At 44.0% G+C, this 286050-nt stretch overlaps 16 protein-coding genes and 2 non-coding genes across 40 annotated transcripts; 12 read left to right on the forward strand and 6 right to left on the reverse strand.

Moving 5' to 3' along the window:
* Positions 1 to 251: 251 nt before the first annotated feature.
* LOC130200164 (rho-related GTP-binding protein Rho6-like) lies at positions 252 to 7289 on the reverse strand. The gene is made up of 5 exons (XM_056424197.1): positions 7045 to 7289; positions 6004 to 6091; positions 1018 to 1127; positions 768 to 902; positions 252 to 656 (listed from the first exon to the last, which is right to left on the reverse strand). The coding sequence occupies exons 1-5, from the start codon at positions 7162 to 7164 to the stop codon at positions 411 to 413; spliced, it is 699 nt and encodes a 232-aa protein (XP_056280172.1). The 5' UTR covers positions 7165 to 7289; the 3' UTR covers positions 252 to 410.
* Positions 7290 to 13013: 5724 nt separating this feature from the next.
* On the forward strand, positions 13014 to 16881 carry prim1 (DNA primase subunit 1). The gene is made up of 13 exons (XM_056424192.1): positions 13014 to 13212; positions 13444 to 13601; positions 13695 to 13801; positions 13887 to 13960; positions 14069 to 14205; positions 14856 to 14914; positions 15061 to 15170; positions 15285 to 15376; positions 15490 to 15622; positions 15721 to 15790; positions 15882 to 15994; positions 16457 to 16555; positions 16642 to 16881. Exons 1-13 carry the CDS (start codon positions 13104 to 13106, stop codon positions 16659 to 16661), a joined length of 1281 nt encoding a protein of 426 aa, XP_056280167.1. The 5' UTR covers positions 13014 to 13103; the 3' UTR covers positions 16662 to 16881.
* Positions 16882 to 20018: 3137 nt separating this feature from the next.
* On the forward strand, positions 20019 to 27797 carry naca (nascent polypeptide associated complex subunit alpha). 6 transcript variants are annotated; one of them, XM_056424186.1, is made up of 9 exons: positions 20019 to 20079; positions 20594 to 20668; positions 23675 to 23845; positions 26280 to 26365; positions 26611 to 26688; positions 26778 to 26924; positions 27074 to 27202; positions 27301 to 27423; positions 27676 to 27797. In XM_056424186.1, exons 2-9 carry the CDS (start codon positions 20599 to 20601, stop codon positions 27688 to 27690), a joined length of 819 nt encoding a protein of 272 aa, XP_056280161.1. In that variant the 5' UTR covers positions 20019 to 20079; positions 20594 to 20598; the 3' UTR covers positions 27691 to 27797. The 6 variants fall into 6 exon arrangements, with proteins under 6 accessions (XP_056280161.1, XP_056280162.1, XP_056280160.1 ...); XM_056424187.1 differs by lacking the exon at positions 23675 to 23845 and having other exon boundaries at positions 20037 to 20079; XM_056424182.1 differs by lacking the exons at positions 20019 to 20079; positions 20594 to 20668; positions 23675 to 23845 and adding exons at positions 23853 to 24732; positions 24763 to 25732.
* LOC130200207 (small nucleolar RNA SNORD59) lies at positions 26448 to 26521 on the forward strand. The gene has a single exon (XR_008832949.1). It is a non-coding gene; the product is annotated as a small nucleolar RNA SNORD59 (small nucleolar RNA).
* Positions 27529 to 27602, forward strand: LOC130200215 (small nucleolar RNA SNORD59). Its single transcript, XR_008832956.1, has one exon. It is a non-coding gene; the product is annotated as a small nucleolar RNA SNORD59 (small nucleolar RNA).
* Positions 27798 to 29802: 2005 nt separating the features above from the next.
* Positions 29803 to 34511, forward strand: LOC130199888 (prostaglandin E synthase 3-like). Its single transcript, XM_056423725.1, has 8 exons — positions 29803 to 29970; positions 31293 to 31406; positions 31531 to 31600; positions 31695 to 31793; positions 31909 to 31998; positions 33164 to 33223; positions 33369 to 33396; positions 33500 to 34511. Coding segments are annotated over exons 1-8 (483 nt in total). The 5' UTR covers positions 29803 to 29968; the 3' UTR covers positions 33520 to 34511.
* Positions 34512 to 36245: 1734 nt separating this feature from the next.
* Positions 36246 to 52542, forward strand: baz2a (bromodomain adjacent to zinc finger domain, 2A). Of its 4 annotated transcripts, none has more exons than XM_056422897.1 (30): positions 36246 to 36424; positions 37637 to 37760; positions 37886 to 38764; positions 39600 to 41588; positions 41847 to 42116; positions 42219 to 42599; positions 42734 to 42797; positions 43152 to 43260; positions 43439 to 43540; positions 43703 to 43925; positions 44044 to 44105; positions 44201 to 44266; positions 44366 to 44758; positions 44853 to 45107; positions 45206 to 45420; positions 45515 to 45589; positions 45675 to 45849; positions 45962 to 46024; positions 46117 to 46261; positions 46378 to 46964; positions 47077 to 47401; positions 47542 to 47697; positions 47815 to 47975; positions 48082 to 48147; positions 48288 to 48571; positions 48672 to 48807; positions 48957 to 49103; positions 49376 to 49614; positions 49735 to 49878; positions 50679 to 52542. In XM_056422897.1, the coding sequence occupies exons 2-30, from the start codon at positions 37637 to 37639 to the stop codon at positions 50836 to 50838; spliced, it is 7995 nt and encodes a 2664-aa protein (XP_056278872.1). In that variant the 5' UTR covers positions 36246 to 36424; the 3' UTR covers positions 50839 to 52542. The 4 variants fall into 4 exon arrangements, with proteins under 4 accessions (XP_056278872.1, XP_056278875.1, XP_056278874.1 ...); XM_056422900.1 differs by having other exon boundaries at positions 36269 to 36318; XM_056422899.1 differs by lacking the exon at positions 36246 to 36424 and adding an exon at positions 36474 to 36620.
* Positions 52543 to 55638: 3096 nt separating this feature from the next.
* LOC130200021 (aquaporin-4) lies at positions 55639 to 59814 on the forward strand. Its single transcript, XM_056423964.1, has 6 exons — positions 55639 to 55653; positions 56000 to 56191; positions 57121 to 57282; positions 57404 to 57568; positions 58240 to 58320; positions 59602 to 59814. The coding sequence occupies exons 1-6, from the start codon at positions 55639 to 55641 to the stop codon at positions 59812 to 59814; spliced, it is 828 nt and encodes a 275-aa protein (XP_056279939.1).
* An 8111-nt stretch (positions 59815 to 67925) lies between these two features.
* On the forward strand, positions 67926 to 70046 carry mipb (major intrinsic protein of lens fiber b). The gene is made up of 4 exons (XM_056424024.1): positions 67926 to 68626; positions 68761 to 68925; positions 69014 to 69094; positions 69527 to 70046. The coding sequence occupies exons 1-4, from the start codon at positions 68267 to 68269 to the stop codon at positions 69710 to 69712; spliced, it is 792 nt and encodes a 263-aa protein (XP_056279999.1). The 5' UTR covers positions 67926 to 68266; the 3' UTR covers positions 69713 to 70046.
* Positions 70047 to 75269: 5223 nt separating this feature from the next.
* On the reverse strand, positions 75270 to 91860 carry rbm38 (RNA binding motif protein 38). Its single transcript, XM_056423493.1, has 4 exons — positions 91636 to 91860; positions 88044 to 88167; positions 86435 to 86489; positions 75270 to 75585 (listed from the first exon to the last, which is right to left on the reverse strand). The coding sequence occupies exons 1-4, from the start codon at positions 91858 to 91860 to the stop codon at positions 75270 to 75272; spliced, it is 720 nt and encodes a 239-aa protein (XP_056279468.1).
* Positions 91861 to 97034: 5174 nt separating this feature from the next.
* LOC130199471 (nuclear receptor coactivator 3-like) lies at positions 97035 to 149176 on the reverse strand. 3 transcript variants are annotated; one of them, XM_056422987.1, is made up of 23 exons: positions 148999 to 149176; positions 123246 to 123346; positions 116843 to 116950; positions 115593 to 115753; positions 113623 to 113723; positions 113355 to 113529; positions 111370 to 111552; positions 110722 to 110808; positions 110421 to 110561; positions 109510 to 109657; positions 108592 to 109214; positions 107050 to 108167; positions 106756 to 106882; positions 105842 to 106000; positions 104898 to 105125; positions 104697 to 104793; positions 104428 to 104599; positions 103779 to 104105; positions 103003 to 103101; positions 101884 to 102130; positions 101403 to 101580; positions 101086 to 101278; positions 97035 to 100597 (listed from the first exon to the last, which is right to left on the reverse strand). In XM_056422987.1, exons 3-23 carry the CDS (start codon positions 116929 to 116931, stop codon positions 100586 to 100588), a joined length of 4665 nt encoding a protein of 1554 aa, XP_056278962.1. In that variant the 5' UTR covers positions 116932 to 116950; positions 123246 to 123346; positions 148999 to 149176; the 3' UTR covers positions 97035 to 100585. The 3 variants fall into 3 exon arrangements, with proteins under 3 accessions (XP_056278962.1, XP_056278963.1, XP_056278964.1); XM_056422988.1 differs by lacking the exon at positions 123246 to 123346; XM_056422989.1 differs by lacking the exon at positions 105842 to 106000.
* A 13968-nt stretch (positions 149177 to 163144) lies between these two features.
* Positions 163145 to 172533, reverse strand: zgc:113278 (Translocating chain-associated membrane protein 1-like 1-like). The gene is made up of 11 exons (XM_056423768.1): positions 172351 to 172533; positions 171677 to 171737; positions 171439 to 171557; positions 170874 to 170990; positions 170727 to 170785; positions 169271 to 169355; positions 168422 to 168492; positions 167787 to 167891; positions 166005 to 166148; positions 165689 to 165849; positions 163145 to 165554 (listed from the first exon to the last, which is right to left on the reverse strand). The coding sequence occupies exons 1-11, from the start codon at positions 172468 to 172470 to the stop codon at positions 165481 to 165483; spliced, it is 1116 nt and encodes a 371-aa protein (XP_056279743.1). The 5' UTR covers positions 172471 to 172533; the 3' UTR covers positions 163145 to 165480.
* A 1375-nt stretch (positions 172534 to 173908) lies between these two features.
* LOC130199285 (MYND-type zinc finger-containing chromatin reader ZMYND8-like) lies at positions 173909 to 197896 on the forward strand. 9 transcript variants are annotated; one of them, XM_056422640.1, is made up of 24 exons: positions 173910 to 174074; positions 175322 to 175384; positions 175622 to 175864; positions 175958 to 176193; positions 176457 to 176830; positions 181401 to 181471; positions 182344 to 182507; positions 185509 to 185730; positions 187420 to 187533; positions 188747 to 188839; positions 189201 to 189288; positions 189368 to 189423; positions 189512 to 189589; positions 189697 to 189812; positions 189934 to 190409; positions 191182 to 191310; positions 191396 to 191557; positions 192764 to 193273; positions 194058 to 194492; positions 194597 to 194733; positions 194819 to 194899; positions 194989 to 195067; positions 195185 to 195424; positions 196855 to 197896. In XM_056422640.1, exons 6-24 carry the CDS (start codon positions 181447 to 181449, stop codon positions 197034 to 197036), a joined length of 3387 nt encoding a protein of 1128 aa, XP_056278615.1. In that variant the 5' UTR covers positions 173910 to 174074; positions 175322 to 175384; positions 175622 to 175864; positions 175958 to 176193; positions 176457 to 176830; positions 181401 to 181446; the 3' UTR covers positions 197037 to 197896. The 9 variants fall into 9 exon arrangements, with proteins under 9 accessions (XP_056278618.1, XP_056278615.1, XP_056278611.1 ...); XM_056422643.1 differs by lacking the exon at positions 176457 to 176830 and having other exon boundaries at positions 173909 to 174074; positions 194172 to 194492; XM_056422636.1 differs by lacking the exon at positions 176457 to 176830.
* Positions 197897 to 198154: 258 nt separating this feature from the next.
* si:ch73-181d5.4 (uncharacterized) lies at positions 198155 to 229324 on the forward strand. The gene is made up of 16 exons (XM_056424130.1): positions 198155 to 198237; positions 199809 to 199874; positions 199972 to 201109; positions 201227 to 201479; positions 201707 to 202192; positions 202374 to 202548; positions 216763 to 217291; positions 217678 to 217837; positions 217962 to 218078; positions 218192 to 218293; positions 218434 to 218602; positions 218710 to 219331; positions 219437 to 219590; positions 219680 to 219769; positions 219868 to 220063; positions 220794 to 229324. Exons 2-16 carry the CDS (start codon positions 199832 to 199834, stop codon positions 228560 to 228562), a joined length of 12003 nt encoding a protein of 4000 aa, XP_056280105.1. The 5' UTR covers positions 198155 to 198237; positions 199809 to 199831; the 3' UTR covers positions 228563 to 229324.
* Positions 229325 to 231394: 2070 nt separating this feature from the next.
* Positions 231395 to 235238, forward strand: LOC130199292 (transcription factor-like 5 protein). The gene is made up of 6 exons (XM_056422653.1): positions 231395 to 231948; positions 232040 to 232166; positions 232266 to 232428; positions 232706 to 232895; positions 233660 to 233801; positions 234188 to 235238. The coding sequence occupies exons 1-6, from the start codon at positions 231395 to 231397 to the stop codon at positions 234311 to 234313; spliced, it is 1302 nt and encodes a 433-aa protein (XP_056278628.1). The 3' UTR covers positions 234314 to 235238.
* col9a3 (collagen, type IX, alpha 3) lies at positions 235086 to 252112 on the reverse strand. Of its 3 annotated transcripts, none has more exons than XM_056422648.1 (33): positions 252003 to 252112; positions 250749 to 250996; positions 249878 to 249946; positions 248741 to 248776; positions 248491 to 248562; positions 248337 to 248390; positions 246544 to 246579; positions 246416 to 246439; positions 246226 to 246279; positions 244793 to 244846; positions 244636 to 244677; positions 244482 to 244538; positions 243993 to 244046; positions 243656 to 243709; positions 243201 to 243254; positions 243038 to 243091; positions 242844 to 242897; positions 242481 to 242534; positions 242345 to 242398; positions 241582 to 241635; positions 241448 to 241492; positions 241313 to 241366; positions 241170 to 241223; positions 240293 to 240346; positions 240092 to 240163; positions 239389 to 239424; positions 239159 to 239203; positions 238358 to 238390; positions 237609 to 237755; positions 236940 to 236994; positions 236659 to 236841; positions 236318 to 236395; positions 235086 to 236053 (listed from the first exon to the last, which is right to left on the reverse strand). In XM_056422648.1, the coding sequence occupies exons 2-33, from the start codon at positions 250812 to 250814 to the stop codon at positions 235869 to 235871; spliced, it is 2037 nt and encodes a 678-aa protein (XP_056278623.1). In that variant the 5' UTR covers positions 250815 to 250996; positions 252003 to 252112; the 3' UTR covers positions 235086 to 235868. The 3 variants fall into 3 exon arrangements, with proteins under 3 accessions (XP_056278623.1, XP_056278622.1, XP_056278624.1); XM_056422647.1 differs by having other exon boundaries at positions 250749 to 251001; XM_056422649.1 differs by lacking the exons at positions 248741 to 248776; positions 249878 to 249946; positions 250749 to 250996; positions 252003 to 252112 and having other exon boundaries at positions 246416 to 246434.
* Positions 252113 to 252382: 270 nt separating this feature from the next.
* On the reverse strand, positions 252383 to 258323 carry ogfr (opioid growth factor receptor). Of its 3 annotated transcripts, none has more exons than XM_056422652.1 (8): positions 258024 to 258323; positions 257380 to 257445; positions 257202 to 257283; positions 257035 to 257113; positions 255778 to 255844; positions 254728 to 254876; positions 253638 to 254658; positions 252383 to 252796 (listed from the first exon to the last, which is right to left on the reverse strand). In XM_056422652.1, the coding sequence occupies exons 1-7, from the start codon at positions 258150 to 258152 to the stop codon at positions 253638 to 253640; spliced, it is 1593 nt and encodes a 530-aa protein (XP_056278627.1). In that variant the 5' UTR covers positions 258153 to 258323; the 3' UTR covers positions 252383 to 252796. The 3 variants fall into 3 exon arrangements, with proteins under 3 accessions (XP_056278627.1, XP_056278626.1, XP_056278625.1); XM_056422651.1 differs by having other exon boundaries at positions 253594 to 254658; XM_056422650.1 differs by having other exon boundaries at positions 252383 to 254658.
* A 5881-nt stretch (positions 258324 to 264204) lies between these two features.
* On the forward strand, positions 264205 to 265722 carry kcnk15 (potassium channel, subfamily K, member 15). The gene is made up of 2 exons (XM_056422654.1): positions 264205 to 264496; positions 264698 to 265722. Exons 1-2 carry the CDS (start codon positions 264214 to 264216, stop codon positions 265720 to 265722), a joined length of 1308 nt encoding a protein of 435 aa, XP_056278629.1. The 5' UTR covers positions 264205 to 264213.
* The last annotated feature ends 20328 nt before the right edge of the window (positions 265723 to 286050 follow it).

Raw genomic sequence — 286050 nt, forward strand, 5'->3', positions numbered from 1 at the left:
CAGTGTTTACAAGCACTTTGAGAAGAAAGAAAAAAGGAGGCGCTCATCTTATTCAAGCTCTCGCAGCAACCTTCATGTGAGGAGTCCGAGAGCGCCTGCTATGATCTCTTTGCACAGGTGTATTTTAGAAATCGGAAATACTTTCAACAAACATTTTTTTTTCCACTCGTCTCCGCACTGTGTGCTGGTGATATGTCATGATCAAAAGTTCAGCGTCAGAGTTGAATATAGAGAGTGTAGCAAACTTTTTTTTTCTTTTTTTTTGAAGTGGTGTTCGGGGACTTTGGGGAGGATGCTGCAAAGGAGAGAGATGCTCTCTAGAAATGGTTGCTTTCTTTCCCTTGCATATCCTTGGACCCCTTGCTGCCCGCCCTTGTCCCCCTCCCCCAGCAGCACGATCTCAGCGGTATTCACATGACGGAGCAGCTCTTGGACTTGTCCTTGCTGAAGGTGGAGGAGAGCAGCGCCGTCTTGCTGGGCAGGTGCAGGAGTCTCTTTGAGAGGCGGCGGACGGGGCTGGGTTTATTGGCCGGCTGGAGTTTGTTCATGCAGGCCATCGCCGCAGTACGGAAAACGCTGTGGATGCTCTTCTCTGACGTGAAGGCCGAGCACTCCAGGTAGGCCTGTGCTCCGAGCTGCTTGGCCAAGGACAAACCCTACAGCGGTGGAAGGAAACACAAGTTGAGCTGCGGTAGATTGAAGCGACCACGCCCGGGTCGAGACAGGAGATGGAGACGTCGAGAGGAAGAACGAGTCCCGGGACGAACCTGCTCGTGGGAGACGGGAGCCTGCTTCTGATTGGACAGCTCCATGCGAGTGCATACGTCCGTGCGCAGGTCCGTCTTGCAGCCTATGAGTAGGATCCGTGTGCCGGGACAGAAGTCCTGGATCTCTACTTTCCACTGCAAGGAGAAGAGAGAGTCAAGAAAGGTTGTTTTGTACGTGACAGCAAGAGATCAAGACTGAACACAAGTAAGAGGAAGTTGGAAGATTGTGGCGTTAACATAGCGTGAACACCTTCTTCAGCACGCTGTCCACGGTGTCCGGTCGGCTGATGTCGAAGCACAAGAGCACCGCATCCGAGTCGCTGTAGCAGAGGGGGCGGACGTTGTCGTAGTACGGAGAACCTGCAGAGACAAGGTCAGGACACGCACTTAGGAGCGTCTCCCGCAACGACGCACAACTTGTTGGACACAATTGGCTCAAAACAACGTTGTTGTGAAATGAAGTCAAGTATTCCCTTTGTCAGCAAGCACACGTACACTTAATATCTCTTTCTGTGGTCTGAATCCAGTAGACACTATGATAATGTTCCATCACATTCCACACTTTCACACAGCACAAACACAAACAGTCACACACGCCGCTGCCAAACTGATAAGAGAGCAAATCATCGCCTTCCCACTGACAGGAATCTTTCCAACAAAGTAAACTAACTCACTGAGTCATCGTCATTTCAACTACGACGTCTTTCCACTGTTGGTCAATTGCTAACTTTATTTGCAAAACTTTTGTTTGAGGTAAGTAAAGAAAACAACCTACCAGATGCCCTGTGGAAATAAATCATCAGCCCACTGTCGGATAAACGTTTCAATATTGTTTTGCTTGGCTTCAGTATCAGATAAAGTGCCAACATACAGACACCGTGTCTGAGGCCATTTTAATCTATGAATTTTTAATACAAGAAAATCTACACTACTGTTCAAAAGTTTGGGGTCATCCAGACAATTTCGTGTCTTCCATGAAAACTCACTTTTATTTATCAAATGAATTGAACATTTCATAGAAAATATAGTCAAGACATTGACAAGGTTAGAAATAATGATTAATATTTGAAGTATTAATTTTGTTCTTCAAACTTCAAGCTCAAAGGAAGGCCAGTTGTATAGTTTATATCACCAGCATAACTGTTTTCAGCTGTGCTAACATAATTGCACAAGTGTTTTCTAATCAGATATTAGTCTTCTAAGCCGATTAGCAAACACAATGTACCATTAGAACACTGGAGTGATAGTTGATGGAAATGGGCCTCTATACACCTATGGAGATATTTCATTAGAAACCAGACACTTCCACCTTGAATATTAATTTACCACATTAACAATGTATAGAGTGTATTTTTGATTAATTTAATGTTATCTTTATTGAAAAAACAGTGCTTTTCTTTGAAAAATAATGACATTTCTAAGTGACCCCAAACTTTTGAACGGTAGTGTATATATAAAGAATAGTTAGGTAATTGAAAAGTATTCTTCATCATTTGACATCTTGCAAACACGCTTATTTGCTTTCAAATGGAGAGTTTGAATATAAATGTATTAGCTTAGCACAAAGACTGGAAACAGGGGGAACAGCTAGCCCGACTCGTGGGTTGGATGGTCAACGAAAAATGACGTCTGTACTGTATTGCCACCATAATGCCATCAAATACGAGGTATTTTGTTTTTGGGTGTACAACCCGGCACATAAATAAATGACACCAATGTGTACGCGCGACTTCAGATTGCCGCATTCACACCAATAAGACACATGAGCTACGCGAAAAAGCAATTAATGTTGCCACAGGCTCCGTTTAGACATCCGTTGCAACATAGACTTATCATCTCAAACTTTATTTTATTATAATGATTCTTGACTGACAATAATTGTGTTCTCTTTTCTGCATCCATATTCTCTATCGTAATGATTTAAAACACAGGAGATGAAAATGCACTGGATTTAGGCTGCATTTCTCAGATATCATGCGCAGACACATGATTGGCCCATTCCTTTATTAATCAGACATGACTTTAATGACACTAATAAAGTTATATCATACACTATTCGTCGCCTCACACAGTCAGTCTACACTGATTATTGTCTCCTATGACACCTTAGTTGTGAGAATGTGAATTCTGGTGTGCAGGAAACATATTTTCCTTGCATTTCCATAAATGGCTGAGCTATATGCAGACATACCTTTTCCTTTAATTCTCAGGAAGGCTCCCGGGCTAAAAACAGACTGACAGGATGTCCGCTCTCTATTGTCTTCCCTCCACCTAATCATTCCCCACACACCAACACCAAGATTTAATTTCCTACTCCGGTCCTCGGGGGCCAAATGTGGGAATAGATACTTCTCATAGGCTTCCTCCGAAACCAACCAACAATCGGGTTGTCATGAGGAATTCTCTCCTGGAGGCATAACAATATTTTAACAGCCAAAAGCACCTCCGGTTCACATATTTGACTTAAATCTCTGATCTGGGACATCTTATACAACGACAATCTATCAATAACATCTTCCTTTTTTTTTTTTTAAGGAATCAAAGCAGCCGGGGTGATGTAAGACTTGAGAAAGAGGAGGCAGAGAGATCTAATGAGGACACAACATGGAACACCCACCACCTCCCACACATCAGAAGCCCCCTGCCTGGACACACACACACAACCACACACACACTTCCAGTTTAAGCAAACATTAGCTGATGCAAAAGAAACGGCCTCTTTGCTCTCAAAGGAGGAAAGCGAAGGGATTTTTACAACAGAACGACTGCGTGTGAGACGAGGCTGAAGATGAACTTCTCACATCTGTTTCGGATGTGAAAGGCCATATTTTAAATGAAGACATCACCTGGAGCAAAGTGATGAGAGCTGACAGGATTAGGAAACTAATTGACATTGTTTTGCCAAATATTCTCTTTTTTCAGCTTCTAAATTAGGATTTGCTTTCCTTTCTGGTTTTAAAAGATGGTAAACTAAATATATTTTGGTTTTAGATCATCAACTTTGGCATAAGGAAACTGTTTAAAAAAGAAAAGAAAATTCAATTGAATCTCTGATAAAAAAATATCGTGTAGCCCCAAATGTTATAAATAAAGATAATGAGAATGGAGGATGGAAAGAAACATACATAAAGAGTCTTATGCAATGTTTTCTCCAGAAACGGGCGACTGTCCAGAGAGGTTTTGCTCCGTGGGAGACGAACACACAAACCTACATTAGTTCAGTGAAACCAGCACTGAACTAATGTAGGTTTGTGTTTCACTTACATAAGACCTTTTTTTTTTAGGTAGCACACACAATAAGGCAGTGAGGAGGTCATGCATAGCTCTCTCACACACACACACACACTTGTGCCTTCTGTTCACAGTGGCCGTACGCCACACACACAGATAGTAAAGCAGGACACACACACTTCCATCCCCTGCATGGACGAGGCATTCCCTGCTCCCCTCTGAAACAACCCCTCTGCAGGCCAACTGGCACTGCTCGACTTCCCCTGAGCACAATACCGCCGCTAATATTGTTATGAAATAAATCTATTCTGGAGAAGATTTATTATTGATACCATTTACATAATGTTTCGATATGTTTGAGCTCTGATTATGGTTGAACTATATAAACTGTATGCATTAGGGCTGTAGCCCAGATAGCAGATTGTTTCCCTGATTCATCTTTTTGTCTGCAAAATATCAGAAAATTGTGAAAAGGGGAGATTATTATTTTAAATTCCTTTCATATCCAACAACTGTCGGACACTCAAAGATATTCCATTGACACAGAAAAGCAGCAAATTATAGTCACGGCAAAACCAAGAAAATTTGCATTTTTACTTGAAAATTGACTTGATATGAATAGTAGTTGCTGTTAAATGTCAGTGGATAATGTTCACGTAATGCCTCTGACCTTTGAAAAAAGTCTAGTTATCAAATAGCACATATATTATAAAAAGTTGATTTGATGAAACTTTACACACGTATTTTATAAATAAAGTAGGCGTGGGACATCTTTTTCAGTCACCTTTATCATAAATACAAACTGGATCTGCAATGCATGGCTGATAAATCTATTAGTTAATAGACAGAAAATGTACTGGCCACAAAACCACAACCAAATTATCTTTTAAATTAACATTTTCAAGCAGAAATGCAGAGAATTAGATGATTCCAGCGTCTTAAATATGAGAATTTAAAGCTGTATTCCTTGTTTGATTTTTCATTGTAAACTGATATATTTGGGATTTAAACTGTTGGTCAAACAAAACAAGACATCTGTAGATGTCCCCTTGTTTCAGACGTATTACAGATTATTATCATGATATAGAAAACAATCTGCAGATTAAACGACAATGAAAACGATCGTGACCTGTGGCCCTGAAACACAGTTCGGAGATCAGTGTCACTCCTCTTGGCTTCGACTCAGAAATGTTTGTGTGTGACCGTTTCTAAGTTGCTGTTGTGAGAAGGATTTGCGGGTGGTGTCAGTAGGTTAACATAATGGCATAATGACCTTTAACATACAGAGAAATGATGTAAATACCATCAAGAAAATATCCACCCACGGTAAAGATTCATTCATGATAATAAACTGCTGAAAGCTACAATAAAGCTGTACAGTTTAAATGAGACGGAAGTGAAAAGTTTAGGATTAAACCAGACAGTCAAACTTGGTAGCCTTTAATAGCCGTGGTTGTATTTCTCAAACGGTTTATCTTTGATTGTGTTTTTTTGGGTGTTTGTTTTGACGCTGAACTGTGTGGATTCTGGGTCCCAGACCGTCTCGTTGCTCAGGCAGTGTTGTTTATTGCCGGCACCGATCCACCCGAAGGAGATCTCTCAAACAGATTTCCCGCGAGTGAAAAGCTGCTTAACCGCATCAAAACACGGGACTGGCAGATAGTGACGTCTGGGTTGACACCGTGTGTGAGACAATGAGTGAGACGGAGCCTTGTTGACAGTCGTTACCCGACTCCAGGCCGACTGCGTTGTTGTTGCTGCTGGGAGGGTAAACAAGTTCCAGAAACCAGTCCCTGAAACCCGACTTCTTTATTCGATAGTAATAATTAGTAATAATGATATGCTCAACAAGCAGCTCGGGGGGGATGTTAATCTGGCAAGTGAGTCAAAGAAAGCAAAGGGGGCAGGTGATCAGAGCCTGGCTCTCTGACAGTTGTTTTAAACTCTGGTAATAATATTTATTGTAATATATATATATATATATATGTCGGAGAATAATCCTCACCTGATGTGTCCCAGAGGCTGAGCTCCACACGCTGGTCTTCAAGCTCCATGCAGGCGGTGTAGTTCTCAAACACTGTGGGGACGTAAGTCTAGAAATGGACAATAGAAGAAAGAGGTTTTTCTCAATCACAAATTCACATTGTAATATCTTAAACTGTGGATCAACAGTTAGAGTTTAAAATGGCAGATCTGCCACCAGCAAAATGCATTGGATATGTTAAAACTAACATATGTTAATGTTTGTGCAGGGTTGTTGTTTTTCTAAAATGACTAAAGCAATCCACTACAACAATGTGCTGCTCCTTTTTAATCAATTCATACATTCAGCAGTGCACAAGCATATTAACCTACAATATTTCAAAGATCTTAAAACAGAAGCCCATCAATCCTAATCCGAGAGGATTTTATGTAACCCAGTCTGAGTTACCAAACCTATATGGAAAAAATAGCCCATTGTTAAATATCATATACTACATGTCAATCTATAATGATATATTGGCACCACCATGGGAGTTTGAGAAATTAGATAGATATAAATCAGAAGATAGAGGTTAGAATAAGACTTTATTGATCCACAGAGAGGGGAATGTGGCTGTTGCAGCAGCAGTGACAGACATAAATACAAAATAAATAGAGAATGCAATTAAAAAAAACAGTAAGAGGTATACAAAACAAGAATAGAAAAGTTGAAAAAATAGATTTTAAAAAACAAGGCAAAAACAAAACTACGTGGTAAAGTGACAGTGATTTAATTAATTATAATAATAAGATTAAGATTAAGAGGCCTTCAAGGAATAAGATCATTACATATGCAAACTAAGTGGCGTGCTCGCTAACACAATTATGAACACAAAGAGAAAGAAAATTCCTGTCTGGTCTCCTGGACCCTTGTAAAATGATAAAGTAACACTCATTCTTCCTCGTGGGGGATGAATCGCACAATCTTTAATTTACGTCATGCACATATTGTTCAGTTGCAATAAGAAAAGAAAGAACAAACATATTCAACACATCCCCCCCGTTATTAAATGATGTGTCGTACCTCTGGGTAGCAGTCCTTGGCCAAAACCTGTAACATCGCTGTTTTACCGCATTGGACGTCCCCGACCAGCACGATCTTACAGCGCGCGACACACGGCTGCGCGAGTCTTCTCTCCTTCATGACGCGGAGAGATTCAACCGGCCGAGATATCGGTAACACAAGCGGGAGAGAGTGCGAATAATGTCGGGGTGAAGTTGAGTAAATCCTCAGGGTTGCTCCTCTTCTTCCTCAGGCGGCAAGTGAGGCAGAGCGGCAGTCGATGAGGGAGAATCACTGCGGAACTTTATATTGTCGCGCCGACCAATGAGCGCCGAGGCGGAGGAGGCGGAGGGCAGCGCACGAGGTCATCTGGTGGTAATGGTGGACAGGTCCCCTCAACGCAACACCCAGCAACCTAATGCTGGTAGTGGAGTTGTAGATGTAGCCTCAAGTTGCAATAACAAACGGGAGGAATACTCAAGTGAAAGCCCGGCTCTCAAGATGTAATTCAGTAAAAGTACATCAGTTTGAGCATCCAAATGATGCCTTAAAATAGCCAAAGTAACCTTTCCATTAGGTGAAATGGACCATTTCAGAACCAGATATCATTATTGTCAGTTTTAATAATCATTGAATTAACCAATTTTCAATTCAGTTTAATTATATAGCCCATTTTCACAAATTACAAATGTGTCTTTGAGTGCTTTACAATCTGTACACAAAGACATCCCTATCCCAGAACCTCACATCGGATCAGGAAAAACTCCCAAATAACCCTTCATGCGGAAAAAAGGGAAGAAACCTTCAGGAGAGCAACAGAGGAGGATCCCTCTCCAGGATGGACAAGTGCAATAGATGTAGTGTGTAGAGAAGGACACATTTATGATAATAATATATATTGTTCTATTTGAATATTCAGAATCGGTTACTAAATGTATTATAGTAGATTGAAGAGTTCAATTCTCTCTGATGGAGTGGAGTAGAAGTATACAGTAACCTCCACTTGAATTACTCAAGTAAAGTATAAGTATGTGTAGAAGTCCTTGAGTAAAGACAACTTCCCACCAATACTCAGATCCTTTTAAGTACAGAGCTGCTTTGTTAAAAAAAATATTCATTACAAGTAAAAGACCTGAATGTTAGTTAAGTAATTGGTTAAGGAGTAATTTTATCAAAATGTAGGCCAACTTAAATTATCAAATATATGTTAAAATAGTGTTTAAGTACTGTATATGTGTTTAGTTGGTTATAGTCTGTATGAAAACTACAACATGGTGAATATGTGGTGTAATGTAACCAAAGCACTCTATTCAACAACAATTTTGAGGTGTTTGAGTAATATCATTTTATGTTATTTCCTACTTTGACTCCACTATATTTCCGAGGGATTTATTGTTCTTTTTTCTTTTTACTTAAAGTTAACAGTAAGAACGGGATGACGGCCTCTCATGTCCTCTCCGTGGAAAACCTCATGAGTCTCTGGTTATAGTTCCAACATCTAGTTTTGTTCACAGCTGAACAAACAGAAAAACATCAATCAGATTAATCAAAAAGTTAATATGCTTGTTGTTTTCCTCTTTTGTGAGTATTCTTTGGCGGATGTGAAGTCACATGGCCAGAAGCCATCAGAACGTACCTCACTTGTTATCTGATTTCTATCTGATTAACACATATTCTTTGGGGTTTTCTGACCTCTACATCTTCAGTATCTCAGTTCAGCGGTCAGAGTGCACGTGACATGTCATTTTTGGGGGTTTAAAATGAAAGGGCTACGAAATGGTTTGAGGGAGGATATGATGCAGAAATCCAGCTGTCTAAATGTCCCGCTGAGGACCGTTTTAATGCTTTTTGTGTACATCTCCTTCAGGCCAACCGTGAGTTATAGAGCCATGTGAGGACGCATGCAATTATTTTCACATGAAACATGCGAGTGGCTGCATGCATCCGATGACAGATGGCTCCATCAATCTGAAGTATCAGAGTGTCGGCCATTTGGAGAGGAAGTGGAGCGTGGTGTGCAGAAGATAAAATGGAAAACGATAGTCGCAGAGGGCTCTTTGATGCCCTTAATGTACAGCGTGAAACTCTGGATGAGGACAGGAATCGCACCTGGCGCCTGGCGCAGAGAGGAACAACATAAATTATGTGTCGTGCTTCATTCAGATTTCCATCTTCACATGCATGTACGGCACAATTTAATAACATGCAAACGCCGATTGGCACTGAATGCTTCACTTCCTCGTGCTCCATTGGGTTTAATATCTACGTGTGCGAGTTTCCAAACACTGAGTTACAAACTTGCATGTAAACGATCTTAAATGTGTTTCACAACCGTCGCTGCTTATCTTTTATCAGGTGGCCTTTTCGTGAATGGAGTATTTATTGTTTGAAACTTACATATTGAACTGTTTGCAGAAGAACCCCCCCCCCACACACACATTATTTACATAGTGAGTGAGTTTAAAGTTCCAAAATATCTCAATAGCAGTTGGATGGGTGGATGTGTCATGGTCCCGAGTGGATGTATCACCTGGACTTTGATGATACCCTGACTTTTTAGTGAAATGTCTCAACAACTGTTGGATTGATTGCCATGATATTGGGTAAAAAAGTAATGTCCCCCAGGGAAAATATTTATCGGTTTATGACTAAATACAAGCAAAACTAATAACCTTCTCATGAGCCTCAGCTGCATTTTGTGTTGAGGGCAAATTAGAAAATGTTAGCGTGGTAACGCGCTAAACTAAGATGGCTGTGGACTTCCTACACCATATCTGGATTTAACAAGCGAATTAGTGAGTTTAAGACGTGCTGCTCGGCATGTTTCAGATCGTTGGAGTGAGACATGCTAGCTGGTTCCTCCCTTTCCTGTCTTGTTGTAACATTAAGCTAATCGCCACCCGGCTAAAGCTCCATAGTTAATGCAAAAACACAAGAGTGGTATCAATGTTTTCATCTCGTTGTTGGAAAGAAAGTGATTTAACATATTTTCCAGAAAAGCCAAACTATTCCTTTTAGCATCATTTAACAGCGTGAGGACATTCCTGATGCAGGCTATAAACATCTGCACCACCAAACAGGGTTGAGCAACGTGAGCCTTGCAGACTCAGTTGAGAGGATTTCCATTGACCGATGGATCCCCAACGAATTTGTGATGAAAGACGACAAAACTCTGAGATGGTGGCACACTTCGGTAATCTGAAAATGCAGTGACTTTTATATCATCCTCAAACTCCTCCTGTACAGCGAACACGATGACCTGGCGCTGCTGTACATGCTCCATGGACATGTTTCACCTTACCTAACTGACATTTACTGTGTGTGTGTGTGTGTGTGTCTGCTTGTGTGTGTGTGTGTTACTCATGTTGTGAGGACATCCATATGGGGACTCGCCTTTCTTTTGCGGACAAAATGGAAGTCCCATAATGTCAATTATTACATTTTAGGGATGAATAATTGGTGGAAGGTAAGGTTTTATGGTTAGGTTGAGGTAAGTAGCGGTCAAGGTTAGCGTTAAGGTTAGTCTCCGGCTTGTTAGACCATACAATGTGCTCCTAAGTGGCAGAAACCCAACTCTATGCATGTGTGTTGTCTGTCTGTGTGTGTGTGTGTGTCAGTGGACGTTTGTGAGCCGTATCTGTTATACCAAGCTCAAGTACAACTGTACCAGGAGCTACTGCACTACTGCACGCCATGTGCATTAATTTGCCGCAAAAATTGCAAACATCGGTATTGTGGCTTTAGAGTGTTAATCCGAAATCCATTTCAGATAATTGCAAAGAAAGGACTAACCACATCCCCTTTGGCATGCAGCGAAATAATTTGCATAATCAAAGAAAGACGTGGTTGAGAGCTTTTTCATTATTTAGAGCAGGGTATGATTTAAGAGTATTACCATAAACACAAGTGCAATCATCAAGTGGAAATGTATTGGGATGCTTGTCTATTAATTGCTCTTGAACATGGCACAGTGCAGTGATTGATGCTGCAGAGGGGAAAGTAGTTTGTTACCCATTGAGAACACAGGTATTTCACATATGGAGTATATTATGCTCACAGCTGGGTAATTGGAGCAATATATATTCACTGTCAGTGTATACCTGTCTGACTATCGTGAACAACTAAAAGGATTAACTACAGTGCATAAGAATGGAGGTTTTCAGGTTCGTCTGTTGTGCACTAAAAATATTAGTTTTGTTTCTTAAAAGCTACATACTTACATTTCACATGCTGCAAGTTAAGATGTAAATATGGAAGATAGAAAAAGGTTTACTTGCACAATGTCTTGCCATTTTTTTCGAATTTAAATTTGTGTGAAATAAAGAAGAGGCGTGGAAGGAAACTATACAGAGAGGCTTTAATGACAATAATGGACAAGTTAGAAGAAGAGAGAGAATGAATATGTTTGTAGAACAACTCACATTTCATGTGCAGACGCGACGTGACTGGTATTTTATATCAGAAGTACAATAACTGACGAGAGCTCTTATCGCTGCTCAGCCTTCAACCTGCAGTGTGAACAGCACCACTTCAGTCAGATGGAGTTTGATGCTCCGGTTGGAAATACAACGGTAAAGAAAAACGCACATCATTATTAAGCAATGAGTTTTGCCACTAGACTGCTAGTAGGACAAAAAGGGGCACCACCACTTCCCTTTTTGTCTTGAAGTGCCCTTTTCAAATGTCAGAGCAAAGGGTGTCATTGTGCATTGCATACAAGTCTATCTGAATGAAAAGGGAATGGCACACATTATCATAAAGGTAGCAAAAATAAACAAACAACAGAAGACGGTTGTGTGAAAAAAATAAGCACATCTCGACCTGCATCCAACGCCATTTCTTAAACCAGGGAGGTGTCCTTTTTGTTTTTCCCCTCTTTCCTGTAGTATCTGTGTATCTTCATTCATCTTTTGTTTTGACTGTATTTTGTTCTCGAAAATAATCGTGTAATTAAGTACCATTTATCTCCCATGCTGAAAATTACCATCACATTCTCTGTAACAAGTCTCAGTGTGGCAACTCTATATTCTTATGAAACCGTACTGCCCTCTAAAGGTGATATAATTAAATTACAGTCTCAACAAAGCCATTACGTCAGAACACATTTAATAGGATCCAGTGTTTCTGTTGTTGTTGCTTAAAATAATACTTCTCTGAAACGACAGCTTACGAAAAAGAGAGTCTTACAAGTTCCCCCAAAATTCCCAGCAGACCAATCAGTTTAATTATGTATATATTGACATTTTTTTCAAACTAAAAAAATGTACCCACTGCATTTTATCTTCGTGATTAACGTTATGTTTTCAGAATTCCTATTTTGTATTATTTTTATTTTTATTTAATGAATTGATGTATCATTGTATTAATTCCCCTGTCACATTTACAGTGGGGATGGATCATATAATTTGCAGCCCAATAATTGTCAAGATTTGTTCATTTTGTCAGAGATCCATTGAAACTCAAAAACTATCGTGTTTTACACATCCAGTTCTAGATGAAGTTCGACATTCATATATAACCTACAGTATATTGAGACATTTAGTCCATTGTCCTCTTTTTTTAGTTATTAATTGAGAACATATTTTAAATATAAAATGTATCTTTCCCTCCCCATTTTTCGATTTGTCTCTAATGCTATTTTTTCTTCCATTTATTTGTATTACTTCTATTAATAAAATTGGGTCAAATGACGACATGTCCCATGATTCTCTCACCAGCCGACGACACTTCCGTCTCCATTTCCGGTCTCGGCGAATTTCAACGAACATTTTATATAGTAGAGCTCAACAATCAAATTCTACTACCTCGTCACTAATTGTCTTTACTTTTCCTCACCGGGTGATCCAACTGAGACGTTAATTGGGAAAAAATATCGATTACTTACATAAAAAAAGCACTTCCGCGTTTGTATGACGTCACTAGCTCATCTTCGTTTTCATTGGTTCATCGCCTCCGCTTGAGAGAGTTTCCCGCGCGACGCTCGGCGTCAAACAACACACGGAACCGTCAGCCCGCAGCGGGAGAAAGCTCGCTTATTGTTGGCACTTCAACGTAGAATAACGGTCCTATTTTGTCAGAAAATGTCATCCGCAAATTATGACTCGGCCTGTTTGCCGGACTTATTACCGCTGTACTACCGACGGCTGTTCCCCTTCTCCCAGTTCTACCGCTGGCTGAACTACGGAGGAGGTGAGTGTGCTGTTGCGACAGGGCGCGTGCAAGCTAAAGTAAGATTAGCAGGTTAAAACACTGCAGCCTTAACCAGTGTTTTGTATCTGAGATTTAGCTGTTGCTTATGTTGGAAACATGGAACTATACTGTCTCGCTTGTTCCTCTATTATTACTACTATACTATTACTCACATACGGGGACTAATATATATATGGTATATATATATACTGTTTTTTTCTATAACCTCAGTGCAGAAGAACTACTTTCAGAATCGAGAGTTCTCCTTCACACTCAAAGATGACATCTACGTCCGCTACCAGTCGTTCAGCACGCAGACCGAGCTGGAGAAGGAAATGCAGAAGATAAGCCCTTACAAGATTGACATAGGAGCCATTTACAGTCACAGGGTGAGACTGCATGCATCTGCTTTCACATAGTGTGAGTGTGTGTCATCACAGATATATATCATGGATAAAGCTACACCTGTTTGCCGCCCACAGCCCAATCAACACAACACCGTGAAGTCGGGGACCTTCCAAGCCCTGGAGAAGGAGCTGGTGTTTGACATCGACATGACGGACTACGATGATGTCAGAAGCTGCTGCAGGTGAATTAATCGAGTGGTTTATTGAGTTGAATTTTAGGATCTCTTGACGGTCACATCACTGAGCTAACGTAAACTCTCATTTTAGTGCTGCAGACATCTGCTGCAAGTGTTGGACCCTGATGACCATCGCCATCCGCGTCCTAGACAGAGCTCTTCGAGGTTTGTTTGTTTGTTTGCCATACACTTTGTGTTATCTTCTGATTTTCTGCCGTATTCACAACGAACACTTTTTTTTCCTCATTTATTTTAATTTGTGTATTTTTCTAGATGACTTTGGTTTCCAGCAGCTGCTGTGGGTTTATTCTGGCAGGAGAGGAGTGCATTGCTGGGTGTGTGATGAAGCTGCCAGGAAGCTCTCGGTAACGGCACGCTCTGCAGTTGCAGAATACCTCAGCCTGGTTAAGGTAACAGTATTTTACCTTTTTTATAGACAAGATTAGAACAGATGTATGTATTAGCAGCAGAGTTCTGTATTCAGCATTGTGTGTTTCAGTGCATTTCTCTCAGCTCAAATAGAGCCCAAGCAATAAATTGACCAACTTATTTCAGATAAATTGGCATGAATGGTGACTGATAAGTTACAGAAAATGGTAGTTAAAAACAAAGAAACTGCAATATATATATAATATTTTTTTTGGAATTCAATAAATAATTATATGAAATAACTACACGGTTTTGTATACTTGTGTGATACTTGACAAATGAAAAGTACTGAACATTTTAAACTTTAATAAAGAACTTTAGTGCAAAATTAACACATTTTCAGAGAAATCTGACTCAGTATGTGCTTGTTATCATTCATTTAAACAATGTATTTGTCTATGATGATAACTATAAGATTTCCATACAATACGATTCTATCATATTTTAATAATCTGATCAGATTAATCGATAATAAAAATAAGGGTTAGTGAATCCCTATAAGCATGACCACAATATAAAAAAAAAAGCTATTATCCAAGTTATGTCAGATTTTTCGTTTATTAATTTTTTTCCTTCTCTTTTCAATAACCATGAGTGCATTCTTTTTCTTCTATTCACTGCTGTTTCACAGGGAGGTGATGAGACGGTGAAGAAAGTTGTGCTCACAGATCCAATTCATCCTTCTATCAGGTGAGAATCCGATCCTCTTTCGGTGGAGGTCAGTTTTGAAGCTGTAGACGTTTCTCTAAATGTAACGACTGTCTCTGGGTTTGTTGCCTCGGACAAATCTTACGTATTCAAGGGCTTTGAGAGTCTTGTACCTGTGATCTCAACAGAGAGTCTTTGGTGTTTGTGGAGCAATACTTTCCCCGGTACGCGCTACAGGATCAGGACATACTGGGCCGCAAGGAATCTGTAGACAAAGTGTTGGCGCTGATGCCTGAAGATATCCTTTTTTAGCTCATGGGCAGAGAGAGGGAGAAAAATAATTCTGATGTATGAGAACTGAAATACGTGATCTCTTCATCTAACTGGTCTTGACCTTAACTCCAGCGTTTACATGTGAGAAAAGAATTACAGCAGGACTTCCAGAACGAGAAGAAACCAGAGAACCGGTGGAAACTGGTGATGGATCAAGCCATAAGGAAACGGGTTCGTGGTTCTGTTTGCATCACATGGCGACAGTTATTTAACCCTGAATTGATTTTAAAGAAAATAATATTACAGCGAGAAGCTTCATGATGACACGATCTCCCTTCCCCCAGAGCACTTCCAAAAAGAGCCTCCACTTTGAGAAAGAGATCATGCTGCAGTATTGTTACCCGCGGCTCGACGTCAACGTCAGTAAAGGGGTGAACCATTTGCTGAAGAGTCCCTTCAGTGTCCATCCCAAAACCGGTGAGCATCAATGTAACGGGACTTAATCAACACGGCGTGTTGAATGCACCGCAGACGGTCTCACCGTGACTGCTCTCTCTCTCTTGATCTCGGGCCAGGGCGCATTTCTGTTCCCATGGACCTTAAAGAATTAGAAACGTTTGATCCTTTTGCTGTGCCCACAATCAGGTGAGCGGTAATTTGACGTTCTCTCATGAATCTATTTTGATATATTCGTCAGAGCTGATGTTATTACCCGTTTGTTTTTTCTCGTTTCCAGTCAGATCTGTGAGGAGCTGGATCGACCCAAGACGGGCGAAGAGGAAGAGAAGTCAGAGGACGCCAAGGAGAAGGAAAACGAAAAGGACGCGGCCGAGAAACGAAAGATCAGAGGTGAGATTCAGACATCTAAAGGCTCAGTGCGTCACAGAGGAGTTTATAAATAAGTCAACACAAGGTCTCAAAACGAAGCCAATGTGATAGATCAACTGACATGATGAACCTCAATTACATGTTCTTTGATATTAAAAACAGGATGATGTGAACCCAGGGATTTTTTTGTTTATTTTAAATCATCTGAGCTACTAAAACTCCATGTCTGACTGCTGCTATAGTACAGACATAGCGTTTTTTATAGTTCTTAATTTATATGTTGTCAAATTGTTGTTGTTGTTGTTAGCTGGTATGCAGTTTATTACTTTAATTACTGCAATAAATGTTAAGTTGGACAAGAGAGAAACGTACTTTCAGATCTTCTGTATGTTTGCACAAATGGAAGAAGTTACCAAGCTGACTTTAAACTTTGACTTTGAATTGAAGAATGTTTCGGCTCGCTGATTGTCCTTTTCTGGCCAGATTACAAAAGAACGAGCCTGGCGAAGTATGTGAAATACTTTGATCAGTTTCTGGATGGGATGGCTCGCTCGTGGAAAGGAGAACTTCTCAAAAAAAGTGGTATGTATTATTCGAAGTGGGTGAAATGAGGTCAGAGCGACTTTTTTCAAGTTCTTTCATGTAATGTTTTTTTGTTTTGGTTTTAGATCTTCAGAAAGACTTCTGAACTGGATCAACAACAAAGAAGCTATGCAGAAGACCACTTGTTAATAGCTCCCCATGACTTAATCTGATATGTGGGAATTATACATATAAGACTGATGCATTTATATAAAAATGTCTCCTTACTCAAGGATTGTCCTTCCACGATACCAGTGTAATGTTGTTTGTCTGTTATTTTTCTATTGTACAGTCATTTGTGAAAATAAACTTGATATTTCAACTTTTTCAAAGTCTTGTATTGAATTTACTTTTAATATGACCAGAAGATATTTAGCAGATTTAGTTTTAGAAGGCATAGCAAGCAGCTAGGTTAGTTTGACCGATTGATAAAACATTTTTTTTAACCCTCCTGTTACCTTAGGGTCAATTTGACCCCATTCAATGTTTAATGTCGGTGTTCTTTCGGGTCAATTTGACCCCAGGCTGTTTTTCACTGTCAAACGAGAAATATCAACTTTTTTATATATTTAAAGGGCTATTTAGGTAGTCAACAAACAAACATAAAGTACCTCACACTTAAACTTGGGAAACAATATTAATTCTAATAATTTTCTGGAGGTTTTAATTGCTGGGGTCAAATTGACCCCAAGGGTAAAATATGTCAGTAAATATAAAGGTAACAGGAGGGTTAAATGTGTACATTTTTCACTGATAAAAATGTGGGTGGGAAATCAGGGTTAAAGCTCCCCAGATTTTGTGGGATTAATTTGCTCCTTCACAACTGCAGTCATCCAGGTTTTGTCGATTGTAAATTTAAACTATTCTGTAAATACTAACCACATTAGAGGTTTTGTTACATTTTTGCCTCATGTGACACACGGGACAGTGTGAAGCGTTATGTCTCGTATTCCCACCCTGAATGTGTTTTTGTTTTTATTATTGGCATCTGATTAAACTTCAACTCATGAGTGTTCTGTATTATCACAGGCACAAGGGCAGATACAGGAGAACATTCCTCTGGCCAGATCCTCAAATTGAACACCATCAATAAATGTTGCACCACTTTCACTTAATATACACTTTGATACACTTATTTCCTTTATTTAAATTATTAAATGTAATATGTCCTGCCATGCTTTATTATTTTATTTAATGTATATATTGTAAACATGCATGCTGCTGCTGCTTCAAACAAATTACCCCCTGTGGATGAATAAAGTATCTATATATCTATCTATCTCTTGATCTCTTGTGCTGCAATATTACTAAGCACATTTATTTGTGTACACTTTCTATAATAAGGAAATAGTTATTTCAAGATACAGGCTTTACATATGTAAGGCAATGAATACAGTGCATCCGGAAAGTATTCACAGCGCTTCATTTTTTCCACATTTTGTTATGTTACAGCCTTATTCCAAAATGGATTAAATTCATTATTTTCCTCAACATTCTACACACAACAACCCATAATGACAAAGTGAAAACTGTTTTTTGCACATTTATTAAAAATAAAGAACAAAAACATAACATGTACATAAGTATTCACAGCCTTTGCTCAATACTTTGTTGAAGCACCTTTGGCAGCAATTACAGCCTCAAGTCTTCTTGGGTATGATTCCACAAGCGTGGCACACCTATTTCTGGGCAGTTTCTCCCATTCTTCTTTGCAGAACCTCTCAAGTTCCAACAGGTTGGATGGGGAGTGTCGGTGCACAGCCATTTTCAGATCTCTCCAGAGATGTTCAATCGGGTTCAAGTCAGGGCACTGGCTGGGCCACTCAAGGACATTCACAGAGTTGTCCCGAAGCCACTCCTGTGTTATCTTGGCTGTGTGCTTCGGGTCGTTGTCCTGTTGGAAGATGAACCGTCACCCCAGTCTGAGGTCCAGAGCGCTTTGGAGCATGATTTCATCGAGGATGTCTCCGTACATTGCTGCATTCATCTTTCCCTCAATCCTGACTAGTCTCCCAGTTCCTCCCGCTGAAAAACATCCCCACAGCATGATGCTGCCACCACCGTGCTTCACTGTAGGGATGGTATTGGCCAGGTGATGAGCAGTGCCTGGTTTCCTCCAGACATGACGCTTGGCATTCAGGCCAAAGAGTTCAATCTTTGTTTCATCAGACCAGAGAATTTTGTTTCTCATGGTCTGAGAGTCCTTCAGGTGCTTTTTTGCAAACTCTAGGCGGGCTGTCATGTGCTTTTTACTGAGGAGTGGCTTCCGTCTGGCCACTCTACCAAACAGGCCTGATTTGTGGAGTGCTGCAGAGATGGTTGTCCTTCTGGAAGGTTCTCCTCTCTTCATAGAACGCTGGAGCTCTGTCAGAGTGACCATCGGGTTCCTGGTCACCTCCCTGACTAAAGCCCTTCTCCCCCGATCGCTCAGTCTGACTGGGCGGCCAACTCTAGGAAGAGTCCTGGTGGTTCCAAACTTCTTCCATTTCCGGATGACGGAGGCCACTGTGCTCATTGGGACTTTTAATGCTGCAGAAATCTTTCTGTACCCTTCGCCAGATCTGTGCCTCGATACAATTCTGTCTCGGAGGTCTATAGATAATTCCTTGAACTTCATGGCTTGGTTTATGCTCTGATATGCACTGTCAACTGTGATACCTTATATAGACAGGTGTGTGCCTTTCTCAATCAACTGAATTTAGCACAGGTGGACTCCAATCAAACATCTCAAGGATGATCAGTGGAAACAGGATGCACCTGAGCTAAATGTTGAGTGTCATGGCAAAGGCTGTGAATACTTATGTACATGTTATGTTTTCGTTCTTTATTTTTAACAGATTTGCAAAAATTTGCAAAAAACAGTTTTCACTTTGTCATTATGGGTTGTTGTGTGTAGAATGTTGAGGAAAATAATGAATTTAATCCATTTTGGAATAAGGCTGTAACATAACAAAATGTGGAAAAAGTGATGCGCTGTGAATACTTTCCGGATGCACTGTAGACTTGTCTCCCCAACGCTATGTACAGTATATAAATGAGTTGAAATGACCTCTAGATAGATATAGATAGATAGATACTTTATCAACCGATTCCATTGCGATGAAAGGTACATTTTGCATTCTGTACTTCAGAATATTTTTACTTTACTTGCAGTGGTGTGGTTACATTGTTGTATTAATGCGTTTACTCGAACCAACCATCACCTGTTTTCTAGTAACAGATGGCAGTTGGTTTGACAGACATTCGTAGTAGAAGTATAAAGTACCATAAAATAAGCAAATACAAAGTACAAATACTAATGTAATGTAGTACTGTAGTTTAGTCAAAACATTTTTATCAAGAAGCTAACGTCTTGAGCACTACCGTATGTCGATGTAATAATAATTTATATGTAAAAAAGAAGACTGCTTGGTGTCTTTTAAATAACCCGGAAGTAGAAACATCCACTCTAAACCGGATATTACTGTGAAACGGAGGTCAGGAGTTCTCTCTCACAGCCATCTTGGATATAGCGTCCTGAGTCGGTAAGTGCCTCCGCGAATAATCCGACATCATCCACCCGTTTTTCATACATCCCCGTCCGTATTATTCGTTTCACGCGTTAAAGTAAAGTAGTTTCATCGGGCCGGCGCAGATATGTGTTCTCTTTCGTCCCTTGGGCCACCGATATACGTCCCGTTGTCCCTCTTGATTACCTGCTCAAAATGGGGGAACATGACTTCCACTTTACCAGCAGGCACTCAGGGCCCCAGTGGGCTGTGTGGACGTTGGTGTGAGGGTTTAAGTGTGTGATAATAAAACATGACGGTAGTCTGCGTTACTTGTCGTTAGCGTCCCCCGGGCGTCAAAAAATGGTTGAAAGCATTTGCCTAACGTGAGCTAGACGGACCTAGCAAAAGCATGGGCTCAGTCACCTGCTCTAACTGCGAGTCTATTATGAATGAGCTAACGTCGGTAATCCGCCACGTTTGTTTTTACACCACTAACTATTACTTTAAAAATATTTGTATTTTGCTAATAAACTGTTTTCATCCCCAGGAACCATGCCCGGTGAAGCCACAGAAACGGTCCCTGTTACTGAGCAGGAGATGCAGCAGCCTCAAGTAGAGACCGGTTCGTATATTTACACTTCTCATAAACATGCATGTAATATGCAAATAAATAGAACAGGTGGTCCTGGATCTCAAACGAGTGAAATGTTCAACGAATGGCCATCTGCGGAAGGTTATTTGTTGAGTAGAGGAGCAATAGTGCATGATGGGACAGTTATTTGCTTCATGGCGTTGACTGCCTGGCTGGACACTGAGCTGATAGAACAGGTGACGGTTATTTTCACTGTCACACAGCCATGTGTTGAGATATTTGTAACGGTTTACCCACTGAGGGAACTGCAGTGGTGGTATTGTTTGGCTCTGTGTTGAAAAGAGTAATCCAGGACCCCTCTTTTTATTTACACAAACTCACAATGGTGTGTGGTGACTTGCACTGACAACTGGATTTAGCACACAATGCATGGTGTTGTGTGTCTGTGTTTATTGTCTTCCCTGTGCACAAAAATGCTGTCAACACACTTTGCATAGATTAAAAGTTGCCTATTTCCTTTGAGCTATTCAAATAAACTCGATGTGTATTTTTAGGGAATGAAGTTATTTCTTGTTGTATTAAGATAGCATCAAAACGTACATTTCTAATGTTGGACATCATTTGAAAGTCGTCTGAATATTGTGAATCTTTTATGACCAAAATAAAATATCTGGTGAAAAAAGTGATCAATGGACTTGTTAGTGTTAGTTTAGATCTGTTATCCTGGATGTGTTTTGAGTATCATGTTAGAAACTGTAACAATTTACCCATAATTCTCAAATTTCATTTACTTTTATATATTTTTCTTTGTCTAGTGTTGGAAACGTGGACTTAACATCACATCATTGTTTGGAAACACAAACTCCATTGCAACACAATACTCCAGTGCCATTCAGATGACGTTTGAGAGAACGGCGTAATAATCGTGTCCTAAATGGCAATGGATAGGTAAAATACTGATTCGGCTTCAATTTAGGCCTGCGCAGTTAATCTAATCGATTTTGTCTTCCCACAATTAAATGAGCACGATCGCCTGCGATGTTGACTGTTTCACCTCTGTGAGCTTTACAGTACCTCTCGTCTGGACCTTGCTGGACCCTGCTGCGCCCTCTCTCCCTGTGGGAAGAAATAGTGCTCCCTGCGTCAAGTCAAAATAATTATAATCATAATTTTGGCCATCATTTAATAGCCCTTTAACCCTGGTTGGTCACGACTGGACATTTCTCAGAATAAAATAATGCGATGGTCATTAATTCATAGAGATTGTTTTTTTCTCGCCCTCTTTTCACAAAATGCAAACTATAATGCTCTTATCTTTGAATAAAAGGCCTTTGAAATAAATTGAAAAGTAATTTGGGATGTTCAGTACTGGCTCCATGGACTTTGCTTTGGATCATTACAATGATGAACACGTGCTGTGCTGCCTAATCAATTCAAGGCTCTAGTAAATGCATAGCTTATTTTCATGCAAAGTTATGCATAGATCTTCTGGTGTTTGTCACATGGACACTGCATGGGCTTGGGATGCGGGATTATTTTCTTCACTGCACCTAACGCCTCCCTTTTTATACTTTGGCCAACCAATAGCCAATAACACGCCTTACTTTATTCACAAACTCCTCGTTTCTGTCCACATGTGGAGCACAATTTCTTTCTCACTTCGTGGTGCATTCCTGATGACTTTGAATTGGTCTCAAAACAATTGTCATTGCCCTTCCCCCTGTTACTCCTGTTGGTTTTCCTTAATCGGCTATAGGAGAATTGAATTCTTCTGCTCCTCCTGAGATGGCCATCCATGTGAGCAATGCTCACAGCAACGGAGAACTGCAGAATCCTCCCGAAACCTCCCCAGAAGAATCTAGTGGTCCGACTCCTGCTGATCAAGTAAACGGTGTAGCTGCTGCGACTCAAGAAATGGCCGCTTGCGCCGAGACCGGGTTGGCGGCAACACCTGTCCCAAATCCGGAGACGACTGCTGATCCAGCAGGGGCTTCAGCTGACCTTCCAGTTCATGAAGAGTTTGTGCCTTTGGCTGATACTCCCATTCTTTCTTCAGAAGAGCCACATGCCACAGCTCCAACTGTAGAGGTAGAAAGTCAGGAGTCTGTTGTTGCTGCTGAAATATCGGCCTGCCAAGACGTGGAGCAGATTTCTGTTGATGCAAAAGTCCCCGAAGGCGAGGCTAGTGCCGTGGCAGAAGAAATACCTTGTGATCCAAAAACATCCGCCCCTGAAGAGGTCATTGCAAATGGTGAAGATGTGAAGGCAGCTGATGCCCCAGTGTCGAGGAATCTTTTGCTGGACGCAGCTAAAGCATTGCCTTGTGAAGTGAATGTCACCGTGGCCACTCAAAATGAAGATCTTGATAAAGAAGCTGTAACGCTTCTCTCCAAGGCCATTCAGTCTAAGGAGTCCTCCAAACGTGAAGGCCCACCTCATTCCACTTGCCGCCTGTCAGGTTGGTTTGTCCTGATAAGCAAGCACTCCCCTCCTTACTTTTTGACTCAATCCTATGAGTGCACCTTTAGGCATATTTTTGCCCCGTTGGTAAAATAAGTGGGGAAAAGAGACCGATTCCTTATGATTTTTGTCGTTTGGCCTATTTAGATCTTTTTTCCTCTGCAACTTAAGTGATGTGTGTATATATGCTGGCCTTTTTTATTTGTATCCGTTTTGATGGAAATCTTTTTTACATGAAATATTGAATTGTCGGTCAGTTCTACTTTGAAGCATCTGTTCGTTCAGTGGTAGACTAGCAGGTGGGTTTATGCATCATCGTGATGTGATTTTGAGTTGCACATATAATTTTCCCATTATTCCTAATTGCATCCTGACTAAATACAGAATTTGGTTTCAATTTGGGAACTAAGAAGTGTGGGCTGCATTGTGAGTTGCATTTTGCTAAAGTACAGGTATGTCGTTTTCCTAACCCGAAGGAAAGAGATTGCGTGATTTGTGATCATCTAACCCGCATGAGGAAGACTTCCCGTTGAAAAAAAAAACTTGAAAGATTGCTTTTTTTTTCTTCCTATTCAGCTACACCTGCCCTAGATTCCTCCCAGAAACCTAAGGCGGCTTCAGGCCCGGCAAAGCCCAAAGGCAAAGATGCCAAGGGTGCACAGGGTTCTTCTGCCCCAAAGGCTGTCCCTGGCAGAAGAAAACGTTCCTCTATGTCTGCCTCTTCCTCCTCTCCTACCTCACCAAAATGTACTACTTCTGCTACCCCCCTGTCACCAGTGCCATCTCCCCTAGCTACCTCACCTGGCAGCTCATCTGCTAATCAGGCTACTCGCTTTACCCCCAAAATTGTCAAGGCTGGCAAACAAGGAAAAGCTAAGAAAGCAGAGGCATTTGTGCCGGTTCCTTCCCCTGTGGAGTGCAAAGTGACACCAGCAACTAAACCAGTAGAGGCTAACTCCAAGAAAACTGTAGGTGATGCTAAACCTGCTCCAGTTGAGCCAAACAAACCCTCAGCAGCTGCTGTAAAGCAGGTTGCAGCCCCAGCTGCTTTTAAAGTGACATCAACACCTGCTGTAGCAGCTCCAGTTTCATTTTTAGATACTCTTGCATCTAGTCCCCCCACATCAGTTGAGTTCAAGACTGTTTCATCTAAATCTGCTGCTGTTATTGCAGCTGCTGATGATGATCTCCCTCCACTTATCCCACCTGAGAAGCCAATTCAAATGCCAGAACCTGTGCCCTCTGTAGAGGTTACTAAGGTAGCAACCAAACCCAAGACTAATATTAAATTGGTTGCTGAAGCCTCAACTGCAGCTGTTGAGGCTGTTAAACCAGCTCTCATCGAAGCGCCTAAGGCAGCCCCAGCCAAAATTGAGGCTGTTCAGCAGCAGACCTCAAGCAAAATCGATCCCATTGAGGCTGATGAGGCTAAACCCGCTCACGTTAAGGCTGCCAAGGCCGTTCCTGTTGAGTCCGCCACGCCTGTTCCCGTTGAGGCCGCTAAACCCAAGCCAGCTCCCGCTGAGGTCGCCAAGCCCAAGCCAGCTCCCGTTGAGGTCGCCAAGCCCAAGTCCGCTCCCGTTGAGGTCGCCAAGCCCGCTCCCGTTGAGGTCGCCAAGCCAGCTCCCGTTGAGGTCGCCAAGCCCAAGCCAGCTCCCGTTGAGGTCGCCAAGCCAGCTTCCGTTGAGGTCGCCAAGTCCGCTCCCGTTGAGGTCGCCAAGCCCAAGCCCGCTCCCGTTGAGGTCGCCAAGCCAGCTCCCGTTGAGGTCGCCAAGCCCAAGCCAGCTCCCGTTGAGGTCGCCAAGCCAGCTTCCGTTGAGGTCGCCAAGCCCAAGTCCGCTCCCGTTGAGGTCGCCAAGCCCGCTCCCGTTGAGGTCGCCAAGCCAGCTCCCGTTGAGGTCGCCAAGCCCAAGTCCGCGCCCGTTGAGGTCGCCAAGCCCAAGCCAGCTCCTGTTGAGGTCGCCAAGCCAGCTCCCGTTGAGGTCGCCAAGCCAGCTCCCGTTGAGGTCGCCAAGTCCGCTCCCGTTGAGGTCGCCAAGCCCAAGTCCGCTCCCGTTGAGCTGGCCAAGTCCGCTCCCGTTGAGGTCGCCAAGCCCGCTCCCGTTGAGGTCGCCAAGCCCGCTCCCGTTGAGGTCGCCAAGCCCAAGTCCGCTCCCGTTGAGGTCGCCAAGCCAGCTCCCGTTGAGGTCGCCAAGCCCAAGCCAGCTCCCGTTGAGGCCGCCATGCCCGCTCCCGTTGAGGTCGCCAAGCCCAAGTCAGCTCCCGTTGAGGCTGCTAAGCCAGCCGCTGGGGCAAAACCAACTGCCACTAAGGCCCCTGTGATTTGTACTAAGCCAGTAACTAAGGCTGCATTGGCTGAGGTTAAGGTGGCACCTGCTGAGGTTGCAAAGCCTTCCCAAACCATAGCAGACTCTTTATCTGCTCCCTTAAAACCCACTACAGTCGAGCCTGCTGTTTCTGCCCCAGTTCCCCATAAACTCACATTTGCTGAGGCAGTTGCTAAACCTACCCATGTTAATACTGAGGATGCGGTAATTGGTAAGACTCCTTCTGAACCCATCTCATCACCCAAACCTGCCCCTTCACCTGCTAAAACCCCGGTCAAGGTGGAGCCTGTGATCAAGAACGACAAGGGTATTTTCTTCTTTCTCTCTTTGTGCCATCTGTTTTTCCAACTGCCTCTGCATTCTGGCTACTGCTCAGATATGCGGTTCTTTGTTTTTTACTTTTACATATTCTTTTCTCAAAGATGCTACTTAGTTGTTGACATGGAGGATTCTGTTCTTGGAGATATTTGCGTCGCATACTGTCTGCGATTTTGTGCCGTTTCATGTGTGAGATCATAGGATGTCTAAAAGCCTTTATTTTCTCTATGAAGATGTCTAGTATCGGTGTGTTGAATGTGATATTTGATCGGAGGGACAGTTACTATTTGTTAGTTAAATGGTGGAAATCACAGTGGCCCTTTTGCAACAAAGTTGAAAGTTATTGGAGATTTACATTTTGAATTTTCAATATGTTAGGTGGGTGTATGGTCATCCTAGGTAAAAATGTATCTTGTTTTGAAACACTATTAAACTGCTTGCTTTCATTCCCCAGGATTAAGGCAGTATATTTTATGACTAGAGTATACATTTGTGTAATAGTTGGCATGTTGTGACAATTTTTCTTTTTTTTTAAGGCTCCGGTACTGAATCTGACAGCGATGACTCCGTCCCCGATCTGGAGGAACAGGATTCGGCACAGACACAGACGCAGCAAGCTCAGGTGAGAGTACAGCCTCGTCTTGAATATCGTGTCTGCTTTTGACATGATCCTAAACCGAAAACAACGGGGTTTGTCCTTTTACTCTTCGATGATGATTAACACAGTGACTTTCGTTCTTCTGAGTATCCTGAAGCCAACCTTTCTGTCCTGAGAAGAGGATGTTTTTACAATGACTCGCATAACATCAAGCTCAAGTGATTTACTTTGTTGACATAACATATGGATGAATCTTCTGTCTCATGCAGCTTGCCGCTGCTGCTGAAATCGACGAGGAGCCGGTCAGCAAAGCCAAACAGAGCCGTAGTGAAAAGAAAGCACGAAAGGTAATGAGGGATCTTGGTGTGTTTCAGTAGTCATTTGTAAAAACTTGTCAAAATGTCCACATTTGTAAAATGACTTGTGTTTCTTGCAGGCAATGTCAAAGCTTGGTCTCAGGCAGGTAACGGGGGTCACCAGGGTCACCATTCGCAAGTCAAAGAACATCTTGTTTGTAATCACCAAACCAGACGTCTACAAGAGTCCTGCATCAGACACATACATCGTCTTCGGTGAAGCTAAGGTGTGGAGCCAACATCGATACTAGCCACCTTTTAGTCTTCATCCCTTGTAGCGATTATTGCTCTCGTCCTATCCTTTAAAGCTCTTTGCTGCAAATGTTTTTCCATATAATGTAGTCTTAATATCTCTTTTTACTCGTGTGTTCTCTAGATCGAAGATCTTTCCCAGCAAGCCCAGCTGGCTGCCGCAGAAAAATTCAAGGTACAGGGAGAAGCTGTATCAAACATCCAGGAAAACACACAGACGCCAACAGTACAGGAGGAAAGCGAAGAAGAAGAGGTAAGATGCCGTTTTATTCAAGGGAAGATGAATTCATACACATATACACACTTTTTGGTTTAACATGTAACAAATTATTGCCCGTGTCATTTTTATAGGTGGATGAGACCGGAGTTGAGGTCAAGGACATCGAACTCGTTATGTCACAAGCCAACGTGTCGCGAGCGAAGGCTGTACGCGCCCTGAAAAACAACAACAACGACATTGTCAATGCTATTATGGTAAGACTTCAAAAAACGTTTTGAATGGTGGTAAAATGACTGAGTCGTTATTCAAAAAGCCATTTAAATGGCTTTCGATGATCTCTGTAAACGTGCATAGAGAACTCTTCAGTGATGATTAACACAGTGACTTTCGTTCTTCTGAGTATCCTGAAGCCAACATTTCTGTCCTGAGAAGAGTATCTCTTTATATTGTGGGACAGAACTAGTTGACGTGTATGATAATAAATACATTTTTGTTCCTTTTTGCAGGAGTTGACAATGTAACGGAGCCCCGGAAACAAAGGGTTAAAGAAAGGTTGCTGATTTAAGCTCATTTATACAATTTATACCCAAGATGGAAATAAAGTTGTGGATGATAAATTGAAAAAATTGTTATGTTTCGCACGTTATTGTCTTCTGGTTGCATGAGTGATTGTGATTTTTGTTTTCTATATAAATTCATAAGTTTTCTTTTCTCACAAATGACTATTCATGGTTCACGGAGTTGGACCAATCCCAACATTGCATTGGACAGACGCAAGTTCATAATGCGTCCCACAAATTTCTAGTTGACATTTATAACAATTTGGCCCATCTGGATTTAGTTAAAGTATTTATATGGAAGATGTGATTAAAGGTTTTTGTTTGAATGAGGTCACAAGCCAATAAAGCTAAGGCAATATGAACCACAAGTTATTTCTCAATGTTTTGTATTTCATGTTATTCTGATCTGAAAAGTAATTGGTAACTACAGCTTCCAGCTAAATGTAAAGGTATATTGGCATTTTTAAAAATACTTAATTTGAGTACAAATTTGACATGTTTATCTAATGCCTCAGAGAGCTTTTTGTTGGTGCCTGTCGTATTTATCTCACACATGAAGACAACACGCATGGTGCCAATGGTGGTGTACCACTCCACTGCTCAACATACGCAGCAATGTACCAATGAAGACGTAAGAAAGCTGAAAGACAAGGATATAATCAACGCTGGATTAAAACTACTTTTTCGTGAGAAAGGTACATGCTTTAATGTTTGCTTGACCACACGATGCATTTAGGTGAGAAATACTAAATGTAAACAACCTTGTTGGTATATGAGCAGAATTAGTTTATTACACCACCCCTGAGAACCACTTAGTTTATGTTAATTATGATGAAACAAGGCAGCAACACTAAATCCCTTGTGTCAAATACTAAGGCTCAATTCCCTCAGGTGATGATCGACGGACAATATAATTGTCATACATTTGGAAATGTAGGGACACATTTTGAAGTCTCCTTCACTCTAATGTGTTTTTCTTGTTCTATACCCACTTGTATATTGGACACTTGCACTGAACCGTTCACATCCATCTGTTGAAGGTGAATGTATCTGTCCTCCAATCTTAGTCCAGAATGAAACCCTTATAATGCACCCTTGTAGGAAATGACTAAAATGACTACTTCAAGCACAGTATTCTATGTCTTAAAGCAGGGGTGCTCACACTTTTTCAGCATGCGAGCTACTTATAAAGTGACTGGTCGATCGCGATCGACGTATTGAGCACCCCTGTCTTAAAGGGTGTTTAGTAGGTCTATTTACCATTTGAGGGCAACAGAAATAGAGGGAGGCTGTAGGAATTCCATTCATGAACCAGAACATTTCTAACTTCACTCATTGAATCTCACTTTATAAAATGATCTTTATAGTCATCTTCATGATCATTCAATCACTTATTAGTCGATTGAAATGGTTAGTTTATATTAGCAATGGTTGATTATTCTTTTGTTGTTTGTTTTAAACGGTTAATGGTTTTAAAATGACTGGATAGAAATGATTTGATTGATAAATTAGTTAATTGGCACCGAACATATATAAATGTGTGTTGATATCAGCATCTATGAAAGTTAATTTAAATGACCAAATGATTATTTTTGGAAATATTCTGGAGCTAAATGTGGCTTTTATGTATATATATATATATGTGTGTGTGTGTGTGTCTCTCTCTGTATATATATATATATGTATGTACATATATTTTATTATATATGTATATATATATATATATTTATACATATATATACACACAAACATATATATACAATATCCACACATATATATATATATTGTCATATATATACACTGTGTATATATGTTTTTTTAAAAGGTTATTCTTAACGGAGATCGCGTACTTGCCTCCCTATATTTCCCTTTAAGTGTATTTTCTTCTCTACGTTATTAATTATTAATGTTTCAGGTTATTTGAGGCGATCAAACTGAAGCAAACCCCCCATTAGATTCGTCCCCACATCCGACGCTACGCTCCTCTCGCGTCACCCGCACACAGCTGTGGCTGAACGCTCTAGAAACGTCCACTTACGCTCCACCTGCGTCAGTGCCGACATTCTCAGCCCCGAGATACGCAAGAAGATCCGGAGTGGAGTCCACAGGCTTATAGGCGTTTGCGTTGGTTGTTCGTGGGCAGTGATCCTCGAATTTTTTTGTGCAAACGTTGAAAGGTTCTCTCCTCGAGACTTGTTTTTCACCTGCGCAAGGAAAGAAGCTCACTTCGCATCGAGACATGTAAGTTGTGGGGAGTGAATCGGAGTGGACGCGAGCGCAGCGATGGAGGGAAAGCGCGATAGCACCGCCTGCTCTCCGCGAGCTAGCGAACGTTAGCCGTGTGACAACATGCGTTTTTTCGCAAAGGCGGGAGGTTGGCCTTTCCTCGGTGGGTTATAAGATAACCATACCTCGCCAGAACCTCCTAGACGGAGAACAAAAACGCACAATGCGCCTTTTCGCGAGTATTATAGGAGACTATCGTCAAGAACATTCGCTGAAAAAACTGCTGCGTTGTGCCGATAGCTCGGGTCACCGCATGGCTCAACTAACGCGTTGTTAGCTCGGCTAGCTGCGTTCGTTCAACGACTTCGCACTTTCATGCTATCGTTAGATTAGCACTCGTGTGTGTGTGTGAGGAGTCCGTGATTATATGTAGTTTTTTAATAGGCGTTACAAAATGTGCATCGTGTGTTTTTTATTCAACTATAAAACATTAAATAATTATAACGTTTAAAGCTAGCTTTCACGCGCTCGTCTGCTTCTCGCGAGTGTGTGTGTGTAAGAGGATTTGGGCTCATGATTTTGTCAGGTTGTAACGCCAAGAGCAATATTGTGTCTGGAAACAAAAGAATAAAACATCCCTCTGCTTTTAAATAATGGTTCACATAAATTAAATATTAACTGAAGTTGGTGAGTCCTTATCGATTGATGCAACCACTGACATGTGACTGAATGTGCTAGAAGGACTGTCGTTCATCGAAGATGGTATGCAGGCCAACATGTCACGCATCCATTTGGCACGGTTTGTGTTCAAGGGGGTAAAACATGATAAATTCATTCAAGATTCTTCTCTTCTTACTTCTCCTCTAAAGTTGGATTGATCTGCGCTTTATTTTAATGAAGCCTCGCGAATAAAGGAATAATTAACCTGGGACATTAGTCCCACCCAGTGTGCATCTAGTATGATTGTAACTTTTTGCAGCTTTTAAGATGGAGAAAAACATTACGACGGCGTGTAGGACACGACTATTAATATAACTTTTCATGTTTTTAAGCATGCACAGATGTTTTACCTGTGAGGGTTATGCTCCAGGAGTGCATTGTGTAACTGGATGCTGTGTGGCAACCCGAGACGCAGACTTTTTGCTGCCTTACGGCTTACCCACCTGTCGCCATTACCTACGACCTGTTTTATGAATGTTTTATGTTGTCGGTCTGATGAGCGGTTCTGTTGTACAATAAATAATAAAGGTTGGGCCTTTTCATCTTCACCTGGTGTTTTAAAACTCTTAAGCGATTGTGAGTTTTGTGATTTATAATCGGCCTCTGTTTCTTCACAGGCAACCAGCAACGGCCAAGTGGTACGATAGACGGGACTCTGTTTTCATTGAGTTCTGTGTAGCAGACAGCAAAGATGTTAAAGCCATTTTTGAGAAAACAAAGTTTGTTTTCAGGTATGTTTTTTTTTTTCACATTGGTTTGTAGTAAATTGCTGAAGTTGTATTTTAACCATGAATCTCTTGTCGCTAGTACCTGAGTTTTTGATTGAGTTGGGTGTCGATTATTTAAATCCCACAGTTGTCTTGGAGGAACTGACAGTGTCAAACATGAGAACGAAATGGATCTTTTTGAAGCCATTGACGCAAATGTAAGTTTGTTTCGACGCTAATGTAAGATGGCGTTGTGCAAAGTGGGGACTGAAACTGACGGCAAACTTGTATTTTCTTTCCACCTCAACAAAGGAGTCCAAACATAAACGCACAGATCGCTCAGTGTTGGTCTATATAAGAAAAGCACAGCCAGGGAAGCCGTGGCCGAGGCTAACGAAAGAGAAGGCTAAGGTGAGTTATTGAATGCAAAGGACGGCGTGTTTCAAACATTTGTAATGCTAACCGTTAACGGTACAATTAATTATGCACAACATAAATGAGAGGACACCATTTTGTGTTTTCACAGCTGAGTTGGCTCAGTGTTGACTTCAACAACTGGAGAGACTGGGAGGATGACTCCGATGAGGAGATTGGGAACTTCGATCAATTCTCAAATGTAAGCACGATGCGTCGATCCGTATGAGTGACGTCATTGCTAATCCGTTAAAGGGGTCAATATTTGACTCATTTAAGATGGCTGCGTATCTTTAGGATTTGATCAAGACTACTCGTCAATACTCTTTATCGTTTTGGTTCTTCGTCAATATTATCATCAATTATTTTTCATTATTAATTAATTACCTTTAAAAAATATTTTTTCCAAATAATAAATTCCAAGCAGGACTATAAATTTTTTTAATTTCAAATTAACTACTTTTTTTTTTTTTTTTTTAGCAATAAAATTGTTTTCAACAGGAACTATAAACTCAAATATTTGACTGAAAAATAAATGTCATTGAATTATAAAATCATATATCGCGACGTCACACTACTGAGTCATGTTTAAAAGCATTGAAGTAGTGTCTGTAATTCTTCCTGTCCTCCTCACTCTGGTAATGAGATTAACTGCGTGCAGGAACCGCTGGTAGAGGGAGCAAAGAATGTTTCGTCTCAACCGCCACATAAAATTTCACAAGAATTCAAAGCCACGAGGCCAAAGAAGTTTAAGTGCATACAGACGGCTTTTGTTTTAGCTTTGATTGTAGCAAGTGGCTTTTAGCCAAATAGCTCTCTGTAGTAGCTGGTAAATTATACCGGTGATGGATGAATGAGCCGGACAGATTAGATTGAAATATGGTTTTACTACTTTATTAATATGACTTGGCCTTTCTCCACCGTGGCCTCTGATCCGCTGACATAATAATAAACAACAACAAAATGTTAAAGTACAGAGAAAAGACCATAACATCAGAACTTATTAATACTCGGCATCGCTTACCACCCAAAAACTACACGTACCAAAGAGTACGCTTAAAAGAATTGATAAACGATGTTAATGGAATTTTAATATATAGGATTTGATATTAAATCCCCCCCACCCCCAAATAATAATTACAAAAAACAAAGACTGTTAAGTTGTTCGTTAATGGCCAATAATATAGATACGGTGATTGGTACAGGGAGAAAGAACTAACTTTTTGTAACTGAATCATTCTGTGTGCCAGTTTGTCTTTAAAGTAGGAAAACAGTTTTATTTCTCAGTTTGACTGCTCAGCTTGATGTCTTTCAGAGTTGTTGCGTTTGCCTAGTAAGTACTTATAATTAATTGTTTAATATTGCAGATCATGAACAACATGGGAGGTGAGGATGACCTGGCTGAACTAGACGGCGGTCCAGAAGAAGTAAGAAACTTTCTTCTTTTTTTAAAACTTTATTTCTAAGCGTTAAGCTTCTAATTAGAAATAAAAACGTATCACAAATCTTCTGTCTTTATTATTACATGATTGAATATTGTTCTCCCTAATCTCTTTTTCATCCTTTTTTTAGGATGACTCTGCCGATAGCGATGACGAGAGTAAGCATTATAAGACAATGTAACAACACATCTGTAAATGAGGGTTTTAAAAGGGTATTGGGATGTGAGGTTTAATGTTATTTCTGCTCCACTTTACTTTCAGAAATGCCAGATTTGGAATAGAAGACTGGAAAGAAACAAATGGAAGAACAGAGGGCAAGAGGAATCATAACAAATGTATATCTTGAAACTGAAGGCAGTGACAAACAACTGTACATACGAGTCGGTAGCCATATTTAAATCCATAGCCTCAGCTCCAAACTTTGACCGATCAGTACACTGAAGGTTGATATGCATGGTATTGTACAGAGCAGCTATCTCCACTTCCATTTGCTGTACTGCACCTTTTGGGCATCTTGTTTTACTGTTCAATATTACAAGTAAGCACACATTTTTTTGTTGGAAAAGCTGTGTAGTCATCCTCAACTGAGCAATATGTGATAACAGATTTACAATTTTTTTCCGAATTAATTGTAGTTTGAAATGATTAGGCCCACCCATTCCCAATGTTGTGGTTTTACGTCGACCAGTGTAGTTTCTCTTGATTTAAAGACTAGCGTTGTTCATCATACGAATTAGGTCTATTTTTTTGATTGGGTTCCTCTAAAGCCTTCCATTTGCCGTAAATTAGATAGCCAGGAAGCCAGTTTTTTGTTCCCGTGGCTTAACTGTCCAGCTTACATGTTTCCCTTTACTTGTTTAATGTTTGAAAAATTTGAATATTCTGAAATCATCTTCCCAGTTTGTCACCTACTTTGGTTATCTGAATACATTTAGTATCTTAACAGTTCCACTTTCCATACCAACCTAACATCGCACACATCTTTCCACTGCAGAAGCATGGTGAAATGTTTTTGCAGCTGATAACGAGGCTTGGATCTTAATTGGGCCTCAGAGTCAAGTGTTGTGTTGCTTTTCTCCAGGATATTTCCGTTTGTTCATTTAGAATGATCCTCCCTTCTCAACGAGGGCGTGTCGGACCGATACGGCGACGTGTAATGACCAAATTATATTTGCACTGTCAATAAAGTGTATGAGGAGAAACATTTTGTTCAATTACAGTGGAAATTCTTTTTTTTATTGTCTACATCTTTCTAATAAACTTTAAGAATCATTCTAAATCTCTTTTCTTTTTTCCCTTAAATGATATATATATTTTATTACATTTAGCTGGATTTTGAAATTGGTAAATTGTCAGTTTGATGGCTAAACACTTTTTTTTAGACATTACATAATAAAAACTAGTGCGACTTGTAATATAGTATATTACAATTTTGTGTAGCTATCTATATCGGTGCTAGGACCCAGAAACCTCCAAGCTCATCGGCCCATGACATTAGCATACTTCCTCTGCGGGCCTGATTTCCTCAGTCATTTCCGAGAAGGTGAATATAATTTGCAATACTAGTTTCCTGTTTTCACCCTGCAGCACATTAAAATAAAAGCCTAGATTTGACAAATTCAAACTCGTATTAGCATTGACTATTAACCATTTGTAGTAATGGACAATGATACGGTGGAAAGTGATTAAATATGTACACCTTATCAAATACCGGTACTGAGGTATTGTAGGCTACCTACAGGTATTCAAATAAATTTCATGTTGCTGAACATTTCTTCCCAACAATTCAGATTTGACTCTTTACTCCACCTCAATTATTGATATTAATTCTATATTGCAGTTTACTTTTGTTTTGTTCGTGGAATGTTTTACTATAATTACCTTACGCTTGCTCTATTATTCTATTTCATACTGGTGTCAGTATTACCTCTTGTACACTTAATACATATTACTCTATTCATATATGTTCATATTTCTTGTTCTTGTATTTTTTCCTTATCCTCTTGTTCCTGTTGTAATATTTGATTAAACTGGCACAATATTTTTCATACAAATCTGTATTATCTTATACACATACGCACCGCGTTAAAGGAGTGCTTACATTAATGAACCAATAATAGTAATGGAATAACATAAAATTATAAAAATGGACAGGGGATACTCCTGTTTATTTTACTTTAATATAGACACATTAAACAGTGGATACTCTAGTAATAGCAAAACGTAATGTAGGGTCAATATTATAAATAGCACATACTAGTATATGTGACTGGTCATTGTTTTTATTATAAATAATAATACATATATGGGATTCTGGTCATTATAAATAACAATACAAATACTATTACTATTCGTGATTCTGGCCATTATTATTATTATAAATAACAATACATATACTATTACTATACGTGATTCTGGCTATTGTTATTATTATAAATAACAATACATATACTATTACTATCCATGATTCTGGTCATTGTTATTATTATAAATAACAATACATATACTATTACTATCCATGATTCTGGTCATTGTTATTATTATAAATAACAATACATATACTATTACTATACGTGATTCTGGTCTTTGTTATTATTACAAATAACAATACATATACTATTACTATACGTGATTCTGGCCTTTGTTATTATTACAAATAACAATACATATACTATTACTATACATGATTCTGGCGATTGTTATTATTATAAGTAACAATACATATACTATTACTACACGTGATTCTGGCCATTGTTATTATTATAAGTAACAATACATATACTATTACTACACGTGATTCTGGCCATTGTTATTATTATAAGTAACAATACATATACTATTACTACACGTGATTCTGGCCATTATTATTATTATAAGTAACAATACATATACTATTACTATACGTGATTCTGGCCATTGTTGTTATAATCCGGGATTTTCTTGTGAAGTCTGGTGAAGACATGTGACCGGATGTGTACGCGGTTGTTGTTGGGACGTTTACGCCGCTCCTGCTCGCTCTGTTCTGTGATCATGGCTGCAATGGACCACACCAGCCATGTTTGCTAATTTAAAACCCAAAGGTTTGGGAATTAGTTGATTATTATTTACCTCTGTGCCATCTTCAGCCACACATGAGACGACGGTTTTTAAAGGCACCTGAGCCTTCGAAATCCAAGGACTTGAAAGGTTGGATAGCTTTAACCCGAAATATCAGCGAAACTTTTGATGGTGGCGGTGTGGGAGGATGATGCTCTGCAAAAAAAAAATTTTTTGTCTGTGTGCGTGCAGCGTAAACAATGTAACTTCATCTGGCTGCTAGCTCCACGTTAGCCCGTGAACAAAAGGGGGAGCACGCCTCCCATCTGTTAACGAGCGAGTGTGGGTGAGTTAGCGTCGGTCGTTACCGACACACCGGTTGGTATTTTACGTTTTTTGGGGGGCATCGCGGACCGTCACCAGCGCGGCTGCGGCACCTTCCACCTGGTTATTAGCTCGCATCGGAGCGCGAGGACCCCGGACGAACGTTGATGATGCTAGTTATCCGTCTAAGCTAGCTCTCCATTCGCTCGGCTCTATTGTGATGATTTAGCTTAATAACCTTGGAGCTGGAGCGGCTGTTTCTGTCCGACGGTTCGCAGTAAACTAAACGGTACGTCCGACCCCCCCGTGGAGCTGAACTCCCCCCCCCCCCCCGAGTGTGAACGTCTCTCCGATAGCGCCGTTGACGAGCAGGCGCTTTTAAAAAAATTACAAAAAAGAAGTGAATCTTCCTGTTCGCGAAACGAGGCTCGCGCAGCTGCGCTAAACGGCCTTAGCTTAATTTAGGAAATTGACTCTCCGCACGTTGGTGTTACGAGTGTGTGGCTGTTAAGCAGCGAGTGATACGGCCGCCGCTTCAGGCCTCCGGAGTGTGACTGTGAGACGTGATCGCTGTATCCGCTCGATACTCGGGGCCGAGGCCGCCGGTTCTCCGGTTCTCCGGGCACAGTTTTGGGCCGCGCGCGCTCGCTCGTCACGATTAAATTTGAGTTAAGCTGATATCAGCGGCGCCTCTGTCGTGATATCCCGGTTGTCCATTACGGCTCGCCGGGGCCTGGCATCAGGCTGTTGCTGGTTGCTGCGACATTTTGACGGTTGTTGTTGGAACGAGATGGTGCTGTCACCAAGCGGCAGCTGCCCAAAGCATCCGGGATTGGACATTTTCGTGCACAATTGCGTATCGTGTTGAAATCTGCGTTGGGGATTTAATGAAATGATACTTTTATGTTGTGACTCAGAGTGATGAGACATCGTGCACGTGTATTTTAAGCCCCGTGAAACATTTGTTCTCTACTTCTTATACATTTTACTTGAATGGATTTAGTGTAACGCTGGTTTAAAAAAAATGTGTTTTCCCAGATGGAGTCAAATAATCATTTCAACTATGACACCCACTCCTCGGAAAACTCAGGACTGAAACTCTCCTCAGGGGATTCTCTTTATACTAATGGGTCCTCCATGAGTTTTCCTCAGCAGGGGAAGAGTGAGTATTTTTTGGTCTTCAGATACATAAAAAATAAAATAAAATAAACTTTATTGTGAAAAGCCAGCTGTTACTTTCTCTTTTAAAAAAAACCACTTTGTTATTAATGTTCTTCTGTCGAACAGATATGAATGGCGAAATGAATGTGAATGGCGTCACTACTGAACTCGGGTCCGGGGTGCCTGGTTCCAACCCACCAACGGCTCCGTACCCACACATGAGCAACCACCACCAGAGCAGCATGGGCTACGACTACCTGTGGGGAGGTCACCCGCAGTACAGTCCAGCCATGGGCAACTCTCCTGGGCACGGGATGCACCAGAAGCAGCCTACACCTGGGATGGTGCAGCCTCAGTCACAGCACCACTTCCAGGGTCATGGACAGTACCAGCTGAATGGGGGTGTTGAAAGCTCCCACCAGCCCCCTGTGGCTGGCCCACCAAACATGCCTCTGACTGGGAGTCAGTACTGGAACAGTAGTAACCCTGGCCCACAGCAGATAAGTTATAACTCCCACAGCATGTATGGGACGTACCCGAGTCAGGCACATCCTGGAATAGCACCGTCACAACATCACCAGCAGCAGTCCTTACAACCCGCCTCGCATCAGCCGTCACAGCAACACCTCCACCCCCACCGCCTCCCACACCACCACCAGCAGCACCAGCAACCGCAGCATTACGGCCTGATGCCGAATGGGATGCCCTACTACCAGCATCAACCCCAGCAGCCGTCCCTTCCATCTCCTCAGCAACAGCCATCGCAGCAGTCTCAGCCCCAAGGCCAGGCTCAGATGATGTCACCAGCTGCCCAGAATTTTTCTCCTTCCCACGGCAGCCCGCAGCACCACAGCCTGGGCGGAGGGGGCACTGGCAGCCCGCTCCACGTGGGAATATCCTCGACACCAATGATGTCTCCGTCGCAGGATAGTGGATCGCCCAAGGGTCACAGCAGGGAACGGAGCCCCCATGAGAGCAACGTGGCAATATCTACCGTCATGCAAGGTGACCATTTATACCTTTTTACATTACAGGTGTGTTTCGAGGGACTTTTTGTCTAATTTGAGCACGTCTGTCCTTTTTTGTGTTTCTCTAGTTTCCACAAAAAGCTAATGATATTACATGTGTGCCTGGAATTGGTTAGTTCGACATGTTGACACTACTGGTATCTATTGAACTTCTATTTCCTCCATTAATGAAATCGTCTCCTCTGCTCCTTAGATGTCACCGGTTGAGTGATATTCATACAGTCATGGTCCTCTTCCTCTTTGTACACACTTGGCCTCGTCATCCCCGCTGCTGATCATGTTAATTAAAACATGGCACTTTTGCTTTCTATTGCATCTGTATATGAGCTAATTGTATGTGAATGGTTTCACCCTTTTTTTTAAATCCTTTTTTAAATGTTTATTAACTTTGTTATTCTAAGTATATCTATTTAGTCTTTTATGATACTAAAATGAACATCATCTGGTTTTCCACTTTTGATCAGATTAACACAAGTGAATGTCACTTTTAACCCTGGGATATTGTGATGGGCACTTCATTTTATAATTTTTAGACAACATGAGAAAATACTATTGATAGTGAAAATAATGCAATCTAGCCCCGCGAGATATTTCTTGCACATGAATGTTTAATATCAGGCCAGGATTCACGTCTGTGCTCAGTGGTGCGATAATGCTAAAGTTCAACCAGCAGGTGCCACTGTTTGATAATGTAAAACGGTGACCATCAATCTCTCCAGCAAATATACACTCTGTGAATTCATCATATACAAAAAAACACTTAACCGCCTTTATTTTTTTTGTATTGACATTTTTGTTTATTCCTTTCTCAGGGCACACGAGAGAAGACGTCGAGGACGAGGATACCAGCTATAATGGCATGGAAAGGGCACCTGCTTCCCACAGGCTCCCCAAAAGTGCAGCTCACGTGGGACCCGATTACCATCAGCATTCTGAACAGCCGGTGGCTCTGCGACCAGAAATGGCTTCCCCTGTCAGAGAGACGGCCGTTCATACGCCTAACCTTTCAGTGTCATCGCTGCTCTCTGCATCCACCGAGGCCTCGACGCCTCCTCGGGTCTCCGAGTTTCCCACGTCTGCCCCCGGGACTCCTCTGCTATCACCCACTGATGTAGAATCTACTCCACCTCAAATCTCAACGTCCCCCAATGTGTCCGCTACGCCGTCTCCAGCTGCTCCTCCCAGACTTTCCTCGTCCCCTCTAATGAAGCAAGGCCTCGGGCCTCCCACATCCCCCGCTGGATCCCAGCATCTGTCAGTGGGGTCCTCTTCCTCCTCCCTGCCTGCGTCGCCTCAAACGTTGTCTACACCTCATGCTTCAGCTGATAGTATGTCTCCACCTGCAGTTTGGTCAGTCTCTCCTCAGTCATTGGACTCTTTGACTCATCAAATCAAGTCTTCATCGCCTCCTTCGGCTTCGAGACCTCCATCAAATGTCACAACTGCACCCATCTCATCTCTTCAGCAGATGGTTCTCGGTTCCACGCCGCCTCTGATGGCCTCTTGCTTTCCTGATATGCCTGGAGCTCAGCATCAAAGGCCTGGACCCCCAAAGTTATTGTCTGCGGCCTCAGCAATGGGTGCAAAATCCTCATCTGCTGGTGTGGCTCCACCTCTAATGTCAGCATCAGGATCTTCAACCTCAACACCACCCAGCTCTTGTACCTCTTTATCCGTCTCAAAAAGGCCTTCAGTTGGCAGTAAACCAGGTGACCAAGCGCCCACACCCAAGCAGCAGACATGCACTCCTCCAGCGGCTGACTCTGGTCTTTCCACAGCAGCATCATCACCATCATCATCACCACCAGCAGCAGCGGTGAATTTACCCTCCCTAGCAGCCCATGAAAGTCTTACAGTCCGACCTCCGTCTACCCTACCTCTTCTAACCGCTCAAGCCTCCAGGACTGCACCCGTGTCCGCCCCTCCTGCTTTGGTGTCTCTGACTTCTGCAATGGGTACGTCTTCTGGAGCGGTCCAACGTTCTGACTCTGAGCAGCGTCCTCCTCACGCCGCTCCTCATGCGCCGAAGCCGTCGTCTTCCAAGTCGGAGCTTCGCGGTCAGAGCGAGGAGGGCAACGCGTCGGCCGACGAACACAATGGAAAAGCGGAAGACCGCCACCCTCGTCCTTACCGTCCTCAAACCAAACCATCGCCGAAGGCGGAAGCTACTGAGACGGACGAATCTGAAACGCGATCACCCAAGTTCCTCGCTGATCTTCCTGGGAAACCCACGCAGACCACGGTCGCTCCCAGTAACACACCAACAACCTCTGAAAAGCACCACCTGCAAAGCGGTATCTGTGAGGCGGAGGACTCCATGGCGGAGCAGAGCCCGCTCGGACAGTCTTCACCTCTCCACAGCACGAGACGAGAACATCTGACCGATGACGAAGGAGAAGAAGAAAGTTTTAACTCTTCGCACACAGCTTCTCACTTTGACGGCAACTCGACATTTGACTGCCCCTCTAGAATTGACGCGAGCTCCGCCTTTGAGAAGACCTCTCTCCTAGACAGCGATGGCTCGTGCGACGACGACTCCTCTCCCTTCGACAGCAGCTTCCTCCTGAGAAAGGACGACTCTCAGTTTGACGGCACGTCCCACGCAGAAGAGGAACCGTCTACTGGGTTTGACACCACTGGCGTTAGCGGCTACTCTGCGGAAGACTCCCTGGGTGACACGCTGGACTCCACCCGGGCCGGGGAGACGTCTGAGGCAGAAGAGACCGAGGACGGCCGTCAAGTCGCAGGAGATTCCACGCTGGAGTCTCTCTCTCGGACAGAAGAGCCTTCTGACAACTCGAGTAAGTCCAACTCTCAGTTGTGCCGGGTCTTCGAGGTACATTCCTAAAGTTCACGATCATGGAAACTGGTCTCGCATCAGTAGCTGCAGTTATTAGAATGCTGCCTTCTACATAACTTAGTTTTCTGGCACATTGATTTCATCCACACGCATTAAATTATGGATATGTTTCCAAGCAGATTCTGTTTTGTATGTCGATATCCTGCATTTTTCTGAATTCTGCCAACAGTTTTTAATGTCCTTTGTTGTTTCTGCTCAGGACCGGAAGCAGAGTGGAGTCCCAGAGGATGTGATGCATCAGACTCGGCTGGAGGCATTGGCATCAAGACCACTGCGAGTGAGACGACGACTCCCCCGAGTTTTACGATGAGAGATGAGAACTTCATCGCCTTCAGTACCCCAGCGGAGAACCCTGCTGTGCACCCACTCCAACCAGTAACCGATCCTATTGTGTCGGCTGTCGGAGGACGTCAGAAAACGCCAAGGAAACCACGCAAACCTCGAACTCCAAAAGCAATATGGACCCCCGGTATTTAACATTCTGATTTCAGAAGAAGGAAGACAAAAATGTTGAATGCTAAAATGTTAGATTTTATTGACATTTTTTTCTTCTTCCCTCTGTGATGTTAAGCTCCTGTGGAAGCCAAGCGGAAGCCTCGCGCCCGAACCCCTAAAGTGGAGAAGATGAAGGCGCCTGATGACGAGGGAGGCACGAAAGTGGAGGTAGCCAAGGGCAGAAGGAGGAAGAAGCCTGTCAAGGTGGATGTTAAAGAAACATCAGGTGGATGCGGAGAGGCCGGGCCTCCCGCAGCCCAGGTCGATACCGTCACAGACACAATTGAAGCCGTTCTGGCCGACGCTTTAGCTTTTGCCGCGGCAGTCGAGAAACCCAAGAAGTCCAAAAGGGCCAAGAAACGAGACCAGCAGGGAAATGTGGCAAAAACACCCAAACAAGATGCCGAAACGGTCGCCGATGAGGTTGAAGAAAATGATGACGACAGCTCCACTGCAGGTAATGAAGGCTGTCATTGGTTATTGTTGTGAGGCGGAGGGGGCTCCACTGTAAATGTCATATTACTGAGACATGATGTCACAGTTTGACAGTCAAACATGCTCAACTTGGGTTGTGTGTGATTTCTTGAACAGGTGAATCTAACAGACAGAGGAGGGTTGCAACCGAGGAGCAGGTTCAGTTCCCGATGAAACATGGGTAATGTTCCTTTGTTGATTTTATTCCAGTTTCTATAATATTCATTTCATCCGATGCCATTAACCAAAACATGCCAGACAAGTTAACTGCTAAATGACTAAACCCCAGTTTAAAAAAAACATTTTCAGATCATTAAGAAATCCTTCACCGTTACTAAATACATTTGCATAATGTTTCTGTCTCAGCTATCAGTTCATTCAAGTCAAAATATCATGAATACATTTAAAAAAAAATGTTAACAATAATGAACTTGTCGGGCTTCCTGTTTTATTTAGTTTTGAAAAGTTTTCAAAAGTGCGTGCGGTGTTCATGTTCTGTAATAACAATCCTGTAATGATGAACTCTCTACTGTAGCTGGAGGAGGGAGATTCGTGTCAAGAAAATGGAGAATCGCATGAAGGGAGAAACCTGGTACTACACGCCCTGTGGAAGGAGGATGAAGCAGTTCCCGGAAATAATCAAGGTACGTTTTCCTGTCTGTTAAACAAAACCATAAATGTCTTTTTAAATGATTTTAAAATCGTAGGCTGTGGAGGCAAATTGAAAACACGATGATGTATTGATAATGTCCGAACAATGACTTTAAAAAAAAATCGTTTCTCTTCCTCTCTCCTGCCCATTGTCCTAATTGCCTCCTCCAGTACTTGAAGAAGCACATGGACAGTGTGGTCAGCAGAGAACACTTCAGCTTCAGCCCTCGCATGCCTGTTGGAGACTTTTATGAAGAAAGAGAAACTCCTGAGGTCTGTATATACCCCCACCACCTCCACCACCCCCTCATGTGCCGCTCAGTTTATTTCTCCATCGCAAGAAGAAAGTGTAATCATTCGCAGATCCAGATTAATTTGATCAAAATTACTGCACAGTGTTTAATCCCATTGTAACAAACGTGTGCTATGTTCCAGGGTAAGCAGTGGATCCAACTGGCCAATGAGGAGGTTCCCTCGATGATCATGGCGATCACTGGCCGCCGAGGCCGACCTCCAAACCCCGATAAAGAGAAACCTCGCAGGGTCCGTGGCCTGAAGGGAGTGCAGGCCCGCCGGCCCGGTAGACCTCCCAAACCCAAGATGATTGACCTCCTCAGCAAAGTGGACGCCAAGCTTCTGAAGCGACTCGAGGCCAAGGGTGAGTTGGTTTTAGACGCGAGGAGGCAAGAGCGTGCAGGGATGTGTTTATAGCTACGAGGTAAGACTTGGCAAACGGAAGACTTCAAGCTCATGTTTTTTTTCTCTCCATTCTATAGAAGCTCTCACGGAGGAGGAAAAGGAGAAACTTGCGAAGATCAAAAAGAAAATGAAGAAAAAGGTATCTCCCTTGAGTTTGTGTGGTTTTGTATTTTTTTGAGCCGTTTTGCTGGTGGCGTCTCGTCCTCATTGTGGTTTCTGCTGTTTATTATTCAGGCAAGAATGAAGAGACGGGAGGATACAAAGATTAAGAAGATGAAAGCGGAGAAAAAGAAATCCAAGGTAAAGACGTAATCCATCCCAAAAATGATTCATTAGCATTTTCCTCAGCACGAGCCCTTCCTCACCTCCACCCGGTCCTTCTCCCCTCTCTGCATTCAGCTTGAGCAAGACACCAAGGACCTGGACCCGAAGGCGGAACTCGCCGACACCACAGCCCCCGAGGCACCGCAGCCGGCACCAGGGCCCGCCGCGGTGCCCAAGAAGCCTGGCCGCAGGAGGTCGGTCAAGGTCGAGGCTCCTCCCCCGGTACAGCAGACCGACGAGGAGAGGATAGCTCAGGGCAAGAGGGTGCTGGGTGCTCGGAGCAAAGCCAAGGCTCTGGCGAAAGCCCAGGCGGAGGCAGAGGCGGCGGCTCAGGTGGCTCTGACGGCTAAGAGGGCGGCCGAGAGGAGAGCGCAGACCCAGAGACGCCTGGAGGAGCGCAAGAGGCATCAGTTGATCGCAGAGGAACTGAAGAAGCCCATCGAGGACATGTGTCTCACCGACCACAAAGTGAGTTGTGTCATTGAAACTGTAATCGGAGCTAACGTAGACTTAAAGAAACGGGGCGGTTTTAATCCTGACTTTGAAACATTTGTCTCATCAGCTCCTGCCAGAGCTCTCCCGTATCCCTGGCGTGGTCCTTTCTGGCAAAGCTTTTGCACACTGCCTGGCTGTGGTCGAGTTCCTACACGGCTACGGAAAGATCATCGGTCTCAATATACCCAAGGACGTCCCCAGCCTCGCCAACCTGCAGGAGGGGCTCTTAGGCCTGGGCGACTGCCAAGTAGAGGTCCAGGACCTTCTGATAAAGCTGGTGGAGGCTGCACTCCATGATCCAGGCCTGCCATCATTTTATCAGGTGTGTGTGAAACGGTTTGAACAAAAATGTTCCCACATTAATTATACTCCGAATAAAAGAGCAACAATTCCATTTTCTGTTTTCCTCCCAAACTTCAGTCGGTGAAGATCCTCGGGGACAAGTTGGTTGAGTCGGAGCTGACTCGCAGCACGGTCTCGGAGGTGCTTCGCGTCTTTTTGGACTCTCACGGTTATGAGACGGAAGTGTGCGACACGCTGAGGACCAAATCCTTCCACGCTCTGCCTCCGGACACCAAGGCGGCCATCCTGGGCTTCCTGGTGGACGAGCTCAACAGCAGCAACGTTGTGACGAGGTCCGGACGAGAAATCGATTCTCCATCTTTTTTTTTTTAGGTTTACTCTTGCGCCTAAAAGTTTGTTAATTAATGTATCCGTTTTCTATTTCAGTGACATTGACAACACATTAGAAAACATGGCGACATACAGGAAGAACAAGTGGATCATTGAGGGGAAGTTGCGCAAGTAAGATAATGGTTTCTTTCCCTTGTTATTAAAAAGGACCGGGCCGTAGGACGCGTTGATCCTGATTTTGTTTCCTCCCTTGCAGACTGAAGGCGGCACTAGCGCGCCGCACGGGATGCTCGGAGGAAGAGCTGTGTGTTGAAGAGAGGAGGCGCAGTGCCAGAGTGGCAGAGGAGGAGAGCCTCAGTCTGGAGGACGGTGGCCTGGTCTCTGAGAAAGGCACCCGCCGCATACGCAAAGAAGAGCCCAAACTCAGTGATGTAAATATCTGTTGTTGGGAATTTTCGACATCTTTTTTTTCTTTTTCTTCTCTTCTCACAATTGGAAACTGATTGTTTCCTACATTTTTACTTTGTATCTTTTCTGTAACAGAGCGAGAGCCCGGCCAATGCCAGCATTCCAGAGCTCGAAAGGCAGATCGATAAGCTCGCCAAGGTAAGTCAAGGTTTCACTGGCGACGCAGCTATTTATGCGTTCATGCTGCTTTTATATATTAATTCATTCCTCTCCTTTTTCGATCTTCGCAGCGCCAAGCGTTCTTCCGCAAAAAGCTGCTCCAGTCATCTCATTCCTTGCGGGCCGTGCTGCTGGGCCAGGACCGCTACCAGCGCCGATACTTTGCCCTTCCTCACCTCGGAGGAGTTCTGGTCGAGGGGCCCGAGGAGCTTTTGAGTGAGTCTGAGAATGAGTTTGACCGATGAATGGAATTGCTCTCATTTTTAGACTTCACGACTCGTCGCTTCTCCACCTCCCATCTAAACCTTCCTTTTTATATTTCCATCACGCAGCTTCCGGAGAAGTCCTTTTAGCCGAGGTTCCCGTCGTCTTCCTCAAAAAGGAGCCCAAAGTGGAGGAGATCCTCACGCCCACCACTCCTTCCCTACCATCCTCTCCTTCCTCCGCACAGCCCCAGGCCTTTTCCCCAGACGAGGACAACCTCCCCGGCACCGCGTCCCTCATGAGCAGGCCGAGAGGGCGAGGCCGCCCGCGGAAAATCAAACCGGAAGTGGAGCTCCACCTCCGCACGGCGAAGATCCGCCGGCGGCGGCGGAGCGGCGCCAGGTCGGCGGGCGAAGAGGGGCCCGGATCACCGAACGCCGGCACGCACAACCTCACGCAGGTGGCTTTCCAGAGCTGGCTGAGCCAACCGCAGGACGCCGTGACCGACGGCACGTGCGCGGCCGCGGCGGACGCTCCAGAGGGTCATCGGCCCGAGGAGAGCGTGAAGGAGATGGCGGAGAAACGGGGAAAGTGGTTCAACCTGATCCCAAAGCAACCGTGCGACGCTAACTCCCTGACCGAGTGTCCGGCTCCCAGCTCGCCCCCTAAACTCCTCCCCAGTGTTCTGCCCGCGCTCGCCGCTCCACTCCTACAGGTGTGCCAACGCCATCAGAACGACCAATACGTTTACTTCTGCTTCAACAATGCACTTTTGAGTCTTCTGTGTCGCATCTTCACACATCATCTCTCCCCTCTTACCCCCTCAGCCGGACCCGCTCTTGCCGAGCCTGACCCCTGCTGACCTCTTAACCCCAGCCACGCCACAGGACATGCTCTCCACGCTACCTGCTTCCGCCGCTCCTGCTCGTGACCCGGCGCCACCTCCCCCCGAGCCTCTCCCAGCGCCCGCTCCTCCGACCATCCCCGCCAGGCCGGTGCGCCGGCGGAGGAGAGGGAGCCGAGGCAGCAGTCCCGCTCGCAGAGGGCCGAGAGGAGCCGCTGCCAAGCGCCAGGGCCGCCCCCCCAACTCCGTGTTCCAGGAGCTCGAGCAGCAGTACTTCACACAGCTGGTGGTCAAGCCGATACCAACGTGTACGTTGTGTTGGGTTTAAGCGTCTGAGAGATGTCATTGTGTCCTTTTTAACAACCTCCTAAACTATGAGATACTTCAGAGCTGGTCGTCAATTATTGTGTCTGTTCTTATTTGTATTGCCTACTTTTTTTATTTCCAGCAATGGTGCGCGGCTGGTGGTGGATCCAGGATCCAGAGGAGCTGCAGAGCACCTTACAGGCCCTCCATCCAAGGGGCATCAGGGAGAAGGTGCTCCATAAGCATTTGTCCAAACACATGGAGAGTTTAGCTGAGATATGCACCAAGCCTATCAACGGTGAGTGTTTTTCTTCCTCAATGGTTACCGGAGTTTGTCGTTTATCATTTTTAATTCTGATAATTCCTCCTGTGTCTTTGCCCTGTGCTGCACTTCCACCTGTTCTTGCCGGTCTAGACCCTATATTTGAGTCTAAGATGGAACAGAAGGATGTGCTGCGGGAGGTTCTGCAGCGGCCCTGGCAAGTGCAGGAGAAGGCGATGGAGACCGACATCAACGCCCTGCTGTGGGTGGAGGACCTGGAGCAGCGGGTCATTGCAGCCGACCTCCATCTGAAGGCGAGGAACCACTTTGCGTGTGCCCGTCCGTTCACAATCGCAATGGAAACATCGTCTGAAAACCACATTTTTCTCAACGCATATCTGCCTCTTCTGTTTCTTCAAGGCGGCACCTCAGGGTGCAGTGACTGAGGCTGACCCCGTCACGGAGACGCCAATGGCAGAATTCCAGGTAACTATTGAACCACTTTGTGAAACGATTCCTCGAGTTCTTTAGTTCCGAAACGTATCATCCGTTTTAGTTTTCGCCCTCACTGATACTTACGCTGTCCCTGCCGCCCTTTTTTTTCTTCTTTTTTCTTTTCTTCAAAGCCCTACACGATCCCAGATCCAGACTCCACACGCGACGACCTCCAATACTACGAACACGAGGCCGACCCGCGCGACGACTGGCTCGTGCGGACCAAGAAGGAGTGGTCCAACCTGCCCCGCATGGCCACGCACCCGGTGGACCTGGCGGTGCTGCGGTTGAGCAACCTCGAGCGCAACATCGAGAGACGCTACCTGAAGGAGCCGCTCTGGAACCCCGCCGAGGTGATGCGCCTCGCCCCTCTCACGCCGACCCCGGGAGAAGAGCATCCCATGGACGTCTTCAGGTCAGATGGACTTTCCGTCGTTGGACTGCAGGGGAGAGATTTGTGCCGTTTCTTTCACATTTCTAACGTATTTTCCATTATTATTTATTTTTCTCTCTAGTCTGGAAAGCGAGATCACATCTCGACTACGAACGTGGCGCCAGGCTCTGGATCGCTGCCGCAGCGCTCCCCAGGTCTGTCTGTGTATACTTCAGCTGGAGAAGGCCATCGCTTGGGAGAGATCTGTGACTAAAGTGGTAAGTAACGTCACAAGATCGTTGTTGGACCTTTTTTTTTGTGTGTGGTTTTTTTTGCGTTGCTTTACGAGCACACGGCACAAACTAACACGAAATTCACATAAATCGTCGTCTTAACAATGAGGACTTCTGCTCTGCTTTTCCTCCAGAATTGCCAGGTTTGCAGGAAGGGAGACAACGATGATTGCCTCCTGCTGTGTGACGGCTGTGATCGTGGCTGCCACATGTACTGCCTGAAGCCCAAAATCACCCAGGTGCCAGAGGGAGACTGGTTTTGTCCTGCCTGCATTGCCAAGGTCAGAACCCGTCCTGTGATTCCCGACGAAGACGAATGTGAACAAAGCTTACAGGATAACTTATGCCCGTTTTGTGGCGATTGTTCCCTCCAAATAAATTTAAACCACAAACGGGGTCTGTTTTCCAAGGAATTTGCCTTGGAGAAAAAACTGTTTTACAAAAGTCAAGAATCATAGATATAAATCCAATATGTAAAACATGTGAAATAAATCTATCTTGCCGTTCCCCGTCGGCTCAACCGGCCTCCTCATCCCCTCTCTCCGTCTCTCAGGACGACTGTGATCTGCCGCACTCGTCCAAAAAGAGGACCAGGGTGAAGAAGAGAAGATACGAAGACGACAGCTCCGAAGAAGAGCCGTCGACGCGGAGAAGCAGCGGCGCCTGCGGCATGGCGACGCGCTACAAGGAGACCCCGACGCCGCCCTTCGCCTCCCGTCACTCCGGAGAAGGAAGCGCCGCTAAACGGCGCCGCATGACGACCCGCAACCAGCCCGACCTCACCTTCTGCGAGTGAGTCCTGCCTTTTTTTTTGTATCCACGTCGAGCTACTTGCATCTCGCGGGAGGGAAATAGTTCTGACGGTTATGTCGTGATAAGTTTGTGTTTTTAATCATTTTGATTTCCTCCCAGGATCATCCTAATGGAGATGGAGTCTCACGCAGACGCCTGGCCGTTCCTCGAGCCCGTCAACCCCCGACTGGTGTCCGGCTACCGCCGCATCGTCAAAACCCCCATGGACTTCCTCACCATGAGGGAGAGGCTGCTGCAGGGAGGGTGAGAGCGGATTTGTGCTTCTCGTGTCATCACAATCGTTAAAGGTTCACTTATTGACTACAGGAGGTTAATATTGACTCCACAACTGTCGAATATATATATATATATACATGGGGAACGCCATACATCCCCTCAAGTTTCTGTAATGACCAAAGTCCAGAAGTCAATGGAGCCATTTCAAAAAATTATGTCCATTGTTTTGTCGTCTGCATTGTTTATTGTCCTCTAGGTGTTATGTCTATGTTTTGTCTTATAATAAAATGTAGGAAAAAAATTATTTAAAAAAGCAAAAACAATTTCTAAACGATGTTATCCAACAATATATTCTGAGCCTTTTCAAAAACTTTCACTGCGGCCAAAATAAAGCTTTATTTGTACTTTCCCACACCCACTTTTTTATTAACAGGACGACTAACAGCAATTTAACAGCAGCGTAAAATGCATTAATCTAACCTCAATAACACGTCAGACATGTGCTGGTATTCTGAGACGCTTCATCAAGGAGGTGAAGCGTCAGTGGAACAAGAGCAATGAGACCTGAGTTTGTAGATTATATATATTTATTTATTTATTATTATATATATATCTAATAAAAATAAAAAATAAATATATATCTATATAATAATAATACGAAATTGTTTTAAAAAACCCCGCCCCCACCCACATATGAGAATATGATTCTGTCCTGTGACATCCTGACCTATATGTTCTTTCATATGCAGCAACTTTTCCTAACTCATCCAGTAAGCTCTCCTGTGATACTTTTTTTTCCTTCTTTCTTCTTCTTTTCCTCGTCTCAGGTACTGCAGCTGTGAGGAGTTTGCGGCGGACGCTCATCTCGTCTTCAACAACTGCGAGCTGTTCAACGAGGACTCGTCGGAGGTGGGGACGGCTGGCCACGCCATGAGGCGTTTCTTTGAAAGCCACTGGGCGGAGTTCTACTCGAATAGGGACAAATAGAAGCGTACCCCCCCCCCCCCCCCCAGAGGGTGGGGCTGTGCACCGTCCCAGGCACACTCTCTATCATGTGTATGCTCTCATGTATAGGTATATATGTGTATAGATTTTGGCTATTTGTCTGTTATTGTTTCTTCTACCGGCCGAATCCTTTTTCCAGGCCCACAGATGAACTGGCTTGAACTTGTAACCATTCCTCATCACAGAGAGTGAGAATGCGTCTCTCTCTCTCTCTACTTTTCATTCCTCCTTTTCGTGTCTCCTCATCTTCACCTCAACACCTCCATCTCTCGTTTGCATTCTCCCGTCACGTCTCTCCCCCCCGTGGCCTAGCGCGCGGCCTTCGGTCAAACTCTGCTTGTCGAGGCGACGACACGGTCTCAGGCCCCGCCCACCCCCCCGCCCCCACCCCGAGTATCTCGGTTCTCGGACTCGTACTGAAGGTCAGAGACCGATCGCACTATCGCGGCCTAGCTGCCGCACACTGGACCTGCTCGGCTCCGCTCGGCGGCAAAACGGATCAAAACTCTTCACTGAGCTCGGGGCCATTTCTTACCTGTTCAATGGAAATGTAATGTAACGTGGTCTTATGCCTAGAAGTAATTTTTTTGCTCCAATATATTTTTATTATATATTCTATATATAAATATATATACAGATTACAATAGCTGGGATTATTTAATAGCAATAGCTTGTAGTGAATGTGTACAGATCACCGTATAGAGATGTCTAGACGATTTCTTAAAGGCCAGTTAAACTAAAAAGAATCTGTTCTTGGACTGTCACGAGTAGATGTTGTATAACCTCCACTTAAGCTCTTGCACGCCACACACACACACACTTCCCACACATAGACATGCACACAATTTGACACACATGGACACATACCCACCTTCTGCTGCTGTGTGAAAGACACTGGTTTCTGGGACTGGAGGATTTATTTGGTGTTGGGTCAGTGGGTCTAGGCGTAGGCTTTTATAGTTCACTGTTCCTCTTGTTAAAAGTAAATTATCGGCTAGTTTCACAGACTGTATACGACTGAAATGGATCCTTCAGGCGGAGAAAAAAAAAAGCGGCTCGCACTGAAATGTTGCTCCACGATACTTTATCATCGGTGTGGAAGATGTCCTCCTGTGGCCCGACCCAGCAGGCGTAAACACGGAGCGGGTAGTTTACGTGCACGGCTCACAACCTCCCATGTTAAAGACTAGCATTGCAAAGGAGCTCTGGTCATGAGGTACTGGGCACATTCCTGCCCGGTTTTTCTGTCTTACGTTTCCTTTTTTATTGATTTTTGTTGTTGTTGTTGTTGCTTTTTCGAGGGCCAATTTCCGAGGTCGCGTGGCACGGTTGGTTTGCTGCGGAGGCGACGTGACTCCACAGTCTGGGTTTTTATTTAAATGTGTTTTCTTACACTGATCTCAAATCCGTTGATAGGAAAATAGACTTTGATGTTCCTTGTTACACTTTAAAGGGACAGACGTTTTTTCAAAAAAAAAAAAAAAGGATACGAAAACCAAACGTGGTGTTAAGTGAATTTTTAATAATGTACAGTTTTGGTGACTTTAAATTTGTTCCTTTATATTTTTAGGACCAAATCATCATTTTTAAGAGGAGGTATCGCAAGACTCTGTTGTATTAAGGTGATGTAACACGTGTGCATCTGTAGAATGTACTGTGAGTTGAATAAAAACCACATCTAGTAGACATGCCGTCTCATTTGCCTTTTTTTTTTTACATGTGGATCTTTTCTGTGTTCCCGTTTCCTCCCACAGTCCAAACATATGAAAGTTGGGTCATTTGGCAACTGTAAATTACCCATATTTCATATCGGTGTGTTTACAGTAGACTGGTGACCTGTACGGGCCCAGTGCATGCTGGGATAGGCTTTAGCCCCTCCTGACTGAACTGGATTAGCGGCACGTGGCTAATAACCCATCGGGAGCAGCGCTGGTGTCAATGGGCCTCATTCAACCCGTGAATAAACACCAATCTGAGCCTAAACCAAGCATATATCGAATTCATAATGTTCTTACCTAAATGTGTTCATCCAAATGTAGAAATGCCTCACGCACACTCAAAGGGTGAAGGCCCGGCCGGCTGGCTCGGTGTAAACGCTAACTTTTTAACTTTTTATGCATAACATATGTGTTTATAATCTAAATTGTATGCATAATTTATGACTTCATCACATTAAAAAAAGGAGGGGAAAAAACCGTTTTGACAAATGCACCTTTGCACTTTGATTATATATGTTATGGATGGAGCTGAACTGATGAGTGGATTCATTGATGCCTCTTGTTTTTAATGCATTAAAGTGTCTTTTTTTTTGGGGGGGGGGCAGTTTTTCCTTCAGGATGTTATGTGTTGTGCAGATTGTGAGGCTCTCTCAAATTGTAGATTTGTGGTATTGGGATATACAAATATAATGCAAATGAATTGTTTTTGGGCCATTTCAAGATATCAGTATGGACACTGACACACATTGTGTTTAGCATTTATATTTCAAATTGAGTTTTTACATTTTACAGACTGAAGACAATTGAGAAAAAATGTCGAGGCAATATTAACTTTTAAAAAGCAGCCGTAGATTAATTAGATCAAGGTGAAAAACTATAATTTACTGATATGAAAAACTGGTATTTATAAATACTAGCGAGCGACATGACCAATCCAGAAAAGAAGGTGACCCGCCGCTTGCTCACCTGTCCTGAAGCTCACTGTACATCACACCGTTTTTAAGAATGAAAAAGAGGCCTCAAATAGTGCTGAAGTGTTTGGGCTGCAGCTCCATGGAGAGTTCTGTCCCAGGCATCTGCTGCTGGGAACGTCTTGCCATCACTCCCAGCTGCCCTACAGTGGAAGAGACTCAAGTACAACACACTCACACACACACACACACACTTATATTCTAACACATATATCCAGTAAAAAAATACAGGTGTGTAGCGCAAATATATAAAATGTGTTCTTTGTGTGTCTTTCGGGGGCATCTCTCCCTCTTTCTTTACCCAGTATCGCTCCCTCAAATCCCTGAGCTTGCGCTTTACACGAGTGTGTGTGTGTGTGTGTGTGTGTGAAGTTGTGTCAGTGTCAGCACTCTGGCCGGTGAGGGCTGAAAACTCCCCACGCCAGCGGGTTCCAGTCCGCCCCAACTCCACACAGTTGGGTTTAGCCCCACAAAAGGGTGGATGACCGTTTAACAGTTGCCCTGGAGAGGAGAGGATAATCCACGGCATATATTATATTCAATTCAATTCAATTCGACCGACCAACCAGTTCATTCTGGACTCTGGGTCCTGATGCCTGGGGGGTCGGGGGACTCAATTTAGACTCTAAACCTATATATACAACACAAACAAATACATATATATATATATATATATATATATGTATTTGTTTGTTCTTCACAAGGTGTTTGTTTCGATATCAAAGAGTGAACAATAAAAAGCCTGCACAGATGCTGCATCACAGCCGGCTCTATGGCAACAGCATCATGAAAGACTCTCCCCCCTCCCCCACCCCCTCCTCCTCTCTCACTAATGGCCCCTCTCTCCTATAATTGATATGAAAATCCAGCTGCCAGGTGCTCCAACGCACGAGACGACAGGCCGAGCCACGCCGACGCCTTCGGCTCTACGTGGACGCGGCGGCCCGCTCGCCTACATCGTGTGTCTTAAAGAATACGTCTGTTTATGTCCTTCTTACTGTCGAGGCATCCTATGAAAATATTTGAAGGAAGGAAGTCTGCAGCCATGCATGCGTTCGGCTCTGCGGGGCGCTGCACGGAGCTGGTTGATAACATGCTGATGTTCAGCGAGTTCATCGCGTTTACCGTCTTAGTGATGATATTTGCTTGCTAATTAGCAGTTAAGACAAAGTGCAGCCGAAGCTGTTTTGCATGTTATTATTTTTGCAGGTAGTTCGTAATAAATAAGTAAATCTTTTTTTTAAATATATTTTTTTAGCAAACGTGATTTAAAAAGCACTAAATAGTTCATATGTAATATCAAAACATTTTCAGTTGTGGATTTGGAAGAAAAACAGAATATTACTGGACTTTAAGGCCCTTCATACTTTGTGGCATGTAGAGGCAGCACTGAGGGGAAATATACTTAACACCGTAATATAATGTAAACATTTGGTTGGATATGTTACATTATTTTAAAATGTAAATACATTTTTGGAAGCTCGCTTGCATTTGCATTAGCTTTGCTAATTTCCTCGGCGTTGTGCGCGCTGCACACAAACGGACGGACGACATACGAATCTGGAATGCAACATTAAATTACCCGCTTTCGCCGAAAACGCCCATAATTGTGATTCTGGTCCTTTTTTTCGATGACGGTCACGTCATTTCACGTCCTCACCCGCATCCTATGAAGAGGCCGCAATCACTTCAGCTGGAAGAATGAGTGAAAGGCTCCTCGAAAGCTTCCTGAAGATGCATTCAATTGCTCAAGGTCGGCAGAACGTGGTGCAGGAGAACTGGGGTCGGGTTAAGGGGGGGGGGGGGGCTACACGTGTAACCTTGGAGAGACATTGTTTTAAGTGTTTGTGCACAGGAAGAAGAATCAGGGCCTGGGATGTGGGAGGAGAGGGTGAGGAGAGAGAGGCTGGGGGGAGGTGGGAGGTGGTGGTGGTGGTGGTGGGGGGGGGGGGGGCTCCCATCAAAGGATCTCTCAGACTCTACAAGGTAAGGAGGGCTGTCGCAGAGACCCTGAAGCCCCTCAGACCCTGAGAGCCGAACACGGACGGAGACGCAGACGGATACACGGAGCGAGATAACACACTGAGGTCAACATGACGTGGCGGGAGGTAAGCGTCTTATATTCACCGCTTTGTGTTTAAGTCCCTTATAACTTGGAGGATAAAAAAATAAAAAAGTAGCTAATTTAAAGCAGAACTTTTGAGACATTTTAGGACATTTAACTCATATGGTTGTGAAGAGGAGGTGTAACAGTGTTGAACTACCGGTCACTGACACACTGACTGGTTTGTGTATATCGTGTAGTTTGTTTTTTTATGTCTATTTTAATGTTTTTTAATACCCCGCGTGTCATAACTTCTCACAGCTTTTGGTAGACGGAGCGGTCTGAAGAAGTAGATGTTTGGTGATCTAAATACAGGCCGCCTTTTGTTTATGGCCCCTTTCTCCCTGGAGCTACGTAGTCGGCAGTTCTGGCGCGCCATTCTTGCAGAGCTGCTCGGCACCCTGATCTTAGTGAGCGCCATACTGGGTGCCTCTGTGCCGGGGCCCGGAGAGGCCCCCTCGGGACCCCTGTACCCGGCAGTGGCAGTCGGCGTGTCGATAGTGGCGCTGGCGCACTGTTTCGGAGAAATAAGCGGCGCACAGGTGAACAGATTACATTACATTGTATATTTATTTCCCTGATTGATTTTTCTTTAATGCCGGTGACATTAACTTGAGTATAAGTACCAATACTACTTTATGTGAGGCCTTCAAAATAAAAGTAATCATTATTGCCGTATATGACATTATCAGATTGTTAATATTGTATTATTTGACTGTTATGCCAGTCAGCTAGTTTAGTCCAATGTATCCCAACATGGGGGTCCTGGACCCTCAGAAAGATCAAATTTCTGCATTATTTTGTCTCATCTTCTAACCTTTGAAAATAAACATATAATCGATACTTTTACCTTTTTAAGTCTCAAACAGTTATATGATGAAACCATCTGGGAAGCTTACAGGGGAAGTCACTCCAGATACTAGTTTTGTGGTGACAAAAAGGTTTCATATAGTTTGATCTGTGACAACAGAATACACCGTATTTTATATTCTTATCTTCTTCTTAAATGTAAAATCCTAAATGTAACTATAGCTGTCAGATAAATTAAATGAAGTAAAAAGTACAATATTTCCCCTTTGTCGTAAAATCATACAATAAAATAGTAAACAAGCTTAGTTACTTTCCAGTTTTATTGTTATTATTTGTCATTCCATGTTTGTAACATTATCTCTCTCTCTCTCTCTATATATATATATGTATATATATATAATGTTAAAAATACATTTTATATATATATACATTTGTATATATATAAATATATATATTTCTATAAAACAAAAATATATTTTTATATGTAAAAATATATATAAAATATATTTTAAATAAATAAATAAATATATATATATTTACATATATATATATATATTTATATATAATTGTATAAATATCTATATATATATGTATTTAATATATATATAAAATATATACAAATGTATTATATATATATGTTTGTGTGTGTGTGTCTGATCAGGTGAACCCGGCTTTGACTCTGGCTCTGTTGGCCACGCGTAAGCTGGAGGTTCTCCAGGCCGTTGTCTACATCGCTGCTCAGTGTTTGGGGGCCTTCTTAGCATCCGGGGCCCTTTACCTGGCCCTGCCCGTCAAATCCACCGCAGAACACTTCGTCAACAGGGTCGGTCCGCCAGAGTTTTAGACGCTTTACCTTTTAAAGCTCAAAAGACTTTCCACCTCGAGACTTTTCTTTTCCTTTGGCCGACCTCTCCTCCCTCCTTACGTCCTACCTCCTCACTCAGGTTCCTATCGAGGTGAACGCAGCCCAGGCTGTGGGCATCGAGGTGTTGTGCACCTTCCAGATGGTCTTCACCGTGTTCTCCGTGGAGGACCACCGACGGAGGGAAAGCTCAGAACCAGGATACCTGGCCGTTGGGTTAGCTCACACGGCTGGAGTGCTCATCGGGGTGAGCGGAGCTTCCAGGCTGGACTACCAGTTGTAGACAAATAAACATTTGAAGTCATCTGGGCTATTTTCATTCAACAAAAAGACAAACAAAACAGATTTCTTTGCGTTATTTTGTCTTCGAAAAATACGTTTATTTTTGTAAAACCTCAGTTTCGCATAATTTTCTGTGTCATTCAGATTTACTTTAACTTTCCAAGGATTTTATCTCACAAGATTAATTCAGATTAATTGGACCCTTGAGTGTATGTAAGTATGGCAGCATCTAATCAGGGTGTTTTTCACTGGTGTAGGAAAAGGTGACAAAATAAACACATACAGATAATGGGAATTCGATCTGAATATCACCTATTTAACTGAAGCATGTATGACACAGTGTACCACTAACTCCATGGATGGAGAGATGACAGCAGGGACCGGCCCGGTTCTTCACAAGCCGACCGTAACCATGTCCAACTCATTGTCAGGGACAATGCGAATGCAACAATAAGAGACATTATGGTATATCTACCATAACATCTGTGCTGGGATGTAGCCAGGTAACACAGAGGAAGCCAAACCACGTCGAGAAAGATCCTCTGCAAAAATATTAGATTAAAGCGGGAAAAAACAAAACAAAGACAATCGATGTTTTTTAATTTCTGTGTGTGTGTGTGTGTTGTTTTCTGTCAGGCGCGATTCTCCGGTGGGAGCATGAACCCTGCTCGCTCTCTGGGTCCAGCCATCGTCACTGGATTCTGGGAAAACCACTGGGTGAGAGATCAGGCTCCATAAAGACTTGAAATACGACTGTGACTTGTTTATTTTTACAATTTCTATGGCATAGTTTACTCTGACTTTTCTATTTATGTCATACTACAATATGCCATTGTTTAATTCTGGGGTTATGACAGTTTGATGACACAATACAACCCAATTTTCATTGCACATTAGCCTGTGCCATTATTACTTTAATAAAGAAATACCAAATTTAAATGGCGTACTATGCTATGACTTTTTTATGCCATGAAATTCAACAACATGAAATCTTTATGACTCTTTTTTGGCGTACTATTCTTCAATCTTGTTTTTTTGCATTTAGTTTCACTATATACAATATTATTTGTTATATTATGTTTTATGTGATACTATTTTTAATAATAATTTTTAATAACTTTTTTATGGCAATATTAAATTAATATTTATATTTTGTGGCATACTAAACTATCACTTGTTACAACATTTTTATGGCATACTAAACTGTAATTTCTTAATAAAATGCATTATGACATTTTTTATAACTTAAAAAAGAGTTTGTGAGAAACTCGTTACTCTTACTTTTTCATAATTTGTTGGCATAGAAGACTTTTTACATGTTATTTTTCTGAAAAAAACAGTGTCATGTTTTTTAAATGTTATTTTATGACAATTTCTCTGCAATACTATACTTTTAATTTGGTATAACATGTTTTTACTATGGATTTTATGGCATTTTGTGACTTACCTAATACTAGGACTTTGTGTATGACATCATGACAGTTTTGTGACATCTTTACCATACTATGATGTTTTTTGGATTTTTACAATATTTTCATTGCATAGTCTGATTTTTTATAATATTATGTGACATAATATATCCTGGCTATGCCATTATCTTTTATATTTCCATGACATTTTAATGTCAGGGTTAACCCTACTTCATGGTGTACTATACCATGATATTTGATAACCATGACATTCTATGATTACCTTGTATACTATATCATTATTTATTACATGTATGTGGCATACTATAATTACTTTTGTATTACTTTCAATGACATAATATACAATTACTTTTAAATTATCTTTTTTCATATTCATCCTATGCCACGCTTAGTGACCAACTATACAATTTATTTTGTCGCAACATTTGTATACCATACTAAATTATTATTTTTGTATTATTATTATTAGCATTAATATTGCCTCAGGTGTAAAGCTCAGTGAATATTCGAGCGCTTCCAAGAGGTTCACTCGTCCTGAACCCTCCGTTGGGCCCCTCCCCCCCTGCAGGTGTACTGGATCGGCCCCGTGTTCGGGGCCATGCTGGGCGGCGTGTCCCACGAGTTCCTGTTCGCCCGCAGCGCCTCTCGCCAGAAGCTGGTGGCGTGTCTCACCTGCAAGGACATCGAGATCGTGGAGGCGGCCAGCGCCACGGGGTCGTCTCTGTCCACGGTCACGCAGAACGCCAGAGCCAAGCAGACCAACAAACAAGACAACAACTGAGAGGGAAACAAACAAGACAACAACTGAGAGGAAAACAAACAAGACAACAACAAACAAGATAACAACTGAGAGGAAAACAAACAAGACAATTACAAACAAGACAACAACAACAAACAAGACAACAACTGAGAGGGAAACAAACAAGACAACAACTGAGAGGAAAACAAACAAGACAACAACAAACAAGACAACAACTGAGAGGGAAACAAACAAAACAACTGAGAGGAAAACAAACAAGACAACAACTGAGAGGGAAACAAACAAGACAACAACAAACAAGATAACAACTGAGAGGAAAACAAACAAGACAATTACAAACAAGACAACAACAACAAACAAGACAACAACTGAGAGAAACAAACAAGACAACAACTGAGAGGAAAACAAACAAGACAACAACAAACAAGACAACAACTGAGAGAAACAAACAAAACAACTGAGAGAAACAAACAAGACAACAACTGAGAGGAAAACAAACAAGACAACAACAAACAAGACAACAACTGAGAGGAAACAAACAAAACAACTGAGAGGAAAACAAACAAGACAACAACTGAGAGAAACAAACAAGACAACAACTGAGAGCAAAACAAACAAGACAACAACAAACAAGACAACAAGTGAGAGGAAACAAACAAAACAACTGAGAGAAACAAACAAGACAACAACTGAGAGGAAAACAAACAAGACAACAACAAACAAGATAACAACTGAGAGGAAAACAAACAAGACAATTACAAACAAGACAACAACAACAAACAAGACAACAACTGAGAGGAAACAAACAAGACAACAACTGAGAGGAAAACAAACAAGACAACAACAAACAAGACAACAACTGAGAGGAAACAAACAAAACAACTGAGAGGGAAACAAACAAGACAACAACTGAGAGGAAAACAAACAAGACAACAACAAACAAGACAACAACTGAGGGAAACAAACAAAACAACTGAGAGGAAAACAAACAAGACAACAACTGAGAGGGAAACAAACAAGACAACAACTGAGAGGAAAACAAACAAGACAACAACAAACAAGACAACAACTGAGAGGGAAACAAACAAAACAACTGAGAGGGAAACAAACAAGACAACAACTGAGAGGAAAACAAACAAGACAACAACAAACAAGATAACAACTGAGAGGAAAACAAACAAGACAATTACAAACAAGACAACAACAACAAACAAGACAACAACTGAGAGGGAAACAAACAAGACAACAACTGAGAGGAAAACAAACAAGACAACAACAAACAAGACAACAACTGAGAGGGAAACAAACAAAACAACTGAGAGGGAAACAAACAAGACAACAACTGAGAGGAAAACAAACAAGACAACAACAAACAAGACAACAACTGAGGGAAACAAACAAAACAACTGAGAGGAAAACAAACAAGACAACAACTGAGAGGGAAACAAACAAGACAACAACTGAGAGGAAAACAAACAAGACAACAACAAACAAGACAACAACTGAGGGAAACAAACAAAACAACTGAGAGAAACAAACAAGACAACAACTGAGAGGAAAACAAACAAGACAACAACAAACAAGACAACAACTGAGAGGAAAACAAACAAGACAATTACAAACAAGACAACAACAACAAACAAGACAACAACTGAGGGCCACAGACAGGAAAACAACTGAGAGGAAAACAAACAACACAACAACTGAGAGGAAAACAAACAAGACAACAACTAATAAGACAACAACTGAGGGCCACAAACAGGAAAACAACTCAGAGGAAAACCAACAAGACAACAACTGAGAGGAAAACAAACAAGACAACAACTGAGAGGGAAACAAACAAGACAACAACTGAGAGGAAAACAAACAAGACAACAACAAACAAGACAACAACTGAGAGGGAAACAAACAAAACAACTGAGAGGGAAACAAACAAGACAACAACTGAGAGGAAAACAAACAAGACAACAACTGAGAGGAAAACAAACAAGACAACAACTGAGAGGAAAACAAACAAGACAACAACAAACAAGACAACAACTGAGAGGGAAACAAACAAAACAACTGAGAGGGAAACAAACAAGACAACAACTGAGAGGAAAACAAACAAGACAACAACAAACAAGATAACAACTGAGAGGAAAACAAACAAGACAATTACAAACAAGACAACAACAACAAACAAGACAACAACTGAGAGGGAAACAAACAAGACAACAACTGAGAGGAAAACAAACAAGACAACAACAAACAAGACAACAACTGAGAGGGAAACAAACAAAACAACTGAGAGGGAAACAAACAAGACAACAACTGAGAGGAAAACAAACAAGACAACAACAAACAAGACAACAACTGAGGGAAACAAACAAAACAACTGAGAGGAAAACAAACAAGACAACAACTGAGAGGGAAACAAACAAGACAACAACTGAGAGGAAAACAAACAAGACAACAACAAACAAGACAACAACTGAGAGGGAAACAAACAAAACAACTGAGAGGGAAACAAACAAGACAACAACTGAGAGGAAAACAAACAAGACAACAACAAACAAGACAACAACTGAGAGGAAAACAAACAAGACAATTACAAACAAGACAACAACAACAAACAAGACAACAACTGAGGGCCACAGACAGGAAAACAACTGAGAGGAAAACAAACAACACAACAACTGAGAGGAAAACAAACAAGACAACAACTAATAAGACAACAACTGAGGGCCACAAACAGGAAAACAACTCAGAGGAAAACCAACAAGACAACAACTGAGAGGAAAACAAACAAGACAACAACTGAGAGGGAAACAAACAATACAACAACTGAGAGGAAAACAAACAAGACAACAACAAACAAGACAACAACTGAGAGGGAAACAAACAAAACAACTGAGAGGGAAACAAACAAGACAACAACTGAGAGGAAAACAAACAAGACAACAACAAACAAGATAACAACTGAGAGGAAAACAAACAAGACAATTACAAACAAGACAACAACAACAAACAAGACAACAACTGAGAGGGAAACAAACAAGACAACAACTGAGAGGAAAACAAACAAGACAACAACAAACAAGACAACAACTGAGAGGGAAACAAACAAAACAACTGAGAGGGAAACAAACAAGACAACAACTGAGAGGAAAACAAACAAGACAACAACAAACAAGACAACAACTGAGAGGGAAACAAACAAAACAACTGAGAGGAAAACAAACAAGACAACAACTGAGAGGGAAACAAACAAGACAACAACTGAGAGGAAAACAAACAAGACAACAACAAACAAGACAACAACTGAGAGGGAAACAAACAAAACAACTGAGAGGGAAACAAACAAGACAACAACTGAGAGGAAAACAAACAAGACAACAACAAACAAGACAACAACTGAGAGGAAAACAAACAAGACAATTACAAACAAGACAACAACAACAAACAAGACAACAACTGAGGGCCACAGACAGGAAAACAACTGAGAGGAAAACAAACAACACAACAACTGAGAGGAAAACAAACAAGACAACAACTAATAAGACAACAACTGAGGGCCACAAACAGGAAAACAACTCAGAGGAAAACCAACAAGACAACAACTGAGAGGAAAACAAACAAGACAACAACTGAGAGGAAAACAACTGAGGGCCACAGACAGGAAAACAACTGAGGAAAACAAAAAGACAACAACTAATAAGACAACAACTGAGGGCCACAAACAGGAAAACAACTCAGAGGGAAACAAACAAGACAACAACTAATAAGACAACAACTGAGGGCCACAAACAGGAAAACAACTCAGAGGGAAACAAACAAGACAACAACTAACAAGACAACAACTGAGAGCCACAGACAAGAAACAACTGAGGGCTACAGACAGGAAAACAACTGAGAGGAAATCAAACAAGACAACAACGAATAAGACAACAACTGAGGGCCACAGACAAGAAACAACTGAGGAAAACAAACAAGACAACAACGAATAAGACAACAACTGAGGTTCCACAAACAAGAAAAAACAAACAAGAAAACAACTGAGGGCCACAAACAAGAAAACAGCTCATGGAAACACACCTGCATTCTGCAATATTAGTTTTTTGGGGGTAATTGTCCCACATTAAGTTTCATTAGCCACCAGGACACTTCATCAACTAAGACCCGTTCACTAAGTTCACTAATATTAAGTGTTATACTTATGAATTTGACTTGTTGTGAGTCGTATCTTCTCTAAAAGTCTCACTTTTCTAAATTTGTAATCATTTCGGGTGACTTTGCGTTGTTTACATATGTCTGATGTTCTTGAAGCATCATGTGTGTGTCGTTCACACGGGGCTCCGGAGCCTATAAATATAAACAAAAGGAAGCGTTTTGCTCTAAATGTGCCAACCTTCACATTCCAGTGAGTTATTCTTGGAGGAGACACATTTTGGCTGAAATTAATATTTGTCCTTGTTAAAGCACGATAAAGGAGATGCACGTCACATGTGAGGTCCCGGTCGGCTCCGTTAGTCAGTAAGTGAAGGTTGAGGCAATATGGTTGAGATTAAATTGTTACTTTCAAATTTGCACATCATTAAAATGTATAATGGAGATCCATTGAAACGCCTTCTCCAAAGCCCCCTTGTGTTTGTCATTGTTTCATCCTGCGTCTGTGAATGCTTTGAAATGCTAAAGAGGTCCTCGCACTGCATTGTGGGTCCAATGACCCTCCCATTCACACTCAAATAGACCTTTTTTCCCGTAATGGTTCGAAAGAAAGAACATGTTCAGTGGAAATGAGCTTTGTAATATGAAATGAATACGCTGTGTGTGTGTGTGTGTCTTTGTGTGTGTGTGTTTGTGTGCATGTTTGGGTGTGTGCAATACTTTTTTGTTCTCACAAAACCGTTATTATGACTATCGTGTGTCATTGCTGTATTTGTCTTGTCTTCAAATATGTTTGACGTGATTAAAAAGTTGTCAGTTCAACCAAATTTACCGGAAAAAAATAAATATATTTAACCCTGCAAAGAGATTTTGGTTTTCATTTTGGTTTTGAGATATTCATCTCTTTTAATGACTTGGAATAAGTGAGGGAATGTTTTTGTTGTGTATTTGTATGTATTGTATCTTATATAAAAAGTTTATTTCTTAAATTTGAGTATTCATAATTTAGGTAAAACATACGGCACAATGCACGTTCTGGATTTGACTGCTGGTCTAAAATAAACCACGTTAGCATTCGTTATAGCAGTGTACACTTTGAACACACACACACACACACACACACAGACAGACACACACATATATAAACCATTTACACAGACACACACACAACCTGCACAATAGCTGTAACTGCCAAAGTGCCGCATTGTGTGTGTTCTTTCTAACATGTATAAAAGGGAGTCAAAAAACGGCCCACGCAGCATTCTGCATTCATTACCCCCCCCCCCCCCCACACACACACACACACCACTGCCAACCTGCCTTCACTTTACCCCAGCGCCACGCACACACGTGCGCGCACACACACAGAAATTTCACGGCTTTGGTCGAAACGTCGTCCTACTAAACACACACACACACACACACACACACACACACACACACACACACACACACACACACACACACACACACACACACACACACACACACACACACACACACACACACACACACACACACACACACACACACACACACACACACACACACCTCTGCCGAGCGCCTCCTAGAAGCCTTTGTCACAACAGAAGACAGAATCTGGCGTATTGTGTGAATCACTCTCGGTCCACGGCGCGCGGCTCGGTGTTTTTCCACCCGGTCGGGGCTTCGCTTTGTCCTCTCACGTCTCCGTCAAGTTCAGCTTCCTGTCCGCGGCCACCGGCCTTCTGCACCGACCGGCGGCCATTTGAACTCCTCTCAAAGGCGACGCCTTGGTGGCGGGATGTTCCTCCAGAACGATAAAACCGAAGCGATAAATGTCGAAACCGTGATGTGAGAAAGCGCTTCGTCGGCCGTGACTTCTTCTGCGCGTTAGCTTTAATAATATGTATTTCTCCTCGCCTCTCGTCCGCACGCGGCCCGCGGACAATGGTTCCACAGGGTCAGCTCAGCGCTGTTAGCTTTGGGCACTTCCGTCCGGGGGGCCCCCCAACTGTATTATCTGCACGTGTGTATATGTCTGCGTGTGTGATTATGACAGTTATGAAATGTCAACAAGACCACGTACGCACCCGAAGGAAACTTTCTTCGCTCGGCTCCAGCTGCTCTTCACCCCCCCCCCCCTGAATATAATTTCAGCACTTCCTGTCCTCTCTTCTATGGAGGACTCAAAATGACTTAAGTATAAATAAATAAATAAATAAACGCATGAATAAATGTAGGAATGAATAAATAAATGCTTAAATAAATAAATAAATGCTTAAATAAATGTATAAATAAATACAGGAATGAATAAATATAAGTTATAAATCAACAGGACATCATTAAATAAATATATTTCTACATTTCTGTATTTCTTCATTTATTTATATCTCTATTTATGTGTCCACACGTATTTCTTCATTTATTTATGTGTGACATTTACGTGTCCGTATATTCAAATGAGCTGGGCGGTCCGAACCTCATTGTTGAACAGGATTGGTCAAGTCAGGGAGCAAGACGGAAGTAATCGATCCCTAGCACTTGGACCTGTAAACGAACAGCGTTTATTATGCATTCGTGTCTGTACATTCTAAATACTACTGTTGTTGAGTCACGGAATGTAATTTAAGGATGTTTTCAGTCGAGAAGTTAGTAGTTTAAGCATCAAATCTGTGGTCGGTTTATCGAGATTTAGCCTAATAAGGATATGCGACGTTGATTTGAGGTCCTGCTCGCGGGACCTCTGAGAGCAGCCCGATCTCGGCAGGACTTTTTTAAATGCTCCGCTGGCTCTGACGTCTCCGTAGCGGCTAAACATGAGATATAATTAGGTTTTGGAGGATCTAAAGAGCACAACGAGTTTATTATTTATTAAAAGATAACGTTACATCAATTTGACTGAGATTAATAACTTCACATTGTAGCGACCCTGGGTCAGGATGGAAAGCTACGAGACGTTTTATAGTTATTACCGTTTATTCGGGAACAAGTACCAGGCTACTGTAGGCGACAGTGAACACCGCAACACATTCTACTCCACTGTAAAGTATTTTACAGTGAATAATTAGAGTAAATTCATGAACAAGAACAGTTGATGTGGTGACGTCACAAGACCAGAAAGACCGTCCTGCGTCCTCGAGAGTCTGGACTCCCAAGACCAGACTCACAAGACCAGACTCCAAGAAAACACGAGTCTGTACTCAGTGTACTTGGAATTGATAAACGGCTGAACTCAAAAAGCTGTCTAGGCTAACTTCTGCTAACGGTTAGCTGAGCGAGCCAACTTCAGCTTCATGTGCCAGGCAGAAGTAGTAGAGCACAACACACCAGATGCATCACACTCCTGTGACCAATCATGCTTTAGACAGAGGTTCGGACCGCCCAGCTCATTTGAATATACGGACACGTAAATGTCACACATAAATAAATGAAGAAATACGTGTGGACACATAAATAGAGAAATAAATAAATGAAGAAATACAGAAATGTAGAAATATATTTATTTAATGATGTCCTGTTGATTTATAACTATATATATATTCATTCCTGTATTTATTTATACATTTATTTAAGCATTTATTTATTTATACATTTATTTAAGCATTTATTTATTTATTCCCATATTTATTCATGCATTTATTTATTTATTTATTTATACTAAAGTCATTTTGAGTCCTCCATACTCTTCAGCTAAAAAACTCTACCGCTAAATGTCTCTCATAGATTTCCACTCCATTCCCGCTTTATCTGTTCCTCTTCTGGGACACCCTGCCTCTCTTTTGGCCTCGTTCTGGGGGGCGACAGAGGGGTTACGTTTGTTTGATTTAGGATGACCAGCAATGCCGCCGCCCCCCCCCCCCGCCCGCCCTTGGCCCTACAGGGGGATTATGGCGTCACCTGAGGCCCCTGGGGGGGGGGGGGTATTATAAAGCCCCTGCCTGGCCCTCTCCGCTTCGTCAGAGAGGCTAAAAGGTCCAGCGGGCGCTCCGTCTATCCCCGTCTCTACTTCACATCTCCCTTTAGCATCGATGCCCACCTCCTCCTGACGACTGAGCTCCACAGCCACGCTCCCTCGGCATCTCACCCCCGTGTCTTTGCGACAGGTGGCCGGAGGTGGCAAGTTGACCGAACCAACCCCGGTCCGTTGGGCGGATCCGTCTGTCGGCGTTCTGAAATCACGAGCGTTTTTTTCTTCCTTCTTTCAGTTGGCCGAGTCCGCTGACCGACAAAAAGGACGATTTGTTTTGCTCTTTTTCGGGGCTGAAAAGGTAAAGAGAGACAGATATTTTTTTCTTTAACGAGTCTTCTTCGTCCGGTGGGGATCCCAAAGTGATCGGTCACCATGTGGGAGTTCCGGTCCATGAATTTTTGGCGGGCGGTCTTCGCGGAGTTCTTCGGGACCATGTTCTTCGTATTCTTCGGCATGGGCGCCGCCCTGCGCTGGACCACCGGGCCTCACCACGTCCTTCACGTGGCCCTGTGCTTCGGGCTGGCGGCCGCCACTCTCATCCAGTCCGTCGGCCACATCAGCGGCGGCCACATTAACCCCGCCGTCACCTTCGCCTACCTCATCGGCTCGCAGCTGTCTCTTTTCCGCGCCGTTTTCTACATGGTCGCCCAGTGCCTGGGGGCCGTGGCCGGGGCCGCCGTCCTTTACGGGGTCACGCCCGGCAACATGAGGGGCAACATGGCGATGAACACGGTAAGAGGAGGAATGTGTCACGAATTCAGGTTCAGCTCAAGCTATTAAAACCCAACTGGTGACGTGTGTGTAAGAAATGTATTCGTATATGTCTTATGAGATTCATACTCTTTCATCCACCTGTGCGTCTCCAGCTGCAGCCGGGCATCAGTGTGGGGATGGCCACCACCGTGGAGGTGTTCCTCACCATGCAGCTGGTGGTGTGCGTCTTCGCCGTGACCGACGAGAGGAGAAACGGTCGCATGGGATCCGCCGCCCTGTCCATCGGCTTCTCCGTCACCATTGGACATCTCATGGGGGTGAGGCACGAGATCATTGACATAAAAAAGCAATGACTTAAAAATTTTTTTTTTTTAAAGAACAGGTAACAAGCGTCTTGTGTTTTAGATGTACTACACCGGTGCTGGGATGAACCCTGCCAGGTCCTTTGCCCCCGCTCTGCTCCTCAGGAACTTCCTCAACCACTGGGTGAGAGCTGCCGTCGAACTGAAGATAACAATCTGGAACAAATACATATAAAACTAGAATGGGCGCACTCGGTAGAGCGCATACCTTCGCATATCACAAGATTGGGCATTGAATTATGAACATTTTGGCATTAGTTGCATGCAAATTGACCGTGCTATGGTAAAAAGAAGATTTTTACCTTTTCATGACCTTGGCCTTGACCTTTGACCCGATTGATCCCAAAATCTAATCAAATGGTCCCCGGATAATAACCAATCATCCCACCAAATTTCATGCGATTCGGTTTCATACTTTTTGTGTTATGCGAATAACACGTATACAAATAAAAAAATAAAAAAATTAATACACGGCGATCAAAACATAACCTTCCGCATTTTCAATGCGAAGGTAATGACTGAACCCCGTGTTGACCGATGTCTTTCCCGCCTGCAGGTGTACTGGGTCGGGCCGATGATGGGAGGCGCGTTGGGCGCCATCCTGTACGATTTCTTGCTCTTCCCACGCATGAGAGGTCTGTCCGAGCGCCTGGCCACGCTGAAGGGCAGCCGGCCCCCCGAGAGCGAGGCCCAGCAGGACGCCCGCGTGGAGCCCATCGAGCTCAAGACGCAAGCCCTATAAACCTGCCCCCCCCTTCTCCTTGGGACGAGGGCCGAGGCCCTGAGCTACTACGCCAACCCCACCTCCCCCACCCCCCATGCCTTCACACAACATCGCATGAATACTAACCCGTGATACGATTTGTTTTCCAATGCCGCTGTAATAAAAATAAAAACGACACAAACCTTCAACCTCAACACAAAATGACACTCCTTGACCCCCCCGGAGTCCTCGCTCTGTATTCTAAACTGGACATTGTGTTTTTGGTATATATGGCGACCAGAACCGGAACCAGCAGCTACCTCGTCCCCGTCCGGGGGGCGAGGGCAGGATGAGGGTGAGGCGGGGATGTGGGTCTGATATGAGAATGGCGAGAGGGCATAGTGAGGGCGAGGGTGGATGAAGGGGTGGGGGTGGGGGTAGAGAGGGCAATACTCTGGGTTTGTGGTCGTTTCAAGTTGGGTTAGACCAGTGAAGATGGGCATGCTTTTCAATATTCATCTGAATTTATCTCCATTTTATTTATTTTTTAAGTTCCTTTTGTTTTCTGCACTTCAGACACAAGACGTGGATGTATGATACAATTACATTTTACCAAGGTTTCACTATTTTCCATCACTACATTTTACCCGTGGGTTTGTGTGTGCATGTGTGTGTGCCTGCTTGTGACCAGAGTGTGTTTACAAGTTAGTGTGCATACGTGTTTATGTGTGTGTGTGTGTGTGTGAGAGATCAAGATTGCAGATACACTACTTTTTATTTTGTTTCTTTTCCATTACCCCTCTCCTGTTTCGTACCAACAGCTGTGCTCATTTTGTCATCAGTTTTTAAGACCTGGTATGTCTCCTGGTTATTTGCTATGATATTCATTTTTACATAAACCATCTGCTTCTTTTTGTTTTGTTCTGAACCAGCGCAATCCAAAGGAAATGTTGTTTCCCAGACTTTGTTCACTGCAGATCAGCTGTTCAAGCTTTACATCGAGTCTTCTTTTATTATTTTATCCTCACTGGGAGCACAAGGCGTGTCAATAAACATTTCAATGATAATAAACATAAAAAGACTTGATATATTCTTCGTTTCATTTTTGTTCCTTTTAAATTTCGCCCATAGTGAGGTTGTATGGAGGACTTAAAATGACTTAAGTATAAATAAATAAATGCATGAATAAATACAAGAATAAACTAGAATGGGCACTCGCGCATACCTTCGCATATCACAAGATTGGGCATTGAATTATGAACATTTTGGCATTAGTTGCATGCCAATTGGACAAAAATGTATCGTGCTATGGTAAAAAAAAGATTTTGACCTTTCCATGACCTTGACCTTGACCTTTGACCCGATTGATCCCAAAATCTAATCAAACGGTCCCCGGATAATAACCAATCATCCCACCAAATTTCATGCGATTCAAGAAGATTTTGACATGTTCATGACCTTTGACCTTGACCTTTGACCCGATCGATCCCAAAATCTAATCAACTGGTCCCCGGATAATAACCAATCATCCCACCAAATTTCATGCGATTCGGTTCAATACTTTTTGAGTTCTGCGAATAGTTGATGTGGTGACGTCACAAGACCAGAAAGACCGTCCTGCGTCCTCGAGAGTCTGGACTCCCAAGACCAGACTCCAAGAAAACACGAGTCTGTACTCAGTGTACTTGGAAATGATAAACGGCTGAAGTCAAAAAGCTGTCTAGGCTAACTTCTGCTAACGGTTAGCTGAGCGAGCCAACTTCAGCTTCATGTGCCAGGCAGAAATAGTAGAGCATAACACACCAGGTGCATCACACTCCTGTGACCAATCATGCTTTAGACAGAGGTTCGGACCGCCCCAGCTCATTTGAATATACGGACACGTAAATGTCACACATAAAAAAATGAAGAAATACGTGTGGAAACGTAAATAGAGAAATAAATAAATGAACAGATACAGAAATGTAGAGATATATTTATTTAATGATGTCCTGTTGATTTATAACTTATATTTATTAATTCCTATATTTATTTATTTATTTATACATTTATTTATTTATACATTTATTTAAGAATTTATTTATTTATACATTTATTTATGCATTTATTTATTTATTCCTATATTTATTCATGCATTAATTTATTTATACATAAGTCATTTTGAGTCCTCCATAATAGTGAGGTTGCATGGGCATGGAGGAAAATGTGTGCTGCAGTACATATGTATGGCCAGTAGAGGACGAAAAGAGCCGATATCAGACTCACATTACATATTTGAATTGGACAAAATTCAATTGGACCAAAAATGAAAAATAAATGCTCAATAGTTCAGTGTGCTTTGAGAAAATCAAAGTTGTAACACGTTAGATAACCTTTAGGATATATACGTATATATAGGGATAAAGGAAGGGTTGTATATGTTCTACATTGTCTGTGTAGCCAACGCCTCGTTCCTCCGTGCCACACAGTTCCATTGTTGCATAAACACTATAAGAAAAAGATTTCAATGAGCCATACTGTTTCTAAATATTGACATCTTCAATAAGCTGAGAGCCAGATAGATTCGGTAATAACATGACTATATAATGTGACGGGCCTTATTATAGAAGTTTAATAGCAGGTGGAGAGAGACAGATGTATCCTAGTGTGGTAAAAATGCCTTAAAAATGTCATAGTATAGTATGTCATTAAAATTGTTAGTTTTTTATTAATTAAATTAAATTAATTAAATTAAAGTAATAGTGTAGCATTTAAACAAAAGTCACAATATACTATGTCATGAACTATAAATGGCCAGAATATTGCTTGCCAAAAAAAAGAAAAGCAATCAGAAAAAGGGATAGTATGTCATGAAAATGTCATGAAAGTGATAGTATAGTAAATCCATGAAGTAAATTATATACTGTATGTATAGTGTGGTAGGTCAACAAAGGTCATAGCCTCAGCTTGATAGCTCAATGACTCAGGCAAAGGTTTGCTATGACTCACGGACTCCCTGGGCTTCATAACCCAAGTTAGGACAAGTCCTAAAAAGTTATCAAAAGTCCTAAAAAAGTCCTAGTATAGCACGCCAAAACATTTAAACAGAAGTCATAATATAGTATGTCATGAACTATAAATTGCTACATTATTCCTTGCCAAAAAAAAGAAAAAAAATCAACAAAAAGTCATATAGCATGTCATGGAAGTGATAGTATAGTACAGGGGTGGCCAACCAGTCAGAGACTAAGAGCCACATTTTTTACTGTGTCACCGCAAAGAGCCACATCATACACATATGTGTGCGCGCGCACACGCACACACACACCTCTGATCAGCCAGATTTATTGTAAATGTCACACACCAACATGATAATGACAGAAATGGACTCCTACAGTACTAAGACAACAGGTCTGTCATGTTCAACAATGAACATTGTGTGCACTGTCTCACACACACTCACACACACACACACACACACAAACACACATTATCTCAGTTCAACCAAGTCCACAAACAAAAATAGAATAATTTACAATAGCGTTTTTCTTTTACTATGCATGTTGCTTAGTGGGACTTATGGGATTCCTTGCCTTGAACAATCCTCTTCAAATCTGGCTTAATTCCGTTGTTGCCACTCGAAGCAATTCCTTCACATGGTGTCAATCAGAACAGGTGTCCGAAAATCGAACGGTGCACTTGCGCCATGAACGCCGCATTATGGGGGGCTGGAGTAATCAAACGCCCACCAATAAACCACTTTAGCCGAAGAGAGTGTTCGACATTCGGATGCGGTTCTCCCGCAACGCTGCTCTTACGTGTCCGCTGAATTGAGGGCGGCTGGAGAAAGCGTCACCGTAAACTACTTTAGCCAAAGTGCGGGACATCCAGCTGCCCATAATGCGGCGTTCATGGCGTAAGTGCAGTGTTTGATTTTCGGACACTTTCATCCGCGTAACCCACCGTAGAACGGCCCGCTCGACATTCGGATGTGGTCTTTCCGCGTTTGGCCCACGAGTTTGCGACCCCTGCCCTACTGGGAAACTTTGCGTTTTTTTCATCTCACGCATGCGCGTTTGACGAAAAATACCGTATTGAACTCAAGCGAAGCGAACACGCACATACAAAAAAACACAAACTTAGATATGAACGTAAGAGCCGCATGACACCAGGCAAAGAGCCGCATGAGGCTCGCGAGCCGCGGGTTGGCCACCCCTGATATAGTATGTCCATGTCGTACATTATATTCTGTATGTATAGTGTGGTAGGTCAACAAAGGTCATAGCCTCAGCTTGATAGCTCAATGACTCAGGCAAAGGTTTGCTATGACTCACGGACTCCCCGGGTTTCGTAATTTTCACAACGCTCCCCGAAAATAACCCCATCTTATTTTTAGAAATATTCCTTTTATTTTGCATATTTGTTTTAAATGTGACGTATGGCTTGGTTTACAACTTTACAAAACAAAAAAGGTGGCGGCGCGAGACTCTTGGCTGAAGCATCCGTCTGTATTCTGCAGAAGAAGAAGAAGAAGAAAAAGAAGAAAAAGGAGGAGAAGAAGGCCAAACAAAAGAAGGCCAAGAAGAAGAAGAAGAAGAAGACGGCATCGCTCTATTTCTCTCACACAAACAAACAGGCACCATATATATACACTCACACATATTCAGGAACACACCACCTACATCCAAACACATGTACTTGATATGTATTGACGACTTTGTACTTGAAGTATTCAACCATCCACACACTCTTGCTCCAAAAGGTTACAGGTTGTTTTTTTGTAATTAGCCTAATAAGCCGCTGCATTTAATGTGATGACTATTGTGTTTTAAGTGTTAACTAAGTCTTGGTCTCAGTAATGCTCAAGCAGCAGCGATACAAAATACAAAACACCAGTGTGCGTTGCGTCTACCTTCATGCTTGCCCTTCATCATCGTCATTGCATATTCTGTTAAACTGTGATTATCACCGTGTGATGACTCGCCCGCGGCAGATTAAAGTAACAAACCAAAAAAAGGGGGCGCACGATGAACATTTTTTGTTCATTCGAGATGAGAGACTAATAAAAATGACAAACACAAACTAAGAGAGGGAGAGAGAGAGAGAGAGATCTCTAAGGCCATAGACAGAAAGGTAACCTTGTAGAGGAGGTAATTGGGCTTTTGTTTCCGAAAGAGGAACTGGCTCTCGGCCTGGCTAACATCCGGCGTTCAGTTCAGTGCCTTTTGGAGAAACTGCAGCGGCGGCGGCGGCGTCTCCAACGCGACCCGCTTCCCGCCGCCTTTACCTGCACTCGCCCTCCAGCAGTCGGCCTCTGCCTCCGACCTCCGGACCCGTGGTCACGCAGAAACATCCAGCAGATTACCAGTCGTCTGCCACGTGTGTGGAAAAAAAAACATTCAGATCGAGTGCTGATGACTGTAGCGGGAGAACATTTCCATCACATATTACAACAACAATATTATATATATATATATATTTATATATATATATATTTAAAAAAACAGGAATGAGAGTGCTTTCTAAAAGCCCTTTTGATTGCATCACTCTCTCCCTGGGTTAACCAGTCCTGATGATGTCACAGGTCAACAGTCAGTTCGGGGGGGGGGGGGGGGGGTCACTGCATGCGGTCGGGCTGGTGCAGGGGGTAGTGGAGGAAGGCCTGCGGGGCGGCGGACATGGCGGCGAGCGCAGCCAGGGGAGGGTGGAGGGCGGCCGGAGGGGTCGGGGACGCCGGCGCGCCGGGGGAGAAGCTGTAGCCGAGGTAGCCGGCGGAGGGCGACGGGGCGTAGGGGTACTGCTCCAGGCCCGCGGGGGCGTAGTGGCTGTAGGCGGAGCTGTAGTCCAGGTAAGGGGAGGCGGGGCTGAGCTGGGGCTGCAGCATCAGGCTGGGCTGCAGGAAGGCCTGAGGGTAGACGTACTGCTGGGAGAGCCTGCAGGAGGAGAGGTGAGAGAGGGAGGGATCAGACGGAGGATCGATCACCGATCAGCGGAGGAACAGGAAGTTAATCAGCGGCCCGTCGTTTCATCATCTCGCTCGAATGTGAATATTTGCTGGTTTACTTTGATCATGAACTGAACAGCTTCTATCTTTTGGACAGTTGGTCACATTTTAGCGACGCACTGAGAACGTGTGAGACGTTATAAAAGCATAAGTGATCGTTACCCAGAGTCATCGTCTGGTGTGTGCACAGATACACAACCGCACACACAAGAGGACCGAAGCTGGGAGGCAGCATTCTTTGTGTGTTTATATATAAATACACACTCCGGCCACTTTCTCTCTCGTCATCTTTTAGTGCTTTCTTTAAACTTTCACTCTCATAAAACCCCAAAATAAAACTGGTGATGACAATCTTCATCTTGTTTTGTGCAAAACCAGAACTTAACCCTCCTGTTACCTTTAGGGTCAATTTGACCCCATTCAATGTTTAATGTCGGTGTTCCTTCGGGTCAATTTGACCCCAGGCTGTTTTTCACTGTGTCAAACATATAAGAAATATCAACTTTTTTATATATTTAAAGGGCTATTTAGGTAGTCAACAAACAAACATAAAGTACCTCACACTTAAACTTGGAAAACAATATTAATTCTAATAATTTTCTGGAGGTTTTAATTGCTGGGGTCAAATTGACCCCAAGGGTAAAATATGTCAGTAAATATAAAGGTAAGAGGAGGGTTAAACATTGAATGGGGTCAAATTGACCCTAAGGTAACAGGAGGGTTAAGATGTCACGGTGACAACAAATATGAACGACTTAAAAGACACGTGTTACTTTTAAATGGTTACATTTGTATTTTCATATCTTGGGTGACACCTGATTGGAGATGCAGTTTATTTGGGTTTTCTATTCATGCTGTTTGTACAGTTACAGTATATGTGCCACAAAAAAAAAAACATGCCGAAAATAAATCGAGTAGGATAGAGAAGAATAAAATAAAATGACACACATCCATATCATTGTCTGAATATCCAATGACAACGTTTGCAAAATCGGATTAATAATTTAATATGTGACTGTGTGTGAGATCTGATCCATTAAGTGTCATTTAAACAACAACAGTAACCGGAGACCGGAGACTCAAAGTTGTGAGTCCAAGTTCTATTTCCTTTTCTTTATATCCAAACATTACAAAAAATCCGATTAAGGGATCGGCCTCCTCCTCCTCCTCCTCCTCAAGTGCAATTATCAGCTCTGTTGCCTTAAAATAGACCTCCTCCCTCGTGTTTTAAGTAATTAGAACACTGCCTGAGAAATGTGCACCAAAAAAAAAAACCTTGTTCCTAATAAAATATCACCGCTTCAAAAAGGAAACCGCTAAATATCGTACAACACGATAACGGATAGTTGCTTTTCTGAATAAAAAAATGTGGTCTCTGAATTGACACACACACACACACACACACACACACACACACACACACTGTTGATACTCCGAGCCCCGGCAGTAATGAGAGTAAGAAGCGCTCCACTGTCCTCCCGCCTTCGCTCGCGTCCTTGCCTGAGGCCGCCCGCTTAACCTGAACTGCCTCGGTTACATCTGGGATCATATCAGAAGAAGTGGGTCAAGCTGCTTGAGAAGGAAAAAAGCGATAGCACATGACGGTATGTAACACTTGCGCTCCCGTGATCGGCTCCCACAGTGCAACCCATTAACCTGGAAGTGACCTTGTCACCAGGTGATCAGGGCAGAGATGATGATGATGATGATGCTGCTGCTGCTTACCCCCAAACAGAGCCGGAGCAGGGACCAGGTGGACACAACAAATACTGAGTACTGGGTCTTCTCAGACCCACTGTGCTGTATACATACAACACACACACACACACACACACACACACACACACACACACACACGCCAGTTTGGCTATACGACCTATTTCCGTTATAAAATTATTTCACCTTACTTTTAACTCTTCTCTGGACTCTGGAGAAGGGATTTCCTCTTTTACGAATACGATTTTGGTTGATTTTTACCCTCTTTTAAAAAAAAAATTCTCTTTGGCTAAACAGGAGTAACTACTTGCAGAAGATTTTGTACAACTGATGTAATGTCTCGTCTTCCTTTGACGCTTTTAGAATTTGGATTGCTGAAAAGGATTTATTTCCTGTATAATCGAGGCATTAAAGTAATTGGTAGTGTAATATGTTTTGGGATTTTTCTTCACTTTCAATGTGTGCATTAGCTCTTGGTGTGCTTATTTAATTGAATAATGGTGAAATGAAATGTTTGTGATTTGAAGTGTTTTTTTCTCTGGACTCATCGAAGCCCGACTGCGTCCGACCGAGGAAGCTTCAAGGCGCCAAAATATCTCCTCAACCAACTCGAATGACGGCCGGAAAACACTCCGGCATCTGCATCTTGCTTCTTTTCATTGAAGCCAAATTAAGTTTTACTTAAATTGAGTGTAATATCAATGATTTTAGGACACTGTGTTTTCATGGCACATGAAATGAAATGAAAGCACACGTCGAAACCTTTTTAGAATCTGGGCTAGAATTTAAAATAAAAGATCTTTAGGATTTTTTTGGTAAAATGGAGCAACAGCTAACAGGAAGCAATTAACATTTTATATCTTTGGACAGATTCCCCCATTTCCAGTCTTCATGCTAAGCTAACCAGCTGCTAGTTGTATATTATATCAAGAGTTGTATCATTGCTCTCGGCAAGAAAGAGAATAAGCTTGTTTCCCAAAAATGTCGATCTATTTTTATAAATGTAGGGTAGAGTGTGTGTTGCGCATCACGATAAACACATTTATCTGCAACTCTTCCCGTCACATTTGGTTTTTTTTTTGGCAACTTTGAGATCTGGATTAAAATGTAATATAAAGTTCTCAGGATTCAAACAACATTTGATATCAAAGGAAAACAACACGGCAAAATAAACATCCACCAAACCGGCACAACTAAAGCTCACTAATTAACAATTTCTATCTTGTTGGTTTAATTTGTAAAAAAAATGAATTAAAAAAAGATTTGCTTTTTTACTGTGGGTGCCAGACTATTTGGTTCGGAGCAGTTGCCAGGCAACCAGAGGAGACTCCAAAATTACAGGTTGCCTGTGAAAAAAATAGTCCCAACACATAATCGTCCCGTAAAAAAAAAACCTGTGAATTGTCAATTTTCCATTTTACAAAAAAACAAAGTCTCAAAACAACAGAGAGACGAGGTGTGAATTTGAAAAGCTTCAACAATCCTGAGCGTTAAACAGGAAGCTCTCGATACGCGTCTCAACACCCTGCTGGGGACAAGAGGGTTTCTTTTAGTTTCTAAAGGTCATGCATCTCAATAAGGATCTTTTTATTGCTAGGACAGTAAGAGCGTCCGATCGTTGTCAACGAGACCGATTGTGGTATTTTACCACGTTAGTGCACTGCGCTTGAGCCCAGTATGAAATGTGAATTCTGGATTTTTAGAAAGGCCCATGGACTGAAAACACTGGCTGCACGTGGCCTTGTCAGCGTGAGCACACATCCATGGTGCACTGAGATATGTGAACATCACCTTTTACAACTCGACTACACACACACACACACACACACACAAAACAACAACAACAGAAAATCAGAGATCTCTTGTGTGAAGAAATCAAAACTGCTTTAACTTGATGGCAATGAGTGTCTACATGTGAGACCACATGAGCCACAGTACGTCATGGGGACAATAGGTTTCCAGGGTCTCTAAGGGAGAGAAAAAAGCAACACCATGACTAACATGTGTAGTCTAATGACGTGCAACAACACCACCACAATAAGTCAAAACCACAGCTGAAGCTAAAACCAGCACCAGTGTATCTCGTCTCTCCCGGAGCACAAGTGCAGTGTCATTCCCTCGGCTGGGTGCCGCTGCCTGGCTGATTCAATGTGACAGCGGCATGAGAGGGAGCTCGCCTCAAGCCTGGCATCATTGCTGGCTGTCAAACACACATACATATATATATATATATATATATTTTTAAAAATTATATATATAATTATTTATATAATTATATATGTATATATATATATATTAAATATATGTATTTATATATTTTTTTTACATATGTATATATCTATAAATATATATATATATATATGCATACACACAGGGGGTGTAGACACTATGCAATTGATGTGTTTGCATGCCAAAGCACACATGCAGAAATAAGTAAACATGCAAATCTGAAAGAAACATATACACTCTTAAAAGGCTGTGTGTAGTCAGTTGAGTGTGTGTGTGTGCGTGTGTGGTGTGTGTGTAGACATAGCAGGGCTAATTGGCGCAGCTGCATGGGTCTATGCTCACTAACAGACCCACGAGAGCAGAATAACCTCCACCAACTATACCCTCCCACCCCCTCTCCCCCCCCTTCCTCTGCCCTCCTCCTCCTCCTCCTCACTGTCCTTCGTAAATAAAAAAAACAGACAGCGGAGATAAAAGAGATCGGATGCACCGCAAAAAAAAGACATAAAATAAAATAAGACGGTCGAGGTCGGGGACGCCCTGGGCGAGGAGTGAGAGGAGTGAGCGGAGAAGGGAGAGCTGCTTAGGGGTGAAGATCAGCCATCATATCCTTCATGCCTCAGGACAGCCACGCTTTTAATAGTTCAGATCAGGGATGTGAGGGTGAGTCAGTCACAGAGAAAAACACACATGACCCTCCGTCCTCTCTAGACACACACACACACACACACACTGAATATTATCATAGCAGTGTGTAAGTCGTGATAATTTCTGTCTGCATGAGATGTCCGATTGTACATGCTTAATAAAACCTATAGAGAGATTTATATTTGCAGTGTATAACAATCTAAATATTCTCACTTGTTGCACATCCAACATTTAAAATAAAGTTCCAATCCATCAAACAAATGTTCTTTATTTCAACGTCTTTTATTGAGAATATACATTCAATATATATACATAATTAAATGGGTTAGAACTCTATCGTGCCAATTATTACTCCTAATAAAGCTTCTGTAACTTCAGTATGAATAATGAACCATTGTATAACATTTGTAATTGTATAATTACATAATGTACGGTTGTTGTATTCATCTTGTGTGAAACATAACATATTTATTCTTTATAAATATATGTTGATAACCCATATTTCCTTATTCAAACCTGCATGCAAATCATTTGTACGTGTGTTCATGTTTTTTCCTCCGGTGAGGATTTGTCGGCGTGTCAATCAATAGATTTGATTGCCGCAATATTATAACGCGTTATCAATCACAAACTGTTTATACGCCGATTATCGCTGTTGACAAATAAACATGGAGGCGGGAGATGAAACGCAAGTTAAAATGCACAAAACAAACATAATTCAAATGCTTCACATCAGAATGTGTGTCATCTATTAAGAGACGACGGAACGAAATGGGAGCTTTCTATGAAAATAACATTAGCTTAATTAGGTCCCAGGATAAGAGACGTACACACTTGAGGATTCACCTCCTACCTGAAGCCCCCCCCCACACACACCCTCCCTTGACACACAGAGAGATCATTTAGAGGGGGAGGAAGGCAGCCAAAGAGGAACCAGGGGAAGGGTGGAACACACACAAAAAAGGATGTAGAGAGGAAAAGCGGAGGAGGAAGTGAGCGTATGAAAAGGAGTCGGTGCCGCTCGATGATTCACGGGAGGCTTCAGCCAGGAACCTTTAGACCATAAATCCACGCGCAGCAACGTCGACCTGCACCGGCCATAATGCTCCACCCAGCCACAGGTGTGCTGTGTGGAAGTGTCACCCCACCTTCTTGCCTTCCTCCCCCTCGACAGGAAGCACCGCCGCCCCCTCCACATTTAACAGCCATCTACGTTCCTTCTCTCAAAGAAATAAACACCAGAAGAAAAACAATGTTCTTTATTTTTTGAGAAAAAATACAAAGGCAGACAGCAGGCACATGCCCCCCACACACACAATGCACCTCAAAGCCACAGTTGGCACAATGTCCTCTGAAAACTTTTAGCAAATACAGAGCGGTGCTTTGTTTGAGTTTGTGTTTTGTTATTTGCCGTTTCCTGTGTGGGTGTCAGACTCCGAAGGCCCCCCCCCCCACACACACACAGCAGAAGGCAATAAAAAATTGAGGCTGATTGTGTATTAAAAAAAAAAAAAAAGGGAATGGGTAAACATTTTGGTCAAAGTTATTATTTGATTTTATTGCGACAAGTCGGATGAGAAGGTCGACACCATCGTCACGTCTGTGTGTGTGTGTGTGTGTGTGTGTGAGAATAAGGCCTGGCTAAAAGGTCCAATCCACCTATACCGGCTCCTCTAAAGATCACTAATAAACACATTATACATAATTTACCTTCACAGGTGGTTCGGAGGAAATTGTTCCCATTTGACGGAGTGGGATCGAACCAGTGATTCCACTGCAGTAGATTGAGTGCTAAAAAGGCACAGGAATAATTGATCACGTGTGTTTTTAACCACACACACACACACACACACACACACACACACACACACACACACACACACACACACACACACACACACACACACACACACACACACACACACACACACGACTCATTGCTATAATTGTTGGGGAAATTGGTGCACCTAATTATTTGTATTTTCATCAAATGATTTAGTCTAAGTAATATGAAAACACACGGCAATAAAAAAACACATCAGTCTGAAGCGACAGCAGCGAATATTCAATTTAAAAATAAAGTGAAAACAAATCAAATCCTCCTCAATAAACCTCAAAACATATTCATAACTCACACAGGGAACAAATAAAGAGTCATTTAATTATTAGCTTTTCCTTCTTTAGGGGAAATCTGCTGTAAACCAGAGTCGGTTTGTTTCATAATGAAACTTCGCTGCAGTTGAAAAAGCGAAACCAGTTTCTAACGAGCGTGACCTCAAAGAGGTCTCGGCACCGCACAGCTGCCACATGTGTTGGTTTTGATTGAGTCACTTATTCTCAATTCTCTCTGTTAGATGACCGTCGCTGCTGTTATTCGTCTCTCTCTCCGTCCACATGCCAATAAAACATATAGCCTGTTTATTAATCACGCTTTCCACCTACACTCTCTTCTTCTGTCCCTTGGAGATCTGAGTGAGCTCATGTGTGCGAACCAATTGGCTTAAAGAGAATATACAAAGAAGATGTTTTAGATGAGGGAGGAATGAAGCCTGTCAAACCTCGATAAGTTTCAGTTTATATAAATGTATGTTTCAGTTTATATAAATGTATTGTTCAGCTGATCTAAATGTATATTTCAGTTTATATAAATGTATGTTTCAGTTTATATAAATGTATGTTTCAGTTTATATAAATGTATTTTTCAGTTTATATAAATGCATGTTTCAGTTTATATAAATGTATATTTCAGTTTATATAAATGTATGTTTCAGTTTATATAAATGTATATTTCAGTTTATATAAATGTATGTTTCAGGTTATATAAATGCATGTTTCAGTTTATATAAATGTATGTTTCAATTTATATAAATGTATATTTCAGTTTATATAAATGTATGTTTCAGGTTATATAAATGCATGTTTCAGTTTATATAAATGTATGTTTCAGTTTATATAAATGTATGTTTCAGGTTATATAAATGCATGTTTCAGTTTATATAAATGTATTTTTCAGCTGATATAAATGTATATTTCAGTTTATATAAATGCATGTTTCAGCTTATATAAATGCATGTTTTAGTTTATATAAATGTATTTTTCTGTGCTCTATGTGGATTTGTCACATCTGACTGACAGTCTCTTAACCCTTGTGTTGCCTTAGGGTCATTTTGACCCGAATCAATGTTTCACCCTCCTGTTACCTTTATATTTACTAACATATTTTACCCTTTGGGTTCAATTTGACGCCAGCAATTAAAACCTCCAGAAAATTATTAGAATTAATATTGTTTTCCGGGGCTGCACGGTGGTGTAGTGGCTAGCACTGTCGCCTCACAGCAAGAGGGCCGTGGGTTCAATTCCCGGTCGGGGCGGTCCTTCTGTGTGGAGTTTGCATGTTCTCCCCGTGGCAGCGTGGGTTCCCTCCGGGTTCTCCGGCTTCCTCCCACAGTCCAAAGACATGCCGTCAGGTTAATTGATCTCTAAATTGCCCAAAGGTGTGAATGTGAGAGTGAGTGGTTGTATGTCTCTATATGTGCCCTCGATGGACTGGCGGCCTGTCCAGGGTGTCCCCTGCCTTCGCCCTGTGTCAGCTGGGATCGGCTCCAGCGCCCCCGCGACCCTAATGAGGATAAGCGGTATTGATAATGGATGGATGGATGGATATTGTTTTCCAAGTTTAAGTGTGAGGCACTTTATGTTTGTTTGTTGACTACCGAAAGAACACCGACATTAAACATTGAATGGGGTCAAATTAATCCTAAGGCGGGGGGAGGGTGTAATATTGATTCGGGTCAAAATGACCCTAAGGCAACACAAGGGTTAAATGTGTGGTGGTTCAAACTCCTTAAAAAAATGGCCCGCTATAAAATAAAAGCTTTATCTTCTGGTCTGGAGTCTCAAAATGTGTAATTAATACTTCATATAACAATTGCTGGTTTGTGAAGTATGACATACATTTCTAAATTCTCTTATATGAATCGTGTTACCGAATTATCTTCTTTTTGGCTCAATCTGACGGTTATTTTCTCAATTCATTGATCCATACGGGGGTTAAAAGGAAAAATAATCCTGGATCGTCCAACGAACAGTCCCTCGAGACATTCAGTTTACAATGACACATCATCTAAAGAAAGGCAGATGAAGACACATCTGTTCCAAACATCTGAATGCTTGAATAGTCAATGTGCCACCTTGTGTGTGTGTGTGTGTGTGTGTGTGTGTGTGTGTGTGCGTTTGCCTCGCAGGTGTGTGAGTTGAAGTCAGTGTGTGTGACCGGGTGACATTTCTCTCTCTTTCAGGCTAAATCCGTGGGACTCTTCCTGGAAGAACGGATTAAAAGTCCCTCTTTCGCTCTGGATGTCTGGTTCCGTTGCAGGAGCCCATCAATCAACCCGCCATCACTCATTCATAGACTCATCTGGGTCAGCCTCAATTCCCTCATCACTCATTCAGAAATTGAGGACTGCAATATTAATAGCACTCAGAACAGTTGAGGTTTTTAATGGACTCCTCTGTAGCCGCGGGAGCCGGAGAAAGTCTGTGTGAAGAAGAGAGCTCCTTTCCCCCCAAAACATGACATCAGGCATATTCCTTAAAAATGCACCGTTCAAATATCAAGGATCCCGTCTGTAAAAATGACAATATCCACGCCTACAATCAACAACAACAACAACAACAACAACCCTCATGCAATGAGTCATCCTCCATGTTTCACTCAGGACCTGAGTCACTACGGTTTCCTCTGGAGCTTCAGGGAAACTGGACGAGGAGGCAGAACGGCCTTCACATGTGGTTTACAACGAGTTTACGGAGTCCCCCCCCCCCCCCACACACACACACTCCTCAGCAGCAGTTCCCATGATGCCTCTCTTCGGCTCTCCAGGTCCATGAGGATTAGGCGACACGGAAATAATCCCTAATTGCAATGGATGGGATCGTATATATTAATATAGATTGTGATGCGGTAAATGTTCTGGAAAATCAGTTCACTGAATTAAAGGAATTATTAAATACCTGACAAGTCAAGGTGCCTCGTTGCATTTACTAATTCAACTATTTTCATTATTAATTCATCTGCGAATAATTTCCCTTCGACAATTCCTTTTGTCTTTTAAGCCAAAGATGTTTAATTGATTGTCATATATGTCAAAGAAAGCATTTAAGCCGTTATCATATTTGAAAAGTGTTTCACCAGCAAAATGTTTGTGATTAATCCGTCTTCAGCGTTGTTCTCCGATTGATTGATTGATTGATTGATTGTTGCATCTCTAGTTACATTGCTGCAAAACACATCTCGATCTATTGATCTATTCGACATCGCCCACAGAGGAGCACGGTGGTTCCCACGTGTCTCGAACACGAGGTGATACGTACTGTATGTCCTCGTGTTCGCGAGAAATAAAAGTTACTCCTCATTTTTCGTGCAATTTCCTTCAAAAGTCCAGCAAACACGTGTCGGTTTCGGCCTCGTGTGTCTTTTGATTAAAATAAACTTCAGTCGTCACAGGAAATAAATTAGTTCCGGTTTTGACAACAAAACTACTAGCGGCGTTATTTCACGTGACAAATAAATCGATGTCGACTTCTCGGTCTTCTTATGGTTTTCTTCACGTTCTGCATTCTCCGTGGGCCAACGGGAGGAGTCAAAAGGGACCAATCACGCTCTTCGTGGTCTCCATCGGCGTCCACTGCAGCCCTGACGTGCGGTTACATTTACTAGGCCTGCGTCTTTAACCCCTAGGACTGTGAATTCAACCCAAGATCCTGAACCGTGGCCTAATAATACACCCAGAGATATTAAGTAGATATGATGTCATGCCTCTGGATGCACGAACATGAGAGGATGGGTGGGTTCACTAAATGGCTTGTATCCTCAGTAAAGCCCAAGTCGTGCGTGAAAGAAATTCAGAATTGAGCTTCTCATGTGTTTAATTGCCCAGAAAGAGAGAGAGAGAGAGACACACACACAGATAGAGCTAAAATACGTCTTTGAGGAAGAGCTTTAACAAGCATCATTTGCTACAGCTTTTTTTCCCCCGCCCCTTTTCCTTCACAGTGGAGGAGCGAGTGCTCACAAATGTCAAGGACAGAGGAGTGAGATGTATTGTGTTGAGGAGGAGGAGGAGGAGGAGGAAGGTGAGAGAGAGAGAGGTGGAAATCGAGGTATTGATTCTTCTCCGTCTTACCCGTATTGCCTCTGAGCCCACGTAGGATGGACTTGCTGAACTCCAACAGAGAGACCTGCAGACAAAGAGAGGCAGCCGTGAAGAGCGATGGTTCAGCTGCACAGACGACGAGAGAAAGAGAGAGAGAGAGAGAAAGAGAGAGAGAGAGAGAAAGAGAGAGAGAGCGGGCGAGGACGACTCTCCACCTCTCGGCCTCGGCTCAGGTGTTAGCGTGTGCGAGGCGGTATCTGTTCCTCCCTCAGCACACACACACACATCACATAAAGTCACACAAATAATAATACAAACAGACGTGACCTCTCTGCCTCCAGAGTTCACCAGGAATCAGCTGAGGCTGAGTAAGAAAGGAGAAATCCCTCCTCCTCCTCCTCCTCCTCCTCCATCTCCATGCCAACATTCCTCAGGCTATTCATTCCTCCGTTACTCCTCTTTTCTCACTGTACAGCCATCAGCGCTCCTCTTTTGTTCAACCCTATATCTAAATGCACGGTTTCTTTCTCCTCCGGCACAACGAGGCGGACAGACGGCCCGTTATGTTACTCTTCCGGAGCAGTCCGTCCCCTGCTGCTCTCCTCATTCTCTCCCTCTCCCATTCTCTCTGGCACACAATGACGAGAATACCAAGCGCTGCCATCTCCCATCCGCTGGGTGCTTCGCCCCGGCCCCAGACTGAGGACACACACAGTCAGTTGTTGTTGTTGTTGTTGTTGTCGTCGGCGGCAGTGTTTGTCAATCACACCTCCAGTCGGCAGCATCGCAGCCAGCGAGCTTTTAAAGTAAGCGGCGAGGGGAGAGCTGCTGCCGAAGGTCTGTCGGTCGACACAGAGAAAAGCCCGGCGGCGCAAAAGCTGTGCGATGTCTCCGTAGAGTCGTCGGTCTCTCTTGGAGATGCTTCATCTTCATCAAAGCTAGACTCATCCTCAGGACCACTTTCACGGCCCGCCGTGTGATATTTGAGTGTTTGAGGAGCGCCTGGCGCCCGAACGTCAAGCGTTCACGCACGAATCCAACAAAGCATCCAAAGACGTGACAAGTTTGGGCAACATTCAGTATCTTTTGACCCAGAAATACAGAAAACACCACGTTTATTGCGACGGACTGCGGATCTCGAGGAAGCTCCCTGGAAGCCATCGACTAGAACATCGACGCGTCGTTAATTGAGTGAAGCAACAGGTCTGAGATCTGTTCTGGAAGATTATTACAGAAGTCGGCAACTATCCAGAGAAGGAATGACCCTTTTTTTGTTGTATATTTAGAAAACCACCAGCAGCTTTATCCTGCACATGATTTATAAAAAAATCACTCAAAACTCTGCACTTTAATCACTTGTATTCACTTGTTTAAAATTCTATTACGTATTTATATATATATATAGTATTTATAACAACTGTACGTGAATCTTTATGTTTACTTAGTATTAGGAAATGTCTTGTCTTATCTGTTGTGCCTGTGCACTTTTATATGTTTCACCGTGGGAGAGTGGGAAACGTCCTATCGATTCCTTTGTATGTCTAACATGTGAAGAATTTGACAATAAAGCTACTACTACTACTACTATAGGTATTTGACGACCGATATGATCCCGTACATCCAGTGGTCTCACACTTACTAGATTGCGAGCTGCGAGGCTTCGCTCCGAGGTACGCCAGGTTCACGTTGGCCTTCCTGCCGTCGATGATGGGGTTGGCGTCTTTGCACGCCCGCTCCGCTGCTCCCCGGTCCACCATGGTCACCTGCGGACAGCGCCACGGATTCATAATCACTCTTGAGGCGCGACATCGTCGCATGCGAACGCTCCGATTCCAACACGATGGAGCATCGTCAGAGACCCTCCCCCCCCCCTAAGGAAGCCGCTGTCCTCGTCTCTATACTCGATTGATTACAATCGTGTCGCTCAATGCGTGAGGAGACATCGGCTCGTGGAGACGGACATTATTTTTGAGCCAATGTTTCCAGTGTGAGGAGGAAGATTTGTGTTTTTTCCCACCCCCCACACCGTGTTTTCAAGGATGAGATACTGGAATCTACCTTGGGGGAGTTTGTTGAGGAGTGGGCAGATAGCAGTGGGAAGGGGTTGTTGAAGGTTACACACACACACACACACACACACACATACACATATATAGTTAATATGCGAGGTAGACTAGAGCTCCATAACCAACAAATGGGTCACTGAAAGTAAAATTGCTTTTTCGTTTGGCAGACTCAGACCGAGGCGGCGGATGGTTTGAGATCGTCGGAGTTTAAGAGGTCAGACCGTCACGGATGAAATGAGGTCGCCGTCCCCCAAAAAACAGCTCTCGCTAACACTGGTCACTCAATGGCTACACGCATAGAGGCAGAGATCATTTACTATACACGTCAGTCCAATCACACATCAAACAATCTCTTCTTATCTTTTTTCATTTCCCACACACACAAACACACACACACAAACTCACAGACTCTTTATACAAACAACCAAACACATCCTGCTAGAGGGGGAGGAGGGGGGGGGTGCATGGAAGTCAAAATGAAACTGCTGCAGCCTTATCTTTAGGGTTGGGTACCGGAAAAATGTGGTACCGGTTCCAATACAACCGGTATTACCCGGACCGAAACGCAACGCACATTTCGGTGCTTATTTCCGGTGCCTGAGCCGATTGAAATTGAAAAAAACTATTGTTGTGAACTTCTCTGGTGACTCCGCCCTGTCAGCCGGTTACGAGCCTCTCATATTTAACTCTGACAGCGGAGGCGTGGCCGTGTGTGACTAGTGAACCCGCGTCGAGCACACCAGCGCCAGGCTGGGCGCGACGGGGAGACCGTCACCGGTCCCCCTGAACACGTGGAGACCGATGATGACGAGCAGCCTTAACTCAGATTAGTACCGTATCGTTGATTGCAAGTCTTGCATTCATAAAAGTAGCCCAATAAATAATAAATTAGCCATTATAACCATGTTTAAGCTAGCTCGTAGCTAGCTCGTAGCTAGCGCTAGCTACGAGCGTGACAGTCTGCTAGCAGATCAGAATCAGAATCAGAATCAGAAACATGTTTATTGCCAAAGAATGTTCATATTAAAAACACAAACAAACGAGGAACTTTTTTTGGCGGAAGGTGCAAGAATCGCGCACCAATACCCGGGCGCCGTCAGCGCCATCTAGGTGGATGAAAGATGACAGCATAACATGAGGGAAGAGAGGCGAGAAAGAAAAAGCCACCCCGACTATGCCCCTAGAGAGCAGGAGAAACAAAACACCATTGCACATAAGCACATACATCTTAGACATGACTTGCAACGTAGGAAGGGGAGGAGGTAATCCAAAGACTGGGCGATAGCCCGTCATTGGGGCAGAAGGTAACCAGCACCGACAAGCAGCCAGCCCGGTCCATCGCCGTCACGGCGCGGAGACCCGTCCTGTCACCCTGGGGCAAAGCAGGCGGGCGTGGGATGGGGGTAGTGAGTGCATTTCAGTTTGTTAAGTTCTGTGAATGGCCCCCAGTCCACAACAGACAAAGTTCTCAGTCCACAAGATGGTCGTTGCCATGGAGATGGCCTTGAAGGGCCTGGGAGAAAACAACCACAGGTGTCTGTGGATAGGGGAAGGAATGGGAATGGAGTCTCGCTTCAGTGATCTTCGGGAGTTGTTATTCCAGTCACAGCAGATAAGATTGGGATTGTTTGGTCTTCCAGTAGCTGCAATTCAGTTTTCGCACCCACTATTCCTCCAATTTCCTCCCGTTTGCCAATAGGATTTCAAATCGCATGTCGGGCAGCCTTAGGGGGCTTTTATCGGCTGTCACCGTTTCCTTAATTTTCCGATAAGCCAGGGCAGCGCCAAATCCAAACAGCAGAAATCCTGTAATCAAAGTTCCGAATATGTAGATGTCTTCTCGTCCTCCACGGAGAGTGGTGCTAGGCACAAGACCCGCGTATCCAGCAACATTCGTCCCAGCAGGACAGGCAGGTTGAAGATGGTGTCAGTGCGTTTAAGGACCAGTTGATTCGTACGCCCATGGTTTTAGTTAGTCTCACAAGTATAGAGACAGACAAGACATGAGAGAGCCAAAGATGTGTTGATGTCCAGCGATCCCGGCTGTTTACCCGGTGTTACCGGGAATATAATGACGGAGGAATAAAGACCGTGGGGCGTCACTTTGTTTCAGTGTAACTCTGGCTGTCAGAAGCAAAACTTTATTTGTCACGTGTCATCTTCAGGGCCTCTGATTGGTTGTTCTCTTTGCCCATCAAAACAGTGACAAGATTAACCCGATAAGGTCTGCACATGACAATACATATCACATCATATAATGGAGAACATATATTGTGTCTGTTAACAGTCTGATATCCGTTGTTTGTCAGTGCTCCATGATAACGGCTTCTACAGGGAATATGGCCAAAGAGGTTTTTAATGTCCTCATTGTGCGTTTAAAAAAAAAAGTATCGGTTCAGGTACCGTTTGGGCACCGGTATCGTTTTAAAAGTACCGGTTTAGCACCGGTATCAGAAAAAACCCAAACGATACCCATCCCTACTTATCTTGCAGAACCAACTGACATGTCACACCTCTGTGACCACTCCCCCCCCCTGTCTCCCTCTTACACAAACACACAGTGGGAAACAGAGACATCTGTCCACAGCTGTTTCACTACCAACTCACTTGTATACCTCTCTGTGTCTGTGCTTATGTATCATAAGTATGCACTTATAACGTATATATATATATATATATGTGTGTGTGTGTGTGTGTGTGTGTGTGTATGCGTCACAATAATAATAATTGATGAAATAATCTTCTCAAGCTTCAAGCATGTGACTGCCACCACCACCAGACACACTGCACGTACTGATGCATGAACAAAGTGGCAGTGTGTGCGTGTGTGTGTGTGTGCAGCCTCCGAGGTAATACTAGAAGAACAATACAATTAACCATAACGGGAAAGTCGCTTCTAACTCATCACTGGCAGCTATGACGTGGTGATCTCACGCGTCTTCACCATCCGACTGAACTCTGACAACACCGGGATTAAAAGCCCACATGTCACTGGACGTGGTATCCAACGGCTCGTCTATTGCATGCACACACACACACACACACACACACACACACACACACACACACACACACACACACACACACACACACACACACACACACACACACACACACACACACACACACACACACACACACACACAGCAACTGAAGTGCACTCACAAAGCCGTATCCTCTGGACTTGCCCGTCTGTTTGTCCGTGATGACCACCGCCTCGTCGATGTCACCGAAAGTCTCGAAATATTTCCGAAGTGACGCGTCGTTGGTGTGATACGGCAACCCGCCGACGAAGATCTTGGTGTAGGTGGTGTCCTTCTCCATGGTGGTGGGGTGCATGATCTCCAACGGAACCCCGACCAGCTGCCCGAGAAACAGCGGAGAACTCATGCGGCTTGAGAGAAATCCAAATACAATAATGAAGAAATAAATTTTTTTTTAAACGGTAAAACCCAGAAAGCAGCAGAATAACTTTACGGGAGGCTATAACAACGACAACCGCGCGTGCATGGTTAAAAACACGCAGCCTCTAGTTGCAGCGCGCGCGGCTTCTGGGTGTGTGTGGCGCTGCTGACAGGTGTCTCGGAACCTCATGTCTCCGGTCTCCGAGGGAAAAAAAGGGGAAAAAAGAAAAGCCAAGTCTTTCAGCCTCTGCAGGCGCGTCTTGGACACGCCCGCTCCGCGTCTGGTCCAATAGATGAGCGGTGCGTCTTTTCCATCGGCGCACAACCCGGCCTCCCGCTCCACCCTGCATGCGCACGCACACACGCACACACGCACAAAAGACAAGCACACGCAGGAACCTCCCCCCCCCCCCCAAAATACAGAGCAGCTGAAACACTTTTGCCAATAAAATGGAGGAACAGTTGAATATCTAGTGTGCTGATGAGAAGGCACCACGTGCCATTTAAAGGTTGCCCAACATATGATCAGTATTTGTTTTGTAGAGAATCTGTCTCGACCGTATAGAGGAGCTGGGTCTGCTGATAGAAAGTCACTACAAATTATAGGATGTGCCAAGATCATTGATCATTATTACACATCGGATGTCTTATTCCTAATTTGTGACCAATAAAAAAAAAAGGGTTTGCTTTAATTGTTCTCCAATCTGTACCTTTATAAGTTGACAAATGTCATTATTGTCAGTCGGGGAGACATTGTAACAATTGTTTTGACGTCATCACCATAGATCATATATAACCATTATCACATATATATATATATATATATATATCGTGAAGTCGCCCTTGTTGTTTGTTGACTTGCGTTTGAAGCCCTTTTTTTTTTGATTTTTTTCTTGGTTTTTGAAACCACTGAACTCTGTACGAGACATTTTAAGAGACCAGAATCTATTTTACTCTAGGACCATCATTTAATGACCATCATGAACATCATGCCGTATTGAAGTAGATGTGGAACTAGCGTACAGTAATGTTTTCAATGTAGTTACTCAGGGAATAAATCAAGAGACAACAATAGGGTCATTTTCTCATTGACTTCTATACAGACTTATTGTCTGTTGCACCCCGATGACCAGGGCTGGACTGGGACAACAATTAGGCCCTGGCATTTTTGGCCCAGACAGGCCCACCCCAATCGGTCGGACCACACCCACCAGCACAAAAATACTCGCCTTATATACTCGTCTTATATAACGTGCTGTACAGTCATATACAGGACTGTCTCAGAAAATTAGAATATTGTGATAAAGTTCTTTATTTTCTGTAATGCAATTAAAAAAACAAAAATGTCATGCATTCTGGATTCATTACAAATCAACTGAAATATTGCAAGCCTTTTATTCTTTTAATATTGCTGATTATGGCTTACAGCTTAAGAAAACTCTAAAATCCTATCTCATAAAATTTTAATATTTCCTCAGACCAAGTAAAAAAAAAGATTTATAACAGCTGAGTGTTTGTCAAGGCTCAGGAAACCCTTGCAGGTGTTTCGAGTTAATTAGACAATTCAAGTGATTTGTTTAATACCCTACTAGTATACTTTTTCATGATATTCTAATATTTAGAGATAGGATATTTGAGTTTTCTTAAGCTGTAAGCCATAATCAGCAATAAATCAGAATAAAAGGCTTGCAATATTTCAGTTGATTTGTAATGAATCCAGAATGCATGACATTTTTGTTTTTTTAATTGCATTACAGAAAATAAAGAACTTCATCACAATATTCTAATTTTCTGAGACAGTCCTGTATATACAGTATTCCCCCAAACCACTACAAAGATGACTACATGCAGTAAGCAATGGTACCAGTGCAAATAGACCAGTGTACTCACTCACTCTTGACTGGCGGTGGTGGCCATGGGGTACACAATCTCCATACTTGACTCAAGTACAGTAGAAGTAAAATGTTATCAAATAAAAAGCACCAGAAGTCAAAGAATAATTTCAAATGTTTTATTATATTAAATAATAAATTCAAATAATTTAGTACTAGTAATAAATACAGCATACTGTAAACTCACTGCTAAACAAAAAAGAAAGTGTGAAGTCCACTCCAGTGAAATTTCTTCTCTTCAAACAAATGACGGCAGCCTTTGAGAGAGACATACAAAACAAAACAAACTGTGACGTCCCTCACTGTATGTCAGCCACTTCCTGCAACTTCCATCTCTGGTGAACACCTTCCTCACAACAGGGCTTTTAGCCTCTTGTTTGGGATGGTAGTTTAAAAAAGCCTGCCTCAATGAAGGGTCAGGACGGGCAAAGTAATCTACACCCTGTTCTTCCTCATTGTTTTTATCCTCCACTGCTCCGCCTCTAGCCTCCACTCCAACTGCAGCTTGACTTGCCTGGACATACAGAGTCAAGGAGAGATGATTACAAGTAGGCCTAACTTTAACTTAACAAGGTCCAAAACAATAAGAAAGCTATTAAAACTATAAGTATCTGCTCCTACTTTGTACTACTGTATTTGACATAGTGGCTGTCTGTATACATTGGCTCTTTGTAGGCTATACATGTTCTATTCTCTTTGTATGTTTGTTAGTTTTGCAATAATAATAATAATAATAATGCAGCTTTTTTGTTCTTGTTGCCATACTGTAGGTCACTGAATGACATCACTGGAGTCATCATGCATCACACATCGACATCTTTATAAGCCCTCTAAGATGATTATTTGTTGAATTGGATCCCCATTAACTTATTTGCCATCTTGGTGACAGCTATTCTTCCTGAGTTCCGCACATTAAAACAAACAACATTCAACATATATGAAAATGTGACACCCAACAACAGTGTGTGCACACTATGGGTATTTTTTTAAACTGCCAGCATCCGTTTTACTATAATCCTATGGAGTAGACCGTGCTGAGCCTTTTTTTCTCCACCATCGGTAGCGTTTTTTTCTGCAGCTCAGAGCGTCTTTTCCAGTTGAAAAAAGTTAAACTTCTCAGAGAAAAACGCCCTACGCTACGTCAAGCACTTTTTTGACAGCTGACCAATCACAAGCAAGACCTGTCCGGCTGAAAAGCTAAAAGGTAGCTAGCGTAGCAAGTAGGTTGGCTAGCTTGTGTGGTTGGCTAGCTAGCTAATTATATTGTCATCAAGTGCATTACGACAAACACATCAACTGATTATTGATATGTGCATGAATTCAAACATGTTGACAGTGTTGTTGTCTTGGGTAGTTAGCTTATTCACCTGTTTAACGTTTTGTACTATCGCGAAAATGTTGTAGTAACATTGTTATGACAACAAAAGACGCTCTCGGCTGCTTTTTGTAACAAATGTTGCCAGCGTCTTTTTCTACCTGAAAAAGCGCTCCGGCCGGAGTTTTTCATTTTAAAAAAACGCCAAGTGTGCACACGCCTAAGCTAGCTGTGTAGTAACGTCAGCCAGCTGTAGCTATAGTCTGTAGCTATATTTTCCTTACCGGATCAACTAAAGTTAGAGGCTGACTCGGCCCTGCTTCCTCTGTATCTGTACCCTGCTGCTCCTGCTCCTCTCTGCCAGCCTCCTCTTCAACCTGTTGCTGCTGTGGCAACGTTAACATTAAACTTGTGGGAGCAGCAAACATGTCCCTAATGTTGACACATTTGGCAGCATCTGCCTCGAGTCTCTTTTCTTTTCTCTATAATTTTTTCCCAGCCTCCCTTCCGTTTTTGTGTGCTTTTTTCCCCCTCCATCTCTCAAGTATCCAGGCTCAGCACCGTGCGTAAACCCCCCCAACCTCTCTCTCTGTTGATTGGGACAGCCCTGTGTCTGTATAGAAAATGGACCAATGGGCCGCTGTCCCCGATTTATGGGCCATTCGATGGTAGCTTTCGGCCGGGCCGCGATATTTTCGGGCCGGCCGGCTCGGCCCAAAACTACCGCGGCCCAGCGGGCATTTGCCCGGTATGCCAGATGGCCTATCCAGCCCTGCCGATGACCAATCGAGAGAATGAGCTCACGTCGGTTACACTTTCCTGAACCGGAGATAGCGGCCCGGTCATTTTACCAAAACTTACCTTTTCTTCAATCTGTAAAGCTCATTTGTTTCTGTGTTCTCATTAGCCGTCACGTTTTTTACAAGCAATGTTAGAGTCACAATAATGACTGAAACACCCGTGTGCAGGTGCAATGTCAACTCATGTAATACCTTACAAACCAAAGACCACCGTATACACTCCCAATAATATACATGTTAAAACAATTAAATATCCTATTTGGCAACATTGGTGTAACTGTAGGAGGTTAACTCTTCAACGACTACTAGAGTCTATACTCCAGTAGCCGCAGCAGGGCGTGGAGCGTTAACATTGGCTAATTAGTGCAAAGTACACCTGAGGCTGATGGGAATGTCGTTATCTTTTCCAGGTGCTTGGTGATAAACAAAAAAGTGCATGAGAAGTACAGAGATAATCACTTTCAGGTCATCCTGAGGGGAAGACGAACGTCTCTACCAAATGTCACAAATATATTTGTGACATATAGATACATGTGAATCTGCTGGTGGCAAAAGTGGAAAAGTCAGGATTACTGAAGTCAGGATTCCTGAAGTCAGGATTACTAAAGTCAGGATTACTAAAATCAGGATTACTGAAATCAGGATTACTAAAATCAGGATTACTAAAGTCAGGATTCCTGAAGTCAGGATTACTGAAGTCTGGATTACTAAAATCAGGATTCCTGAAGTCAGGATTACTGAAGTTTGGATTACTAAAATCAGGATTACTGAAGTCTGGATTACTGAAATCAGGATTCCTGAAGTCAGGATTACTGAAGTCAGGAGGATTTATCGTGTGGGGAACAAGCTGCTCATTGTAGGCGAGGCTAAAATGAATAAAGATCGAACAGATGCAACGCGACAACATTTTACACCTAAAATGCATACAATTATCACCGCATTAAATCAGGTGACAGGAAAATTGCCTCCCGTCTTTGCCGCTGAATGTCAAACCATTTCACCAGCGACCGAAGGGTTGAGTGAGTCAGCCGTGTGTGTGTGTGTGTGTGTGGAATGGGATGATTGATGACAAGAAACAAACGACAGATACAAGTGAGGTTGCAGATAGACGTCAGTGTCACACACGCACATAAAGACAACAGAGACATTGTGTAATGTTTAAATATAAATTTGTATTTACATCGATATTAACATCAAGAAAACAAGGTAAGAAAAAAATGCAATAGTATTTTACATCCTGTAATAATGACTGTATGTTTCCCAGATGCGCTTTCTCTTTTCTTTAGCTCCAGAAAAGATGCACCGAGAGGAGTTTCATTCTTTTAAAGCAAAAAACACAGACACATATATATAGAGAGATTTTTTTGACATTTGTAGATTTCATATTCTTCATTGACACTGGGGTAAAACAAAAAAACAAAACAACAAAAACAACGACGACTCCAGGCTATCCTTCCGAGCCGTAACGATGAAACCTCTTCTGTCGCTTCTCCACATTCTGCGGTGACTTCACCGTTTGCAGCACCACAATTCGACCGGCTCTAAGTTCTACAGAGAAGAAACGATCACCAACGAAAACTCAAACCACCTCAGCAGAACCAGACTCGTCTCTACTCTATGTCAGACGGATAGGGATATAATATATGCGATCAAACATATTTAGTTCAATGTATATTATAGGTTATGTGCGACAGTAAAAAGCACACGCGAGTACTCGCACGATCTACGTCAGGAACATGTTTCTAAGCACTGCAGAATGTGACAAACAAAAATCTTTGGATTGAGCGTGTGTTAAAAAAAAAAAAAAAGTTGATTTCTCAACAAAAGCTTCACAGGAAATACAATGAAAATAAAGGCAAACTTGAATGTCGAAAAAATAAAAGAAGAGAAGTCACCTGTCGATAAGTTGACAGGTAATCAGGGATTCAAACTACTTCATGTGTTGTTTCCGTCAGGATTAAACCGTCTGTGAACGAAGCAAAAAAAAAGAAGGATTTATGGATTTTTTAAAAGGCACCCGAGGCCCAAAAAAAAAAAGCGATGGCATCTGCAAAAATGTTTTTTTTTTAAAGCGCAGAAATCTCAGTGAAACGTACAAGTCGCACATGGAAGCATGAGGTCCGCTTCAGAAAACATCAACCCCCACATATACTGGCAAGACATCTGGGCCCCTAGGAGCCCATAACACAATCATGTGTCCACTCTTTCTTTTTTTTTGTCGAGGGCGTATCACGCAAGGTTTTTCTCTTTTCTTTTTTTTGTCAAAAGAAGAAATAATTTATTTAGAAAGGGAAGAAGAAGAAAAAAGGAGAATTACGCACTAGCACCTCTTAAGCTAAGACTATGTCCTCGAAAAAAATAAAATAAAGGTTGCTTTCTAAGGGAAGAAAGCTACAGTTTGAAAGAAAATCTACTGAGTACAAAAAGGAGGCCCCTTCCTTTCCAACCGATGGTTAAAGTATTGAAAATAAAAGCTGACCTATGACGGATTAAGAAAAATGACACGTTTAAATATCAAGCCTTACAATCTGTGCAAAAACAGTATGTGACCTACAAAAGCATATATATATTTATATATAGTACATTTGAAGCGTATTTACAATTCATATTCACAAACAAAAGAAGAAAGAGGAGGCATAACGTTTAATACTGCAGTGCCCTCGATTCCACTGAATCATACTTCAGCTTTTTGTCCTCGCCGGAAAAACCAGGAGGAACGATTATTGCTAGAAATCTAACATCCACTTTCTCTTACAGTGGGAGCTCAAGGAAACCGACACAACTTCACAATTGGCAATCCATTCTATTCCTGCACTTGTCGTAACACTGCGGATCGGTTTGCGAGGTAACCCCAAAAATATCGGAAAAAAAAAATGAATGAACCTCTGGAATGATAAAAATGATCGCGTTAAGGAATCTGTATAAATATAAGCGGCGCCTCTCGACATTAAATAGAAGAGAACGTTTCTTAAAACCACTTTAAAAACGTTTTTTTCCCTCTTTGTTGTTATAAATCAGTACCGCTGGAGACGAGAGCGTCGGATAAAATCTGTGCTTACTGCCTTTCTACTGGTTCCCACTTTAGAACAAAGATCATCCCCCATTTCCAATTAACAGCCCCTCCCCCCTGTTACCCGGCGTGGAAAAGTTGGAGAACACGAACACACACACACACACACATAAAATAAAACAAACAGCTGCTATGGATTAATTATTGGGTAACGGCCTCTATATTGCCACAATCCTTTTGATGTTGGCCTTTCCTTAAAGTGCAATCAGCCAACAAGTAAGTCCATCGTCCTTCAGCCCGCCGGCGTCCCGGAGGAGGAGACGATGTGCTGCCGCTTCATGACATTCACCCGAGTGTCACATTGGGATGGCTCGGCGTCGACAGAGCCGCGTTTACTTTACAATCCTCCAGGATCCAAATCATATATCAATAATGATTAAAAAAAAAAAACTCCCACGGAGTTCAGAAACAAAAGAAGAGGAATCTCTCACATTTTAAATCTGAAGACGAGCTTCATGGTACATTCGACAGACGAGAGGGCGTCTTCACACGTTCGTCCGCGTTCAAGTCTGTGATCCACTGGAGGGGTCTGTCCGCCTTCACTGTTTGGCTGCGTGTGACACACACACACACACACACACACACACACACACACACACACACACACACACACACACACACACACACACACACACACACACACACACACACACACACACACACACACACACACACACACACAGCTGTGTCTATCTCACCGTTTTAGGATGTTGAATGTGTCAGTGTTTCTGATTTTATCTGCGTGTTTACATGTGTTCGACAGTCTGTTCAGGTCGCCAGACTGTCATCACTGGCAGTGAGTTCAAAGGAGGTTGACTCCCCCATCTGTTGGGAGTGCAGCACTACACGTGGGCCCAGTCCCAATCCCAGTGACCCCCCTAAACCCTCAACCCTTGAACCCTCAGGGACTCACTGAGGTCACCTGGGTGAGTGTGAGAGACGGTGAGAGTGTGAACGTGACGGCATTTTGCTGCTACACACGTGACCATAACTGCATAAAAAGGTATTATGTACAGTTGTGGCTATTTATTTTATAAATTGATTTAAAGGTCCTCGAGGCTCTTTCCTCACAAGATGAGACGTCATTTCAAATAATCTATTTACTAATTTCTTTGTCAAAACAGCTTCAATAATAAAATAAAATATTTGATGAATAAATCTGCGTAAAAAGATAATTATATATTTATATATAAATAAATATATATATAAATAAATATATATAAATATATATATAAATATATATATCAATATATATATATATATATATAATTTCTGGTTGCATTTCTCTTATTTCATATGTTTTTATGTTCCATCATGAATCCTTAATGTTTAAATTTATCAGGCTGAACACCCACGTGCCGTCCTCTTTGTTTACTGTTTTTTTAACGTCTTCAGGCTTCCGTCAGTAACTGCGTATTTAACGTCACATTGCAAATAATTTCCATTAGGCAAAGTCGGCATCTAATGGCGACTTACGGAAAGGGTTCATAAAGGGCTCAAAACGTCTGCAAACACTCGACGATGTGACGGTGGGACAGACACACACACACGCACACACACACTCAGTCAGTGCTACAGCCGGGTCCTCTCTATGAATGGAGATCACAGTGAGACGAATGCTTCCGTCACGATGTTTAGCAGTATTTCTAGATCGAGGGGAGGAAAAGAGAGAAGAAGGAGAACAAAAGGAGAGGAAGAGGTTAATGCTTAATCCACTGTCGTTATGCAAATATCAGTAATTGCTCCAAACTAACAGCTGCAGCTGCGAAGGCTCCGGTCAGATGGCATTATACCACTGCAGGAGAACAGGGCGCAACAGGATGACGTCATCACCGCCAGCCAGCCCAAACCTCAAGTGGTGTCACACCAAGTGGAGAACATGATGGAAATATGGCATTTATTGGTTTGTTTTCATGTATTAATTTGAGAGCGACGATGGGCTCCTCATCTCGCGACACAGATCTGATGTCTTCCTCTCTTCGGTAAACATTGAGCTCATTTTGTCCCCAAGAGACATTTCTTTGATATTTTTCTCGCTCTGGACCGTAGCCGTACGGCCAGCAGCCGTCCTTTCCGTGTACGTGTGAGCATGTCTGTTTTGTTTTAAGATAAACATGTGAACTTGTCCACCTACTTGATCAGGCCCCATCTGCATGCGCCCCATCACCATTGGGTTCATGCCCATCTGCCCTCCCATTTGGCCCATGTGACCTCCTCCTCCGCTGGCTGGCATGCCCCCGTTCATCATCATGCCCCCGTACTGGCCTGGATTCCCCTGCTGCTGCCCCGGAGGTCCCTGCTGCCCGAACTGCTGCTGAGGGTACGAACTGGTGAAGGAGAGCGACGGGAAGGAAGACGGTGGGGGTTTTAACCGTAACGCATTCAGGAATAGAAAAACTAGAAACTTCATCCGACAGCACGGCGGCGTCGTAAATGTGTCTGATTTCCCACCTGTTGCGTCCCATGCCTGCCTGCGACCAGCCCTTCATTTCTGCCCCCTGGTACATGGGACCGCCTTGCGGATGCTGTTGCATCATGGGGTTCTGAGGCCCCAGTCGGCCGGGCATCATGGTGCTGGGAGGACTGCCGCCGGACGGGCCGAACGAGGGGTCTCCCTGCTGCGCCATCCCTGCGGAGATAAATCACCCGGCATGAGCTCGCTCCACAGGAAAGAGATCATTGATTCATAGTGATAAATGAAAAGTTTTGATACTATCATGAGTAACAATATTTGGTCTGTCTACAAAATAAAGGGAGCTGTACATGTAAAGCTTTAAAATATTATAAATTACAAAAAATTTCAGCCAATCTTCTTTTCTTTTTTTACATGCCAGACGTGAGCCCAGAAGCCTGCAGTGCACATACTCACCACCAGGGAGCAGCAGTGCATGTTAAGCGCCCGCCTCAGAAAAAAAACGGAAACAAAACTCACCATAGTTCCCGCCATAGCCGAACTGCTGGGGGCTCGGCTGGCCCATGTTCGGGCCCCCCGTGGGGTTCTCCATGCCACCAGGAGCCGTGACGTTGGGCGGGGGACTGAATCCCCCGGCGGCTGCAGCGGCCGCCGCCGCCTGCTGCTGCTGCTGCTGCATCAGCATCATCATGCGCTGCCTCCTCATCTGCATGGTGACCATCTCCCTGCTGCGCTGAGCCATGATCTGAGCGTTGAGGAAGCCCGGCTGCATGAAGGAGAGAAAACACACAGTCAGAGCGTTTAAGGGAAGGTTGACCATGGGGCTGAACTATAAATATGTCATACAATATAAAGTATGTCACATTGAAAATGGGTTGGTGATGAGGTCTCTTGCGCAATGTGGGAAGTAATGGCTTTTGTTTTAAATCTTACTAAAATTTCTCAAAGTTGCATCTCTTGTTGGATTAAAGATAATTCTTTAAGATGGGGGAAGAAGAAAAAAAACAAAACAAGTTTACACGAACAACAATATATTTACACCAAGACTGTGACTCCTCACTAACACATTAAAAGTCAACAGACCTGATATGGAGAGGAGTATTCATACGGACAAGAGGTCATCCTCCCTCTCTATATCCCGTCTGCCTCTTGACTTTTATAATAATGAATTCACTGAGGGCAATGAACATGTCCGCAAAAGTTAAATATTACTTTAAATGGGGACTGCAGGAGCCATGGACATCTTCAGATCTCAGAGACCTATAATCGCCCTAGATTTTAAAGTATGATCATAAAAAAAAAGTCCCAGCTGGTGATTAACTTCCTGCACCAGCTGAGGAAGTTCAATCGACCGCAGCAGTCAGTTCTACATCAGTCCGGCTACTAAAACAAGACAAATTGGCTCCCAAAAATGGACAATCAAGGATCAGTAACACATTCTGACAGGTCCCCCTTTATACAGGGTTCATAACCTGTAACTATTAATAAAGTTGCATGCAAATACATTGAGAGCCACTGACAATGTGGGTCGAATGATTTTTTGATGTGGGGACACACTTGGCAAACTTGATTCTGATGATGCCATTAAAACATTATTACGCTGATTAATTTGTAAGCTATGAGTTTTTTGTCATCTACCTGTCCTCCCATGCCGGGCTGCATGCCGGGCCTCATGCCAGGGTTGCCTCCCGGGTTCTCCATCTTCATGCCCATGCCCTGCCGCGTCTGATTCATGAACTGAGGACAAGAAAATGAAGGAGCACATGCTACTCTGACCTTGTCCCACTTGTCCCATTTACAGATAAATTACACTCGTAAAGCACAGATGGTAGAGTTAGAAAATAAGAAATCTATTGAATGATTGTAGCATGTTTGTAATAATAGAAAATGATGCACGAGGCACGACTTAAACAAACAAAAACTAGAACGGGCACTCGGTAGAGCGCATACCTTCGCATATCACAAGATTGGGCATTGAATTATGAACATTTTGGCATTTGTCGCATGCCAATTGGATAGAAATTGACCGTGCTATGGTAAAAAGAACATTTTTACCTTTTCATGACCATGACCTTGACCTTTGACCCGATCGATCTCAAAATATAATCAAATGGTCCCCGGATAATACCCAATCATCCCACCAAATTTCATGCGATTCGGTTTAATACTTTTTGAGTTATGCGAGGAACACACAGACAAATAAATAAATAAATACACGGCGATCAAAACATAACCTTCCGCATTTTCAATGCGAAGGTAAAAAGCCAGAGCAGGTAAATCTGCAGATTGTATTGCCATTAATTTAGTGAGAACACGTGATACTGACTCTTGGTTTACGATTAATACTTCTTTGGGGAGACAAGCTAATTGCTTGCGTGCGAGATGATGACTCGGCGAGCTTCCTGTGGACGTACCTGCTGTCCCTGCAGCCTCTGTTGCAGCTGGAGCCTCATGGGTTTGTTGGCGGCCAGTATCCTGGGCCTCATCATGTTGCCGCGAGGGTGACCCATGGCGCCCATGCCACCCATACTGGGGAAGCTGCCGCCGTGGCCCATCTGAGACAGCATGGGCCCAAACCCCCCTTGCTGGGCCTGCCCCTGCATGGGGTTCCCTCCGTAGCCGGACTGCAATGGCATGGAGGGGGATCCGGGGTAGCCCTGTCCGTAGAGCGGCTTCTGGTCCAGCACCATGGACGGGTCCTGTCCTGGAAACGGCTCCATCTGCTGCTCACCTCCCTGGTTCTGGTGGCGGAGAGGTCAAGAGAAAGAGAACTTTGTCAAACCTCTCCATCCAATCGATTCATTTCCATGCGGTCGGCTCTGTGATTGTCTTTTTCTAAGCGGCACAGACGGATCCCTCTGGGCTCATCCGTCTCCCTTCAGTGAGAGAACAGAACACGGCTGAAATATCTAATCCAAGGACGAGCGCGAGGCTCGCTCAGGGAGGAGTCGTGAGACCGATCGGTTCACTTACTGCACTTCTAAAGCATCGAGAGGAGCACGGAGACCGAGAGTGGCGTTAATGTATCCTCCGTAGGTCTTTTTTTCCCTTCGGATGACCTACCTGGCTGACGAGGTCCGGGATGCCCAGGGCTCGGTCGATCTCCTCCAGAGCGATGCCGTCCGTGTTGTTCAGCAGAGAGTCCAGCTGGTCCAGAAGCGCCCGCTCGTCGCTCTGACCCTCGCTGGTGGTGGGGGGCACCAAAAGATCATCCAGGGTGTTGCCAAACTGGCGCCTGCGAGGCACCGACACAGAGGGACGCTCGTTACGCTTTAAACTCCCTCCTCCTCGTGGCAGCGTGAACACGGACGGCGAGGGGACGCTGCACTGACCTGTTACCCTCCATGCCCATTATCGTGTCCGGCCAGGAGGGGGGGGCCTGGCTGGGATGGCCCTGCTGGCTGCAGGGGCTCATGTCAGCAGAGCCTCCTAAAACCACAAAATGTAATGAATGTTTAATGTACACATGACGTCAGAAGCTCCAGTTTATAGACGGTCACGGACTGGGGACGCAGAGCATTCGGCAGACGTACCTATGTCCATGAGCTGCTGCTGCAGCATGGACCTGGTGCCCGGCACGCTGTTGGAGCGGCCGACCGCGGGCCCCGACATCGCGCCCTTGCTGGACTCCGTGCCCGGGCGCATCATGGAGGGGTGTCCCGCCGAGCCCACTGGGCTGGTGCTGGAGCGGGTCATGCCCCAGTCCCCGGAACCGCCCGTGGGAGACCTCTGGGGAACCATGCCCCCCCTGTTCATCGGTCCTGGAGAAGAACATGAACACCAGAAGAGGTTTGCGCGAGTCGGCATCGCAGACGTGTCCAATGTTGACTTTAAATCTGTGTCTTTAAATGTTTAAAAGGGTTACACTACCGTTCAAAAGTTTGGGGTCATCCAGACAATTTTGTGTCTTCCATGAAAACTCACTTTTATTTATCAAATGAATTGAAAATTGAATAGAAAATATAGTCAAGACATTGACAAGGTTAGAAATAATGATTAATATTTGAAGTATTAATTTTGTTCTTCAAACTTCAAGCTCAAAGGAAGGCCAGTTGTATAGCTTATATCACCAGCATAACTGTTTTCAGCTGTGCTAACATAATTGCACAAGGGTTTTCTAATCAGACATTAGTCTTCTAAGGCGATTAGCAAACACAATGTACCATTAGAACACTGGAGTGATAGTTGATGGAAATGGGCCTCGATACACCTATGGAGATATTTCATTAGAAACCAGACGTTTCCACCTAGAATAGTCATTTACCACATTAACAATGTATAGTGTTATTTTTGATTAATGTTATCTTTATTGAAAAAACAGTGCTTTTCTTTGAAAAATAAAGACATTTCTAAGTGACCCCAAACTTTTGAATGGTAGTGTATATCGACAAAAAATTAAAGCATTGTCCAGGATTGGGGAGCACATGCTTGTGTAGAACATGTGGTGTGATTACTGTTGGGTCACCTGAACACTCACCCGTGTTTCCCGGGTATCCGTCCGGGCTGCCCATCATGTTCTCCTGCTTGATGAGCATGGGGCGGCGGCCCGCTCCTACAGGCCCGACAGGAGGCTTCCCGTCCATGGACACGGCCCTCTGGAAGGGCCCCCGAGGCCCCGGACCCATTCCTGGACTCGCTGGTGCACGGAAAAAATATACACTACCGTTCAAAAGTTTGGGGTCACTGAGAAATGTCTTTATTTTTCAAAGAAAAGCACTGTTTTTTCAATAAAGATAACATTAAATTAATCATAAATACACTCTATACATTGTTAATGTGGTAAATTAATATTCTAGGTGGAAGTGTCTGGTTTCTAATGAAATATCTCCATAGGTGTATAGAGGCCCATTTACAGCAACGATCACTCCAGTGTTCTAATGGTACATTGTGTTTGCTAATCGCCTTAGAAGACTAATGTCTGATTAGAAAACCCTTGTGCAATTATGTTAGCACAGCTGAAAACAGTTATGCTGGTGATATAAACTATACAACTGGCCTTCCTTTGAGCTTGAAGTTTGTAGAACAAAATTAATACTTCAAATATTAATCATTATTTCTAACCTTGTCAATGTCTTGACTATATTTTCTATTCAATTTTCAATTCATTTGATAAATAAAAGTGTGAGTTTTCATGAAAGACACGAAATTGTCTGGGTGACCCCAAACTTTTGAACGGCAGTGTATAATCTCACTGCTCACATGTGCATTCCTCAGAAATGGGGAGAATAATGTCTGTGTTTGATGAGTTAATAAACATCAGTTCCCAGTTAAAACTCAGAAAGCCGGAGCGTAAGATGTCTCCGGATGCCGTTTCTAGTGGCGTTTTCCACAGATCTGATCACATGTGACATCACGACACCCGCCGTCACTTTCCATAGGCTCGGCACTCACCCTGCAGGCTGTCGTCAAGGCAACCCTGGGGTTTGCTCCCGGCGTCGTTAGCCCCTCCAGCCTGATCCGGGTAAAAGTCAGAGCTCGAACCCCTCAAGTCTCCGAGGATAGATTCGAGGTTGTGGAGCTGAAAAAAATCCAAATGAGTGAGTTGTGACGTCAACAAGGAGGATTCACATTCACTCGGATAAAAAAAAAGGGCAGAGTGAGACGCTCTCTGTGTGGAGAGCTGCATGTCAAACATATTATAGCAGCGGTTACTTAATCGTGTCTTAACAAAAGAAGTGCGCTTACGTCGTCCGGTGGCTCCGACTTGATCTTGCTCTCAGGATGTTCGGCTGCAGGGCCGGGCCGAGCCGGACCGCCTGCGGCCCCGGCGGCTCCCTTCCCGTCGAGCTCTTCCAGTTTCGGCTTGACGTCCACCAGCTCTTTGGAATCGTCCTTGTTGAGGAGGTAGTGGAGGAGGGCGTGGGTCTTCTCCTTTTTGGGACTGTGCTGCTCCTGCTTGGGCTCCGTGACCGACCCGGGCCCGCTCCCCGCTCCCCCGGCCCCGGCTTCGCCGCCCTCCTGGCCCCCGAGCGTCACCTTTCCCGTCGCCTCCGCCGTGATCTTAGCTACATCGTCTGGGGTGTTCCCATTTTGAAGGAGCTTGTGGAGGATCTTGTGCTTCTCCTGCAGCGAGCCCGTGTAGTGGGCTGACGAGAGCAGCGTCGACGCGCCCCCCGGACCACCGGCCTGGCCTGGATTGGCACCGGCTGAGGAAGAGGAGGACACGCCGGTGGACGAGGGGCTCGTCATGCCTCCGGCGGGGTCCTTCGTGTCTGAGCCTGCCGGAGTGCCGCTGCTGGTTGCCGGGGGTGGCGCGGGGGGCCCCGATGGCCCGCTGCCACCTGTTCCCAGCTCCTCCGTCGGGGAGGTCAGCAACTGCAGCAACTTCTTATGCCCCTTACTGTCCGGCACCCGCCGAGGGGCTTCAGAGCTCGCCACCCCGGCCTCATTGCTTCCCTCGCCGGACTCTTTTGTTGCCGTAGCAGCCTGGCTGTCCGGTCGGTCTCCTGAGCTCTCAGCCTGGGGATGCTGATGATGGTGGTGATGGTGCACGGGGTGGTGATGGTCACCGGGCCCCGGCCCCAAGCCTCCCGCCGGGCTTTTGGAGCCATCTTGGCCCGGTTTGGCCGTCTGACTGGGCTGAGAGGAGGAGGAGGAGGAGAAGGAGGAGGAGGAGGAGGTGTGGACGCTGGGAGAGCTGTCTGTCTTGTGGGCCGGCGAGGGCGACGTCAGCGTCAAGGGGAGGGAGCTGCCGACTCCTTCGCTGATCGCTTGCAGGGCGTTTAGGGAGCTGCTGGAGAAGGTGGTGGTGCTCCCCCCACTTCCTCCACCGCTCACAATGCCACTCATGGGAGAGTGAATGCCTGGAAAGAAAAGAAAAAAAACACAAACAACTCAAACAAATAAGTCAAACCATTTATAAACTAGAACGGGCACTCGGTAGAGCGCATACCTTCGCATATCACAAGATTGGGCATTGGATTATGAACATGTTGGCATTAGTTGCATGCCAATTGGATACAAATTGGCCGCGCTATGGTAAAAAGAAGAGTTTGACTTTTTCATGACCTTGACCTTTGACCCGATCGATCCCAAAATCTAATCAAATGGTCCCCGGATAATAACCAATCATCCCACCAAATTTCATGCGATTCAGTTTAATACTTTTTGAGTTATGCGAGTAACACGCATACAAATAAATAAATAAATACACGGCGATCAAAACATAACCTTCCGCAAATGCGAAGGTAATGACTGACGGCAAATCATCAGACGGCTTCGACTCACCTCCAGGCGAGAACTGGTTGGCGCCCATCTTCGGGCTCCCTCGGTTCCGGGGTGACATCAGGAGTCCCTGCTGGGGGCCCCCCATTCTGGGGCTTCCTGAAGGGCTGTTCATGCCACTCAGCCCAAACCCTCCGCTGCTCTGAAACGGGGGCTGCTGTGGGTGCTGCTGTGGGTGCTGCTGCTGTGGGTGCTGCTGTGGGTGCTGCTGCGGGTGCTGCGGGTGCTGCTGCTGTGGGTGCTGCTGCTGCGGGTGCTGCTGTGGGTGCTGCTGCGGGTGCTGCGGCATGCCTTGGCCCGGGTGATTCATGGGGCCTATCGGATTCATGTGGCCCACCTGATTCATCGGTCCCATCTGATTCATCTGCATCATGCGGTTGCCTCCGCCTCCGCCTCCGCCTCCTCCGCCGCTCCCACTGTACATAGAGCCGCCTCCCATCGGGGCCATGTGACCCAAGTGGCCCTGCTCGTTCATGCCGTAGCCCCTGCTCATGGCGCCCATGCCCATCCCCCCACCGGTGTTCATGTTCATTTGGGCATTCGGGTTGGGGCCTCCCATGCCTTGTTGTCTCGTGGCGTTCGGCACCATGCTCCCACCCTGAGCCGAGCGGTAGCCGTTCGGTTCCCTGCGTGAGACCGAAAAACAAACGAGGTTAAAAGAAAGAAATGCAAAAAAGAAAAGAAATGCAAAAACCTTGAACACCCCCCCCCCCCAAAAAAAAGTGCAACTAAAATGTGAGTTCCCGTGTGGTGTCTGACTGCGATCCCGATGCATAAAAAGCTACTTCAGCTGCTACTTCAGCTATTTGTGTGGCATGAATGCCTCGCATTGATAGGCTGGAAGTGCTTCTTTTTTCAGTTATTGAAAGTCATCCTTTGCCGGAGTCGGAGTGCCGTGTTGGCATTTCTTAAGTTCCTGACCTCTGGAGCAGATGAGTGGAGATGAAGCCCTGCGGCTCGTTGCTCATGGGGTGGCGGTACAGCTTGCTCTTGGTCTGCGCCGTGACCGGAGTGCCGTCGGACAGGGAGAAGCGGTACAAGGGCGTCTCGGCGTGACCCTGCAGGAAGGCTGCGCGGGGACAGAGGAATTTGACAAATGAACACCCTGAAACACTTCTCTGATAACAGAGGTCATCAATCACTGCCTTTTATGTTAAAATAAGCTGTGATTACAGCGGAGGATCAATGCTCCAGCGCACAGACATTTGTATTCATGAGATCAATATTGATACACCGATGCATGGAGGTGCGCGTCTCAAGGGTTTCTTCCTTCACGGAGGCTCGGCCGTGATAGGTAAGCGGGGACGGATGAAAAACAAAATCATTTCATACAACGACAACATGGGAAGAGTGAACACACAACTGAGAAAACATCCCCATCCCGATGATTCTGTCGTTGTGGATTTTAAAAGCGTGACTACCAACTATTCATACACTCCGTCATATTCATTGAATGTGTTGTAACTCTGTAATAACTCCTTCTGGTCACATGACATCTATTGCACCTGTCCATCCTGGAGAGGGATCCTCCTCTGTTGCTCTCCTGAAGGTTTCGTCCCTTTATTTTCCCCGTGAGTGAAAGGGTTGTTTCTATTTCTTGGGAGTTTTTCCTGATCCGATGTGAGGTCAAAGGTCAGGGATGTCGTACGTGTAAAGATTGTAAAGCCCTCTGAGGCAAATTTGTAATTTGTGAGAATGGGCCGTACACAATAAACTGAATAGAATAGAATTTACGAGTTAGAGTCTAGAAGCTTGTGGTACTTCAGCAATTACTTCTAGATGTGTGCGTTTGTCTTTGTGTGTGTGTGTGTGTGTGTGTGTGTGTGACCCACCCTCATGGTAGTGGCGTTTGTGTGACCAGGGCTGCCCGTCGCTGTGCTGAATGAACATCTGAATGCAACGCCTCAACAAATCCTCCCAGCCCGGACGCATCGACGCCCGCAGGGAGTTCTGGTCGATCTGGATCAGTTTACCTGCCGGGGAGGACAGGAGGAGGACGAGCAGGAGGGGCGAGAGAACAAGGGGAACGCATGAGGAGGGGAGTCAAACCCGGACGGCGGGGTAAAGACGTCAGAGCCGGTCGGAGCCGCCTGCGTTGGTTCAGCGGGCGCATCGGGGCACCCGCCTCCTCACCTGAGAGCTCGTGCCGGGTGTTGAAACTCTCCGTCCTCTCCACGGCGGTGACCCGGCGGGCCACACAGATCATGCATGACTGCAGGTCTGCGGGTGAAAGGGGAGGAGGGTCAGGCATCTTTTCGTGATCATTGCATTCCAGATGTACCCTCAGCTGTGCTGAGAATTCCCAAATTGTAGGAAAAACTATGCTGGCTACGCTCCTAAATGTCTTTGTTGTCAGAAAAACAACAAAAACATTGCTTCTGGTAATAGAAATGAGGAGGAAGTTAAAATTAGCTTCTTTACAAATAAGAACTACAAAGTTACTGCGTCGCAAATTGTATCAACTAACATTTTATATTTGTAATCCGATTTTTTTTTTACTCTGCTTGGAATAACAAGTTGTGTAAATATTCTTTTTTGTCAAAAGTCCAATCTTCAAGTTTCCTCATCATCCAGATTGGTTTTCACAGCAGGACAAAATATTAAAATGTATGTGAAATAAATGTGAAATAACAATAAGCAAAACACGTGTCGTTCCCAATGGAAACGGGAATCCCAGATAAACACAGGTCAGTGTGCATTTCAACACAGCATAAATCCTAAATTAATAATCTTTACCACGAGCTATATAACATGTATAAATCTGCGATTGAGCCGGCGTACCTTCCCCCTCCTCGATCATGGCTTTGGGCTGGGTAAGAGCAAAACACTGCATGGTCTCGTAGTGTGGCCCTCCTGGCCCCTCCTCCATGGGACCGTGGGCGTGGCCAAACTTGACCAGCATCCGGCAAGTGAAGGTGTGACTCTTCTGTCGGGCCGCCTCGCTCCCCCACGACGCTCCATTTACTGAAAAAAAAGGAAAATGCAAGAAACGTAGACTGGTGAGAACACACACACACTTGTACACAGACAAACAAAATAAACGCACAAAGACACACTGCAACATGAATTCTGCCTCTTCAATTGAGAAGCCTCTCCTGCTGTTCGGATGCCTGGCTAAATGGACCGTGAGATTAATGAAGCCAAGGTGTCGATTTTCAATATCTCTCCCTCTCAGTCTGGGCAGGGGCCAGGGACACTCAGCCATCTATCCTCATTTAGGCCCTGACTTCTCATCACGGCACACACACACACACACACACACACACACTCAGTTAGACGGGGTCACCTTCACAGGGGAGAGGGAGAACGAGAGAGCGAGAAAGGGGGGGGGGGAGGAAAACTTCAGAGAGACGTCCAACTGTCCTCCAAGGTCTGCGTAAAGCCTTATCAGAGGGGCCTTGAGTTCTGCCCGAGGTTTCTGTCTGGCAGGTGCAGGGAGGTTACGAGAGAAGACCCAGGACAGCGAGACGGTTGAGGGGGAGTGTGTGTGTGTGTGTGTGTGTGGGGGGGGGGGGGGGGAGGGGCGTTAACTGATAGTGAGAGGTGATTTAACAAGGCCATAGGACGGAGGAAATGCAGCGCAGTCGCTGGGGCCGACGTCTCCCATCAGACGCAATTAGGCAACAGGGAGGCGAAGACAGAGGGGGTCGAAACACACACACACACACACACACAACAAAGGCTCCCTCCTCGCTGGGCACGGTTGGGAGTTTGTTTTGGTTAGTGCGTGTGTGTGTGTGTGTTTGACTGGTCAGCGGTCATCCCGTAGGAATTTGCAGCGAGAGCGTATTTCATTCATGCCCCCCCCCCCCCCCCACACACACACACACCCCGAAAAGAGATAATGAAGGGGCAGAGCGGCAGAGCGAGACACAATGAGGGGCGGGAGAGCGGAGCGGGAAGCAGGTCGAGAGACGGGACGAGCGGAAATATTTGCCTTAGTCGGCGTGAAAGAATGAACGAGGCCGAGAAAGAGTAGATAAAGACGAGTGTGTACGGAAATTAAAAGAGAGCGGATGAAGAAAAAAGGAGCGGGAGGAAGAAGAGAGAGAACGTGTCAATGACGCGCCGGAGACCACGTCGCCTTTTGGAAACATTACCGCGGGAGTTTTAAAAAAATCCAGTCGCGAGTTCAGTCGAGCACACAGATCCATGATCATTCAGCTTCAGAAATAGTGCGCGCACACACACACACACACACACACATACACATATTTAGGCAGCACCTTTTTAAAACATGCAATCCTATTGCTGACATGAGCATGTAAATACACACACACACACACACACACACGGGCAAACTGGAGTTGCATTAAGGAGAGGCGGGAGTGGAGGTGCATTATTCAGCAGCGAGTCGTTTCCAGATGGCGGCTGTGGGATCCGGGCCTGTTTTACACTGTCTGGACCACTGAGTGTGACTGACAGCTGCGCTGCGCTCGGCCCGCTCAGCGCAGAGTGGGTGGGTGCTCCCGTGCACACGTGGGTTTTGTCAGGTGTGTGTGTGTGTCTTTCTTTAAAAAAAAAAAAAGAAGCTCTCATGCACATGAACACAGGCCTCCCAGGAGGCTCCTCCAGAATAACGAGAAGGAGGAGTTCCAGACGGAGGAGCGTGAATAAATAACCGAGTGAGTTTACGCCGACGTAGAGTTTGTTGCAACCTCTCAAAGTTAGTTCGATACCTTCGCCGCTGTGGGAGACGTCAAGCAGGGTTTAGGTCAACGGCTTCCCTGTGAGTGTGTGTGTGTGTGTGTGTGTGTGTCTCTCACTGTTGGTCTTGGGCAGGTTCTTGTGGAACTCCTCCCTGTCGTCCTCATGGAGAATATTGTACACGCTGGTGTTGATGAGCTCCTCCTGTTTGTACTGCAGGTACTGCGTCACGTTGTCCGACACAAAGACGATGCTGCCCTCCCGGTTCACCACGAACAGGAAGCCGTCCAGAGCCTGAGAGCACGGCGACAGGAAGTCACCGCCCCGCCCGCACCGATCGCTACCCCCGGTGGCTATTCGTCGAGGCGCGCGTACCGCCGCACTCACCTGCAGGAGGAGGGGCCCCAGGTGGTCCTTGTCGATGACCCCCTGACCCGTCGAGGACACGTCTGACTTCTGGACGTCGTCGTCGTTGGATGAAGCTTTCCCTGTGGGAGAAGTAAAAGGGAGGGGGGGGGGGGGGATGAGAACAAGTGCATCACCAAAAAAAAAGAAGAAGAAAAAAGACACACCAGCCATTTCAAGCCCGGCTGCCGACAAAGAAGCACACACACACACACAAAAGAGCAAAAGGAGAATACACGAGGAGAGCGCAACGATACCTGCAACTGGAGGAATCAAGACAGTGAGTCACTACTCTAGCTGCACCAGCAGGGGGCAGCGTTTCTCAAGCTTCCCTTAAATATATATATATTTATATATATATATATTTATTTCTTTAATTTAAAACGACAGGTGAGGAGGGAGGCGGACTGGAGGAAGGCTTCTCTGAGGAGCCCGTCAGGAGGAGTAGAGGGCTGGGTGCTTGTGGAGCAGGTAGCAGCCGTCCTCTTGCTTTATATTCAGTGTCAGACTCTGAGGGACTGTCTGGTAGGCTGGGGCTGAGAGAGAGAGAGAGAGAGAGGAAGAGGAAGAGGGAGAGGGAGAGAGCTAGAGAGGCTCTGGAAGCTGTAATGGTGCAGGGGCAGGAGCTGAGGCACCTGAATTAATGGAGGGGCTGAGGCAGGGAAAGAAAAGACAAGAGAGACAGACAGGAAGGACTGGAGCTGAACCAGAAGGGATGTGGACAGAAAGCGGCTGGCGTTTTGGGTTTGTCGTATTAATGCGGGGCTCGATCTGAGAACCAGGCGGGGGCTGCTCGGCTAGAGGAATCATTCTATCTGATTAGCTCCCGAGGGGCACAGATACCCACACAAAGAAAAGAATGAGGAGGGGGAAGCCATCGCTGCCAACATCTAGGCACTGTGGAGCGGAGTGGAGATGGAGAGGAAATAGAAGGAGACCTAAACAGAGAGAGAGGCTGCCCTCCGTCAGCTCACGCCATATCTTAGGATGCTGGAGAGCAAACCTGAAGATGCTGCAACTCATTGTGCTGCAATACAGATGAGAGAGTGGGGGGGGGGAGGAGGAGGAGGAGGAGGAGGAGGAGGAGGCGAGAGCAGAGCACATTTAATCCAAATGAGGTGAAAGACGTCAGTGATTGGCGGAGAAAAGAGAGAACGTGAAGACTGGCAGAAAGAGCAACTGAAAGTGACGGAGGGAACAGGTAGAGAGCGAGAGACGAGTCTAAACGCCCGTGTCATTTCTGTCTTCACTTCCTGTAACTATGGCAACCTGTCAGCAGCCAGTCAGGGGCAGCTGTCGCCTCTTCCCCTTCCTGTCGAGGTGGCAGACGCCGACTGAGCCGAGCCGAGGCACGAGAGCTAAATTCACCCCCTGATCTCGCGAACGTCACCTTGAGCGGGAAAAATGTATACCGAGACACACACACACACACACACACACACGTGTGACTAAAAGATGTCCATTCCGCTCCGACGGTGCATGTGTGTGAAGCAAGAATCTCGGCCTGAAGCCGTTGAAATGGTTCTCCGTGGAAGTGACCGCTGCATAATGGAGACAGAAGTGTGACAATGGCAGCTGTAACAGAACTAATAATTTGGCAGTTGGGCAGAATGGATGGGCATGTGATTACCTGCAAACGTCCAATTAAACATCCCCTGGCGAGGGCAGCAACCAGCTGTGCATGCCCAACACACACACACACACACACACACACACACGCAAATGACAGGTTCACAAAGCATTGCCAATGTTTCCTCCCAAACATAAACAGTTGAAGCTGTGAAATTGGTGGGAGATGAATGACTCGTCCTCGCACCTGTGATCTGAGGAGGCACACACGTGTGTGTGTGTGTGTGTGTGTGTCCAGCTGTCTCTTCCTCCTCATCACCTTGCCCAATGTTTCCTACACTTTTCAACAGTCCATCTGACTTGTGACGCAGACGTCCACTCACCCTGCTCTTTGATCTGGCGGATCTGCCGCACCGTCTCTTTGAGGATGGCACATTTGTCGGGTTTGACGTTGAAGCTGTCGATGTCTCCGAGGTTGGCGGAGATCAGCTCCGCCAGCTCCTCGATGTATTTGCTCTCCTGCTCCCGTCGCTTCCTCTCACACCTGCAGGGGGCGATGTGCAGAGATTAAAGCCGAGCGGCCGCGACTCCGCCTCTGTTAAATGATCAATGCTGTATATACACATATATATATATATATATATGTATATAAGTATATATATATAAGTATATATATGTATATATATACACATATATATATACATATATATATGTATATATACACATATATATTTTCATATATATATATATAAATAAATATATACATAAATATATATATAAATGTATATATATATACATATATAAACATACAAATATATATATATATAGATGACAAAGCACCATTGGATGCAATTTACGAAATTGTGATTTTGTACAAATATTTGTTTGAATAAGTATCGCAATTGATTTTGTTGGGGCACAGTTCCTTTTAAGAGTTGTTCCAGCAAAAATGAAATATAATCTTTCTCTTGAAGCTGGAGCACACGATGAAACCGACGGGACTGATCGGGACTTAAAGTCCGTACGCTTGATTCGAAGCTGCGGCCGGTGAGGCCGGAAACGAGGGGAAGCGGCTCGCCTGGAGACACTGGGACCGTTTCTTAACCGCGTGCCAGCATCTAGAGTTCGGCTCGGGTCCGAGAATCCAAAATGTGACGCTTAATTCAAACTATTGCTCATTGGTTCGATGTATACATAGTACGGGAGTTTTTAAAAATGTTGTATTCTATTTAAGTTTCAATCCCATTTTTTTTACTTGAAGCTCTGACTGTGTCCGTCACACGGTCATATGCCTTCATTCTCTGAGAGACATTGAGACTTGATATGATATATTCCTTTATTCGTCTCACAGTGGGGAATTTTCCAAAATTTGTAACACCAATAATTCAATCAACAATTTAACACCAATAAACTTGGTGTTAAATTAAGTAACGGTACTTTGTTTTCCAAAAAAAAATTACTTATAACTTCTAAAGCGTCTGATATCTTCTGCACACATTTGGGTTCTTACTCATCAAGGGGCCACATGACCCGGCCTCCAGGAGCCACTGACCCAGTAGCCCACTTTCCTGCGTTGCCCCTCTCTCTCTCTCTCTCTCTCTTTCTCTCTCTCTCTCTCTCTCGACGCACTTACCCCAGACTGGGCGTGTCACAAGTGGAGAGCTTGCGTTTCCGGTTTTCTGAGCTCAGAGGCTCCATGGAGTTCTCCCCCAATCCGCTCATCGTGTACACATAGCAGCACCTGGGAGGACGGAGCACAACGCACGCACACACACACACACACACACACACACACACACACACACACACACACACACACACACACACACACACACACACACACACACACACACACACACACACACACACACACACACACACACACACACACACACACACACACACACACACACACACACACACACACACACACAGGTGTAAATAAGGCTTTAACATGCAGAGGATTATATAGTCCCTTTTAGCCCTTTAGCTCTTATTATACATGTAATTGTGAAGGGAAGAAGACACGGGAATCATCCTTTTGAACTCAGCAAAAAATAGCCGACACAGAGGCAGCCTGTGAAGTGGATACAGTGCAAAACAGAACACAGTAGAGTAAAATATGCTTATATCATGCAAATCGTATTCTCCTGGCAGAGACTGACGAACATAAACATGTCTCGTCTTCGTCTTCGTCTGCCTCTGCCTCCTCCTCCTCCTCCTCCTCCTCGGGAAAACAAGAGAGTAAGCATGTGAGGTTGTGTTTGTTTGTGTGTGTGAGCCTGTGCACGTATGAGTTCATAAGCTCACACACACACGTACACACACACACACACACAGGATTAGTAGTGTCTCTGATGATAAGCCACGCTGCACAGCTAACCCCGTTAGACAGCCGTCTGTCTCCCATAATGCATCACATTTCGTCTCCAGGAAGTGATCTGATAAAGGTTGTAGGGAAGGGAGGCAGATGGGACTAGAGGAGGAGGAAAAGGAGGAGGAGGGAAGGGAAGGAATGGAAGAAATGAGGGAGGGAGGGCAAAGCCGTCGCTGTGAAGTGAGCTCTGATTGGTCACTTTCTTTTCCACAGTGACAGCAGCTGACACTGGGGAAAGGTAGAAGGGTGGGAGGGAGGGAAAGGAGGATGGAGGAAGGGAGGGAGAGAGGAAAGTAAATGAAGGGTGTGTGTGTGTGAGAGAGAGAGAGACTCAAATAGTGGGAGAAAGAGGAAATGCAGAGGGAAAAAAAGAGAGGGGGGCGGGGAATCAGAGCGAAAAGAGGCGGAGGCAGAGGGAGAGAGCTGAGAGAGAAAGAGAGATAAAGGCACGTCAAAGAAAGACGGCGGGAGGGATGGAGGAACCAGGTGAGAGGGAGGGGAGGAATTAGAGGAGGAGATGTAACACTCAGACTGTCTGGTGGTGTGTGTTCTGGATGCATGTGTGATGCACCGAGTGGGCCGAGAAGCCTCCAGTCGCCCTCTTAACCTTCACAGCCAGAGCAGCTTTTTTCATTCCATTGATTACACGGTTATCCTCTGACCAGAGCACGCCTCTCCTGCATAGCAAATCAGGCCAACGCCGGGGGGGGGGGGGGGGGGTGGCAGGGCCCGTTATTTAATCTCCGCGCGCTCCTTCTTGTGGGATCAGAGCCGTGCGCCCAAAAGAAAAAACGTCTGATTGCGTTTCTGTTTTTTTCTTTTCTTCAAATCTTCAGTCTCGAGCTGGCAAAAGGAGAACCTACAACAGACCTTCTTCTTGAGACAGAATCAACGTGGGGGCTTGCTTTCATGCACGTCTTCAAGACCAGGTGATGCACAAGCGTATTCCCTCAACAACGGGGAATACTTGCTTCTGAGAGCGGGAGATGCTCTAAATACACGCCGACGCCTCCCGCTTTGAGTCTCTTTTCACATCTCTCCTTTTAATCTCCCCCCCGAGTGCCGCCCATCTGACCGTCTGTCTCGTCGCCATTGTCTGCTTGCCTATACCTGCGTGTCTCTCCTCGCCCATCCTCCCCGTCTACCCCGTCTCTAACCACGAGGGAGGCGAGGTAAAAAGCAGAGAGAGGGAGGAGAGCTACAAAGTCGGAGGGGCTTCAGAACTCGGGGAAAAAAAATAGCCGAGGCAAAGTGTTTGAGTGAAAGTTCCGTCTTTGCTCCTCCGACAATCCGGCCCGGCCGCACCGCCCGGCAGCCTATTGATGGGAGTTCTCAAAGAGGGAGTCGCTCCAATTGCGGAGTGAATGAGGCGGCCCTAGAGAATGGTTGATTAGGAGGCTGCTGAAAGCCAGAGGGAAATGGGTCACCTCCAGCCTGGCGCGGGCCGCCCGCTTTTCCAGTGCGGGAGAAAGTCAATTACACGCCACAGGCAGTGTGTGTGTGTGTGTGTGTGTGTGTGTGGGGGGGGGGGGCTGGTGGCAGGGAGGCGGCGGTGGGCACAATATAGCAGCAGGGGGGCAGTGGGAATGAGGAGGCGTAAAGAGGGGAGTGGGAGAGGGCGGCGGCGGCGAGAGGGAGAGGAGAGGTGGGCATGAAGAGGGCAATTTGAGGGAGAAAGTGAGGTCTGGCAGATGCGAGAAAAAAAAGAAAGAAAGAGTATAATGTCGTTTCTCTGCACCCGGGTTTGAATTAGAGCATTAAAAACCGTCGAGTAGAAACTCTGGTCGTTTTAAAAAGCCTCGTCTGAGACGGTTGATGGTTGAAAAGTGCAAAAAAATGGTGACAAAAAATTAGTAACGGCTTGTATTTAAAAAGAAAATAAATCAAAGTAATTGGCCATTTATACGCAGGTGGTTGTGACACCATTCATGCAATAAATGACAGGCTCCCGATCAGCGGCATGTTCAATAAGTCTTTGGACTGAATCATATGGTTGACGACGACCCACGGGGGCATGAGTCAGAGTCAAAGGTAACAGTGGGGAGCTGTTAATCATTAAGGAGCAGCTGCTTGTTGCGGCTCGGGCCGGAGAATCCAAAAATAAATAAAAGACGACGGGGAATTTATCGAGCCGTCACGAGGGAGTCGTGACGCCCGCAGGTGAGTGCACCCATGCAGGTAAACGGCTTTGGATCTTTCACACTAAGGTTGACCCCGGGTTTCTCAACCCCCGATCTCGAGCGATTTCAAGAGGTCTTCGATGCCGACAGCCCCGTATTCTCCGGGTCATTCGCCCCGGTGTGAACGGGAGGATCGCTCGGGTCAACGGTGCCGTGGCGTCACCTGAGGCCCAGCGGCATGCCGCCCCAGTGGAGCCCAGCGGCTTCAGGACGACCACGTCCCAGCCTCCAGCGACACGCTGTTTCCTTGACAAGGGAGCGAGGACACTGAAGGACGGATATCTAGATAGTCGTGGTTCCCAGGGGAATCCTTGAGGACCCGCTGAGCTTTCTCCTATCTCCACAAGCAGGCCAAGGTTTCATCTGAAGCCCTTTTCAGACATTCAAAACGTCACGTTACCGTCCATCCGGCTGTTCAAGGGACGGATTTGATTCATTTCAGACGTCTTTCCCATCAATGTTCCTCATGGCTTCCTTTGTTCTTTTCTTATCGTTTCATACATTTAGTATCGTAGAGAAAGAAAATGAAGTTTGCAAAGAGATTTCATTCATTCTAACAATAACTCTGAACAAGTGTGTAGAGTCTGTCGAATAAACATTCAATATTAACTATTCATTTCAAGAATTACACGATTCATTTCCCATCAATCTGATAACATTTGTTTTTTTTATAATTTGAAAACTGTTTTCCACTTTTGGGAAATGGGTGTGGAGGTAAATTCAATATGAGTTGAACTACTTTCTTTGTCTGTCCAAGGCACAATATTCTGTAGTTGCGTGTTTTGTTGTGTGTTGTAAACACATGTTGAAAATAGTTTACCCGCGTTTGTTTTATGCGTTTCACGCAGGTTTTTTTCACGTTATTTGCTTTAAGTGTTTGGGTAACACGTTCCCTGAAAAAGAACAGACTCTTGTAAAATACATTTTGTAATCTCAATGGAATTTCCCAGGTTAAATGATGCTTTAATAAAGGATATTCCATAAGAACTGTCGTTGTTTCACTATGTGAACGTGGGTTAGAGCTGGGTGACGCAAATAGCCCCGATGTCGCCGCCCCCTCCGCCTACCTGCCAGCAGCCATCCGGCCGGGCGCCGTTTCATAATCTCTGTTGACGAACCAGAGGCACGCGGCCCGGGTCCGGCCTTAGACACTCACACCGGGGACGCGACGGACGCTGCTCCGATCAAACCGCCGAATGACGGATGAAGAAGAAACGCACCATCGGATCCGATTACGTCGGTTTTTACGTCGCTCTCAACGAGGGTTGGGTGCCGAAAACCGGTGGCAATATTGAAAACAAATATTATTTTGAACTTCTCTGGTGACTCCGCCCTGTCAGCAGGTTACGATAGCCTATCATTTAACTTTGAAAGCGGAGGCGTGCGCCGTGTTGAGCCGTCAGGCTGGGCGCGATGGGGAGACCGGTCCCCCTGAACACGGGGAGACGGATGATGACGAGCAACCTGAACTCAGATTAGTACCGTAACGTTGATTGCAAGTCTTGCATTCATAAAAGTAGGCCAACAAATAATAAATTAGCCATTATAACCATGTTTAAGCTAGCTCGTAGCTCATGTTTAAGCTAGGTCGTAGCTCACGCTAGCAAAGAGCTAGCTTAAAAATCAACTACGAGCTACGTCCGCGACAGTCTGATATCCGTTTTGTGTCAGTGCGCCGTGTGAACGGCTTCTACAGGGAATACGGCCGAAGAGGTTTTTAATGTCGTCATTGTCAATCGTCGTTTTGTGTTTGTTTTTTTTCTTCGTTTTTTTAAGTGTCTGTTCAGGCAGCGTTTAGGCACCGGTATCGTTTTAAAAGTACCGGTTTAGCACCGGTATCGGAAAAAAAACAATAGTGGAGTAGATTTTGGGGAGTTCTTCGGTTCCCTTCCCATAACGTCGTCAGCGGTCCTCAACAGTTCAAAAGCGCCGTTGTCATCGTCTCTTACACTTCATTGAGGAAGCGGCCGCAACGCGTTCGTGAAAGATAACTGACAACAGGAAGAGTGCCACACGTACAAAATGTAAAATAGCAGAATGAGATATGAACTTCCAGACATGATGATCCATTAATCTTGGTTTGTGAGTGACTTTGGCGGATTAGTAATGCTGCGTTATTGCAGTCAGGAAAATCCCAGGAGCCAAGGTGATATTTTATTATATTGCTTCTTTTATTCTTACAGCTACTGAGTTTTCTATCATAGGAGACTCTGAAAACCATCATATATTCACCTTTTATAAGCTGGAATCAGAGAATTGAATTGCAGTTTTGTTTGAAAAGTGACTCAAACAATTAAGTTGTAATACATTTTATTTTCTGTTGATCCACGGATCAATTAATCAAATATGGTTCTATTCCTGTTGCTATTTGTATGTCTTCTAATTTGTGTGTGGCAGGTATTAATAATATTTGAATATATATATATATATATATATATATATATATTATAAATCCATGAAAGCATTTTTAAGTTTTCCATGAAATGAGGTGAATCCTTACAAGTGGGATGGCACATTTAATGCATCACACTTAATATTGAACTTAATTCTACTAAACCTTTACGGCTTTGTACATATATATATATATACATATATATATATAAACTGCATCTGTTCTCATGGGTGCACCATTGCGCTGAATACAAAAGAGACTGATTTGTGCCAATGGAGGCGAAAGAAAAGTCAAAATGATTGCCAAATTCAACCAAACCCCACGCAGTATGTCAGGTTCAGTTGCAACTGAATTTTAAAGTTCTGTGATTGGATATTTTTCACCAAAATGCTGAGAATCCCCACACGTTTAACTTCATATTCAGAAGAAACTAACACCGGCTAGCTCAGAAGTGATCCACCTGCCAGCCACGTAACATTATCTTCCCTTACATTAACTCTTAGCGGAAGAATCCAGAATCCAGCTGCCCCCCCCCCCATAATCCTCTTCCTCATCGTGTCCACTATCTCCTCTTTCCCTTCCCTCCTATCCTACCGACCTCACAATCCCTTCCTGCTTTCTGCAGCGTAACTGCAAAAGCATGTGTGAGTCTGGGCACATTTATAAACGTGTGTGTGTGTGTGTCACCTGCAGACAGGGGTAAAAGATTAATGCTCTCTTTCAGCCTCTGTGGCAGGTAGAGCACAAAGAATAATTTGATTTCTCCTCCTGTCTCCCCGCCGTCTTCCCACTCTTCATTTTGTCATCCGTCTGAAAATCACGCGCTCCGCCCTCTTTGGTTCCCTCTGGTTACCGACCACCTCCACCATCACCACCACCACCACTTCACCAGTAACGGATCCACCTTCCGAAAATCCAACCCTCAAAACACACAATCGCCTCCATTTGACACAAAGCGTCTTCCCTGTCCACGCGTTCAGGTCAGGGGGGATGATGCAAGAATGTGGCAACAACAAGAAACTGGCAAACTGCTCAACCTAAACCCAGCAGGCCGTTACCATGCCAACCATACGGGATGTTAGCCCACCTTGTGACGGCGCCCGAGATGATGGACGATCAGATCCCCCCCCCCTTTCTCTCTCTCTCTAGGAGGGGTGGTGTGGTCCTATGTGGGCTGGTCAATGGATTCTGGGGGGGAAAAAAGATTTAAAAAATTTAAGCTCAACGGTGCATGTTCATTATCGGGGTATTAATGAATAACAAGCGGCATTATTAATCGGCGGCCCGAAGACACGAGCACAGGAAGCTGCATTAACGGCTTCATGAGAAGGAGGAACTGTGAAGGGGGCCGTGACTTTGCTGTGTGCTTTTGTCTTCATAACGGGAGTACAGAGACAACACGCCTGGCTCCTGTGCATTTGCATCAACACACAGACCGCTCCCACAGCCAGACCGACCGCACACACACAAAGACACACACACACAGGCGAGAAAAAAAGGATGTTGAGACACAAGTTTTACAGGAAGCCAAACTGTAGAAACCTGAGAGTGACGACAGCTCAAGATCCACGATTCAGCCGGTCACAAAAAAAAAAGGTAAAAGGAAATGTGCTTCTCCACCAACTGTGCACTCCTGATCAATACAATTGGATTTAAACGTCAGGCCTTTATTTTCAAATATCTCCAATGCTTTGTGGACTCCGAGCACGATTACGAAAACAGACTATTTGGCTAAATCACCGCTCTAATCCTAAAAGCACATAATAGGCTAATTTGTGTCCATTTAGATCCTGATAAGAAACTGTGTGTGTGTGTGTGTGTGTGTGTGTGTGTGTGTTCTATCCACGCTGAGTTGTTGTAGTAGCTCAAGTGTTCTGTCTGAACAATCATGAGAGAGTATCCCGTGGGGGTAAAGAGTGCGTAACCATGGAGAACGCGGGGCGTTTCCATGACACCCTGTCATCAGTGAAGCTCGCCGCCAGGATGTCTCATGTTCATCTGTCACTGTGCCTCAGTGTGTGTGTGTGTGTGTGTGTGTGTGTGTGTGTGTGTGTGTGTAAGAGATAGAGATACACTGTAGGTTACTTTCCTTTCGGTTTCCAGGATGTGTGGGAGCCCACGTTTACAACCAGATATCTGAACACGCCTACATAAGCTTGTGTGTGTGAGTGTGTGTGTGTGTGTGTGTATGAGTGTGTGCATGAGCGTGTGTTTGCATGGCTGACCTCAACCAGCTTGCCTATGTTGTGTATGTTTACATGTGTGTGTGTGTGTGTTAGTGCAGCATTCACCGGCAGCGACCTGACCGCTGGCTGCACCCATGATTGGGAGCAGATGGGGACTGTTGCTGCGTGTGTGTGTGTGTGTGTGTGTGTGTGAGTGTGTGTGTGTCTGTGTTAGGAGGAATGAGGAGGAAGAGGAGGGGTGGGTGCTCTAGTTTAGGTGATGTATGGACTCTCACACACCAACAAAGAGCCTCCTTCAACCAATGTGTTTCCTATTAATTGAAAGGGGAGAGACGCCGACGGCGTAAGTGGGAATAATTTATAGCTCAGCTGCGGCAAAAAGACACAGACTCCATTTTGGGGGGGGGGGGGGGGGGGCAAAGGTTGAGGAAATTATAAAAAATATTTAAAGAAATGCGCGAGCTGGAAACAAGAGCGCTTTGGTTGCGGTGACACGGCCGTGAAAAACCAGAGTGTGTGAAAAGGAGCCGCTAGCGGCGCCGCCGATGTCGGCCTAAAAGCCTGGAGAATGAAAAGCGGCGCGAATGAGCTCAAGATGATGCAGAGGTTGAGTCTATAAAGAAACGGCATTGTCCACTCTCCTCCTCTCAAGACACGCCTGTAGGGCCCTTCAATTGCTCGACGCCAGAAAACCAAACAAACCTTTTTTACAGAAGCGAACGTTTGCGCGCTCGACGCACTCGAGCGACGCACTTAAAATATCTCACGCCGCAGCAGCGGCAGCGGCAGCTTCCTCTTGTTAAAAGCGCCGCACTTAAAAAAAAAAAAAAAGGAGGCCATAAAAGATGTGGCCACAGTTCACGTTTTACTGCGAATGCTCATACGGGGCGCCGTTAACTCCACGAACGTCAACCGCTCAGCGCCTCGTCAGCGGCAGAGCGGAGCTCGTATAAGCGAGCGGAGATCTTCACGCGGCGGCGGTTCTGCACAGGAGACCGTCGGAGGAGTGGATTTTAACCCGGCAGTCAGGTTTTTGGGGGACTTTTGGATTACTTCCTCTTTCCGTGTCCCGATATTGCAGAACTCGGAGATGATGAATCGATGTGTACTCGAGTCGTCGTAGTTATACGTCACCGGAGCTTATAAACCGGGGATTGTCAGACCTCTGGGAAAGCTGCTAATTGGTACTCCGCTTCTTCGATTCCCTTCTCTTTTTGTTACCGCGATTCACCCAAAACCAAAAAGAAAAATCATGTATTGCTGGCAAAATCGGGATGGTGGTCTTCGCTTTATTATTTGTTTTAAATCGAGCGAGTTTCTGAAGATTGCCAGCCCTCTAGCTTGAAATAAAAGCCTGTGTGTTCCCTTCCTGCATGAACGGCGATGTACACTTGGCCCGTCCTTCTCTGAGGGCAAAGGTCCTCTACAAGCTGCATGATATTGTTAGGTTGTAATAGTTTATTTTGATAACATCTGCAGAGGTCTTATGTTTTAAATTAATACATATAGAAAGATATTATAATAGAAAATATTAGGGAGAATATTGATATTGTTATTAATGTATTATGAAGCATAGGGCTAATGTTTACTCTATGAAAATGTAAATGGCAAGAATTAATGTATATTGCATGAGAGTGACTGTATGTTAGTATTATAGATTGACGAGGCCGGTTGAATTCCGTCAAGTGACTTACAATAACAAGGGACTTTTATTGTGAAAGTGACTTTAATGCGGACAATAACAAGACGGGACTCTTATTGTGAAAATACTTGTTTAGCGACTTGACCGGAAGTGACGTTTTGATCGGGGCCAGTGAGATTGAGTATAAAACTCCGTGGATTAGAGAAATCGCGTCTCTTCCACAGGTATTCTCGACGGAGGGCGGAGGAGCCGATGAAGATCACGACCGTGAGCCTTGAATGTTTGTTTTACACTTCCTGCCATTAGATGTTGATAACTTAATTCACGCGCGTCCGGAATCCTGTTTTCCATCATTTGCGAAGTGCCCAGTTTCAGAACTACTTTATAATTACAACAAGCCATCAGCACTGTAAGATCATTTCCGAAATGTTTTTTAATCACTTATTATTTCACCTACGAATGCGTATATGTATGCCTAATATTAAAATGATGTCTACTCTTGCACGCTCTGGTTCGAGGACTACAGCGTCTACTTGAGGCTACGGGGTGTACGGGGTGTCCCTCTGCCTTCCCGCTTTAAGTGGAGTCCCACAAACACGAAAGACTCTGGAAGCTTTGCGGTGTTTAAAAACTAGCCGGCAGCTTTTGGCTACAGTCAGCACCAACAAAAAGTGTCACTCTCAATGATGACCGTGTACAGTATTCATCACGACGATTCTATTTATTACCTCCCGCTGATGGACTTTTATGCATTTTTATGTAGTGTATTCATTTTCATGTTTTTTTCCCCCCCGTCTACCTGCCCGGGGACGACAGACGCAAATTATCTTCTCGCTAACTCTGGTGCGATTACTTTTTAATTATGCGGCATCCCCAAAAATAAATAAAAATACGGCCCCTTCATCGAGCTCTGGTCTGTTAGTGACGAGCGTGAAGTTGCACACATGAAGAAACAGCCCCGATAAGATAAAAGATAATGAAACCACACACACGCGTGTCCTCCTCAACTGTAACCTTCACTTGAACCGAGGGAGGCCGTGCAAGGTTTTTTACGTTGCTGTTGTTGACGAGTCGTGGGCAAAACTTGACGGACTTGTCGGATTGGTAAGCGAGGCTTTGCACACTGCTGCAACCAAAACCAAGTGCGTCACTTTTAAATCCAGTTTCAAAGCCTATTATTGAAACCAAATCCTTTCGAATCCATTATCAAATCTGATTAAGTTTAACTTGCACCATTTTAAAATGACCTGTTGTTAATAGCAACAACAAAAAAACAAAAAAAGATTGCCACGATAGCTTATTGCGGTTATCAGTGTACATGTCGGACAATATGTAAAAAGAAATGTCAAACTATATTTGAGGTTGTATAGATAGAAACATAGTCTTTATTACTGTGGATAGTATATGCTCAGTGTGTGTAAAAAAAGGAAGATAATTATGTTAACGATTAGCAATTTTTTTTAAACCTCCATATATCTGCCAGTATCGGTTGATTTGATTTTTGCTCGTAAAAAGGAGGAGAAACGAAGTGATTCAGTCAGAGATTAGTTGGCGTCTGGATATTTACGGGATCAAAGAACCAGCCCCGTGCTCGCTAAAATGTGTGTTATTTCCGCATACGTAAAAAACACACTATGAAAAAAATTACAAAAAATAAATCATTCAAGTCAAGCCAAAGGGATCTGCGCCTTTAAGAGACGTCGACTGACAGGCAAATGAAATTCAGGCACATCCACCAGTTGTTTCTTTGTGAGCTTTAATCTTCACCTCCTTTTTCTTACTGTCTCGTCTCGTTTTTTTTCTTCGCAGCTGGATTTCCCTCCACATGTGTCCGTCTCCTCTGATGCCTGAGAATGAGGGGAACCGGCCAGCGTGGCTCACAGAACAATGCAAACAAGAACATTGTGTGGAAGTGTACTTTAGTTTGGATTCGCACAGACTCCAGACCACCTCCTCCTCCTCCTCCTCCTCCTCCCCCCACAAACAAATCCAGCACTGGAGCAAAATGGGAGCCGAGACACATCTCGGCTCCTTGCCTCCCCTTAAACAAATCAGGCCACCGGGGCTAATAAAAATAATTTAAAAAACCTCTTATTACAAAGCTCGCCTCCTCAGACGAGGGGGTGCCGAAGAGGGGAGGCGGACTCAGCTCTGTCTGGAATGAAGTTGCACAAGACAGGGAGAGCTGCTTTTCAACTCTCCATCAGCATCATCCCAAACCCCTGCTTTGCTTTGCTGTTAAATATCACTTTGTTGTTTTATTGTTCTGAACTAACCTCGCTGAAATATGTATATTTTTTAAACACTCATTGAAAACAAATCGCTTCTTAGTTCAGTGACAAAGTGAGTGTGAACTTTCCATCTTCAGACCAATTACCGCTATCATAGCGCACAGCCTGCGACTTCAAAGCGTCACACTTCAGAGGGGGGATAAGAGGAGGTGGAGGAGGAGGATGAAGAAAGGCAGAGGGGAGAGCGTCTGGCTCTGGGGCAGAAAAAGGCCAGGCGGGTCTAAAACTAAAACTCATCCAGCCGTCCAGGGTGTGTCCGCTGTAGGCTGCCATCAAACTCGCATTTACATATTCAAAAAGAGGAATCGGACGTTTGCATGAGTTACCAAAAAAAAAGTATGGAGGAAACCAAAACTCACAGCCTCCCCGCACAACAACGAACGTGCAGTCGCAGAAGCAGCTCGGTGAACTCTCAGACAGGACGGACCATATCAAATAAATGACATTTAAAAGAAGAACTGCATTATGTTTTTTTTGCTCGAGGCCACTTTGAAATGACTTCACGCTGCAACATCTGTTTTGAGTACACGTCGCCACTCATTGTAATAAAAACAGACCATTTTCTCTTCTCTTGGAATTCGCGGAGTATCAAATACCGTGAGACAATAGTTTGAAAATCCCCCCAAAAAAAGGAGGGGATCACTGCACATGTTGCTTTATTTTTGTTTATTTCCTCCAGATGACCAGAGTTGTCTACCGTTGTAAAAAGACTAAAAGGTGTGCTGACTGGGCTCATCTGTGGCTTCAGGGCTCTGTGAAGCTCATTCATTCCCGTGATTTGCTCCAATATGGGGCGAACGCACACGTTCAGGATTACGACTGAGAGCTGCACACGCTGCGGTCGCTCCGCTTGTTCATCACGTTGACTCAAAGTAGTGCAGTGCTGGAGGTAGTGTGTGTCTGTCAGTGTGTCCACCCCCTGATGAGACTCACCAATGTGATGTAATGCTATACGGAAAGCAATATCAGGGCGGAAACACATCTGTTTTCTTATCGCCAGTTGGCTGTTGGCGGTTAAAATTCATAGATTGGGAAATAGCGGTAAACTGCAGGTAACGGTGGCAGCAATAATTACAAATATCCCAAGCTCCATTACCCGTTCCCTCACTGGTGAGCATGACCTAAATATGAGTTCAAACTAAAATATATAACATTTTAGGCTTTAAAAACAGCTTATTTAATGAATAAAAACTTTGCAAACTGCCATCATTTTTTCCCTGAGGCGTCCCCGAAATAGAAATAAAAAGGACTTGCGAGAGGAAACATCACTCGGCTTCACATCGTGGCGTTGTCCAGCTCCGCTTTGTCCATTATTGGTCTTGTATTGGGGACACTCTGTAATAAATGTCTTGTTTTTTTCTTCTCTTCGTCCAAACCGCATGAGCCTGCACTAAAAAGGTTCACAATGACACAGCAAATGCGTGTTTGGGCGGTGTTGTGTTGTCATGCAACAGACGAGAGTCTCCGTGAACTTTCTCCTTTCGAAGAGAGCTGCGCCGCTTCGAGGACGATGAAAGGACGACGGAGGGGTCACGAAGCTGTAATCTCGCATTTCAGTCAAACCCTGACGAGAATAAAAGAGCGTCTCTCAACTACAGCTCCTAACGACTTTGTGGGAACCCGTCCACGGGCGAGCCGAGACGGGAAAAAAAGGGAAGAAACCTTCAGGAGAGCAACAGAGGAGGATCCCTCTCCAGGATGGACAGAACAATAGATGTAATGTGTACAGAAGGACAGATTTAGAGTTAAAACACATTCAATGAATGTGACAGAGTGTATGAATAGTTCATAGTAGGCATATTCCACGATCCAGACCTCCACGATCCATCAGGCAGATGGAGGTAGAGGAGGAGTGGGCGGAGTCTCAACAGTGGGCGGAGTCTCAGCAGGGCTACGGCATAGTTGACGGATAAGAGGACGGACAGTAAACCGCACACGCGTGTTCGGTGGCTAAGCGTGTATTTTTGTGTTCGATCCGAGGTGTGAAGAAATCTCAGAAACATGTGCAACGTTTATCTCGGTCGAGCAGAGAACTGGGTTCAATCGAAACGCCTCGCTGGGATCCATCATGCAGGAGCGACCGTACATGATCATAACTTAGGGGAACATTTCTCAGAGGCAATTAACGGCGGGGGGGCCCCCCCGAGAGGCACGGCTGTCATATCTGAGAGCGATGGATGACTGGTGCTTTGGTAAATACTTAAAGCATGCTTGTCATCACAAAGAGGGAATTACCTCGTTACAGGCCACATGGGGTAGAGAAGGAAAAATGCAGCGGGATTGCAGGAAAACGGTTGTCACCTTCTTTTAGTCACCGGTTGAGAAACACATTTTTTTTTTAAAATGAGGGCGGAAAGCAGAGGCATAATGAGGCTGTTTAGCTTTCTGGAATGTTTGGGCCCAATTAGTGCAGCAGGTCAAATGAATAAGACACGCCCCCTCCATCTCTAACCCCGCCTCCGATGGGCATTCTGCTGCCATGGCAACAGATAGCGTAACATCTTGATATACCTGGGTGACAACCTCCAGACTCAATAATAACAGATATTACTATAATAATATTACTATAAATGCAGTGACTGTGTATTATTACTGTTCAAGATTGATGGCAGAATATTGATGCGCTAATAGTGAAATTGTGTTCACCCCTTAATTAATGTGTAATAATACTTCAGAACATAAAACTCAACAGGAGCGACCGACTATATATTAACTTTTTTAGGAGACCGTTGATGGGTGACTGACTGAAAGCTTGAAAGCAGAGAGTAGTTGTGTGTTAAGGAACTCTATGTCATTGTTCAGCGCCCCCCCCCCCCAAAAGAAAAATAGTAATTGCACGAAGATAAAACTCAAGCTGTTCGAGCTGCAGGAGAAGGAGCACTTCTTCTGCGGATGCACGTGTGTGTGACAGTGAGTGTGTGAAGAGTGTGTGAGACTTTCTTCAGTGGGAACGGGACATAATTGGCTCACAATAACCCATCAGTGAGGTCTTAGTGAGAGAACACCATCATCATCTCCTCCTCCTCCTCCTCCTCCACTTTTCTCATCTCCTCCTTCCATGCACGCTTACATTCTCCGTGGTGACAGCGAGGGAGCAGAATCAACACTTAAACCCCCCCCCCTCCTCATTTTTCCTCCCCCCCCCTCTTTTCTTTCTCCTCCTCCTCCCTCTATTTATTTGCTCAGAATCCCAAAACTGCCCAGCACAGGAAAACAAATTACGGGGGGGCTAGAGAGGGAGGGAGGCGGATACCCAAACACACACACACACACACACACTGCAGATGCAGCTGCACACACGTGGACGGGACACGCACGCGTGCACACGCGCCAACGCGCTCCCGGTGGATCATCTAAATCACATTAGCATGGCGGCCCTGACATCCATCACTCCCACAGACACGCAGCACGTGCCGGGGAGGCGGCGACGTGCGTAATGACCGCCCACCAAGGAAAGCCGAACAGACCCTCGACGCCGGAACGTGTATACGGCGCGCGCGCGTGCAGGAAAAAGCAACGCCAGCCCGCGCACAACATCCCCATGCGGTCACGCGCATCACTGTCAGCAAGACGTGCATTATCAGAGAGAACCAACAATTCAATGATCACACAATGGGATGGGGGGGGGGAATAAAAAAAACATGGCTGCTTTAAATTTTTAAAGCGAAAGCAGCAGTGACATATTGAGGAATCTTCTTTTCTTTTTTCCTGTGAGAATCAATGCTCTTTTCCATTAGAGGGGGGTGGGGCCCCAACTGTGTGTTTGTTTGTGTGTGTATAGACCCAAATGTTTGTTGGAGCGCCTCTTATCTTGACGATGGTGCCGGGGTGCTGCTTACCTATGGGGATGCATTGTGTGTGTGTGTGTGTGTGTGTGTGTGTACATCTAATCGTCTGTCTTGACTGAGAGAAAAAAAGGAGACTGTTTTGAGGAGGCAGGACAAAGTTGATGTGCGCTCTATACATGGTGGCACCATATGGAGCCCAGTGTGCAGCGGGAGGAGGCAGCCCTCATCCACTCATCCATCGAGCCGGCCTCTCAGCAGCCCACTGTTCTCCCTCCCTCTCCATCTTGTTAACTCAATAACATCCACAGCCTCCTCTCTTCAGTCACTGTTTTTCCTTCTTCTTTGTACTGCCAGAAAGCAAAGAGAGAGAGAGAGAGAGGGGAAAAAAGAAGCCTTCTTTCTTTCGCCTCCCGCTTCCTCTCGTTGCAGAGGATGGGCTCTGGCTCTCGTCTCCTCCACACCTTTCCCCTCCCCGCCGGATGCCGTGCACTCATCTCATCGTTGGAGATTAATCAGAATCAAAAAGGATTATTTCAATCGCATTAGAATCTGAAAACTGACGGCCCCTCTCTGTATGAGCTATCTCGCCGGTGACAGACATCACGGCTATATTTAGAGGGGGGGGGGGGGGGAGAGACGATCATAAAGTCTAGATTACAGTGATGGTTGTTTATTATTTGTCACTTTATTATCAAGTCTTTAATTTATTTCCATCTGCCGATAACTTAAAGACTAACACCGACGTGCCCAATTCTTCACGAGCAACTTGATCCAAATAATCACGGTCCTAGTTAAAAAATTTAAAAAAAGAGAAAATGAGAGAAGACGAATCGGGGGCCAACCGGGCTGCGCTCGTCGTATCCGTGCTGTTATTATCGTGACCTCCGCGTCTGACCCCGAAGGAGGTGAGGCCCGAAATAATTTCTCGCATTTTAGTCCACAGTTATATATATATATTGTGTACGCAGCAGAGTTCAGCAGAGAGAGATTCAGCAGATCGATGCTTCGACTCGAGGCGATCTACCGGCGAGAACGATCAACCGTGGACTTTCAACTCCAACGCGCCGCTTAAGAAACGTGCGTGCACACGCGGCCGCGAAGGCAGCGGGCGAGAGAGGGGGGCTGCTCTTTTAGTTGGCTCATGAAATCGTTTAATATCTGCTACACACACACACACACACACACACACCAGCCGTCTGATGTGTAATGAGGGAAACCATTAGCAGTAAAAATGGGCTCTCCCCGCACTGCCGCTCAGCAGATCTTAGTCGGAGCCACAGTTACACGTCTATTTATACATTCACTCCTCTTTAGATTTTCCTCCTCTCCAACGGGAGCAGTTGTGTTCAGCTCAGAGTCAAGAAGGCTGCATTCCTCCTGCTGCCCTCCTCTCCCCGTGTCTTCTACTCCTTCTACTCTCTCTCCCCACCCCCCCACCCTCCCTTTCTCCTCCCTCTCTGTACCCTTCCCCCAGCGCCTCCCTCCGTCTCGTCGGGCTATACGTGCAGCAAGGCACAAATTCACAAATTCATCGCGAGAGAGAGAGGGAGCGCTGGAGATAGAAGGGTGTGTGTGTGTGTGTGGTGGGAGAGGGGGGGTTTGAGAGCAAAACAAGAGCGAATGACAGACAGTGAATGAAAGGGTGAGACAGAGAGAACGAGACAGGGGGAAAGAGACAGAGAGATGGGAGAGGAGAAGGAGGAGGAGGATGATGAGGAGGAGGAGGAGCGGTGGGTTGGTGGGAGAGCAGCGAGGAGGAGGAGGAGGAGCTCTCGCTACAGCGATGGGCGTTCCTCTCTCACCGGTTCCTGCTCGGTCAAAAGTTTACCGTGGTTTTAATTTCACCTTTCCGCAGCCAATCAGAGTGAGTCTCCGGCTCCGAACTTTGACCCACTCAGAGAATCTGACTGTAGCTCTGAGGCTCGCCTCCACAGACTCTCTCGTTCATTTTGTTCCCTCTTTCTGATTGTTCTCCCCCACCGCTTTTTTATTTATTTTTAAAGCTGCATATTTATTCGTTCTTCATCACAGAGAAAATAAAAAATTAAAAAACGGTTGCAGATCTGAGGGGATAGTGAGAATGGAAGGGTGGGGAGGGGGGTGGACAAGAGAGGCTTTATTGTTTCATTTTATTATCATTTCAGTATTTTAAGCACGCGAGTATAAAGCCACGAGATCAACAGCCTCGTCCTCGAGGATGAACAACGCACGTCACGGCACTGACACGCGAGTCCACAGTCTACGTCAACGTCACTGGATCAAAAACAACACACACACACGCGCGTATACAAAGAGTGCGGAAACATGCCCAGCAGCGTGCTGATTGGTGGTTGTATAAGCACCCCTGGGTGTGAGTGTGTGTGTGTGTGTGTAGGCATGTGAGCGTGGAGAGTGTGTGTGCGTGTGTGTGTCTATGTAGGGGGAGGAGGCTGCAGTTAGATCATAGCATCAGAGAGGGGCGGGGCTGCTCTGCAAATAGAGCGAGCACAGTCGGCACGGCTGGCGACGGTAAGCAGAATGGCTTCAAGCCTCTTGTCAGGAGACGAGCTCGGGTTCATGTGTACTTGTGCGCACGCGCGCGTGTGTGTGTATGTGCGTGCGTGCGTGTTTTTTCCAGCCTCTTCATCACTGTCTGTGTGTATGCGCGTGTTTGATTAATTAACAGCCATGGTCATTGAAGAAGCGCCCTGTTGTTCTTTTCTGCCCATACCATTCCTCCTCCTCCTCCTCCTCCTCCTCCTCCTCCTCCTCCTCCTCCTCCTCCTCCTCCTCCTCCTCCTCCTCCTCCTCCTCCTCCTCCTCCTCCTCCTCCTCCTCCTCCTCCTCATCCTCCTCCTCCTCCTCCACCTCTTCCATCCACCTGACTGCGATAATAAGGCGCGCGCGCACAGGAGAGCAGCAGTCTGTGAATATCACAAGATGAAGTGGTGCAGCGTCGAGCAGACTCCGAGACGTCACGTGATGCATCGCCTCCTTCCACCTGTGACTGGCTTCCTCTCCGCGGACGACACGTTTCCACGCAGCTCTCCAACGCGCACAATAAAACATGTCCGTTACAATCAGCTGCACTTCAAAAAAAAAAGGACATCTAGGAAGTCTAGCGATATTCTGTATTTTGTTCTCACTGTCAACACATCCCTTTGTGACCATCAACACACGTAGGGCATCGCCAGGTATTGCCCCCCCTCCCCCCCCCCCACACACACACAATTGTTCTAAAATGTAAGACTTGACGAGCGCCCCCGGTTATTTCTTTAAATCGACAGTATAGGTATGTTTATTATATTTATCCTTGATGAATGTGCAAGACATTTTTTTTCTTCGGGATTTGATATCAGTATTCTTCGATGTTTCCACTGCTCATATTTCACTGCCGTGGACAACGTCTCCATGGGCGTAAAAGCCAACCGCAGGACTGAAAGAAGTCGGCTAAATGTTCTCTATATGCTACGTTATAATTAGGTGTCGTCACAAATACGAGCTTGAGAAAAAAAATCGAGTAAACAAAGTCGGGCTGCAAGAAGAGCAGACATTACATCAGTTAGAGGCTGTTTAGAGAATTAGAGATGCACACTTTTTTAAAATCCCGATATCATTCACTTGAAAAAAAGAATGAAAAATCGACATATTAAGAGATATTTTTTCATTCCAGTAGAATTAAATTGCATAGATTGCCCCTATGTGCACCTGGCAGGGTTTTGGTGCATCCCTAATTTAAATGGCTTTTTTTTCGACCTAACCAAAGTGTTTAATGCCCAAAGACTTTGCCAAAAAAAATACTTGGACAAGATTTCCGCTACAGACGGCCAACCAACGAGCTGAGAAAACGCCTCTTCACTGAGATTGATCTTTTCACAACCACCAGCCATTAAAAGCTTGTTTCGTGGCAGTGTCACATTCCGGTTGACCGTGGTGGTGAAAGAGCGAGAAGACACAACGAGCACGTTGCAGTCTTTGAGAGCTTCATGCGGTCATGCAAGTTAAAAAACGTGGATTTTATTGGCTTTCCATTTCATCGGTTGCCCTTTTAAGGGAAGAAAAAAAACAAAAAACAGATGCACCGTATCTTTGAAAAAGGCATGCTCTCAAAGACGGGACTTCAACCACCTGTGAAACATCCCATAAGCTGCAGGAGTAAAGAAGTCTGCGGCACCTTGACTGGGGGACTTGCTCCAGGGTTTACGGTCACACAGTCAATGGACACTTGAAATTTAACAATGTCAACTGCATTGCCGTTATTCTGCTACCAGACCCCCCCCCCCCTCCTCCCTTGGCCCTTACACCAAAAAAACTCTCTTCTGTGCCGGAGAAGCCCCCCAAAAAAGGAAAGTGGGTGAACAATATATATATATATATATATATATATATCCCTCGCTCTCAGCCAGGACCTCGGTTTGTTTTGCAGGCAAATACAAACTCTATTTAAAAAAAAAACTCAGATTAAACAAAAACACCCGACGCAGCGTTTGTCATATAGCGCCATAATCACACACAAGTTACTCCCCCCCCCCCCCCCCCCCCACACACACACACTCCTGCAGGCTATATTTCTGTTTCTTTTGTGCAGCTGAAGTTGGTCGGGACAAAGGTTAAAACGCAGAGCAAGGCACAAATTAGTCCCGAGTAGTCAAGAGTTGAATGTGTGCGTGTGTGTGTGTGTGTGTGTTTCTCAGTAAAGGACAAGTATAGTGACAGAACACACACACAGCAGGAAGCAGAGCAAAGCATAAAATCGGTGATCACAAACAAGGACTTGTCGGCATGTTTGTTAGCGTTGTCCCCGGCCTCCTGGGCGACCAATCAAACCCTCTCCATCCTGGCAGTTTATCGCCTATTATTGCATTTTTTTTCACACTGCCCTTTGCTCTGTCCAAAAAAAAGTGTTCGGGGCTTGACTCAAAGGGAGTAAAATAAAGTCCCGCGATGCTTGAAACTAGTTCTCATCGGAAGGTGAAAGTATACTTGTTCATATAAATGGGAACAGCGGTCCCCACGTTCGGGCGCTCTCTCCTCAGAGAATTTCGTGGCGCACTCATCTGTGCTCACGGAAAGAGAGGGTAAACGTTAAAAAAAAAAGTATTTTAAATAAAAGAGAAGTTGGAAGAGACGTTACAAATCTGTCTGGCTTTCCCAAAAAGCTGGTGAATGGATGCAGTGAGCGTGGTGGTCTGATTCTCTTTTTTCGGGGAAAACTGTGGGACGAGGTGCGGAGGCGGAGACGCGATCCAACGAGCGTATGTTAGCCCTTTGTGGCTACGCTAGTTCGACACTACCTGCTTCACGGTAAAGTCCAGCTGAAATCAGGCAAAAATCGGAAAAGAGTGGGCACTGTGCACCGGACTTCTCCAGCAGCGAGGACGAAATAGCGACTTGACGAAGAGCGATGAATGCGAGCGACACCTGGAGGCTTCCACTGTGAAGCAGCTGCAGGGGAGAGCCGTGGTGAGTGAGATCAGAAGGTGGAGAGAGAGACGCTCCTTTCTGGAGCATGACAGACCTAAACACATGCAAATAAAAACAAGTTTTTCCAATAATTTACAATTTCTCAAACTCATTTCTGGTTTCTGTTTGACTGTATTGCCTCAGACACTATTTTCACTTTTGTGTAATACTTGAACGACTAATACTGTTATGTGCTTTTTGACAATTCAAGCAGTGCGATTTGTTCGATTTGTTCTGTGTTGGGTTGGCTTTTGAGAATAAACACAATTTACAACAAAAAAAAACAAGTTTTTCAGTTACATGTTTCATAAACAGCTCGTTTTCGGATTCTTTTGCACAAATTCATCATAAAAGCTGCTTCCTGCCGCTAGCCGATTTCTACAACTCGACCCGACAGTCATATTAGATCTCCATTAACGTGAACAGGGTAGCTCAGTGTGCAAAATACCTTGATTGAAATGAAAGCCTCAATAGCAAAGGTGTGTGTGTGTGTGTGTGTGTGTGTGTGTGTGTGTGTGTTTGTGTGTGTAGTTGTGGGGTTGTAGTTGTGCGAGTGGCCTTGTTTTCCAATATTAGTGTGTCCCGCCTCGTGGCCTTGCGTCCATGACAGCTTGTATATTATGGACGCAGTCGCTATTGGACTTGGGCAAGAATAACATCATTTTAACCAAAATAAAATGCAAAAAACTGCCAGAAATGTATAAATCCCGTGTTGCGCTGCACGGTGGTAATTTGCCGGCTGGACGTTCGGGAATCTTTTACACAGCCGGCTCAGACTCTCAGCCCACAGCAGTTATATCTGGTAAAGAGTTGCTCAATACGATAAAACACTTTGTTCTTTGCTGACCACCAACGACCAGAGCTAAAGGTCACACTGGAAGTGTCCTCCGGGTAAATTCTTAACGGCTTGTTTTCCGCTCCTCCCTTTTCGGCCCCGTCTCTTCTCCCTTTTTTTTCCCTCTCTCGCTTCGATTGTTGTCTTCTCACTGTCTTCGCCACCTTTCTCCCTTCCCTGCTCCCTCCTCGTGTCCTCCCTCCCTCCCTCCTTTCCTCTGAGCGCATCTAGTGTGGGGACGGGCGTTATTTTTAGCCCTGGTGAGATCGGGAGAAAAGGTGGTGCTGGTCTAACACGTGCGCTCCACCAGGCCTTCTTCACTGGAGGCCCGTCACCGGCGTGTGAGAGAGGAGCGGCGTTCGGTTCAACACGTACGGGTTGCGCACACGCGTGTTCACCGGCGTATCACGTCGACCTTACCGAGGCCGCTTTCATACGGGCGGGCGGGAAAGGTCACGGCGATAACGGTTGTGTTAAAAATGTTTTTTTTTTAAAAGGTACAAACCGTGATGGCAATGTCAACAAAAGGGCGGCACAACCACCACCAACTCCACGACTGAAAAACAGGGTTACATCGTGTGGAAGGAAGAAAAAAAAAAGCCGAATCATAAACTGATGACGGGTCGACGCTTCTTGTGGCTTCACGGTGACGATCGAGGTGGATGTTAAAAGCTTTTTATCTCTTGAATTTTATTTTTTCTTTTAAAATCTCTGCTCGGATTTTAAATATCGTCAACCTCTCCTCGGGGTTAAATTACAATCTTGCCACGAATCGATCGGTGGTGAATTTGGCCACATCGCATTTGTAGCTATTGGATGCAGAGGAGAGATCTGTTGTTGGAGTGCACATTAGGGAGTTAACAGGGAACACATTCACATCAGTTCTCACGGCCACTCATCAACACTTGCCAGCACTCTTTGACGGGGCTGTGCGGACATACCTGGAAACCATATCGTCAAGGCGATTTACAGATTTGGCGGTTAAAAGTGTTACTGAGCAGGACGTCAAATCGATAGCAGCTGAAGCGGCGTGGGACGGAAGGGAAATTCAGTCGCCGGGTGTAATGATGAAATCAGAAATCAAACAAATGCAAATATATCGACAACATATACAGGAGTATAGGATCGTGGAATATGCCTATTACCAACTACGCCATGGCCCTGTTGAGACTCCGCCCACTCCTCCTCTCTGCCAGCATCTGCCTGATGGATGATGGAGGTCTGCATTGTGGTCCATGCCTGCTGCCAACTATTCATACACTCCGTCATATTCATCGATTGTGTTGTTACTGTGTTTTAATTTGTGTGTAATGATTCCTTCTGTACACATGGCATCTCTTGCACCTGTCCATCCTGGAGAGGGATCCTCCTCTGTTTCTTCCCTTTTCTCCCCGTGAAAGGGTTGTTTCGGAGTTTCTCCTGATCTGATGTGAGGTCAAAGGTCAGGGATGTCTACGTGTACAGATTGTAAAGCCCTCTGAGGCAAATTTGTAATTTGTGAGAATGGGCTATACACAAAAAACCAAATTGAATTGAATATACAGGCGAAGCATATACAAACACGGGGATCTGAAAGCACCCGGAATAGCAGGTTGTCGAAGTGTTAGAAGTTTGAAAAGCAGTGAAGCAGCTGCAGGGGTGGGATGTGCAGTGGCGTGTCAATCAGTCACAATGACGCAGCATTTTCAGACCATATCACCCCTTTAATGTATTGTGCTTCCTGTCAAAACCGGATATTGGGATGGAAGAGGGAGGCGAGCCAATGTGATCCAACGTGAGCTCAATTGCAGGGACTAAAGGGAGGTTGTGTTTAAGGGGAGGGTCAACAACGTTTTATTTGAGGAATTCTGAACACAGAGTCCGAAGAGTGACATTTTCTTTCCTTCTCCATTCGCGTCTGCCCTCCTGTTCGTCCGCGGTGTATCGACTCAAACGGCCCCGCCCACGTGCGTATCTGTCCGGGCAGCTTTTCACACCGGAGCGAGCAAATAGTTGCAGAGGCAAAAGGTCACGTGTTGCTCCGTCACACGACTCCTGGAATCCGTCAGCAGTCCGTCGGTCCTCCATTAAGTCGCTCTCCATCGGCTCCGTGGACGCCGGCCGGCCGGCCGCCTTCTCGATCGGCCGTTCACCCGACGGTTACCCGAGTGGGCATCCGAGTCAAACTGGGAGATTATATTTCATCCCGGGCATTGCCGTCGAACTGAGACTCAGGAACACAGCGAAGACTCAACGCAAGCGAAAAGGCCTTCGCTTTGGATGACGGACAACGTCTTACGAACACACAAACAACGGCGGTAAATAAAAAAGCTCCCCAAAAGTGGGACACGAGAAGAACGGGAATCTTTGTCTCACATTGCATCAAATCAATATTGAAATTCTGGCCCCTTTTCCTCTCAAAAGAGAGCATGCAGCCGTCACTGGCTCTTTATACGACCGGGCTCTCGCAGGGCGAGGGAGGGAGGGACGGAGGGAGGCGGTAAAAGAGAAAATGAGAGGGGCCGGGGATAAAGAGGAGAAGCCGAGTCAAACCAAAGACGCTCCGCTCGGCAGAAACCGATGGGTGAAGCTTGTAACTGTGCATGCACCCCCACACACACACACACACACACTCTCCCTCCCCTCGTCCGCAGCAGAATGTCAAATTCTTTCTCTGCATGTCATGCGCAGACTTTCAAAATCTCCTTAGTCATACGCTTGGCCCCCCCCCACGAGCAGACACACACACACACACACACACACCAGTTTCATGGGGTTGAAGGCATTGATATCCACTACTGAGCCAAAATGGGATCGATCAATACCGGGTTGGGGCTATATGCAGAGAGTAAAGCTGAGAGAGAACGTCAACGTTAAGTTTCAGATCACTATTTCGGCTGAGAACGAACAAATAAGTCACAAACTTATGTATTAGCCCTTTAAGTTATCTGTTGTTCTTTTCGTGCTAATGCCACTACATGTGGAGGCTTAATGCACATACATTATTCTGTTAGATCTAACCAATAATGCAATCTTTTGTGAAAAACCAGAATGCACTTTGCTTTTGTCCGTAGTCTCTCTTTAAACTCTTAAAATAAAAAAGTCTTTTAAAAAAAAGAAGCATTTTTACAGAGAAATAATTCCAGCAGAAACTGTTAATAATATGATCATCAAATACTATTAAAGTCATTTTACTGTGGAAGAACTTTTCAACAAAGCTTCCTCCAATATTAACCGACTCTTTTCTGCCGTGTTCTCCAATAACAAACACAAAATCAACTTTTCCATTGTTATTGAATCTTCGGGTTCCAACCTTCGTCTCGTGATTTTTTCATTCTTTGTGTTGTTGTTGTTGTTGTCGGCGTGGACCCCTGGAAGTCTGGCCACCGCTAAATTAAACATAAAGCGATCACTTATTCACCGTTATTGCTTTCTTATGGCGCTTGACCGTGGGTATACGGATAAACAAGACTCTGTGACATCACGGCACCGGCGGCAACCTCGGAGGCGGGAGGCGGAGGAGGGGCAGCCAATCGGGCGAAGTCCGCTCGGCCGACCCGCTGCTCCGCACCAAGGTGACGGGTGGGAGGAGGGAGGGGGGGGGCGCGGGACCTTGGAATGCTCCCCCGCTTTCCTGAGATGAGTGATGCCGCCGCTAGTGACACTGGAGATAGGATGGAGATGGCAGGGTGTGTGTGTGTGTGTATATACACGTGTGTGTGTGTGTGTGTGTTCTAGGAGGCGTGGCGGCTGAGGGGACGGCAGGATGGGAGCAAATTAAGTTGAGGAGGTGGTCGCGTCACAGCCGGGTTCAGGCACAGTTGAAGCCACTGGCTTGCTGGGCCCCCAGCTGGAAGCATTTACCTCGACTCTGAGCCCCCGAAGGAGCTCCGAAACACATAAACCGAGGTCTACATTTTTACAATGGAAAATAAAGTACAAAAACACAACTCCCCTTTCTTAAGACACACGCTCCCTCTGAGGACCGCTTTAACAAGCATCTATTACCTAGCGAGAAGAAACGTGAAACTAACCCCCGAAAACCAGCTCTCTCTCTCTCTCACAAAAGAAATTGCATTTGTTCTTGCTCTCTGAAACAATGATAAGCACACACACACATACACACACACACACACACACACATACACGATAAACTGAGAGCCTCATGTCACCGAACCACAACAATATCCATATGAGGCACCAGCACACGTCGTCTTTCCACAGCGCTGTCAGGAATATGTTGTGTAAACACGTGTTCATCTGAAACCCTCGTCGAGTGTGGTCTTCTACCATCTCTCGCCTTTGTGTTTGCAGAGCAGCAATGCGAGTGTGTGTGTGTGTGTGTGTGGTCTTTGTTATGCATTGTCCCACCCTTATCTCCCCCCCCCGTTTATCCCTTTGTGCCGTATCTGCTCAGCTAAATACCACGATAAGACAACTGTGAAGCTATTCACATTTAGATATATCTGTATTTTCCACATGTCTCTACTTGCGCGGATGACGATGTTCCGGCGTCAGGCCACCGGCTGTAACATCTCAACCGCCATTCGGCGTCCCTAGAGGACGAACCTCGCTGACTCCAGCGGTACCCTGACTCCTCCTCCCAGCGCCGCGGCGATGTCGACGTCTGCGGTTTCTGAGCGCCTCCGCGTCTACCGGACGCTCCGCCGTGACGTTCACGTCCCCCTCGGGATGAATCCGTCGACACTTTGGTTGGTTTATAAAAAATAAATAATTCCCGTCCCCGTCAGCTGTACTGCGAGGAGCTAATGTTAGCGTGTTAACAGTTCACGCGCCTCACAACTGAGCCATCGGCCACCGAGATGTCATTCGACCCGATTTCACACAGCGTGTGGAACGTGGCAATGCACCTGCAAGATTGCCGCCATCCACACAATGTAATGGGAGTCTTTCAGGTTCTGTCATGTGTGCTGCGCCGAGTCCAGTCAGCGCCGGCTGACATGCAGCAGAGCCCCCGAGGGAGGCGGCAGCCCCCGGAGGAGAGGAGGAGGTGGAAGAAGAAGAAGCCCCAGGTAGCCTCACAGCATTGCACCATGAGAGAAAGGAAGACACAAAGCCAAGTTCTGCTGCTCGCTTCTTCTCTAGACACCATATATATCTCTCTCTCTCTTCCTCTCTCCCCTTCTCTCTCTCTCTCTCCCTCTCTCCCACTGACCAGCTAAATATTTTATCAGCTGGCAAAAGAATCTACAAGGCTGAAGGCCAGGGGTTCTTTTTTGTTTGTTTCTTGAATTGAAGAAGGTATGTGTGTGTGTGTGTGTGTGTGTGTGTGTCTGTGTTAGAGGAGGAGGAGGGGGATCGGAGGTTGTTCACCACAGAAGTGCTTTGGATTGGTCACTTTGAAGTAGTTACTCCGTTTCTCTTCCCTCTCTCCGTGTGCACGCCGCTCGGTTCAGAACGGGATGAACGACCTTGAGCAGGCGCGCAGGGCTGTGTTGCCATGGCAACGAAGCCTCGCGCAACCAGTAACAGCTGGATGCAACAGCACTCCCTGAATTTTAGCGGGAGTCGCCACGTTAATAAAACGACTCTCCACGTCTCCTCCCCCCCCCCTTCTCTCCTCCTCCTCCTCCTCCTCCTCACTATCTATCCCCCCCCCTCCTTTGTCTCTCTCACACACACTGACACACACACACTTACTTGTACCAACACAAAAAAACGCCACGGCTGTACAAAGACAATATGTTTGATGTTAACACCCAACCGAATTAACCTGTTTTGCTTAAGTGCTGTGATGATTCAGACGTATAGCGCGTGGAGTCCGGGGCGACACCTCGCCGCATACCTCGAGAAAGAAACGCGACGACGACAACAAGACGAACACCCGATCAGGAGGAGGAGAAAAAAAGGACAGAAATCAAGAGTGAACCCCCGAGTTACTAAACAAAAACCACAGAGGAGGGAGAAGCGCACACTGAGATGGTCACTTGACATTCCTCTCACAGACGAAAAAGCTGCTCTCGGGAAAAAAAGCAGCGGAGGACACGAGCTGCACGGAGACAATCTCAGGAAAAGAAACAGAAACCGAGGAATCGACAGCGCATCAGCTCATCCCTCCGACTCGGTTCGATACTTTAGTTATTCCATCACAGACGTGGGTATAAAAACACTTTTCAGTGCCTTAACTTTCCCCCTTAAAATATGTACACCCATTAAAAAAATAATAATTTCAACTTTATTTCCAAACGGCGGAATTTACTGACACAACACTTGGGATCAATTCTCAGCCCAAAGGAAGGACGTGACCCGTGTTGGCTGTTCGTCTGATTGGGTCACCTGTTGTTAAGTGACCTAGTTCCACGACTCGATCCAGACCAGTGTTTACCTGAACAAAAGAAGGACAACACAAACATCACTCAATAACATTTCAGAATGTAGTCCTGTCGGAATTATTTGATCATCAATTAATTTTTGTTCAGCAAAATAATTGGGAGAAATGCCAATCATCCAAGTCCGAGATAATATCCTCAAATTGACAGGCAAACGGGATCAAAGTTAAATATATTACATGTATAACTAGAACGGGCAGTTGGTAGAGCACATACCTTCGCATATCACAAGATTGGGCATTGAATTATGAACATTTTGGCATTAGTTGCATGCCAATTGGATAAAAATTGACCGCGCTATGGTAAAAAGACGATTTTGACCTTTTCGTGACCTTGACCTTGACCTTTGACCCGATCGATATCAAAATCTTATCAAATGGTCCCCGGATAATAACCAATCATCCCACCAAATTTCATGCGATTCAGTTTAATACTTTTTGAGTTATGCGAATAACACGCACGCACGCATACAAATAAATACACGGCGATCAAAACATAACCTCTAAATATCCTTTAAATCTTTTTTTTTATCAGAAAAGTTGTTCACATCCATCACTGGAACTGCTTGGCGTTGGAAAACAAGCGTGAACACGGGTGTCTTTAATAACATTATGGCGACCAATGAATTTACAAACAAGTAAGACCAGCAATTTTCCAATCAGTTTTCATGGCGGTCTTTGGATTTATTCGAAGATATCCTGGAGTAATGTCTCGCCGAGCAGGGGAGCAAGTCGCTCTCCCTGGCTTTTGCCAACCACGGGTGCTTTTAGTGCATGTTGGTGCATGTTAGTGCATGTGAGCGTGCCCCGCTGGCTAATTGACGGCCGCCACTTTGCAGCGTTCTCATAGGGCGGTTCCAGCTGAGTCGCACCCAACTCTGGTTTCCACTCGGGTAAACACGTGTCAGTCGGGGTTTGCACCGTTAGCACCGCTAGCGATGAGCTGACTCCTCCGGTATTTCGATGTTTTCTTTTCTAAGATGATTTTGGTTGTTGTTGTTGTTGTGCAGCGTGTGCAGTTTTAGCCTCAGGCTTTAGCAATATGTCATGTATGCAGCTCTCAATTGCATATTAAAGAAACATTTTTTTTTAAACAGGTTTAAAAGTAGAGTACTCCCCCATTATTACTGTAAACTGCACATGTACTGTTCTAATGAAAGACAGCTATAGCGACTGTAACTGAGGGGGGGGGCGGGGCTTAGCAAAAAATCAGACCGGTAGGTACTGATATGAATCTGAATTCTGGCAGTTTGCCAAAAGGTCTTGATATGAATCAGAATTTTGGCAATTTGCCAAAATGTTATTATTTGTTTCATTTATTGAAATAATGTCTCTATTCCTCAAAGCAAGGTGTTGGAAAAACTATCAAATCAAGTGTGTGTATATGTGTGTGTGAAGTTCTTAAAGTAAAACAAGAGAAAAGACCCCTCCTCCTCCAACAGAATGAAATCAGTGAGAGCTGGTGAAGATTAATTCTTATTTAACCAATCCTGACACATGGTAGACCCACCCGCCCCCCCAACAGTTCATCTCACTGCACTGCAGATGGGGGAGGCAGGGACCAGCGAGGGGCACACAGACACCACGGAGACAGGTAGACTCTTTGTGGCGTTTTTTCCCCCCCCGACGACACAAAGAGGGAGCAGTCCGAAAAAACACTTCCCGATTCCACAAGAGAGTCGAGAGACGCAGAGGCAAAATAGAGAAAAGACACAAAAGACAAAAATGCAGAGTAGAATTCCACAACAAGAGGCGCCACCTGAGCTCCTCCCAATACGAGACACACACCCCTCCTCCTCCTCTTCCTCCTCCACACACACTGCTTCCCATGCTGCTGTGTGAAGTCCTGCTTTCCTCGCTCAGCCTTATGAGCCCCCAGCGCCTGACCCAGTCACTCCCCCCCCACCCCATCATTCAGCCAACATCATGCCTCACTGTCCACCATCCGCTGAGCGAAGACCCCTCGCGGGCCCCGAGCAGCTTGCCCCACGCCCCTCCATTCCTCGCGAGCAGGTTGCAGGTCCGCACGCGTGCAGAGGGACCCGGGCCAGAGCCGACTGTACGTCCGTCAGGAGACGGTTGCCATGGCGTCTCGTCACCGCTCCCTCACACGCCGTGGTTCAGCCGTATGGAGCTGCAGCAGTTTAGTCGATTCAACGACGTTTAATTTCCAATAATTTAGAAAATAGATGAATTGTTTAACCCCTTGACGAGCAGCGGCTGGTTGAATCACTCACTGGAGAGCTCACGATAGAGATATTAAATAAGCAGACAGTGAGACAAGAAGCCCGATGTCACCGCCACGGCATTTTGGAATATGTGTTCGTACAAAACAGAGCCGTAACAAAGACATAAAGAATTAGCGAGGCTGCCACTTCTCAGTCGGTCAGTGCACTCGTCAGCCGTTTTGTCCTTTTCATGCACAATGATTCATTTCCGAGACTCTTGTTAAACACATTTCTGGGGAACACAAGTTGAGAGCGGGGCTTTTTGTGTGATTCTTTTTGGAGAAATTCACTGAAGCAGACGATTTAAAAATCAGCGAATCGCCACAATTGTATAAGTCTTATTAAGAATGTCTTTGTCCGAAGACAGCTCTAATATTTTAGATGTGTGGATTTGCTTCATCACCATTTTGGCTTATACTGACTTTTCGATTGCACATTTTTTAGAAGGGGTTATATTCGGTGTTTAATAAAGTAATTTATCATTCAAAAACTTTAACCATTCTTTGATTGCGGCTTCTCTCAACGTGAGCATGTGCTGCTTTTCTCTTTTGTATAGCACTGTTAACAGATACACTGTAAACCTCGCTTTGGGGTTTTGGACTGGTGGTCGCACTAAATACGACATCTAAAAAGATGTCAGCTTGGACTCTGGGAAACCGCGATGGATATTTACTTTCCTCATAATACATAGATTATAAATTACGACATAAGGCATTAATCAGTGGTTGCAGCCTAAATCAGCCACAAGGGGGATACAAACGAAATGTACACACACACACGTCTGTGTAATTAACTCAACCACACATCCCTCACGTGTCCACACTGACACACAACACCCATCTGCAACGCGTCCATTCAACTGCTGTTTACACACACTGAAGAGCAGCCTGCTATTATCCAGTGGGAGCAGGTATTGTGAGCCAGGGCCCCGGCGTCGTGCTCAAGGACGTGGTGCTTTTTCACACGCACGTACACGTACACACAAACGGCTCACGGCTGCTTCAGGGAGAGAATCGTGGTGCCTTCAGGGTTACAGGACAGCGTGAGAGTGTGTGTGAGTGTGAGCGTGTGTTCACGAAGCGCACACGGGGCCACGTTGCTGCCCCCTGCAGAAACACAGTGCAGACGCAGTAAGGATGAGGCAGACGACAGGAGTGGTGGATGAAGGAGACCTAAGTAGGGGATAACAGGAGCACGGCGACCATTCACGACTTCACCTCACGCATGTACAGCCAATGCGCGCGTCTCTCTCTCTCTCTCTCTCTCTCTCTCTCTCTCTCTCTCTCTCTCTCTCTCTCTCTCTCTCTCTCTCTCTCTCTCTCTCTCTCTCTCTCGGCGGTCAGCGTCGTCTCGTCTGCCTCTTCCCACATGGCATGTCTGTAGTAACCCGGTAAAGACACACCGGTATTCTCGTTAAATAAACAAAAGAACACGCTGCACGTGACACACGGTTGATCACGTCTGCGTGCGTTTGATCAACAAACCCTTCGGACCAGATCCCCCCCCCCCCACCCCCTACCCCCTCTCTCCGCTCATGTTGAGACAGAGTCAGGATCAGCTGTTGGGCAGCTTTCCTCCAGACGGTCGCGACGAGAGAAAATACCCCCCAAAATGAGTTAATAACGCGTGCGTTTACGCGTTAGTACGCGAGTGTTCACGCGCGTGTGTGATCTCGCCCCCCACACACCCCTCAAACAAAACAAAACTTCCAGATGCTCTGGAAACACTTCTGTGACCCCCCACCCCCCACCAGCTTGTGCGTAAAACCGGCCAGCTTGTTCCTGCGTGATCAAGTTATTAAGTTGATCCAAAAAGCAAGCATCGCAAAAAAACGAGCACAAAAAGGTGACACGCGAAGGGGACGCCTCGCGTGCACTTCGCCGCGGCGACGAACGTGTCGGTAAGTCTCTCGCTGTCATGGACTAGATGACCGTGCACTGTGCCCTACGCGCCGTAGCGATGCCAATATGGTGTGTGCACCGGCGCTGGGAACACACACAAGTCGGTACATTTCCGTCCTCTATCGAAATGCAAAAAACGGAACGCAAAGTCGCGTGAGATCCGCCGGGCTGCTTCGCAAACCTCGCCGCGCGAGCTTACCTTGCGGACGTGTCGCTCTGCCGGGGGATCGATACCAGTTCTTCTTTACACCATTAAACTCTCCGCCATCTTCGGCACTGTTTGTTTAAATGGGAAACACTCCCGAAACCCAAGAAGCCAGTTCTGTAAGTTGGGGCGTCGCGGGGGCTGCTGGGTAACGGAGTTCGCTAGGGTTGGAGCGCCGCGCTGCCGGCCGCGTTGTCACAACCCGGACACGGACTACAGGGTTGACTCCAACCACACACCGCAGAGAGGGGGGCGTGGCGGGGAAGGGAGGGGGGCGGAGGTAGAGGTGGCGTTTTGGAGGTAGAGAAACGGGCACCGTCTCTTGTCTAGCAGCCTGCAGACGGATGTCAGCAGCGGCGATACCAGCGCGGAGGTGACACAGTGTGTATTTCCAGTTAACTGACATGCAAACACGGAATGGTTTGCTTCGTGGGGACTGGAGGCGAAAAAGAAGAGAAAAGAAAGGAGGGAAAAAAATGGGGAAAAATAAATAAAGCACCAGACTCTTTTTCACCCCCCCCCGCCAAAAAAAGGCGTTTAGCTGGAAGGGGGTGCCACACACAACCTGACGTCCTAAACTTGCAAGTACATAAATAAAAAAATCCTTATCTGATGAAGATGAGTTGGTCTCTTTGGATGAATTAAAGTAGTTTTTTATGTCACTGCCATGGACCATACCAGTGGTTTTGCACGTTTTACCCAATGCCACTTACAGACAAGCATTTTGTAAAAATAAACACATTATGCTTTTTATGTTTTAGACATTTTAATGTAGGTCTACCGATCCAGTTTCAATAAATGTCCTTACATTATTAGACGAGAGATTCGACTTGTTTGTGGAGTAGCTTCATCTTGCCTTCTAACCAGAAGTGCAAAAGGCAGGAAAGTGAAGAGTAATGTACATAATATATGTCCTGATAAATAAAATAGACAGCAAGGCGTTGATAAGAACACGCTGGTCATAAAGCTGCGGCAGAAAATGATAAATGTCTCGCTGTGTATATAAACTTGATGAGGTTGTCAATATTTGTGTACGTTCCCTCACAGCACTGTAAAGCTTTCATGTTAGAACAATTGATGTTTTACCTTGTGACCTCTCGTCAAAGGTTGTGTCATAATTGTATGAGCTCTGAGCACTTTTTATTGATTGATTAGGTTTTACAGCCCCAAAGAGGTAAAGCCATCCGATATGTGACAAGAAAATGGAAGAAATAAGAAACTTTCTCTTCTTATGGAGCAGATATGTATTTTTCAAATGAGTAGTCATCCAATAATATAATAAACATCATACACATACAAACGAGTATTTTACTTTTCTTCTTGTATATTTAATATATATATATACATTGATGCTCATACATTAGTATAAAGTACATTTTTAAATGCATATCATTGACTTGTAACTGTATTTCTGCACTGTGGTATTGCCACTTTTACTTAGATCAAAATATCTATGTTCTTCTTTCACCCATGGTTATGAATAATCTATAATATTATTAGCATCATGATTTTCTCTAAATTCATCTATATTTTCTTTTTCTTGGATACTTACTGTCTGTAACTGTTATTTTGTTGTGAGTGAAATGTAAAGTGTGAATAATCCTAACTATACCAATATGGTGGTATTTTATGAAATATGTACTTTCATGTTTACATCATGAAATAATATCATGCTTTAAATCATATTCATTCACATGGAACACGTGGTGCATTAACACATCTTGAAAACAAATATTAAATTCACAATAGAGATATTACGTGCACCTGTATCTCACCCTTCTATCAAAACTCAGATTTTTCTTCCTCGTGGAACAGACAAATGCAAAATGTCACTTCTTGTCACAGGAGCCGGCCTTCTGTCCCCCCCCCATCCCCCCATCTCTTATAGATGAGGACCATATGCGGGCTCCGTGTGTGAGCTGGCAGGGTCGGCGTGGCGCGGTGACGTCTGGAGCCGCGCGGCCTATGAACCGGTCGGCTGCCAAGACACGCGAGGCAGCGAGAAACCGTCTCTATGGTGATGCCAGGCGGACAAGAGCACAGATAGATTGACAGTCACACACACACACACACACAATGAGCAAGGAGCCTGTTGTGTCAATGACAGTGGGGATGAAATATGAAAACTGGAAGGTGAGAGTGAGAAGTGAGACAAGATGATGACACAGTGGAGTTTAGTTTGAGGCCGTTTACGAAGACGCAGAGACGAGATCACAGATCATGATAAATGGTGCCTATTGCCTGAAGGGAAGCGTATGGGTGTTAAAGACACACTAAGTATGAAAAAGGGAGAGAAGGAGCGGAGTGGTGGAGGAGAGGAAGCGTCGTAGCTTGAAGGAACACAGGCGGAGCGAAGATGAGGTAAAACTACACCGTGTGAGAGTGAGGGAAGGAGATGAGGGAAGGAGATGAGTGTACGAGACGATACGGGGAGCGCGGAGATGTTGAAATGGGGTTGTGGAGAAGGCTTAAAGCAATTAGCCTCGTGTCAGGCATAATTCATCAGGCTAAACGAAAAGAACCGCGAAGGAGAAGAACGTGATTATAATATAAGGAGGAGGGATGCAACATTTGTTTTTTTACTTTTCTTGGAAAGCAAAAGATTAGTAAGATCCCTAGAATTGTGTTTCAGTTGAACTTCTATTTCTGATGAAATGTGAAGTTTTTTCTGTTAGATACACAAAGAAAAAGAAGAAAAAACAACAACCACTCAAACCAATGTGTGAATGCTGCATGTTGTACTGTAGCCCTGTAACACACACAGTCACACACTCAAAAGACGCGATACAGTGATAAGTCCTAGCCAAAGGATTTAGAAGTGTAAGCCTCCTTTAAAATAAATGAAGACTTGGAGCACATCCCGAGGCCACCGGCTGATTGCAGTGAACCAATAAGGCGTCAAATCTAAATGCAGAGATTATGAGAATCAGAAACGGCTTTATTGCCAAGTTGGTTGGCACGTGCAAGGACGACAATAAACACAGCAACTTGTGCCAGGATATAGACTATAGAATAGTAAAATTCTAAATGTGAACAATGTCAGAAAAACGTAAATAAATACATACGTTTTTAGAAGTGGAAGATACGTTTTTTTGGCGGGAAGGTGCAGGGGTAAACATACAGCTGTGGACACGGTGCCTGCAGCAAAATGTATTTTAGCCTTTTTCTTTTTTTTTTAAAGGTCCGTCTGAAGTAATCGATATCCGTTTAAGTGTACAATATATGTAGAATACTCTCACCGCCCTCATCGATGGGGAGCCAAACTGAAAATTAAACGTATCTACGCTTCTTCTCAAAGCCGCGAGTGTAATGGTTCCAGGTACTGGAACCCAAAAGCACGACAAACAGGAATGCAGGAGGAGGCTGTTTACTTAGGCCACATTTACACATAGCCGGGTATTCACAGAAACGAATATTTCTGCCCCTCCGTTTTCAAAAATAACGTCGTACACACAAGGTCGTTTTCAAAAAAGTTTCTGTTTATATGAACCCACATAAATACGCCCCCGGGCGCCATCATAACTATGCCAAACCTGTAGTCGGCAGTGTAACGAGAAGGATAAAGACATGCAAACCAATCAGAATTCTCAAAATCAACAACAACTACGAAAAACACGATCAAACTTCCTTTTCCTTTAGAGAGTAAATATGGCGCGAGGTTCATTTGTATGGACAGACAGCGAAGTGGAGCTGCTGCTTTGAGTCGCCTTAGATTATAAGGCAAATAAAGCACTCGATAATGTGGATTGGGAATCATGCCAAACTAAAGATAGGGACATGTTGGCATTGTTCTTAGAACAGTACCCGTCCGAGACCTCCGAGGAGTATCCTCATGTCAAGGAGGAAATAACTCGGGCGCACCTAAGCAAACTAACTGTAAACATAGGACGCTCACATGACGTGAAGCATTTTTAGTCGCATACTGTGACGTTTGACAACCTAAAACTCCGTTTGACCTAGTTCACACGCAAACACAAAAACTGAGTTTTCAGAAATCTCCACTTTGGCCGGAGTTTTTAGAAATGATCGTTTTCCGTGATAAAACCTCCGTTTGTGTAAATGAAAGGCCAAAACGCATGAAAATATATGCGTTTTCCCATCGTGTAAACGGGGTCTTAATCTTTCAGGCAGGGTCAAAACCAGGTGGTCTGTCAAACAGGGCAACAAATCCAAAAGGGGGCAGGCAAAAATCCCAAGTCGGGTGAACAGGGAAACATGGTCGTAACAGGCAGATCAGAACTAGTACTAGGAATTTGCTGGAAAGTTTGCCGGTGAAACACAAGACAATCTGACAGAGGACAAGCGGAAGTGAGGGAGCTAAATAGTGAGGGACTAATGAGGGGATGGGCTGCAGGTGAGAAGGGCGTGAGGACCAGGTGAAGGGAATGAGGGACTAACGAGGTGAGGGGCTGCAGGTGAGAAGGGCGTGAGGACCAGGTGAAGGGAATGAGGGACTAATGAGGGGAGGGGCTGCAGGTGAGAAGGGCGTGAGGACCAGGTGAAGGGAATGAGGGACTAACGAGGGGAGGGGCTGCAGGTGAGAAGGGCGTGAGGACCAGGTGAAGGGAATGAGGGACTAATGAGGGGAGGGGCTGCAGGTGAGAAGGGCGTGAGGACCAGGTGAAGGGAATGAGGGACTAACGAGGTGAGGATGACAGGATCTGGAATGACAGGAGAGTTAATTAAACATGTAAGCAGGATGAATTTAACTAGGAAGGTGGGGAATTCGTGACAGCGAGACTCCTTTGATGAAACACAACATTTAAATGTCCCTTTCGGTTCGCTTCACGTGTTGAAATAATATTCTAAATATAGCGTACACTGAAGCTGAAGTTGATCTTTTAGGCGTCTAAAATTGTCCACGTCCTTTTTCTTGGAACTCCCGTCTGCCGTCCGGTCATATGCCGGCTACTGATGAGCAGCTCGTACAAACCCCACGCCACGTGTCACTTTAATGTCACATTGAGGAACACGCCGCCCTTCACAGTGACCTTCATGACGAGCTGCACTTTTCTCTGCCGACCTTTTCATGTTATTTAATGTCATGGATATCTCTCGCATGTGTAACGATGGGAACTGTTGCAATCGAGAGAAAGCTGTCACACGGATGCTGCGACTCGTGACCGGAGCACGGAACACTGTGTGCCAGAGAGGGCCACGGACCCCCTTTTGCAGCCGACGTCATCAGCATGGACGTGCACGTTGCCAGGCACGTGCACAGACATTTTGGGGCGCAGGTGCTCAAACCCCAAAAAAAGGGCACCCATCGGCAAAATGATTTTTCTTTTAATCACTGTAACTTGAAGTTGTTGCCACGAAACACATTGTGTCATGAGACATGAGAGCTGAACAAAATGACATATTACAATTTGTTTTTATATACAAAACAATAGGAGCGACAAAATGCCATTATAATAAACGACTTACTAACCTCGCTCGCTCGACTGAAAAGAGTAAACGCAAGAATAAACAACACTTGTAATAACTACTAACCCAGCGTGAGGTCATGCCAGGAAATATCAGACTGAGGCTTTATAACGTTTTCACGGAAGTCTGATATTTCCCCTCATGACCTCGTGAGCGCCGCGGAGCAGGTCGAGGCGAAATTCTCACAATAACTCCAATAAATGCCCCGACAGATATCCAAACACATTTGGGGGGAATTGATGACAGAGAGAGTAACTTATTCTGAAATACTGATCATGAAGAAAAAATGTGTCTCCAGCAAAAAAGGGCACTTTTCTCATCGAGGGCAAAAGGGCTGGTGCTTGAGCACCACGAGGGGTCCATCTGTGCACGTGCCTGCACGTTGCCACAGGAAGTGGCGTTTTTTCCCCCGGTTGCTGCACGTGTTTTTCGCTTGTCAGAATGAAAATGCCGACAGCCGGCCTCAAGTTCTACAGACGTTCCGGCACACGGCCGTTTTCCAGAAGCGACCGGTGTGTTTGTTTGTCTCTGCTGTAGAAAAAAAATAAACACACACGGGTGTGTTGTTTAAAAATTGGTAGAGGGCCTTTTTTTTTTACGAGGACGACGACGCGCCGTCCACGCTCGTCTAATACCAACGCTCGGTCAGAGACCCTCGACGTCCCCGATTCTCCAAGTCCACAATTCCTTTTTGCCTTTTCCCGACTTAAAAGAACATTTGAAGCAGCACTGACGGCGGCGATGCTATTGTTGGACGATAAAGTCTGAGGGTTGTTTCAGAGTTTGCGTTCAAATAATCTCATTTTGATATATTCCTTGGAAGTATGAACAGCTTTTAAGAACATCTGCCTGTTTTTGGTTTTGTTTTCGAGCGACTAGGAAACTATTTATTTCTTTTTGGAGTGAAAGACTTCATTATTCCTTTTCCTGATGAAACAGTGGAGAATTGTTTCTCTATAGCCGGCTGGCTTCAGGTTGCAGTTCCACCAGATTTAAAAACACATTATTTTGGGACTTATTGTCCATCATTTGGAAAACTAACGTAGGGATGCCTAATGTTAAAAGAACATGAAATGTGATGTGAAGAAACGCACATACAGTCTTTACCAGCATTGAGTCTTGTGTCTTCACAATACGACTTGACCATAACCCTCAAAGAGACGGTAAAATACACTTACGGGCTATAATCAGTCTGGGAGATGTTTACAGTGCGGACAGAAAGATGTATCATACTTAAATTTCCATCATAACAGTTATTGTTGAGCGGGAATTTAAGGGGACTGCGGAGAGAGAGAGTTGTGGGAAGGTGAGAGGAAGAGGAAGAGGGAAGCTGTTTAAAATTCAGAACAGGTAGGAACGAGGCTTCAGGAGGGTAGTGAAACAGCACACACACACACACACACACACACAGACGTGAGACATGGGGGGAGAAAAGAGGCAACCCATATGCAGAAAATACTGTTGCAATTTGGACTCTGAAGCCGAGTTGAAGAAGGTTCAGAGGTGACCTCGACTATGTACACACGGTTTGGTGTTGGCTCATTTGCATGGATATGTATATACAGGACTGTCTCAGAAAATTAGAATATTGTGATGAAGTTCTTTATTTTCTGTAATGCAATTAAAAAAACAAAAATGTCATGCATTCTGGATTCATTACAAATCAACTGAAATATTGCAAGCCTTTTATTCTGATTTATTGCTGATTATGGCTTACAGCTTAAGAAAACTAAAATATCCTATCTCTAAATATTAGAATATCATGAAAAAGTATACTAGTAGGGTATTAAACAAATCACTTGAATTGTCTAATTAACTCGAAACACCTGCAAGGGTTTCCTGAGCCTTGACAAACACTCAGCTGTTATAAATCTTTTTTTTACTTGGTCTGAGGAAATATTAAAATTTTATGAGATAGGATTTTAGAGTTTTCTTAAGCTGTAAACCATAATCAGCAATATTAAAAGAATAAAAGGCTTGCAATATTTCAGTTGATTTGTAATGAATCCAGAATGCATGACATTTTTGTTTTTTTAATTGCATTACAGAAAATAAAGAACTTTATCACAATATTCTAATTTTCTGAGACAGTCCTGTATATATATTAGGGCTGTCAATCGATTAAAAAAAATTAACTAATTAATCGCACAGTTTGAAATTGCGATTAATTAATCGCGATTAATCGCGATTAATCGCAATTACAAGTTAAAAGTTAAAAGTTCATTCTTTTTAAAGACAAAACTTCACACAGAGCTGTGTTTTCAAAGGGGCTCCTACATATACAGTGCCAGCGAGGTATTTAATATCGTGGATGATAAATTGTTTCTTCAGTGAAACATCAGATTAGTAAAAAAAAAAAATATATTTAGACCCCATTGGTCCTGTCATCTTTAACATTGAACACAGCAGAACCAGTGGCCTTGGTAACTGACTGACATTCAAATATGTCACGTTAACCCTCTGGAGGCTGGGCTCATTTTATACATTTTACAAACAAACAAAAATTCACCGTTTAACCCTTATGTTGCCTTCGGGTCATTTTGACCCGAATCAATATTACACCCTCCTGCCGCCTTCAGGTTAATTTGACCCCATTCAATGTTTAATGTCGGTGTTCTTTCGGTAGTCAACAAACAAACATAAAGTGTCTCACACTTAAACTTGGAAAACAATATTAATTCTAATAATTTTCTGGAGGTTTTAATTGCTGGTGTCAAATTGAACCCAAAGGGTAAAATATGTTAGTAAATATAAAGGTAACAGGAGGGTGAAACATTGAATCGGGTCAAAATGACCCAAAGGCGGGGGGTGGGTTAAATATTTAATCGGGTCAAAATGACCCGAAGGCAAAACAAGGGTTAAAAGTGTTTCTCTTCTTTTTAAACACAAAACTTCACACAGAGCTGTGTTTTCAAAGAGGCTCCTACATATAAAGTGCCAGCGAGGTATTTAATATCGTGGATGATAAATTGTTTCTTCAGTGAAACATCAGATTAGTAAAAAAAAGAAGTATATTGAGACCCCATTGGTCCTGTCATCTTTAACACTGAACAGCAGAACCAGTGGCCTTGGTAACTGACTGACATTCACATATGTCACGTTAACCCTCTGGAGGCTGGGCTCATTTTATACATTTTACAAAATAAATTAAATTCACCGTTTAAAGTTTTTTGCATGTGACACACCCCCACGTGTTTTACATCAAACATTCCAGAACAATCTCAGCTCTGAAATGAGCCTCATTGTCCTCGCGCCGTGTCCTCTGGTTCTCTGACTGAAAGGCTGCTAAATGAGCCTAACCTGTGAGGTGGGAGGTCCTTTGTGATTTACTGAGTGTTCATTGGTTTTTTTCCCCCCGAAATGTTGACAGACAAACGGATTGACCAATCACGTTGAAGGTTTCGTGTGACGAGTTCTTTCCGCGCCGCGTGTCCCGACACGTCGCCCTCCGTTCCTCTGTGTATCAGAGGGGGAGACGGGAGGAAGAAGGAGCAGGAGGAAATCCGACTGATTCATCCACGAGTTTAAACTGATTTCTGCTCCTTATTTTCGCGGAGAAATGATTGTTTTAAAAACGGAAACAGTGTCAAACCGTACTGCTGCCGTAAAAAAAAAAAAAAAAAAAAAAAAACTTGCGTTAATTGCGTTACAATATTTTAGTGCGTTAACGCGGCCAAATTAATCGCATAGATTAACGCGTTAACGCTGACAGCCCTAATATATATACATCATTTTTTTGGAACTATTCAAAAGCGAGGAACAATTACGCAGAATTATTCTGGAAGAAAGAGACAAGTAAGATAAACATAGGTGGAGTTGTGTTTAACAATTAGTTGGTCACACCTTTATAAATGCACCATACGCTCCTCTCTCCATTTAACCGTCAACTCTCTGCCTCCATTTGTGGTTGTGAAACATCCAATGCAAAATCAATACAACATGATTGATCAGATAGAGCAGAAACGGGGGGGCAGTCGTACATTCGGTGACTGGAAAGCCTCGAGGGACGACAACGTCGCTGTTTGGATGAAACAAAACCCTCAAAGGGAGAGGAATGGGGGGGGGGGGGCGATGCTGCATGCAGGGCATCGTGTGTTTTACCGTCCGTGTGGAAGTGTGCACAGACCGAGTGTTACCGAGCCAGCTCAGGCAACTGAGGAGCAGATGAGACTGTATAAACACACGTGACCCTGCTAGCGCCCTCAGCTGTCCCAGTTACAGGCTGGGCCGTGTGTGTGTGTGCGTGTGTGTGCGCGCGCACACACGTGTAGGTGGGTAAAGAAGACTCGTGTTCCAGATGCGCAGCTCGTCGGCCGCGTAAATCATATCCACGCTCCATTTTGTTGTTCATTTGTTCCGTGCCGCTCACTGTGGCAACGCTCGAGGCGAAAGCGACAAAAAACGCAGGTCATCGCTGGCTCGCACGCCACGAGAATACAATAGTGCAAAGAACCTTTTTAAAAGGTGCAATACACGCGATTCAGAGCATTGACACGGCAGCAAACAATCTGCTGTGGACAGATAGAGAGGAGTAATGTCTCTCCCTCCGAGTGTGTTGTAATCCGAGCTCCTCAAGATGTCCACCATTGTGCCTGTCCCCAAACACCCCAAGGTAACCTGCCTGAATGACTGGAGACCCGTAGCCCTCACCTCGATTGTCAGTAAATGCTTCGAGAGGTTGGTCAAGGACTTCATTTGTTCCATGTTGCCTGCCACGCTGGACCCATGGCAATTTGCATATCGTCAAAACAGATCCACCGACGACGCAATTGCCATGGCACTTCACACCGCCCTTTCCCACCTGGAGGGGAGGAACTGTTGTGTGCGAATGCTGGTTGTGGACTACAGCTCAGCGTTCAACACTATTGTTCCCGCCAAGCTCGACACCAAGCTCAGAGGTCTAGGCCTGCACTCTACCATGTGCAGCTGGATACTGGACTTCCTGTCGGGCCGCCGCCAGGTGGTGAGGATGGGCGGTACCACCTCAGAGCCGCTGACCCTCAACACGGGAGCCCCTCAGGGATGCGTGTTGAGCCCTCTCCTCTACTCCCTGTACACCCACGACTGCACGGCCATGCACAGCTCCAACGTCATCATCAAGTTTGCTGACGACACAACAGTGTTGGGGCTGATCACCGACGACGACGAGACAGCCTACAGGGAGGAGGTTGGATCACTGGTACAGTGGTGCCAGGAGAACAGCCTCGTCCTCAACGTCAAGAAGACCAAGGAGCTGATCGTGGACTACAGGAAGCGGAGAGGAGAGCACACCCCATCTCCATAGACGGAGTTGCAGTAGAGAGGTCAGCAGCTTCAAGTTCCTCGGCGTGCACATCTCCGAGGACCTCACATGGACCACGCACACCACTCACGTGGTGAAAAGGGCCCAACAACGCCTGTATTTCCTTAGGCGACTGAGGAAATTCAACATGGCCCCCCGCATCCTCAGAACATTCTACACCAGCACCATCGAGAGTGTTCTGACAGGTTGCATCACCGTCTGGTACGGGAACTGCACCGCCCTGGAGCGTAGGGCACTACAGAGGGTGGTGCGGTCGGCACAGTACATCGTTGGAGGTGAGCTTCCCTCCATCCTGGACATATACACCAAGCGGTGCGTGGCCAGGGCCAAACGGATGATGAAAGACAATAACCACCCCAGCCACAAACTGTTCACCCTTCTACCGTCAGGCAGGCGATACCGCAGTATCAAGTGCCGCACAAACAGACTGAGGGACAGCTTCTTCAGTCAGGCCATCAGGCTGCTGAACAAGGACTGAGACCCTCATTATCACTACACACCAGAACATATTCTGTGAATATCTATGGCCATGGTGTATATTTTATTACATTGTTTATATATATATATATTGTATATATATATTGTATGTATATACATATATATATATATATAGTCTCAAAAAGTGTATATTTTATTACATTGTTTTATATATATATATTGCCATGATGTATATTCTATTACATTGTTTTATATATATATTGTTAATACTTTCTTCTTTTTTCTGTGTGGATATTGTATAGTTTATTCTCATTCTTATTCTTTTTTTAGTCTGCTACTGCTGTCGGGTGTTTTGCACATAAGAATTTCACGAACCGATTATACTTGTATAAAAGGGGATGTGACAATAAAAACTTGAAACTTGAAACTTGAAACTCCTCCTTGGTTTGTTGACTTAGAGCATGCTAGCGCATGTGAGCGTGAGCGTTCCCCCCCCCCCCCCCTATTTATTTGTTTGCGTGTTATTCGCATAACTCAAAAAGTATTAAACCGAATCGCATGAAATTTGGTGGGATGATTGGTTATTATCCGGGGACCATTTGATTAGATTTTGGAATCGATCGGGTCAAAGGTCAAGGTCATGAAAAGGTACCAAAAAAGTGGCTGCGGCGAAAGTATGCGCTCTACCGAGTGCCCGTTCTAGTTGGATTTAGAGATGGCTGGCAAAGGAACCAAAACATAGAAAACTGAGTGTGCAACAGGATGCGGAGCCCTGCTTCTTCAAGTCCTGCAGCATTTCTCTCGCCGACGACACTCGATTAAGTCCCCGGTTATTCTCAGAACTGGCTCTGTGCTGCGCTCTCACTCAAATCTTGACTTTGAAGACTGATTTCCATTGAAATTTGCTCTGTGCCCTTTTAAATTGTTTTGCTATAAATGAACTTCCCACGCATTCATGCTTCGTCTCATTTGATTGCATCTTTGCCTTTTTTTGCCGAGCTTTTACTAAATGAGAATGTGTTCTAAACTGTCATGTCTGATTAAAAACAGGCACATAAACATGCACACACTAAATTATAGAAAGCTGTATATTTAATAAGGCAGGGGGGGGGCATGTCAATAGATGAATATCCCACCCCCCCCGCCCCCATCCAAATCATTGAGTCTCTCATTTATCTCACTGTTGTCTATAGCCTCTTTCACCTATCCCTTCTCATTTAGGCGACCGGCTCTGATTTCCATTTGCTGGCTCTGATGGACACTGATAGGGTGCTGACACACACACACACACACACACACACACACACACACACACACACACACCCCCCCCTCCATCATTCGGCTTCGCTCTACTGTAACTCACAGCACTCTGCTCGACGTGCATCCGTCTGTCTCTCTCTCTCTCTCTCTCTCTCTCTTCCTCTCTCTCCCTTTAACCATTTTGTCTTCACTCCCTCCGCCTGCTTCTCATTCCCTTGCCTCCAGATGTTTCCACCCCTGCTCCACTCTGTCCTTCATTGGTCGACACCTGCTCACCTCGCACACACACTCCCCCATCGTCTGCTCGCTCTCAAACAGCCGCGAGGTCACCGACGTCTCAGATCTCCATCCAGCTTTGCGGGTCACTGGCTGGGAGAGCAGCTGCTGCCCAATTCGCTCATATGAGACAATCAATGAAAATAAAACAGGGGGACAGCAATACATCCAAGAGATTACACCGACACACACATTTACAAATACAAAAGGCACACACACACACACCCACACACACACAGTCCTGCTAATTGCTGGCTATTAGTCTGCTAGTCTGGGATTGCATGTCTTATTAAATACAGAATTTCAAATGAGCTTCGTTAAATAAGAAAGTACTCCCCTTTTAATGAAGCTAATTTATATGGAAATTACACATAATACTGATGATTCAGCGAGAGATTTATCCTCGTTGGGTGAAGGGGAGGAATTAAAGAAGAAGAAGAAGAAGGGGAAAAAAGAGTGGGATAGTGATTTTTCTCCCCCTCCCTGAGCTGGTCACTGCTGTTGGACTCTTTCTGCAAGTTTGCTTTTGAAGCACATCCTCAGTGGGTTCAGGTCATGCGTGTTCGGGTTTGTGTGTGTGATGGAGAGCGTGTGTGTGAACTCCTGTCCTTGTGCTGACCCTGCAGCGCTCCAGCCCGCCTCTCTGGTTCCCGCGGATCCATCATGCTGTCTGATTGCCCAGAGAAAAGCCATTACTCTGAAACAACACGACACATTAGCGGCGAGCTGCAGGTGTCTCTCCTGCGTGTCGTGCTCATGCCTCACCGGCCACGGATGCAGATGTCACGTTTACGGCTGCGCCGGTCAAATTGCACAACGATGGAGTCGAGGTGGAGGTCTGAGGAACACTCCCCGTGTTTGGAGAAACACGTGGCGTCGCGGCGTCATTTGCCTCCTCACTAAAGTCTGTTAAAGAGTGTGGAGCTGCACACGGTGTGATAAGACAATGTCTCTCTCACTCTGACTAGTGATTTATTAATGCAGGGCTGTATGCAGCTCTGCCCCTGCAGACTGCTTCTGTCCCTCAGGCAATAAAGCTCGGCGTTGCCCCCTGGTGGTAATTAGCCGAGAAATAAGATTTGGACAATATTTCCTCATGTCTCCTGACACCGGGCCTCAATGAGTAGAATAAATGATTTTTTTATTAATCTAGCAGGTGTAAAAGGTCTAATAAGCAGGCGGTGAGAGGGAGGCTTAAAAAAAATAAAAATAACTTGCACATCCCTGCTTTAACAATGATATTTTACCAGCTGGTTCACCCGAGTGGATAATCATCTTCAGCTCTCATGATGTACCGTGCACTTTGACACAGCAATCATTTCACATTATTTTTTTATTATATTATTTGGTTTTTTTTATTTTTACATGGAGTTTCCATGGAGACAGTTCTTTACCTGTGGGCAGTATGTTAAAAAAACAACAACAACAACAACGTGATCAAGTCTGTGTAATGAATAAAAGCTTTATTCCAATATGAAGAAAATATATAATTGTGACAAAGAAAAATGATCAGAACTCACGAGAATGTGCATAAATATATACCATCAGAACAGTTTAGAGTCAACATATTTTTTTTAAAGGAAATATATATATCGCAACATCTATAAACAAGCAGCGAATTCAAAGCAAATTAAGGATGATGCAGACTTAATAAAGGATACAATAAATGTGGTGGTCTTTTTTTTTCTTCTTCTTTTTTTCTTTAAAGTGATCTCATAAGGCCAAAAGCATTACAGATTGTTGCCACCTAGAGGTTTCTAATACAGTTACATCATTGCAGGTCTTTTTTTTTTTTACAATTACAAAATGCACACATTTGAAAATCGAGCGACTCTTAAATTTGTAATCGATTGAGAAACAGCCCGAGTGAGCAGCGGCGTGGCGCTCCGACATTAATCATAGTATGCAAAACAAGTGCATCCCTGTGTGTTTGTACAGGCTGTGGTGAACTGCGTGTTCCAGAGACGATTATTGTCCAGTGTGACATCCGACGGGCAAGAAAAATATCGTTTCGGGGCGGGAACAAACACGACGCCTCTCTGACCATTTGCTCGTCCGATTATATATTCAAACTTCACGACCGTAACACACGTCGTGGTGAAAGCTGCAGAGTACACCTGCAGCAGAGCGTTGTACGGTCGAGTTCACGCCGCTCCGATAAGGCCATGAAGTGAAAACAAACGACGCGTTTACACTCGTACCGCAATGTATATCCACGCTAACAGTTCAGCAAGCTTCATTCGCATATATCAAAAACTATTCATATCAATATGGATGCAAAACAAATATTCACACGTGTAACTGAACGACAGTGAATAAAACGGGTTCCGCTGTATAAAAATAGCTTAAAAATCTGACATTTTAGTACAGTGTAGGGTTGGAATCATTTTTGTTTTTGTTTTTTTAATCTTCCTCTTTTACATCTGAGACCGTTTAATAAACAGGCTGGTACATACGTCCTATGCTCCTCTTTCCCTCCTATGACACTGCCACACACAGACATCGGGGCTTTAAAAGACCACCGAAGTCCCAATAATCATCATCATCGTTCACGCCCGGTTAATTAACATATACAGTAGGCAGCCAGTGTGTGTGTGTGTGTGTGTGTGTTACACACGCACCTCCCGTTGCACCACGGGATGTAACTTATAGTTTAAGTGGTGGATAGCTTGTGCCCTGATACCCGAGAGAGTGAAAAAAGAAAAAAAGCGAACAGAGAAGGCCAACAGAACGCAACACGAGCAGAACGAGCGACACACACCGCTGACATTATAAGGACACTTGAAGAAAGATTGGATTGTTTGGATTGACTGAACACAGTTTGCCGTGTACCGCCGTGTTTGCTGGCTGGAGCTCGTCAAAAGCATCGGAAATAATAGCTTTCTGTCGTGTATATATATATGGCAAAAAATAAATAACTCAAACCGCCCGCGCCAGTTGTAAAAAGGCCACTGAATGTGTGTGTGTGTGAGAGAGAGATAGAGAGATGCAAACAAGTCTTGAACCATCATGCATTGACATAGCCATAAAAAAGACTGGATCGCAGCCTCAAAAATAGTTTTCCAATCATGCCATTAGAAAGGTTTCACTGTACGCGTACAGCACAGCAGGGTTACAATGCAGCTTCCTCCGGACAAAGCCGAGCCGAGCCGAGCCGAGCCCCCTCCCCCCCACCGGGCGCGTGATAAAAGGAAAGAAAAGGAGTTCAGAAGCGCCTCAATCCTGCAACACGTTGGATTTGGAAAAAAAAGGCAGAGGCTGTCAAACGACTTGCAGAGCAAGAAAGGTTTGATTTTGGGACTTGAGTTTTGTTTTTTTTAACTGAGTTTTACCGAATGAGTCCATCTGCACATTAACACTTTATACATTACATCGCCCTGAAGTGGAAAAATTCGCTTTGTAAAGTTACGGTGACGTTAACGGATGATTCAAATGTCAAATTGGCGACGTTTAAAAAGTACCCGGCGAGTGATCGTAGTTCTACACGATAGAAAAAGGACACTTTGAAGTCTCTCTCTCGCTAAAGCATCAAACTGTCCTCCAAAGAACCCAAATGAATAATAAACACTTCTAGCAGACGGTTACACTGAACTTTTTTTCAAAAACGAAGTTGCAACCTTGACAAAGAAACGGGGAAAATGACAAGGACAGTCGTTAGGCTTCTTCGTGCGCTTCAAACATTTGTTTTCGGAGAGCAGGAAACCCAATTTAAAGTTGCGTGAAGACGGAAATTGTCCGAACTTTCTCACTCAGTTTATTTTTGTCTTCCGCCTCTACGAAGCTTTGGCTTTTCTTTCCCGTGCTGATGTTTTATCCTCGGACTTCACAACCCCGTTGGCAGCGCCTCCTAAAAAAAAAAAAAAAAGACAAGCGTTTAGAGACATTCGCGATGATGTAAAAAAAGGTTAAATGATGAGAAGAAGCTCTGAACCGAAACGCAGGATTTGATTGGTCAGATGCGGCGGCTCTGGAAACACTCACCCCTCGCCGGCTCCTTTTTGTGAGGCTTGCTCTTCGGGCTCACCGCCTTCTTCTTGGAGGCCTGGTTCTGGCTGTGCTCCCGCCACTTCTTCAACTGGAAGTTAATGAATTTCCACATCATCCAAGCCTGGGTCAGGCAGATGGCTGCCAGACAGGACATCCTGAGGGGTGGAAGACATATTTTAAGAAGCACAAAAGTTAAAGTTGCTTTAACTTGGGAACAGGAAATAAAGACAACTTTAAAAGTTTGTTGTAAATCAGCTAGGTGCGAGACTTTTAAAAAGGGCACTTCCTGTTAATTGCCATGTGGACTTGCCTTACGGTGAGCACATTGAAGTTGCCTCCCGCGAGGGAAAAGCCCTGGTTCTCTGTCCGGGGCAGCCCGAAGCCAAACGTCAGGACCGAGAGGGTGAGGGTGAGGAGGCGGGCGATGACGAAGAGGAGCGCCCACAGAGTAAAACTGGAAGGGGGGGGGGGGGGGTGAGAAGGAAAAAAAAAGAAGTTATCAACTCAAATAGTCGAGTGTTTATTCTTAAAAAGGAGCGTGACTCGACTGCTGGTCTCACTGGGGAATCGTCACAGTGACGGAACAAAATCAGTCAATGGCAGAAAAGATCACGCTTCATTCATAAACAACAGCACCGCTTTTTCAACAACAAATAAACAACAAACTTACGTGTATTAAATCAGAGCACTCGCACAAGAACGTAGCACTATCAGAGCTATATACACTACCGTTCAAAAGTTTAGGGTCACTTAGAAATGTCTTTATTTTTCAATAAAGATAAAATTAATCAAAAATACACACTATACATTGTTAATGTGGTAAATGACTATTCTAGGTGGAAACGTCTGGTTTCTAATGAAATATCACCAGAGGTGTATAGAGGCCCATTTCCATCAACTATCACTCCAGTGTTCTAATGGTACATTGTGTTTGCTAATCGCCTTAGAAGACTAATATCTGATTAGAAAACCCTTGTGCAATTATGTTAGCACAGCTGAAAACAGTTATGCTGGTGATATAAGCTATACAACTGGCCTTCCTTTGAGCTTGAAGTTTGAAGAACAAAGTTAATACTTCAAATATTAATCATTATTTCTAACCTCGTCAATGTCTTGACTACATTTTCTATTCAATTTATTTGATAAATAAAAGTGAGTTTTCATGGAAGACACAAAATTGTCTGGATGACCCCAAACTTTTGAACGGTAGTGTATACAGGACTGTCTCAGAAAATTAGAATATTGTGATGAAGTTCTTTATTTTCTGTAATGCAATTAAAAAAACAAAAATGTCATGCATTCTGGATTCATTACAAATCAACTGAAATATTGCAAGCCTTTTATTCTGATTTATTGCTGATTATGGCTTACAGCTTAAGAAAACTCAAATATCCTATCTCTAAATATTAGAATATCATGAAAAAGTATACTAGTAGGGTATTAAACAAATCACTTGAATTGTCTAATTAACTCGAAACACCTGCAAGGGTTTCCTGAGCCTTGACAAACACTCAGCTGTTATAAATCTTTTTTTTTACTTGGTCTGAGGAAATATTAAAATTTTATGAGATAGGATTTGAGAGTTTTCTTAAGCTGTAAGCCATAATCAGCAATATTAAAAGAATAAAAGGCTTGCAATATTTCAGTTGATTTGTAATGAATCCAGAATGCATGACATTTTTGTTTTTTTAAATTGCATTACAGAAAATAAAGAACTTTATCACAATATTCTAATTTTCTGAGACAGTCCTGTATATATGAAACATTTTCTCAAATCAGCTGTTTGTGGGGCTATAACAGATGTTTGTTGTTTGTCAGCACTACAAACACCACCACTGACGGCGATAGTAACGTGCATCTCTTTACTATTTTTTTCTATCGATACATAAAGCTTAAACAGGAGGTTCAATGAGCAAGAGAGAAGAGAAAAAAAAGGCAGCAGGCCGGATTCGACCAATCAGATCCAACGATGTAAATTGTTATTCGGGGTCATCAGGTTGTTCAGATCGGGAAGGGACAAAATACTAAAACGCTCATTGGTAGAAGAAGAAAACAAATGGACAACCAGTGTGTGAGGAGACTGAATCAATACCCTTTCTGCTTGTTCTCGTCACTGAAGTAGAAGAGGCGTGACGCGTGGAACAGGAGCTCCACCAGGTAGTGAGGGACCAGCAGCACCAGGCCCAGTCGGTGGAGGCTGAACGGATGGGACGCAGAGAGACAGAGGACGTGAGGACAGAGGACATGAGGACACGAGGAGGACACGAGGAGACAACCCTGGCCTCTGTGGGCCACACATGCTCCTCTTAAAGAACATGGCCGTGAACCAGGAGATGAAACGCTTTCATAGCCGCGTTACATTCTTTCAGATCAATAGTCATGAAAAGGAAAGGAGATTAGCAAAAGGAAGACGCTCCACTTCAGATGAGATAAATTGCATCTTAAAATAATAATAAAAACTGGCTTGGGTCACGGGTCAAAAAACAGTACGACACCTCGTGGTTTTTGGATTCTCCAATGGAGGGAAAGTCAAATACTCCATCACCTGAGGAAAAACAACTCCATAAACGCAGAGACACTGTGTAGGAGTATTCATGTGTGATGTCAGAGTTATCAATCACATACATGATGTCCTACTTCATACGCAGAGTAAGCTTCACCCAGTTCATCTGGCTCCTGGTTTCTTTATTCCATCCTCAGAGGACTCGAGGGAATGAGTTCACTTACTTTAAGACGTAGGCACCCGTGATGTGGACGACGTAGAGGCAAATGTAATAGAGCTGACGGGGGATGTCCTCCTGAGGAAAGGAAACACAGGGCAGAGGGTTTGGCAACAGCAGCAGAAACCACAAACAGCAGTTTGCTGGAAAAAATAATAAAATAAATATCTGGATGACATGGTATTTCTTGACTATTGACGCATCATAATTTTTTTAAATTGAATTACACTACCGTTCAAAAGTTTGGGGTCATCCAGACAATTTTGTGTCTTCCATGAAAACTCACTTTTATTTATCAAACGAATTGAACATTTCAGAGAAAATATCGTCAAGACATTGACAAGGTTAGAAATAATGATTAATATTTGAAGTATTAAATTTGTTCTTCAAACTTCAAGCTCAAAGGAAGGCCAGTTGTATAGCTTATATCACCAGCATAACTGTTTTCAGCTGTGCTAACATAATTGCACAAGGGTTTTCTAATCATCCATTAGTCTTCTAAGGCGACTAGCAAACACAATGTACCATTAGAACACTGGAGTGATAGTTGATGGAAATGGGCCTCTATACACCTATGGAGATATTTCATTAGAAACCAGACGTTTCCACCTAGAATAGTCATTTACCACATTAACAATGTATAGTGTGTATTTTTGTTTAATGTTATCTTTATTGAAAAAACAGTGCTTTTCTTTGAAAAATAAAGACATTTCTAAGTGACCCCAAACTTTTGAACGGTAGTGTAGGTGTGAAATATTCTTGAGAAGAAACAAAAACACAATATAATCTATAAATGTGAAGAAAAAAGAAAGAAAAAAAATAGGAGCACATTGACGTATTTCAGTTTCCTCCTTACCTTGCGTACTTTTTGAAAGTACAGCTCAGGAAGTGCATGGAGCCAATAAGCAATCTGGCAAATGTAGAAGAACTTGACCTGAAAGCTAGAGCGAGGACGGATTGTGCAGCAGAGGTGGGAGAGAGAGGCTGGCGGTTATTTGGGCTTCAACAGAAGATCATATCAATATGCAACGGATGATGTCATGCAGGGTGCTCCGGTCTGTCACCGCCGTTTACAACACAGCCACACGCACAGCGAGTCAAAGCAGTACGGCGTTATGTATGGCAATAGATATGATAATAAATATGGCATTAAGCTTTGACTGAAATTTAAATTACAACAATTACAAACAAGTGAAAAATATTGCTGTATATATACATACATACATACACACCTATATATCCACATACATACATAATGTATATATATATATATACACACACACATACATATATACACACATACATGTATATATAAATAGATGTATGTGTGTATACAGGACTGTCTCAGAAAATTAGAATATTGTGATGAAGTTCTTTATTTTCTGTAATGCAATGAAAAAAACAAAAATGTCATGCATTCTGGATTCATTACAAATCAACTGAAATATTGCAAGCCTTTTATTCTTTTAATATTGCTGATTATGGCTTACAGCTTAAGAAAACTCAAATATCCTATCTCTAAATATTAGAATATCATGAAAAAGTATACTAGTAGGGTATTATACAAATCACTTGAATTGTCTAATTAACTCGAAACACCTGCAAGGGTTTCCTGAGCCTTGACAAACACTCAGCTGTTATAAATCTTTTTTTTTAACTTGGTCTGAGGAAATATTAAAATTTTATGAGATAGGATTTTAGAGTTTTCTTAAGCTGTAAGCCATAATCAGCAATATTAAAAGAATAAAAGGCTTGCAATATTTCAGTTGATTTGTAATGAATCCAGAATGCATGACATTTGTTTGTTTAATTGCATTACAGAAAATAAAGAACTTTATCACAATATTCTAATTTTCTGAGACAGTCCTGTATATATATGTGTGTGTATATATATATACATACATATATAAATAGTACATATATACATAATGTATATATATATATATACACACATACATGTATATATAAATAGATGTATGTGTGTATATATATATGTGTGTATATATATGTCTATATATATACATACATATATAAATAGTACATATATACACACATATATATATATGTGTGTATATATATGTATTTATATATGTATATATATGTATGTACATATATGTATATATATATATATACACACACACACGCATATATATATATATATGTGTGTATATATATATGTATTTATATATGTATGTGTATATACATATATGTATATATATACACATACATACATATATAGATTAAAAGAAGGGCTGAAACTCAACACACCTCCTCTAATCCGAGTGCTCTGATGTGCAGCAGTGTGTACTTACACCATGTGTGTGTGTGGGTAACCTTCCCACAGGAAAGTAGGATTTGTCACAAAGTCCTCCTGTGGGAGAGAAACAGAGAGACAGCGGTGAGAGGACGCCTCACGCCGGCTGGGACGGCGTGTCCCCGTGACCCCTGACCCCTCGTACCGCCGTGAGGATGCTGCAGCCCCACATGAACGAGAACAGGTAGAACGCCGCCAGCTGGCCGGACTCGTTGAACTTGCTGTGTTTGGTTTTAGACAGGTGCAACCGCCTGTTCATTTTCTGAAATCAAACAAAAATATGACAGTACATGTGTTTTTGTTTACATATGAGCACAGGAATTTACTTTGATGTGTGGAGAAAAGCAGGTGAGGCATACGACGCACAGCTCTTAAAATAAATAAATAATTGTAATCGGCACTTTGTGTCCCGTCTCTTGAACTGTAAGCGGATTTAAAAATAGAAGCTCTTCAAAGCTCTAGTGCGAACGATTTAGAAGCAAAAGAGCCTCGAGATTGCAGATGGCAACCAACGAAAATACCCCTACACACACACACACACACACGATGCTTTTGGAAAAGAAATTCGAGACGGACCACGTCTGACATCATGGAGGCGGAGCCAGTGTTTGACACGGGTCCCGTTTTCCCTCACGCCGTGATGAAGATCTAAAGAAACCGCAAACGGCGTGCGAGACGATTTCGGGAGCCGGGACGTCGATTGTACTCACGTCGAGAACATATTCTTGTATCAAGGCGTGAAGGATGACCGCGATGAGAAGGTAGAAAAACACAGTGGTCACGTCTTTAGGGCCGTACTGGTAGAGGTTCACCGGATCGCTTCTCTCGTCTGCAGCGGAAAGAGAAACACAAACGTTGTTGTTTATTTTTTTTAGGAGTAATGCCGTTAACGCCAGCCATCTTAAAGAAATCAGATTCATACAACTGGACCTATAAACTTCCACTCACCAAGAACTTGTGTTACGTTGTACTGGACTGTGATGAACATGATGGCGAACTTGGCTGTGACCTGGAACACACACACACACACACACACAAACACAGAGAGAAAACAGGATCAGTGGACCGGTACCCTTCTTTTTCGACGTGTTCATCATTTCACACACAATTAGTCAGGGCCTAGATCCTGAATTCACTGAGTTCCACAACTGGGGTTTGGGGACCTCATGGGGGGGGGGGGGGGGGCTCATCCTTTAGCTTTACAGGTAAAAAGGTGGGCTGAGCCACATCTGATGCATTTTTACAGCATGTTCTCGAGGCTTTAGTTTTGGGGTGGGCACGAGTTCACCACATGTGTTTCATTCAAAGTCAGCTGATCAACTGTGTGGCACGACTGTCTTATGGAGGCCACACATGTATGTATGTATTTATCTCCTACGGTGGTAATGCATTAGCCGCCTGGTGGAATGACCCGTTAGCGGTGCCAGTGGGGCCTCCTCTCGCCATCTTCTTCAGTGAGACACATGAGAAGAGAGAGAGAGGGAGAGAGAGGGAGAGAGACGCGCTCGCGCCCTGCCCCTGAAGTGCTGGCTGTCATGTCGAGCTAACGACAGTTAGCCGCAGCTAACATCACATCAAAAAAGAAAAACACAGCTCCCCTTGGTCCCACAATCACACAGTACCTCGAACATCAGGCCGAGGAGGATAACCATGGCCAAGCACGACACCATGTCGGCGTGGTTCTGGATGACGAACTCGTGGCTCAGCACCGGAGGGCTCTTGCTCTTCTTGCGGAACCCCATGGCTCAGCGACGCGGGTCTCTACTTCTCTGGCTTCGGGGCTGCTCCCTCCCCCCACACACACACACCAAGACCCCCACCCCCTCCCGCCACTGAGTCTCAGCCGGGGTTGGAGCTCGCTACACGGGTCGCCGTCGGCCTGTGCGTCTGGGTGTTTGTCCCCAAATGGGTCCGCGCGCACAGTGACCCGCCTCGCTCGCGCGTTCAAAAGCAGGCATGAAGGTGCATCGCATCAAAATCCAAACACGACAGCACAACACACACTTTTTTCTTTTTTCTCTCCCTCTCTCTCTCTCTCTCTTCCCTTGCCTGGTAAAGTCAGATGGCGGGGCCCCTCCCACTTTCAAAAAAACCCATTCATGAACCGCCCAGTGTCGTTGACGTAGAAGGAGAACCCGGGCTCGTGGTGCATTCAGGGACTCCACGTAAGCGTCCACGTTTCCTAAATTAAAAACAAAAGGAGTTAGTTGTGGCTATAACAGTTTTTTGTGGTGCGTTATTGTGTCGGGATCTGGAAGATTTTAGCACGATATCATTTGAAATTATCTGGGGGGGGGGGGGGTCCAGATTTTAAAGCATATACATGGGACCCACAGCATTATTGTAAGTCAGTGATGAAGAGACAACGTGATCTTATAAGTCAGTAAAGATATTTTAAAAAGAAGAAGAGATAGTTTTTGCAATCCAATTATGTATTTAACTTGGTTTCTAATTGATAACTTCCATTATCAAACAGAGAGTTTTAAATGAACCCGTTTGTTTATTTATTTTGTAAGTGTCCAATAGTTCCTTGCAGGGACGTGCGGTCAGGGGATCTATCATTAATATAAATATTATATTATGATATTAATATATCATAATATAGCTGTCGTTATGCTATCACGCAACTGTGTCCTTGGTACAATTTGATGCCAATTTCTGTTGGTATTTGTATAGTGTTGTATTTGTAATGGGACTGTATAACAATACTATTTACTTATACTGTGCTACTGTGCTGTAGGCTACATGTAAATGTTATTATAAGCTGGTACATTGCCCTTATTTTACATTTCACTATATTCTTATTTTTACTCCACTACATGCATCTGACATATAAGTTAGTTTTTAAATACAATATATATAATAATAATAAATAATGATTGATATATAATTAACTACCCAAACAACTTTGTTACAACTGAGCTGCCACAAAACTGTTACTGCTAATTCATATCAATTCAATATTAATGATCTAATCATAGACTATATAATAAAAGTGAACGGGTTCAATGTGCATAATAAGTCGCTTTACTTTTGATACATGAAAACACTTTGATAGCAAGTTTGCACTTTTTAGTAATATGTTGTATGCATTAAAGGAGGAACAGGGATGAACCGCCAACTTGTTTCACTTGCCTGCCACTCAACCTTTTGGTTTAAAAGAAAAAAAAGAAAAAGAAAAGAAGACCTGAAGCTACGATCGTGTGTGTGCTCGACAGTGCTCCGGTTTAAAAAAAGGAAACTAAAACGAATAACTAAGTAAATATTAAAATGGTGGCGGCTTTAACGCATCTCCTCTTACTCGACATTGATTTACGGACAATCCACGGAGAACACCAACGGTCAGGTAATGAACATTAACAATGGCGTAACACGGCCATCATTGTCGTGCCGCTTGATAAACATTAGCACGCCTCGACGTTTTCACTCACTTAGTCGTGAATTTACGTATCTTTTGGCTCTAACTGCCCGCTTGATGCGAGTGTTTTGTGCGCACGACGTTGTATTAGTTTAATTTACTCAATAATTTAGTTCGAGACACGTTCACCTGACGTTAATGAAACACTTTCTGTTCTGTGTCGCTAGAGGTCAGTCATGAGACAGAATCGAGAGAGCAGGCCCTGAACCCCTCCTCCCTTTCGCGCCACTTCAACGTGACGCGTCTTTAACTACGGCCACAGTTTAATTACGTCATACATGTAATACATATACGCGGATCAAAAATGTCTTAAGTTCAGGGGATGCATCGCCCGGCTAGCTCAGTCGGTAGAGCATGAGACTCTTAATCTCAGGGTCGTGAGTTCGAGCCCCACGTTGGGCGCTACATTTTAATTTTTTATTATTGAGGGAGTTTCTAATATCTTGAAGTCTCGCCTTTAAGCTATGTAGTGAAGGAAAAGTGTAAACGTCTGTCAGTGACCACAAAAAACTGCAAAGCATGTGAATTTGAAGATAATCTAAAGATGTAATCGTTTACATAGTGTGTTATAATGTCTAACTTCTATGACAATTTAAAAGGCAATAGTCTGGCTTGCTTTTATAGAGGATTGCATTACCTTAAACATTTTCTTTGTAATGTTGGGACACCCCATCTGTGGCTAGGCAATACGGAGAATATCAAATATCACGATATTTAAAAGAAATACTTTGATATCTGAAATGCGACTTCAATGCAGGGTTGAGTATTTTTGCATTCACAAAATATTTACACAATTAGATTTGGATATAACTTGGATATAATAACTGTGTAAAGGCAAATAAAACAAAAAGCTATAACAGTGATATGTAAATGACCACTTTACTAAAATGCAGTCTATAAAACCAAGAATAGACACGTATACAATATTACGATATCCAAAATCTATAACAATATCTGGTTTCATATAGTCTCATATCACGACATCGATATAAAGCGGTCAAAAAAACATCAGATATTGTATTTATGGCAGGGTTATTATACCGTTTTTAAAAATGATTTTAAAATCTTTTTAATCACCGTTTATTTCACTACTACTGATTTTCAAAAGGACAACAACAACAATGGGTACTCTGTTCTATTGTGTTTTATTATTTATTATCACTATTGCGGCACAGATGTTGAAGAGGAAACCTCAAATCAAACTTTATACAAAGCTCCTCCAGTGTACACATTCAAATGTAAGTATTCCTTCTCATGGAGGAGGAGGAGGAGGAGATACATATTTTTTTTTTTTTTATTGTATTTGCTTCATTTTGCTAAACATGAACTTGATTCATATGTATGGACAGTTAGCACTCATTGGCCCATTAAATATTAAGGTTATGAACAACAGTAATGTGTGCCATAAAAAAAGGCATAGCTTCCTTAAAACTCAAGGTCTTTTCCCCTTTTCCTTTTCTCTTTTTTTCAAACAGAAATGCCGAAATAGGTGAAGAGCTACAGCCTCTTCTTTCTCTGGAAACCGCCAAGAGGGAGGGAGGAGTTTAAACAAAGGCCCTCTCCACATAGAAAAAAAAATGGAGGCTTGTGCAGAGAAGCCATGGTGTCCTGCTCTTCACAGTCTACATGCTGCCATTTCGACTTCTAAAGCCTTCAAATGAGACGACTCCGGGCAGGTTCTACACTTGGAAGCTTCACACGTTGTTACATTTGGGTTGGTATGTCAAAAATACTCCTATTAATCGTGTTATTTGGTGATTTTAGGCCTAGCTCTCTGCTTATTTTTCTTCCCCTGTCTCTGACACTCTCAGTGCTGCCCCTGCCTGCACTGAACAAAGATAATTACTCAGGAAACATTTCGGCCAATCAGACGCAGCCTTGTATCCTGCCTGCGAGGAGAGCGACCAGTCAGGATCCGGCTAACATCGCTGGGGCCTGATCGCCTTGCCTGAAGAGCGGAGCCTTCCCCGGCTGAGGGCTGAGAGTGTCCTCCATGTTTTATAAGTGTTGACATAACAGTGTGTCAGGCAGCCATGCATCCACAGGGGTAAGCTCTGCCTTTCTTTTTAATCTCAACTCTGATGTAACAACATGGCTTCCTTCTTGTCGTTGTGGTGACCGTTGGTTTCTCATGACGAATGTGCACACCTTTAAAAAAAAAAAAATCTGTTTAGTGTGCATGAGGAGGAAGAGGAGGAGGAGGAGGAGCTGGGGGGGTGGAGGCCTCGCCAGGCCTCGCTGCTCCGCAGTGCTGAGGAGGGTGGGGGGTTGGGTAACGACTCTCACCCTTGCTCTCTCTCTGTGTCTCAGGGTCACATGGGTGCCCCAGACAACCAGGCTGCCATACAGGAGTGGACCATGGCAAATCCTTTTCCTTTTTTAAAATTTATAATGCAAAGGAGAGTTAGATTTTAAAAAAAAATGGCACTCACACCTCCCTTTTCTGTTGTGGCAGTCCTGTGTTGTAGCCTGGCAGAGAAAGAATGGGGGATGGGCAATGGAGGAAGAGAAGGAGGTGGAGAAGGGCGGGTATTATGTACCCTTTGTAAGTGGATTGGCTCTGTGCTGTTTTCTTGTGTGTCATGGCAGGCCGGGGAATAGACGTGGGGGGCAACAGACGTGCCCGTTAGGAGGACATGGGAGCGCGGGGCGTAACTCAATACGACTTCTCGGTCTCAATACGTGTACGTACAAATAAATCGTGTGACTTTGTACACATTGCAGGAAATGGTCCTGGCGAGGCCGAATGGAGCTTACACACTCCACCCCGATGACGGGAAGAGCAAACATGAAACAGACCTTTTTAGTCGAAGGGCGATCCTCTTGCAGTCTTTAGAAATGAGAGCTTGGGACGCAGGTTACTTCTATTTGCAGCCGTGAGGCCTTGAGTTTGGCCGCCCGGGGCTTTGCCCTTCTCTCTCTCTCTCTCTCTCTGCAGACCTATTGTGAAACTGCTTCCTCCAATCGTCAGACAGACGGTGGCCATTTTGTGTTTTTTAGAGAGCTCTTCTTACACATCAGACTGCAGGGGCAGAGGAACAACATGAGACCTAACAGGTTTTTACATGACGTGTGGGTGTGCGGTTGTTGGCGTCTCTGTCTTTGTGTGTGCGTCTGTGTGTGTGTGTGTGTGTGCTGTTTGCATATATTGCAATATGTTCTCTTTTTCTCTGATGGTAGTGTGGTTGTTCAGTGTTACACACATACAGACATATGTAAGGTACAGATACAAAAGAAAAAGCAAGATATTTTTATAATAAATCTACACGGGGATCTGGTGTATAAGGGGACTCCTTAGTTTGTTGGCATATATATATATATATATATATATATACATATAGCACTTACTGTACATAGTGTTACGTAATCAGCGTTTTAGCAGTCTCCACTGCGTGGGCGAGACAAAGCCTGTTCTCTTTCTCTCGTGGCCTGATGATACGAGGCGTGTTTTATCTGCACGACAAGCCAGAAAGTGGTAACGTTGCAATCGGTGTTTCTGAGACTCTCCATTCTCTCGCTCTGCAGAACCACAACCCGGGAGTTAACTTTGTACCGGAATGATTTAAACTCCACGGCGCTTGGATTTTTTTTTTTCAGAAGCCAGTAATATAATTGCTCCGCCGATGGCGAGAAATGCAAGCGGCGTATCGACGCCGTGGCGTCGGCACAAACGGCACGCCGTAGGTTTGAATAGCGGAGCCACTGAGTTATGCATCACACCCACAACAATAATCTCCCAAAGGGCCTTTTATTCAAATCCCCTCTGGTTTCGACTGCCCTACTCCAGGAAGGGCGAGCTAAAGTAAAGGAATATAAAGCGTCTAATGCAGAGGGGGGGGGGGAGGGAATCTCTGCATTGCAGCAAAAAAAGAGGAAGAGCCGGCACACTGATCCGTGGAGCATAGCACCGCTGACCAATAATGTTCCACCCTGTTGGCCTTGCAGCCAATTGCAGCTGCAGTCGAGGTTAAAGATTGACAATCAAGAGGGAGAGCAGCAGGGAGAGCGAGGGCCTTCTGGAACATTCCACTGCCATCTTTTGATTGACCCTTTACAGCCTTGTATAAAATCCAGGTCAAATCTTTCTTTTACATCCAGGATATTCTGTGCGTACTTGTGGTGTAGTCTGGTTGAACCTTGTAAAGGAGTCGTGCTAAAACGAAGATCTTGTTGAACAAAATCTTGATTTTATTCAATGTAAACTAGGAACGTGTAGCTTTTTGTTGTTGCTCTTAATTGTTGTGTTTTTGTTGATTTCAGCATTTCTTCATTTGTCTGCGTGCGATCGTTGCTCTCGTGAAAGCTGAATGTCTCTGGGCTTCTTTTTTATTTTTTTTACAAAGCCTAATAATCTCTCAGGGATTGTGTGTGTGTGGCACAGTGAGTATGATGTTTTTGTCGTCGATGGCATTAATCCCAAGAGTTTGCAGTGGCACTTCCAGAGCAGAGAGAAGCGGTAATGACGTCTGCGTCGAACGGCTTTCCTCGGCTGCCATTCAGAGAGGCCGTTTGTCTGTTTTGATGTGAACTGCACGTTCTTCCCAGTATAGAGAGGAATAGCTCTGCCCAGGTTCTCCGATGGCTTCACATCGAGGGTCCCTCTTTCTTCAAAATGCAATCTAATTATTCTATGACAGCAGTATTCAGGGAAGGAGGCAAGCCAAGATCGAAGACGTAAAAAAAAAAAAAAAGAGAAGAAAAAAAAGAGATGAGTGCTTCTCATTCTGCCGGATTCTCTCGTGTCTACCTCACTTGTGTTCCTCCTCTATCTGTGTGATCGGCAGTGGAGGTTTGTCTTGACACGGCCCGTGTTTTTTGTGTGTGTTTTTGTTTTGGATTGTAATCTGCACAGATCTCTCTCTCTCTCTCTCTCTCTCTGGTCCTCCTGCATGGATGTGCCAGTGCTCCAGTCTGAGCCTCGGGAGTGGGGGATGGGGGAAGAGGGGGGAGGGGAGCAAGCTGTGGCCTCCATTTTCTGTGACGAGAGAACCCTGCTCATCTCTCACTGGAGTGGAATCTAAAGGCATTGAGTCAGTGTTTTCCTTTTTGTCCATCAGGTACGACTTGCAGAGGGGGAATACTGTCAGTGTTTTCTTGAACCCGCGTGCGTCTCTCTGGAATACATCCCAGAATCTGAGGAGGATTTATTTGCCTAACTCTCCTTGTGTGATGGATCATAGCTCCTGATCTGAGACATGTCCTCTGGATCAGCATACTTTTTCACCATTGCTCATCCTGGCAGTTGCAGCAATGTCTTGCCACTAAGTGCGTGTGTGAGTGTGTGTGTGTGTATATATATTATTCAGGGTGGTTGTTGTTCAGGAGCTCTGCCTGGTGATGGTGAATGTTCTCTCTTTTTCAGGGCTGTGGTACACGTAGCAGAGCGGCTTGGCTACCGTAGTCTTATTTTCATGTGGGCCTTGTTTGTTCACTCAGTCCGGAACAGGAAGGCCCCGGGAGGGGTGGGTGTGTGGGTGTGTGGGTGTGTGTGTGTGCGTGTGTGAGTGAGACTGTTGGCAGCCTGAAACAAGATACCCATACTCCTTTTCTTTCTTCTTTTTTTTTAAAGAAACTCTGCGACCATGTTTGCCTTTTTTCTTTTTTCCCTTTCAGAAAACACAGGTTATGATGCATTCTTGCGTTCTTGAGTTTGATGATCTTTCTTCTGTGATTGCCAGTCCCAGAGAACCAGGAGTGTATTTAGAGTAGCCTTGGAAGTGTTGGCATGCTCTCACAGCATCTGGTATTTTGTCTGGTAGAAAGAATGTAATCATTGTTAAACCAAGAGGTGTGCAACAAACACCGAGCTTGACTTATTTGAATGAGTTTATTCCTAATCGCTGATGTGATCACATCTAATCAGATCTGAGTCATCCCTATTGGATGCGTTTTAACCTCCCTGTGCCGGTCAGCGAACTGACATTTGATCAACTTTGTGCGTAATGTCTCTTTAAGGGTGGAGGAGGGGACTCAAAGAGCATTCCTTTACTTTCAGAAGAGAGAAGGGGGAGAGAAAAAAGAAGCTTATCCCACAACTGTGGTTGACCTTTGAGTCGTAGCCTGTAAACCCATCCTCCTCGCTGGAAACCAGAGCTGCAGCCAGCGCTACGAACTGGTCAAGTGTGTGACCTGTCAGGGGGTCCTTGGGAGGGGTTTCTTCCCGGGGCTCGTGAATAAAGGCGACGTCCTCGGAACAAGGCCCTCTGTGGATCTGACAAAGGAGGAGCCAAAATAAAAAACCCTCAAAGACTTTAATTTATCGCTAGACCCCCTTTCTTCTCATCCTTTAAAAAATAAATATCTTTTTCTCAGAGGAAATGAAACGAGAGCAGGACCAGGCTTGCTAGATGTGCATGTTGGGAGATGCGGTGCTTCATTATTTATGGGTTTGTTTTTTCGATGACATTAACACCGCCCCTTTTACATCAGCTTTGTAAACACGGCAGCAGAAAAAGGGGCTGATTTTCTTTCTTTTTAACGCAATATTCTTATGTAACGCCACGACTATGTACGGGAATATTTCCCACATGGTAAACATGTGGCGCCAAATAAACAAGAGTTGCCGATGATAGATGCTTTGAATATGCATGCGGTGAGGACGCGGGGATGCACGTCGGCCGCGTTGTCGGCCGGCTCGATGCATCGCTTGCTGCTGGTCCAAATCCTCCGTGTCCCCCTGTTGTCACTGAAGGGACCGGAGAGGAACGCCGACTGTTATTCGCCACGAGACGGTGTTCCTCGAGTCGCACCGAGCGGCTCCCTCGTGACTCCTTCCTTACAGGTCCGTTCCCTATTAGCGATCAGCACCGTGACGCACTGCAATCTGTCGCCGCAATCTCTCCTGAAGGACGGCAGCAGCAGGGTAATGGCAGAGATGGCCCTCGTGTGTTGTCGTGAATATCAACTTGTGCTTTGGCGGGGGGGAGAGAGCGCGGCGTTGCCATGGCGATTTTTGCCATTCTCCTTCTCGGGGACGTAAAGAACGTATTTCGGACCCCGTTTTGTCACCGATAACGCGGAGAGAGGGGATTTGAACTTCCGTAGCACGACGGCGGGCGTGTGGCGAACTCGAATGAGACAATAACAATGGGACGCTTCCAGAGGTCCCTGTTGACGGGTCCTCCGGGGGACCCGGGTGCCTTAGGTGGTGTTCCACTTGTTTACCGTTAATGCCGATGTGGTTTCAGAACAGCCTTTCTGATCTTGGCGTTTGCCTCTTTCCTTCTGGGTGGCTCTTGTTCCGGCGCTCCGCAGTCTGGCCGAGGAGGAGATAAAGACGGAGTCTGATGTGGTAGAGGGGATGGAGGCGGCCGTGCGATCCAAAGGTGAGTCTTCTGAGGCCGAGCGCGAACCGTTCCAACTTCTCCAGCCGTCCTCGGAGACTGTAAAAAGGTTATTTACTGCATCTCACTGAGAGCGGTGCAATGCATGTTGTTGGTCTATTTAGGACCGCAACGATCATCCATTGTGCCTGGCTGCCTGTTTTGTGTCAAGTATCAACACACAGTCTTAGTTCAGACCTCCAGCTATTTATTACTATAAAGTGGAAAGCTAATGTGTTTAACCCTCCTGTTACCTTAACATTTACTAACATATTTTACCCTCGGGGTCAATTTGACCCCAGCAATTAAAACCTCCAGAAAATTATTAGAATTAATATTGTTTCCCAAGTTTAAGTGTAAGGTACTTTATGTTTGTTTGTTGACTACCTAAATAGCCCTTTAAATATATAAAAAAGTTGATATTTCTTATATGTTTGACACAGTGAAAAACAGCCTGGGGTCAAATTGACCCCAAAGAACAGCGACGTTAAACATTGAATGGGGTCAAATTGACCCTAAAGGTAACAGGAGAGTTAAGAGGCATCTTCAATAAGTGCATTTCAATCCGTGGGATTGCTGTCGGTACCTGACAGAATTCTAAGAGCTGAGGACGAATTTCTCAGTTTGAACTGACTTTAATTAGCACTTCCTGGATTTCTCTAAGCTCTAAGAATGAGGGATGATCGGGATGACGTATCACAGTTTATGTTTGTATCCTTCTTCTTGGTTTCTATTCTAGAAATGGCTAAATTACCGCCTTGGCACCTTTTTTTCTTCTTTAGTTTGTAATCCTCTTAAGCGCGTTGCGGCGTGCTGTAAACGATACGAGCCCGTCTCCCATCGTCCGATGACCCGGTTTGTCTTTCTGCCTCCAGTCCCTGATCCGCCGGGCTCAGCGGAACGAACCGCGGCGCCACAGAAGAGGAAGGTGTCCAGTCCCACCCATTCCTCCAACGGACACTCTCCCTCGGACTCCTCCCCCAGCCCCGTCAAGAGAAAGAAGAAGCCCGGGGCCGTCCACGGTCACAGCAAAGACCAGGTGAGATGGAATCCTAAACTAAGACAACTTTAGAGCAATTAACATTACTTAGCATTTGTAGTCGTTTTTATCGTCTTTTCTCACGCTGAACGACTTATTCCCGAGATTCTTCGGAGCACATTTCTGGTCAACGCCAAATTTTAAAGTGATGCTTTTGAGTAATTCTTTGTGGATGAACTCAGTTTTACAGATCTGGTGATTAATTCCACTTGAGTTGAGTGTTTTATATACATTTTTTGTTTGTTCCATGACCGCTTTATGCCAGATTATACCAAAAAAATAATCAGATTTCGTACGACTTGTCGGTCCTCGTGTGAAATCCAAAGTGTTTCCAGCCGGTCTGAAACGTCCGTGCTCCACAAAGGTTGCACACAGAAAAGCCTGCCGTCATGGTGAGGATGGAGACGGGGGGAGGGGGGGTGGGGGGAGAGATAGTCATTCGGATTTTTTTACACCCAAGAAATGCCACAAAAGAAGTTGAGTAAAAAGTAGCGTTTGGAAAAACTACTTCAAACTGTGGCTACATAAGAATTAAGAATGTTCCAGGAATTGTCGACGCAGCCTTCCGACACTGTTCTGATGGGACATTTTTAGTCTTTGACTACCTGGAACGTAGAAAGACATAAAGATATATATTAGGGCTGTGAAACGATTAAAAATTTTAATCGGATTAATCACAGGTTTCTGTGGATTAATCATGATTAATCACATATTTCCGATATTCTCGGTATATTTTGTGAGAACATAGAGATTTATGACAAAAGACGGATATATACATTTATACATTCTTCTATACAATGGTGCTGCAACTCAGCAGATATTTAGCAGTTTTCTTCCATATGGAACATTAATACATCTTCATCCTAAACAGAATGTTTAACCCTCCTGTTACCTTTCGGGTCAATTTGACCCCATTCAATGTTTAATGTCGGTGTTCTTTGGGGTCAATTTGACCCCAGGCTGTTTTTCACTGTGTCAAACATATAAGAAATATCAACTTTTTATTTATTTAAAGGGCTATTTAGGTAGTCAACAAACAAACATAAAGTACCTCACACTTAAACTTGGGAAGCAATATTAATTCTAATAATTTTCTGGAGGTTTTAATTGCTGGGGTCAAATTGACCCCGAGGGTAAAATATGTTAGTAAATGTAAAGGTAACAGGAGGGTTAAACAGAACATTTTCTCTTGTTTGTCAACCATTAACTCCACCATGATACAATCTAAAGGCCTCTAGTCTTCCTCTAGCAGCTGCTGAGGCAAACTGACTGTGTGGGTTTTCTTCATGAACTGGACCGTGATGAAAGGGACGGCGGGACACCGCTGCAAAGCTGAAACCTCACCGCCCGGACACGGACAGGTGGACAGATTGACAAGTGACTTTTTTTTTGCTCGGTCCCGATGCGCGCGCACGGAGCTCTGTGGCGAGCGAGACGGAGATCGATAAGTGTTAACGCAACGCGTAATAAAAGAACAAAGACGTGCTATAGAGAACATGTCAGGGGGCGGGCCAATCTCTTTAATGTCATGCGATCTACCAACACTACGCCGCGATCGACTGGCAGGTCGCGATCGACGTGTTGAGACCCCTGATCTACAGGAAGTAAAAGTCGTAACAAGGTTTCCGTAGGTGAACCTGCGGAAGGATCATTACCGATGAACAGACCGTCTGCATGAGAGCGGACAGAGTTCAGATTGAAGTGGTGTATTGGAAGCTCATTTTGCAAGTGACTTTTTCTAGTCCCGATGTGCGCGCTGCGCCGGCATCCGAGCTCTGGGGTGCGCGAGACGGAGATCGGAGTCGTGTTAACGCGACACTAGAGACAGAATGACATGCTGCTGGAGAGACGACCAACAACAGACGGATTGGAAGCTCATTCTGCGCATGCGTTAAATGCGTTAAAAAAAAAAACGAAGTTAAACCTGTAATTGAATTAACTGAGTTAACGCGTTATTTTTCACAGCACTAATATATATACATATATTTTGAGCAAACAATGACTGGAGGCCTGCACACACTGCAGAGGTCAAAGTTCAATGCGGGGGCCGTCTTTCCTGGTCAAAAACACACCACATCGCCTGCGAGAGCACACCAAATTAGAGTTCGAGTGCAGTACGCGGTCCACTTGAAGATGGCCGAACGTGGATGGATGTTGCCTGCTGTGGCGTGGACGTGTGTGGTTGTGCCGGGCGTGTTGTGTACGGTTTTTGAGCCACGAGTGTATTCTCACAGCTCACACTTACTTTAATTCAAGTTACATTTGTAGTCATTTTGCATATTTTTTCAATGTAATCACCTCTGTTCATTTATGTCCTGTTGTACGGCGACATGTAAGTGTTCTGCACTTTGATGGAATATGACTCTGATGCGTATGTTTTCAGCATCTGCCTGCCAAATTAACTGAGTGATTCCCATTTACTCATGAGGCGTCCGTTGAACTTGCATGGTTCTAGGTTTTCTTTGTGTGATATTCTGACCTGTGTTGTATATGCTTTGATTGGCAAATACGCTGCAATTGAAATTTTACCGCTACTCGTATTGAATACATACCTCTTTGGTGTACGCTTTAAGGCTTCGAGCTCAAGATATTTTTGGACTGTGAATTGTCATCTTGAGCTGTGAAAGCAGATGCATCGGCTTCTACTCATCCATCCACTGTATCACCAGCAGCTATCGGAGAACCTTGTTATGCATTGTGTTAATGCTCAGCATGTACAACAAAAGAATCTATCCTCGGGCTCTCACTCTAAAAACCTGTTGGGTTACTCTTGTTCGACTCACAGTTGAAACAGTCATGTGACCAGATGGTTAACCATTTTTGTGTTGCTCTCAAACATGCGAGTTTAATGACCGTCACGCCCCTCCTATGCCGCTTACCCTGCTTTCCCCACCTTATTGCTGTGTTGTTGTTGTTGTTGTTGTTGCACTGCATCTTTTATTTTGTGTTCCTGTGTGTTTTTTGACACCTGCCCCCTTCTTTTTTCTTGCCTGCATTTCAGTCAGAGCTAAGACATGGTCCCTTTTACTATATGAAGCAGCCGGCACTCACCACAGACCCTGTTGATGTTGTACCGCAGGACGGAAGGAATGACTTCTACTGCTGGCTGTGCCACCGCGAGGGCCAGGTGCTCTGCTGTGAGCTCTGCCCCAGGGTGTACCACGCCAAGTGCCTCAAACTACCAGCCGAGCCTGAGGGCGACTGGTTCTGTCCAGAGTGTGAGGTATCTCGCGGAAGACGTGAATGCGTGTGGCTGTGCACCGAATGATTGTGGCGAGACACAATCATGCTTGCGTAGATGACATTTACAGGGGGTGTCGGACTATGTGTCGTGTGCAGCTTCAGCCAGAGAGAAGGAACTAATCGGGGGAAATCTCCCAGCCTTTTTTGGTCTGTGGTTGATCGAGGGAAAAACAACAACTCCCTCTTGGCCTCCCCACATGGTGTGACACCCCAGCAAGCTAGATGCTCACACTGCAAGTTTGAGGGATGTAAGAGAATTGGATCTGCTAGGGAAATTTACTATGCAGAATTTACAAAGAAAAGATGAAACAAATATGTATATATATTTTTTCTTAATAAAAAAATAAATAATATATATATTGTTTTCCTATTTCTTTTTCTTATATATTTATATTTTTTATTTTTTATTCTGCATATTACATAGAATATATACTATATATATACATATATATAAATGTATATATATATATATATACTGTATCTTAAAAGAAAGCATTGCCTGCTAAATCCAAAGAAAGCAGGTAATGTAAGCTAAAGTTCAGGTGTATGTTCATATGGGCCTCATTCACCAATAAGAGTCTTTTCTTAACTTTGTTCTTGAGAAAGTTCCTGAGAAAAGTCTACGGAGTCACATTCATGTTCTTAAACTACAGAATAGTTTGTATCTGTTTCCTCATGACGATGAATCCCATAGTTCAAGGTGTGTGTGTGTGTGTGCGTGACAGTCGTTGGTAATCCGCTTTGGCGTACGCCCTGCAAATCTCCATAAAAGGGCTCCAAGGGCCTTTTGCACACACAGAAATTAAAACGCCCAAATATTAAGTCCAAAAAGGGTGGAGCACGAGACCCAAAACGTAAAGAAAAAAACAATAATTCTGAAGTGGAATACAGGAAGTGAATGCCAAACAAGTTTAGTTGTGTCAGTAGTGTGTATGATTGCAACTTTTCTGTTTCGTTTTTCTTTATCTCTCTTGCAACTAATTTATGTTTTGTATATTTATTATATGAATATAAAGTAAGTCAACAGACAGCTTTGGTATTTACTGAATTTCATTGACGGTTTTAAACACTTTTCAAATTACTGTATTCTGTACTGTGTATATAGTTAAAATACAGTACTGTATAGTATAGCCCACTGAGGTTAAACTTATAATAAGGCTACATACTAACACAGTATTGTGTTGTTTATTTTTTACTTTACTTACTTCATAAAATTAACACTGTCAAAGGACTATAAGCAAATGATTTAAACAGCATTTGCATTTGAATGATTCTTTTCTCAAGCTTTTTAATGCATATTGGCAACTGTAATTTGTATAATGTTAAATAACTAAATAAACAAACATAATATTGTATTTTAAATCCCATATTATACAACTGTAGCATTGAAGAAAACCCTCCAACCAAATATTTTTGCACAAACCTGTCGACACTCAAATGTGCATGCGTGTGCTCGTAGATTATGTTCTTGCATCATAACTAATCTCAAATAAACAAACGCCGACGGATGTCAGAATTCTTTTGAGAGAAGTGTGTAAGTGGGTTTTAAGACGTTTCTCGTCAAGAGCAGTTGGTGAATGAGGTCCAATGTCCTTTTATGATGTCTGTTCATGTCATTGTGGGTTCATTATTGTCATTAATTATTAAACAATTTGTATCATTGTTGCAGAAAATAACAGTGGCTGAATGCATCGAAACCCAGAGCAAGGCAATGACAATGCTGACAATAGACCAACTCTCCTTCTTGCTCAAATTTGCACTTCAAAAGATTAAACAGCCTGGGGTGAGTCTTTGAATGCTGGTTTGACAGTTACCTCATTCTCTCTGTCTATGAAAGCGTTTTATATATATTATATAATATATATACAGGACTGTCTCAGAAAATTAGAATATTGTGATGAAGTTCTTTATTTTCTGTAATGCAATTAAAAAAACAAAAATGTCATGCATTCTGGATTCATTACAAATCAACTGAAATATTGCAAGCCTTTTATTCTGATTTATTGCTGATTATGGCTTACAGCTTAAGAAAACTCAAATATCCTATCTCTAAATATTAGAATATCATGAAAAAGTATACTAGTAGGGTATTAAACAAATCACTTGAATTGTCTAATTAACTCGAAACACCTGCAAGGGTTTCCTGAGCCTTGACAAACACTCAGCTGTTATAAATCTTTTTTTTACTTGGTCTGAGGAAATATTAAAATTTTATGAGATAGGATTTTAGAGTTTTCTTAAGCTGTAAGCCATAATCAGCAATATTAAAAGAATAAAAGGCTTGCAATATTTCAGTTGATTTGTAATGAATCCAGAATGCATGACATTTTTGTTTTTTAAATTGCATTACAGAAAATAAAGAACTTTATCACAATATTCTAATTTTCTGAGACAGTCCTGTATATACACTACCGTTCAAAAGTTTGGGGTCACTTAGAAATGTCCTTATTTTTCAAAGAAATGCACAGTTTCTTTTCAATGAAGATAACATTAAATTAATCAGAAATACACCGTATACATTGTTAATGTGGTAAATGACTACTCTCTGGTGTTTAATGAAGTCTCTACATAGGTGTATAGAGGCCCATCTCCAGTGTTTTAATGGTACATTGTGTTATCGCCTTAAAAGACTAACGGAGGGCTAGAAAACCCTAATGCAATTATGTTAGCACAGCTGAAAACAGTTATGCTAATGACAGCTGTAAAACTGGCCTTCCTTTGAGCGACAAGTTTGAGGAACAAAATTAATATTTAAAATAAAAATCATTATTTCTAACCTTGTCAATGTCTTGACTATTTTATATTCATTTTGCAATTCATTTGAGAAATAAAATTGAGTTTTCATGGAAAACTCACTTTTTTACATTCGTGCTATTGAGCTATATAAATGGGATTGACATTACTTTGATATGCAAAAAGAAAGGTCAAGTAAATATATCCAGGATATGAGACTGACACATTTATTTATTTTCTTCCTATTCGTCTAAACCGAGCAGACTGAGCCTTTTCAGAAACCTGTGGCTCTGGAACAGCACCCGGATTATGCCGAGTACATTTTCCACCCCATGGACCTGTCTACTTTAGAAAAGGTAATATTGCTTATTTTTTCTTTGAAAATGGTCAAATAAGTATGCAAAAGGTATTTAAAATGAAATGTACTTATTGTGAATGTATGTATGTATATATTATCTACACAAATTATATAATAAAAGCAATAAAATAGTGACTTCACCAGTAGAACATTTTCTTTGGCTCACCAAACAAAAGCAGCGCAAAAACATTTAATTATAAAATAACATGTAGAACTGATGACAAGAATCGCCACAGCTCACAAGAAGACCTACAGATGCAATACATAAAACAAATGTGTGGCCCAGTTTTTACAATACTTTATATATTTTCAGTGCATTATCTCATCTTTTGATTTTTGTTATGTTCACTTTTTAATAGAATATCAAAAAGAAAATGTATGGCTGCACTGAGGCCTTTCTTGCTGACATGAAATGGATCTTACACAATTGCATCATCTACAATGGAGGTAGGCCTCTTTGACACGCATTACTAATCCCTCCACTCAAATTGTGATAAAAATATTAAGACTTTTTTTTCTCCTCCAGGTAATCACAAATTAACAGCGACTGCAAAAGTCATCGTCAAGATTTGCGAACATGAGGTAATAATAATAAAGGCAAATATTCTGAAGATAAATTGTCTGATTAAAAAAATTAATGTAATCTTTGTCATCTAATATGTATTTACAGATGAATGAGATTGAGGTGTGTCCAGAGTGCTACCTGTCTTCATGCCAAAAAAGGGACAACTGGTTTTGTGAGCCATGTGTAGGTCCTTACGCGATCTTAAATTCTGTATTTATACATTTTAGCTTTGATTTTATTTATAGATTGATCTGTGAGGTATTTGATTGTTTTTGTTCCGCCCCTTATAGAGTCAACCCCACCCTCTGGTCTGGGCGAAGCTAAAGGGCTTTCCCTTCTGGCCAGCAAAAGCACTTCGGGACAAGGACGGCCAGGTAGACGCACGCTTCTTTGGGCAACATGACAGGTGAGAGAAGCTTGAGAGCATTGAAGAGGATCTAGATCTCCGTGTTTGGCGTGTTTTTAACCGAAACTAATGATCCTGGTCATTGTAATTTGGTGACTGTTTTGTTGTGCTTTATACGTAGGGCCTGGGTCCCTATCAACAACTGCTACCTCATGTCCAAAGAGATCCCTTTCTCCGTGAAGAAGACAAAGAGCATTTTTAATAGCGCCATGCAAGAGATGGAGGTGTATGTGGAGAATATTCGCAAGAAATTTGGGGTATTCAACTACGCGCCCTTCCGCACTCCCTTCACGCCCAACAACCAGCTCCAGATGCTACTGGACCCCTCCAACCCCAGTGCCGGGACCGTGAAGACGGAGAAACTGGATAAACTTCGCTTCAACTTCGATATAACCGCGTCTCCGAAGATGGTCCTCGGCAAGAGTTCCACGCCCAGCGGCATGAGTCGGAGGGTCTCGATGACGGACATGCCTCGGTCTCCCGTGAGCACCAACTCCTCGGTTCACACGGGGTCCGACGGGGAGCAGGATATGGAAAAGCCCGGCAGGAATCCTGCCTTCCACTACAGCACTGGGGAGGAATCGATGGACTGCACTGGTAACAATCAATTTTTGCAACTGAATAATTTATTAAGTGATGACTTGAAAAGAGGTTGCTGGTAGAGTTGAACCTACAGAACATGTCCGGAGGATTTACAGAGCTTTATAGCAAGTTTCAGCTCTTTGTTTATTTCACGTTCAGGAGTTGGTTGAAACGAAACCAGAGCAAAAAAAAAGAAGTGAATATTGGACTTTCATTCATGAATGATATGTCAATATTGTGTTTACAACTTGTTTGTCGCTGCCCTAAAAGTGTTTAAATTATGCTGCGTTCACACCAAAAGCGTTGCGAATATTCGCAACGCTTTACTCGCGTGAATTTGTGGCTTTTCACATCACTCTCTTAATTTGCGCCTTAGAGGGGGCGTGGCTTATCTCCGTGGCTTTACTTAGCGGAAACCGTTATCATTTCTGCCATCAACCGTCGAAGAAATAACCACTAGTTCTGCTTTATACTTGTTGTGGTCATCCCACACACGTTGGAACATCTAACGCCCAGGTGTCTGGGTTCATGACATCACCCGGAGGCTCACACAGCTCGGTCACTTTCGCCGACTACGTCTGAATGACTTCCGCTTCCAGCGCCATTAGAGCAGCAGCCAGTTAGATTCAGCAACGACGGAGCATCTCAACGCTGATTGGCTATCTTAACCACTCGCGTCTGTGCATTGACTTTGCACCGCTTTTGGTGTGAACGTAGCTTTTAGCCATTAAAAGAGTGGTGCCCTCTTCCTAAAAACAATTATTTTTTTAAACATTTGTAATCACAGCATCTCCAGTCTCCGGGAAGATGGGTTCTTCAGGCAACACGGCGGGCAGCCCGAAGCCCTTCAACCCTGGACTGGTCCCCAAGCAGGAGAGGACCGCGGGCACAGGCGGCATCCTCAATCTCAACCTGGGTCGGTTCCAACTGCACAACCACACTGTCATGAGGATGCTAGAAAGCTCATGAATTTGTATTGATATCGAACCTGTTCCTTTCAGATCGGGTGAAGGCTGAGATGGATCTGAAGGAGCTGAGTGAGACCGTGCAACTACAACAGCAGCAGCAGCAGCAGCAACAAGGAGCGTCGGCTTCCCTTCCCACCCCAAAGAGACTCATCCGGAGCCTGGACAAGACGATCGAGAGCTGCAAGGCACAGCTCGGTACACATCCACTCACCTCGCTGCTATTTTCTCATACTGTACAAGAAGAAATCTTCCAGTATTTTCAAGAACATTGCAGTTTCCTATAGTACAGGAGCATTACACATTTAAAGTGTGATACTGTTCCTTTTGATTGACATGTTTCCTACTATTCTATACACCTGTGATATCAGACAGTGTGGCTGCTCCTGACTTATCTTTAGGGTTGGGTACCGGAAACCGGTGCCAATGTGGTACCGGTTCCAATACAACCGGTATTACCCGGACCGAAACGCAACGCACATTTCGGTGCTTCTTTCCGGTGCCCTGAGCCGATTGAAATTGAAAAAAACTATTGTTGTGAACTTCTCTGGTGACTCCGCCCTGTCAGCCGGTTACGAGCCTCTCATATTTAACTGACAGCGGAGGCTGCGCCGTGTGTGACTAGTGAGGCCGTGTGGAGCACACCAGCGTCAGGCTGGACGCGACGGGGAGGCCGTCACCGGTCCCCCTGAACACGTGGAGACCGATGATGACGAGCAGCCTTAACTCAGATTAGTACCGTATCGTTGATTGCAAGTCTTGCATTCATAAAAGTAGCCCAAGAAATAATAAATTAGCCATTATAACCATGTTTAAGCTAGCTCGTAGCTAGCGCTAGCTACAAGCTACGAGCGTGACAGTCTGCTAGCAGATGTGTTGATGTCCAGCGATCCCGGCTGTATACCCGGTGTTACCGGGAATATAATGACGGAGGAATAAAGACCGTGGGGCGTCACTTTGTTTCAGTGTAACTCTCGCTGTCAGAAGCAAAACTTTATTTGTCACGTGTCATCTTCAGTCCCTCTGATTGGTTGTTCTCTTTGCCCATCAACACAGTGACAGGATTAACCCTATAAAGTCTGCACATGACAATACATATCACATCATATAATGGAGAACATATATTGTGTCTGTTAACAGTCTGATATCCGTTGTTTGTCAGTGCTCCATGATAACGGCTTCTACAGGGAATATGGCCGAAGAGGTTTTTAATGTCCTCATTGTGCGTTTAAAAAAAAAAGTATCGTTCAGGCACCGTTTAGGCACCGGTATCGTTTTAAAAGTACCGGTTTAGCACCGGTATCAGAAAAAACCCAAACGATACCCATCCCTACTTGTGGAGTTGGTGTCTATCATGCTAACAGCTACAACTATTTGTAATTCTAACTATGTTTCTCCATTCAGGGATAGACGATATCTCTGAAGATGTGTACAAAGGCGTGGATCACAGCGACTCTGACGACTCTGAGAAAACCGACTCGAGCGACAGCGAGTATCTCAGCGACGAGGAACACAAGCCAAAGAGCTCCGTCCAGGACGACCAGGACAAAGCGGATCGAAAAAGACCCAAAGCAAACGCGAATGGCGAGAACAAGGAGGGAGTTCCAGGGAAAGTGGATAAACCCACCCCTGAACTTGTGCTCAAAGACAAGCAAGGGGCCAGTGGCCCTGACAGGGGCCTCCAGGACAAGCCCAGGGCGCCCCAGTTGCAGCCCGGCGCTGACAAACCCAAAGCCCAGGATGAGGGCAGAGCCGCAGCTGCTGCCACATCGGCGGCTGAGCAAGACTCTGATTCTGAAAGAGAGCTGGTGATCGACCTGGGAGATGAAAACGGAGGCCGCGACTCAAAGAGGGCGAGGAGAGAGCCGGGAGCTTCTAAACTTCTTAAAGAGTCCGGTGTTGCCAAGCTGGAAGGTGAGGCCCTTGACTAGCCGGATTAAATTTCTCCCGTGGTTCTCATGATGACTTGTGTCTCCAGTTAGAAGCACAACTGGGAGGGAATGACACCCTTGAAATGTTGCAACACAAAATGGTGACATGTAGTCCAGTGTGAGCTTCAATGCAAGTCCATCAAAATGAACTCCAGTAAATGCTTTATTCTTTAAATGCTCTGTTATCTTGTATTTAGGGTGGTGCCTGGGGTTTCTTTTTTTAAATTTGTTTTTATTTTTTATAACCCTTTCCCTTATTTATACATTTCATGGGTCAGTGATGTCTGGGAAAAAGTCGCCATGTATACAAATATTATCATCACCATTTTTTTTTTTTTTAAACCCCATTATTTTGTGGATGCAAAAAGTGTTAAAAGCCATAAAACCTACAAAATGAACAAATTCAATTCCAACCAAGTAAAATAAACAACCGTAACACCTATTTTTAGTCTAATTTGAATGTCTGCAGTTGACCACAACACATTTATCCACTAAAATAGTACATCACAGATGTAGCATTGAACTTTTAAAATAGTTGTAAACGCAATGGACAGGTTTTTTTTAAGTGTCAAAATTGATGCAGCAGAATCGGAGATATGTTTAAAAAAAATGTGTATTCCACTTCTGATGCTAGAAGTGGCTAATGTTTCGTCATGCCACTAGTCCTTAATACATATGAGTAGCTGAGTAGGCTGGAGAGTTCTGGTGACCTTACTTCTTTCTACTCCAAGTCATCTGGAGAAATTTGATTTTAATTCTCTGCTCAGGTAAACTGCCTTCCTCTGCTGCAGCAGCTGCTCCATCACGGGACTCCGCCCCGAACCCAAAGGACACTTTGCAACCCGCCATCACAGCGGCCCTCAACCTTGTTTCTACCGCAGCTCCCAGCGGATCCACCAGCAGCGCACCCTCTCCCGCCTTCGCCTCGGTCTCCACGACATCCCCGGTCCCCGCGGCTGTAAAGAAACAGCGCCCTCTACTGCCCAAAGAGACGGCTCCGGCCGTGCAGCGGGCAGTGGTTTGGAATCCAACCAAATTCCAGACCTCCTCCCAGAAGTGGCACATGCAGAAGGTGCAGAGGCAGCAGCAGCATGGAGATCAGTCGCCGGGGGAGACGCCGGCCCAGAGTCCGGGGCAGCCGCCGCAGTCCCAACAGCAGAACTCCTCCAGTACCCGCTATCAGACCAGACAAGCTGCCAAGGGTACATACACCGGCTGAATCGGTCACCTGGACATAAAATACAAAAACGAAACGCGTATTCAGATGTATTATTTCAAAAACGATTCCTCCTTTTATCCCCTTCAGTGCAAAAGGACGTGCCTCAGAGTACGTCCTCCTCAACAGCTGCCCAAGTCACATCTGGCAGCTCGTTGTCAGGAGACGTGCAGATCCCCACCGGCTCGGCAGAGGTGGCTGCGGATATAGCCAAGTACACAAACAAAGTAATTTGGCCAATTGGACTGCCTAGAAATGTAATAACCGCTCTCTTGGTTCAAAACCGTCGTCTAATATCCCATGTTTTTGCAGATTATGGACACGATAAAAGGGACAATGACTGAAATCTACAACGATCTTTCAAAAAACACCTCGGGAAACACAATTGCAGAGGTAAATTCCGGCCTCCAGACCGGTGCTAATTTAACACGTCATAATAATACTTGGCAGGTTTTTTTTAATCTCTGTATTTTTTGCCACAGATTCGTCGGCTAAGGATAGAGATTGAGAAGCTCCAGTGGCTGCATCAACAAGAGTTGTCGGAGATGAAGCACAATCTTGGTGAGTTTGCTTCAGGAATGTGTCTCGTGAATGAATATTATGAGACAAAACATGGCGGGAGTTTCACGTTTTATTTCTTCTTCTTCGTCTTCTTCTTTCGTCTCATTTTGAATGCAGAGCTGACGATGGCGGAGATGAGGCAGAGCCTGGAGCAGGAAAGGGAACGCTTGGTGGCCGAGGTGAAGAAGCAGACGGAGGTGGAGAAGCAGCAGGCGGTGGACGAGACCAAAAAGAAACAGTGGTGCGCTAATTGCAGGAAGGAGGCCATCTTCTATTGCTGCTGGAATACCAGTTACTGTGATTACCCCTGCCAGCAAGCCCACTGGCCAGAGCACATGAAGTCCTGCACACAGTCAGGTAATATGACAACACTCACGGCACACTAGTGTGGTCAATATGAACATTACATCTGTTGTTGATATGTGTCGAGTGCTGTGATGCAAAAGGTTGTCCCACAATGGTTATTAAAGATAAACTGGCAAATGAAAAATACAAGAAAAGCCATTGTTGTATTACATTGAATCGACATACAAATCTAATAGAACTGTCTGCCATAGATACTCAAACAAAAATATATTATTTATTATTTAAACTTGATTTAGAAGCGGGATAAAGTCTTTTTTTTGGAGCTGTGTTTTCTCAATGTGAACGCTTCCCCAGTTCAGTGTTTCCTGTTGCAGATGAAGCACCCGGTATTTGCTCCTCGAGTACTGTGATCCAAACTGAAATGTTATCTGACATGAGAGACGCGTGGCAATAAACAACTGTGTTCTACACTGTACTGTCGAGGATTATACACTATGTCTTCTCTGCCATCAGGATGGATAATTCTCCTGGTGTTAAACAGATTCATGTCAAAAATTAAAAAGTTTTTGTACTTTATTGTCTGGCTTTTTCTTGTGTGTTATTGAAAAAAACAAACCACAATTCTAAATTCCTTGTTGCTTTTGTGAAATAGTGGATTATAGCCGTCTTTGGTCATTTATATAGGAATAAACGGCGATGAAACTGTCACTATACTCTGACAGAAGTACACGAGAAGGATAATTTGTGAATAAAAAGGTCCCTTTGCTGCCATTTAGTGCACTTATGCAATATTCCACCAGGTCTGAAGGAAACGACCGATCAGAGCCGAGGAGTCTGGCGCTCGTGAAATCTGGTTAACCGGTCAGATCAAATATGAATCAAGATTTCTGTTCGTGCATTGCTCTTAGATTTCCGCAAACTGTTTGGCGGGTGGGCGGTGCTTGGTTTCTATTTTCAAAATGGCATCCAGATCGCAAACATTCATATTCAAAGAGTCACAGCTTGAGAAAATATGCAAAGGTTTTTATTGTATTGTTTTAAGTTTAATAACTCCATCTTTAGGCAGATTTTTCTCTATCCACTTTCTCTTGAGTCTGATGTGAAACTTATTTCATTCAGAAGGGTTATTTATTTATTTGAACATGAAAAATGGTCATTTACAAGAACTTCACGGCAGTTCCCTCAGTGGTTCATACATTTATCCCACAACATCTTTTAACAAATGTATAATTGACGTGACACCATCTGCGACGGTCTGTCGTTCCTCGTATAAACTCCGCCACCTCGGCTCCTCTCCGCCCAAACACTCATTCCTCGAAAAGCTCACATTGTGTATCCTACCAACTGAAAAAGTACAACTTTTCATTAATAACAGATTACCTCATTGTTTTATAGACGGCGCCTTGCCTCTGAGGCCAATACACCTCGGATACACGGTGTCGATGTTCTGATTCTGTATTTTTGTTTTTCCCCACTTCCAGCCACAGCTTCTTCGCAGCAGGAGCCGGAAGCAGATTCCAACGCGAGCCCTTCAGTCAAGACATCGAGTCCCGCTCTCGCCAAGCAGATCCTGCCCCCTGCAGCGGGACCCTTATTGGACAAAAGCAACTCCCCCACGTGCATTGACAAGAGCAAAGACGGCGCTGGCGTTACCGTGACCTAACTGCGACACTACAGATGCTCGACACATTTTGCCAGGCCACCAGCTCTGTGACAAATCACTTAGATTTTTCCATTCCCATGTGTACTACATCTGCTTGGTGGACCTTTGTTGTTGTTTGTTTCATCTCTCATTTGCAGTTTCCACAAGTCTGTGTCTTCAGGTGGATTCACAATGTGAAAGTAGTCTGTCTTGAGAAATAAAATGTGAGGTTGTATGTTTTCATATTTGTAGTTTTGATATAGCTCTGTTACCACTTTGTTTCAAGTCTGAACAAGATTGTATCGACCCACAGAATATTTACACTTTTTTCCAATGCTGCTCTTAAATACTTACTTGCTGTATCATTTAGTGGATTTATCTCAATATTATGAGACAAAAACAGCCACCAACAGTTGATATTCATTCATCACGGTGCCATCAGAGGTATGTTGAGTTATGCAAGTTTGTTTAAACCATGTCCACTTCATGTCAACTGAGATATTTTTTAGTAATGCAAGTTTAAACGTAATGTTTTCAATTATGTCAGCGAGGGGGGCATTTTTGGCTCATACCAACTTTGTATTGTAGTTAAACATTGTATAGACCTACATACAAAAATATCTGTGATTTATTAAAAAAAAAGAACTGATAAATGTAAACTGTACAAAGTTTTTGTAAGAAAATACCTGAACAATATTTATAGTGTGATACGTTTTTATAGTATGTTTAATGAAATCACATTTCTATGTGTCTAAAAAAAAAAAATTACTTCATATGAATGTCAGCTGTAAGCGAAGCCTCTGTTTAACTCGTGATCCAAAGCTGGTGTAAATCAGACTGTCTGTGAGAATTGGCTAGGAATAAATAGAAACTGCATTTTGGCTGGATATTATTTCATGTGCGCATGTCTGTTTTTGAGTTGGTGTTCGTGTTTACATATTGTACATACATTAAATGGGCTCGTGAAGAAACAAATAAATATGCTCTGATCAAATTAACGCAGCGCACCTCGATTAATTTAGACCTCTTCCGTGGACCGCACAGGAGCGAACGATCGCCTGCTGAACCGGAAGCCGCGGGGCTTTCACGCCCGTGAAGATGAATTCTCGCGAGATTACGAAACGGCAAAGCGATCAAGAGAAAATGGAAGGCTGTGCTAGCTTACTAGCTGGCTAGCTGAGCGAATCCACGAATACCTGGAAAGTAATCAATCAGGTTCAAGGTATGAGTCCAGTTTTCCGCCGTACAGTGTTCACGTTCAGGACTGAAACGTGTAATTATTGTTTCGGAAGCGTTGGAGACAACTAGCTTCGCAGCGTGAAGCATTTATTCGCAGCTAGTGGCTAACGTTAGCTTGCATTATTTGCAGCGAATAGGAAAGATCCTCCTCTACTCTCTTTACGGAATAACTATTTGGTATGTGCGGCGTTGCAGAACAATACAGTTTCGTTTCCGCCCCTTTCACATCGGGCTGATATCTGGTCGTGTCATTAGCAAGGGCTGTTAATTTTGTGTTCTTGCTGACTAATGTAAATTACATTTAAAGTACACGGAAAAAGTGGTCGCGCCTGTGGCCGAGACTTTGCATAGATGTGTCATCGACGCCAGAGACTGCACGAGACGAAAACATGGGTCCGTCTTCAGGCCCACAGCACGAAACCCCCCTTAAATAATGGAAAAACATTTAGTAAATAACGCGTTTGGATGCAAGTGAGAACATAGGAAACCTTGGATGAAAGTAGGCGTTAATGTGACGCCACTCAGAAAACGGAATATTCATCACGTGTATCTTAGTTAAGTGTGACTATGCACTCGTGTTCAACACATGGATACTATGTAGCCTTACATTCCTTCATTCTATAATGAAGTTAAGAAACTGGAACTTTAACATTCCATGTTTTTTAATGTCACTTTCTCATCTTCATTTGTAAAATAGGGAAAATATGGGTAAAAACTCTCAGAATACTCACTTTGCTTCTCACCAGTAAAAGATGTATAGAACAACTGCCCTGCATTAACCCCGACCTCCATGGATCAGAATCAGGTTTTATTGGCCAAAGTAAGTTTGCACAAACAAGGAATTTGACTTGGTAAAGTGACTCTCAGTGTGCTTACACAAAATATACATGACAATACAATACAAAACAAACAGTGCAACGGTCTAAGAAGTTTAAGAAGATTTAAAAAAGTGTATATATACAAGGCGGAATGGCTATATACAGTAGCTGTGCAAGAAGAAGTGGAGAGTGCGAGAAGTGCAGGGATAAATATATATGCTATGGAGGGTATACTGTTACTGTTTAGAAATATCTGACAGTGTTATACATTTCCTGAGTGGTTTAATCAACTCTTCTCTAGACAGCTATAATAAAAACTGAATGTTATATGAAAATATGATGTATTTCAGGCTGCTTTAGGAGACCCGTGTTGGTTTTAATTGTCGCCCAAATAAACTAATAATTTAGCACATTTGTTCAAATCTTAAAGGAATGAGCTTTAGAACAAATCTTTCAGTCTGGAATGGACGGCTAGGTCTGCCTTTGTGAAATTATGCCTTATTTTGTACTCATAATATTTATAATAATTCTTTACGCATCCTTTTAAAAATGTACCCAGCATCAAAGAGTGACGATTGGAATGACTGCACATCCTATACATTAGGCATTTGCAGTCATCTGTGACTTATTTTTAGAGGTACCTATTTTTATTAATTTAGTCCTCATCCATCTTGCTCAATAGTTCAAATTCCTTAGAAGCTGTGTACTAACAAATGATGTCGTTGTCTGTTGACAGAGTTGTTAGCTGTCGATGTCAAAATGGACCCAATGAAACACAACATCACCGACGGCTACAATGCAGGTAAATGAGTCTAATGAGTTGCTGTGATGCACACGACCTGTTCTAGATGAGCATGAGAGAGATTTATTTTTGTTGACTCCGTTCTGTCTTTCCATAGAGGAAGAGCCGAGCGAGCCAGAGGGCGGCGAGTCGAGTGTCAGGCCGACCATGTCTCAGGTTAAAAAGTCCTGGGGCTTCAGGCGGACCACCATTGCAAAAAGGGAGTTCTTGGATGAACTCGGAGACCTAACCCACAGTCCTCCGCTTGTACGCAGAGGCCGAAGCCGTCGAACCAACCAGACGCTCCCGCCCACTCCAGAAACACAAACCCCACAGAGATCTAATAGTGCAACTAAGAGTGTTCTCGATGAGCTTGAGTGGTCTGCCCCATCATCGCCTGTGTCGGAGGAGAGCAAGCCAGCCTCCGAAGCTTCTGCAGGAGGGAGCCTTGACCCCAGTTTATGGCAAGATTTTGGGTCTGCCTTCCACACTGCCTTCTCCCTGCTCGGCGGGGATGAAGGCTGTTCAATAGAAATGTCAGATGCACTGGCAGTTCCTGACATTTCGGAAGCCACTGACGCCACCGAAGCTCCTCCTCCAGAGGTTATAGAAGACACAGAGGTGCCTGATGATAATGAATCTGCTGACGACATGGAGGTCTCGCGACCTGTTACTCCTGACAATGAGGCAGGAGGGGACCCCGATGACGTGGTGGTGATTTCTAGTCAAGAGGACAGCGATGAAATGACTCTGCTACAGATTAAAGAGCAACTGGCGTCGAAAGGAAAGCGGGGAGACGCGAGAGCTCGAGGGGGTAGAGGTGGCCGAGGCAAGGCCAGAGGAAGGGGGAGAGGCAGAGGAAAGGGAAGAGGTAGAGGGAGGGGCAGAGGGAGGGGCAGGGCAGCTGCGCTTCAATCCAGCATTGTAGATGAGGAGGATGATGATGATGATGATGAGGTGGTGCTTGTTAATCCAGCTGAACAGTCGCAGGAGGAAAAAGAAAATGATCCACACGGCTCTGCTGACACTGAGATATCCTCTACTAACTCTGATATGACTCAGCAATCAGGCTCCGACTGCATACTCATAGACACTGATTTAGACCAGATTACTGACGTGACCCCTGGCCAGTATGATGACGCACCAGAGGAGGTGGAGAAGAAGATAAACAAAAGGAAGTGGCCAGGCATATTGGACCCAAAGGGCTCTGACTCCAATGCTCTGTACTGCATCTGTCGACAAAAGCAAGATAAAAGGTACACGCTCATTTCTGATAACGGGATATCTTGGGTTTCGGGCGGTTTGCATACCTCAACCATCTGCCCGTTTTCACTTCCTGATCGCTTGGTGTGTTTTTTTGTTGCCACTTGTAGGTTCATGATCTGCTGTGACAAATGCCAGGGCTGGTTCCATGGCGACTGTGTCGATATCACTGCGGCGCAGGGCCGTAAGATGGAGAGGAGGGGGGAAGACTACATCTGCCCGCCTTGCACCACAAAGAAGCGAATCCAGCTTCAACCGAAGCTTTACCATCAACCGCAGCCTGAGTCGAGCGATCCTGAATGCTCGACACGGAGTCCTCCTGGTGGAGAGCAAGAGCGGCACGAGGAGCAGCAAGTCCTCACGGTTAGAATTTATTTTTGGTTTCCTGTGATCTCCAGATGGCTTATCCTTAGTTGCTAAAATAATAAATCAAATGGCTTTTCAAATATTTTTTTTTAGGTTGAATATTTCTCCAATCCCTGTGTAACAGCAAATATGAGATCACAATATTATATTTGTGTCATTAGCCATCAGTTGATTTGCACAACAGAAGTTTGCTGTTGTGGTTTAAGATTAGACTTTTGTTTCAGGAGACTTTGTTGGTGCTGGACGAGGAGGAGGAGGAGGCGGCCCCTATGACTAAGCCGGAGCTAGAGCCGGAGCTAGAGCCGGAGCCAGAGCCTCAGCCTGAACCAGAACCTGAGCCTAAAGCTGAAGCTGAGCCTAAAGCTGAAGCTGAGCCTAAAGCTAAAGCTGAGCCTAAAGCTCAGCCTAAAGCTGAAGCTCAGCCTAAAGCTAAAGCTGAGCCTAAAACCGAGCCTAAAGCTAAAGCTGAGCCTAAAGCTGAAGCTGAGCCTAAAGCTGAGCCTGAAGCTGAGATGGAGACCGAGAGCTCGCTTCCTCTGTGCATTGGACCCGGGTGCTCCAGACAAGCCCTACAGGACTCTGTTTATTGTGGCACTGACTGCATCCTGCAGCACGCTGCCGTCACTATGAAGACTCTCTCTGGTCCCAAGGTGCCCAAGTCCAGAGGACGGCCACCAAAAAAAGCGGTCGCTGCCAGACCCGCCGCTAAGGTAAGCAACTTCATCACGGGGACTGAGAAATCCAGGGCGGTGAAATTAAAAGTGCATAGGCAATATGTGTTCCTGTTGAGTCTTTTCTACAGTTAGTTTCTGAACCACAGTGTGACAATCTATGCTCTACGATGAAGTAAAGTTTGTATTTTGACCTGTTTTTAAATATTTTTCATCACAGGGTCAGAGGCCGGGTAGGATCTCTAAGAGATTAGCCGAAAAGTCTGAGGAGGAATGTGAAGAGGAGGTGAAGGAAGATGATGGGCAGGAGGAGGCTGCGTCTCCCTTAGCCTGCGACCCCGCTCTCACAGAAGTGCAGGCCACTTCCATACCGTCATCTAAGTTAAACACAGCGTGTATGTACCATTCGCTACTCATACACATTCAGATCACACTGCAGTTTACACGCCATGCACAAAGTGCCTCTTTGGGCATTACAGATGTTCCTTCCTCTATGAATCGTGGCACTACGTAACACAATCACACACACACACACTCACACACACACGCACACACTTGGACACCTACTCTCTCTGGGATGACTGATAAGTAGCAGGGGTCAGCAGTGGGTAAGTATTATACTTTACTAGTTCATTTCGATTATTCTAAATGCCCAAAATGTGCCAAAACAGTCTCAACTAGTCAATATTTAAGCGTTCAACAAAACACAAACTCACTTTAACCAGTCTCATAACTGGGTTGACTGGAAATTGCAAAACGGAGCAACTGTGTGTTGGGTAGTGCCGGGTAGGCAGGGTGCTTCACTGCCGGGTCTTTGGTACCAGTGTATTGAAACACTGCCCCGATGCTCTTTTTTACCCTCTTCCGACTTTGCAAAGGTCTTTGGCGAACTCAAAAGGTTTTCACTGAAGAATACGCGCTTCAGAAAATGACATCACTGTATGAATTGCAAGAAGCATCGTTTTTTTTTTTTTTAAGAAAGGAAGGCTTGACTTGTCCACACTTTCGGCAAGTTATTTTAGAAACATGCTGCTGGACTTTGTGCGAAGAATACTTTACTGTCGAGGTTTACGGTGGGTTTCTCACCATAAAGCACTCGGGATGCTTTCACATGTTCAACTTCAGCCAACCGTCACACGACACGCCTTTAAAATTCATCGGATAGTTGTGCAGTCTCATAATCTGGAGTCTCGGAGTCGTGGTTTTTCACACTACACGACTGACCGGCGGCATGGAATCACGCAAGAGCCTTCACCGGGGGAAAGTGGGCACTCGCCGACTGTTTGGTCTCCAAACTACGACTATTGGCCACACGCATACGTGCCAGAAGTCACCCGGCAAATTGAGTAATACCGAACCAGTGGTCGAGCTTGTTGATGTGGCTTTTGGCTCACATATTCACAATCTAGCCTTTTTCCACACATCTTTACCGTATAGCAATGTTCCTCTGGGTACAACGACCTAAATGCAACACAACACACACGGTTACAGGCGACCTCTCAACCCTCGTAAGCTGTAGATGCATATCTGGGATGTATCTGCAATGAGCCTCTTTGAACTGTACACACACACTCACACACTTCTTAGGCTGTGATCTATGAGCCAAAGCCAAGTTGCCTCTGACATTTTGAACCAGATCCTGCAAATATTTTTTTCATTTTATTCTCTTTAACCCTTGTGTTGCCTTCGGGTCAATTTGACCCGATTCAATGTTTCACCCTCCTGTCGCCTTTATATTTACTAACATATTTTACCCTTGAGGTCAATATGACCCCAGCTATTAAAATCTCCAGAAAATTATTAGAATTAATATTGTTTTCCAAGTTTAAGTGTGAGGTACTTTATGTTTGTTTGTTGACTCCCGAAAGAACACCGACATTAAACATTGAATCGGGTCAAAATGACCCGAAGGCAACACAAGGGTTAAAAAAAACAAAAAAAACTCATACTTTAAATGGGTGAGATCCTTAACTCCCATCACAGATATGCAGATCTCTGAAGTGATACGTGGCCTCGTGATAGGTGTCGTTACTTTGCTGGCCAACTGCTGATTGAAACCTATAAAATCATTTAGTTTATTATTTTGTTCCTGGATTAGTTTTAAGTGTCCGCTGCGGATCCGGCTGAAGGGCTGGCGAGATGGCCGGACAGAAACACCTTTTCACGCCTGTGCTTTTCTCAAAGTGATTCATCTCCTCAAACAAGAATCCCAAACCGGCGGTGTGTTTGCACAAACAGAACATCTATTAGTTGTCTTGTGAATTTCAGGCAACCTCTCATTCTCTTAATTATTTTTTTGCAGTTGCATAAAAGAAAAACATGAACTAATTCGCTCAACAGAACATTTGGTAACTTTTTCCCGTCCCTCTGTCCTGCTCCGACAACTTCCCATGTATCGGGGAGCACTTTTACATCACGCTGCATCTCCAGTGCCTTATCCATCAACACAGATGCACACATTCCCAGACCAGTTTGCACAAACAAAGCAGTGAGGTGGGATTCTGAATGAATCGAGGAGGAGGAGGAGGAGGATTCGTCAGAGCTAGAATGAGGTTCCACCTGGAGTTCACCGAATGGGAGATTTGTGGTCACATTTCCATGAAGGTGATTTTGAAGGGTCAGCTGGTCACCGTCGTGGAAAAATGCTGCATTCCTCCGAGCGTCTCAGAAAAGACTTCAGCCTCCTGCCAGCGAAGGAAGCTTCCAGTTCACCACACATGCATATAAAAACTCTAGAGATGAAGGATAGCCATCTTTTTAGAGTTTGGGTGTCGTTGTTAAAGAAGCCGACTTGGGTCACGATCGGTCCCATTTAGTTCCGTGAATGGGTGGAAGCGCAAGAACAACCTGATTCTGAACCTCTGCCTCTTCTGCGTACACCTTCACATGTGAATCCATATTTCTCGATATATTCATACAAACACACGGCAGAAAAAGTGATTTATTTGTGATTTTCTTTTGAGCACATTGCCCTTTTTGCAACAGCAATAAAACCTCACGTTCACAAGAACACGAATAGATAAAATAAACATTGAACTATTATTAAAGTCGGTAGACTCGGTACATTAAATTAATAATTAAATGTATCTAAATATATATATATTTTGTAAATTCTCAGCAGAACAGATGGCATGATGTAATAGTTTGTTCACCAAACCAAAATGATCTACCGAGATTTCTGCATTCTAATAAGTCAACGTTACTTCAAGGAACTTTGAATCGGTGTTGATTCTGGCGGTCCCTGTGGGTGACCTCAGCACCAGGGTCTCTTTAGAAAGCCTTACACTGCAGCAGGGGTCTGACATTCTGCTCCAGTGCGGTTCTGGTTCTCCTGTGCCTCCCCTCCCACCAGCGGGCCCAGCAATACGACCCGGGCCTCCAGCAGCGTGGCCGTCGATATTTGCTCCCAGCAGGAACCGGCGGAGCCGTGAGGGGACGCTCGGCTCGGGCTTCAGGCTGCAGCGAAGCTGGATCTGAGTCGGTCCGCACAGGACCGGGCGCGGCTGAGTCTGAGCTCAAGGACCTTTTGTGGTGAACCTGCAGGAATTCATTGGATGTTGTGCAGAATCTAACCCGGTGGCACCAATCTCACGCTTCAGGAATAACTTCTAGTAACCTCTAGATACTACAGAGGCATTATTATTATATTCCGACTGTTTCCTAAAAAAGTTCCTCACAGTAACTTTAAGGGTTTTAAGGCATAAACTGCAGGATTTATTGACCTCACATTTTAGTCTTAAGTTTGCAAATATTGTGAAAGGCTGTTAAAAATACTACAAATTAAGCTTTAGTGTTTGACCAATTAGAGATCTGTCCCCATCATCCACAAGAAGTAAACAAAGTTTAACGGTTGACCCGCGATACCTTTTCCCCGTGTCCCTTTTTAAACAGAAATCCCTTAAAATAATCATTAATTCTGTTTCAAACATGAAATCTTTTTGCTGCCACACTAATCCAGCACGCCGCTCTAAATTGTTTACTTTGTATCTTCCTTCCATCGAGAAAGTAGTTCCGATGAAATCCACATTTTTGTATTTACTTTTTATGTTCAGGCAGTGGAAGATGTTTCAGAGATGCGCATAATGAGAAATTGGGCAACGTGAGAACATATTACATTATTTAATTTAATTTGTGAAAACTGACCCTCCAAACATTGACTTCTCAAAACTCAGATTTGACATAAGGAAGTAGGTTTAATATACAAGGAACATTTCTGATTATGGATCTACACTAATGGCAAAACACAGGGCGACGTCTCCATGTTTCTTAAACGATAAATCCACTTGCAATAGTCGTCTGGCGATTATCTTGATCATCACTTGTTGCACCCGCCTCTGCTCGACGTCTCATGGAGCCAATGGGCCTCTGAATGTGGGCGAGGGGGGGGGCTGCCTCATTTCTGGAGAAGGTCCTGGCCGGGTGGTTGCTCGCCCTTCGCCGGCGGGGGTCCAGTGTCCAGCTGTTGTCTGGCAGGGCGTCTCGCGAGTCCACAGCGGGGTTGAGGTCAGGAGACGCAGGCCGAGATCGCATCTGCTAACCTCATGGCGGGCGTGGCCTGGTGAACGGCGGTGACGCCACACGTGATCATTTGCCTCCGCATCAATTGACATCGTGGATCTCGGGGAAACTTAAAGCGTGGGCTTTTCTCGGCGTGACAGGAAATGTAAAACCTGAGTGAAGGATATCGCTCATGCTGGACCTCAAAGGGATGCTCGGTGGGAAGTCTTGCCTCACTGGTCGGAGCTTAAAAGGAGCATGTCATGGAAAAAAATAAAATTCTGGAGTGGCTACCAACCAACACACTGAATCAAATGACAACCCAGTCTGTGTCGTCCCCCCCCCCCCCCCCCTCATCTGAGTATCTCCACCCACGCATTGAAAACTATACCCACGGTGTGCCATTTTTTTCTTGCAAGCCAATCGAAGCAAACTGGGCTTTTTTGGGACGGGAGTTTAAAAAGACCGTCTCTAAAATGGAGCGTATCATCGTGAATACAGGAGGATGCACACAGGTTTATTCACTCAGACCGTATCATAGAAATGATGTGCATTCCGACATATCCTTCATTTTTTTCAGACTTTCGAAGAGACATCCAACAAAAGAATGCAAAGTGTTGCCTCAGAGTTCAAACGGTTGCAGTTTGGTTAACGATCATGTGGATGGGTTTTCATTTTCAATTTACTGCCGGATAGTTTCAATGGTTTCCTGCACACATGGACCGATAAGCAACGCGTTTGGTTGCCATGACCCTCGATCTGTGGTGACGGAGCTGCCTTCTGCGACGACCTGGTCTCAGTTTCTCCACCTGTGTGTTGTGAGTTTCACTTTTAGAGGGAGACGTGCATAACTGACTACAGATCAGATCAAGTGAGATTTCATCATTTTTTTAGGAACTCTGCATGTTTTTACATAACAACACTTTTTAATAGATAATAATAATAGATTTGGAAAAGGATTGTATGAAATGTGTATATATATATATTCTTATTTAAAAAAAATTAAGGCACAAAAATACCCCAATACAAAAGAACATGCAGCAAAATGATACATCTATCTATATATATAGATAGATAGATGTATCATTTGTATTTATTTTTTAAAGGCTCAAAATCATATTCAAAATGATATGTAAATATATTTTTATATATCATTTTTAATATGATTTTGATTATTTTATTTAGAAGAGTTGAAAATGAAATTGTTTGATTTTGGTATCATCTGTAAAAATAGAGATGATACCAAAAAAATATATAAATATAATTTGTATTTATTTTTTAAAGGAACAAAAAATATTGTAATTATATATATATATAATTACAATATTTTGTGTTCCTTTAGAAAATAAATACATATTGATTTTTTTAAAGGAACAACAAATATTGTAACTATATATAGATATATATAATTAAAATATGTTTAGTTCCTTTTGAAAATAAATACATATTTATTTTTTAAAGGAACAACAAATATTTTAATTACATATATATATATATATACAAAAGAACATGCAGCAAAAAGATTCTTCAAAGGTCCTCCCCTTTCGGACCTGAACCAGGGATGTTGTGCATCATGAAAGCGCCTTAACTTCGAACACAAGTTTTTTTATTTTTTGTGGTCAAGTACATAATGTACATAGGCATAAGACACCAATGGGTGTTTTTCACTGGGGAAAAGAAAATCTTTTGAACAGTTAATTGTCATTTATTATGCTTTATGTTTATTGCTCAACAACCAGAGAAGCAACACAAAATACATTTACCTTAATAAGTACAAGAATAATTGTTCGTTACATATTTATTTTTTATTTTTGCATGTATTCGTCCAAATTTGCTAAATAGAAGAGATGATTAAGTCCAATCCCAAAAATAACTGACATTGAACTAATTTACTGAAGGTTCCCCTAAACTCAATACATTTGTTTAACTTGTCGCGTCCCGCTCTTCTGCTCTAAACTGTCGTTGCAAAGAGTCACATCTTTGTACGTCATTGACTTCGCCCTCTGCCTTCAACTGATATATCATTGGTTGTTGGCAGGAAACTTTAGTCTTCTGTGTCGTTGAAGAAGAAAACAAAATGAAACCCAACGTGTTTGAAGTCACTAGAAGAGGTCTTCGGTCTTTCCAACGTGGAATGATTTAAAGCAACCAAGTTTAATTAAATTCTTTGATTAGTAGAAACCCACAAGTAGCATCTGAGACAACCACAACTGCAGAGGTGCATTCACATAATGTCGATTTTTACAGGACTATGATGCCACGGTTGTATCAGAAAAAAATCTCTAAGCAACATCTCACCGAGGCCTTTTAAAAAACGCTTATCCGTTTCAAACTAATCCGATCATATGATGCTTTAAACTGTTTGGCGTGACGTCTGCTGAAAGAACATCTGCTCATTCTCAAACATGTGTCATTGTGATACATTAAAGGAGGGATCGGCATTACCAAAACCCTTTGACCGTGACCCTTTTAGTTTCGCTTGACCAATAATTTTCTTCAAAGAGGGCACAGAGTTCAGCTTGAGGGCGGTGCCACCACATGATGTAGCAACAGACCAGGGAAAGGCATGTGGTTTCTGTGTTTACAGCAGTAACAAGTCACACTGGTATGGTAATGTGTCGTTTACCCAGTGCACACTTACTAGTATGTGGAATATTTAGTGTTCTCTATGAGAGACGCAGCCAATAAATGTCAAGGTTTTAGCCTAAATCCATATACATTCTCTATTTCACCTCACTTGCAGCTTTTTGTTTCCTCTCTTTTTACTTCTGTTTCTCCATCTCATGCTCTCAAAGCACGGACTAATAATTTCATATACCTTCCAACATTTAATTGTGAAACACGAGCGCCCTCTACTGGCCAAACGAGTAATGTGCAACCAAAAAGAAAACACTGCCGACGTTCACAAAATGTCCCGTTCTCTGAGAGAATATGCCTTCGCTGTATTTATGCATGCTTGTTTCCTGTCCAACGTGATAACAGATGTGCAATGGTACAGATGATGTCACCTCAAATGTTTAATCAAAAGGTCAAGTTTTCACATGTGATCAAATAGCATATTTTAGGGATGATTTCGGGAGTCATGTGTTCTCCTAGGGTAGAACAAACCCACTCCATATATTACCTTCCAGTAATACACATGGTTTGAATACATCACAGTGCATACTCTCCCGCTAAACCTCATGTGACTTAAAGCACCAATCAAGAGTGAATCTGCATTGCAGCAGCTTGACAAACATGTACACAATCTCTCCATCTCCCCAATAACAGGGAGACCTAACATGTTGGTGCGAATTCATCCTGACAATCAAACATCACTGAGGTAAAAAAAAGAAGAAGAGAGAAATCCCCTCTGAACCACGGAGCATGTTTTTATTTCCACTGATGATGTCATGAGAAGACTAATCATGGCTTCCCCCTTTTGTGACCCCGTTGTCCTCCGGGGATGAACTGCGCCACACGCCAACCCGCAAGTCGGAGGAATCGACACGAATCAAAATGGAAGAATCCGCGTCTCACATTTCTGTCTGCAGACGCTTTAAGTGTTTCACGGGAAAACAAATAAAAGGTTAAACGTCGGTCTGCTACACACAACGCCTGCAGGAGTGAATCCTCGAACCCGGTGACGAGTCAGCATTTTTTGCAGTGCGGTTCCGTCTGCTTGAAGTCAAAATAAATTCAAAAATATGGCTTAAAACTTGTGGTTAACACAAGTTTTAAGAGATTTGAATATTTTGTTCCACAATAGGAAATAGAAAATATCCCACCTGTGAATTTGTAAGCGTTTCCGCGTCTTTAAATAAGACGTTAGCTAAAGGAAATTAAAGGGAATCACGCCGCCGAACACTCGTCCACCTTTTTATCTTCGGGGCGCTGACGTGAAGTCATGTAACTGTGGTGTGGTTCAATATATTATGCGAGTATGAACGCATCAAAAGTGGTGTGAAGATTATCTTTCTGAAACAAATTTGCTCGCCGCAGTTTATTTTCCGCAGTAATCCGTTTAGAGAATGTCGAGCGAACCAGTGCGACGCTCGCGTCTGCCGGCATTCCACTTGAAGATGGACCTCACGCAACAAAACACACAAAACAAGAACAAACAAACATATCCGACACACCGCACGCAAGCGCTTGAAAGCGTCGGCGTTTCATGAATACTATAATATGATATAATATTTGGGCGTTTTTGTTTTTAAGCCGTGCGACTCCATGGACGGAAACTTTTCGATCGCTCCACCACTTTTTGTTCCTGCCTGAAATATACCCAAACAACCAATGGATTAATTTCTACTCGATTTTACACGGACAATTCATGGTTCTCAGATAATGAACTCCACCGACTGGGGAATTCTATTCCTTCTCGTGTTGCCATGGTGACGAGACAACCGACTGTTTCCAGTGGAATTTGATGCACACGTTCAGGATGATGATAGCGACTTTGGCGATTCCTTAACTTTGCATAAAGAGCAGTGGTGACCTTTTGGTCCCCTATCTGCATTCTGTTATACAGCTGTCCATGCATTCGTACTTAACTTGGTAAATGAAGTGTAACGCAGCATTTTATCTCAGATTTCGGGTTATGTAACTAAAGCAGCTATAACTCATTAACTTATCTATTCTCTTCCAAACATTTGCACATTTTCTGACAACCAAAGACAGACTTCAATAATGATGACGGATGTTAAATATGAATGATATCACACACACAATACATCATACCAGAAATAATTGTGTTTGCTTTTGAAGTATCTTGCTCATTTCAGGACAACGTAGTTTTCGTTTCTTTCATGGTTTGATAAATGAACTAGCAGAGTGGTAAGTTCAGCCTCAATAGATCACATATGACTCTTATTGTCTTTTCAGCTGTGTTTTCATCACTGCAACATTTCACAAGCACTGAAACATGAATTATTAAACATGGAGCTTTACTGTGTACCAAGCTTCATGCTCCAAAACAAATGGGGGGGGGGGGGGCTCTTCACCTCCTCAGTCTGTCTGCTAATGGATCCATTGAATCTGGATTTTCAGTCATCAATTATTAAAAAAGAAAAGCCAACTGCTAAATGACAGCTTAACAAACACTTGCTTTATAGTGTGTTTATGTTTGAGCTCGCTTTGCTCAGTTTTATTAAGAAAACCGCCTCATCAAACTCCTATTTCAATGCCATTTTGAATATTTTTCAGTTTTTTTTCTTCCAGTTTTTTTTTTTTGGGTCATTATTTGCCCCTAAGCTTTGCTTTGCTAACGTTAGATATTACTTCACAGTCTAAAAGAAGGCGCTAGCTGGTTAGTGGGCTCTTTTTCTAGTAGATATATATGCAGCACAACACTGATGTCTTTGACATAACGTCAACCATGGAAACGCTTTACATTCGGTTAAAAAAGTATTCATTTATAAAATATATATTTGAAACACACATTCTAGCCAGATGGCACCTTTTGATGAGCTGTAGAAAAAAGAAGAAGTTCTTATTGGTCCACTCAGTTTGCCTGCCAACCTAGGTTATTGATTATTGATGGTTCATTCAGAAATGATGACGTGTATACATACAGTAGCTCGAGCGGTATAGAGCCATGATTACAACCACTTGCGAGTTTGAGTCGGTAAAATTAAATATATTCAAGTGTTGCATTGTGCAAAGGGAAGCATATAAAAGTCAAATCAGTCTTTTAAATTTGTTGTTGACATCTATTGACAAGCAGACTGAGTTGCCGTTAAGTTTTGCTGAACACATCTGAGATGAGATCCAGAGGTCTGAAACCAGGCCAAGTACCTACGGTCGTCACGAGGAACGTCTTCCTATTTTAAAATGTAAGAGAACAAAGTAAAGTGGGAACATTTTTATATCACTGGCTTCACAGTGGGGACATTATGAGTTATTTTTGTCTCAAACACGAGATAAGAAGACGGCACTTCGATAAAAATGAGTTGGTTTCGGGATGATTTTAGTCGATCTCTAAATACAACACTAATTAGTAATGCTGCTCTGTTTTTAAGCCATAATGTGATTCGTTGGATGTGTAGCTCCTGGCAAAACAAGAAAACAGCAGTGATATGTGAATGTAGTTTCAGTTGGAAGTGTATAACCATATTTATTGAGGTTAGTAACAGAAGGGTGTTGACGGACAGACCCATCATTACTCATATTATAGATATGAAGGTCAGCGATAGGACAGAATCCCCCGGAGTCGAGACGCAGCCGGTGGTAAAATACAACCAGCAGGTGGTTGATGGAAACTCTCAGTTGAATCTCCTGGATCTCATGGGGGTTGGGGTGGTGGTGGTGGTTAGGAGATGGTGCGCTGTACAGTAGTAGGTCGGCTGCAACGTCAGTCAATGTAATATGTAAAGAACGGCGTCCAAGAAAGATTGTTACCTTCGCATTGAAAATGCGGAAGGTTATGTTTTGATCGCCGTGTATTCATTTATTTATTTATTTGTATGCGTGTTATTCGCATAAGTAAAAAAGTATTAAACCGAATCGCATGAAATTTGTTGGGATGATTGGTTATTATCCGGGGACCATTTCATTAGATTTTGTGATCGATCGGGTCAAAGGTCAAGGTCATGAAAAGGTCAACATCTTCTTTTTACCATAGCACGATCAATTTGTATCCAATTGGCATGCAACTAATGCCAACATTTTCATAATTCAATGCCCAATCTTGTGATATGCGAAGGTATGCGCTCTACCGAGTGCCCATTCTAGTTTTGAATGAAGTGACCGAGAAGATTAGAGTGACAGAGATAAAGGCAAAGGAAACTTCTACTTTCAAGGAACTTTCATCAAGAATACCAGAAATAATGAAGTGCATGTCAGTGTGTGTGGACTGCAATAATATAAATGATTTATTTTGACTTGTTGGGGTGATCTAAATCTTAATTTAGTCGAGATTTTCCATAATTCACATGGTAGTTTGGAAAAGAATGCTTCATACCTTGAAACCAGACGAGACAAATGCTCTTGTTGCTTCTTCACGTGACATGTCTATTCATTTTCACACACACACACACAATAGCTTAGTCATGAAAAAAATAAAGACTTCATTCTTTCTTTTCCTCCCACAGACAGAAAGTGACTAACTTGAATATTTTTGCTTCCTCCTTGCACGACTTGATTTATTCAGTTTCCCATTCATTCATAGTTTGTCTCCCTGCCTGTCGGCGTCTAAAGGCAGCAGCAAGGGAAGTGTCGACAGACGATCCTCACCACCAGAAACATTCACTCGCTTTCTGTTTTCAAAATCTGTAAAAGGATGCGTCTCATCTGAGCGACCTCGTTGAAAGACGGTTTGGAGTGCGAGCCGCTCACCGCCGGCGGGACTCTCCCACGGCATCGCCACGAGGCTCGACGTTGACTCGCTGCATCTCGTGAGCTCACAACTCGACGCTCAGGTTCTCCCTGTGTCTGTGTTGTGGTTTTTTGGGGGCGTGCTCTGATTATCAGTAACACCACTCCACGTGATCTCCCTCTCCAGGTGTTGCCCTGTGACCTCTCACTGCTCCTAAATGGGTTCTGGTGGATCGAATGCACAGGATGAAGTTAATAGGATAAATATAGAAGGACCAAATCTATCTCACCCTGCCGTGTTCGTCCTCTCCTCGCTGGCTTTTTTCTAAAGCCGCCTTCCATCTGCTGACCGTAAATCCTAAACCACTTGATGGCGTGATGGACGAGGGTTCCAATCCATACCACACAAGCTCTGCAGGGCTTGTGTGGTTGCACAGCTGCATTGCTTAAAGTCAGCTGACTTACTCATTAGGTTGTCCAGTGAAAACAGATCTAATTCTAAGTATCTCCGGTAGGACTTTGCTTACTTGACATTGAAGATTTCAAAACCTTAAATGTATCAAAATACACCTGATTATCTATATGGTGAAACGGTGTTATTCCCCCTTTTAACTGGATAATATTCAAATGTGTAATCAATGGGAAGTGCATTCACAGCTTGTAAAGTACCGTTACGTAATTTACCGCTTGTGCCTCAGTGATCATATTTTAAATGCTCATCATTGAAATCCTCCGTCACGTCAGGCCAACAATGTTTAGAAAGAGTCCAAACCCAGGGTAGGAAATTTACATCTTTTTTGGGGGCCATTTTTGCCCCCACTGACTGAAATCCAGGTGCATTTAAAAATAAATTGGGGACACTTTTTGAAATTTGTGAAATAACATTTAACCTTTGTTCAAAAATTATAAATATACTTATTTAGGCTTACAGTATATGAGCAATTGTCATAAAAATGGCAATAATTTCTGAGATTTTTTAAAACAGAAAACATAAATCAGACAATCATATTCAATTGTATTCTTATTTATTAACTATTAACAATTATAACTTATTTCTCTGTTTTTTTAATAATTAAAAATGATATTTATTGATTTATTTGGTGTGTACCTACCTAGATCAGGCAATACAGATATGGCACACACAACAAAGCGCTATTAAATTATCAGAGGAAATTATGGGGGCATTTTTTGCCCCTCCTAGTGAGATCAGGGGCAACATTATATTTCTTAGGGGCAGTTCTGCCTTTTGCCCTGGTGTATTTTCGCCGCTGTCCAAACCACATGTCTGTGTCTTCATTGTAAACGTGTTGCTCCCTGAGATCGTTCCACATGGAATGAGAATTTTAAATTATAACTATGAACCTATGAAACTCTTCAATGAAAACTGTTTGGGGACTTGGAAGTATTTTAGCCATTGTAAGGTCAAGCATGCATTTCTTTGATTGAAAACACACCTCCAGCTAATTCTATTTCATAATGACAAAAAGGGATGTAAAAGATGCTTAACCTTAAATAAAGTTTAGATTAAAAAAAAAAAAAAAATGTAGAATTTTAATTTGATCTAAGTGTAGTTCTCAGGTTCTCATAGATTTCCCTTAGGTGACCAAACAAGTGGCAGTCACACACATATGAATAAATATCCCAGAATCGGTACAAACACACACACAACTCATTGATCAGCATCTCAAATAGCAAATAGGCATCAAAGGATTTAGTGAGCGGGAAATTATGCTTCTGTGTCTTGACTCGAGCTTTTGACTTTTTTTCTTTCTTCAAATAAACATAACATTAATCTGATAACATAAGACGTGAAGCCAAATGTTGCTTTGAAGTATTTGTTGTGTGTAAATCCAGTGTGTTGAGTCTTCAATGCATTTAAAGTAAATTTGTAAAAAACTTAATATGAGTATGTGCCCTCAAAATAAATTAGTTATTGTACCATTTAGAGCATGTTTAATCCATCTGATTACAAGGACACAGTATTATTACGAATGGAAAATTCTGAAAATATCTTTAATGTGTTGAAGGCCACATTTACTCAACATTATATATTAAAAATAAGTAGTCATTTAATTATTCAGGAAAGAACTGGAAGTCACACCAGTATTACTTCTCTTGTTAAAAGGTTATGTTGACTGACTGATAAGTACATTATAAACCGAGTAATCAATATGTGCTTAATGCAAGTTTTATTGTTTTAGAAACCAGAGAACATTATGAAACTTGACAAGAAAAAAACAGCCATGTTTCATTGAAGTGAAAGTGTTATAATACAAAGTAATAATAGGCATTAGTTCATTGATCAGTGATTTATCTAAACTCTATATGTTTGCAGCATGTTGTGTATATCTCAGCTGATCATAATTCCAAATACAGGGCCTGTTCCCTCAACTTTTTTGATACGGACAAACGTTTAATTTCAAGATTAATTAAGATTTTTAAACTCCCCCAGTGTACCTGTTTAACCAAATATGCAGAATAATTTATTACGATGAAGGTTCTTCGTATTTTAATTTTTCACCCCGATCACTTTTTCTTACTGTAAAACAAAATATGTGTGCTTGCACAAGGCAATACCAAGCATGTTCAACCATCCATCAATTTACAACTATGGGCGACAAGGAAAGGTTTGTGTGGAGCGCTACTTTCTAAACCCGCCCACCTTTCAGCCGTTGCCATGGAGGGTTATGTGTCAGTCCTGCTTCATTATCGGCAGGGGAAATATTTTAACTTTCAACTGATTTGCATGAGTTGTGACATGTTGGTTTATGCCACACTTATTAGATTCATGTTTATATCTGTTCTTTTTTTCCTAACAGCTATTAAGGACGCTAAAGAGGAAGAGGCTGACTGTGTGGCAGTTACGCCATCAAAACCACCTCTAGAAGACGCCTCAAAAGACGCTGCTCCCGCCTCCCAGCCTGCATCTGAGTCCGGATGCATGCCGGGACCACAGAGCCACTCTCAAGGAAAGGAGCCAATCAACAGTGGTGTGCCCGAGCAGCAATCTGCAGAATCGGATCTTGCGATACCACCCAAAGCAGCAAAATCTATACCGACTCCATCCGCCTCCACCTCAGCTCCAAGACATCATGAAACCGGCGCTCTTATGGTGAGTAAAACCACGTACATCATCCCAAAGAGGCAGCCTGCACCCCAGCCTCCGTCCAGCCACGCGTCGGCCTCGGCATCAGGCCAGAAGCCTTCCTCGGCCCCCGCGCTGCTGAACGAAACCAGAAATCTGCTGGTGCCACCGGCACCCAGCGCTCCCTCCTCCAGACCCTCTCAGCCCAATAACCAGGTCCGACAGAGCATCCAGCGTTCCCTCTCCAGCATCCTGGTCAAAAGGTGAAAGTCTTTTGTTTTACACTTATTGCACTCTCTCGACGGATCTGATTTATATGTTCAAAATGAGCACTGTGAATAGTTAAATTGATGCTAGCAGTCAAAATAGGGAATTCCAATAGTTTTAAAGAGTAAATGCACAGCGATAAACTAGAAGATGATCCTAATGTAATGAGCCATGTGAAAAAATGTCAAAGAAAATCAGCATTTCATGGTTGAAAATGGCTAAGAAATAAATAGCACTATTTTCTTTCACAAAACTGTTTTCCTGACATGATTGACTCCAGGGATATTTGCATTTGCACTCATACAACAATCAAAGTGTAAAAATTGCATCTCAATTCACAAGAGCAGTGATTAATCGACGACCTGCCTTTTTGTTTGTCAAGGTTGTGTGATTGTGACGATTTGGAGATGTCTGAGAGTGAAGTTGCAAAGCTTGTCGCGAGCATCGAGATGGAGATGTTCGACATATTTCGCAACACCGACAGCAAATACATGAACAAGTACAGAACTATAATGTTCAACCTGAAGGACCCAAGAAACAAGGTTTGTTTGAAGTTACTTAACATGTAAATGCTACATCGAAATTGTATAGAGATGTTCTCTCGGTAATCCCATAGTTAATGCATGTTCTAAGCAAACTGACAGTCCAGTCATGGGTTCTCTCTAGGGTTTGTTGTGTCGGGTGGTACGTGGAGAGATCAGTCCTTTCAGACTGGCTCGGATGAGCCAGAAGGATATGCAGGCTACCAAAGCATCAGAGCCAAGTGTGAAAGAAACAACAGAGGTAAAGTGTATTAGATATAAAACACAACTGCCAAGACACAAATACAAGGATACAAGGCTTGAAGTTGAAGGTTGAAGCAGTGAGTTGATTATCTTCTTCCATCATGTTGATAGGTTAAGGACGCTGCTGCTAAAGCGACAGGTTTGCAGCAGAAGCCTGAAGCCGTGAAGGTTGATTTGCCCAGTTTGAATCCCGCTAGACCCAATAGGAGCACGGTGGGTACTTTTCTCATTTGCATTCAATTGTAAAATATCTCCCATGAAAAGCCATGGATGTTATGAGATCATTGTAGGTTAATTCTGATTGTGTGTGTGTGTGTGTGTGTGTGTGTGTGTGTGTGTGTGTGTCTGTATAGGTTGCTTTCCAGGAACAAAAGAAAAGTCTTCCTGCTCCTGCGCTCAAGACCAGAACAAGCCAACCAAGCCAGAGAAGTGCTCTCCCAGATATTCTCACCTGTATGCTGAAGGACACAACTTCGGAGCACAAAGCTCACCTCTTTGACCTGAAATGCAAGATATGCACAGGTACATTTCAAAAATGTTTTACGGTAGCTGTGCAATAGACGTTATTATCCAGTTGCCACCTATTGTTACACTTAATTTTTTTTTAAGATTCTTATTTCTTCCCAAAGGCCAAAAGCTAGTTGGGGAAGAAGTGGAACCCGCAAAGAAAAAACCCAAGGTTTCTGAAACGAGAGATAATTATGAACCCCCTTGGAGAAAGACTGCAGGAGATGCCTCCCCTCTGCGTGCGCCACCTCATTCACCTGACATGGATTCGCCGACGTCATCCCTAATTGACCCTTCGTCCCGTCTTATTATTGACACTCCAGCATTAACTATCGTGGAATCCCCTGCTTCCCCAATAATGGACTCTCCAGCCTCCCCTACTTTAGACTCTCCGGCTTCCCCTGTCATGGAATCGCCGACATCCCCAACTCCAGACACGTTTAAAACTCCTACACGAAAGAGAGCATACACACCCGTTGTGATCCCTGCCGTCTCCACGGTAACTATCACAAGGCGTGACCCCCGCACTGCAGCAAGCAGGTTCTCTGCTTTTTCTAGTTGCAACACGAGTCCAAGTAATACCACTCATACGCAATCAGTCCCTTATGCTCCTCTCAAAGAGACGATCTCTGCATCTTCTTTAGCACCAGCCCCCTCTCCGCCACCAACGAAATCATTACCTAAATCTATCTTAATGAAACCATCTTCCTCTGTGGATTCCAGGCTCTATGGCACATCCTCAAGGTAGATGAAGAACTGTACTCTTTTGTGATTCTGTTTTAGGAGGTAGACATTTGTGCATACAGTGTGGATATGATTGTCATTGTGCGGTTGTGTTTTGTGTCTCAGGACTGTGATCTCTGAATCTCCAGTTGATGCTGAAACTTCTCAGTTCTTAGCCAAGCAAGACATCGTGTGGAAAGGCTTCCTAAACATGCTCTCTGTGGCCAAGTTTGTCACCAAGGGATATCTGATTTCAGGACCTGCTGAAAATCTCAAAATGGTATATAGCACCGCACAATAATAACTTTTATTCTATCAAAGAGAATTGTCATTGAATTCATATGAAAATGTTCTTTCTCTTATGTGTAGGATCTACCTGATAACATACAAATTGGAGGACGAATCCTGCCTCAAACAGTATGGGAGTACGTTGCAAAACTAAAGAGCTCTCCTACAAAGGCAAGTAGTAGATTTAGTATTTATTTAGGTATCTTGAACAATAATATTTAATATCTAATAATGTTTGACATCTTCTTTTTTTATTCTTTGCTTATTAGGAGTTATGTGTGATCCGTTTTCACCCTGCAACAGAGGAGGAAGAGGTGGCCTACGTCTCCCTGTTCTCCTATTTCAGCAGCAGAGGACGTTTTGGTGTGGTCGCCGATGGCAACCGGTCCATCAAGGATATATACCTTGTTCCACTCAGTGCAAAGGAGTCAATCCCGTTAATGCTACAACCTTTTGATGGACCAGGTATGCTAATGATTTTACGACCGCTAATAGTCTTTTATGATCAGTGTATGCATTGTTGGGTCTGGGCGAGTATCTATGGCAACACCTCCAAGGTGCAGGAATAACCACTTACTCACTCAAGCTGCAAAATCTGACCAAATTAATATTTTTTCCGTTTTGATCATTTGGATTTTGTTTAAGGGGTCAGAGTGAGGGAGGAAGATGCGAGAGGTGTTTTATCTACTATAATCAAATAAACAAATGTTATCCATAGTAAATACTAAAGCTCAATTTCATCTCTTATGATAAAGTAACCTATTATCTTCTACGAAAATAAATACTTTGATTAATATGCCAATATTTTATCAGTATTTGGTTATTCTATAGACCGTTGTCAGCAGGCACAGTTCTGGGCCACATAGGTTTAAGCACTGTTGTCTGAACCACTACAAGGTCTTGAGAACTATTTTTATCAGGTTTTTATCAGATGCCAATTTCTTTACTTCTAAGAAAAGAGTACAACAATATATAATGGAAACACTGAATACATATTTAAGTTAAATCTTTATATTTAAGGTTTGTCCGAATGATTGATAAATCAATTAGATGTCCCAGCCCTAATAAAAACACTTGTATACTTTATGAATCTAAATAATGATCTAACCTTTATGACAATACATGGCAATCAATCAATTTGTCAGTGTTTGATTCAGACTTTTTCTAATTATTAATGTTTTCATTTATTTTACAGGGCTTGAAAAAAACAGGCCCAATCTTCTCCTGGGTCTGGTAGTCATCCAGAAGGCAAAACGTCCAGGAAGCTTGCCTCAGGAAATTGAAGAGAAGAGACCTAAAGTTAAGACGTCCAAAGACCCGATGTGGATTCCAAAACCCCCAGTCCTCTATGGTTCTGACAAATTGGAAATATTTCAACCATACAATCCAGAGACTCTTACGAGCACCACACCTCCTGGCACACCACCTTGCCCTGGTTCGCCATCAGACTCTTCCGGCTCAGTGACCATGCCACCGAATTTGACTTATATTAGAACACACCCTCCTGTTTCTACCTCAGCTGCTGTTGCTGCCACTCAGTCCACCATCTCTGACAAGAATCCCACAACAACATCCAGTAATAAGACACCGCTGCAGACTATCTTAAAGAGTTTGTTCGGCAAGCAAACTGACTCTGCTGTCTCTTCTGACAGAATTACTACGGCAACAACACCAACTGTTAGTCTGAAGAAGGGCCCAGTGTTTTCTCAGGTGTCTCGGTCGATGGTGGATCCAATTGTCCAACAGTATGGACAGAAATCCAAAGTCAAAAAATTGGTAGAAGAAAATGAATTTGACCGGCCTTATGACCCAGAAGAGGAGTATGATCCAGCAATGGGATATGGACTGGTTGCCCCGAAGAGGATAGCAATAATTAAGGCAGATGACCCTGCAATATCCGGCTTTGTAGATGATGGTGTGGCCTATGATCCAGAGGACGAGACCATCTTTGAAGATATTCAAAGTGATGTAGCAAAGCCATCTGTTTCAACTCAAATGTCAGATTCACCATCATCCCTCACCACAATTTCTACCCAGATTGTAACGCCAGCTCTAGCACAAACCTCCACCCCAGCGGGAGTAATTCAGAACATTCCTACAGGCACTGTGGTTGTCTCAGCTGCAACACTAACAGAACAACAGCGGATGCTTGAAGAGCTCAATAAGCAGATTGAAGAGCAAAAACGGCAGTTGAAGGAGCAGGAAGAAGCACTACGTCAACAAAGAGAGGCTGTGGGTATGTTCATGGCTCACTTTTCTGTGTCTGATTCCCTGATGTCTCCCCCACATAAATCGTTGCCTCTTAGTCAACTGTCAGGCTCAACAGACAAGACCAGCAACCTTACAGACATTGTGGAAATTTCAAATGTGGAATCAGAAACTGTTAAGCTTGAAGACTTACCAGCCACCCCAAATTTAGAAAATGATACAGATACCGTTCCAGAGCAAGATGAAACGCAGGACAATGTGAAGCAAAATGACAATTATTTCTCTGCTGGAGAGATTGAAGATTCTGATGTAGCTTATGATCCTGAGGACGAAACACTTTTTAATGAAATGCAAGATGATGTATTTCAAGGAGGCAGTTTAAAGACTTGTGATTCATCTTTGTTTAGAACAGGACATAGTTCCGGCCGCAAGGGCACTCCCAATCCACACCACAGCAGAAAGCAAAAAATATCGCCAAAGAAGCGAAGTCATCGCGAAAGAGAACGCCATAGCAGTCCTTCAAGAAGATCTCAACAGCGTTCTCCTTCACATTCCCGGAGACGTAGGGAAAGGGAAAGACACAGAAGAAGTGAAAGGGAGAGATCAAGCCATCGAACTAGAGACCAATCTGAACGCCAGGGTCGGCACCGTAAAGAGCATACTGCACACCGACATTCTCATGGGCGTAAAAGATCCCCATCATCTCAGAGAATAAAAGATTCAGGGTCCCTTTCACCAAAGCAGAGCAGGGGAATTTCCCCACAAGTCCTTGAGAAATCAACTGCTTCAAATGTTTTATTTAATGCTCCAGACTCTTCAGACTCTGTGGTTGGACAACTTGCAGAGAGCAACAAATCATCGTTTACCTTGATTCCTATTAAATATGAACCTGATGGACATAAAAGTAATCTAGTCGAGAACACTGTTAAAGGATTTCCCCCCTTTTCACATGAACTTCGTCACAATGTGAAGCTTGAAACTTCAGAACCACCACAACCCCAGGAGCCTAACAAAACGTCAGTCAGTGGATCTTCTACACACATGGATAAACCCTCTCAACAGGGGACTCTATTTATGAGCAACATGGAAAGCCCAATTCCTCTAAGAGAAATTGATCCACCCATTCGAGATTCTCCTCAGAGCCCTGATCCAGAGCCACAATTTGTGAAACCTAGCACCATAGAAAATAGTATCGATGTAAAAATTGAGGAAATCAGAGATCCTTTGACAAGTTCCAGCGTCTCGACGCAACATGTTAAAGTTGAAAATATTGATTTGCCTATTGGAGGTCAAACAACAATGTCCAATATGCTGTGGTCTTCTGATGGAGGTCCAATATCAAATGTTAGTGGTATTGGTTTGAGAGTGCTAAATCTGAAATGCCCAGATGAGGCAGACAAACAGATAGACAGGGGTATTCCAGACTTAAAGCATCAGAATGTACTCGGTCAAAGGGAAGGAGTTTCAAATCAACCTACAGGCACAGATGTTCAGGGTTCAGGAACTGAAATAGACTCTGTGCAAAAACATCTAGGACCGGGTATGAGTGGTCCAGAAATTGGACATAGGGGTCCACAGATAAATCGGAGAGAGACAGAAATAGGATTCCCAGGGCCTGATATGAGAGATCCAGGCATGCAAGGAATAAGTCCCAACATTTGGAGTCATGGATCACACACACAAAACCCGTCTAGTATACAATGTGTGAAGCCAGAAGTTAAAGGCCTAGGCCCTGATATGAGACACAGTGATACAGAAATGAGAAGACAATTTAGTTTAGCAGCTGTCACACAGATAGAAGCTAGAGCTCCAGATATTATAGGAAAAGGTTGCGGCCAAAAAGATAGTGGTGAAAATCCACATACTGCAGGTATGAGATCTGCTATGAGGGCTGGTGGTGTTCGAGATCCAAGTCCAGATATAAGGAGACCAGGTCCATCTTTTAGGGGGTCGGGAAGAGCTCAAAGGCAATCTAGGCATGATGGCAGTCCAGCTTTAGATGTGAGGGACCCTTCAAAAATGTGTTTTCAGGCTCATGGAAGAGATGCCGACGTGAGCAGGACGGGTGGTGTTCGAGAGAGGGGATTAGATTCAAATGCAACTACAGTCTCAGAGAGTAGAGTTCCAAGAGCAGTGACAGATGAAAGGTGCGGCCTACAAAGAGGGCAAGATGTACCCATTAGAGAACCAGGGCCAAACATAAAATCTGAAAGTGGTGAACAAGACCATAACGGGCCTGGAGAACACATCATGGCACCACAGCCTGATATTTGGGCTGAAAGGAGTGGGCATGGCACAGACCAGAGAGAATCAGAAACTATGCATGAATTAAGTAGGCCAGAAAGCAGTTATATGCGGCCTGGTCAAGATATGGGAAGTCTGTGTGGCTCAGATACGAGGGGTGATGGCTTTCCAAACATTGCAAATCCAGATTGGAGAGGTCCAGGACCAGGTGTTGTTGGCCCTGATATGAGGGGCCAGAGAAATCTAAATAAATGCCTGGCTCCACATATGAGGGGTCCAGATTGGAGTGGCCCAGGATCAGACATAAGAGATGACTGGAGAGGGCCAGATAAAAGAGGATCAGGTTCAGTCAGAGGAGGACAATTTCAAAATGAACTGAGAATGCATCAGCCTGCTAGAAAAGGTAAAGACGTGGAGGGCCAGGGACCTGACAGAAGAGGTGCTAGAGACCAAGACATGAAAGAACCAGAGTCTGAAATGAATGGACCAAACACGGAGGACCTCAGGCATGACAAGAGACCAGGAGGTGCAGATGTCATGGTGGTTCAAGTGCCTGAAAGTAGCGGTCCAACTAGGGGCAATTTAGGACCTGATATGTTAGGACCAGGGGGTACAACCTTTTTGGGACCAGGACTTGAAAGGACAGGGCTTGGTGGTCCACATTCCAGAGGACTAGGACCTGAAAGACAATGTCCAGCTATAGGGGATCAAGGACTAGATATGAGTGGACTGGCAGGTCCAGATTTCAATAGATCATGGCCTGAAAGGAGAGGACCTGATATGGTTGGCCCAGGGCCTGAAAGGAGAGGTCCAGCTATGGAGGGTCCTGTTCCCAGTCCAGATTTCAGTGAACTGGGACCTAAAACAAGATGTTTATCTATTGAGGGTCCTGGTCCTGACAGGAGAGTACCTGGAGTTCCAGATTTCAGGGGACTGGGCCCTGACAGCAGAGGTAATTCTATGGAGGGTATTGGGCCTGACTGGAGAGGATGTGGAGGTATAGATTTCAGGGTACCAGGGCCTGAAAGCAGAGGCTTATCCATGGAGGGTCCTAGGCCTGACAGGAGAGGACCTGGAGGTCCAGATTCCCAGGGTCTAGGGCCTGAAAGTGGAGGCTTGAATTTGGAGGGTCCTTGGCCTGTCAGAAGACCACCTGGAGGTCAGGATTTAAGGGGACCAGGGCCTGAGAAGAGAGGATCTGAAGGTCCAGATGCCAGGGGCCCAGGGCTTGAGAGGGGAGGTCCTGAAAGTAGAGGCTTATCAATGGAGGGTAGTGGGCCTGACCACAAAGGACCTGGTGGTCCAGATTTCAGAGGACCAGGACCTGAAAAGAAATGTCAAGCTATGGAGGGTGCTGGGCCTGACAGGAGAAGACCTGGAGGTCCAGATCTCAGAGGAACCGGACCTGCAAGAGGTCCAGCTATGGAAGGTTCTGGGCCTGACAGGAGAGGACATGGAGGTCCAGATTTCAGGGGACCAGATCCTGAGAGGAGAGGTCCAGCAATGGAGGGTCCTGAGCCTGACTGGAGAGGACCTATAAGTCCAGATTTCAGAGGTTTGAGGCCCGAGAGGAGAAGTTTATCCAAAGAGCGCCCTGGGCCTGATAGTAGAGGATCTGGCTGTCCAGATTTCAGAGGACCAGGACTTGAAAGGAGAGGTCCTTCTGTTGAGGCCCCAAGACCTAACAGAAGAGGACCAGGAGATCCACATTTTAGGGGACCAGGACCAGATGGAGAAGGTCCTACCATTGGTGGCCACTGGCCTGCCAGGAGAGAACCAGAAGTTCCAGATTTTAGTGGGCCAGGACATGAAAAGAGGGGTCACACTATGGACAACCAAGAACCAGAAAGGAGAGGACCAGGAGGTCCTGGTTTCCAGGGACCAAGGCATGACCGGAAAGATCTAGCTATCGATGGACTAGGGCCTGACAGAAGAGGACCAGGAGGTCCAGAATTTAGAGGGCCTGGGTGTGAAAGTAGAGTTCCCTCTTTGAAGGTACAAAGACCTGACAGGCGAGGTCCAGGAGATCAAATCCCTGATATACATGGTGCTGACATGAAGGGACCATATGTGAGAAGTCCAGGGACTGACTTTACTGGAATGGGGCCTGAAAGAACTGGTCCAGGCATAGAAGGCCCAGGGCCTGATGGTAGAGGACAGAGAGGACCACACATTAGAGGTCTCAGGCCAGAAAGTGGACAACCAAATATTGAGGGCCAAAGGCCTGACAGGAGAGGTCCTGTTATCGGGGGACCAAGGCCAGAAGGACCAGGTTCCAGTATTGATGGTCTAGGGCCCAACAGGAGAGTCCCAGGAGGTCCAGACATGAGACCAGGGCTTCAGTATTCAGATCCAAACAGAGAGGGATCAGGAGCTGACAGGAGAGGTCCAGAAGGTCCACATTTCAGAGGGCCTGAGCCAAGAAGAAGACCTCCAAATATGGAGAGTCCAGAATCTGATTGGCGAGGTCCACCTATCAGGGGTGCAAGGCCTGAAAGAACTGTTTTGGAGGGCCCAGGGCCTGCAAGGAAACGTCCAAGAGGTCCAGATTGTAGAGAACTGAGTTGTGAAAGTAGAGGTCGAGACATTGATGGTCCTGGGCCTGGCAAACAAGAACCTGTAGGCTCAGGATTTAGGGAGCCTGGGCCTGAAAGAAGAGGTCCGGACATGGAGAGCATTGGACCAGAATGCAGAAGGTCTGATGGTCCAGACTTTGGAGGCCCAGGCATCAGACAGAAAGGTATAAGACCCAGAAGAGATGACTGGGAGAGGGCTGACTTTAGTGGGTCAGAACCCATCCAAGAGAGCCATGATATTGAGGGCCAAGGAGTTGATAGAACAGTACGACACTTGAGGGGTTCAAGGCCTAAAAGGGGAGGCATTAGAAGACCACAGCCAGATATAAGCAATCTAAATCAAGGAGACGGATGGAAAGAGCCAGACTTCAGGTTATCTGCCCTTGATAGAAGAGGAACAGACCCAGAAGAGCAATGGTCCGATGGAAGAGGGACCAATATGCAGTCTGTAGGAAATGATTGGAATATACATGGCAACAGAGATCCAGGCCCCATCCAAGAAGATTTAGGTGAGCAGGTTCAAGAAGATAGTAGGCAAGGTCCTTGTGGGGAATGGCAAGGCCCTGAAAGTAGGGGGCCAAGGTTCATACCGAAAAGACCCCCTATGCCATTTCCAGGGTCGTTGAGAGGTCCAGGAGATGATTGGAGTGGTCCTGTTTGCCGCGGCCCAGGGCCTGTCCAAGGTGACCAAGATATAGTCTACCCAGGGCCTGGTAGGGGAGGACCTGGAAATGGAAGGAGAGGAACAGAAAGAGGGGGTTCTGGACCAAATAGAAGGGGGCGTGGACCATTTTTCAGTGTGGAAAGAGATCCAGGTAATCAAGGCTGTGATAGAAGAGGTCCAAATATGGGAGAACCAGGATCAGATATGAGAGAGGAGCATATTGGGAATGACTGGATGCAGCCAGATTCCAGGGGTACTATGAGAAGGGGGTCTTACAGGGGAGCTCCAGATTTGATGAATTCATGCCCAAACAGGAGCGATTTTGAAATGGAAGGTCTTGATAGAAGAGGCCCCAGAGGTCCAGATTCAAGACGCTCGGGGCCTGAAAACAGAGATTCAAACACTGAAGGTCCAGGGACTGATGAGGGGTTTTCAGATTGTGGGGAATTCAGATCTGAAAGGCAGGGTGTAGACATAGAAAGCCCAAGAGCAGGTAGACAAGAATTTGATCATGACTTTAGGAGGGGAAGTAGAGGTCCAGGTATGAGAAGGCTAGGGCCTGTTAAAATAGATATGAGGGGAGCCCCTGCAAGTTCAAATATAAGACATGGACCTGAGTGGTGGGATACAAACACTGAGGGTCCTAGGTCTGATAGGAGAGGTCCAGATATGGGCTCAGGGTTTGAGCCAGCTATGAAGGATGACATTCAAGGGTCACATATAAGGGGCCCAAGATGTGATAGCAGAGGACCAGACATGACATCATCACCTCATTCCAATAGTCCTCATCTTGACAGTTCTCAAGGCCCTAGGGATCCACATTCTGCAACATACATTGGACCCTTAGGTCCAACTCAAAGCAGAGGAGGAAATTCATGCGCCAGTTTTGACAATCTACAAAAGCAGCATGCAGTAAAACCCCAAAGACCCAGAGCTGCCTTGCTTCCCACTCCAACAGAAGGTCTCATACGCTTTACGCATCATATGATCAACATTCCTGATGTCCCTAGCCCAAAACGGAAAAAAATAGGTCACCCAGCCGACGGAACGTGGAGTCGAGGTAGATCAGTGAGTCGAGAACGAGAGTTGATCAAAGGGCAGGAGAAAAGTCCTGCTGGTAATATAAGCACACCGGCAAATGAAAAGAAAGAGGATGGAGAACAAAAAAAGGAAGTGGGCAATAAAACTGATGAACAGGATACATGTGTAGAAACTAAAACTAATGAAGGTATGGACAGCGATGGAAACAAAAGCATTGTCAAGTCAAGTTAGACACTGGCTAAAATCATAACCCCTTAGGACAGACTAAGGCTGTCAAACTAGACCTGCAAAAAGTCTCCGTATCGTCACCCTGAACAGAAATACTACAGCATAAACACTGAACGTATTTTTCTCAAGGAAAGGGTTTGTCCATGTCTTATTGAAATTTCAAAAAGACCTACAGTCAAAGTAATGTGAACATTGAGATCATAGCTTGATATGAAAATGCTCTGAGGTATTTGAGTTAATTATATTCTCGTTTGTCTTGCATTCAAAGTAGATGCATTTATTGTCGTGTTTTTTACTGGATTGTGACTAAATGCCTCTTGAATATTAATCACATCAACTGGATGTGCATTTCTAGTTGGAAATGATATGACATGTTTTGTACAGAGAATGTACAGGTTTTGTTTGTTTGTTTCTTTCTTTGAGTTTTAACATAACTACAATATCAGTACAGTAGCCTGGATCTGGCTTTTATGTTATTCTGCTGATAAAAAATGCTTTGTTTGATTATTTTAGAATGCAAGAGGTCAATAAAAGTATATACCTTTTTTTAAATGTGTATTACGTCTGATTTTGTCATCTATATTTGTGCCTAAATCTGTTTTGTTTTTGTTTTTTAAATCACATATTAAAATGCCAGCACCTTTCTGCTTCTGGTAATAAATCGAACTGGTTTATATTTATTAGAGGTTCAAACTTCTTTACTGCTCAGAACAAGGTATGTGCATTATCTTGAAATAAAAACAGGTCATGATTTCTGGAAAGAGACAGTGCTGTTGAGTTTTTTTAATTGATATTTTGGGGGCTTTGAGCACTGGAAGCTATATTCTCTAAGTATATGCGAGAGAAGGCAGACATCTCTGGCCCATATGTCCAAAACTATGCAACATAAAACAATCTGGACTGATAAATAGAGTAACACTGTATTTTTGAGTTTGAAAAACTGTTGCAAGCATTATTTACTTGTAGTATAATTAAACTTGCAGACAAAATGTGTTTTAAGACTGACACATTCATGTGTAGGTATCATTTTATTTATTGAAGCTATTTATGAATTTTAGCTACCATATTTGGTAGGTTATATTATATCACAATACAAACTCCTTTATTCGATAATCACATATTTGTAAACATTCTACTATTAAATATAACAATTTGAATGCAGTATTGTAAGACAAAAACAAGCACATGGTGGGGGGGCCTAAGTAACACACAAATACTACCTGATTATTTGTTTTTTGGGCTTCTTAAAGGCTCATGATGGGTCAAGCATGTGGAGATAGACACTGGTTATGTCAAAAAAAAGAGGGAAGGGGGGGGGGAGAGCAAAAATAAATCATGCTCACAGGGGACTGAAACTAATCTTCCACAGTTACCTGCAACGCTCCTGTTTTACCAGAAGGGGGCGACAACATTCAGTTGAATCTTCAGTCCTTCATCAGGCGTCACAGCCACCAAGGAGCTGATTTTGATCGAGTTGTACTGAAGTAAAATGTTGATGTACTTTATTATTTTATCTTAGCCTACTTTGAACTCTGACTTTTTACACAATTAATGAGAATATCACCTTTTTTTCTATTATCTACTGCGTGATTCTACATGTTAGTGCTTAATTATGTCTCTCTTCCATATGTCTTTTATTGTAATGACAATTACATGAGTGGGATGGAGGCCAAGCTACTACAAATTCCTTTGTTGAAGAGTACTTTTTGGCAGATTATTTTTGCTCCTGTTAAATTACAAGATTAACTGAAACAAAATCACAATTTCATTTCATTAGTTATAAAGTCCAGTCGGCATACAATTCAAATTCAGAAGCTTCTGTTCGTTGTTGGGATACTTTTATTCTCTTAATAAAATACACTTGCCATTATTATTTTAAAATAAATAGGTATCTATTAATGCACTATGTTTATTGTTTTTATTATATTTTGTATTGTTTTATTCTCTCTATATTCTATGTTTATTGTTATGCTCTGTTATATTCCTCGAATGTTTAATGCACCTGGCAATAAACACTTCTGATTCTGATTCTTGCAAAGATAGTGTGATGTATAATAATCATGTTTTTTATTTTTTATTTTACAGTATTGGAACTAAGCATTTTATACTTTAACTATACTAGGATAGTTTATTATTACAAATGCATTCATGCGTCAGCAACATGTCATAAGCTTGGGGAAACTGATTCACAACACTGCATATTATTTTATAAGGAGTAAAATAACGATATTTTATTTTGAAATGAAGCAGAGTGGAGACATTAGCGTTTAATGTAAAATATCACCTGCGGCCATTGTTCGTTCGTCGAGGGGAATTGCGTACAAAGTAAGTTGAACACCCCAAAAATAAAGGCTCGTGGAGAAAGATGATTGATAGAGCTGCATCGTATTTAGCGTCCAACAAAACGTAATAACTCATTCGTAGAAAAAGTTTCCTATTTGACGTTCGCGTGGGTTAGTGTCCAAACGTACTAAAAGCTAGCTTCAAGTTCCTCTTTCTCTGACGTGACGTCACGAGCGAACGTTAGCTCTTCGTCATCAACGCGAACGTTAGCGAACGTTAGCTCCGGGCAGTTTGACGTCGTGTCTGTTCGGGACGATGTGAGTGTTGTTTTCGGTGTTTTTTTTGTGCCGCTGATTTGAAACCGCAATGTTGTTACAAAAAAAATAATTACTTAATAATGTTACTATTCTGGAAGAGCTGGCTTTCCAGAGGGCACGCCACAGGTACTTGATTAACATGGGACTGAAGCTAACTTACGTAGCCTGCTTTGGTGTCAACGTGCGACGAGCAGCTCATGTTTCCTGTGTCTCCAGCTCGTCTCCAGAGGCCAGGATGTCGTCACCCCCCTCTGCCTGTTCAACCCTCCACGGGTCACCTTCGTCCAGAGAACACACCTGTGACCCCGGCAGGGGGATTTTGAGCCACGATGCATGTTTTACAATTGATCCTGGGCAGATCCTGGGACATGAGCCCGGTCTGATGGAGCCCGGTCTGATGGAGATGTCTGAGGTTGAATACACGCACCTTCAGCACCTCATCCAGGTACACATGGAGGCACAGACGGCCCCTCCAGATGCGCCCGCTTCCAGGTCTCACCCCGCTTCCTCCATCGCGCCCGCTCAAGCTGTCGACCTGTCGATCTCCACCGATCAACACTGTCTGGCGATGCCGGGAGAGATGACGCCAACTTCTCACCGAGAGGTCCCGGGTTATGTGCTGGCCAGAATCCGGGCGGCGGAGAGCCCGACCGAACTCCGGGCCGACTGCAGCGCATCTTCGCAGATGCGATCCAGATCGGCCGCCAGAGTTTGCTTGGAGAAAAGGTTTAACAGCCTGTCTGCCGACGCCCCGAGACAGCAAGATATCCAGTCTGCAGTTCACAGCAAGTAGGCGTCACGAATATAGTGTTCCGCTGTTTGTGAAGTAGATAAAGCCCCATAATGCTCATTTTTATTGAATGTGCAATATCTGTTTCAGTTTTTTGACGATGGTTCAGCAGTCTGCAGAGGCTCAAGAGGCGGCCATTCACTCTCAAATGTACAAGTGGATAAAAACTGACAGAGCTGAGTTTTCCGGCCTATATGCAGCCAACATGTGTGAACAGGTATGATAAAAAAATTAAAAAAGCACTGTCTCACAGCTGGATAAAAAGCACAGGTAGAATTCATTGTTTAATTCTCTTATTTTCCTGTTTTAACCTCAGGTGATTGGCCACAATCCTCATATGGTGGAACCGTACAAGCACCAGGGTTTAACCATGCCCAGTGGTTTCTCATTTAAGTTCCACCCGGAAAGGTTTGTCAAGAAAGCTCACAGTGCAAGTGGCGGCAACTCAACCGAGGAGCAGCAGTTGGTGAACATAGGAAGTAATGAACTCTAAACCTACTTTCGATACGACTCGTACAGCTTCTCCAGTTTGTCACCCCGTTTGTTTTCCTTTCTTCACGTCACTGTTTGTTCGTCTTGTTTGCCAACTTTTTGTTTTGTTCTGTCTGTCTCTTGTTCCCTGTAAAGCGTCTTTGGGTATTTAGAAAAGCTCTATAGAAGTCAGAATTATTATTATTATTATTATTACTTTCATTTCATATATCAGAGTTTTTTTCCCCGCTGTTTATGTCCTAATTCGGCCGTATGCGCTCAAAGGTGACGATGCGGTGAAACCAGCTGCCTTCAGGACGCACGGTGGCACCCGCGGCTCTAAATGCAGCAAGGCCGCTTCGGCCGGCCGAACCTCGGCCGGACAATCGGGGAGCGGCACCTGGATCAGACCTCAATCTCATATGTCACTGATCCAGCGCAAGGAGAAGCACAACAGGAAGGAGAGGGAACGCAGGTGAGTCACATGAGTTCAGGAATTCAAATTAATGTACTTTTTTTTAATCAGAATTAGATTTATTTTTGCTCTGGGTCGTATAAATTCTCTTGGGATGTGAAAAATATTTGTGTATGACTATGTAGCTTAGCTGTCACTACAGACTAAATTCCTCTAAAGTACTCCCCCTTGAATTAGTTGGAATGCTTCAGCAGTCCAACTATTGTTCTTGTAATCTTTATTTAAACTTTTTATTATTCTATTTATTCCGCACCTTTTTTGTCCCTCTTCTAGTCCTTCATATATTCAGCTATTTAAACCATTCAAATATTAAAAATTTCAGTTTCTTCAGGAATAGAGGGGGAAGACATTTCATATTTGAAATGTTTCTAATTTTTGTATATTTAAATACTTTTATGTTATTTTTAATTTACTGTACGCTGTTGACTAATTAGTTTATGGCACAGTGAGTTGTACATTTGGACAACTTATAACTTGTAAAGGCAATGCATTTCTTGCTGGGATATGTTTACAAAATGTGTACATGTATATATATATATATTGTTTATGGTAGCCTCTCTACTCTGCTCATCATGGTGCAGTCTGAGTCAATTCCAGCCGGGGACCGTTGTTGCATGTCTCACCCTCCCGTCTCCCAATGTTTCCCGTCTCTCTGCACTGTGCACCGTCTAAGGCAACGCAAGACCCTCAGGATTTAAAGACCACGTCGGCAACGTTTGCGAGTTCCGGCTAATAACACGTGTAACGTCTTTGCTGCCGCGCAGGAAGAGGATCAGCCTGTACTGCAACGAGCTGAACATGCTGGTGCCGTTCTGCGAGTCGAGCACGGACAAAGTCACCACCCTGCAGTGGACCGCCGCCTTCCTCGGATACATCAAGAAGACCTGCGGAGACGCCTTCAAAGAAGTGAGCTGGTGTTCAGCTTCGACATGATTGATGTCGAATGTAAAGCAGTTCATCATCATCATCATCATCCTGCAACTGAAATATTTGAGACTTGAAACCTAGGGCCCGAGTAATAAGGAATGCCTGATTACCTGATATTACTTTTTTCTTGAAATCAATATCTTCTTGCTTTCAAAGTATAAAATCAAGTCAACTTTATTGTTTTTCTGCGATGGATCATCTAGCGTTGCAGTCTGTGGGAATTGTTAAAAAAAATAATCTTGGCAGCGAAGTGAAACAATGCGTCTAACACCACCACCGGGGTACTCTAGATAGGCAGAGATTAAAAATACTACGGTACTGGTACTATCATGAGCCACAATCATTTGCTCTTCTCTCTTTTCCAGGGGTTTCAGACGGCATTCGCTGAGGGGAAAGGACGCTTTCTTGAATCCAGCTCTTCTTCCAGCCCGGATCCAATCCATCGGGAGATGGATGAGATCCTGAGCATCCCTCTGGCGGTAGAGCAATGACCCTCTCACTATCATCTTATAACTCAGATAGTAGAGTTAATGTGAACTTCACATTTCAGCCCGGGTTGCACCATGAGGTCGGGCTAAAGGCCAATGGGTCGGATCGTTTTGACTGACATAGAGCAGCTCTGCTTCCGACTACATCACAATTATTTCAAAAGGTTTCCAGGCCACCGGATGCTCAAACTATCTGGTTTTCTTCAGCTGCATCTCAAAACCACACGGCTTCCGGCTCGTGTTTGAAGTGCCATGCCATTTCTTCTCCAGCTGATATATTATCTCCCCCAAACCCACATTGTACAAAATAAATATATGTTATTTTATTGAGCCATCCACAGGTGGCACTGTTTCCCACAGCTGAGATGGTGCTCTAATGATTTGATTTCCCCTCTTCGGCTATCGTACCTTTTTATTGTAAGTACACCTTTTTATATGCTTGATTCAAAAACAAGTTATTTAATGCTTGTAAATGCACTTCAATACTTACATTTTACATGGAAAAGAGTGTTCCTACTTTGTGAATGAATGGTATTCATTGATTTTCATGGTGTTGGCATATTACTCGGATATACAGACTGTTCATTTGATATGTAGAGAAGAGTAATGTTTTACTGAAAAGTGGCTTTATTTGTTATTTTTTTTACAACATGTCGCTGTAGCATCTTACTGTACATACAACAGTCACCCACAAATAATAAATAGTATTTAAGGTCATGTGTATTTAATAGTTACAGCCCCCGGTGGATGTGGTCATTGTATTTATAAACAAAAAAAACTGCTCCTAAGATTATTTAATTTATTTTACAATGTCTGTTTTATGCATCCACATGTTTTATTGTGTTTTTTTATTGTCAAACCTAGAAAATCAACTTCACATGTAATTGAAAAACAAAGAAGCTGTAAAAAAAAGAAAAAGAAAAAAAGACTATAATAAGTTTAAATTTTACAATTTCTAGGCACCTTGTTATTTGTTTTTTATTCCTTTTACAATTCATACACAGCTCCTTGACGGACGCTTTTTTTCTTAGCTCTGTCGCCTATTTCCATATCTTACACTGTTGGCGTGTATGTTGAGGTAACACCTGTGATTTACACTCATGGGCCACGATGCATTCACTTCAGAGGCGGTCGCTGTTGTTTTTAAGAGGGTCGTCTGCCAGAAAGATGGTAACCAAGGTAATTGGGGCATGGCAACGACATGTACAAAGTTTCTATACACCAAAGGACTCATTAATGTTCCCGTTGTTTGTAGGTCAAGTCTTGTTATGTGAAACACTGTCATACATGGAGCGATGCAGTTGATCTCTTGGACTCTTCTGTGCCGCTGGATGTCATCTTGATGTTTTTTGTCTCGTGTTCATGTCACTCCGGGGACGTTCCCTCCATTCCTCTCCAAATATCACCTGTTTGATGTTACTCTTCCCATCTTGTGATATATTTATTTAAATAAAGAGGACATTTTCGTGTGATCGCTCTTCCTTCCTTCCTTCGCTTATCACCCGTCCTCCTTTTTCGTTTTCGGGGCGGGTGGACATCAGGCTGCAGGAAGTCGTGTTTAATGGTTTTTGGGGTTGGAGGATTTCCCAGCGGCCGACGCTCCCTGGCAGGCGGTCGTGTCACAGATTCCGGGAGGACCCTGGTGCCCGGTCCTCCCCGCCCTGCCGGACTCTCCGGGCTCACCCGGATCTCCGGGAGATCCGTCGCGCCCGTCTTTGACAATTCCGAGTGCTCCCGGATGACCTGAGGACGGCGGACAGGGAATGAGCGGAAGGTTCGTAACCGGACTCGTGTTGTGAACCGCGTTGCAGCGTGCGCCTTGTGTTGTGACTTGTTGGATGTCAGTCCAATAATAGTTACATCACATCACAGCTGTTACTATGCAAACTAATTATATTGTTGCTCGCTCCCATTTGTGCGAGTAAACCACTCGAGTGCAGCCATCATTATTCTTATTGGAGTGTGTGTGTGTGTGTGTGTGTGTGTGTCCTGACTAAGGCCACGTACCTTGGTGTCCTTGGTCCCCAGTGGGCCCATCCACAGCTTTGCCAAAGGATCCCTTATCGCCTTGCTCACCAACATTACCTGGAGGGCAGACGGACATTGTTTCATCATCGGTGCACGTATCTCTCCTGCTGTACTTCCACTCTCACTACTTTATGATTTTACTGTGCGTCATTACAGAAGAATATATTTTTTCTTTTACTCCAGGGCATTTATTTGGACAAAAGATGAGGATCTGCTTCCACTGTTGATTTAGCGAATTCGGTCACATCGTCGTACGACTGACGGTCGAGTTGTTTGTGCACTCCTTCTCAATAGATCGCCGCCGGTTCGTCTCTTCATACCTCTGGGACCCGGGTCTCCGAGTTCTCCCGGCTGGCCCGTGTAGCCCGACGGTCCGCGGAGACCCGGATGCCCGATGGAGCCGACGACGCCGGTCTTTCCCGGAGTCCCCGCGGGGCCGGGCCGACCCACCATCCCGGGGGCCAGCGGTCTTCGGAGGTTCGCCGCCAGCTGGGCGATCTGGTCTGCGCGGTGGGAAAACACCAGAAGGTCAATAATCCAGCTCGCCTTTTTTATTTTTATTTTTATTGAACGTCACCAGAACCAGATCACGATGTCTCACCGTCGACCATCGCGCCGCACAGCTCTCTGATGTGCTGCTCGCTCGTCAGTTTACCCTGAAACACAAGCGGACATTGAAAAGTGTCGGCTCATTCAGGCAGTTGATGACGTCATCACACACACACGACCGTTCAAAAGTTTGGGGTCATCCAGACAATTTCGTGTCTTCCATGAAAACTCACTTTTATTTATCAAATGAATTGAAAATTGAATAGAAAATATAGTCAAGACATTGACAAGGTTAGAAATAATGATTAATATTTGAAGTATTAATTTTGTTCTTCAAACTTCAAGCTCAAAGGAAGGCCAGTTGTATAGCTTATTTCACCAGCATAACTGTTTTCAGCTGTGCTAACATAATTGCACAAGGGTTTTCTAATCAGACATTAGTCTTCTAAGGCGATTAGCAAACACAATGTACCATTAGAACACTGGAGTGATAGTTGATGGAAATGGGCCTCTCTACACCTCTGGAGATATTTAATTAGAAACCAGACGTTTCCACCTAGAATAGTCATTCACCACATTAACAATGTATAGAGTGTATTTTTGATTAATGTTATCTTTATTGAAAAAACAGTGCTTTTCTTTGAAAAATAAAGACATTTCTAAGTGACCCCAAACTTGTGAACGGTAGTGTACGTGTCTCGTGTTTAATGGAAGCACTCACAGGTACGCCGGTCTTTCCTGCAATTCCAGGCAGACCCTGCTCCCCTTGGAAGCCCATTATTCCCGTTTTTCCTGGACGCCCTCTTGACCCAAACTCTCCCTGTGGACCCGGCACGCCCTTCGGTCCGAGTTCACCCCGCTTTCCAGCCTACGATCAACAATAACTATCCGTTAGATAACTCATCACATTTTGCAACGAAAAGAAATGCTAATCAAGAAGTGAAAGTTCTCCCAAAGTGGAGCTAAAAACATCCAGACGCCTCCGATTTCGATCGTTTTAATAAACACCAGCCGACGAGCCAACTGGGCACAGAATGCGGCGGCTTGATAATTACTCCAACGAGCAAACGGTAAATGAGAGTGTGAGTGCCGCGTCTCTAATTTGCTAAATTGTGCCGCCGCTTAATGCGACTCGTCTCCCTCGTGGCCGACAGGCTAATAAAGCCGAAGCCGGCAATACCAAACTCTAATGAATCCTATTAGTCCTGGAATGTGCAGCAGGAGCATGTGCCTCTGACTGGTGGGCAACAGCTTGGAGCTGGGCTCCATTCTTTCTTCTTTTTTTAAAGTTCAAAGAGGGAGTTTGGAACAAACTCGTGCCGCTAAATACTCCCACACACGGCATCTGATGGAGAGCATCATCCGACGTCTAGAAAAACCGGTTTGAACCGGAGCGGCTCTATTAGGAGTCTACGAAAAACACAAGCAACGTAAAATGAAAACGAGGATGATGATGATGATGTCGCTCACCCCTCCTTTTTGTCCAACCGGGCCAAAAGGACCCTGGAAAAAAAAAAAGTGAGAACAGATTGTTACACAGCTTAACCCTCCTGTTACTTTCAAATTTACTAACATCTTTTACCCTTATTAAAACCTCCCGAAAATTATTAGAATTAATATTGTTTCCCAAGTTTAAGTGTCAGGTACTTTATGTTTGTTTGTTGACTACTTAAATAGCCCTTTAAATAAAATAAAAAGTTTATTTCTTATATGTTTGACAGTGAAAAACAGCCTGGGGTCAAGTTGTGTACAAGTTGTGTTCAGGACATTGAAAACATATCATGTGAATTTGATGTTTTCCCAGTTGTCCCCAATAAATTAGGAAAAGACCTGAAATATGAAGCAAAAATAGATGTCAATTTTTTTTAGAGACGTTAAACACTGAATGGGGTCAAATGGACCCCAAAGGTAACAGGAGGGTGAAACTTCAACTTTATTATCCAAGTAGCAGCTTCCCGCCAGGTCACTGCAGCCCAAAGATTCAAGTGGTCAGTCAACATGAAACGGACCCGAGAACGTGGATTCATTCAGGAAATGTAAATAATGGCCATAACAGTCAAAAAGCCAGAGCAAAGGGCTTTACATTCAAAGACATCAACACGATCTAAACACAACAGCTGACAGGAGACGTAAAGACGTTGAATGTGTTCTCTCCTTCGGGTTCTAGTCAGCCAAGTTCTGAATCTTTTTTTCTTTTTTTAAAATGATTGCTGCTGACCAGGTGACGAGCGTTTGGATTCTGAATATTGTGAATTTTAAGAAATGACTTACAGGTTCTCCGTTCTCTCCTGGTAGGCCGTCACTTCCTGCCAGGCCCTAGGGAGGCAGCAGATGATCCCAGTTATTGGATTCAATCTCGTAAACCTTTGTTTTTATTTGAAGAACTCCGAAGCGAAGTGAGTCGTCTCGTCGGCTGATGATAAGACTTTCACAGGCGTCATTCAGTGGAGGTCGTACTGTATTGAAACACGCCGGGCCTGAGCTAGAACTTTCATATTTACCATGTCTCCTTTAGCGCCGAGGGCTCCAACTGGACCCTGGAGGGTTGAAGAAGGAGAGAGAGAATAAATGAGATGCATGTAGAGGGGGATGAAGGAAGGGAAGTGAGGTGGGCTGGTTGAGGGGAACCCGGAGCGGTGTGTATAAAGACCGGCTTTGTTCTGTCCGCAGACTCCGAACAGGAGGCCCGTTTGTGTCAGTTTGGGTTGGTACCCCCCCCCCCGCCCCCCCGACCCAGGAGAGACGACCTGCGTCCGGACGGCGCTCCCACGTCTCTCTTTGTCTTGGTGAAAGTTTCATTCTTTTTTTCCCTCAGGATTGTTTTTTATTTTAAATCTTTTGTATTGATTTTGCAAACACAGGAATGAAGACTAATTTGACCTGATTTTTATTTATTTTTAACACGCTGTACTAGAGCCGGAACGATGAGTCAATTCATTGATCTGTCAATCGACAAACTGATTTTTGAGTAATTGTTTAAGGAAACGTGCTCAAATTCTCTTTTTCTTCTCAAACGTGAATATTTGTCTGAATGCTTATATGCGAACAAAATATCGTCTACGCGGCTAAATGAGTCATCGAGAAGACAACTAGCAGATTAAATGGATAATAGCAAAGAGAAGACGTGTTGCTGTTGTTCTAAGAACCCCCGATGCAGCATCAGGGATTATACGGGGTGACATCTAATATCGTCACTAAACTCACCCGTTCTCCAAACTCCCCACGGATCCCTGTTGGACCCGGAAGACCTGGATCCCCCAAGGCTCCGGTTACCCCCTGTGGCACAATACACACACACACACACACACACACACACACACACACACACACACACACACACACAGCCAGTGAGTGGACTGAAAAGCAAAGAAAGCCGATGGTGGTTGGTGATGTGACGCAACTGACCTGGAAGCCTCTCCCTCCCTGTGGTCCTGCGTTGCCCGTCGGCCCGATGCCGCCCTGTAGGGAACAGACGTCACTCACACTGGAGATGGAGGGAGGGAGAGAGGGAAAGAGAGAGAGGGAGGGAGAGAGGGAGGGAGAGAGAGAGGGGGGAGAGAGAGGGAGAGAGGAGGGAGAGAGAGGGAGAGAGAGAGAAAGGGGGAGAGAGAGAGGGAGGGAGAGAGAAAGGGAGAGAGGGAGAGGGAGGGAGAGAGAGGGAGGGAGAGAGAGGAGGGAGAGAGAGGGAGGAGGGGAGAGAGAAGGGGAGAGAGATAGGAGGGAGGGAGAGAGAGAGGAGGGAGGGAGGGGGGAGAAGAGAGAGATGGAGAGAGAGAGGGAGGGAGAGAGGGAGAGAGAGAGAGGTAGGGAGGGAGGGAGAGGGAGAGAGAGAGGGAGAGAGAGAGGGAGAGAGAGAGAGAGAGAGAGAGAGGGAGAGGGCACAATGGTAGGTACGCAGCGCAGCGTGCGAGAGACGTGTGGTCATTTCTATCTGCCCCCCCCTCTCTCTCCGCAGGGTCCAATATGAAAAACAAAGAGCTCTCTTTATGAATTCCTCTTTGATGAATACCTGCTCTCATCACTGGCCCTTCATCGCTGCCTCCACTGAATACGTAGCATTAACCTCTTATTACTCAGCTCTTCAAGTTTCATCTCATCTTCATCGCTGCTGTGTGTGTGTGTGTGTGTTTTATACATTCAAAGTTTTGGAAAGTGACTGAACAGACTACCCGCGGAGAGGAAAGTAATAAGTTGGTTCATAAATGGGGTAAAGATTGTTTTACGTGAACTCTTTTGAAGCTTTTCCTTTCGCCCCACGACTCCGTAACACACGTTAACTCACCGCCACGCCTCTGGGTCCCGCTATCCCCCGGTCTCCTGGGACGCCGATATCACCCTGAGGGGGGGGAGGGGGAGATGGCAAGTCAGGAGAGTCTAGAGTCCGGGCTCCGCGTCGTGAAGGTGAAGTGACCGTCAGATACATACAGGAATACCTGGCTCCCCCGAGGGTCCCGTCTCCCCGTCCTTCCCCGCATCGCCCTGATAGGAAAGAAGATGGAAGTTGTCCTCCGCGGTCCGAACGTCATCTTCACGGTCAAACTCTTATTTTGTAATACTCACAAATTCTCCTTTCGAGCCCTTAGAGCCAGCCTTCCCTTGTAGACCCTGGAATACAAAAATATGACAGACGTTACCATCAAACTTCCTCTATTAGTTTTAAAAAGAGACGGACTCGTTCGCTTCAAAACCCTCACGGGAAGTCCGTTGGGTCCTTTCTCTCCGAAGGCACCGTGGCGTCCGGCATCACCCTGTCGACAGAGACACGCGGCACGGTCAGGAACTTTATTGTCATTGTGAAAAGAAGAAAAAAACACACGCGACGAAATAAAGTTGCCGACTCATCGTTCAGGACGGCAGCGACAGTCAAAACACGTCGACAAGTTCTAATTTAACACATTTAAGAACTAGAACGGGCACTCGGTAGAGCGCATACCTTCGCATATCACAAGATTGGGCATTGAATTATGAACATTTTGGCATTAGTTGCATGGCAATTGGATAACAATTGACGGTAAAAATAAGATTTTGACCTTTTCATGATCTTGACTTTGACCTTTGACCCGATCGATCACAAAATCTAATCAACTGGTCCCCGGATAATAACCAATCATCCCACCAAATTTCATGCGATTTGGTTTAATACTTTTTGAGTTATGCGAGTAACACGCATACAAATAAATAAATAAATAAATACATGGCGATCAAAACATAACCTTCCGCATTTTCAATGGAAGGTAATAAATAAAACATAACGCACAGGCGTCCATGGCTTACAGGTGAACACGTGTCACGTAAAAGAGTATTTCGCTCCCCCCCCGCAGCCCTAGCTGGGTGTGTGTGTGTGTGTGTGTGGGGGGGGTGATGGAGGAAACCGCTGTCACCGTGACGACGCGCAATCGCGTCGCACATTTTAAAACCCCAAAGCGTGCAGAAAGAAGAAAAAAAGGTGGAACTCGCCTTCTCGCCGTCTAATCCCGGTGTCCCGTCTTTGCCGTCTCTGCCGGGAATACCCTGCGGAAGACACGCTCCCGAGTTCACCGGATGATGTATATTTTTTAATATGAGATTATTTATCAATCGGATATGCACTTACAGGCTCCCCTTTGGGTCCAGATCCCCCAGGACCTCCTTTGGGGCCAATTTTACCCTGTTGAAAGACACATATTATATATATATATGTATATTATACATATCTCATATTTAGACTTTAATGAATCTAAATCCCCACATTTTTAAATGTATTTTCTATTGTACTACAGATACACAGGCAACGAAATGTGTTCTCTGCATTTCACCCATCCTTAGTTGTTGAGGAGCAGTGGGCTGCAGTGATGCGCCCGCAACTGGGGGTTCAGTGCCTTGCTCAAGGACACTTCGACTTGCAACTAATGGGGAGAGCGGGGCTCGAACTGACGCCCCCCCTCCCCCCCACTGAGCTGCAGCCGCCCCGACTCACAATCTCTCCCTTGGGTCCTCTGAATCCCCGCGGTCCCGTCACCCCGGCGTCGCCCTGGAGACGTCAGATGAAACACACGCAGCTATTCATTGGTGGGACCGGCCGTCTATTCGGGGTGTAAACTACCAGCGGACACATTTTTTTATTTTTTGTTCCAAGAATATTTTTTTAAAAAGAGAAAAGGAGAGACTCACTGTCTTCCCGATGACGCCGGCGATGCCAGGTTTGCCTCTGTAACCGGGCAGACCCTACGGGCAGAGGAAGCACACGGTGAGCACACGCATTCAAACGTCTGCGCCGCGAGCGACAACAAGCGGCGGGTCGTGGTCTGAAGGTCGTGGTCTGAAGGCGGCTTACTCTGCTCCCGATGGATCCCATCGTGCCTTGGAGACCTCGGAGACCCCGGGGGCCCTGAAACGCAGCGCCACAGCGGCATGAAGGCACTTTCAGACATTTTGTTTTGTTTTTAACCCTCCTGTTACCTTCACATTTACTAACAATTTGACCCCAGCAATTAAAACCTCCAGAAAATTATTCGAATTAATATTGTTTCCCAAGTTTAAGTGTGAGGTACTTTATGTTTGTTTGTTGACTACCTAAATAGCCCTTTAAATATATACAAAAGTTGATATTTCTTATATGTTTGACACAGTGAAAAACCGCCTGGGGTCAAATTGACCCCAAGGAACACCGACGTTAAACATTGAATGGGGTCAAATTGACCCTAAAGGTAACAGGAGGGTTAAGTGCCTGGATAAGATGTAATAAATACGCCAACGGGTGAAAAGTAACACGAGTTGTGTGCGACTCACCTGCAGACCCACGGTCCCAGGAATACCTGGTGGGCCGGATGGACCGGCGTCGCCCTGGAGACGGAACAGGACGCCGCGTTACAGGAGGGAATAAAAAAAGCTATATTTTGCACGTTGCATTAAGTTTATTCTTATTCAATTCTCTTTATTTTTATAAAGCCCAACATCACAAATTACAAATGTTCCTCAGAGGGCTTTACAATCTGTACACATACGACATCCCTGACCTTTGACCTCACATCGGATCACGAAAAAACTTCCGAGAAACGGAGAAAAGAAAATGTTGTTCACGTTCTCTGCTTATCGAGCCGCTGAAAAGAAGAAGGGAAAAACTCACCTTCTCTCCATTTTTCCCGACCTCTCCCTTGTCTCCTTTATGCCCCGTGTGACCCTACAGAGACATCGGAGACACATCGGGTCACATCGGGTCACATCAGGTCACATCGGAGACACATCGGGTCACATCGGAGACACATCGGGTCACATCAGGTCACATCAGAGACACATCAGGTCACATAAGGTCACATCGGGTCACATCAGGTCACATCAGGTCACATAAGGTCATATCGGGTCACATAAGGTCACATCAGAGACACATCGGGTCACATCGGGTCACATAAGGTCACATCAGGTCACATCGGGTCACATCAGGTCACATCGGGTCACATCAGAGACACATCGGGTCACATCAGGTCACATCGGGTCACATCAGGTCACATCAGGTCACATCGGGTCACATCAGGTCACATCGGGTCACATCAGAGACACATCGGGTCACATCAGTTCGGACAATTCAAAAATGAAACGCGGCGGACGCGACGGTCACCTTGAAGCCCGGCATCCCAGAAGGACCCGAGGGGCCGGAGGGGCAGATGGCCGGACACTGCAGAGGACAGAGAGGACAGAGAGGACACACTGAGGACGCAGCTTCGCTTTTACGGGTCACCGTGCAGAGGGGCGAGGAGAGGGGGGACACTTACCAGGAGGTCACCGCTCAGATCCTGAAGGGTCCCGGGAAGACCCTGACGCGGGAGGAAACGACAAACACGCGTTAATACAGCCGTTGCATTTGCGAGTCCCAACGGGGGGGGGGGGGGGGGAGACCCGGCAGCAGCACCGGGGTTACGGAGCACTCACCGGGGGGCCGTCGGAGCCGGAAGGTCCGGGAAGTCCCGGAGGACCCTCAGCACCCTGATAAAACGGAGGGACAGCGGCCGGGTTAGTCGGGACTTTCCGTAAAGATTCCGATCGTAACGAGTCGGTCGAGCGAAGTCGCAGTCATCACGATGAAAGCCTCACACTCCAAGGACAACGTGCTTCTGCTTCTTGTCACTTCAGGACGACGCTCCAATACCTCCAGCATTCAGAGACTCTTGTTGAGACTTATGTAACACTTCAGAGGAATACATGCGCACATCGCATATTCTTTAAGGAGGAAACTGGACGTCCAAGCAGAGTACCTTACATGTCTTACAACATGTGCGGAGGAGATTTTTAACGACTGAAATCACAACGCACGTGAAGTTGGTGGACAGTAGATGAATAATACGTCATTGGACCCCGCGCTGCCTCTCTCTATAACACTCTCATAAGAAGTCTTAACCCTTGTGTTGCCTTCGGGTCAATCTGACCCGATTCAATGTTTAATGTCGGTGTTCTTTCGGGAGTCAACAAACAAACATAAAGTACCTCACACTTAAACTTGGAAAACAATATTAATTCTAATAATTTTCTGGAGATTTTAATAGCTGGGGTCATATTGACCTCAAGGGTAAAATATGTTAGTAAATATAAAGGTAACAGGAGGGTTAAACATTGAATCGGGTCATATTGACCCGAAGGCGACAGGAGGGTGCAATATTTAATCGGGTCAAATTGACCCGAAGGCAAGACAAGGGTTAACTGACTTTAACTGTATTTTTAATGCTAACCCCAACGATAAAATGACATTGGTGCTAAAAAGAAATGAACCGTCATTCTGAAACCGAGCGATCTTTTAATTAACCACGAGTCGGGGTGTACATTTAGGATCATCCAAATAGATTGTGACCCTGAAGGCCACATACTGATGCATTCCTCGCCACTTCTTAATTATTCATAATTATTATTTATTTTCTTCAGATTTACTGTTTCTACTGCAGCAGCTTGTGTATGAACTCCGCTGCAAATGCCTGTTTCAGGTCATACGTGTGTGTGAGTGTGTGTCTCTGTGTGTGAGTGAGAGAGTGAGAGAGTGAGTGAGAGAGTGAGAGAGTGAGTGTGTGAGTGTGTGAGTGAGAGAGTGAGAGAGTGAGTGTGTGAGTGAGAGAGTGAGAGAGTGAGAGAGTGAGTGAGTGTGTGAGTGAGAGTGAGTGTGTGAGTGTGTGAGAGTGTGAGAGTGAGTGAGTGAGTGAGTGAGTGAGTGAGTGAGTGAGTGAGTGAGTGAGTGAGTGAGAGAGAGAGAGAGAGAGAGTGTCCCACTGGATATTGAATCACAAAATGTCATAAAATGAGAAAACGACAATGATTTGACTGTCGTCCAAATCAGAGGACAGGAAGTTCGTAAGTGGAGCGACCGGGCCGATACTCACCGAGGAACCTCGCGGCCCGACTCCGCCCGGGTACCCGTTGGTTCCGTGAAGTCCCTGGAAGCAAAAGACGGCGGATTATTGACATGATGTCATGCGGTCCCTCTTGGGGCGATGAACAGAACTGGAGCGGTTCGGTAAATGAGACGACTCCGCCCCTCCTGAGAGTGATGTCAGAGGGCCGGGGACTCACTGCAGCGCCGCTTCTCCCTCTGCCCTACGGAAGACACAGGAGGACGTTAAGTCACCGACAACGAGCCCGACAGCATCAACAACCGCCGTGTGTGTGTGTGTGTGTGTGTGGGGGGGGGGGGTACTTACAGGAGATCCAGGTGGTCCGGCAGGTCCAGAGTCCCCCTGAGAGAGCAAGACAGAATGACACGATCAACCTCACGTAAAGAAACCACGGGCCCGAACCCGATGTCCCCGCCGAGAGCCTCGAACCCTGAACGCATCACGTCCCCGCCGAGAGACCCGAACCCTGAACGCATCACGTCCCCGCCGAGAGACCCGAACCCTGAACCCATCACGTCCCCGCCGAGAGACCCGAACCCTGAACGCATCACGTCCCCGCCGAGAGACCCGAACCCTGAACGCATCACGCCCCCGCCCCGGTGTGTGTGTGTGTGTGTGTGTGTGTGTGTGTGTGTGTGTGTGGGAATAGATCCTCTGATTGCATGTGATGTGTGAAGTGAATGTATCTCTGTAAACGTGCCCTTCTCTTCTCTGAGGTTGGACTTTTTATTTATTCTGTTGACACACCTGGGCTCTCCCTGTGAGATACAATTGCTCGTCACAGTCCAGCTAGACACAATAATAAGAACCGTCGTGCCAATGTTTATCTTATATTCTATAACGCCTTTAAAGAGCATAATCGACCAGTGTCGGAGACTCTTCTATTAAATGTGTTCTTCGGCAAATCAATTCATAAAAACAAAAATCAATCGATGAAATAAAACAGGGATATATATGATATGTCGTCATTTGGTCATGTTGATCATGAGAAAGTGGAAAGTCACAAATACGTTGCCGATTATTGTTAAAGTTATTGTGATTAATTCAGATGGCGGTGTGCATGTGTGTGTGTGTTTGTGCATGTGTGTGTGTGTATGTGTGTCCCTCTTTCCTTTACGAGCTGCAGTTTGTTAACGGGATGCATCCATTCATTCTATCAGGAAAGAAATGACTCCCACAAACTAGATCCACAGATAAATGATAAAATTACACCCCCCTCCTCCTCCTCCTCCTCCCCCCCCCCCCTCTCACAGCTGTATTTGTGTTGCCCGAGAGGGGGAGAGAGGGGGCAGAAAAACAAGCGTGACACCGCGATGCGAATCGCCGTGCAAACAAAGACGACAAAGTGCACAAACCAAACTGGCGTGGGGCTGGAGGAAAGAAAAAAAACGGGGGGAAAAACAAAAACTCTTTTGAATAACACAATTGGGTCGATGCGCCTCTCATGAGTCTCGTCTGATTACCGCCAGCTCGTGCTCCGTCTCCATCGCCACCGGTTCGATTCCCGCCTGTCCTCTCCAGGCCGCTGCGACCCGGCCGTGACGGTGGAGTAATCCCAGTCATTAGACGCGCCGGTCGGCTCAGGCGACCTCATTAGGGGCCGGCTAATTAGTGGAGTCGCTGGTTGTCGTGACGGCAACAAGCAGGTCCTTCGATGTGGCTTTAATGTGTGTTCATGCGGATGGACCGGTGGTGAGCCGGTCTTCTCGGAGGACGTGTGCGAGTTGCCTCAGACCATCGCGCGCACACACACGCACACACACACACACACACACACACACACACACACACACACACACACACACACACACACACACACACACACACACACACACACACACACACACACTCTCTCTCTCTCTCTCAGGCCGGTGGGAAAACACTGTGCATTCCAGGCCGGATTAGGGAAACGGCGAGGAAATTATATCCGATTCTGATCCCTCATTAAAACTCCTCCCACCAGGAAGGTGAGCCGACCAGACAAATCCACGCCGACAGACCCCCCCGTAGAGATCTTCAGTCGTCACATTAAATGGTCTATAGAAGCGTACCCCAAGTGTCCCGGGGAAAAATATAAAAAAAGACCGAGAAGCACTTACTGGTTGCCCCAGGGGTCCGTCCTTCCCAGCAGAACCATCAGGACCCGTCAAACCCTGAGGAGAAAGCACGTGACGTGATTGGCTCGTGCTCTGCTCGGTGACCCATTGACATTCCTGGACCAAGTGTGTGTGTGTGTGTGTGGGGGACACTCACGTCCACCCCGGGGAGTCCCGGCAGGCCCGGTTTCCCTGCTCCTCCTAGAGCTCCTTCTTTCCCTTTGGGACCCTGCACAGATAAACATTCATGAAGAGGGAGGGAGAGGATGGAAGGGTCTTTTATTTGGTTCCACTCCTAAATCTACATTTTATTTCAGGCATTCTTTAAAAAATATATATATATATTCTTAACATCATAAACATTTTGTGCAAAAGAAGGCTCTATGCTTCTTATGAGTAACACTTACTGTCTTCCCTGGCAGTCCAGCAGGTCCAGGTTTGCCCTGTTCATGAGAATGGTGAAAATTAAATAGGATGAAATGTGCATTTTATTGATATCGTGACCTCACACATCTAAATACTTCCAGAGCACTTTATTCAACTTCAATAGCAACACACAGAATATGATACAAGTGACTGGGGGAAGAACATTGGGGTGCTGGCTGGTCACATGACACAAGCTCCATGTTTGGTTTGTACAGGGTGTGTGTGTGTGTGGGGGGGGGGGGGAGGTGTGAGCTGAAACTCTAGATGGTCTCACCGGCTTGGGGAATGTATCAATGGGTCCTCTGTGAGCCGGCACTTTACTGGAGTCACTCAAATCATCACTATTTTAAGAATTCCTGACGTGGATGTAAAACATTTACGGTGTTTATTTTTTTATAAAATAACAGGAACATTTGACAAAAATCTGACCTGGATATAGTGTTTCTTTTCACCTTGTAATCCAATGTCCTCGTATAAGTTTTTTAAAATCCTAACAACCCACATCCAGCAAAATCCCTGAAACAGGTCGTCCAGTCAGTCAGTCCGGGGGCCTCAATCTGTTCTTGTATGGCCAATATTGACTGACTGGACACAACGATGGACATCCACACATGAAGAAGGCAAAGCTTGTCACAGTATGAATATAATATAAGCTTAATAGAAAAGGAAAAGCAACTGGACCGTTTTTCAAAACTACATAACTCCATTCATTATTATAATTCTTAAACCCTGCCTACCTGACATGCATAATGTTTCCCCCCTTGGGAGGGGGAGGGGCTTTGGGAGGAGTCAGTGAGATAAAAACAAACTTCTGGAAACATTTCAGTCACAAGTACGCACAAAGAACCCCCTTTCTCCCAAAGACTCCTGACTGGGTGTGAATTAGATTTGGAATTACAAGAAAAAGAAGAAAAAATAGAAAAGACGAGACGTCCACTGACCAAACTATCACTACAGCCTGTGGCACGGAGCTTTAAATATTCTAATTCAGGTTTGATTTTGATCTGTAATGTAACAGCCCATCTTTATGAAAAAAAATCTGAAAAAAGGAAAATATAATTGTGTGGCACATTGATTTTAAAAGTGGAAAGAAGCTGTTTGTCGTCTCGTGAACTCACATCAGTGCCGTCCTTTCCCAGTGGCCCTCCGGGTCCTTGGGGCCCAAGAGCTCCTCTGGGGCCCAGCCTCTGCAACACAACATTGAACAACATCAGGCATTGAGCATCTTCTGTTCCATCCCCACCATATCCTACACGAGGGCTGTGAAATATATTATTATTATGGTATATTTTGTCAGCGACCGTATGAGAATGATCAAATGTTGCATTTTCATCAAGACAACATGTAATAATTATAAAGATGTAACTACTGCAACTCCATGCAATGTCCTGATGCAGACAGCCGTGCGTAAAGACGCGTCAAATCCCTCCCCTCTCCCCCTAAGTCACACGAGGAAGCCCAAATAATATAATAAGAAAGCACAAATCAGGAGTTAATTCATAGTTCATCTAAACAAAATAAACGCATTTCACTTCAGACTTTCCAAAATGAGCTCGTGCGCATTTGGAGCCCGGAGCGCACAGAGGCGGCATTGTGCGCGCTCCAAGCCGCGCGCATTCCACAGGTTCAAGGGGGAAGAAAAACACACACACAACCCCGACTTCACCAAACAGTGCGAAAGGCACAGCCGCCTGCACACAGTCCAGCTGCTACGGGAGAGCCCCGGTAGGCCCCCGGAGGAGCACGGGGACAGAACCCGGGTCCACGGTCAGGGTTTTACCTGTGGTGCGCACGCAGGTCAGATCTAGCGCAGATGTAAACCAGAGCGACTGTCACGTGCACAACGGAGAGCCTTTGATATCAATAGAAGGACCAGCAACGGACACCACTTCTGTTATTAATACATACATTCACATTTAACGCCACCGACGAATAAAGAAGCGCGGCGGCGGTCGGAGGAGCCGCGCGCCGCGGGTCGGTGAGCCATACCTGGGCAAGGGATGACGTCAAAAGCTGGCACAGTAAGAGCACCCAAAGCGCAGAGAACACCGCCATGGCTCCTCGGCTCGCTCCTCACAAACCCGAGTCTCGATGTGGTGACGGAAAACAAAAAGGTCAAATCCCCGGTTCCCGGTGCTCTCTCAGTCCCCGCGCGCTGCTCCCGAATGGCGTTCCTCTTCTTGGATCCAGATAAACCCGAGTCTCCAGCCGAAGGGGCTGAACTCACTGGCGGCGCACTGCACTGAGGGGCGAGGGGGGGGGGGGGTTAGAGGCGAAACTATTTCGGTTATACCGAGAAAGTGGGTTGAGCTAACAGAAGGTGTGTGTGAGTGTGTGTGTAGTTCTGAAAAAATGATGATGATTGAATTGATTATTCATTGTGCAGAAATACAATTACTTAAAGGGGCACTCCGGCACATGTAATAGGTTTTACGCACTTGGATGAGTTTTGGCACATTCATAAATAGGAAGGTCCAAACTGCCCTGAATCCGTCAGGCTGCGCTCTACATTTCCCACAATGCAACTCAGTAGCAAGTCTTTTTTTTTGGTAGGCCCAACAGAAAGTCAGCATCGTTCCCTTGACATAAAAACCAACAAGACTTTTCCCAATTGGATTTTTGATCAGTCTAGAATCTAGATCATTAACAAAGACCCATTTGGGATTTTTTTTTGCGTACATATGCAATCGTAAAATAACTTTAGGCTGGAGACAAACCAAACCAAAAATGCTTATAGGTCACAGCTTGTGAAATACCTTTACATTATATATTTTTTATTGTGTGTTTGTATTTACTGACATCTTAAATCATAATACATACTTTAAAATCTCTTAAGCGTGTGTTAACCGAACCATTTTTCCAGTTATCTAGATTTTTTTTAAAAAAATTAAAGAAGAAAACATCGGCTTTGAGATGAGGGAACCTGAAGGAAACGTGCCGACTCACTTGTGGGTTTTGGGACTCTCTACTTGACCTGATGCCAGGCGCCCATTGCAGATTATTTTCTCAATTAATGAACCGCTCGGTCAATAAGATATCAGATACGGCCAAAGTTTGGGCCAAAAGCCCAAAGCGATGTCAGATAAACATTTAAACTCCTAAAGATTAGTTCACTATCAAATAAAGAGTCAAATTGCCAAAATCCCCACAACGTAGCCGCTCGATCAAGTAAAAGCTTCGTGTTTATGTTCTGGAGAAACAATTAGTGCACTGGAAAATAATATGAATTTCCCGCCAACCCACCATGTTGTCTGGACGCCCCGCCGCAGCATCACTGAGAGGAAGAGTTCACAGCATTAAATAAAAATAAGTCGATTACAAACAATCTACATCTTATATCTCTAGAGGCTGGCCTGAACAACGCATTCTCCACTGGACTCTGAACCCCTGAACGCATCGCGTTGCGTTCATATCTCCTCCTCCCTCTGTTGTGAGTCACGTGACTCCGCTGAGGACAGCCTGCTGGGGTATAAAAAAAGAAAAGATATTTATTCTGCCGCATATAGTAATAATAGTCTCAGCCATCGGCGCATCAGACTTCTCCGTGTTATTCTGAGAACGGCTGATTACTCACTGCTACACGGACTCAGACTTCACAGATTCATGAAATAAATGCAACAAAAAAAGAAATGGTAGAACTTTATTCTGCTTCGTCACCAGCCAGTTGGGGGCGGGAACAATCGTATACAAAACAATACGGCCCTTTAAAAAAAAAATACCATGTCGTTAATTAAATACCATAACTTTAATAATTAATCGTGAAATTGAAGTGCAAATACCAACAAAAAAAAAGATGCATCAAGATAAATCTTCCAGGCTCGTACATGTTCATCACTTACGGAAAATTAACATCCAGTGGACTTCAAATGAGAGAAGACAGACATTCAGTACAATCAAACAGTCGTATCACATTTTTCGGACAAGGCCTTCCGTTGTTTGAAAAAGTCCACTTCGCGAGTCGTCACGAGGACCAATCGTGAGACCGTTTTTGAAATGTCCACAGCGGGTCCAGCAGATGCAGACCGGTCCAGAGGATTCTTTACTCGCAAAAACAGCCCAAAAAGAAAAGAAAAAGATCCTCCAATTAATTATTTTTCAGTGCAAAACAATTATTAAATTCTGAAAGTATCACGGTTAAGAATACTCACAATTTTCTGGACTTACATAAATATTAGCGCATGTGTGGGATATTAAATACGACTACTTTAAAAGTCTGGTGATATTCTGTTTGGTCGACAAATCCCATGAAAAGACAAACGATACGTTTATGAAACTCGTATCGCTCGTGCGTCAGCCTGGCGGACACGCCCCCTCATCTCAATAATATAACGACACAATTATAGAACGGGAGATTTTCAGTCGATCACACGCTGCTGGAAATACTCGCAAAACGGCGGCAGAAAAAATAATTTAAAAAGCCGTTTGCGTAAGATCTGCCAAAAAAAAAAAAAAAAGAGTAAACAAATAGTTCCCTAATGTGAAATTTTTTAGACCTAAAAAAACAATGACGTCAACATTTGATGATTCGTGTCTCCAATTACAATCAATGAGCCACTTACAGAACGAGGGAGCCAGAAAGCAGCCGACTAGACGACCGTTCGTTGACCTTTTGACCTTTTTCATGGGACTTGTTGACAATAGCAAAAATATTTTTAAGATGATCATCAGACTTCTCCTTTCATGTCGTCAGGTGTGGAAACTTACCTCCTACCCCACATTACGCAATGACTTCACACTCGCCCCCAAAGTGAAAATAATTGAGATCTAAAGCAACAAATAAAGTAGAAATGAGGCCAGGAAGTCTTTTTAAGTCTCACTCTGTCCCCACATTTACATTTCAGCTCAAACTAAAGCCTCTCCTTCCGCCGCTCGGCTCACTCAGGAAGCGGCGACGTGTTGGTCTTGGCTCGAGGGGGTCGACTCCATCTCGGCGTCCTCGTGCTCCTTCCCGTTCGTCCGCTCGGCCCCCGACGTTTCCTCCTCTTCCTTTTTATCTGGCGCTTGATTATAATCAGTCCGCGGGACTTTCTCCTCTCTCCCGGAAGAAAGCGAGGGTGAATGTTTCGACGTCTTTAGGGGCGTCTGTGCCGAGGGGCTCGTCTGACCGGCGGCGGGCTCCTCCTCTGCCGCCTGCCCACCGGCGGAGGAGGAGGAGGCGGCGTCCCCTGCGGAGCCGTTGCTTCGCGGCTCCTCCTCCTCCTCTTCTCTCTTCTTCTTCGGGGGCTTTTCCGTGTCGATGTCCGCATCCGTTTGCATTCGGCTGTCATGTTCGTGGGCGGCGGCCTTCGGGTCGGCGGCCGCCGCGTCCTCGCTTTTCGCCGCCGCGGAGTCGGGACCGGACGACTGATCCATCTCGTCCACGTCAGCCGCGGAGTCGTTTCCATTCTCCGAAACGTCGGAGTTCACGTCGGTCTCCGCTTCCGGGTCCGCGTCGGGCGACGCCAGCGACGCCTCGTTTCCGCCTCCGCTCGCCGTTTTATCCGTCCCTTTCTCAGCCGTCGGCACGCTGTCCGGCGCGTCCTCCTTTTGCTGCGCGGCGGCCTCGCCGTCTCGGCCTTTGCTCCGCGGACACGCCTCGTCCTTCCCGTCTCCGTTGCCGAGGGGGTCGGCTCTCTTCTCCGCCTTCCGGAGTTGCTTCTGAACCTTCCGGGGACACCACACAAACTTGTCCTTCGGCTCAAAGTGAAGGTAGGCGAAGCGCACCAGCTCCTGCCGCTTCTGCTTGTCCAGGACGGCGAACAGGAAGTAGTCGAGCACGCTGCGTTTGATGCTGCCGAGGGTCTTCTTGACCAGCGTCTCCTCCAGGAAGAAGTGCACCAGCGGGGCCTGGTAGTGCTCGAAGCCCAGCTCCCCGAGGCTCTTCAGGATGCGAGTGATGCGCAGGTTGTTGTGCATATTCCTGCGAGGGATGAAGCGGTTGCAGATTACACACCGACGCTGCATGTAAGAGACTGATTATTATATTCACCGCTCCAGGTTTCCGTAGCGCTCCTTCCAGTTATCTGCTCGTTTGACCTCGCCCGTCTCCTTGTTGACCAGCCGCATGCCGTAGAAGCCCAACATGAGTTCATAGGACTCGACTAGTCGCTTCTTAGCGTCCTCGTTCTTCTTGAAGGCCTGGGGAGCATAAACGGTCGAGTTAAGGTATGAACTCATTAAATGTGGGACAGCTTTTATTCACCAACAGAAGTTTGGGGTCACTTAGGATTTTTTTTGTTTGTTGAAAATTCCTTATTTTTCAAAGAAAAGCACTTTTCTTTCTTTCAATGAATATAACATTAAATTAATCAGAAATACACTCTCTACATAGGTTATGTGATAAATGACTATTCTCTGGTGTTTAATAAAATCTCTCCATCGGTGTCTAGAGGCCCAGCTCCAGTGTTCTAATGGTACATTGCGTTATCGCCTGAGGGTCAGAAAACCCTTGTAGAATTATGTTAGCACAGCTGAAAACAGTTATGCTGATGAGAGAAGCTGTAAAACTGGCCTTCCTTTGAGCTTGAAGAACAAAAATAATATTTCAAATAAAATTCATCATTTCCAACCTTCTCAATATCTTGACTATATGTTCAATTCATTTGCTAAATAAAAGTGTGAGTTTTCATGGCAGACACAAAATTGTCTGAGTGACCCTAAACATTTGAATTTTGGTCAAGTTAAGTATGAAAGTATGGTTTCACATATGAAAAGAGCTGAACGGTTTCCGAAACATTAAAATAAGTGTAGCGTTCGCTTGATAACAGTTTAAGACTATCGATAACATAATGCAATATTTCTAAGAAATTATTTCACATGTTACGCAACATTCAACCTCTGTATAAATGGTTTGAGCAGTTTTCCTTAGTTTGGATAATCCTCTGTATCTTTCCTAACATAACGCTTCTCTAGCCACAGCATCTGAAACGCACGATCAACTCACCGGACGACATTTGACTTGCATTCACCAGATATGACTTTACGGCATTAAAGTAAATGCTCAAATTAATTAACGGCCCGTTTCATGTTGTGCACTTACCTCAATTTCTTTCTTGGTGAGTTCTGAAGCCATGTAATTAACTCCTGGCTCTCGCAGTGGAAACAACCTAAAAAAAAAAGAGAACAGAGGAAAAAACAACATCAAACTGCATATCTAATAAAACTCTTATTCAGTGAAGGTGACTGCAGCCGTCTCGACAACCGTTCATAACCAACATTAAATATACTCCGAGTGCTTCATCAAACAGCACGTACATCTCTGAAACCCTTGGATTTTACTAAATATATCCTTCTAATAAACACTAATGAATCAGAAAGCAACGCCTTCGTGTTGCCATGACATCCTTCTGGGTTTTAGGATTTAGTGTCAACTTAATCATAGCTCCTCTCATCTTTAAATGGTTTAAAACCGTAATGGCTTGGGCAGTGTTGATCTTTGACCTTAATATTTGGTAAACAATGCATACATGTGTGCTATTCTATCCCTGAAGGCTATTTGAAAGCAGGCAGTATGTTTCTAATGTTTCTTAAATGGTGCCCAAAGTTAGCTTTCTACCATTATCAGGGTTCTTACACATTTTGACCAGTGGATTTCCATGACTAAATCAAATTTCCATGAACAAACTGAAATCTCTGTATAAACATGAAAAATGTTGCGTATTGAGAGCGTATGCCGGCTTATATTTTGAGCGTCTTTCTTTAAAAAAAACATATTAATGATTTCAAACTCGGCGTAAATGAACATGTGATTTTAACACATTTCCATGACTTTTCCCAAACTTATGATTTAAGTTTTTTCCATGACTTTTCCAGGCCTGGAAATGACCATTTTAAAATTCCATGACTTTTCCAGGTTTTCCATGACCGTACGAACCCTGCATTATTTACTGTAAAAAAAAAGCTTAGAGTTACTGCAAGGAACGTTCATTTTACATAGATTCTGGCTCATCGGCGGCAGCCCGGTCGGTGCCGGAGACCCCGTTGAAGTCTGGGCGTAAGAAGTTACACCTCATTTTGCACGGACGCTGACCCAATGGCACGGACGAGCATTAACGAGAACTATCGAAATAGTAATTTCCCCCGCTGACTCGTTTATTTATGCAGGTCATATCGAGGAGCTGGTTTATAAATTGAGACGTTAAAAGTTTCTCACGGTAACTTTGAGAGTGTGTTGCATTCCTCTGACTGCGAGCTCACCAGATTAAGATGACACTGGCTTTTTACCCTCAGACTGAACAAACCCACCCACACACACACACACACACACACACACACACACCAATGCGCAAATACGTACCACTGAATGTACGAGTGAACTCTCTCCAGCCGCTTGTAGTCGTTTTTCCACTCCTTGAGAAATGATTCGATGTAGATATCTGCACCGGGCGATAAAGAAAGCGTCACATCACTGGACGGACTTTTACGAACATTGAACGCATCTTGTAAGAATATCTAACGAGTTACCATCAGGAGAGGAGGGAAATTTATTCAGATAAAACTGCAAATTATTCATTTTGTCTTCCGAGCACTCGTCATCTGTAAGATTCTGTCAAAAAAGCACAGAAAAACATATATTTAGATATAATTTGACCTCCTCTCTCTCCGTTATGCTGCACAAGGTGCATTTGGTGCTGTGACTTACTGGATAGCCTCTCCTGTAGTTCTGCATGTCCTTTGCCGCCCTCATGTTTCTGGGCGTGTGGTGCCACTGCAAAATAAAAGCGAAAGTGAAATTCACCTGCATCGAAAATCTCTCAACGTTACACGATTTGGAGATGCGGATAACGACGTTATTTAGCTTTGATGCAGCTTAATTAAAATATATACACAACAAGTAGTGCTAACGATACCACGACATGCACCGCTGTACAGTCACCGTTCAGAGTTGACGTTTATTTAAAAAAAAAAGAAGAAAAAAAAAGGCCAAGCTAACCCATTTCCCACTCCCGAAAAACGGGGTTAACACTTAATTTAAGCAATCTATTTCGCATATAAATGACAAAGAATGAATAGTTATCGCTGTAAGCAGCCGAACATTAATGTGTCGACGTGACGCCGGCGATTTGTGACTCCTTAAAAGCGGACATAACGCCACAGACGAGCTAGGCCGGCTAGCTAGCAGCTATCGTTAGCTTTCCGAAAGAAGCAAAAAACGCGAGCTGACGTCCGGAAATGGAAACAAGGAGCAAAAAGTCAACACGTTCCTTTCGCGGTCACGTTAGTTCAAGTCGCGGGTTTGTCCCGGTGGGAACGATATACGAATACACATTTGTAAAAAGCGCGTACGTTTAGAGTCCAGCCGGATTTGTTTTTGTCCTGAGATGACCGCCGGGGTTGGCTCTCTCCGGCCGGGTCGTCTCCATCGCTCTCCGTGTCCCAGGTCGAGTCGTATTCACAAACGCAGTCGTCCTCCATGGTTTAAAACGTAACGTAGCCGAAGGTTTCGAGATGAACGCGTGTACCTGAGCTCGCGCTATTGACGGGAACACGAATCAAGTTACACTCGCATGTTTCGGGTTAGACGAGGACGGCCCTGGACCATCCGTCTTCAGGCTACCATCGTCAGGCAGCGGGCACGGGTTTTGGGGTCTGCGGCGCCGGTGCTGCCTTCAGGTACTCACACTCCGAGTAGTAATTACCGGACTTCGCAATCATTTGGGCACATATTTGCGTTTGCGGGTTTGCCCCTTTTTAAATTGGAAACTAAGTTCGCCTTTAAACGTGGCGTTTGTCTTTTTTGAATACAATAAGACAATTGTAGTTTTTAATTGCTGTCTAACTTGACCACAAGTTAGCTACAGCAAAAAAAATACAATAAAAAAGGGTATATATGCTTTTAAATATAATGGCGTTTAACGACACTTTTTTTGGGTTAGTATATAGGCCCCGCCCTGCCAGCCGGTGTCATTTAGCACTTAATTAGTTGTTAGTGTGCTTTATAATACAATATTATCTCCGTTTCCGACAGATCCCGAATGCAGCACATTTGCTGTATTGCAGTGGTTCATAAACTTTTTCTTTTTCCTTTAATATGACATAGGAACATTGTAAACTGGATTAGTGTGAAAGAAAATGAAAATCCTACATAAAGAATAATGACTGAACAAAGAAAAGATGTGCAAGTTAATCAAGGCTTTCTCTGCATATATCACATTCCAACAGATAGGCTCATTTTGTGTTTAAGGTTACCTTAGTTTGGAAATATTCGACCATGTTTAGCCATTTTTTTGTAATTATTGATGTGTTGAGGGATATTTCTACAACTGTAATATTTTTACACAGGCGATAAGTGCCGTCAACCCCGAAAAGGGCTGCCATCCTCTTCGCATCCCACTTGAGGAAGATGATGAGCATCTCATTTGGAAGGCTATATGGTAAATCAGTTTAATTGCATTTACCAGCGACATTTACTGTCCTGTATTAAGTTTTAAGATCCTAATGTCACTAATAGTTACTGCAAGTCATTGCGACAGCACCAATAACTCAGTTCACACCTGTTGAATATAGGTATAGAAAGTATCTGTGCTTTAAAGTAACAACAACAATGCTTTTATTTCTTATTTTTTCTCCTATTTTTTTTCAGTATACAGGACATCACGAAGATGACATCATGATATCCACCATGCGCATGCATGTCAACAACGGGGGTGGAGAAGCTGGACTTTATGATGACAGTATAAAGCTGGAGGAGTATTCATTCTGGAAATCTGTCGCCTGAGCTCTTTGCGATGAGGATTTCTTTAGCCGTTCATGTGAACCCTGTGAAGCTGGATTATTATTTCTGGTTTTGGTTTGACGGAGAACATTTACTAAGATGTAAAATGTAGCTTATAAGGAGCTGTTGCAAGCTGGAAAAGTGTGTTGGACCTTAGTATTAACGCTTGTGTGAATCCTGGACATAAGTGCTGTTTTTTTGTGAGACATTGGTGATATTATATTCACGCAATGTATCCTTTTATGTGTTTGCTATCTTGCAGCTATATTAAAAGCTTTGTTTTTTTGAAGGGGGCGGGGTGGGGACAATGAAATAATGTCACTAGTGCAGTAAAATGTTCTTTGTCAGTGTTTTACTTTCATAAATACTGTTTTGGGATGAACTTTAATGCATCATTGCTATCTATGTTGCAACAATCACCAAATTTACTGTCAGACAAATGTGGAATAAAAAATGTATATGTTTCTGAGATGTAATGGATTAGAAGTGTAACATTGTAGATCATCTAGAAACACTGCATCCACATATTCTCTCTCTCTCTCTCTCTCTCGTTTGCATTCTTTAAGGACGAGCAGCACAAAAAGGACTACGGGGTGTAAACATGTAATTTGGCCGCGATGTCCATCCTCTGACAGTAATTGGACTGATGCATTTATCACAAGGAAGCATTTCACCATTAGAAGATATAAATAGAACCGTTTATTATCACAGGGGGATTCAATGGTCGCTGGTGTGGGTTTCTATTTTTGGTTCTTTTAGTTACTGTGGAAACCGACGGGCCCTGCAGGCATCCAGTTTAAGCCGTTCCTATTTAATGCCAACGCTTTATAAAATGGATTCTCCCGTTGCCTTGTTCTCAGAGAGATCAATACAGATGGAAGATATCTTGTTAATATACAAAGGGATTATAATAATAATTATGTAAACCCAGTCTGGCTGTGTCTTGGAAATTTGACAACAATTTAGTGCGTTAAGACTAGTTTATGACCCCCCCCCCCTCCCCTTAACTTCCTTATTGCTGCAGGGGTCAAGGGTCATCTAGGGATATATATTCCATCTGGTTTATTTAACTTAAGCAAGAGTCACTGGAGCATGACACGGCTGTAGCATACTGGAACTCGCATAAGGTGGCCAAATTATATATTTATATTACCCGCCAATTTAATTTCAGATTTAATTTGTTTTATTTTAATAGGCCTACATTTAATTAGATGTATTCAGTCAGAGTGGGGCAACTGCAACCGTGGTTTTGTTGCCATTATAATACTGAGAAAATAAAATCCATATTCATTAGTACACATAAAGAGATATCACGGTAATTATATATATTAGAATAAAGCATACAATCAGAAATTCACATGATTTCTATTCTTGTATCTGATCAGAAATTCAAAATACCTTCCAATTGTGAAACTTCGGCTTTTACATGCTTAATTTCTATAAACCCTCCTCCAGATTTTTTTGCCAGATTTGCATTCCCCCCACTGGAGAATTAGCATATGGGAGAAATGTGTCACGAGGAAAAGGTCTCCCCCCCCCATCCCCCCTAAGGTTACCATCTGTATATTCTGAGCCTCACCAGAGACACTGAGTCAATCTTTCTTGGATTTCATGAGATAAAAAGTGTAAAAAAGCTTTTTGTTGACATGTGGCATAAGAAAAATAGGATTGATAAATATCTTAAAACGCGCCATTGATCCACACACATATGATAAATGTCACACCATGCACCATGCAATAACAAACCTGGTTCCAGTGTGAGTGTTGTCTAAAGTTATGGTATTGAGACTTTTTTGGGTAAGGTTTTGTTTGGCTGGCATGACACATTTGATCTTTTCACTTTTTCTCAATCATTTCACAGGCCAATTTTTGTTCTTAGCCGCCAGGTGCCCAAACCATTAAAAGATTTAAAAAACACTTCCAACAAAACAGCTGTAAACATTCTCTAAAACGTTCTTTTGTTATGAATTCAGTTTCCTGATTAGATACGAGTGGTGTATTGCTTTTTAAAACATTTATTCTGTGATGGCTGTAAAACTTAAAAGTACAATAAAACACCCTGTTAATGCTGTGCGTCTCCCCAGTGTCCGTTGATTATTAATTACATTCACCTGCCCTCAGCCACTCCTCTGCTCCCTGATTGCTCATGCCATACACCTGTGGTTTTACCCCCTTATTCTCCCATTCTTTCCCATGTCCCCTGCCAGATTTTGGCTTATTCCTGTCATTGTCACCTGTGGTAGATTCCCTGTGTTGTTAGTATTGTGACTTTACCTTCAACCTGAGTTCATATATGTTTGACTTTGTTCTCAGTAAAGAGTTTTTTGTTCCACTTTACCTCGACTCCTGCCTGGTTCCTCTGCGCCTGAGCTTTCACCCCACCACACTCGTGACACACTCCTGCTGTTCCAACAGGCTGATCGCTAATCAAAAGAGCAGAAAGAACAATGACAGGAATTTTGGTGACTCATAATTATCACTTTTGTTAATAAATTAAAATACATTTCCAGATGAGACGTAATGAGCACTTAGAAACTGCTAAATATAGTTTTTGGTTGGAGCTATAAAAAGAAAATTTTAAAATAGCTTTACAAGTTGTCCCCCCTCCCCCCCAAAAAGGGAAAGTTTATACTAACTTATCAGCTGTCAATCAGCAACCCTGAGAAAGATGTTAATATTATCACAAAAGAGTAAATGCATTAATATCGACGTGCCAGAATTTATTGATTTATATATGACATTTCTTTTAATACGAGTAATTTTGAGCAACAAAGTGGACACTTTGTTTGTTTCCATTATTCCTCGTAAACGACACTTTAATATGTGTGTGTGTGTGTGTGTGTGTGTGTGTGATAATGAAATGTAATTGAGAGAGCAGAGGACAGAGAGAGAGAGAGCACAAACAAAATCAATAAAGCTTGGTCTCTAAATACTTGTCCCGAAGCCCAGGCCGGATGGGGATGGATGGGCCTGGTCACTTTGTCCCAGGTCCTTGGGCTTTGAAAAGGATGTGAGTGCACACGCACGTGTAGATTGATGGGCGGCTGTCTGGGGCTCCAGGGTCCTCTCTTATCCAGCGGAGAGGTAATTGCTTTACGGAGAGCTGGTTTGAATCACGACAGGGATGCAAGTGTGCTGATTTAGCCACTTAACACAAAAAACAGGGGCGGGGGAGAACAGGTTGCTCTATTTTAAAGGAACAAAAGAACACAAAGTAATCCACCTCCAGCAGACAGCTGCTGCAGGTGGTGGCTCCAATGCCTGCTGTGGCACAAGAGGCACATATTACATTTGATTGTTTCTGTTCTTTCCTTCCATGTTTGACTAAAAATACTCCAGCTTGAATGATGTTTGATGTTGCAAAATTGAAAAGCTTAACATATTAGCTCCGGCCTCACTGACAGTTCATGTCTGTGCTTCATGGTAAGTAACCATGGCAACTGGCATCAACTACAGTAGGTTTCCAGAAGCATCTCGTGTTGTGTAGCGATGTTGTTTATTTAACACCTGTATGCCAGCATGCACCACACACACACACACACACACACACACACACACACACACACACACACACACACACACACACACACACACACACACACACACACACACACACACACACACACACACACACGAAGTCATTGACATGTTTTCAATATGATCAACATTGAAATCAAGATTCAAGTAAACCGAACAATAAATGCCGAAGCAAAAAAAAAAGTTTATTGATTGTTTGAAAAAATATTGGCTTATGCACATGTATATTTAAATATATATCTTCTTTCATTTTATTCTTTCTTTTTTATACAAAATCCCCACTCCTTGATTTTGTCTTGATTTCCCATTTGATAATAACTTTATAATTATTATGTCGTCGTTCTGAGGCTGTAAAAGGATGCTAAGTCACACGAGATGACGTCATTAACATCACTTACCAAACAACTTATTGAGATTCAGAAGGCCAACACAATCCTTTTATTATGAGTTGGTGTTACTGGTGCAAATAAACACCTAAAAAAGCAAGTTCATTTAGTTTCCATCACGTGACATGGGGCATTAGTTTCTCCATCTTCACACCCGGGAACTTAGGATATAGCTTCGTAAAGCTTCTCCCATATAATAATATATGCAATATATATCTATATATATATATTTTTTTTCTTTCTCGTGTGCATCCCGTTACTGCATGAAACCCTGGCTGTGCGTGTGTCTCAGCCTCCACTTTGAGATGCGCAGTTTCCCCTTCACTTCAGAGGTGCGATCCCGCTGCGCTGTCCGTGGTGCTGAACCCCCCTCCTCCCGTTCGAGTGGTATCTACTGGGTTGAGTCGGGACTTCACTTGTTGCACACAGCTGGGATAATAACACCCAGCCAGCATTGCTGCAAACGCGTACGAAGTGTCTTATTCATACATTTCAACCATCTTTTGAAAGTTTTTTTTTATTTTTTTTTAAACATTTTGGACTGGTTTACGCATGCGAAGAGGAAACCTGAGGCCACTCGCTGCATGTTCAGAGCGTCGGTCGCTCTCAGTGCGTGCGCCAGGAATTGCGCGTTTTTTTGACATAAACAAGACATCTGAACCTGCGGTGACACCGATTTCCCGTTTTTTTAATTTATTGTTCCTGCTCCCGCTGCACGCGGCTCACGCAACGCGGGGCCAGCGGCAATTAAACCAAATGTGGAGAGACTGCGCCGAGGGGGAACCGCACCACCTGTAGCCGTGCTGCCTCCATCTCTCCACCAGTGCCGACGCCGAGGATGAAGAAGCAAAACGTCCGGACCCTGTCGCTCATCCTCTGCATGTTCTCCTACCTGCTGGTCGGCGCCGCGGTGTTTGACGCGCTGGAGTCCGAGACGGAGAGCTCCCGCAGGCGCATCTTGGAGCAGAAGCGCAACGAGATGAAGAAGAAGTACCGCTTCTCCGAGCACGACTACCGCGAGATAGAACGAGTGGTCCTGCAAGCCGAGCCACATCGCGCCGGGAGACAGTGGAAATTCGCCGGCTCTTTTTACTTTGCCATAACAGTCATCACCACCATTGGTAAGTTGATGTCATGCTTCTATCTTTAGACGCGAGGGGGGCGTAATGTTTGACTCTGTTGCCATAGTATTTACAGTGGAGTATTTACACCCCTCTAAATTAAAACAACATTGCAGGCTTGCTTTGCAGACTGTATCCGAATTAAAGAAAAATGTTCCGGTATCTATACGCGCCTTCTCATTTCCGTCCCTCTGCTTTAAGGTTATGGTCACGCGGCACCAGGCACAGATGCCGGGAAGGTCTTCTGCATGTTCTACGCCGTCCTGGGAATTCCTCTCACTTTGGTCATGTTCCAGAGCCTCGGAGAGAGGATGAACACCTTCGTCCGCTATCTCCTGCACAAGGTGAAGCAGTGCCTGCGCTGCCGACGCACCGAGGTGTCCATGGAGAACATGGTCCTGGTGGGCTTCCTGTCCTGCATTGGAACACTGTGCGTTGGGGCTGCATCCTTCTCACACTTTGAGGGATGGAGCTTCTTCCACGCGTACTACTACTGCTTCATCACACTCACCACCATCGGCTTCGGGGACTTTGTGGCCCTGCAGAAAAAGGAGGACCTCCAGGAGAAAACGCCCTACGTGGCGTTCAGCTTCATGTACATCCTGGTGGGGCTGACCGTCATCGGGGCCTTCCTGAACTTGGTGGTGCTCCGCTTCCTCACTATGAACACCGAGGACGAGCGCAGGGACGCGCAAGAGAGGGCGTCGCTGAAGCGGGACAGGGGTCTTTTGGCAGCCGGGGCCGCGGGTCTCCGCGGGGTCGGGGAACAGAGCAGAGGCGGCCGCGCGGGCAGAGACAGGAACCGGGGCGACGCGCCGACCGGCCGCAGCCACAGCACGCTCTTCCTGCCCATGGAGGAGGGAACCAGCTGCACCAACCTCATCGCGTCCCCGGCGGAGGACCCGGAGAGGCAGAGAAGCCCCTGCAGACACCGGCTGCGTCTCCAGATCAAGGCGGGCAGACGCCGGCGGCCGGAGTCGAGCCTCAGCTCCCTCTGCTCCTGCGTGTGTTACCGGCTGGGGATTTGCGACAGTCCTCTTTCGTCCCGCGGGGAGCACCGCGGCGGCGGACAGGTCAATTCCGTTTACTGCAACTCAGTGTCCTATAGGATCCAGGGCTGCTCGCCGGGCTCCAGGGACAACACTGGACTCTCTTCCCCGGGAAGCACGTCTTCACCCGGGCATGGATTCCGGGAGTTCCCTCGTTCCAGGAGGAAGTCGGTGTAAAGAGCACGAGAGGGGTGGAGAGTGTTTTCAAGCACACCGTATTCTGTGTTACACCACGTGCATGTCAGAAGACACTCATTACAACACAATGTTGAATGACTAAGTTGTGGCTGTCAAAGATACTTTTATTTGTTTATGCAAGGATGATATTTCTTCTTCTCTTCTTTTACCATGACATTGTTTATGTGTGTGATTCCGCTGTGCATGCTAAAAAAGAGAATGTATAGCATGCAACGTGGAGGCACTAGTGCTTTGTACAGATTTAAACACTTTTACAAGTATTTTGGATATATATATAAATATATATAGTGCTTATTAATGACATATAACTGTTCAGTGAAGGTAGGCTATACGTGAACGATCCTCAGGGGACTCTGCTCCTGCTTCCGATACAATCACAACACTATTTCATACCTAAGATGTCAGCTTACTTATATATATATATATATATATATAAATATATAATAAGCCTTAACTAACTTTTAACAAGCACATGATAAGTGTGGCTTCGTAGCTCAGTGAATTTAATAAAATCCTTTTATGACTTATATTGGGGGGGGGGGGGGGGGGGGAGTTGGATATAACATTTCTGTGCATTGTTCAGCATTAATGCACTCTGATATAAAGAGATTCGTATTGTCACATGGCTGATTATGATGTAATGGATGTAGCACACAACAGGTATGTAGCAGGTAAGAAATAAACTTCCCAAAAATTCTTGGAAAAGAAATGGTCACTTTCCAGCCGGGGGAGGCGTGATGAAGACAGGGTTTGCATTCTGATTCGATGTGAGTGTCTTTCAGTTTTTTTTGTATTAAACCAAGGGAAAGGACCATTACATGTCTGAGGCTTTTTATTGTAATCCAATTTTGCTGAATGATTGAACAACCCACTTGAATGAGGTTCATTTTTTTTTTCTTTTTCATTTGTTCTGCTCTCTTTTATTTGAACAGGAGCACAGAGGGAAATATGTGCAGAGTTATGCTCTCCTTATAGTGATGGTGATGTATATATTCACTGAATTACAGTTGAAGATAAACACAGTGAGCATTTATATGACTTTCACGTCGAGAGACTTTTAGATGTGAAAGTTGAAATGATCAAAATGTTGACATTTTAATGTTTTTAGACATCTAGATCACAGATAGCTTTTGTTTCCATACTTTAATATAGTTAAGACCTGCTACACACTACATTATGATCATTGAGATGCACATTTCAACCAAAGCTTCAACTCATCTCAACATGAGTATGTAAATATTTATATTTAAGTATTGTTCTTTTGTGATACTTGTACCTTACTAAAATAGATATATTTAATGTGTTCTATAAACTTCTACTTCCCAACAATTCTGAGGTAAATATTGTACTTTATATACAGTTTACATTACTTTATATTGCAACCCGGCATCATGTGACGCCGAGGGGCGCGACAAAGAATCTGGATTTGACCCCTTTACCTTTAGAGCTTGTGCTGCTAGCTCATTTTATTGGAGAATGTGGGTTTTTAATTTGGAATATTTTAAGTCTTTTTTTTACTCTTGCTGGTTTTTCAAGATTACAAACCTTAGTTTGGAGTGCATTGTGTTGTTAATAACACCTTAATGCACCTTTCCTCAAGTAACATGTTCAATCCAGGACTCGGTGAACCTTTGTTGTTTTACCTCTTCTGAATCTCCCAAGTAGTCCGGTCTTGTTTGATTTGAAATTAATAATAGAATGGCCATAAACAACTACAAAAAAGAAAACATCTACCTTCTGCTGCAAACCCAATATTTCCAGTCGGGTAAACCTCACACCTTTACTTTACTGTCAAAAGATGAAATCACATCATGTGTCTCAACATCTGCACATTGCCTCCAATCGCTATTTTAAAAAAAAATCATTTTTTTAGGGTTTGAAACGAGGAACACGAAACATGGGAGACTTTACAGAAGTGTCCCCGGGCATACATCGCCAGCCATCTGTTGATCTGCTGGAATAGTAAGCCACTTTACATATAAATGTGAAACTGATTGGGCAATAGAATTTGAAAATGGTGATTGGTTTATGAAACGCCATCTGCTCCGGTTGAGTGGATGGAAAATGTCTCCTTTCTTCCTCACAGGTTCTGAAGCCGTCGTGTGCAACAAGTATTCAAAGTGTTTGTCCATTTTGGAATAGACAAAAGATGTTCACCATTCTGTATGAGTGCGTGACAGAGACGAAATAAAAGAGACTTAAGATGCAATAACCTTGACAAGAGGGCCCTCTACAGGTGACAAGTCTCCTTTGAGGAAAGGGAAGTCTCAAAGATTCATGTAACACATTCCGCCACCAGAGGGCAGCATATCTCCACACAGCATGTACAAAGTCTGTAAAAAGTGGGATTTCATAACAGCAACAATGCTATTTTATTATGTTCATGGAAATAGTTTGTGTGTGCCTGCAAGACTCTTTTGGGAACATTGAGTTGTTGTAATTAAAAGTCCATAAAAGTGTAAACCCGGGACCTCGAGATGTCAGTCAGGGGTCGAGTCCAGGTCAAGATTAAAGTAGTTCACACACGAGGAAGAAGTAAGTCTAAAGAGAATAATTTGTATACATCCAAACAAAAAAACACATTTGTCTCAAGGGGTTTAATAAGCTGTGTAACATCCAGCACCTCTTATTGCTGGGATGGTTATGAAGACGGTTGCTATGGGTGATACCACAAAATCCGGTTCAATATTAATACGGCTACAGCAACAGTACCATGGTACTGTCATATTTGTGTAATTTTAGCCTATTTTGCTCCACTTTAAACTATTCTGTTTTGCTCCGGTCTGTTGATTACTTCATTCTGTGCGTATATGTTTGTATTTTAAAAGGGCGAATAACAAATGTTTCCTGTATGAACTCTGCAGGACAGAAGGTGGTGATGCATGCTCGTGTTCGTCAGCAGCAGAGCAGAGTTCACATGTCCAGAGCGCGATCTAACATGAGCCGGATCCACGTCGTATTGATCCGAGCAACTCTCCTATCGAGGCTAGAAACAAGGATTAGTATTGATACTGTAGGTATTGATCTGACCAGCCCTAGTAGAAATACATCATAATTGAACTCTTCCTCCGTAACCAAATCCGTGGCCAAGGACTCACATCCTCTCAACTGTCATGTATTACGGTATGAAATAGAGAATTAATGGAGAATACAGATGTTTCGGATGATTCCTCCGGGTGCACCGGCGTACTTCATGCTTACATTATCCGCAGATCCTTTTCCCATCGGCATCGTCGCCTAAATCTCATTAGATAATCAATATCTGTCAAATCAACATTTGTAGCAATCATTTTGAAAACAAATGATGCAACATTTGTTCAGAATAAATACATCAATTCAAATATTAATTTCTCCGGGAACCATGTTATCAAAAGAAACTGCCTGAGTGGTGTACGAAGAGATTATTGGCACAAAACGAGGACACAATTAGTTTACACTGACGGATCACAGCAGAGATGACCACCACTTGTGTAAGATAGATAAGGCTTAAGATATAAGTGATAGGCTTAAACAGCTGCAATGCACACAGCACGCTTTCCTATGGAGGGTCAGTTCACTCATTAGGATCGAGGATGATATATATATATATATATATATATAAAAAACAAAAAAAATATATAAATATATATTATCATTACAATATATATATAATATATATAAATATAAATATATATTTATGATATTATCATTTCATTATATATATATATATTTTATATATATATATATGATATTATCATTGCAGCATATTCCCATTGTTTCCAGAGAGTTAGACTTGAGTCCACGCTGGTGGACATATGAAACCGAGCGGGGATCTTTCTTTCCCAAATACAATAGCGTGACATGGACCCACGAAAAAAACAAAAATCCCCCCCAGGGACGGAAAGGAACCCCTTCATCTTATGCAGCCATTTCATTATCTGCCCAAACAATTTTTACTTTTTTTGTGAGTGATTTCTTCTTTTTTCTTGTGCCCAGGGACATGGATCAAAGTAAAGTGCTACATCTCCTGCTGAAATGAATGATCTTGAAAGGGATCATCAAATGGAGACTCATCAAAACAGGGAGCTCGTGCTAGTACTCCGTGGAGAGATAATTATACTCCTCTGAGAGCTAAATTGATTCTGAAATATAAAAATGTAGTCTGCTGGGAAGTAGCATTACAGCCTCCTGTTATTCACCTTACATCCCTTGGTGTTACTTTTTACATGTAAAAAAGTGAATAAATACTATATCAACCAATGAGTTTCACTTTAAGTCTGTAATTGTGTTTGTTCCCCTCCCCATCCTCCCATATATACCCACAGATATATAAATATGTCCTGAGATGACAAAAGACATCAAAGATAATGGGTCAATTTCAAAGCGTCTGCTCCATTTAGCATCGGAGGGCGAAAAGAAATCGTGCATCAAAAGCCCAAAGACCAAATCAACAAACTCACGTCGGATTTATTTATCGCAACTGAGAGATATATAAAATGTTTACTGAAAATATTTTGGCAAAAAAGTAGAATATTATCTATTTATCTACAAACACAGCTTTGGGATGAAGCCCTGAACTTAATTGAAAAATGAAAGTCCCATTAAGGGATTCTTACCCCTTTAAAAAAAACATGAACTATATGCAGATTATTCAATAAAAAGACACATCTGAGAGCACTTTACCATATCACATCCTCCAAGAGAGAGAGAGAGAGAGAAAGCGAAAGAGAGAGAGAGAGAGATGTAATGTGACTCAGCTAAGAACCTTGTAACTCCTCAATTGCTTTTTATGTGTAATTCCCAGAAGTTTGAGTATACAGGCACCGGGCCACAGACTAAATGCTCTGCTTTGAAAGCAATGAAAACAAATCCCAGAAGCCACATGAGACAGAGCAGCTAGAGGCAAAAACTGGGTTGGTGGTCGAAGGAAGATGAACCATGCTGCACTTGCAGTCACCACTAGGAGGCAGTGACACACTAAATGGCTGCACAATGTGCCCCCTATGTGTGTCCAGCTCTTTTGTCATCACTTCCAACCTCCCCATCCTCTCTTCTGTACCGAGTATGAGATAGAGGTAAACGATGATGAATAACAATTAGGATCATATCAATGTGAGATTTTTTTATAATGCAAAAATCTTTCGTTGTTCATTTCAGTACAAATGTTGACTGAGTATGCTCAAACAGCACAATAATTAAACACTTACTTCAAACTGGAAACATTGGACACACACACACACAAAGAGGACACAACAATCACATCCAGTCTGCTGAATTCTCTCCAGGAAAGTCGTTAATGGTTTCAAATGAGGACGAGCTGCCACCGATACAACTTATCTGTGTGTGAAATGGTATGAGGCGGCTGAGGATGACAAGTGGAATATTTTATAGCCAATACTCATTGTTCATTGTGGCAGCGTAAATGCTGCTCTTTTTTTTTGTTGGTCTTCTGCACGGTGTTTAACAAATGACACTGACAGCGTCCATTTATTTAGCTTTCCATTGACATGCTATCAATTTAACTGATATGATCAGCTATATAACGGGCACGTAATCGTCACATCGCAATTTGGTATCTAACCGAGGAGGCGGTACCCACAGGGGAGGAAGTAACAAATAAGTTCTGCAATGCCTTACTTGAGTATTTCCATTTTCATTTTAAGCACAGGCTTCATTTACGTCATTACCTGTCCATTTCAGGGGTGTGTTCTGTACTTTTCACACCTATTTGTAAGTTCTAAAGCCGTTATTGTTTTCCCCACAGACTGTAAAGCCGCGTTCACACCAAAAGCGTTGCGAATATTCACAATGCTTTATTAGCAACTCTTTACGAGTAACGTTTACTAGCAACGCTTTACGAGCAACGCTTTATTAGCAACGCTTTACTAGCAACGCTTTACGAGCAACGCTTTATTAGCAACGCTTTACTAGCAACGCTTTACGAGCAACGCTTTACTAGCAACGCTTTACGAGCAACGCTTTACTAGCAACGCTTTACGAGCAACGCTTTACTAGCAACGCTTTACGAGCAACGCTTTACTAGTAACGTTTACTAGCAACGCTTTACTAGCAAACGCTTTACGGGAAACGCTTTACGGGCAACGCTTTACTAGCAACGCTTTACTCGCAACGCTTTACTAGCAACGCTTTACGAGCAACGCTTTACTAGTAACGTTTACGAGCAACGCTTTACTAGCAACGCTTTACGAGAAACGCTTTACTAGCAACGCTTGCGCGAGGGGCGTGGCTTATCTCCGTGGAAATTGTTATAATATCTGCCGTCCACCACAGAAGAAGTAACCACTCGTTCTGCTTTATAAACGTTTATAGACGCCCGTTTCGGTCCCAAAAGGGGGTTCCGCCTAATTCCAACTTGCACGGCTGTGATTGGTTAGAAGTACTGTGCTGTGATTGGTGGATTATCTGGCAAAAGCAATGAACAATGAAGAAGTCTGTGTGTGTGATGAAATATTATTATTGTCAAACTTGACTAATTAACTCCTGGCTATAGTTAGCTAGCTAGTTTGATAATCCCTCCATACTCCCATGATGCACTGGGAACATTAATCAAGGGCTCATGGGAGAGGCTTTCTTCCAGCTACACTACTGTTCAAAAGTTTGGGGTCATCCAGACAATTTCGTATCTTCCATGAAAACTCACTTTTATTTATCAAATGAATTGAAAATTGAATAGAAAATATAGTCAAGACATTGACAAGGTTAGAAATAATGATTAATATTTGAAGTATTAATTTTGTTCTTCAAACTTCAAGCTCAAAGGAAGGCCAGTTGTATAGCTTATATCACCAGCATAACTGTTTTCAGCTGTGCTAACATAATTGCACAAGGGTTTTCTAATCAAATATTACTCTTCTAAGGCGATTAGCAAACACAATGTACCATTAGAACACTGGAGTGATAGTTGATGGAAATGGGCCTCTTTACACCTATGGAGATATTTCATTAGAAACCAGACGTTTCCACCTAGAATAGTCATTTACCACATTAACAATGTAGAGTGTGTATTTTTGATTAATGTTATCTTTATTGAAAAAACAGTGCTTTTCTTTGAAAAATAAAGACATTTCTAAGTGACCCCAAACTTTTGAACGGTAGTGTATGTCCTCAGGTTTAGGAAACAACCATACTTCTTTAGGTTAAGAAAAAGATCAAGTTTTTGGGGTTAAAATAAAGGGTATATTTAGCTAACGTTACACATCACTGTGTGTGTGTGTGTGTGTGTGTGTGTGTGTATGTGTGTGCACACTACAATTTGTGCTATAACTGTGCAGCTCTTCTTTTCCCTTTCTTTCGCTGTAATTTGTGCATTGCAGCTGCTGTGTAGTTGATATTATTTATCCATGTCTCCTCTGCTTCGGGTAATGTATTGTATACTGCTTTTGATTCAATAAGAATTGTCAGGTAATTCAATATATGCGGCTGAATAATGCTTGTTGTTCCTCCCGCCATGATGTCCATATTTTATATTTACCAATCGGCCATTTTTGTGACAAATTGTGCGTCATATCTCATCTCGGGTGTCTTTCTCGTGAGGATACACTGAGTAATGGTCATCTTTTGTGTGCACAGGCTGCAAAGTGCCGTCTATAAAAAAGGAATATATGGTTTGTTTGGACTTTAGGGCTCTGCGGTGTGATGTGTCGCGTTGACATGTTAATGCACCTTGTTTGCAGCCTGAATGGGTCATTTCATTTAATAGATCTATCATATAACATCATCATCATACATTTCTTTTCTTCTATCCTCCCTCCACTTCTTTATTACCCCGTAAACAAAAAATGTAAGGCAGTGATATTGTGAATGACCTCCGTTTGACTTTTATCCAAGTATGTCTTTTCACAATTACTTTTACATGTAGCTCTACTTGAGTAAAATGTATTTAAAATAACAGTTATAGTGCTCTCGTTAAATAACGTAGTACTCTATCCAACCGTGGTCTCCTTTTAGCCTCACAGAGGATCATAATACTTCTTCCACTGCGAATATCTGCTGGTCATCTGATGAGTTTAATCATCCCGGTAGGCCACATGTGTATCCCCGCCCCCCTTTACACACACACACACACACACACACGCACCAACACGACTTCTAACAATCGATCAGAGCTGCCGACGCTCCCATTTTCAGTGCCTCATGTTGGTCTCGGAGCAATTAGCCTGTCTGCATCCCAGTAAGCACACAGTAGTTTGTGGCTATAATCTTCCTCCTTTTCCACCTTTTATCTTTTCCCTTTTTTTTTTATCGATTCTTTTTTTTCTTTGTTGGAATCTTACATTGGACATCTTGCATCTTTTTTTCCTCGGAGTTTGACTGTCTGACACACATAACTGGAGGTGTTTTACAGCTCTCACAATAATATCCTTGTTTTGCCTGTAAAGAGCTGTCGTTGGGACGTCGCTAATGGATGTGGGCAACTGAGGCTTTCATGTCTGTGTGAGCGGGTCTGTTGGTGTGTGTAGGTGTGTGTGCCGCACAAAGATGTTTCTTTTTACAGCGCTGTCTGTATTGCCCCAGAGAGAGCAGCCCTATATACGTATATACACTACCGTTCAAAAGTTTGGGGTCATCCAGACAATTTTGTGTCTTCCATGAAAACTCACTTTTATTTATCAAATGAATTGAAAATTGAATAGAAAATATAGTCAAGACATTGACAAGGTTAGAAATAATGATTAATATTTGAAGTATTAATTTTGTTCTTCAAACTTCAAGCTCAAAGGAAGGCCAGTTGTATAGCTTATATCACCAGCATAACTGTTTTCAGCTGTGCTAACATAATTGCACAAGGGTTTTCTCATCAGATATTAGTCTTCTAAGGCGATTAGCAAACACAATGTACCATAAGAACACTGGAGTGATCGTTGATGGAAATGGGCCTCTATACACCTCTGGAGATATTTCATTAGAAACCAGACGTTTCCACCTAGAATAGTCATTTACCACATTAACAATGTATAGTGTGTATTTTTGATTAATGTTATCTTTATTGAAAAAACGGTGCTTTTCTTTGAAAAATAAAGACATTTCTAAGTGACCCCAAACTTTTGAACGGTAGTGTATATGACATGTCTTTGACAGTGTGAGCTTCTTCAGGGAGTATCCGACACAATAATACCATCCAACACAGCCGTCATATAGATACCAAATGTAAGAAGTTCATAATGTTCACAAGGTGTCAGAAAGCTGCTGATTCAACTTGAGCTTGAAGTTACTGGTGTTGGACTCCTGTGGCAAACTCCAATACAAAGAAGTGAAGTCAATGCTGAAGTGCCTGATGCCTGCATTCTCTCTCATGGCCAGTAGGGGGCGGGGAGGTCTGATTGTATAGACGTCTATTAGAAAATGATCCTACGGCTCCCTTAATTTATTCCCTCAGTAAACATTGTAAACATGAGTTTATGTCTCTTTCGCTAGTTTCATGTCTTCTTCAACACAGCGTGATGTTCATTTCGTGAATTATGGTCCCATTTAGGGTAATTAGACGATAAAGCAGTGTTTGCTTTAGGGCGTAGCTACCTTACAGTGTGATTTTAGGCCATGAAAGTTAAGTGTAACTGTCTTGGTAGCTTAAAATATGATTATTTGGTGTTCTACTTGTGTACTAAGCTTCACCATATTGTGTCTCTTCTGGGAGTAAAAAGATGATGCATGACGAGGTATTTCTGATGTGTTTTCGTTCATTGTGCTGTGAAGCTACACAGAGATTTGCTCAGTGAGGATAAACATCCACCTCTTTGTACAGAACCCCATGGAAGGTTTATTGTTTTGCGTTGATTGCCTGCTTTGTATTTGCCTTATTGCTTTTTCACGTATGCCTCGATGACATCATATTGTTTGAAGAATTTATAGAGGCTTTATGCTACTGTAGCAGGACTCATGCCTCGACCCGTGGGTTTCCCCCACCCGCACCAAGGACCACGAGGTTTCGTTGACAGACATCTTTTATTTGTCAGCACACACACCGTGCCTCTGCTCACTCCTCCCGCTCCACTCCAGGAAGATGGCGCGGCTGTGTCCAGTCGCCGTCGCGGCAGCTCCGCGGAGATTGTGCGCTCTTTTAGTTTTTGTGTTTATTTTTAATATTTTCTTTGCCACAAACACATCGGCACTAACAACATACGACCGCAGCACACTTTTGGACATAAACTTTTGCGCAAAACAAGGGTTTTTGTCCACTTTTTCCATCGATCCAGCGTGGCCGGCAGAGATCGTGCGGCGAACCGCAACAACAACAGTGGAGCCGCTACTAGGGGCAGACGGCGAAAACATCGAGGTAATCGGAGAGGAATTCGGAACAGACTGAGAGTTCAAGCCCACCGTCCACCTTTGCCCAGCATCCTTCTTGCTAACGTCCAGTCTCTGGAAAATAAGATGGATGATTTTAGGGCAAGGATCAGATTCCAACGGGACATGCGGGATTGTAACATCTTTTGTCTGACGGAAACTTGGCTGACCCGCTGGTGCGGATCGAGTCATATGCCCAACCGAGTCCTTCTCTGTTTTCCGTGCAGACAGAACGGAAGAGTCTGGTAAATCTAAGGGTGGAGGGTTTGCTTCATGACAAACAACATGTGGTGTGACCCCAAGAACATTAAGACTCTTTCTCGTTCCTGCTCGCCGAACCTGGAACATCTGGCGATCTCATGCCGTCCATTCTACCTTCCCGGGAGTTCAGCTCGGTCATCACCACAGCCGTCACATTCCACCACAAGCGGACACCGGCGTAGCACTATCGGACCTACATGATGTGTTATGTCGGCATCAGAACAAGTATCCCGGCGGCTGTGGTGGTGGCTGGGGACTTTAACAAGGCAAACCTAAAAAAAGTCATGCCGCACTTTCACCAGCACATTACGTGTGCTACCAGAGGGGAAAGAACGTTGGACCACTGCTATACGCCATTCAAGAGAGGCTACAAGGCTGTCTCTCTCCCTCCGTTAGGGAAATCAGACCATGCCGCCATTTTTCTGCTTCCGGAGTATAAACAAAGGATCGCGGGAAGCGGTAGTGACGAGGAACGTAATGCGGTGGTCTGACCAATCAGAGGCTGAGCTACAGGACGCTCTGAGTATCGTCGACTGGGACATGATCCAATCCAGTTCCAGTGACGTCAGCGAGTTTGCGGAAGTAGCAATGAGCCTCATAGCAACGCTAACGGACACCATCGTCCCCACGGTAAAAGTTAGGGACTTTCCTAACCAAAAGCCGTGGGTTGATAGATCCATCCGTGAAGCTGTGAACGCCCGTACTGCTGCCTATAACTCCGGTCTTGTATCCGGCAACATGGACGAGTACAAGGCAGCGGTCTATGGACTGAGGAGGGCGGTGAAGAAGGCCAAGAGGAGGTACCGAGACAGAGTGGAATCACAGATGGAGCAGCGCGACACCAGGCGCCTATGGCAGGGGCTACGGACTATCACAAACTACCAGAGCAGACCCGGCGCAATGGTGAGTGCCGACGCATCCCTAGCGGACGACCTGAACTCATTTTATGCACGGTTTGAGGCTAGCAACAACAGCGCTAGCTCGCCGGCTAACAACAACACCGTTAAGCGTAGCCGAGGTGAGTTCTACCGCTGGGGATGAACACACACTCTCTGTGACCGAGCACAGTGTGAGGAGGGCTCTGTTGAGGGTGAACACCAGGAAAGCTGCAGGTCCAGATGGCATATCTGGGCGAGTACTGAAGACCTGTGCTAACCAGCTAGCTCCAGTGTTCACCACAATATTCAACCTCTCCTGGCTGAGTCCGTGGTCCCCGCCTGCTTCAAGAGATCCACTATTGTCCCTGTGCCCAAGAATGCTTCTCCAGCATGTATGAATGACTACCGACCGTGGCCCTCACCTCGGTGGTCATGAAATGCTGAGAGGCTGATAAAGGACTACATCTGCGCCTTCCTCCCTTCCTCCATGGACCCGCTGCAGTTTGCTTATTGCCCAAACAGATCCACGGATGATGCTGTCTCCCAGGTACTGCACACCACTCCCTCTCATCTGGACAGCCAGAGGGGGCTATGTGAGACTGCTGTTCATTGATTATAGTTCAGCTTTCAACACCATAGTCCCTCCAGACTGGCCGGCAAGCTGATTGAGCTGGGACTGAACACCCCTGTGTGCTTGGATCCTGGACTTCCTGACCGCCAGGCCACAGGTGGTCAGGGTGGGCAGACACACCTCCAAATCCCTCACCCTGAACACAGGATCCCCAGGGTTGCGTCCTCAGCCCCTACTGTACTCCCTGTACACACATGACTGTGTGGCCAGGTTCAGCTCAACACCATCATCAAGTTTGCGGATGACACAGTGGTGGTGGGCCTGATCTCCGACAACGGCGAGAAGGCCTACCTGGAGGAAGTTGCTGATCTGTCACTCTGGTGCCAGGACAACAGCCTCATCATGAATGTCACCAAAACTAAGGAGCTGATTGTGGACTTTAGGAGGGTACAACAACAGAGGACGTACTCACCACTGGGGATTAACGGGACTACTGTGGAGAGGGTGAGCGGGTATAAATACCTGGGAGTCCACATCACCGAGGATCTGACATGGTCAACAAACACAGACACTCTGGTGAGAAAGGCAAGGCAGCGCCTCTACCACCTCAGGCAGCTGAGGAAATTTAAAGTTTCCCAGAGGATCCTTCAGTCCTTCTACTCTGGAGCTGTAGAGGCGTCCTGACAGGAAGCATCACAGCCTGGTTTGGCAACTGCTCCGCTCAGGACAGGAAGGCTCTGCAGAGAGTAGTGCGTTCGGCTGAGCGCACTATTGGAACTACACTCCCACCCTGCAGGACTTGTACACCAGGAGGTGCAGAACCAGAGCCGGCAGGATCATGAAGGATCCTCACCACCCCAACAACAGACTGTTTCAGCTGCTGCGGTCAGGCAGGCGCCTCCGTAGTCACGCTGCAAGAACAGAGAGACTGAGACGGAGTTTCTTTCCTCAGGCCATCAGGATTGTGAACTCCGACCTCACCAGGACCCCCACATAGACCCACACAACTGCCCCTCTTAGGCACACACACACACACACACACACACACACACTTACTGTAAATATTGTGTTGTTTTTTATTTGTAAATAGTGTGTACTTGTTGCCCTTGCACATTCCTGCTGAGCATTGCCACTTTCATTTCACTGCACACCCTGTGTGTGTATGTGACAAATAAAACATCTTGAATCTTGAATCTTGAATCTCCACTGGGAGCTTTTATGAGCGCGGCCTTGGCTGCTGACCGATTGCCAATCACCAGCAGCCGAGGCCAAATTAGAGACAGCTGCCACAGCTACTTTCTCTCTCACTTTGACTTCTTTTATTTTGAAAAGGTAAAAGAAATCGCAGATCTGTTTTTTGTTTGAATGAGAACTTGACAGCACGGCTACGGATCTTGTTTCGGACGGATGCACATTTATACATTTAAAAAAGTGTAATAGTTCAATGGACCCGTTTGAGGCTAAAGCTCTTACGGTGGTGATAGTTTACACCAGTGGTCACCAACCTTTTTGAGCCCAAGATCCCTGACCTCCGCCTTCATGACCGGCAAGATCTACCGATTGAGGCGTTGAGAGAAAACGACCGTCCAGACTGGACTTACAACTTTTTATTTGGCCTAATTATCATTTGGGTCCAGCGTTCAAATTGATGTGGCCAGGAACACAGACTTTAAGTGTAATATAACAAGTAAGATATTTGTTAACCGCACACAATATGAACAAGAAAAAATACATTTGCAATGAGCAGCTGGATGAACTACCAATATACAGGACTGTCTCAGAAAATTAGAATATTGTGATAAAGTTCTTTATTTTCTGTAATGCAATTAAAAAAACAAAAATGTCATGCATTCTGGATTCATTACAAATCAACTGAAATATTGCAAGCCTTTTATTCTTTTAATATTGCTGATTATGGCTTACAGCTTAAGAAAACTCAAATATCCTATCTCTAAATATTAGAATATCATGAAAAAGTATACTAGTAGGGTATTAAACAAATCACTTGAATCGTCTAATTAACTCGAAACACCTGGAAACACATTTTCAAATGTTTGATTTTGTTTTGCTGTTATAAATCTTTTTTTTTACTTGGTCTGAGGAAATATTCAAATTTTATGAGATAGGATTTTAGAGTTTTCTTAAGCTGTAAGCCATAATCAGCAATATTAAAAGAATAAAAGGCTTGCAATATTTCAGTTGATTTGTAATGAATCCAGAATGCATGACATTTTTGTTTTATTAATTGCATTACAGAAAATAAAGAACTTTATCACAATATTCTAATTTTCTGAGACAGTCCTGTAAATGTTGTATTTATTTACATTTTGTTGCCTCTGTACCTGTACTCTAGCAATGACAATAAATTGAATCCAATCCAATTACAACACAACACTGACAACATGATCAGTCAGTGCAACTCATGTAAGTTCAGCTCTGTGATCACAATGCCATCAAGCCATGTGATTCCAGTCAGTGTTATGGCTGTGACTGAACTCTGCCTGTGAGCTTGTAGTTGGGCTCATAATCACAGACAGCCAGTCTGAGGCAGTCTGTCAGCTGTCTGTCAGTAATCCAGCTCCTGGTCTTTGATTTGGTGATTTTCTCAACTCCACTGATGAGTTTTTCGGGGCAAATTTGGTATTCATGAAAGTTTTCTCATCTGGGATTGGTTCTGAACTCAGACCGTTCGTGATTACATTCACATCAACTCTACAGACATCCTCAGATTTAAATAATTATCATAATAATAAATATGAGAATCACCATTTGTGACTCCTGCATCTGTCCCTTTTCAAATAATAGAATAAATTCAATTGCAATCACTTTCAAGTAAACCAGATTGCTCTATCGGACAAGAAAAAAAAAGCTCAATGTTGAGCTTTTGTTTTGAAGGACAACAGCAGAAAAACCGAACTCACGGAGGCAAGACCTGGCAAGTCGCCAAGAATTTCGGCTGTCGCGCATGTGCAGGCGTAACCTGCTAATGCCGTAACGTAAACATGTACACGAAGGTACAGGCATTTCAACATTTATTTATTGATGACTTAGTTTTATGTCGGTGTACTTTGAGCTTGTGCAATATGTGAAGTTATCAAGGTCTTTCTGCATTTCCCCCTGCGCCCCACCTGTAGTGGTACGTTCCCCTCTTTCGGGGCGCACAGCTGAGAACACGGCTGTGTAAGCGAACCCGTTTTCAGGCGTTCATGAATCAGGCGGAGATCTTTTCTGACGTCAATCTTCCAGTCAGAAAGAAAACATTTCAGAAGACACTTTAGAAAATGTTCGGAAACAAGGAACAATGTGTTTCTGAATTTATTTTCATTTTATTTTGGAGATCGACAGGGAACGTCTCCGAGATCGACCGGTCGATCGCGATCGACGGGTTGGCGACCACTGGTTTACACGTTTAATGAATGTATTTTGACCCACAGGAAGAAAATAAAGGAGTAAATTCACCGCAGTAAGTGTCATGCCTCTTCATGTACGGGGATCCGTTACACTTTAAAGTATCAAAATAAGGCTCAGCTGGAATATTTAATAATAACTTAAATAAATTGGAAAGAACCGGAGACGGACTGCATTTAGTTAAAAAACTTGGCATAAAATAATCAACGCTTCTTGTTTAAAAAAAAATTATATTTTGTTTTAGCCAAAAGACAAAATGACACAGTCGCCAAACAGCAGTCGAGCGAACTCGGCCGAGTCTCCCCGCCGGCTGCTCGCACGCGGCGACCCGGGAGCGGAGGAGCTCGGTGCATCCGAACGCCGCGGAGACCGGCTCGTCGCCGTGCCAACCAGTCGATTTGTTTCGAGACACAATATGGCCGTCTTGGCCGCGTGCTGGGAAAAAGTCGCCGGGGGAGCCGGCGCTCGCCAGCCGACTTTTCTCCCGTCGCTCTTTCCCTCTTATTAGGGGGCGTTTGAAGAAGGAAATGTGCTTTCACGGACGACTCAGCAAAGTCAAGATCAAACATGTAATGTTCTCTGAAATCATTCAACATATTGACACTTTCATCGTCCCCTGCTGGATGCACGGCGTTCGGCCTCAGAATATAGTCATGTTGCAGTTCCCTAAAATATGATTGTTTTTTTAATACACAGTATTTAATTCTTTGATGCCACATTTCTTAATGAGTAAGATTCTGACAGATTAACCCTGTTGGAGTTATTTCTGCTCCGACAAATAAAAAGCCATTATCATCTTTTGCATAATGACTATATTAATGGCGTTGACGACGGGGTTATCGTGAGCCTGATTGTCATCCTTCTTCCCACCACAACAATAGCAGCTAATGGCAACTGTAGGAGGAATACAACGCTCATATTAATGCGGGAGCGATAACTCAGCTCCATCAAAACTTCCACTTTCTGAGAGCTCTCCGTGGCACGGCATTGGAGATTAAAAAAAAAGAAAGATAGAAACATTTAGCCGCTCGCAATTAGTCAGGGACGGATATGAGTCCGTCTTAAAAGACGAGCTGGCATTTTTTCTTTCGTACGAAATGATGATCAATGATGACGTAAATGATAGTAACTTGTCACCTTGTACCACTGTTTGCCTCACGTGACTCTCAACCCCTTTCACAGCAAGTCGAGCTTTCCTCGTCACGGACACGGCTGCACGTTGCATTTAAAACTCGTCCAGATAATTCATCTATCTGCAGTCTTTGGTTACTCGATGGCCCTAAATTGTCTGTACGTGTGGATGTGAATGTTTTATTTACATGTCAGCCCTGTGATAAACGGTTAAAGATACTGGATGGACGGATAGATAATTAATCACCTTAGTGTTAAAGGATAAGTACACCTAATTCTCAAAGCAGCCATGGCTCACTGTCAACTGCTTTTATTAGGACTGTCCACAGAGACGTTTCCCCGAGGGAAGAAGTTTGGGCACCCCTCGTGTTTTTCTATTTATAAAAATAATAATATTTATATATTAATAATTATCCAATGCCACCCAGAGAGTGTTTGAACAGCAACAACGAGAAAATACTAAATGTCGCCCATAAAACAAATCTCATAAAAATTCAAATGTATTTTGTGATCAAGCAGCCCTGTTTTTGTGTACAAACCCTCCAAGAGGACTAAACGTTATGCAACACGTGCATGGATGTTACCTAACTAACTACCGGGGCACGGGGATTGTTCAATTCGGAAGTGTTTTTGTTTTGTTCTGATGAAACTAAAAGCAAGTGCAACAAACGCAACCACTTTGGGAGGTTGTGAAGAAAGAAATCCGTACTAAAAATGGAGGAAAAGAAAGAATTGGAGGAGTAAACTTTCTATTTACCAGGAGTGTGTTCTGCTAGAATAATTGCCGGGGAGCGAGAAGGGAAAAGGTGTGTCGAGTGTGACCTAATTAGCTGCACCCGAGACTTTAACCTCTCGGTTCTGAATCCGAGGCCAAAAAACATGCAGCTTGTGTGCATGTTTTCTTTAGTTTTCATATATCGTGCTGCTGAAATGGCATTAGCAGAGATCATAGTGATGTTATAGATCTCAGTGAGATCAATGGCAAGTCGGGGTATAGTGGAGTACAGTTGATCAATACTATAGAAAGCCAGCTTCATCGTGAGCTGCTCTGCTTTTATTCGCCCCTCTCTCTAGTTCGCTTCAACCAGCTCATCACAATCTGCTTCAATCTATCGGTTTTGTACTCATCTCTTCTTTACTACCCTCTATCTTTTAATAGTATCATGAAAACGTCATACCTGTTCCGGCGTTGTCTTGGCACCGAGGTTGAACCCCCCCCCCCCCCCGTAATGGGCTCACTATTGAACATTCACTGGTAATTGAACGGTAATGAACTGTTCTGTAACCTGTGGTGTGTGAGTAATTGATTCTGAAAAGCGGTGTTTGTAGGCACGATGTGCGTCTTTTGGAGGAGGAGGAGGAGGAGGGGGGAAGGGGGGGGGGCAGGCACTGTGGGAAAGGCAGCTGTTGTCACGGCTCCGGAGAGAGAGAGAGAGTGTTGTTGCAACTCCGGCCTTTAGATGGTGATGCCGCACTTCCTCTTGTCGGGCGGACGCACCACAAGCTCTCAAAAAATACCGAGAAACAATGTGGTCAAAAGCTGCAGGCGTCACCCTGCTATGGATTAAGGTTTGTTTTTTTCTTGTGTTTTTGGGGATTATTACGTTTTTATTTGGTTGATCGACATCATCTCCAGGCTGAGTCTCAATGTGTTTGCCATTGATATCCAACAATGATTCTACCTATTTCCTGGTGTGAATGGCAGAATTTCACTTTTTCCTCATAATTTGACCCATTGATTGGTCAAGCTGAACTGCAATTGCGCAATCATAGCTCAGAAACCCTAACGAGGCCGTTTTGTACGTCTCATGGGCTTGTAGTAAATCAGATATCCAGCATTGAAAGAGAACAGATGACACCGTGTGTCTTTGGGTTACTAGACGGAACAATACTATTTCTAAAAGGTAAACCGACTGCAATATGGAGTTACAGGTTAAAACAAACCTCCACTGGTGGGAACTAAGGCACAAGAATGTCACAGTTTAGTGACAGTAGAGACACTTTGTCCCGCTCTCTATTTGGTTTGATGAAGCGTTCGAATCCAGCACTTGGGGTTGGATAACATCACGTCTGCCGAACACAAAGGTTATTAAAAATCAAATCTTACAACTGTGTTGCTTGTCCACGACGGACATTCGACATTAAGCTTTCCAACCTCCCGAGTGTTCGAATGAATGACATCTCAATTATCTTGTATTGATAACATTAGATGTAGTACACAGGATCTACCCCAATGCTCCCCTTTGTGTCTTCTACACACAGAAACATAATGGTTCTCAAATGGTTCTTTAAAAGGCTTCGTGGTTCTACGAAGAACGTCACCTACTGAAGATTTTTTTTCTTCGTTTGAGACACCTTTATAGGTTCTTTGAAGAACTCTTAAGAAAAAGGTTCTCTAAAGAACCCTGGTTTGAAAGGTTTTTGTGGAAGCAGAAATGGTGCCTTAAAGAACCATTTTTTACGCTTCTTTGAGACACCTTTATAGGTTCTTAGAAGAACTCTTTAAGGAAATGGTTCTTTAACCCTGTAAGACCCCTCGTTGTAATATTACAACGTCACTTTTATCTCTAAAAAACACATTTGCAAAAACGTTTTTTGGGGAAAGACCATATTTACATAGTCAATGGGTCCTATTGTCTTGCCTTGCAATGCCATTGGATTGTAAATGTGTATATAGGTGTGGCCATAAGGCCATGAACTCACTCTACCTGCAAACTTTCCCGGAAGCACATCTCCTTGTTTCATTCAACTGGTTATATCAACATTGAAGTAAGTAAATTCCATGAAATATTTTTTTGGTGATTGTTAGAATATGTAGTTCATGTAAATACTAAGTTATTGTGGAATTAATGCATCACATTAGATTTTCAGCTTGTTATGTCATTGTTGTAATTTTACAACGTTGGGTGAAAATGGTAGCTAAAATAGCAGGTGCACCTTGCACACTACATGGAGACATTCCACTTCTCGGATGTTCAGATACAGGATAAATATAATGTATTTGATGATTCACACTTTACAAAAGGGTTATTTGTTATAATTTTAAGTTTAGACCATATTTGAATAATTCTAAATGGGTTAGGGTAACCCAAACCCTATGTTATTTCTATGTTCGCAGTGAGATATAGTCAACTGTTTTTTAAAATCTGGACTTTGTTGGTTTGCCCAAATATCTCCTTGTTACGCAAGCCAGATAATGTGTGTAGAATGCTTTGGAGGATGGTTGTTCAGGGACAAGTGTAAATGTTTTGGAATGTGGGAGTTGCATGTATTTTGCATTGGTCAGGGAGAGGTGTAAATGTTCTGGAATGTGGGGGTTGCATTTATAATGCAATTCAATTCAATTCAGTTTATTTGTATAGCCCAATTTCACAAATTACAAATTTGTCTCGGAGTGCTTTACAATCTGTACACATAGACATCCCTGCCCCAAAACCTCACATAGGACCAGGAAAAACTCCCAAATAACCCTTCAGGGGGAAATGCATTGTTCAGGGAGAGGTGTAAATGTTCTGGAATGTGGGGGTTGCATTTATAATGCTTTGTTCAGGGAGAGGTGTAAATGTTCTGGAATATGGGGATGTAAGAGTTCTGGGGGGGTTGTATTTTCCTTGTGTAAATGTAAGTAGAGAGCACATTAGGCTAGCCAGACAGTATTGTGTGCCTTCAGTGGAGTGTATTGCCTGAATAGGATTAATTTGCATTGGAATTAGTTATACTTGAACATTCTCTAACTATTGTTTCCATTCCAGAATGCCACCAGCAAGGAGAGCA

This window comes from Pseudoliparis swirei, chromosome 9, assembly GCF_029220125.1.
Source record: "Pseudoliparis swirei isolate HS2019 ecotype Mariana Trench chromosome 9, NWPU_hadal_v1, whole genome shotgun sequence".
NCBI classification, from domain to species: Eukaryota; Metazoa; Chordata; class Actinopteri; order Perciformes; family Liparidae; genus Pseudoliparis; species Pseudoliparis swirei.

Coding starts and splice junctions, on each gene's coding strand:
- kcnk15 (XM_056422654.1), top strand. CDS start 264,214: ATGAAGAAGCAAAACGTCCGGACCCTGTCGCTCATCCTCTGCATGTTC. Junction 264,497..264,697: donor AACAGTCATCACCACCATTG/GTAAGTTGATGT, acceptor CTCTGCTTTAAG/GTTATGGTCACGCGGCACCA.
- LOC130200021 (XM_056423964.1), top strand. Junction 56,192..57,120: donor GAGAAATAAGCGGCGCACAG/GTGAACAGATTA, acceptor GTGTCTGATCAG/GTGAACCCGGCTTTGACTCT. Junction 57,569..58,239: donor CGGCTGGAGTGCTCATCGGG/GTGAGCGGAGCT, acceptor GTTTTCTGTCAG/GCGCGATTCTCCGGTGGGAG.
- naca (XM_056424181.1), top strand. CDS start 24,322: ATGCCAGAACCTGTGCCCTCTGTAGAGGTTACTAAGGTAGCAACCAAA. Junction 26,366..26,610: donor CACAGACGCAGCAAGCTCAG/GTGAGAGTACAG, acceptor TGTCTCATGCAG/CTTGCCGCTGCTGCTGAAAT. Junction 26,925..27,073: donor TCGTCTTCGGTGAAGCTAAG/GTGTGGAGCCAA, acceptor TGTGTTCTCTAG/ATCGAAGATCTTTCCCAGCA.
- rbm38 (XM_056423493.1), bottom strand. CDS start 91,860: ATGAGTTCTCCGCTGTTTCTCGGGCAGCTGGTCGGGGTTCCGTTGGAG. Junction 88,168..91,635: donor AGTCCAGAGGATACGGCTTT/GTGAGTGCACTT, acceptor CGCTGTCCGCAG/GTGACCATGGTGGACCGGGG. Junction 75,586..86,434: donor TGGGCTCAGAGGCAATACGG/GTAAGACGGAGA, acceptor CTCCTCCTGCAG/GCTCTCCCAGCAGTACGTCT.
- LOC130199888 (XM_056423725.1), top strand. Junction 31,601..31,694: donor TTGAAGCCATTGACGCAAAT/GTAAGTTTGTTT, acceptor ACCTCAACAAAG/GAGTCCAAACATAAACGCAC. Junction 31,999..33,163: donor ACTTCGATCAATTCTCAAAT/GTAAGCACGATG, acceptor TTAATATTGCAG/ATCATGAACAACATGGGAGG.
- LOC130199471 (XM_056422988.1), bottom strand. CDS start 116,931: ATGAGCGGATTGGGGGAGAACTCCATGGAGCCTCTGAGCTCAGAAAAC. Junction 106,001..106,755: donor CCTTGACGACAGCCTGCAGG/GTGAGTGCCGAG, acceptor TCCGTGCACCAG/CGAGTCCAGGAATGGGTCCG. Junction 104,106..104,427: donor TCCCGGACCTCGTCAGCCAG/GTAGGTCATCCG, acceptor CTCCGCCACCAG/AACCAGGGAGGTGAGCAGCA.
- col9a3 (XM_056422648.1), bottom strand. CDS start 250,814: ATGGCGGTGTTCTCTGCGCTTTGGGTGCTCTTACTGTGCCAGCTTTTG. Junction 241,493..241,581: donor AAGGACCCAACGGACTTCCC/GTGAGGGTTTTG, acceptor TTTGTATTCCAG/GGTCTACAAGGGAAGGCTGG. Junction 236,396..236,658: donor CGGAGACCCGGGTCCCAGAG/GTATGAAGAGAC, acceptor TCTGCCCTCCAG/GTAATGTTGGTGAGCAAGGC.
- LOC130199292 (XM_056422653.1), top strand. CDS start 231,395: ATGTCGTCACCCCCCTCTGCCTGTTCAACCCTCCACGGGTCACCTTCG. Junction 232,167..232,265: donor CAGCCAACATGTGTGAACAG/GTATGATAAAAA, acceptor TTTTAACCTCAG/GTGATTGGCCACAATCCTCA. Junction 232,429..232,705: donor GCAGTTGGTGAACATAGGAA/GTAATGAACTCT, acceptor ATGCGCTCAAAG/GTGACGATGCGGTGAAACCA.
- zgc:113278 (XM_056423768.1), bottom strand. CDS start 172,470: ATGGGGTTCCGCAAGAAGAGCAAGAGCCCTCCGGTGCTGAGCCACGAG. Junction 168,493..169,270: donor ACTTTCAAAAAGTACGCAAG/GTAAGGAGGAAA, acceptor TCCTTTCCTCAG/GAGGACATCCCCCGTCAGCT. Junction 167,892..168,421: donor ACGGGTGCCTACGTCTTAAA/GTAAGTGAACTC, acceptor CCATCCGTTCAG/CCTCCACCGACTGGGCCTGG.
- LOC130200164 (XM_056424197.1), bottom strand. CDS start 7,164: ATGAAGGAGAGAAGACTCGCGCAGCCGTGTGTCGCGCGCTGTAAGATC. Junction 903..1,017: donor TGGACAGCGTGCTGAAGAAG/GTGTTCACGCTA, acceptor TTCTCCTTGCAG/TGGAAAGTAGAGATCCAGGA. Junction 657..767: donor CTCCCGTCTCCCACGAGCAG/GTTCGTCCCGGG, acceptor CCACCGCTGTAG/GGTTTGTCCTTGGCCAAGCA.
- mipb (XM_056424024.1), top strand. CDS start 68,267: ATGTGGGAGTTCCGGTCCATGAATTTTTGGCGGGCGGTCTTCGCGGAG. Junction 68,627..68,760: donor GCAACATGGCGATGAACACG/GTAAGAGGAGGA, acceptor GTGCGTCTCCAG/CTGCAGCCGGGCATCAGTGT. Junction 69,095..69,526: donor GGAACTTCCTCAACCACTGG/GTGAGAGCTGCC, acceptor TCCCGCCTGCAG/GTGTACTGGGTCGGGCCGAT.
- ogfr (XM_056422652.1), bottom strand. CDS start 258,152: ATGGAGGACGACTGCGTTTGTGAATACGACTCGACCTGGGACACGGAG. Junction 257,446..258,023: donor AATCCGGCTGGACTCTAAAC/GTACGCGCTTTT, acceptor TTTATTTTGCAG/TGGCACCACACGCCCAGAAA. Junction 254,659..254,727: donor CGCTACGGAAACCTGGAGCG/GTGAATATAATA, acceptor CATCCCTCGCAG/GAATATGCACAACAACCTGC.
- si:ch73-181d5.4 (XM_056424130.1), top strand. CDS start 199,832: ATGGACCCAATGAAACACAACATCACCGACGGCTACAATGCAG. Junction 202,549..216,762: donor ATCTAAGTTAAACACAGCGT/GTATGTACCATT, acceptor TTTTCCTAACAG/CTATTAAGGACGCTAAAGAG. Junction 219,591..219,679: donor CTGCTGAAAATCTCAAAATG/GTATATAGCACC, acceptor TCTTATGTGTAG/GATCTACCTGATAACATACA.
- LOC130199285 (XM_056422636.1), top strand. Junction 189,424..189,511: donor TCAAGATTTGCGAACATGAG/GTAATAATAATA, acceptor ATGTATTTACAG/ATGAATGAGATTGAGGTGTG. Junction 194,493..194,596: donor GACCAGACAAGCTGCCAAGG/GTACATACACCG, acceptor TATCCCCTTCAG/TGCAAAAGGACGTGCCTCAG.
- prim1 (XM_056424192.1), top strand. CDS start 13,104: ATGTCATCCGCAAATTATGACTCGGCCTGTTTGCCGGACTTATTACCG. Junction 14,915..15,060: donor CCAATTCATCCTTCTATCAG/GTGAGAATCCGA, acceptor TGATCTCAACAG/AGAGTCTTTGGTGTTTGTGG. Junction 15,171..15,284: donor GTTGGCGCTGATGCCTGAAG/ATATCCTTTTTT, acceptor TCCAGCGTTTAC/ATGTGAGAAAAGAATTACAG.
- baz2a (XM_056422897.1), top strand. CDS start 37,637: ATGGAGTCAAATAATCATTTCAACTATGACACCCACTCCTCGGAAAAC. Junction 46,965..47,076: donor TCGCCGCTCCACTCCTACAG/GTGTGCCAACGC, acceptor TTACCCCCTCAG/CCGGACCCGCTCTTGCCGAG. Junction 47,698..47,814: donor ATGCACCAAGCCTATCAACG/GTGAGTGTTTTT, acceptor TTGCCGGTCTAG/ACCCTATATTTGAGTCTAAG.